The sequence below is a fragment of the Stenella coeruleoalba genome (genome assembly GCF_951394435.1).
Source record: "Stenella coeruleoalba genome assembly, chromosome: 13".
NCBI classification, from domain to species: domain Eukaryota; kingdom Metazoa; phylum Chordata; class Mammalia; order Artiodactyla; family Delphinidae; genus Stenella; species Stenella coeruleoalba.
The window spans coordinates 11,525,304-11,813,661 of NC_137159.1; the positions used below are offsets into that span (position 1 = coordinate 11,525,304).

Below are 288,358 nucleotides of genomic sequence, written 5' to 3' on the forward strand. Positions count from 1 at the left end.
CGGGCAGCAAATTAAGTCAAGCCAGTTCAAGTTTATGCTAGCATTTCCCACCCACTGGGGGCATCCAGACAGATGGGAGAAATATTTTCAGCTGTGCGGAGAATCACAGATAGAATAACCATGTTCTGATTGCTTTCGAAATAGCCATCTTTTCCGATTTTTGTTTTTTAATTGGGATATAGCTGTTTTACAATGTTGTGTTAGTTTCTACTGTTCAGCGAAGTGGAGTTCCCTGTGCTATACAGCAGGTTCTCATTAGTTATCTATTTTATACATATTAGTGTATATATGTCAATCCCAATCTCCCAGTTCATCACACACACCCCACCCCGCTTTCCCAATTTTAAATCAGCAAATGCAAATGTGAAAGTGTCCACATCTCAGCCCTATAAGAGTAAGGACGGACCTCAACAAAATCCATGAAAGTGGTTCTGTGCTTAAATGGAGACGAATAGAGCTTTGCCTTTGGCCTTTGTGGGAGGCTTAACTGCTGGCCCTGCACTGCCCACCTTCCCCCCGAATCCCCTCCTCTGCTTGCCTTCTCCTAAGCAGTCAGGGCTCCTTTAGAAGTGCCCCAAGCTTGTGCTTTTCTGTTATGTGATGGTGCTGTGTTGGGGAAGTGGTTGGTGAGCCCAAGAAGGAGGAAGCAAGCTCAGGGGTGGAGGGACCAGGACGCCGTTGCCTCAGGAAACGGAGCGATTTTTTTTTCTTTTTTTTAGGTATTTGATAAACCAAAATGAGTGTGATAAATTTGCACTAACATGAGTTGATTTGTAAAATGCAAAACAGTAATGCATGATTCATGCAAAGTAAGTAATTCACTGACTGGTTGTCTCTGATTAAGCGTCCTGCATACACAGACCGGCAGGCAGCAGCCCCATGGCCCTCACCACTCAGGGAAAACTCAGGGGCAGAAGGACAATTCCAGGCCCTGTCTGTCAGGTTCAGAAGAAGTCACCTTCTCCCAGCATCAAACACAGCTGCAGAATGCAAACCTGAAGGTAAGAAGAAATAGTGTAAACTTAATTAATTACAAAGTGAAAAAATAACACTTGGGGGTTGTTTCCTGTTAGATCCTTGGGCCTCTAACAGTTCCTGGTATAAAATATCTGCTCATTAAATACTTGAATAAATGAATCAGTGAATGAAATTGTCAAAATAACTGATGCCTTATAAAATATACTAAAGCACTATTCCGTTCAAAAGTGGCCACAGTGGGCTTCTCTGGTGGTGTAGTGGTTGAGAGTCCGCCTGCCGATGCAGGGGACACGGGTTCGTGCCCCGGCCCGGGAAGATCCCACATGCCGCGGAGCGGTTGGGCCCGTGAGCCATGGCCGCTGAGCCTGCACGTCCGGAGCCTGTGCTGCGCAACGGCAGAGGCCACAACAGTGAGAGGCCCGCATACCAAAAAAAAAAAAAAGTGTAGTTATCAGTGGCTCTCCGTAGCCCATCCCTGCCTCTCTCCTTAGCTCTGGACAATTTTCCCAACAGAATCTAAACTTCTGCAGCTAACGGTACTTAGGAGCATCCAGTACATCAAGTCTGGAGCCTAAGCCACGCCTCCCCTCTCTGCTGTGCCCTCCCCCTGCTCCCCCCTCCATCTGCCCACGTGTCCTGGCTGCGAGCCTTGCAGTCTCGCCTGCCTCCTCTGTCCTCTGCACCACCCACGTCGAATCTACCACCTGGTCCCTCACCTCTGCCTCCCAGGTCCCCTGCCCTGAAGGCAACCTGGTGCTCCCCAGCCTATGTGGTCCCTTCTCTGGGTAATGCTCCTGCACTCCACCACAGACAGAGCTTGTTACACCTCAAATCGGGCCACATCATCCCTTCCCCAACTTCCCCCAAGCTTCTGCTGATGACATGGGTCTAGACAGATCCGTCAATGACACCCGACAGCGCTCAACATGGGTTTTACCCAAATGACCCCTCGCAACACCCCAAACTTAGGTCCAGCCATTACCTCCTCTGATAGTCAAGAGAGCTGAGATGGAGGAAAGACAGCAGAGGGGGCTGCAGTGCTCCCCCAAAGTAAGGCAGTTCTGTTGAAAAACTTGAACTTAGAATTAAACAATAAAAAACATGGACTCTCCCCCAAATCAGCCATCCGTACCCCCATTAAAACACAAATCTTCGTGGCAATTATGAAATAGTAATAATAATAAATGATGTTGCGCTATTTGGAAACTGTGTTGAGTCTGCAGAGTTCGTAAGATCATCCATGAAAAGTCCCGTCTTTGAAATCTCTTCAGAATCTTTCAAGTCTGATACCAACCAAGTCAGAGTTCCCTGTTGACTGCAGTTAGGGGCCCAGAGGAATAAGATGTACCTCCAAGGAGTCTTTCTTGGTGGCTCTCATGCAAAATGCTACCCCAACACATCTGGGTAATCAGACTGACTGCTGTATACTTCTTATCCAAACCACTGTTATAGACTGAATGTTTGTGACCCACCCCCCCCCCCCAGTTTAAGACCTTGAAGTTCCAACCCCCAGTGTCATGGTTTTTGGAGGTGGGGGTCTTTGGGAGGTGATTAAGTTTTGAGCAGGTCATCAGGTGGTGCTCTCGTGATGGTCCCTTATAAGAAGAGGAAGAGACAGGAGAGCTCTGTATCTTTGTCTCCCTCCCCCCTCCCCCTCTGCTGACGCCTCTTCTCCTCTTCCTCCATTTTCCTCTCACTCTTCCCCTCCCCCTCTCCTCCTTTTGCTCCTCCTCTTTCTTCATCTTCTTCCCTTTCCCCTTCTCATCCTTCCCATTCTTCTTCCTCTCCTTCTTCTTCTCCCTCTTCTCTTTCTTCTCCTTCTTCTTCCCCTCCTCCTTCTTCTTCTTCTCCTTTCTCTCTCTCTCTCTCTCTCTCTCTCTCCCTCCCTTCCCCATCAACCCTCCCCTCCCCACTAGCACCTACCAAGGAAAGGCCAGGTGAAGACACAACAGGAAGGCAGCCGTCTGCAAGCAAGGAAGAGAGTCCTCACCAGGCACGGAATCTGCTGGTACCTCGATCTTGACTTGTCAGTCTCCAGAAGCATGAGAAATAAGTGTATGCTGTCTAAGCCGCCCATCTATGGTATTTTGTTATGGCAGCCCTGACTGACTAAGAAAGCAACTGAGACCTCCTTTAGAAACTGAATAACATTTAACCAGAAAAAGTCAACAGAACGTATGACAACATTCTGACCTAGGTTCGGCCCCCCGCCTCCACTCCCCGCCCCCATCTCCCTTTGTGAGCGTAAGTGCTTACCAAGTCTTTTTAAACCATATTTTCCTTACTGGACTGAACAGAAAAACATAAATACCGTACTTAAAATACTGCAATTGTCTTTACCAGGCAAATCACTTTAAGGAAATAACAGTTCTTCCCTTTATATATGGTCTTACGTTTTCTCCTACAAGAAAAAAAGAAGAAACCAAATTTTACATACATAAGGTAGAAAAACGATGCCTTTCAAATTCCAGTCACTTGATCTGTGACAATTCTGACCCATGAGGTCCGTATAAAAAGATGAACACAGCTTTCGCATGTGCACGGGGCCACCATAAAGTCCTTAAGGTCATAAAGATCTCCTCTTGTGGCTGTATTGGTTTCCTATTTCAGATCGTTGGGGATATCAAATTATCCCAAACCTAACAGCTTAAAATAACACTCATTTGTCAGCCTACAGCTCCTTAGGTGAGACGTCCATGGCTGGCATGGAGGGGTTCTCTGCCTAGGATCTTACAAGATTGAAATCAAAGCGTCAGATGGGTGCATTCTTTTCTGTATGTTCTAGGGAAGATTCAACCTGCGAGCTCATTCAGGTGGTTGGATGCCTGAGTTGTAGGACTGACATCTCTGTTTCTTTGCTGGCTGTCAGCCAGGGGTCACTTTCAGCTCCAAGAGGCTAAGTGAATTCCCTGACACACACCCTCCTCCATCTTCAAAACCAGCCAAGGAAATCTCCTTCTCAAATCCCTCTCACACTTCACATCTCTCTTCTAAGACCTCGCCTGATTAGGCCAGGTTCACCCAGGGTAATCTCCTTTCCCTAAATTCAACTGACTGGGGACCTTAATTACATCTGCAGAATCCCTTCACAGAAGCACCTAGGTTAGTGTTTTATTGAATAGCTGGGAGAAGGTGTGTGTGCACAGGGGCAGGGATCTTGGGAGCCGTCTTAGGATTCCACCTACCTCAGTGCCTTGGCTTTGGTTCACTGGGCCTCACTATTTTCTTGATTCAAAAAGAGCAGGAAAAGATCTCTTACTTCTAATTATTTCGATATGCCAGAAAATGAAACTTATTTTGGAGCTGACAATCTATTCTGTGGCCAAATTTCAGAGACCAAAATAAAACCCAGCCTACTCTGAAACCTGTTTGTGCAGGCCCAGCAGTAGAGTCCCCCACCAGCTATTAGCATCATCAGAACACCCCAGGCACCCCGAGCCACCAGGTGGTGCTCCGGGGACCACCGGGGCCTGCACAGGTGGATCTGACCCCATCATCTCACCCACACTCACTGCTCTTAGAAGGCGCTCTGGTGTCTAAACCCTCACTCCTCAAAGTGCAGTCCTGACCGACAGCATCGGGACCACCTGAGAGACCAGAGGAAATGTGGAAATCTCAGGTCCCACCCCAGATCTGCTGAAGCAGAATCAGCCTTTCAACAAGATTCCGGAGAATTTATGTGCACAGCAGAGTTTGAAGAGCCCTGGTGTAAACCACACGGCCAAGGACCACACGTTAACTCATCCTGCAAAATGCACTGAAGACGTGGTGAAGACTGAACATGTTACCCCTCCCCCGCTCAAGTCCACATTGGTCCCTGCACCGGCAGAGCCTCAATAATGACCTAGATCCACGCTGCATCCAGCTACGTGAGGGTAATCTCTCAACTCAGGCAGTGTTTCCCTAGAATTGCTCCCGTCTCTCTGAGTAACACTTTCTCTGGATGCCCAATTCTCTGGCTGTGGCTTTTTCCACCAGATAACCCCACAGGTACCCACGGCTGGGAGGGCCTTGATTTTTTTCAACTGTAGCCCCACCACTAGGTGCTCGCTGGGGTCCCTCAGGGACCCCACAGATAGAGAGACCTCCACCCCAAATGTTGCCCACCTCTGTGTTGGAGGGGCTCACACAGCACTTGAGTGAACAGCATCACTGGCTCGCAGCTCATTGGCCAGCACTGGTCACGTGCCCCATCCAGCCACCAGGCAGGAAGCGCCAGCCGGCCACACCTGGCAGTGGAGAGCTGCAACCATTCAGGGAAGGCCTGCGGCTGCATGAAGCGTTTCCCCCGGCCAGCAGGTCCCAGAACCTGCGTCTCCAGATTTGTCATCATCAGAACAGGCTGATTCTGCCAGGTTCCAGAAAGCGAAGCTCTGCTGCAGGCGGGTTTCCAACAACTCACTTAACCTTCCTGGGCCTTGTTTCCTGGTGTGTAACAAGGGCTTCATAGCATCTCCCTCCTAGGACTGCGTGGCGGGATAAGGATTAAAAGAGGAAGAGAATTGAGTGTTGTAGGGACAAAAGGTCCAAACTTCACCACCCAAACCCTCAGGCTACAGACTTGCTGTCACACCTCTGAGAGTGAATTGATTGGGTGTGGTTCCAACATAGAGCTGGTGTCCTTCTTGGTCCAAACTTCACAACCTGCTCTGCGAATCAGGAAGAGAGCGGCCTTGCATCTGGGGCTACCTGCATCCGTGAAGGGCCCAGCGCGCCAGCTCCAACCATGTGTAGCTCTGACCATTGGGGGACCTCAGAAGCACAGCTTGTGGTGCACAGAGGCTTGGAGAACTGGTGGGTCACTTTCAGGGGTTCTTCCTGTGAGGAACCAGCTTCCCTTTCTTTCCTGTTCTCTTGGGCCCTGTCACCAGGCCAGGTGCAGAAGCAGGAGCTCTAACCTTGTATTATGCAGACAAACGTCCTGATGGGGAAGGGCCAGCTCCCAAAGAGGTTTGGATTCTTAACCGGGATGGAACCGAGCCCAGAACAGAGCACACTGACTGTCTCCCAGCTTTGCCCCCAATCCCTGCTGGGGACACCAGGGACGAGTGGTTGTCCCAGCCTGGCCAAGGACAGGGTCCCCTGATCCCTTCATACTCAGATCCCACCTGTGCTTGGAGGTACCTCAGAATCCCCAAAACTGCTGCCCCCAAAAGAGCCCAAGCACTTTTTCATACTGTTGTCTCTTCACCCAGACGCTGTGCCCGAGGAGCATGCTGACATCAGAGGACACGCCAAGGATTCTGAAAACAGAATTTTGCCTTTATCCCCATGGTGATTGGGGCTGGTGAAACACAGGATTTTTCACACCCCCATATTTAGAAACTGGCAACCCTTGTATAAGTTTGGGCGCTAAGAGCAGCTGGCCTTCTAAAGCACCAGTTTGTTTTACAAGGTGTTTTTGTTGGTTGCTGTTTGGGAATGTGACCGTCATTTTCTCATTTCGAGCAATACACGAAGAAAAACATCACCTGTCCAGGAAAACCATTGTGACATGTTGTGTTTCAAAGGGGCTAATTTTGGATGTGCCTCAGAAGTTTCTAGATTTCTAAAACAGTCCTGTGTTCTCAGGTGGAAAGAGAGAAGCATCCCTTTACCAAACAGAGGCTGTGGTATCTGCAGCCCACCTGAGAATACTTTCCAAAATGTCTCATTCACGCTAGTGGGCTTCATCAAGGGAGGCAAGGCCTCCTTGGGGACATTCAGGAAGTCGATGGGGCCTTTTCTGTTGTCACCATGATGGGGGAGGGACTCTGACAGCATTTGTCAGATACAAATCAGGAATTCCGGGAGAGTCCTTCTCAACAAAGAATCACGCCACATCCCCCGTGATTTTCGAACGTCATTCTGGACATCTGTGTAGGTGAAAAATCCATTCATTATTATCTGAGCCTGAACTGAACCCCGTATTACATGTAAACATTGTGTTGTGGTTTTTTTTTTTAACATGGCTTAAAATACACTGACTCTCCCAGTAATGCCACCACTGCACATATCAAGAGAAATCTACACAGTACTTTGATTTGTTTGGAATTTTTCCAAGAGCCATTCTTCAGTCTGGACAATTAGGGCACAAACACCACTGCTTTCCAGGTGTTTCCATCGCCGGAACCACACCCCTGCTCTGGTCCGCATTTGTAGCTGTTGCACTCGTGGTGATTGTATATTTAGAAGCAGGCCAGTGTGCAGACGTCACTCAGAGAATCCTTTCGCCCAGCAGGGCACGATGGCGAGAGGAAGGGATAGGCAAGGGGAAAAAAAGGCTGAAATATTCATCTTAGCTTCCCCAGTATTTAAGTTTATACCACAGACCCAAAACATAATCGTGTCTAAGAAAGAAAAAAAAAGTCCATGTATGAAAAGTTCCCTTTGGGGACAGGATGGGTCAGTGTAATTAGAAATCAGATCCCATGGCCTCCAAGTCCCTTCCAGGATTCTGTCTTCCGCACCAACAAGGATTTAGGTGCACCAAGAGACCTCCCTGTGTTGGCAAATCCTTGCAGCTTACAGACATGCCGTTCTCAGCCATTGCCCTTCCTGGCTAAGGTCAAACACTACATCCCCAGCCTGATGGCAGAGCCTGGATTTTGTAGCAACCGGTGCCCTGGTTCTGCTCTCACCCGCTACAGAGGCGCCCCATCACTTAGTGCAGGCGCCAGTGAGCCCAGATTGAGGTCCCAGCTCCCCTCGTTCCAGCCAGGTGACCCTGGGCTGACTCCTCACCCTAAGCCTCTTTTTTCTAAGGGAGGACAAGAGTATCTCCTCATAGGGTTGTGGTGGAGGCTGCATGGGGTAACGAACAATGGTCCTAGGGCAGTGTTTAGAGGGAGGGGCTCTCCCCTAGCAAAGATGACCCTCCCCCTGCTGTCATGTCTAGATTCCGCTGGCCTGGAGCAGGTTTAGTACAGCTTTGGGCTCAAGTGTAGGGTGAACCCCTTCCTTAACTTTCCATCCCAAATGGCATCTCATCTTGTGGGTCCTTAGTCCAACTTGGAGGCATCCTGACTCCCCACCAGGGTGACACTGGAAACTTTGGCAAGCTTATCATCCTGACAGTCTCAAAGGGGTACCATTCTTCCCCTGACTCCTGTAGACCCTGCCTGTCTTCAAGCTTCTCCTACCATGACGCTGAGATCTGAAAGGTCACGTGCTGAGGCTCACGAACTTCTGTCTTTCCAGAGCAATGGACACAGTGAGTGCTAAGTAACTACTCACTGGATGGATGGATAGAGAGGTGGATGGATGGATGGGTGGGTGGAATGATGGATGGATGGATGGATAGAAGGATGGAATGAAGGATGGATGGATGGATGGACAGATCTGATAGCAAACTCAGCCCAGATAGAAAGCCCCACATTAGATGACAATTGTTTCAAAGTGGCTCTCTCTCCTCCCTGGGAGAGAAAGGAGCTCTCCCCTCCTGCCTGAGGCCCCCTCTCCAGGGCTCTCTGCAGAAGCAGAGACGAGAGAAACTGGTGGTAGTTTGAGTTCATCACAAATCTCAAATCATTTTTCAAACTCTTGGCCCAGTCCCTTGGACCCTTTGCCAAGCACGTTTCTCCTTGGTTTTTAAACCCTGGGGAAATATTATCTGAATGTTTCCAATTCATTTATGCTCAGCTCATCAAAATGCCATTTTATAAGGGCTGTGTGAACTCCATAAGGTCTGGGAAATTTCCCTTCGCGTGGTTGTATGTGAAAGGCAGCCTGGGTCTTCCTCAGTAGATGGAGTGCCCGGCTGTGCTGTGGGCAGTGTTCACCCCCATCCCCCGCCCCCTTGATAACCTGGGCAGGCTTAAGAACAGACAAATCCCACTTCAGGGAAGGAGGTCAGGCTGCGCACTGTCCAGGTCACCTTACCTCCACAAACAAGAAAGAACTCTTGGACCCAGTTAGGAGATTTGAGTCCCCAAATGTAAACATTTTCAGAAAGAATCCTCCTATGCAAACATTCCTTTAAATGCAAATGAGGAGTCTCCAGAATTCTCCAGATGGGTGCTGAAAGTGGGAGGGACATATCCAAGACAAGGAGGCTAAAAGAGTCTCAGCTTCCTCTTCCATTTCTTCCTGACTGGTTTAAAGGTTTAAGAGGGATTGTGTCCTCCAGTGCCCAGAGACCTGCTACATTCAGGATCCCCGTCGAGAGAGTCCGGGAAGTGTCTGGAGTGGTCTGATCTCCTCACAGCCTCCAACTCACTCTACAATGCAGCCTGGAGACAGAAGGAAAGCAAATGCACAGGATCGTCTGGAAACCCCTTCTCCATTCCATGGGCTGTTCCCTACCACCTCTCCCCTCCTCCCATCAGCAACTGTCCAAATGTAGGGATGGAAATATCTTCCTCACCCCCAACCACTTCTTCACTTTCACCTCCATGACACAGTTCAGATCTTTCCTGCGGGGGGTGAGGGGGTACACCAGAAATCAGAAAATCAGAAATCAGAAAAAGCGGAAGTCAATAAAATTGAAAAGAGGAAGTCAATAGAGAAAATCAATGAAACAAAAAATTGATTCTTTGAAAAGATCGATAAAACTGACAAACCTCTAGCAAGACCGGCAAAAAAGAGAAAATGCAAATTACCAGTATCATCAATGAAATGGGATAAACAAGAGATATAACAGATATCACATGGATAATAAGGAAATATTACAAACTACACTACATGCATAAGTTTGACAATTTAGATGAAATGAACAAATTCCTTGAAAATTAGTAAACACCACAATTTATCCAAGATGAAAGAGATACTATGAACAGCCCTATAACTAATAAAGAAATTTAACTCATAATTTTAAAACTTCCTAAACAGAAATCTCCAGGCCCAGATGATTTCACTGAAAGGAAGTTTTTTAACACAAATTTTACACAGTTTCTTCCAGAAAATAGAAACTTATTTTATGAACCTAGTATTCCTTGATATCAAACCAGACAAAGACAGTAGAAAAAAGAAAACTACAGACAAGACAGATGTATCTCACGACTATGGATGCTAAAATCCTTAACAAAATATTAATAAATAAAATTTAGCAGTATATAAAAAGAATACCACATGGTAAGTGGGGTTTATTTCAGAGATGCAAGGTTGGTTCAATACTTGAAAATCAATCAGTGTAGTTCACCATCAACAGGTGAAAGGAGACGAATTACAAGATCATATCAATTAATGCAGAACAAAGCATTTGACAAAATTCAGTACCCGTTCGAGACAAAAGCTCTCAGAAAACTAGGAATAGAGGAGAGTTTCCTCAACTTGACAAGCAACATCTATCAAAAACTATACTTTAAGTCCCTTACATATGAACTAGTTCCACTCCAAGAATGTGTTCGTAAATCCAATTTGTTCGTAAGTTCAACAAATTTAGTCTATGTACCCAACTAACACAATCGGCTATATAGTACTGTACTGTAATCAGTTTATAATACTTTTCACACAAATCATATATGAAAAACAAACACAAAAAATAAAGAAAACATTTTGAATCTTAGAGTACAGTCCCTTGAAAAGTACAGTAGTACAGTACAACAGCTGGCATACCGGGGCTGGCATCGAGTGAACAGGCAAGAAGAGTTACTGACTGGAGGAGGGAGAGGAGGTGGGAGACAGCAGAGCTGAAGAATTGTCAGCAATAGGAGGCGGAGGACAAGCTGCAATTTCACTCATGCCCGACTTCAGTGGCACAGGTTCTGGTTCCTTGCTGCATTCAATTATATTTACCCACTTGAAAAAAATGATCCAGTGATGTCTGGGTAGTAGCTCTTTTTTTCTCATCATAGATGACACGGTAGCACTGGATTGCGTTCTGAATGGCTGCTGCAATCTTCGTGTACCGTTCTAGGTTCGGGTCCTGTGTCTCAAAAACTAACAGTGCATCCTCAAATAAAGAAAATCCCCTTGTCATTTCCTTCATTGCGAATCTCTTTGACTCTTCAGTTACTTCTTCTTCCTCTTGTTGCTCCACTCTCTCAATTATTTTCACTTTTGTTTCCATCTTTATTGCTTGGCACTTCTTAGCGGTACCAGCTACATCACCGCTGCGTTTACGCTTGCTTCCAGACATCCTGGGCTTGAAATAAAGATAGTGTACTACTGTACGCTATACAGTACTGTACAGTAAAGTACGCAAAAGTACAACCACTTGTAGAGGATGCATGCATGTGACAATGTACACCAGACAAGTGAACTAACTTACGTGACTGGACATGTGAACGCATGTTTGCATCTTCAAAAGTTCACAACTTGAAGGTTTGTATGTAGGGGACTTACTGTAGCTAGCATCAAACTTAATGATGAAAGACTGACTGCTTTCCACCTAAGATCAAGAACAAGATAAGGATGTCTGCTCACACCACTATTAACAACATAGTATTGGAAGTTCTAGCTAAGGCAATAAGGCAAGAAAAGTAAATAAAAGGCTTACAGATCAGAAGGGAAGTAAAGTGTTGCTCTTTGCAAATGACGTGACGGTCTCCATAGAAAATTCTATGGAATCTACCAAGAAAAAAACCTCCTAGAACTAATAAGGGAGTTCATCAAGGTCTCAAGGTAAAAAATTAACATACAAAAATTAATTGTATTTCTATATCTTCACATGAATACCTGGAAACCAAAACTAAACATAAAATACCATTTACAATCCCTTTAAAAAATTAAATATTTAGGTATAAATCTAACAAAATAAGTACAAGACTTGTATACTAAGATCTAGAAACTGCTGATGAAAGAAATTAAGAAACCTAAACAAATAGAGAGACACCCTATGTTCATGGACTGTAATACTCAACATAGTAAAGATGTCAATTCTCCCTAAATTGATGTACAGGTTTAAAGTAATTCCTATCAAAATCTCAGCAAAATATTTGTAAATATAAGCAAGATTATTCAAAAATTTGTGTGAAGAGACAAAGGAATTAGAATAGGTAAAATAATTTCAAGGAAGAAGAATAAAATAGGAGTCACTCAACCAAATTTTAAGACATTATGTAACTATGGTAATCAAGACTGTGAGGTATTGTCAGAAGAATAGACCAATGGAGCAGAATAGAAAACCAAAACATGGCTCCACACAAGAACAGCCAACTGATTTTTGACAAACGTGTAAAAGCAGTTCTATGGAGGAAGGGGAGAGTTTTCAACAAATGGTGCTGGAGTGACTGGATATCCAAAGGCAAAAAAAAAAAAAGAACCTCAACCACATCTCAAATCTTGTACAAAATTAACTGTAAATAGGTCATATATTTAACTTTCAAATGTAAACTATAAAATATTTGTACGAATACGTAGGGAGAAATCTTCAGCATCTAGGGCTTGGTAAAGAGTTTTTAAACTTGACACCAAAAGCACAACTCATGAAAGAAAACAATAGATAAAGTGGACTTCATCAAAATTAAAAACTATTGCTCTTCAGAAGATCCTGTTAAGAGAATGAAAAGAAAAACTACAGACTGGATATTAGTTCTCTATTGCTTCCATAGCAAATTACCACAAATTTAACAGCTTAAAACAACACCCATTCATTCTCTTACAGTTATGTAGGTCAGAAGTCTGGTAGGCTAGGCTAGTTTCTCTGCTCTAGGTCTCCTTTAGCAGGAGGGCTGTGTTCCTTTAGAGACCCAGGTGATTAATCTTCCAAACTCATTCTGGTTGGTGGCAGAGTTCAGTTTCACTCATTTGTAGGACTAATGTTGCCATTACCTTGCTGGGGTCGTTCTTAGCTTCTAGACATCTTCTGCATTCCTTTGCTAGTGATCCACTTCCTCCATCTTCAAAGTCAGCAATGGTGAGTTGAATCCTTCTCACACTTCAAATCATTCTGACGTCCTCCCCCTTCCCCCTCCCCCTCCCCCTCCTCCTCCTCCTCCTCCTTCTTCCCCTCCTCCTCCTCCTCCTTCTTCTTCTTCTTCTTCTTTCCTTCTTCTTCTTCTTCTTCTTCTTCATCTTCTTCTTCTTTTCTTCTTCTTCTTTTCTTCTTCTTCTTCTTTTCTTCTCCTTCTCCTTCTCCTTCTCCTTCTTCTTTTCTTCTTCTTCTTCTTTCCCTCTCTCTCTGTCCCCTTCTTGCTTCCTCTTCTACTTTTAAGGTCTCATGTACTTACACTGAGCCAGATAATTCATAATTTCCCTATTTCAAAATCACTCACTTACTAATCATTTTTTAAATATTTATTTATTTAGGCTTCACCAAGTCTTAGTTGTGGCATGTGAACTCTTGTTGCAGCATGCATGCAGGATCTAGTTCCCTGACCATGGATCAAACCCGGGCCCCCTGTATTGGGAGCTCTGGACCACTGGAACACCAGGGAAGTCCCTCATTTACTAATTTTAATTGCATCTGAAAACTCCCTTCACAGAAGCACCTAGATTAATGTTTGACTGAATGATCAGGGAACAGGAATCTTGGAGGGAAATCTTTGAGATTTTGCTTACTACAGACTTGGAGAAATTATTTGCAATTATATCTGACTCATATCTAGAAAATGGGCAAAGAGATGAAAAGCATTTCACTGAAGAGGATATACAAATGGCAAATAAGCACATAAAAAGATGTTCAACAACACTAGTCATCAGAGAAATGCAAATTAAGATTACAATGAGATATCACTACACACCTATCAGAATTGCTAAAATGAAAATAGTGACAAAACCAAATGCTGATGAGGATTTGGAGGAACTGGATCTCTCATCCATTGTTGGCGGGAATGTAAAATAGTACAGCCACTGCAGTCCTGGGTGTTTATCCCAGAGAAGTAAAAACTTATGTCCACACAAAAACTTTTACACAAATTTATATTGTTATCTTATTTCTTTTATAATAGCCCGAAACTGGAAATAACCAAAATGTCCTTCAATGAATGGGTGAATGGTTAAATGTACTGGTACAACCATACTATGAATGTATTAGTAAGCATTCTCTAGAGCTAGATAGATGATAGATAGATGATAGATAGACGATAGATGGATAGATAGATGATAGATAGATAGATAGATAGATAGATGATAGATAGATGATAGATAGAAAGATAGATGGATAGATAGATGATAGGTAGATGATAGATAGATAGATAGATGATAGATAGATGATAGATAAATAGATGATAGATAGATGATAGATAGAAAGATGATAGATGATAGATAGATAGATAGATGATAGATAGATGATAGATGATAGATAGAAAGATGATAGATAGATAGATAGATAGATAGATAGATAGATGATAGGTAGATAGATAGATGATAGATAGATAGATAGATAGATAGATAGATAGATGATAGATAGATAGATAGATAGATAGATAGATGATAGATAGATAGATAGATAGATAGATAGATAGATAGATAGATTTTAAGGAATTGGCTTGTATAATTGTGGAGACTGTCAAGCCTAGAATCTGCACAATAGCCTGGCAGGCTGGAGACCCAGAGAAGAGCTGATGCTGTAGCTCAAATCTGAAGACAGTCTGTTGGCAGTTTCCTCCTTCCTTGGAGAAGTCAATCTTTTTTCTATTAAGTCCTTCAATGAATTGGATGAGGCCCACTCACATTATGGGCCTCTGCTGTATTCAAATTCTACTGATTTAAATGTTACTCTCATCTTTAAAAATATCTTCACAGAAACAAATAGAATAATGTTTGACCAAATATCTGGGAACAATGACCTAGCCAAGTTAACGCATAAAATTAACGTCACAATGGAGTACTACTCAGCGATAAAAAGGAATAGCAGGTTGAAACTCGGGGGAATTCTGCCGAATGAAAAATTGCAGTCTCAAAAGGTCACATACTGTATGATTCAATTTACATAGCATTTTCAAAATAACCAAAATACAGACATGGAAAACAGATCAGTGTTTGTGGGGAGAGAAGGGTGTCACTATCGGGAAACACGAGGGGGATTTTTGGTGATGGAGCAGTTCTGTACCTTGATTGCTGTTGTGGTTTCAGGAATCTACACATGTAACAATGCGGCATAAAACTATACACACACATTGTGCCAAGGCCAGTTTCCTGCGTTGGATATTTTTCCATAATTATTTAAGTTGTAACCGGTGGGGTTAACTAATGGAGAACACACAGGATTTCTCTGCACCATCTTTGCAACTTCCCATGAATCTACAACAATTTAAGAATAAAAAATTATTAAAACAAGGATTTATAGCAAAGAGTCAACATGCATACTTTCAAAAGTAAGCACGTATTCCTCTGAAATAACACAAGTTTTTTTTTTAATCTTTTTCCTGTTGTTGTTGTTGTTGCTGTTTTTATAAGAATGTCCAAAACTTTTCGCTCAGAAGGAATTTACACAGGCACCAATGAATGCAGTGATGCTTGATAATACCTAAGAAAGGAAGCAGGAAAGGGAAGCAAAGGTTAGGATGTCCCCTGCCTGAATACCAAGAAGCCACTGAGGTGACCAAACCCCCAGTTGGCAGGCTTCTGAAGCCTGAACCCCTCACTCTCTTCCTTATTCTCTCCTTAAGTGATCCTGGGTTTGCAGCAGTCCCTCTGAACCAGAATTTGTTCTTTTCCATTTCCTCACCTTTTTAAGACAATTTCCTTTCTTTCCATTTCTGTCTAAACCAACAGCTATAAATAAAGCAACACCACTGTCTGCAAAGGCCACCCAAATCTGTGTTCATAGATTCCATTCATATGACCATAATAAGCCCACAGATATGATCAACCTTTCCCAAGGCAAGTTATTTATAACTATCAGTGGTGACAATTGAAAAGTACATGTGCAATTTATTTCTGAAGCCACAGAGATTCATTGAAGCTGATCCTCTAGTTATGGGACTAGACTGCATTCACATTACCTTTCAAACATTACCTCTAAACTCAAAATAAGGGAATTCCCTGGAGGTCCAGTGGTTAGGACTCAGCACTTTCACTGCCGTGGGCCTGGGTTCCATCCCTGGTTGGGAAACTAAGATCCTGTGAGCCTCACGGAGAGGCCCAAATAATAATAATAATAATAATTTTTAAATAAAATAAAAATAAGAACCATGTAGACAGGATCTTAGAGGAGCCTAAAGAACCTGCCAAAAAAAGAGGGCAGCAACCGATGGCCTCCAGTCAAAGGGGTAGGACAGGTTTGGGATGACACAACCGGACTGGCTCATGGGAACATGGTCCACAGTGAGGAGGCTTGTCTACGGTGCTGCCCCCCTTTCCAGCAGCCTTGACTCCTTCTTGCTTAGCAAGATCCTCCTTCCCCTCTGACCCTGTCAACCAGGTGTTAACTGACCCCCCCCCCCCAGGGCTCTGCGCCTTCTGCTGGGGCCTCCCCCCCGTCTCCCCATCCGTGAGAATGAATAAGCAGGGTTTGGCTGACCCTTCCTCCTGCCTGTGGTTATTACAGCTGACTCACCAGACCATCCTGGGTACACAGTTTTGAATATTGAAGCAATTCACTTCACGTTAGATCATATTTCCCTCTGTCATTACATATTCTTGGAAAACATGATTTTTAATGGCTGCAAACATTGCTGGGACCATCTGCTTATTTGATGTTGGCATTCAAGCTGGCAGACAGAGAAAACAAATTTATGGCTACTGAAGGGGAAAGGAGGGGAGAGATAAATTAGGGGTATGGGATTAGCAGATACACAATACTATATATAAACTAGATAAACGACAAGGTCCTACTGTGCAGCACAGGAAACTATACTCAATATCTTGTAATAAACTATAATGGAAAAGATCTGAAAATATATATATATAATATATATCTATAACTGAATCACTTTGCTGTACAGTGATTTACAGCATTGTAAATCAACTATACTTCAATATATAATAAGGCAGTTTCCTATCTACTTGAACAAATGCTATAATATCCAAGTTATTATCCCAAACCTCCTTGTCTCATAGGAACTTGAGTTGGAAAGGGTGAGGGTCGACTTTTTAAACCCTTAGTGCGGTAGTCAGGTAGAAACCTTCTTCCTGTACATAGACCATCTTGATAGCTCTGAAGAAGAGAAAGGACACATTAGTCCCCTGTGTGGGACCCTCAGTAAAGATTATGAGAAAGTCAGGCGATGGTAATCACAGCCTTGTTTATTGAACATGTACTAAGTTGCAGGCTCTGCACAAAGCACTTTGATAGAAACCTATCACCACCCCTTCATGGAAGTATTTTTAGCACAAAATGACAAGAGGACGAATGTTAGCTGCACGTTGCAAGAGCTGAGAGCCATCTCTGCACTAGATCAGCGTGGCCGGCGGGGCAGATGTCTCACCCACCAGCCTCGTACACAGCTTCAAGTCTACGGGGTTCCCGGCACCTGGGAAATCTCAGATCTTTCCCAAAGCCTTTTGCACAGTAGCTCATTCTGGCTTCATTGGCTGGGGGGATGAGCCACCCCCCAGGCCTCTTGACCACAGGCTTTGTGGGGACAGTGGTTCCCTCAGTGTGGGAATTTCAGAGATGGAAGGAATCTCTCATTTGCTGCTTCCGGCTGGTCCTGGGCTTCATCCTGATGGAGTTCTACCTTCTGGCAAGGAGGAGCTGGAGACAACATCACTTTATCCACAAGCCAGATTCCCCCCACCATCGCCCAGCTCCCTCTCCGCTTCCCACAGGAATTCCATCCCCGGCAAGGGCAGGAAGAGGGCCCAGGAACCCCTATCTGCTGTGCTCATTCATTGGCAAGAGCCCTCTTGCTTACAGCACCCCATGTCCCCCCAGTAATTACATATGGGAAGAGAAGGTAAAAGGTGGGCTTGACAGTGACCGGTGATGCGCTTAGCGTCCCACCCTGTACCTCCTCTCACCTCCCCAAGAGAAGAGAATGGAGTCACCCAACTGCTACACACCACGCATGTTCAAGGACTGGGGACACAGCAGGAAAGAGCACAAAGGTGACTGGCCGCAGCTGTTTCTCGCGGCTGCACCACCGGCACGTCCCCGAGAGCAGCAGGTCCGATGCTGCACCGACCATCTCCCTCGGAAATGACGTTCATTTCTAACACCCCAAGTCTCTGACTCACCAGCTGCCCTGATTCTTCCTGCCAGCTGCAGGGACGTGGCGAGACAGCAAATCTTTGGAGCTCCCAGCCATCGACAGGAAAGTCCATGATTTCGAGGGGTCCCCAAACCTTGGGGCCCGGCTTTGTGGGAAGGTACACACTGGGCTGTGACAATTTGGCAGCCAAACCCCCCTGCTCCAAGCTGCAGATTAAAACCCCAACCCTGCAGAACTCCACGTCTAAGGGTCACAGACACAGCTATAAGACAGGGGCATGAGGATGGGGCCACCTTTAGCTCCTGGTGAAAAAGACTCCTGGTCTGTTTTTCTGGCAGATTCCAGCCACCTCCAGTCCCGAGGCAGAGGGTCCAAGCTGGTGTCTCCCTCCCCCTTCATCCCTGTGAACACAACAGACTTGATAGGAGCCAAATGTTCTCATTTCTAAAGGTCTCAGCAGGAAAGCCTGAAACTCATCCTTTCAGGCCTGAGGACCTGAGGGAAACTGTCGGCTTCTGTAGCCAGGGAACGGGGCAGGGCGTGAGGGCTTGTGGGGAGTCTCCTGGTACCCGTGACACAGAGCACATGCGTGTGGACATTAGTGGGCATGGAAAAGCCACAGCGTCTGGCCAGGTGGAAAGAAAGCCCAAAGCAGCATTTGGACAAATGTGCTACTATTATTTCCATCCAAAAAGCAACAGAGGTCAAGGTGAGAGCCGTTAGCTCATGCAGGCGGCAGGTAGAGCATCAAAGCCAGATCAGAGCACACACGCTCACTTCCAAAGGGGGCGTTCGCTCCAGAGTGGTCTGTGAGTGCCCAACAGTGAGCACTTTAAGCTCCTCAAACTGACCTCAGGTGGCCTCGGCCTGCAGCGGCTTGAGGCAGGATTTCGGTTCCCGCCAGAGATTGAGGTCAGGCCGCGGCAGTGAGAGCACTGAATCCTCGCCTCTAGACCACCAGGGACCAGTGGCCAGTGACAAGGCCCTGGCCCGTCCGCTGTGTAGAAATGAATTTCCACAGAGAGACAGAAAGTAGTGAAACAAGCAAAGTGTTTATTAGGAGGGGAAAAGGTACGTGTGGATAGACACACAGGCGGGCTCAGAGAGAGAGTCTCGCCTCCGTGGTAGTTTGAATCACTATTATGGGGCATTTCTTCCGGTTTCCTTTGGCCAATTATCTTGCTTTGCCTGGTTCTGAGTCCGTATTTGGTTTATCTCAGGGTCCTCCCCTGTGTGCGTGCACATCTCTCAGCCAAGATGGATTCTAGCGAAGAGGCCTATGGGTAGGTTGACATCACCTACTATGGGGTGGCGGCTCCTCCGTTTTTGACCTTCAAGGAGCCTTTCTGCGCATGTGTAGTCGGGAAGGTCTCCTTGATCTCAAGAATGAGGAATATGCGGTCTTTTCTCTCTCATCTGGGTGGGGCTCAGCTCCTCTCCTGCTCCTGCTATCTTGGAGTATCTGTCCACAGGGGAGAAACTCCAGCAGTTCAGCCTGAGGCCCATCTATCTCCTGCCTCAGAATGACTGGTTGCTCCAAGCTCCCCTTCCCTCTTCACGAACATCACAGGATCCGGGGTTTAAGGTTCCGTGTTGGTGCCCAGGGAGGCCGGCCCTGGTTCTCACTTATCTATTTGGTGTCAACCAACCTGGGGTAGCCATGGGACTACAGTAAGCTGCTAAGAGTGGGGCAGCAGTATTTCAAACAGACACCCAAACACCTGTTTTTCTTGTTAAGTAAAAACAAGTTAATAGTCACACCAAAACCATGAAGAAAACCACAAGTGACCCAAGGATTTCTGACTCACCCCCTAGTCTGAGTAGTTTGTGACATTCCACCCAAAGCCATCACCCACCTGCAGGGGCACAGAAATGCCGATCAGCGGTCCTTTTGTCTCCCTAACTCAGGGTAATTACCCATGTGGCCTGCTCCCAGATCGCTCTTGCTTTCAGATTTAAAAAAAAGAAAAAGAAAAAAAGAACAGCCAAAAAAAAAAACACCCACCTTTCCCTTAAGCCCAAGTGACTAAGAAAAGCTAGCAAGGACCCTCCCTCAGACCATAATTGTGGGAAACCTCTTGCAAAACAGTTTCTCTGCAAGATAAACCGTGTCTGTTCCCAGCAGCTAAGTGCCACACCCGAGAGGACTGGTGAGAGATTTCCTTTAAGAAACTTCAAGAAAACGTTAAGAAAGTTCACTCTCCTACGCACCAGGAATAGCTGTGAAGATTGACTTACACCCTGAGAAAGATCTTTGCTTTTCTTTTTTTTTTTTTTTTTGGTCTTTAAAAATATAATTCAGCACAACATGCACCCCATTCTGGAAAGCCAGGTCGGGAAGCTCTCAGTCTGGGACTCGGAGCTCCCACGAGCAGAGGGTCTGGTACATACCAGGCACAGCCAGGGCCCTTTCCTGGCTCGCTGGGCTAGGTATGTGCCACGAGCCCGGCTGCCCGTGAGAGCAGCGGGCCAGCCAGGCCCCAGAGCCCTCCAGGAAGAGGCGGCCAGTGTGGAAGTTGTCACGCTCTGTGTCACGCAGCTCAGGGCACGTGGTCGCACCTGGAGGGAACTGGGCCTAGGCCCCAAGCCAAAGACTGCCTTGCTTGGGCTGGACGGTAAGCTCGGTGGGCTGTGAGGTTGCCTGTTCCCCAGAGCTTCCCCGGGGAGGTGGCGGGGAACTGGGACCATCCGACCCATCAGAGTCTCCCGCTCGGGGTTGGCAAGAGCCTGGAGGTCACAGTAGGGACAGATGAGGGGACAGCCCCACCTCCACCTGCCCTCGGCCCAGCGCCTTGGGCCCCTAGACCCTCCACCCTCCTGCCCTGCTGTGCTGTATCTGCCTGGGTTCCCTGCGCTTCCCCAGCCTGCCCAGGCCCTGGGGACCACCCCCCACTCCCTGAAAGATGACCCATAAGCACGGTGTTCAGGACCTCGCGGACAAGGCAGCAGCTGAAACTCAGAGAAGACACGAAGGGCAGGAATATGAACGGGCTGCCTGGGGGCCCCGGGGTGAAGAGGGGCTGGGCGTCCAAACCCGCACCTGCAGGAGCTGCCCCGCTCACGCCTGTCATGGGAGCATCAGCTCAGGGCACAAGGAAATGTGACTCTGCTCAGGGAAACGTATCTCCCCCAGAGGTCTCGCCGCAAACTGGGAACCCCCCGCCATTCGAACCTCCCCCACGCCCGGCTGGTCCTAGCTTGTTGCCTCTGCACCTCTGCTGACTGCTCTGTGGGATGAGGCACAAGGAAGGTGACATTCAGCCAGGACCTTCTAAGCTTTTCCACTACATTTCCTATATTTCAACATAGGATCACAACCAGCTTAAGAGGTTGGAGGTTTGGCCCATTTTATGGATGAAGGGGCTGAAGCAGAGTGAGGTTGTGTAACGTGTGCAGGGCCGGGTGGGCGGTTGGAGGCCCTGTTCCACCGTGAACATCAGGCACTGCAGCCCGTTGTTCTGCAGTCACTGACACACGCACAGTGTCTCACCTGCCAGCCACACCTGGCCGAGGCCAGTGCCCTAGAGAAAAAGAATCTGGAGGGTCTAACGCTTGACCCTCTGCCACAGAGCGGTCCTCGGCGCCGGGCATCTCGGGGAGAAGGTGGGGTGGGGTATTCTAAGGGTCTTTTGCCCCGGAGGGCGTCTTTGGACAGCCTCTCTGGGCGCCCTCCGGCACCTCACGTCAGCATCACGGGCGCTGGCTGGTGTACGGCTGGCTGCACGCCTCATCGTTTTAGCTAGGACATTTCTACAAATCTTTTTTATGGGTATTGAAAAGAAACAACCTTGAATTTGAGAGTCATAATGTTCCGCTTCTGCAGCACTCAGAATCTATGTCACCCCTGAGGCTCCGAACCCAGCCGTTAGCAGGAAAAAGAGTCCTCTGAACCTCAAGGAAAGACACAAATCACTTCAGAAGGCCAAAACCCCTTCTCTAGACACCCTCAAGACTGCCTCCTTCGGAGTCGACAGACTTAAAATGATGTGTAAAGTGACAACTTTGACACTCCACAGAGGGGAGTATCTAGCCTGGCCCCAGAGTTCCTAGGACATGCTGGTTGGTGACCAGAAACAAGGAAAAGCCAGGAGGCGCAACAGCTGCTGTCCGGGGGCTGCATGCCCACTGGCCATGATGGCTTATCACAACTTGGGTGACTTTTATGACTTTTACCTGGATATACAAAATCTTTAAAACCTGGTTGCCCTACAGGTGAAAATAATAAAGCTTTCAGTGAAGACGTAAGGAAGCCAAGAAAGTGTGTGGCATGTTCTAGAAAAGAGCTCCTTCCCCGGCATCGTACTCTTAACTGTTGTTTCCACAGGTTGGGACACAAGGTCAATTCTTAGCATTCATGCATTTTCTTCCTCCTTTTGGGCCTAGGGCTCTTTAAGTAACCAGTCAAATCTTGATGTCTCTTTACAAACTTGGACTGATTTGCAAAGATGTTCACCGAAGTTTTATATATAGTTGTAAAAAGTTGGCACTGGTGTATTTGTCCCATCATATGGGAATGGTTAAATAAATTATGGTACATCCATAAGATGGAAAAAACAGCAACAAGTCCAAGATGGTGTTTTTCAAGGCTGTTTAACACTGTGGAAACTTGGTTATGCTCTAATGTTAAGTGGAAAGCTATAGTTACACACAATTATATACACAATGAATACCGAAACTACAATAAATCATACATATATGTGTATAAACATGTAGCTGGAAAGAAATATAACAAAATGTCAAGAGTGGCTATCTCTGCATGGTGAGATTGGAGTTCACTTCTATTTCCTCCTACGTCCCTTCATTATTTTCTATACGTTGTCTTTCGAATTTAAAAAAGCTATTGAAATTTCCACCAAAAATGACAAGAAAACCATTTTCCATCGTTAACAGTGCAAGTTTGGAATAAGAGGAAAATTTTCTACACGACACTTCAGTTAGATACTGCCCTGGTCTGCCTCGGCCCTGCAGAGATGGGCTTGACCTGCGGCGCCGGCCTCTTGTCCCTGTTTCCAAGAAGGAAGCAGACGGGGCTCAGGCCGGGCAGCAAAGGATGGGGAGCAACGCTTGAAACTGACAACAAAGTGTCTCAGTACGTCTGACTTAAAGCATCCAGTGTTTTCTGTGTCTTTCAGGATGTTTTTGATGCTGTAATGAGATGCAGGAGAAGGTTATATAATTGTTTACATTGGGGGCTTTTTTTTTTTTTAAGAAAGGTGTCAGGTATAAGCCACAGGATACGTGAAGGTGCTGAAGACACTCATGGACCCCAGCGTGGAGCGTGACCATGGCCACAGCTTCCCTGTCCCACGACAGCTCTGACCAAGGGGCAGTTCCACCTGGAGCGCTGTGCGGTGGGCGGGAAGGGGTGCTTTCCAAGGCTGTACCGGCTGCAACGGAGAGGAGGCCACGCGGATGGCCCCCCCTCCACCCCCGGGGTGCAGCCAGCAGGACTGGCCAGTGCGAGTTCCCTGCTTAGGACGGAAGCAGCACTGAAGGCCAGTCTCTGATGTGGCTGCACGTGACCCTGCGTAATCACCCACATGCCCCTGGGCATCTCCCATCTGGCTTCCTTCACTCCCCCTGCAAATGTTTAGATCATAAAATTTGCTTCTCCAATATAGGCCAGAAAACTTGGTTTCAGAATCCTGCACACTCCAAACATCCTGCCAACACCCGTGCTCCTGATGAGGTGGCCATCACCCCCCGGAAGGATGTTTCACATCCGCACTCCCCAGCCTCTGGAACAGAGGACGTGGCTCCGTGTGGCCAGCCTAGGAATCGGCCCCCAATATACAGGGGAGCCCACGGGCAGGGGTAGCCTTCCAGCTGGCCTGGCGCTCAGGTCTACGGAGTCGGCCAGGCCACCGAGGTGCAGGGGGCCTGAAGGAGGGGCCCTCGGGACTTCTGCCGCCGCCAGGACAAGGTGACATACGCCCTAGAGCTCTTCTGCTCTGTGGGTTGCATCTCTAATCACTGTCCTTCCTAACTTGAGGATTTGAGACAATGACATGAGATCATGGTGAAGGCTTGGTACCTATGATAAAATGGTGAAAATCCTATGTAAATGCAAGTTATTTTGATTTTTTTTGAAAAACCTTTTTTTAAGGCAAAGTAACAATAAGCCTAAAGATGTAGTCATTAATGATTTCAGGTAAGAGTTTCTGCTTCAGGCTGAGGAAGCGGGATGGAGAAGAAGGAAGGACGGGCGCTCAGAGCAGGGCTGGGGGCGGAGCAGGGGGCGGGGCGGAGGGCAGGGAGAGACTGGGGTCAGCCAGTGACAGCTACAGGGGGAGGGCAGAGGAGGGCGGGGCCTGCAAGGACAGCTCTGGGGAGCTGGGCAGGGAGGACACAGGGGTGTGGGGAGCAGAGGTAGAGGCCCAAGGGTCGCTGGGCGTGCAAGTCTTGGGGACGGAGGAGATGATAGTAGGCCCTCACCAGGGACCTGGAAGGACTTCAGGTGCTGGGTTTGGGACTGGAGCGTCTCCGGATGCCACGCTCCGGGAGGCTGGTAGGGGCGCTGAGCTACAAGATGCTGCCCAAGGCTTTCCTTCCTAAAGCAGATGTGAGCAGAGGCACACTCGGCCGTACCACTAATGTGCACTGTGCAGGCAACGATTTTCACATCGAGTTTGAGAGCAGGAAGGACCCCTGGACCAGCATTTCCCAATATTTCTCCTCATCACCACCAGCACCACACAAAGAGGGTTTTGTGGTCAAAAGTCGAGGGAAATGCTCACTGAACACCCTGAGGAGTCCTCTTCCTGCAGGTATTTGCACGGCCTGTAATATGCTAACAAGTTTCGTAAGAGAAAAGATGGGGCTTCCCTGGTGGCACAGTGGTTGAAAATCTGCCTGCCAATGCAGGGGACACGGGTTCGAGCCCTGGTCCGGGAGGATCCCACATGCCGCGGAGCAACTGGACCCGTGAGCCACAACTACTGAGGCTGGAGCCTGTGCTCCGCAACAAGGGAGGCCGCGATAGTGAGAGGCCCGCGCAGCGCGATGAAGAGCGGCCCCCGCTTGTCACAACTAGAGAAAGCCCTCGCACAGAAACGAAGACCCAACACAGCCAAAATAAATAAATTAATTAATAAACTCCTACCCCCAACATCTTCTTAAAAAAAAAAAGAGAGAAAAGATGGAAAAGTCATTGTTTTCCAGGTGCACTTGACCAAGGAGAGACACCTGCAAGCATCTGGAACACCTTTCACTGTTGCTCATTTAAAAGAAGAAGAAGGAGAAGCTAAGGAGGTTGAAGGACTTAGCTGAGGCCATTTGACCAGTTCACCGTGGATTCAGAAGCTACCCCTTCCCTTGTTTACTCCCTCAGGTATATCTGGCCCAGGTCTCCCGCTCCCCTCAGGTAACCTGCTTACATTGAATTCCACCGTCTTCCCTTCATGCAACCTCCCTCCCTATCACCCCAGAAGCAATACTATGAAGGCGAATTTTGTAGAACCTTAAACCATGTGTCCCACGGCTAAATATACACATTGATCGTGTGCTGCTTGGAATTACACTGCAGCTCACTTAAGCATGGATGTATGTGATGGTTCCATCCATTAGGAGCCAACAGAACAAGAGTATGTAACCGAAACGGTGGGCTTTTAAAACCAGATGGAGGGAGGGAGACGCAAGAGGGAAGAGATATGGGAACATATGTATATATATAACTGATTCACTTTGTTATAAAGCAGAAACTAACACGCCATTGTAAAGCAATTATACTCTAATAAAGATGTAAAAAAAAAAAAAAAACAGATGGAATCCCGGCTCACTCCCTCCTCAGGAGGCCCTCTGTCACTCACCCTCGATGGCTCACAGTAGGAACAGAGCAAAGAGACACCCCCTCATCGTGTCCAGGACCAAGGGCAAGCCCCGAAAGAGAGTGATTTGTTTAACAGCCTCACAGGAAGGCTGGCTGGTGTGAGCTTTTTTAAAAACCTTGTCTGGGTATAATTAAAGTACCATATAGCCTGGCCTCTCCCCATCTCTCCTTTCTTGTATCTGGACCAGAAAACAAAAGGAATCATGATCTTTCCTTGTTGGACAGAAATAAACTGCTGAGCTCCTTGTTGCTTTCATGGTGGCCCTCGGACTCAGAGTCACCAGCCACTGAGATGCGGAGCACAGGAGGAGAGAGGAAAGGCTCGGTGGGGCTGCTGGACTAAGGTCAAGGATGCAAAAATAAGAGAAGAGGAAAGTCAGGGCCTAAAAGAGCTCACAGCCCAAGGTGCTGGGGTGCGGCCTCTGCCGTCAGAGCTACCCACCCACTGTGCCCACCCCCAGGCCCCCCCAGTGGAGACCTCAAAGGCCGAGACTAGGATGCCTGGAGGAGGCCACCCAGCTGGTCTCCTTCAGCCACAGACAGTCTTATCCCACCTGTGTCCCAGTGTGCGGTACAAATGTATTCCCTATGTGGACCCTTGCAGAGGATGCTCTCCGGCCTCTCTGGGATTGGATTAAGCGCCCTTCCTCAGTAACACCATGATTAGAAATCTTGTTCTGTGGGTTTGCATGAGTGACAGCTGCCGGAGCCTCTGCTCCCCATGTGCCCAGGGCTTACACGTTAATAGGTAGTCGGTATCATTCTCACCAAACGTTTGCCATGTGCCAGGCACTGTTTAAAACACAACTGAGCACTAGCATAGATGTGGGGTGTAGGCACTATGATTAATCCCCATTTTAGAGATGAAGAAACTGAGTCAGAGAGAGTTTATATTACTTGCCCAGGTCAGACAGGTATAGTCAGGCTCCAAACCCTGGCAGTTTGGTTACCAAGGCTGTGTTCTTAACCACTTGTCATTCTGACTCTCAAGGAATGTGTGTGGAATCACTGATGGTCGAGGCCATCAATCAAGGTTCTTTAGAAACCGACTTCACGCAAAATATTACACTAGACGTGTTGCCCCAGAGTCAAGACAGGAAAGTAGGAAAGAAATAAAGAAGAGTGGTGCTGGTCAGTTCCCACACAGTGATGGCTAGTGTGATCCCATCTGGGCAACGACTGTGCAGACATCACCTGGCACAGGTGAGCAGGGGGGTGTCAGCACGAGCATGGCCAGTGCTTGTCTCTGGGGCTGGATCTCAACCAAAATGGACGTTCTTCCTTGCATTTTCCTGTTTGAATGGTTTTCATTTATAGTGAGTATTATTTGCTTTTACAGAGATCTTTTGAAAAGTTCACGGTTTAATCCCTGCCCGTGGTGTTCACCATCTGATTGGGGCAATCTACTATAAACTAATAAAAAGGAAGATGTAATGCACCCCAATGTTCACAGCAGCACTATTTACAATAGCCAAGATGTGGAAGCAACATAAGTGTCCATCGGCAGAGGAATGGATAAAGAAAACGTGGTACATATATACAATGGAATACTACTCAGCCATGAAAAAGAATGAAATAATGCTATTCGTAGCAACATAGATGGACCTAGAAATTATCATACTAAGTGAAGTAAGTCAGACAAAGACAAATATTATATGGTATCATTTATATGTGGAATCTGAAATTTGATACAAATGAACTTATTTAAGAAACAGAAAAAGACTCACAGACGGAGAAAACAAATTTATGGTCACCAAAGGGGAAAATGGGGAGGGAGGAAAAAATTAGGAGTTTGGGATTAACATATACACAATACTATATACAAAATAAACAATGAGGACCTACTGTAGAGCACAGGGAACTATATTCAATATCCTGTAATAAGAATGGAAAAGCTGAAAAAGAATATGTGTATATGTGTAACTGAATCACTTTGCTGTACACCTGAAACTAACACAATCTAAATCAACTATACTTCAATTAAAAAAGACAAAAAAGGAAGATGTAGGACACCCGCCCTGACCAGTGGGGGAGGAAGCCCTGTGGCCAGCGGCTTGGGGAGGATTCATGGTGCAGGGAAGGCCTGTCCCAGAGCTGAGTGAGAGCAGTGCCCAGAGATGGGATCTGGGTACGATGAGTTCAGGAGAGCACGAGGTGTTTCTAGAAGGTGTGTTCCACAGAAGGTTGGTTCTGCTGTGGTTGTTTTTGTTGAATTAAAAATGTTCGAAATGATGCAAAAGAGCACATCACTCTCCATTTCTTTTCTCGGCCACTAGGAAACAGCACACCACACGCCAGGATGTTACCCTGCAAGGTCAGGTGAAGGGCGAGGCGGGCCCAGCTCAGCCGTGGGAGAAGCGGGGCCCACACGGCTCCCCGCCCCCCCCTCCCCGAACCAAAACACCGCAGAGGAGGTTTTGGGAATGAAAACCACAGGTGAGTCAGCACAGGGGAACCATGTGGAGAGTCTTCATTCCACTCTTAAGACTTGAAAAGAACTTTCCAGGGAAAAGGAAGCCTCCCCCCACCCCCCACCAAGTGAGGTGGCAGCAGGCTCAGGTCACATGGGTCCTAACACAGTCCTCCTGCCTCCTGCCACCCCCTGCCCGGGTTGACAAGGTCAAGTGAAGCTCTCCTCCTGGCCTGAGCGGCCTAAGGACTCTTCTGCCACGCCACGAGGGATCTTAGTTCCCCGAGCAGGGATCGAACCCGGGCCCCCTGCAGTGGAAGCACAGAGTCCTAACCGCTGCACTGCCAGGGAAGTCCCCAGAGGGCTCTTCTAACTCCCGGTCCCCTGCACGCCCACCCCTGTGGAGGCGGGGAAGTGATCCCAGAATGACGGGGCAGCCACCATGACATCTGTCTTTGCTGGGTTTAATAAAGAAGTTTGTGGGTGCATCGGACTCAATTCCCTAATAGTAAAAAAACACCCTTCAAAGTTTTCAAGGAAAAGTCCATGTCTAGGGATGGGAGGGAAGGGGGCAAACTGAGAGGGAATTTTGCCCCAGAGGAGTGAGTCAGAAATACACCCGCCCCGTCCCTAAACGCGCTAAACCTTCAGCACAGCTGATGACTCCGGGTACTTGCGTGTCTGGCACTGAGCTAGGCTCTGCGACAGTGATCTCCTTCCGTGCTCAGTGACCTCGTACCGTGGCTTCTACTATTCCCCCCTTTTACCGACAAAGAGCCTGAGTGCCCATGGTCACCTGGCAGGTAAACGGCAGAGCTAGAATTTGAGCACAGGCCAGGCTGACTCCAAATCCTAGGCTCTTGGCCACCCCATCGCCCTGAAATGTGGCAGCAGACTGCCTCATCCTGGTCAAGTCAACACGGGAACCGGCCAGATGCCCAGGATCAACACAGAGCCAAGTCCAAGCTGGAGTGGCAGCTCACCAAAGGGTCCTGGCCCTCCAGTCACCAGCGGTGTGGCAAGACATCAACAGAGCCCCTCAAGACTTTCTTAAGTACAAAGTCGAGTGTGTCCACGACTCTTGTGATGCAACAGCAACTTAGGCTGGAGAGAGAGAGCGGAGGAGAGGGAGAAAGGGAGGCGAGGATGGGCAGACACTGTCTCCCAGAGTCTGGACCCAACCGTAACGTGCCCTCTGCACGCTGACGAGTTGCCGTCGGCAGGCTGGCAGGTTTAGCAGAAGCGACTAGCGTGTGCAGGAAATGCCTTGCGTCCCTCAGCCCGCTCGGCTGGGCATTCAGGGCCCCCACCTGTGCTCTTGGCTCCCTGTGACTCTGCAGTTGCCTGGAGTCCTGCCGGCAGCAGCCATCCTGCAGCTCCAGCCACCTTTGGTGGCCCAGGGCCGTCCTATGTTCACCCTGAGCGTCACCAGCCTGCTTTCTGTTGCTGGGGGTTCCCGGCTCCACACGCCTGGGTGAAGGAGGACGGAGGGCAGATCTCATTGCTCAAGGAACAGGCACTTCCCTGAGACACAAGCTCTTAACCCAGACCCATGGGTCCAAGCTGTCAGGCCGGCTGTGCAGACGCACTGCCTCTTCAATGGGAGCTGGTCCGGCGCTTGCCTTGGGTTCTCAGAGAGGCCACCCTGGTTAGGTGGGTGAGTCCGGGAGGAGAGGCAGAGATGCCTTAAGGAATAACCCTCCTCCAGCTCCGCAGTCAGGCTCTGACAGATCCAGGACAGCACCAGCTACAGCAAAAAAATGAGCATCGGGGACTTCCCTGGCGGTCCAGTGGTTAAGACTCTGTGCTTCCAATGCAGGGGGTGTGGGTTCGATCCCTGGTCAGGGAACTAAAATCCCATATGCCACGTGGTGTGACCAAAAAAATGTAAAAACCTTTTTTTTAAAATGAGCATCAGATTCTCGGCAGCTAGGAGGCCGGTGTTTCCAGCATTGAGTCAAGGTAGAGCAGCCTTCCCAGACGCACAAGGCCCGCTCTGGAAGGGGACTCACCAAGGGCAACTCGACCCTCTGCTGGGCCCGCTACATACTCTCTCTCCCTTTATTCTTATACAAGTGTTTTCTTTTTATGTACTTATTAAATATTCAAGTAATAGATAAGTCCTCACTCATGCAAACATTACAGAAGTCTACAGAGATGCGCTAGGGCATGTGCACACCCACAGTCGTGCTGTCCTCTTATTCCAGGTATTCTGGGAAGGGACAAGCTGACCCCGAGAGCCCAGCTGCCTGCAGCAGCAATATCCCGCAAGTACCAGGAGGCAGAAGCAGGCGAGAGCCTGCACAAGGCACCCTGAGGATGCCAGGGAAGGCCTGACGGCAGAGGCAGCGGGCGCTGAGGACACACCCAGGCCCGGGTCCCTGAACCGCCCAGGCCTGGCCGCTTTGCAGAATCTCAGCCTCCATCACCCACTTAGTGTCTTAGGAATTCATTATCCGATTGCTCCAGGCAGAATCCAGGAGCCTGGAGGAGGCTGCAGGCAATCTGCGGAGGCCTGCAGAGCGAGGGAAGTAGCATTTGACGCCAAACATCAGGAGAACCCTCAGAGGATGGATTTTGATGTTTTAACATTGACAACAGCTCTGACTGCATCTGAAGTTACCGGTCCTCTGATAGAAGGACTTGGTTGTGATAAGTTTATCAATAGCAAGTGATGAAACTGCTTCAAGAGAACCTCTGCATTCAGGACAGTCATATCAATCTGGTAGCTTGATTTAAAAAAAAAAAATCAAAATATGTGAGAATAAGGCAAAGCACTGATGAAAACAAAGGAAGCTTATCATGAAAAAGCATCGGAAAAAATTGGGGAAAAAAATCAAAAGCATCTAAGACTCCTCTAACATTCTTTGAGTTTGGATTGGCCTAGATTCTTTTCCTCGCGTTGCGGACAATGTCTTCCAAATTGCTCCGCTGAAGCGTAAAGGAAAGTTTTGTAAATTTGAAGCTTGATTAAGAAAAATTGCCGATGATAAAGCCCATGATGATGAAGGAAATTAGAAAATAGTGATGAGAAGAATAAGGAATTACAGCTATTGGGACTGGAAGGCTATAGAGAAAGCTTGAGGTTTTCAGAAGATGTGTTTTCATCATGTCAGAGTCAACGGAAGTTTTTAGCGTAGGATTGGTTTTGTGTTTTCTGAGATATCTCATATGGCAAGGAAAGTACATATTATATATAGTATATGATGCCATGTTTTCAAGAATATCTGAAATTTCTGGGGAAAAAAGGGTAAAAAATTAGATTCTCTCTAAGTACCTTCAGGGCTGAGTTAAAGGCAAATGCTTCCAGTTAGAGCTCAAACATTCCCCCAGGGGCCTTGGCCTCGAGGATGCCACGGAGACACCGGGATGGGCAGACAGGGCGCACTGCTGCGGTCAGAGCGCTTCCAGAGGGCAAGTCCTCCTCCCTCGCATCTCACCCGCCCCGAATACTACTCGAGTCTTACTGAGTCCACCTCAGAAGTATTCTCCTAGAAGACTGTGATCTGGTCATCCACAAAATCCAAGAGCCCGTTGAAGTGAAAGAGGCAGGGCTGGCTTTGTAAGACCACTTGAGTCAGCTGACGCACCTCAAAAGACGAACAAGTAATTCACCCACCAATTTCAAAACCCACTCCAAGGCATCAGGGCCTGTGTTTCCCTCCCACGCCCTCTTTCATTCCTGGCAGTGGTTGTGCACCTCTACCCCAAGCTGCTCCCCCTGAGTCACCCTCTGCCACGAGCCCCTGCTCAGTCTGGGTAGGTAACCAATTTGGACCAAGGAGGCGGAGCTTCCAGAGAGCCCGGGGCCCCAGGGTGTCCCGCCCCACGGTCTTCCTGATTGAGGCCTTGGGGAGCTCTGTGCTCCTGCCTGTTAGAGCCAAGGTTGAGAACATTCTTCTCTCCATCAAGGCTCCATCCTGGTCTTCCTCCAAGGCCTGCGGTACTGACTTAGCGCGACTAGTGTATCACGTTGCCCAGCAAAATGGGAATCATGACCTCCGGGACTAGAACTCCCTCCCCAGGAGCCAGACCCAGAGCTCGGTGCTTTACTTGGGGAGCAGACACAAAAGGATGGTTTTCAACTACCATAGGAAGCACCTGAGGGCCCCAGGCATAGCTAGCATCCCAGCCCACGCCGGCCTGACATCCAAGCCAGACCCTCCAACCACAGAACCTATATGGCCAGCCAGTTCTCAGCCTATAATGAATTATTTCATTCCTTCTGAAAAACAAGAGAGAAAGACCATCAAAACCCAGGGAGCTGCCTTTTTCACTGAATCCACAGTTTCCAAAACACGGCCTCAAGGGACTCACTTTTTTTTTTTTTTTTTTTTTTTTTGCGGTACGCGGGCCTCTCACTGCTGTGGCCTCTCCCGTTGCAGAGCACAGGCTCCGGACGCGCAAGCTCAGCGGCCATGGCTCACGGGCCCAGCCGCTCCGCGGCATGTGGGATCCTCCCGGATCGGGGCACGAACCCGCGTCCCCTACATCGGCAGGCGGACTCTCAACCACTGCGCCACCGGGGAAGCCCCAGGGAACTCACTTTTAAAATTTAACTTAGAAGATTACTAGCGGGATAGATAGGTGGTGAAGGGCACGGGGGGAGAGAAGTGAGCTACAACGAGGTCAAAGCAACATTCCCTCCTCGCAGGGCTATTCGGTGGAAATATGTCTGACTGGCCAGCCATGTCACCAAGCACGCTGCCACCAATTGGCCGGGAGAGGGTAATCGTCCATCTCCAACGGTTTACTTTGCTGGTAACTATTCAAGCACACTCAGAGCCCAGATGGATGCACAGGACCGCCCTTTACTTCACATCAGGCCATACGTTCCAACCCTTACAGCACCCACAGGGACGGGGGCGTTGGAAGCAGTCATTGCCCACCCCAAGCCAGGCTCCTGTGGTCACCCTCTCGTGGGCGCTGGGGGGGGGAGCTCTTCTTTTGTTCCCCGTGGCCCCTTCCCCTACTTTGGTGTGGTCGGGTGGGGAGATGGAGGCCCTCACTGTGGTCTAGCTTCAGGGTAGAGTAACCACAAGACAATCAGACTGCAAAATTAAACTCACCAGAGCAGGGTTCCTCTCTGCTTTTATGCTAAAAGAGCCTCTTTGTAGTATCGCGTCATATTTCAAAAATGTCCTCTTGTGTGTGTTGGGGTGTGGGAGGGTAGCTACATACATATAGGTCCCAGGAAGGAATGGGGAAGGGGAGAGAAGTCATCCCCATTGCATTTATCACATTCTGTGTAAATTTTCAAAATCCATTTGTGGTTAATAGGAGATGCTGCATTCTACCTGCACAGGTAAACCTAGGTAGTTATTTCAAAAATGGTAGCCCCGGGACTTCCCTGGCGGTCCAGTGGTTAAGACTCCACCCTTCCAAGGCAGGGGACGCAGGTTCGATCCCTGGTTGGGGAACTAAGATCCCACGTGGCCTGTGGCACGGCCCCAAAAAATTTTTTTTAATTAAAAAAACATTTCTTAAAATGGTAACCCCGTCTCCATCCCCACCAAGGTAATATTTTCCACTGAGTCAATAATGCAAAACAAGCCCATTTTTCCAGGAGGTGAACAACACAGCAGGTTAGAAACACACCATCCGTGGATTTTGCTCCGAACAAAAGCACCTTGTAAAAAGGAGCATTTTAAATGAGACCCAGGACACAAATACCCTTAAAAGTTGCAACACTGAGAAAGAGAAGGTGTCTCCACAAAACAGCATGTTCCACGATTCCCCTGAACCTTAGGACGGACGGCTCTCAGGCCAGAGTCTGTCATGGACTCACGGAGTAACCCCGCACCTGGTCCAGTCCTGTCGGCTCTGGGCTGCAGCCCTTCCCCGCCAGGAAAGTGGATCCATGCCTCAAACGAACTCCCCTGGGGGAACCAACTTCTACCAGAGCCCCCGCCATCTGGACAGCTTCAGAAACTTAAGCTCAAGGACCGAGAGTATAGCCAGGCCCCCTCAGTTTTATTTTCCTCACAGGTGATTTTTTTTAATGTTCGGTAAATGGTTTTAGACAAAGAAGAACCACTTTCAGAGGTTCGTAGAACGGAACCCTGTTTCAACTTTGGGCCCGAGGAAATGCAAAAGGAGACCGATTCTAGATCGCTATAGCCCCTATCCTCCTGCCACCACCCCCCTAAAGATAAAAGGATGGTCTCGGTGATGAGGACCCCACAACTGAAGCCCCCATGGATTTCTCCCATCTGGAGTAACGATACTTACAAAGCAGGTTTTTCTGGTAGGACATTGAAAGGACACGGAGTCATCCTTTATCCTTATTTCCAACTTCTGGGTAACATTTTTCAGTTTTTTCCACATAAGTTTTCTTTCTCTCATTTGTCTCCACATCTCCAGGAGGTAGATAAAGGAGGTAAGCTTTCCATTTTGGCCCTTAGGGGGAAACGAAGGCCCACAGTGATAAAAAGAAGTTATGCGCAACCTTGGTGTGAATTGCAGACAGAGCTAGATCTGGGGCAGAACGGGGGCGCCTCCAGGGGGCACCGACCCCAGAGAAGAGGGACGTGTAGAATACTGGGGAGCCTCAACCTCTGCATTGCTGCACACGGCAGCTCTGCTAAGATCTTCCATCTCCTAACTGATGCAAGATGGAAGGACTCACACCTCCTCACTCCCAGCCCGGCGCCCCTGCCCCACAAGCAAACCGCAAGATCTGGTTTGGGACCCCAGAAGGTGGTGGAGGAGGTGTCCTGGCAGAGCGCACCCCCATCTCAACTACGGCCTTGGCAGGGCCCAGCCAGGACTCACAGCTGGGTCACGTTCTTCATGTTTTTTTGTTTTTGTTTGGTTTTTTATTGACATATAGTTGATTTACAATGTTGTGTTAGTTGCAGGTGTACAGCAAAGTGATTCAGTTATATATCTATTCTTTTTCAGATCCTTTTCCATTATAGGTTATTACAAGATATTGCATATAGTTCCCTGTGCTATACAGTATGTGCTTGTTGATTATCTATTTTATATATAATAGTGTGCATATGTCAACCCCAATGTCCCAATTTATCCCTCCTCCCCTCCTTTCGCCTTTGGTAACCATACGTTTGTTTTCTATGTTTGTGAGTCTGTTTCTGTTTTGTAAACATGTTCATTTATATCATTTTTTAAAAATTAGGTTCCACGTATGAGTGATACCATATGATATGTCTCTCTCTTTCTGACTTACTTCACTTAGTATGACCATCTCTAGGTCCATCCACATTGCTACAGATGGCATTATTTCATTCTTTTTTATGGCCGAGTAATATTCCATTGTATATATGTACCACATCTTCTTTATCCATTCCTCTGTCAGTGGACACTTAGGTTGCTTCCATGTCTTGGCTGCTGTAAGCAGTGCTGCCGTGAATATTGGGGCCCATGTATCTTTCCAAATTAGACTTTTGTCTGGATATATGCCCAGGAGTAGGCTTGCTGAATCACATGGTAGCTCTATTTTTAGTTTTTTAAGCAGCCTCCATACTGTTCTCCATAGCGGTTGCTCCAGTTTACATTCCCACCAACAGTGTAGGAGAGTAAATTCTTCATGTTTTTAAAGACAATTTATTAAAAGAAAACAGGAAGTGAGTGAGCAGAGGAAAATGGCTGGTCTTGAATTGACAGCAATGTTCTCTCCCCACCTTTTGAACAGTCCTCCATGAGAAATATATGCTAAACATAGAAATACGGGGGAAAAGTGGTTTATGTCTTTTACACATATTCTGCAACATTGACATTTTGTAGCTTTGGGTTTATATAACTAGCACTTTTTATCTCCTCTAGCAAAGCATCCTTTTCAAAATATTAGAAACGTGGCTCTCATACCCTCATATATATACTAAGCACATTTATTCAACCCGTTAATGAGGGAATCAACGGGATGGGAAAGCTGCTTCTCAGAGCATTTGAAGAGCAGAGATGTAGAGTCAGTTGGAAAGAAAATGCTGAGATAAGTTAAGTGTCTTAGTCTGTTCAGCTGCTATAACAAAATACCGTAGACTAAGGAGGTTATAAACAACAAAAATTTATTTCTTCCACTTCTGGAAGCTGGGAAGTCCAAAATGATGACACCAGCGGATACAGCGTCTGGTGAGGACCCCATCCTGATTCATAGACAGCTGTCTTCTCACTTTGTCTCACATGGCAGAAGGGGTGAGGGAGCTCTCTGGGGTCTCTTTTATAAGAGCACAAGTCTCCATCTCCATGACCTAATCACCTCCTAAAGGCCTCGCATCCTAATACTCTCATCTTGGGGGTTAGGATTTCAACGTGAATTCGCGGGGGACACAAACTCAGTTCATTGCACTAAATTACATACAAAACTGGTTAATATTCTATGGTACAATAAAACTGTAACATCGGAGTTTTATTGTAAGTTTTAGGTTTTTTCTTCAAAAAACTAAAAACAGAGCTACCATATGACCCTTCAATCCTACTCCTGGGCATATATCCAAACAAAACTGTAATTCGAAAAGATACATCCAAAAGAAAATGTTCATAGCAGCACTATTTACAATAGCCAAGACATGGAAGCAACCTAAGTGTCCATCGGCAGGTGAATGGATAAAGATGTGGCACATATATACAATGGAATATTACTCAGCCATAAAGATGAATGAAATAATGCCATTTGCAGCAATATGGATGGACCTAGAGATTATCATACGAAGTGAAGTAAGTCAGAAAGACAAATACCACACGATATCACTTATATGTGGAATCTAAAATAGGACACAAATGAACTTATCTACGAAACAGAAACAGACTCACAGATACAGAGAACAGACTTGCAGGTGCCAAGGAGGTAAGCGGGTCAGGGAGGGATGGGTTGGGAGTTTGGGGTTAGCAGATGCAAACTATTATATACAGAATGGATAAACAACAGGGTCCGACTGCAGAGCACAGGGAACTATATTCAGTATCCTGTGATAAACCATAATGGAAAAGAAAAATGAATAAATAAATACCCTTTCTCCATTTATTCCTTCCTTTACACCCCTGAGCCCCCCCCCAGTCTATGCCTTTACCATACCACGTGGAGATTACCACAATAGTACACAATGTCTTCCCAGTCCAGACCCCCCAATACCGCTAACAAATTAATTCATCCAGCAAACACTTACTGAGCAGCTTCCAAATGCCAGAACTGTTCAAAGTTCTGGTGATCATCAGAAAATAAGACAAAGTTCTTTGCTCTCACATATTTCCTTAAGAGCAGGGAGACAAACAATTCACAAGAATAATGTCAAGTGGTGATAAGTAAAACAGAAACAGGCAGGGTTAGTTAAGGAATAAAAGAATGATAGAGGGTTATTTTATTGCAAATGCTCACAAAATTTCTTAGATAAGAGCTGGTTTCTTATCCTCATTACTGCAAAAGTAGATGAAATCCTTCTGTAAACTCAGGAGAACTAGAAATTTATTTTAAATACTTGGGCAAGTCCCTGGAATAGAAATGTTTCATTAAAAGTTCTCCTGTGTTTTGGTATTTTAATAAAGACCCCATGATATGAAGCTTATTTCTTGGTTATTAAAAAAAAAAAAAAAAGAATGATGGAGACAGAGCTATTATTTTATAGAGAGTTCCTCCCACTCTGTGGTGAGGGAACTGAAGGGGATGAAAGAGCTAGCCATGCAGATATCAGAAGGCAAGTGTTCCAGGTAGAGAAAACAGCTGGTGCAAAGGCCCTGGGGCGGGTGTGTGCTCGCTGATTAAGGGATGTCCAGCTGTCTGGTAAATGAGGAGAAAGTGAGCAGAGTGATCTGGGTCAGAGGTGAAGCTACACAGACCAGACCATGGAGAGCTTTGTAAGCACCTGGAATATTACACTGAGGGGAAAGGGCAACCATTTGATGGTTTTGAGCAGAGGAGTGAAATGACCTGACTTGTTTTTAGAGGATGGTGAGGACGGCCTGCAGTGGGGAGAAGCAGGGAGTCCAGCTGGCCATCACTTGCAGTGGTCCAGATGGGGCGTGAGGGTGGCTTTGAGTGCCAGGTGGGGAGAAGTGGATGGATTCTGGATATATTTCACAGGGGGAGCCAACAGGATCACTGATGAATCAGGTGTCAGGTGTGAAAGAAAGAAGTGTCAGAGATGACTCAGAGTTTTCACCCTGAGTAGCTGGGAGAATGGAGTGCTGGGAGGGCGGCCTGGAGGAAGAGCAGGCTGGGGTGGGGGGGGGGGGGAGCAGGCAGGGAGCTCGTTAAGGGGTGTGTCAAGTTCACGATGACTGAGAGGTCCAGGTGGAGATGTGAAGCAGGCTATATGTGTCTTGAGTTCAGGGGAGACTCCGGACTAGAGGCTTACACAGGACAGCACAGAGCATGTAGCTGGTATTTGAGGTACTTGCATGCAGGCAGGCGCACGCGCACACAAACACACGCCGCATGTTGTAGTACAGTTGACCCTTGAACAACAAGGATTTGAACGGGACGGGTTCACTCATACACAGATGTTTTTCAATATATACATGCTACAGTCCTACACAACTGGCTGAATCCAAGGAGACTGGGGGCCAGACTGTAAAGTTACACGAGGCACCCCAATCCCCTTGTCGTTCAAGACTCAGCTGTGTATGTGTCTGATACTCAGATCGTTGACGGAACACAGATGTTTGCTGGTGGACAGATGGAAGCCGACAGCATTTAGAAGGAATCTAAAGGCAGGCTCCACTGCCCACTTAGAGGGGGAGCAGAGAAAGCGGGGAAAGCCCTTCGAATCGGCCTGGGCGCCTCTAGCATGTTTGTCTAAAACAAGGCTTCAATATTCACCTTCCGGAACCATCCAAGACACCCCGTTGTCCAAACGCTTGGCTCTCAGAGTCTGGTCATCCTCCAGTCCCCGCAAGCCCACGTCCCTCCTCCCCCGGGTAGCCTCCATCAGGGCCAGTCCCAGCCCTCCCGCACACCCCGAACACACACACACCACGCCCCACCCACACCAGTGGCTGGTTCACGCCGTTTGTCTCTCTAGGAGAGGCAGCCCCTCTGTTCTGCTTGACTCATTCCTACTAAACCATCCAATACTGTCCAAGCCCCGTCCGTCCCATAAGAGCTGCTGTAACCCTTGCCCCACGGAGCCCCCCATGATATCCCCTCCCCTGGCCAGGCCTAGACCTGTGACCTTGACCACTGACCAGGCACCAGTTGTATATCATCCTGTGACAGGGGCCTCCCTCTCTCCTAGCGAGGGTGAGGCCTGCATCTCTGTGTCCTGCTTCCATGGTGTTCAGCGCCACGTGGCCTTCAGTAGACATTCGTTCATAACGCCGATGAGAGCCGTGTGGGCAAAGGGAAGGACCACCCGTCATGGCGCCCTCGGTGACCCATGCCCCTTGGTGGCCCACTGCAGCGCCCACCTGATAACCTGTGCTCAGCCCAGCGTCCTCGGGAGAGAAAAAAACTGGGGCTTTCTCTTCCCACACCATGACTTTCCACTTCGCCTGGCTGCGTCGAAGTTGGGTGAGAACAAGATGAGGTTCCCCTGGGGCCCCCTCCATCACCCCCTCAACCACCCTTCCAACCGGGAGAAGTGTCCCCTGGCCGCCCGCCTTGGATGAAAGAGCCTTCCTCCAACTGTAAATTATTTCTAAACTGTATATCTTGTTCAATGAGTTTCAAAATTGAAAGAAAATACTTCTCCCACAATTACAGTCATTTTGTAACTAAACCCCGCAGTTTCCCAGCTCCTTCCAAACCTACTGATTTTAAAACAGAAAAATATTGTCGTTTCCCAACATGGTCTTTATAGAGTAAGCCTGGGTGTGTACAGGCGACCACTTGCCTCTCCGGGATTATCCTAGGACTACTGGATTAAAGACAAATTAGGTAATATTGTACGCTGTTCTCTTTCAGAGAGATTCTGAAAGCCGGGTTTTAAGGGAAGCAGGGGCACATCAAAGCACACACCAGGGCAGTCAGGGACCTTGAGACCCGCGGAGGTGACAAGAGAAGCTGACCCCAGGAAAGACTTGGCACCTGGAGGCTGGAGGACTGTGTGCCAGTGAGGGCCTGCCATCGGCCATGGGACCGATGGGTGTGCCTACCAGGGCCTTCCAACATTGGGACAGGACCCACATACCTTTACAAAAATGAGCTATAATCCAGAGGTTCATGGCGTGACATTTCCTGGTGTCTGGTCACTGTTCTCAGTGGAAAAATAGAGGTAATCCCCCTGCCCCCAAACAAGGGTTTAGATGGAGTGAACCCCACCTAAACTTGACCCTGGGCCTTAACCTCCACGTGTGTCCCCAGAAGATGCTTGGATTCCCACTATTGAGCCATAAATAAACCAGGGGTTCTACAGCTACCACGGTCTCAAAAATGGTGAAAAAGTGAGGTGGCATCCTGAGAATTGAGGACAGTGTGAAGAAGGCTTTTCTTCAGAGGCCAAATTTTACCTAGTGATGAATAAGTGACACTGTCTAAATGCCACAAATCACGTGATTCGAGACGCAACGGGACCACGGACATGGTACGCACCTGCCACAAAATATACAAGTTATTGTTTAGTGGGTAGGATCTCAGTTTGGGAAGGAGAAAGTGATGCTGCCCAACGATGTGAAGGTACTTAATGTCGCTGAACTGTACACTTAACAACGGTTCAAATGGCAAATTTGACTTATGTATATTTTATTACAATAATGAAAATAATAAAACATTTCTAAGATTAAAAAAAAAAAAAAAGCTAGCACAGAGCTGGCAAAGAAGAGGAGGAAATATCCACTCAAACGCCTGGATCAGGTTGGGTCAAATCTCCCTTCGACTTTTCAGTTACTTGAGCCAATAAGTTTATTTATTTATTTTGGCCGCCCCACGCCTCATGTGGGATCTCAGTTCCCCGACCAGGGATGGAACCCGCGTCCCCTGCAGTTTAGGCACAGAGTCTTAAGCACTGGACTGCCGGGGAAGTCCCATACATTTTTGTTTAAGTCTTAAAAGAAAAATTGGCCGAACTTCTAGAGAAGCAACCGTTTTGCACTTTGCAAGGTCCAGGGGCGCCGCGAGCAAGGGGCTTCCAACATACAGCAGTGACTCAGGTGCTGCGGAAACCGGGAGGCCCTCAACACACCCAAAGAGCTCTGAAAACCATGTAGGGAGTTCTAGCCCCAAGCCAAGGCAAGTGGTTCAGCCCCAGAGCTCCTTTTTTCACTGGGAGTCAGTTTTCACCAGGTGGGAGACACAGAGCCATTGACCCCAAGCAAGCACTCAGCAGAAACCTTGCTTAGCCTCAGACACTTGTCATCTCGGATTTAAACTTGACCCAGCCTGCCCCTGCCGCAGGTGAGATAAAGGTCAGGGAACAAAAGAGTTCCGCGAGGCTCAGAATCTCCACGGTTAATCACTTCCCACCCGATTTGACAGCCACAGATATTTTTCCCTCTTGCCCTCAGGCATGATCTCAACACAGGGTGAACTTGAAACTTGCATGTGAGGTACACACGCAAAGCTGACACACGAGAGCTGGAAGGACGCTCAGAAGGCCTGACTCTCGCACGGACTGTGGCGAGATGTATTTGGTTTTCTCGGGAGGACAACACAGACCTTTGCACAGTGCTGAGAGTTCAACACTGGGGTCATCCCATCCAGAGATATGTAATCATCTTTTGCCTAAAAGCCACATACCTTAATTACATGTGGATCCAATAAACTTCTCGAAAATCATTGTACAGATAGGGACCCGTGGACGTCAGGAAGACCAGTTATATGTCCCAGACTAAAAGTACCCATTTGGGAAACAAATTGCTACAGTCACCTTGAAAAACTGTTGGGCAGTACCTTACAAAGTTGAATATACGTCTACCCCACGACCCGGTAGACCGAAGATAAATGAAAACACAAGTCCACACAAAGACCTGTACATGAATGGTCACAACCACTTTATTCCTCATCACCCAAAACCAGAAACACCTTGAATGTCCATCGAGTAAAGTCAAATGGTGGTGCGTCCAGACAGTGCAAAGCCACTCAGCAAAAAAGAGGAACAACCACGGATACCCGAGAGGACAAGCCTCAGACAGATTCCGCTGAGGGAAAGAAGCCACGTGCAAAGACTACACACTGCTTGATTCCATTTATCGGAAATTCTAGAAAAGGCAAAACCATAGTGATAAAAAAACAGGTCACTTGTTGCCGGGGCCAAGGTGGGGATGACTCCAAAGAGGTTAAAGGGGACCTCTTGGGGCAAAGGAGGGTTCTGTATCTCGATTGTGGCGGTAGTTAGACAACTATGTATAATCACCAACATTCATTAAGGGTGCTCTTAAAATGGGTTGATTTTCTGTTACACAAATTACATCTCAATACTTTTTAAAGGTCCCCACCTCCGTTCTCCAAAAAATCAGTCTATAGACTCTGTCCCTGTCCTTCTTTAACAAACTTGCTGTCTGCACCTCTGTTCCGGCACAAAGCTGTGGTTACATGGAACGAGAGGCCGGGAGGGAATCCCTGGTGTCCCGTCCTTGCTAGAAAAAGGTGGTCTACGTCAGGGCACACCTTCAGAAAGCCAGAATGGGATCCACAGGCTGGCCACTGATGTGTCCCAGGAAAAGCAGACAGACATAAAGCGATCCACCCCAGAGGGGATGCATTCCGTCACCCCACAGAAGAGGGGCCCCCAGAGAGGAGGGGTGCACCCCAGGTGATCACAGGTGAAGATGGAGCAGGTCATGCAGGTGCCCAGAGGGGAACATTGCCCCAAGGATTAACCCTGTGAGTTCCTGGACCACTAAAGAAAGGCCAGCATGATCTTTAGAAACTGGCCGTAAAAAACACGAAGGATCCCAAGGCGTAAGCGCCACGAGCATCTGTAGCTCAAAGGAATAAGACGAGTCTGTGAAAGTCAGAGGGACAGGAACACAGCAGATGTAAGTACTGAGATGCGTCATCCCATAGAGCCTGGTCAGATTCTAGAGAACCAAACTTCTCTCTTTGTTCCTCGCTAGAAAACAAACCATGAAGCTGCTTCTTTCGGGGGCAAACAATGAAGGTCATCTATGTTATTTTTTCAAATTGACACATGCCCTGAGCCTGGGAAGATTCTTGAGCAGGCATGTGAAGTGCCCACGGTGGGAGTCTGCAGGTCAGCAAACTGACCGCACTCCCTTCCCCCACCTCACTGTCCTGGAAGGTGTTGGGCAAACACAGGACGACCAACGCTACCACATTACATGCCAACCGTTGCTACCAATTTTTGCGAAATAACAACGACAGCATCACAGATTTTCTTGAAGCCAAAACCCCAAATAACACCAACAATACCGCAAGAGTCCCCAAATTAAAGGTTGCCACAGCCAGGCATGAAAGGGCTGTGAGGCACCCCCAGCCGTGGCCCTCAGTCTCTGCTGAACTCTGCCCACATTCCTGATTTCACAAGCCACAAGAAGGTGCTGGGCCATTTGCAACCAAACTCCAGGGAATTTGCAAAAATAGAGGAGGATAGCTAATGCCCCGACTCAGCAAAGAATCTACAACCTTCGCATTTCCCAGGGCTCCGGGTCAAACGAGCTTCCCCTACTCTACTTCTGCCTACTCTACCTTCTGTCCTTCTTCCCCCCAAGGGCTACGCTCCTCAGCCTTGGGAGGAAGGAGGGTTCTCTGCTCTGTAGCCCCTCCAGGAGAAGAAATGGCCAATCATATCCTGTCTTTGGTTAGTTAACAAAAGATATAAGCTACAGGGGAAAATGCGCAGGGTCGTTCGCTCATGAGTGGCCAAGCTGGATCTGCATTCACTGCTCTCTGCCTGCATTCTATACCCATAGACACAACTAGGTTGTATTTTAAATTGCCTGCCCGGAAGCTGAGCTTCTCTCCTGGAAAGGGAGCTTCTCAAACACCAGCAAGCGTATCTCAGAACTGTAAAATGAATCAAGAGATACCTGAATTAAGTAGAGGCAGGAGACCAGAAGGGGGAGCTCTCACGCCCTGCAACCATAGCACACAGCCCAACGGGAAGAAGAAAAACGCCTCTTCTTTCCTGGTGAGGACTCAGCCAATGAAAAGCCATGGACTCCTTGTTTACTATAACCCTCTCAACTTCCTCTTCCCCTCTATAAAAGCATCCTCATTCTCTTGCTGTAGGGAGACTTCCGTGTGGCTCACCATGGTTGCAGATCCCAAATTGCAATTCTGTGGTGATTCCTGATAAACCCATCTTTGCTGGAGAAATATCCGGCCATCTATTTATTTCAGATCAACAACTACCGGCAAAGACAGAGGCCAACCGACCAGGGTTAGGGATGCGTGTGCTGTGGGAAGCCATGACCAAAATGAGCGCATCCTCGAGACCCCCCCCCAGGTCTGCTCCAGCCATTCGCCCCCCAGCCTTCCTGTGCCTTTAGCCTCAGCCTCCAACTCCCCATCTGTAAAATGGGGCACCATGCTGTGACACGGGTGTGTTGTAAAGAAAGAATGAGATGAAATCAGAGAAAGGGAGACGCCTGCTCCCTTTGGATAAATGTGCATACGCCATGTCCCTGGCAATGTTATTAGATATTTCAAACGATAAACTGTTAACCAAGATGATTACTGGAACAACCTTCCAGAAGTTATTAGCTTCCATTTAATAACAAGCCATTACCCATAAACAACCCATTACTTATCAGCCAACAAACGTCTTAAAGTTTCCAATGCTCGATGAATGATGTGATTTTTTTTTTTAATAATAAAACTGGAATTCTCCTGCACTTGAATGAGTTGCACCTGCCTCTGGGCAGCTCGGCTGTTGGCTGACTGCAGGAACACAGCAGAAATCTGGGAACAGCCTTCTCTTGAAAGGCTGAGACCTTCCGAAGTCCAAACCCCAGTTTAATCAGAAAGTGGCAGTTCTTGTGCAGGGACTTATCCCTGACCGGCGGGGCGGGGTGGGGGGGCCAGGGGGATGGCAAAGAGTCCCAGAGCTGGGGCTCCTCTCTGGCTGCCTCTCACTCCCCACTGCAGGGAGCACGTCCATCTGTCTGCCAGGGAGCCGTCACTGTGGGCTGTCCGCTGGGTGCAGCTGCAGAAGTCACGCTATCGCTCTCATACCCTGAACTTTCTCCTCTCTCCCCAACCTTATGCTAAGCAGACGTCCAGAGGAAAGAGTGACAACACTGAAAAGCACCTCCGCTTCTGTTCCAGAGGCTTCTACATGCATCATTAGCTCGTTCAAACCTTGCAGCAGCTCCAAAGTAGCTATCATCACTCTCGTTTTTGCCAAGTTCACAGAGCAAATACGTGGCCAACGTGGGACTCAGGTGCGCACCTGCCCGAGGGCATCACCCAGCCAGCCCACCTCACCAAGCACCCTGACCCTTCACGGAAAAGCTTATTACACCCGCCCTGCGGGTCTCCCCCTCCGTGATTCTCAGCTCTGTGAGGGCAGACTGCCTTTTACTGACTTGTGTCTGCCACAATGTAGCTCCTAGGGGATGTGCAAGAAAAGTTTTTGAGATGAATGAATCTAGAAATCAGAGGCCAACCCACAATATATGCAGTTGACCCCCAGAGAATGTTTGGCAGGTGACTGAAGGGTGCTGTGGGCAGACACTTCTGGTGACCGCTGCCCCACTTTGGATAAATGGGCGTGCGCTGTGTCCCTGGCAATGTTATTGCATATTGCAAACGCCTTGAGAGTATGGTGGCCAGGCAGAGGACTTCAAGCTTCCCAACCTCCCTGGTCCTATTCCAGGGAGGGGCTCGGTGAGGAAGGGATTCCTGGGACCTGCCACCCGTGTGGGGGGCAGGAGGGTGACACAGTGCAGTTAGCAAATCAGCCTGCCTCGCTCCTGTCCTCAGAGGACCTGTAGCTGCGTCCTCTTCAGCACTAGCCTGGTGACACCTCAAGAAATTCCAGTGACCTAAGATTGGGCCAAATGAAGCTGCTCTCTAGTGGGTCCCTGGGGTGTAGATGTACACGAAGAGCTCCGTGGTTGGATGCTCTGAGGAGATGGCACAGGGGGAGAGAACTTCTTTATCGCAAGACCACCTTCATAAGAAGCTATCAGGTTGCCTAGCCCACTCAAAAGAAAGTCCTAGAAAAAACAAACTTAGCTTCTAGTGTCCACACACCACCTCACACCCATTAGGATGGCTACTCTAAAAAAAAAAAAAAAAAAAGAAATAATACATGTTGACAAGGATATAGAGAAATTGGAACTCTTGTGCACTGTTGATGGGAATGTAAAATGGTGCAGCCACTATGGAAAACAATGTAGCAGTTCCTCAAAAAATTAAAAATAGAGCCACATGATCCAGCCATTCCACTTCTGAGTATATACCCATGAGAATTGAAAGCAGGTCTCAAACAGATATTTGTATACCCCCGTTCATAGCATTATTCACAATAGCCAAAAGGTGGAAGCAATCCAAGTATCCATCAACAGAGGATGGGAGAAACAAAACGTGGTCTATATATATATTGGAATAGCATTCACCCTTATAAAGGAAGGAAATTCTGACACCTGCTACAACATAGATGAACCTTGAGGACATTATGCTAAGTGAAACAAGCCAGACATAAAAGAACAAATACTGTGTGATTCCATTTATATGAGGTACTTAGAGTAATCAAATTCATAGACAGAAAGTAGAATGGTAGTTGCCGGGGTTTGCAGGGAGGGAAAAATGAGGGGTTAGTGTTTAATGGATACAGAGTTTCCATTTCATAAGAGGAAAACCTATGGAGATGGATGGTGGTGATGACTACACAATATGAATGTATTAAATACCACTGAACTATACACTTAAAATGCTTAAGACGGTAAATTTTATGTGGTGTATTTCACCACAATTTTTTAAAGTGTCCACACATATTAAAATTAAAAGCACCCAATCCTTACTCCCCCAGGGTTGACCAGATTACACTTTTTGTGTTGCTGTGATGTGTCTCCTCTTCAGTTTCACATCCATCTGGTGCCAATTTTATTAATGGCAGAATGAGATTCAAATCAACTTTCCTCCAGAGAAAGGATGAACCCGAGAAGCAGGCAACTTGCCAGGATCAAAGAACAGGAAAATAAGCCAACATCAGTTCAGAAGGTGCTGCCCTGTGGCCTAGCCCTTCTGAAACCTGCCATGTGGGGGAAGGGGAAGGGGGCAGGGCAGAAGGAGGACCAGGTTACAATCCAGAAAATGTATTATCACTCTCCATCCGGGTTCAAAATGTTTCTTTCGATGAGTCACAAAGGTTAGCTGGGAGGCTCTTAAATTAAAAACCCACAGGGTTTTCCTTTTATAGACTGTCCTCAGGAGACCTCTCACTGAGTGTTCTCCCTCGGTCCTCATCCCCAACTGGCAGCTGCTCTAAGCATGTGTGTTTACAGAAATACCAGTAGTTATTGCATGTTCCCTTCCATGTGATTAAGCATTGCCATAAAGCCCAGGCTGGATTAGAAATAGATTTTTCCCTTCTGAGAAAGGCTGAATGGGGCAAAGCCAGTGGCCATGGTGGGTGTCTTGTGCCACCTACTGGCCACTGATGGGATTACATAGCAATCGCCTTAGGGGTAGACGGGGCTTTGCCACCTGCCAGTGAGCAGGCCAGAACCGCTGCCCCGCCCACACTGCAGGGCAGGGGGTAACTGGGAAATGCCACCAACCAACCATCCCACACTGGAACTGATCTCCAGTCCTGTACTCCCTAGTGAAGGGCTCCAGTCACCTGAGCTATTGTCTAAGGAAGCAGCCCATTGGGTCTCTTGCTGCCAGGACAAGGGCACTTCAGGACAAGGGGAACTTACATGGCAGCACTATTCACCACGTGCATGTTTAGACTTGGAGATGAGGGGCGTGCGCTCCACTGTGGTTTGCAACGTTATAGCACTTCCCAGGTAGCTTTGGACAAATGTATCTCTTTTGATCCTCATAACAACCTTATGAGGCAGGTTCCATTGTTCTTATTTTAGAGGTGAGGAAACCAAAACACAGAGAGGTGGGCTTCCCTGGTGGCGCAGTGGTTGAGAGTCCGCCTGCCGATGCAGGGGACACGGGCTCGTGCCCCTGTCCGGGAAGATCCCACATGCCACGGAGCGGCTGGGCCCGTGAGCCATGGCCGCTGAGCCTGCATGTCGGGAGCCTGTGCTCCGCAACGGGAGAGGCCACAGCAGTGAGAGGCCCGCGTACCGCAAAAAAAAATAATAAAAATAAATTTAAAAATTAAATAAAAAAATAACACAGAGAGGTCTGGTCACTGGGTTAAATATCTTTTTGTCACACAGAGGAAAATGAAGGGTTATTGGGGTACTTACTTGCTTGGAAGTGGAACTACAATTCAATGGTTTTTTATTGTCTATTTTCCAAATCAAACACACCAACATAAAGATATCTGAGTATTCTCTTAACAGTTTGGAAGATCCTACTTGAAAGTTCCACAAGCAAATGAGCATCCTCACCTCTGTAGCCACTGCCTCATTTCTTGGTTCATTTCAACAAATATGGATTGACCATATTCTTCTGAGTTCCAGGCAGGGCAGTAGGAATGAACTAACTACTCCATCACTTAGCTTATGACAGGGGCACTCTTGATGCCAACAAAAGTTTGGCTATTTCCCAAATAAAAATTAACCTTAAATAATGAAACCTTGTCACCATGGAGGGTATTCATGCTCTGAAGCCATTCACAAAGAGTTTGGGGCAAGCCATGCTCTCCTAGGTGACTACCTGGGGGAGTGACCCACGGGCAGGAGCCCAGGGCACAATGGGCTTCCTGGAGTGATGGAGGGTGGGCGATTTGAGCCCAGGTCCTGAGTTAGGACTGTGTTGGCACCATCATCCTGTTGGGCTGATATCCTGAAATCCAACGAGACCCTGGGGCTTCTGGCCTCCGGAAAGACGAGTGATCAGGCCACCGCAGTCACCAGCCTCCACCTGCAGCCACAAGGACCCTGGGCAAGGCTGTACAGACCCTGCTCCGGGGCAAGGCAGCCCTAGAGGAGGGAGTCTTAGGGAGAAGGAGGGAGACAGGAGAAGGGCAGGTGGGGTTTGCTGTCACTTCCTCCCCCGTCCTCCAGGCCCACCAAGAGGCCACTTTCCTGTCTTCTCAAGAGCCACGTGTGAAAACATTTGATCAGCCCCATGACCAGGTCAGGGAGGATGAGGAAAGCTCTCCACCACCCCCCACCCCTTCCGCAGCCTGGCTCTTGTGCCCTCGCCACCTCTGACTGCCCGGAACCTCTCGCAACCTGCCCCCAGCCCCAGTCTTCCCTCTCCGGTGCCCTCGCAGACCCACTGTGTTCTGGGTTGTCTCCCCTACCTTCACCTTGCACATTCCCTTCATTCGCCCCACCCTCACCGACACTCAGTGCCCTTGTAGTCAACCCCAGAGGTCTGCACCCGCCTCATTTGATCAGAACATGTCCTGTGCTTACTACCTTTTTACTCCCCACTCCATGGACTCACGGTGGGAACTCACGCTAAATGCCATCTTGAGAACGGTGATTTGTTTGTGTGGTGGTTTCTGTGTGCCCGCCTAGTTTTTCTCCTCCTGCCCCACGCCCCCCCTCCTCCCCCTTCTTTTATAAGAACCCAGCATGTAGGAACTAAATTTATTTCATGCATATAAACCCAGGCACTTGACTAAATTATTGTGATGAATAACAGAACAGAAACAAATAAGAAAGTGGAAACTGACATCAACTCTTTAAACAAGTATTTTCTTAATTTAAATAAATAAAGGACCAAATAAACTAGAACCTCAGTCTTCCTGTCCCATCAGTGCTTAGCAGTAGCCAGAGAGAAAACAACTTTGTACTTCAGGGAGTGATGTCCTTTTTGACCACAGTACTCCCAGCCATGACCATGACTTTCAGCGGCCCTATCTCTGGCCCTGCTCACGGAGCCTGCAACTCATAGGCCCCCTGAATTTCTGCACCCACTACACAGGAACGCTGGACTGCATGACCCAGTCAGCGCAATCCAGGATTGGCGCATAACATCATTTAACCTAAAAGCTCACTGAAGAGGGAACATTAGCATGGACACAATCTCTATCAACAGGATAAAAATTACTTAACTTCTCTGAAAGAGAAATGGTCTCTAGATTAATCAACATCCATAAATACATTTGAGCTTCCTAATAAGTTGTCCTATAAATAATGCACATTATTTCTAATTAAAACAATATAAATTCCTCACACTCATGGAACCCTTTACACTTTCAGAATACTGTCAATATGTTATCATGGTAGCCCCTCAAGAACTACATGCAGTGATAATAAATGCAATCCCTGTACATTAACAATTTAATATGCTGATATTTTCACAATAATTTTAAAGTACAAACCTCCTAAGCATATGTCCTCTGAAGCGGTTGAGTACACGGTCCTGGAGAATTTTTGCACAGCAACCCGGACGCTCTGTGTTGCTGTTCAGGCCTTCTCCCAGTAGGGGGCACTCTAAGCCAACCTAAGCACATCCACTAGGCACCATCAGCGCCTGATACCTGGCTAAGGCCTAAGGGGTTTCATGCACCAGCCAGGCCTCCCAACAACCCCGGAAGGCAGGGACTGGGCTGTGTTGGCCATGATCCCATATTCAGGGCCAGAGTGTTGGTATAATTACCTCCTGGAACAACAGACCATATTTGGAGCCACACTCTCTCCCTAAGGCGTTCTCTAACCCTCAAAGCCCTTCTACCTAAAATGAAGGAGCACTTGAGTTTTGTTCCCCTCTCAGACCTACGAGGGGAAAAGGAAAGGAGGCCTTAGTAAGACCATGCCTGTCCCCTGTGCTGGGGAGGCCATCCAGCCAGGCCTAAGTGGTCACAGAAAGAGAAGGAGAAAGGCCTTGGTAGTCTAGGGGGTCCTCAGACAGCCTGCTTGCTGTGGGCATTTCTCAGCCTCCTTTGGGGAAGAACAAGCAGCCATTCCCAGAAGAGGGATCAACGGGCCACAGACGTTCTCCCCCAGCCCAGAATCACCTCTCCCCTCCCTCACCTGCCATGCTACCTCCAACTCCAAGTGGCCCCCCCCATGCACCATGACCCTGTGTCAATAAGCCACACCCCTGTGTGAGTGCCCTCCCACACTGACTCTGGGCGTGGCCATGTTTTTCCTTTTCCGTCCTTTTACTTAACATGTGTGTTAAAAGCGTGTGGTTGGGTCTTGTTTTTTTACGCAATCTGGCAATTTCTGCCTTGAATTTCTGTCCTACCACTTTTCACCTACTGTAAGAAACTCTCGTAGCCCAGCCTCAGGCTGCCATTAAGGGACTCACCTTTTCCTTGTGGTTGGATGGTGGGGAAAGCCATTGTTTGGGAAAGTCTAGGCTCATCTTTAGGTCCACCTCCTGCAGGGCTCACAACGCAAGCACCACAGGAATGTGTATGCTGTCTGCATTCTCTCTGCTGACCAGCCCCTTCTCCAGTGCTACTTCCCCAGCAAAATTCCAGGGGAAGGGAGAGAGTTGTTGGACAGGGAGATGGCTAGTTGCATGTGGAACTCTTTCAGACCCTAACAGCTTCCCCGCACCCAGGACGCTTCTTCTCAGTCTGTGCTCACCTGCCCCCAGAGAACTCCAGGGCTCTCAACTCACCTGTAGGGGGTGTGTCCCTCTGCAATTCAGCCCATCGCAGCTTCCTTACATCTACCAGTCTTTGAAAACCCCATGAAACGTATGCTTTTTATTCTATATAGTTAATTCTTTTATCAACATGGGAGGAAATTGTTTATATCTTTCTACATCGTAATCGGAAGCAGACAACCCTATCTTGCTTAAGCCACTGACATTTGTGTTTCCGTTATACAACCAAGCTTAATTCCTGGGCTCATAGTATAGAAAAGACAATCACAACTAGCACTGAAGGTGTCCAGACAGCAGGGACGGTCAAGTACACAGGCACCAGTCTCACTGGAATTGTCTCTCATGTCTGCAAGCAGCTGCTGGCCACTACAAGATTCAAAAATTGAATTTGAAAACATTTGTACTGAGTCCAAGATCTCTAGTTTGCTGGCAATTTCCCACACCTCCTCTTATTACTTATCCACTTACTTCATATATTTAAGTTTTCTTCTGGCCCTTATTGACATTTCAGTTTGATACTCAGTGAACACTGAGGAATTCCGTGCATGTCCCCCAGCAATCATGTCTACTCTGCTTTCCATGCAGATATTTTGCATCTCATGGCAAAGCTCCCACAAGCTCATTCATTTCTTTGCCTCTCATTTTCTACAAATATAATCATTTTCTATTAAAGTCAGATGGGAGAGTGCTTGGAACAGCACAGTGTCTCACAAATCTGGGATCTATCTTGGATCTCTTCCTAACAGTCACAAACATTTTCTAGCTCAGGGGCACTTCTCTCGCCCTTAGCATCACAAGAGAGACCTAGAGGCCACATCTGCCTGCAACGCTGGCCTCCATGGAAGACTCACATGTCTTCTGCTCTCCACCAGCAGGAGAGGCGGCACTGAGGTCTCTGGGGAGTGTGTGGCCTTGAGCATCTTTGTGCAGAGCCGGTCTCAGGGGATGTAGCCTCGGGACTGCACAGAGGAAATAATCCGAGCTATTCAGGAGGGTGTTGAGGACAGAGAGGGGAGAACAACTGTGCCTGCAGAAGTCAATCTCCCAGTCCCAACTCCACCTCACCCCATCAAAACCCAAACAGCTCATCGCAAAACACAACCAGCCCTTACACTAGTGAGAAAAATGGGTCTCTCTGCACACGAGACCATTAAGCAGAAACCAAATTAGGCTGGCCATCTCCTCTTTGCTTGCGCCAGGGAAGGGAAGGGAAGTCTGCAGAGGAAGAAAGTACAAAACAGCACAATTCTTTGCTTTCTTTTTTTAAAACTTTTACAATTTTGAAACTATTGTAGATTCACATAGAGTTGTAAGAAATAATACAGAGAGCCCGTAGGTCCTTTACCCAGGTTCCCATGGTACCAACTTGCGTAACTACAGCACGATATCCCCAGCAGGAGAGGCGTTCTGAGGTCTCTGGTGCGTCTGGCCTCAACCACAAGATTGCCATTATTACGATCCATCCACCTTATTTATACTTCCCTTCTTTTACATTCACTCAGTTGTTTGTGCGTGTGTGTGGTACTGTGCAATTTTATCACATGTGTGGATTTGTGTGACCACCAGCAGAGCCAACATCCACAACAGTCCCATCACAAGGATTCCTCATGTTGTCTCTTTAATAGCCACTTCACTTCCTACCCTCACTTCCTACCCTCACTTCCTACCCTCAGCCCTAAGCTCTGCCCACTACTATTTTCTCCATCTCTATAATTTCAATAATGCTATATAAATGGGATCATACAATATATAACCTTTGAGATTGACTTTTTTCTCTCATATTCTGTGAGTTATTACAGAATAATTTTCTTTTATTACTGAGAAGTGTTCTATGCTTCACTTTTCTTTAAAGGCATCTTATAGTCTCTTCTGATTTCATGGATTGATAGAAGAATGTGCTTAATGTCACCTCTTCGTTTTCAAAATTGTTAGGTATAAACATGATCGAATGAAAAGGAAAAGAAGTGTACGTGAAGCACTCTCAGTTTGCATTTTTCTTCCTAATTTGCTGATAATTTGCATTTATGAACGCAGCTTTCAGGGAAACCACTTCCTGTGTTGAACAGAGTTTGTTAATAATAACAATAAAGGCTAGAAACTCAAAATGTAACCGCAACAATAATGTTACTGTCCTGGACCTCTGGTTACAAACAAGATGGCGTAGATGAACTTTTCCCTATTCTTCCTGCTAAGAACAGTGATAACACCTGGATATTATATATGAAACATGAGAAGACTCAAGGGTGGAGAGAAAAAAGGAGATTGGGTAAGGACCCCAGGACCTGAGGAACAACATGGCAGTAAGCTTTTCAGGTTTCTTCTTGGCTTCTTATATCTCAGACTGGGCTGAAGAAGCCAGCAAACTAGAGGCTTCAATGGGTGCAGACAAAAAAGCCCCCAAGGGCTTCCCTGGTGGCGCAGTGGCTGAGAGTCCGCCTGCCGATGCAGGGGACACGGGTTCATGCCCTGGTACCGGAAGATCCCACATGCCGCGGAGCAGCTGGGCCCGTGAGCCATGGCCGCTGAGCCTGCGCGTCCGGAGCCTGTGCTCCGCAACGGAAGAGGCCACAACAGTGAGAGGCCAGCGTACCGCAAAAAAAAAAAAAAAAAATCCCACAAGAAAAGCCTGCTCTTTTTGGCCAAAGGATCAGGAAAACAGCAACCTAGCAAGACAGAAAACTTTTGGACAGTAACCACCATACTCCAGACAAACACCATGAAAAAAAAGGGGACCCGCACTTGTTACTGAAGGCTGAGTGAAGAACCTAAACTTCCACCCTCTTCTGGTTGGAACAAGATGCTCTGCCCTTCCCTCCACAGCCAGGATGGTGGCAGTCAGGGCTGAGTGACAGGCCAGAATTTTCATCCATGCCTGGCAACAATGGGGCATGCCCCCACCACGTGCAGTGCCAGTGGAAGCCCCATAGAGATCCTGGACTCTCAGATGAGCAACCACTAAATAACTGACACAAAGAAATACACTCAAAAACACTATAAAGCCAAAATGAAATTATAAAATATATTCAAGCAACTCACAGGAAGGCAGGAAAAAGGAAACAGAGAGACAAGGAGAGAACTAAAAGGAAACAAAAAATGGCAGACTTAGCCCTAACATATAAATACTGACATTAAATGTAAATAGTCTAAATACACCTCCTAGGGACTTCCCTGGCGGTCCAGTGGTTAAGGCTCTGTGCTTCCACTGCAGGGGGCACGGGTTCGATCCCCGGTCAGGGAACTAAGATCCTGCATGCCACACAGTGTGGCCAATAAATGAATAAATAAATACACCTATTAAAAGGCAGAGATTGGCAGAGTGCATTGGAAAACTTGACCCAACCATATACCGTCTATGTGAAATTCACTTCAAATATAACAATAGTGGCTTCCCTGGTGGCGCAGTGGTTGAGAGTCCGCCTGACGATGAAGGGAACATGCCCCGGTCCGGGAAGATCCCACATGCCGCAGAGCGGCTGGGCCCGTGAGCCATGGCCGCTGAGTCTGCGCGTCCGGAGCCTGTGCTCCGCAATGGGAGAGGCCACAACAGTGAGAGGCCCGCGTACCGCAAAAAAAAAAAAAAGAGAGAGAGAACTTACAAATATAACAATAGAGGTAGGTTGAACATAAAAGAATGGAAAAAGATATGCTATGTAAACATGAGTCAAAAGAAAACAGAGTGGCTACATTCATATCAAATAAAGTAAACTTCAGAGCAAAGAAAACTTCTCAAAAGATGTAATAGGAAATGTTATCTAAATGTTCCCAAAATACGCAGAACAATTCCAAGCTCTTTCTCAAAGCCAAATCCATGACACCTCTACTTGGGAACTCTGTGAGTATTTCCTCTAGCTGCCCAGCTGAGAAGATAGTAACTAAGCTACTCCTCTCCCCACAATGGAAGAAGGTGAGCACCCAGTGTACAAAAGGGGCTCTTTGAGAAAAAGGCTCAGAGCAGATTTGTCTCATCAAGAACTCCAGCTAGACCCCAGCTAAGTGAAGAAGCGAGACAAGAGATGCACAGGCCAAAAAGGATTGCTCCACTTGGCTTCCACCCACACTCTGGGGGTCATACATTAACAGCTGTTAGTCCCAGATGCACCAGGAGAGTGGGGACGGGAGAGAGGAGGGGTGATTCAAGATTCTTGAGAAGAAACAGAGGTTTCCCCCAAACCTTTCACAATCCAGGTCAACGCTGCAAGCGCTTCCGTAAGCTCTGGTCATCTGAGGGCAGTGCTCAGGGAGTGCCCGGCACAGCGAGGAGACTGCCAGCTGCGGGGTTTGGGATCATCGTCTGTGGAGTTCTCCTCCTTGACTTCAGTACCATCCGGTGGATCCAACATATCTCCATTCACAATTTAAAACAGTCTCCAAATCTTGTCAAAGCATCCGGGTTACACCATCCACCCGCTGCAAGAGAGGAATTTACAGTATTGTACTGGGTCCCCGGGCGCATTCCAGAGTGAGCTGTGGTTACTCAGCTCTAAGGCTGAGGACCAGCAATTACCCTCCTAGTCTAAACTGCGGCTTCTATACTTGTTCTACATCTTTGTTCAAAGTCATTAAGTCATTAGTCCCTACTGGGAGAATGGTACATGTACATGCATGGTTGCTGTGTAGTTCACAAAGGTATGTCCATGGTTATTATATTACTGTGCCCTCAGAATCACAGGCATACCTAACTCGTCCAGAGTGACCCAGATTGAATCTAGGACACCTGCCTCTCAGTGTGGGGGCGGCACCAGACCCACACTGGGGAAAACAGCAAGTCCCACGGGATATGTTTCCATTCATCCTCTGCTGTACCTATCTGAGTTCATGGTTTTTCCTCTGCTGCTGACGGTGTAACCCTAACAAAGGCCTCCTCTAATTTCAGTAATCGAATATGACCTGGTCAGCCGAGAGCATGGGGGGGATGCCCTCATAATCCCTAATAGTGCGTCTCAGCAAAGCTGGTTGCCTTCTCAACGTGCAGCTACAGCAGCGACCTCTATCAAACATGAATGTTGGCGTCCATTCCACAAAAACTGTAAAGTCTCTACTGTGTTCTTCAAAAGGCCATGCAAGAATCATCCTCCTGACCCCCTCCTGGACGCACAGTGGCAAACCCGCAGTGGAAAGAACAGCCAACATCCTACCACCAACACCAACACCCACAGAGAAAGCCAGGTGGGTTCACAGCTCACACCCTATCAAGGAAGAGGGAGTGGAGGAAACCCACAGACATCTTCCCAGCATCAGCAGCCAGAGACAGAGCCCAGCTGCACTTCGCTGCTAGCAGTCTCATAAAGACGAGAATACAGAGGCTGGTACCACAAGCATCACCGCCATTACCACCACACGGGAAAAGAAACGAGCTTTGCAGAGCTTCTCATCACAGGAGGGGTGGAAACAGAGGTGAACACTTAACTGGAAGACCAAGATAGCCTCCTCCCCCTCCCCCCTCAAGTTCGGAGAGCTGACACCACCAGGAAGGGAGGCAGGGAGGACACACCTCTCCTCCCCTTGCCTCCAGAATGATCCCAGGAAGCTCCACGGCCATCAGCACCCTACTTAACACCCAAGTCATAGGCAAGTTGAAAGAGGGAATGTTTTAAAGGAAAAGCATAGGGACTTCCCTGGTGGCTCAGTGGTTAAGAGTCCGCCTGCCAGTGCAGGGGACACAGGTTCGAGCCCTGGTCCAGGAAGATCCCACATGCCGTGGAGCAACTGAGCCACAACTACTGAGCCTGCGCTCTAGAGCCCGTGCTCTGCAACAAGAGAAGGCACCGGAATAAGAAGCCCACGCACCGCAACGAAGAGCAGCCCCCGCTTGCCGCAACCAGAGAAAAGCCCGCGCGCAGCAACGAAGACCCAGCGTAGCCAAAAATAAATTAATAATAAACGAAAAGCGTGACCCCTTCGATTTAGTCCTGCATAGACATGGCCTGAGGAAATGAAAGAAGAGAGAGAATACTCTCTGTCAAGCCCCCTATCCCCCCACCCACCCTGGGATCCCCTGCTAGCGGTTCTCAGAGCTAAATCCTGAAGAGCAGAGCCCCTGGCCAGGCTCAGAAGCTGATGCGTCCTTGTGTGCCCTCCACATGGCATTCAAATTTTTTTAATTTGTTGCCATTGCTTAAAATTTGGAAGATTTCACATTAAAAAAATCTAATTTCTGGCTTCTTTTGAAACATCATAAGACCCAGACTCCCGCGAGTTAAGAGTCCCCTGCCTAAGCCCACATGTGGAACTGGGGTGCGTGACAGCCACTCCCCATGACTGATGCCCTCTGGCACCCTCTAGGCCTCCAGCTCTGGGCTGCCTTCACCGTGGTGCTGCTGACTGGTCCCAGAAGACATCTGTGGTGGAGTCGACGCTAGTGACAATGCCAAACTTGCCTCCCCCCACCCCATGTATGCTGGAGAGTTCTAGAACATAAAAATTTCCAGAATACAGAGACTCCATAAAGAAGCTCCTGTTCCCTTTCCCTTCACCACACTCCCCGCTCCCTGCAAAAAAAAGAAAAAAGAAGAAGAAAAAAAAAATTGCCCTCCAAGAGTCACATCTCATTAGGAGGAAACTTATCTGGTGTGAAATCTGAAGAATGGAGGAAGCAGGAATCTAGCCACCAAGCTGAAGGGCAGCCCTGGCTTCAAGGATAACCCCTCAATGAGCTGGAATTAGGGGTGGAGACCACAGACCCAACCAGAGTCAGGAATAGTGTCTCGGAGGGAGAAGATGCCGCCCCCGTCTCCCTCAGCTCTGGAACCCACAGGGCACTTCTCATGCGGCACCAATCAGAGGGAACCACAGCAGAACCTGCGGTCACTCCACCCCGAAGCTGGGCACCCAGGTTCCCAGTGGGAAGAATGCTCTTCAAGGGATCTGGCCTCTGCCATGTAGTGCTTATGTATGGTCTTGGGCTAGACCCTGGTGCTTTCAGGGCCACTGTTTTCTCATTTGTCAATAAAGAGCTTAAAATGAGTAAATTTCAAACGGCTTTTAGCAATGAAATATTTTTTTCAAACTGATTTCTCTAACAATCCCCAGTAAAAAAAAAAAAAAAAAAAAAAAACAGACATGCAGTAGTGGTTGCCTAGAGCTGGAGGTGAGAATGGGGAGTGACTGCAAGGAGGGAGGGATCTTTTTGGGGGATGGACATGTTCCAAAATTAGATTGTGGTGATGATTGTTGAACTCTGTGTAAATACACTAAAATTCATTGAATTGTATGTTTAAAATGAGTGAATATTATGTAACATACATCAATAAAGCAGTTTAAAACAACCCAATCAAAAAATGGGCTGAAGACCTAAATAGAATTTTCTCCAAAGAAGATATACAGATGGCCAATAGGCACACGAAAAGGTGTTCAACATTGCTAATTATCAGAGAAATGCAAATCAAAACTACAATGAGGTATCACCTCACACCAGTCAGAATGGCCATCATTAAAAGGTCTACAAATAGGAATTCCCTGGTGGTCCAGTGGTTAGGACTCAGTGCTTCCACTGCAGAGGGCACTGATCAGGTTTGATCCCTGATCAGGGAACTAAGATCCCAGGTGCCATGCGGCACAGCCCAAAAAACAAAAACAAACAAACAAAGTCTACAAATAACAAATGCTGGAGAGGATGTGGAGAAAAGGGAACCCTCCTGCACTGATGGTGGGAATGTAAACTGATGCAGCCACTATGGAAAACAGTATGGAGTTTCCTCAAAAAACTGAAAATAGAGTTACCATATGATTCAGCAATCCCACTATCCCACTCCTGGGCGTATATCCGAATAACACTGTAATTCAAAAAGATACATGCACCCCTATGTTCACAGCAGCACTATTCACAATAGCTAAGACATGGAAGCAACCTAAATGTCCATCAACAGTTGAATGGATGTGGTACACATATACAATGGAATATTACTCAGCCACAAAAAAGAATGAAATAATGCCGTCTACAGCAACATGGATGGACCTAGAGATTATCATACTAAGCAAAGTATGTCAGAAAGAGACAAATACCATATGATATCACTTATATGTGGAATCTAAAATATGACACAAATGAACTTATCTACGAAACAGAAACAGACTCACAGACGTAGAGAACAGACTTGTGGTTGCCAAGGGGGAAGCGGGGTAGGGAACGGATGGATTGGGAGGTTGAGATTAGAGATGCAAACTACTATATATAGGATGGATAAACAACAAGGTCCTACTGTATAGCACAGGGAACTATATTCAATGTCCTATGATATACCATAATGGAAAAGAATATGAAAAAGAATATGTATGTATATATATATGTATGTATAACGGAATCACTTTGCTGTACAGAAGTTAACACAACATTGTAAATCAACTATATTTCAATAAAGTTTAAAAAAAACTGATAGAAACAAAGAACAGACGGATGGTTACCAGAGGCAGGGACTGGGGGGGGGGGGGCGGGTGAAATGGTTGCAGGTGGTCGAAAGGTGTAAACTTCCAATTATAAAAGAAATAAGTCCTGAGGATGTGACGTACAGCATGGTGACTATATAATTAACACTGCTGTATGGTGTACTTGAGAGGTGCTAAGAAAGTAAATCCTAAAAGTTCTTATTACAGGGAAAAAATTTTTCTGTAACTATATGAGGTAATAAATGTTAACTAAACTTACTGTGGTGACCATTTTGCAATATACACATATGTCAAGTAGTTATACTGTACACCTTAAACTTATACAGTGTTGTACCTCAATTACATTTCAATAAAACCAGAAGAAAAAAATGGTTAAAAAAAAGAGGATGTTAAAAAATACGCTATAGACTGGGAGAAAATATTTGCAAACCATGTATCTTACAAAGGACTTGTATCTGGGATATACATAAAAAGCTCTCAAAACTCAACAGCAGAGAAGTAGTTCAATTAGAAAAAAACATGAACAGAGATTTCACCAAAGAGGATATACAGATGGCAAATAAACACATGGAATCAATATCATTATGGAACATCATTAGGGAAGTGCCAATTAAAACCACAACGAGATATGGTTAAAATAAAAAGTGATAACCCAAATGCTGACAGTGATGTGGGGAAAGTGGATCACTGATACATTCCTGGTGGGGATGTAAAATGATAGGGCCACTCTAGAAGAGTATGGCAGATTCTTACAAAACTAAATATGCACTTGACCATAGAACCATGGATTCCTACTAAGCAATAAAAAGGGATAAACTATTGATTTATGCAACAAATTAAACAGTTCTCAAGGGAATTATGCAAATTAAAAATAAAAGCCAGATCAGAAGATTATACACTATCTGTTTCCGTTTATGTATTTTTGAAATAACAAAATTATATAGATGAAGAAGAGAATAGTGGTTGCCAGGGGTTGTGGATGGAGATACTATAAAAAAGTAGCATGAAGGATCCTTATAACAGAACTGTTCTGTACCTTGGTGGTGGTGTACATGAGTGTACACATGTGATAAAATTGCATAGAACTAAATACACACATAAGTGATTGCATATAAAACTGGGGAAATCTGAATAAGGTCAATGGGTTGTACCAATGCCAATTTCCTATTGTGATACTGTGCTACAGATATTCAACTTTGTACCACTGAAGGAAATTTGGGGAAAGGTATACAGGATGTGTCATTACTTACAACTGCATTTATAAATCTACAATTATCTCAAAACGAAAAAGTTAATTTTTTAAATCTCAATATAATCATAGTTAAACACAAATCAGAAGGGAGTAAAAATAAACTACATTGGGAAGGAGACGCAAGAGGAAGGAGATATGGGGATATATGTATATGTATAGCTGATTCACTTTGTTATAAAGCAGAAACTAACACAGCATTGTAAAGCAATTATACTCCAATAAAGATGTTTAATAAATAAATATCAAATAAATAAACATTAATAACTTTCCTATGAATATTAACTTTTAATTTTCTCGATTTTTTGATATGTGGATGAATCACTTTCATTTGGAATCATTAATTGGTTAGATGAAACACAAGATGAGATTCAGAGGTAATACTGGGGTAAGAGGAAGTGATCCCAGTGTTCAGGCTGGGACACTAACTCCTTCCTCCTTGAGGCCCACAGTCTTTTCCTTGAGAGGCTTTTATAAACCAAAGAGCAGGTTCTGGTGGAATGGTGTGATGTCATCAGTGACTCATAGTAAGGGCCAGAATCTCGGAAGCCATTTGATCCCGAACACTTGGCTACAGTCAGTGCTCTTCTCACGCCGTTGTGAGCCTGCGTTCTGGGTAACAGTGAGGGCCTAGATCTTGAGGGAGCCTGCAGGTGCTTACTTGGGGTGGGCGTCACTCTTTTCTGTACTAAGGTGAGTCTTGGATCCTGAACTATGTTCCTCCAAGCTGTCGCAGGGGATGTGGAAGGCATCACCTGTGAACCTCCAGATGAGTGACTGGGATGCAGTAGGAATACAAATAGGTCTCAAGTTTGGGGAGAAAAGAGAACAGGAGGGGATGTGGGCAAAAGGAGCACAAAATGAATATGGGGGAAGGAGGAGAGACAGTAAAGCGACTCTACAGAGAACTCGACCTTGAGAGCCCCGGGAGCGTGTGGACACTTTGTCACCCAGAAGGAACACTGTCCTCAGAGGCGGCAGGTGGCACTGGCCTTCTTGAGGTGGAACTGCCTCAGTCAGCTTCCAGGGCCATTTCGGACAGGCCTGGGCTACTCTGGTCAGATTTTTGCCAGGTTGGATTGCTGTAACTTTATAGTGGTTCACAGAGATATTTAGGCAGAGCTGATGACATAAGCGTGTAAGGAGGCCCAGCTCAACCCTAATGGAAATGTGACTGAGGCTCAACTGTGGCTGCCACCAGCCTTCTTCCCCTGAGCACCGCTCAGACACGAGTTCTAATCCCAAGTCCAAAGAGCTCTAGCCACGGTCAAGGAGCAAATCCTAGACAAATTAGGTCAGCACTTCCTCATCTGTAAACAGGCAAATTATACACCTTACCTCACACCTCCTTGTAAGGATTGAATGAGGTAATCCCAATGCACTAATCAATATCTGAAGTTTACTAAGCAATTACTGTTAGCTAATGTCATTGCCATTTTAATTATTATTAGGTCTCAGAAGAAGCAGGTTAAGCGGAAAGAAATGGCCTGGTCAGAATCAAGTTGGTTTCTTTCCATTTTTTTGTACCCAGAAAAGATAGACTATGCCTCTGAGCTCCACATCGGCTGCCTCAGAGACGGCTGCAAGCCCACAGGACCCAGCAAGAAAGGCAGAGGAAAAGCAGCGCGTGGAAGGGAAGCCAGGTGTGTGTGGTCATTCACTTATCCCCGCTCTCTGAATGAATGAAGGTGATAGATCATCATGGCTCCAGCAACACTTCTTCTTCCCTGGACTCTCATGGGTGTGGGTCTGCAGGGCAGGGGAAAGGGTGTCCAGGGTGAGACAGGAGGTCACTATCTTGTTCACCTTTGTAGTTATTAAAGACATCGATGACCAGAGAGTTTCACAAGTCTCCATAGAGGTGCCCCCCACACAGAAAGATCCATGGAAAGAGGCACAGGAGAGCAGTTTTCCGCTGGCAAAAGAAGGTAAATATTAATTCAGTTCCTACCCTCCTTTATAGACAAAGTGCAAAGGGGGTGATGGTCATTCTTATCACTTCAGATGTCACATGCAACATATTCAAGGTGAGTGAGAAGGGAAGAGCACAGTGTTTCCCAGGTGGGTCCCTCCCCCGATCACACAGGGTCCTTCCTCTCTCCTGGCAGCTGCTCAGGGTGGGAGCCCTCTGGCCTCCAGTTCTGCCCCCCCAGAGGCTGTCTCTGAGCAGAGAACCAGGAGGATGCGAGGCCAGAAGAGGAAGAGACTGATGTATGTCAAGGGAGGTGTGGTGTCCTCAGCTTCCTCGGCCCTGAACAGAACATCAGTTACTGCTGAGTAACCACTTGTTGTCTTGTCCTCAGGAGGCAGGGTTCAACCTTCAGGGTGAGCTGCAAGGGAAGACCCAGGACCTCCCAGGTGGGTCAGGTCTGTGCTCACACAGAGCCTTGTTCCTGCAGCCACCCAGGAGAGCAGCCCCCTGGCCTCCAACCCCACCCTCTCGGAAGTGGTCTCCGAGCTGACGTCCTGGAAGAAGAGCAGTCAGAGGAGGAGCATGTGGACTGTCAATCATGTTGAGGGGACGAAACTCAGGATGAGCAAGAGAAGATCCAGTTATCGTCCAGAAGACCAAGAGGCCTTCTACCGGCTTCTGGGTCTGTGCTCTGAGCCAGTGGAGTGTCAGGTCCCCTTTACACCGAGGATCCCAGAGGCTCCGGGGTCATAGCCAAAGCTCCCCCTGGGGCTCAGAGCTGTGAGGTGTCCAGGTGGCACAGAAGCAGATCACTCTGTTTCCACAGTTCTGCTGCGGTGCTGATGGGTTTTCATCTGAGACAAGTTCTTGGAGGGAGAAGGGAAAAAAGGACTCACGGTTGACTGTTCAATTATCAAGACATTTTAGGACAAATCAAGGGAGGAATCCCCTGCCCATATTTATTCCCTCCAGTTAAGATTTTAGAGATCAGTGATGAAAGGACAAACTAGATCTCGCTGCCATTATGCTCAGAGTGGGAGGAGACCAAAAAAAATGACAGAAGTAAGTTGCTCTCAGCCAGTGACAAACACAGAGAAGGAAAAGGCAATGACACCTAGAGATGGGCTGTGAGCAAGAGTCGGAGAGCTTTGTGACAGATACTCAGGGAAGGTCTGCAGAGAAGGTGATGCCAGGACCAGAGGCAGGACCGAGTGTGGCAGGTTGGGGGACGACACGGAGCTGACACTGTCCAATGCAGCACCCACTAGCCACATGCAGTTATTCAAATTTAACTCTACGTGAGTTAAAATAAACTTCTGAAATTCAGTTCCTGGTTCTCACCAGCCACATTTCATAAGCTCAGTAGCCACACATGGCTAATGGCTACCGTACTGGACAGCAAGCTACAGAATATTTTCATCATCACAGAAAGCAATGCCCTGCCGGGAGCCAGGCCGCCTGGACAAGGCTCAGGGAGGGCGAAATGATCCATGACCCCTCCATCCTCCGGTCTGGGTAAATGCCATTGTCCGGGGCAAGGTGTGAAAGACAAGGAGGACCTGGCGTTCTCAGGCCATCGCTGGAAAATGGCACCTCCAAGGACAACTCTACTCCCAGATGAGCCTGCTGGGGCCAGGGGAGGCCAGGTCATTATCAGCAGGAAGTGAAGGGGGTCCAGGAGAAGGACGGTAGAATGCCCAGTGCCCCCCACCCCCGCCCAGGAGGGTATGAACTCTCCACTGCTCACATAGGATGCTCAGTTATCAGGTGGGGCAGGAAAGCGTTGCCCAGTCACAGTATGATGAAGTGACAGGGATGTAGTGCCCAGAGGCCCAAGGCCACACCCAAGCTTTGGCTCGAGGAAAGTTATGTTAAACTTTGAGAACCAGGTCATATCTCTTTATGAAACACACATACCCACCCATGTGTTGAAGATTAAATAACAATAGCAAAATTCCTGCCCCACAGTTGAGACTCGCTCTCCCTGGGTCCATGGAAGGAAGAGCTTTGTCACTGCTAAGGCTCTGAGCCTTCCTGGGGAAAGAGAGCTGCCTCTACTTCCTGAAACAGAGGAACTGGGAGAAGTTTCCAGTTCTCCTCCTCCCTGTGAAATGTCCCACAGCTCCAGGCTCGCTGCTCCCGGAAGGGCTGCTCCGAGGCCCTCATCACGTCTCCCTTCCTTTACAGAGGACCCTGTTATCCAGAGCTTCCTGGAAGCTGATATTTTCCTGAAAGTGTCCGACAAGGTACCCACAGCACTAAAAGTATGAGGTACCAAGGGGTCTGCAGTGTCACCACCCCCTGGGGGTGGGGACGGAGGACAAGGTGTCTGCCTGAGCAGAGGCCCTGGAGAGACCCACCCTTGGCGCCAGAAAGGAAGAAAGGACACACTGTCGGTGCCCCGGCCCTTGGGCATCTCCTCCCTGGCCTCCCATCAGCTCATCTCCACATGTCAAAGGGCCATGAGTCCCTTAGCAAGGCCCACCCTGGGTGGTTTTCCCACCTGGCCTCTGGATGGGGGTGGGGCGCATGGCCCGCTCAGGACACTGGCCCTGCCATCGACCCCTGGCCGCCCCTCCCCCGCCCTCTGTCTCCACGCAGTACCTGCTCTCCATGGTGGTGGAGTACTTCGGCCGTGTCGGGCTGCCTGGTCACCTCTACAACAGGATCCACTTCTTCCTGGCCCTGTGAGCAATGCCTGAGGGCCCCCAGTGGTGGTTCAAGGCCCTCAAGGGGTCACACGGTCAGAGCAGGGGAAGGCAAGGAGGAAGGTCCTGGGATAACGAACGTAGCCAGGAAATACCATTTGCTGCCCAGAGACTGAGGGACCCGAGGTAGAAAGTCCCAGGGAAATGGTGACAGCCAGAATCTTGACCTGGACTGGGCACACCATGGGCCCAGCAGCCTTGGTGCTGAGGACGGTCCTGCCCTCTGTGGACCCGGGTGCTCCTCCAGGGTGACCTCAGCAGCCTCTCTCCACTGTCTCGCCTGAGTCCTTGTGGGGGCCGGGACCAGCTAGCCCTCTTTTCTGATGGCAGCTACATCGCCTCCGACATGGAGGAGGACAACCCCACATCCAAGCGGAGCATCTTCCAGTTCCTGCTGGGCAGGGAGCACTGGCCAGACCTCTACAAGGAGTTCCTCAAGCTGAAGGTGGAATTCTTCCATGCGATGGAGCACCGAGCCTGGGTCACCCCGGATTTGTGTGAGGAGGTCTGTCGGGGATGAGGGCCGGGGAGCGCACCCCCAGAGGTGGAGGGGCTGGGCCCCTCCTCCAGGAGCTCACCCTGCTGTGCTTCCCTTTCAGATCCAGGCCCAGAACCCACATCACTGGGTCTGGAGTCGGGTGCGCCAGGGCGTCCCCTAGGTTCCCAAGGAGTGGAGCAGGGGCTGCAGGTGGTCCAGGTGAGTACTGGGCCTCCTGGTGGGGACAACCCCACCCCGTGCCCTGCAGTCACCTCCAGGGCTGGTGGTCACTTGGAAGTGCCACTGCATCCCTTAACGCACTGTTAGCCTAGGAAGGGCCCTGCGAACTCCCATGGTACAGAAAGTAATTACTGTGTTTATACAAAAACTCTCCAAATGGATTCAACTATGGAATCATTTACCATGCTATACAAGGTCCCAATTTGCATATCAATTTCTTTTTTTTCTTCTTTTTTTTTTTTTTAGGAAAACTCTTGGAAATGCTGATCTAAGTAGTGAATGAAAACCTCTGCAGGGTTTTGATCTGAGTTGATTTTTAAATATAAATACATGAAAAACACTGAGGTCATCCTTTCTGGAAAAGGAGCCATTACCATGGTGGCTCTTGGGAAAAAAAAACAATTAACTCCAACATGTCATCAAAGGTTTTGTGTGCTCTGCTCCCACTTGACGCAAGCTGCCCTGAGCTGGGTCCCTGTAGTATGTGTCAGGGTCTAGCCTCACGTGGACGGAAGGAGCTCCTAGGGCCCTCTAGTCTCTGAACAAATAAGCTCGCTGGATAATAAAGGAAACAAGAACACATGCAGAGCTGTGAGGAAGCCCGTGACAAACGACACATGCACAGACCGATCACCTGACGAGCATCACATGCTTTAGCATTTGTTTTCCTTGGCTGAAATTTCGTTTTTATGTGTGGATTTACTTGAAGTGGAGGGAGACCTTCTGTGAAGTGCATAAGGAACCCCCTGCTTGGGCAGACGGCTGTACTAGGACAGTCCTGTGAGCTGAGCCCTCCGCCCTTTGCCTCATTGCAGGGGCCCATTCTGACCCCAGGAGAAAGAAAAGGAGAGAGAAAAGCAGGGCAAGTGTGTTCTGAGATAAACCGAATTGGGTATGAAGTTTCATCCATCCCCTAGGTTTTTATTTGAGGACCAAGAATATGTCAGGACTACATATTCCTACTGTATATATCAGGAGTCTCAAAATTCGAAAGAAAATAGTGTTTTTACTACAAGAAGGAAAAGAAAGAAAGAAAAATATCCGCGGCCCCTCTTGGATCTGGTCACGCATAAGAGCAACGAGGGTGACAGCTGATTCTCCCGGACCCCCTGTCCTACACGCACCTTGTGCTCTGGTGCCGACAGCTTCCTCGCTGGGGGGTCTGCCTTCCACTCTGATCTCACTTTCCCTCTCTGCTTGTAGCTCCTGCCCCCTCTCCCTCCCCCACCACAGGGCCTCCAGGCAGCTGTAGAGGGACAGCACTGGGCCTCCAGCTCTCCTCAGGCCCGCAGACCATGGCAGCCTGAACCTGGGGTGTCGAAACCAGCCAGTGGCACGATGGCCCCCCAGCCTTCCAGTGGGTGTCAGCTGACAAAGGCCCTGACCCCTGAGTACTCTGAAAGGGTCTAGCAGTAACATGGAGGGGGGCACCCAAGGGAGACAAGAGACCAGAGCAGGAGCCTCCACAGAGACTGAGGATGGGCAAAGGGAGAAGGGACAGAAAGTCAGGAAGAGGCCTGGACCACCAAGGAGGAGGAACCTGAGAAGAGCCCAAAGAAACAACTAGAAGGTAGTGAGGAAAAGAGGCAGAGACAGGAAGGAGAGAAACACCTGAGGAGAGAGAAGGAAGTCCGCATCTAACCTGCTGGAGAGCAGCCTTACCCAATGGAGAGATGGGAACTGTCAGCCGGAGGACTGAGGGAAGGCATGGAGAACATCAGTGGGCCGACCTAAGACTCACACACAGTGGGAACAGAAGGGGGGAATCGTATGCTATCGTTCACTCTGACATTACAGAAATAACCCAACCTTCACACTCAGAGAAGGGAGAGAGCAGGGGAGGGGCTCATGAATGCTGCCTGGGGGAGAGGTGGGGAGGTGCCAGGGTGCTATCAAAGCTGGAAACGAGACCGTGGAAGTCGGGTAAGGAAAAGAGGGATTCGAGGAATCCTACGAAGGCAGTAGCGCTAAATGCAGTCACAAAAACATGAGCCATCCTAACTGCCGAAGTCACGAATACAGCAAATTTTGAGAGCAGAGAAAACAGACCAAAGATACACAGTAAATCTAAGAAGTGCGGTATAAATACAGAAATATAAAAACTAGACACACCTTATTATTAGTAAATCTGAACTCAACACTAAAAGAAAAAGATCTTCAGACTGAATCACAAAGCAAAACCCAGCTGTGTGGTTTGTAAGAGCTTGTCCTTAAATCATCAGAGGTGCGAGGGCTACACCAACAGACATGCTCAACTGAGAGTAGGAATTGGGATTTTTACACCAGGGGAAGGAAAATTAAGGGTCAAAACCCTTCAGAGAGGCCAAGAAGGTCTTTGGGGTCGGGGTGGGGGGCCCCGGGGGCACCTGTCCAGCATTAAAGGCCATCCCAGGGCCTGGGCTGGTCCACTGCAGCTTGATTTGCTCAGGGATGTTCAGGTTTACAGCTCTCTATACGTATAGCCCCCTTTAGGTAGGAAGTTTTATTACTGGGCAGCTGCTACACAGTATTACTGGGTAATCACTGCAATTGCCAGACAGAAACTATCTAGCTCTTCGTCTCTTTTTTTTCCCCTGGAAATGTCTAATTTTGCCAAGAAATTTCTGGTAAGGTTCCCAGGAACCTCACAGTCAAGTCTTGTAAAAAGCCGACTCCTTTCAGGAAGCAATACAGTTGTTCAACGCTCTCTATCCCATGAAGGTTTAGCATTTTCCTCGAGTCCTCAAAACCTCCATCAGCAAACGACCACGGTACTTTTCAGTCTGTGACACCCAGTCTGTGCTGCCCCAGAAGGCCAAGGTGGAAGCAGCTGGGCTAAGGGTTGGTTCTCTCCTCAAGGTGGCCGCTGAGGGGCAAACCCAGAACCAACAGGACTGGGCAATGGGCCACACTATGTCTCCATCCACACACCTGTGACTCCGTCCCAGGAAGCCTGACACAAATGGGGCCAACCCCAAGGCGTTCCAGTTACTCAGCTAAAAGGTCGCTCATTCTTCCTTTAGTCAGAGAGTCCCCTCAGTATGTTAGGGGAAACCCAAGGCCACTCTGGGGGCCACTGCTGCTGCAGCACTGAGGCTGGTGCCATTCGGGGGAGCTGGTGCAAGGATTACAGAACTGCAGAGACAGTTGGGGCTTTCAGAGAACAGCTGAGTGTCTGATAATGGAAAAGGCAAGTGAACAGTACTGGGAGCTCAGGGGAGACAACCAAGGGCCTGGAAACTCCATAAGCAAAGCCCAGGGGAGAACAAGCGGTGGGGACTCGGGACGGGCTGTGTTCACATCTGGGTCATTACATCCCACACAGCATCACAGCGTCTGCTCAGGAACTCAAGCAGAAGGGGTGTTGATAAAGGGAAGCAGATGGAGGGGTTTTTGGAGCAGAGGATGAAGAAGCCCCAACAAACCTCCAGAAACTCCAGGGCGGGGCCCCCGGGCAGAGCTGGTATTAACGCCCTGCTGCCAGGTATGCACCATCTGCCCTCGTGTCCGCCTATAACGGCTTCGCCTCCTCTCCCACCTCCCGGCCTTGCCTGGGCATCTCTCGCTGGCACCTCCCAACGGCACACTCTTACCTGGTCCCATACGGGAAACACAGGTGGAGGCTAAGGAGAGAGGAGGAGGTGGTGAAGACGCCGAGTTGACATCCAGGCCCCTCACAGGGCACAGGGGATGACCTACAGGTGAACCAGTGCGACAGAGGGGGTGTGGAGGGAGGTGACCAGACAGCACCTGCCCCCTCCTCTGGGGACCCGCAGAGATTTCATCGCCTGAGGGCTGGAGCTCCTCTCATCTAGATCTTACCGGGCAGGAGACTGCAGCCAGGGATGCTAATTACAGTGGATTTGCTAAGGATTCTTCCCTCAACTCCAGAGTTATACACATTTGCCCAAAATATCTTCTTAATCTCTGAAATGGCACAGTAAGCAGAATTAAAATATTCTTGATAAGTGAAAGATATGCACACAAATAAACACAAATGAAAGAAAAACAAGTGGCACCAACTAGCTTCCAACCACCGTCCCTGTGATGAGTCCCCCAGTAAGGTGACTCCACAGATCAGCACCTGGCATGCCTGGGCTCTGAAAGCACACGGTCCACAGTGTCCCAAGGCCCTGCACCTGCGCATAAGACTCAGGATGGCGCCACTGACTACAGAGGCAAGGCGAGACACTTCACACCTGAGTACTGGAGTAAAAGCAGCGGAAATTAAGAACATGTGCTTATTTACAGATTTTCATTGCTTTTATTGAGCTTAGTATGAAATTAATTCTTTTCCTAAATTTCCTACTTCATGTTTTAATGTACCATGGAAGAAATACTTTCAGCTAAAAGAGAAAATTTTTAATTAAGATAGTTGTTGTAATGACCAAGAAAGCAACACAGGCTAATTCAATTAATCTAATTCCAAGAAATTACACAAAGGCCTTTGTTTTTCCAAAGATGCACAGAGAAAGGAAGAGTCGGTGTGTCTGCTTTTTAAAGGTGTTCATAAACTCTGCCTGGTGCAACGTCCTTGTAACTTACATTTAACCGGCCTCTTCCTGAGGGTCTACTGGACCAGGAAGAAAGGCAGTAATGGACCAGGTTCTCGGGTAGAAACAGCGTGGTCTGGGCGCCCAGGCTGGTCTGGGCTGCGATGGGGAGCGGTGCGGACTTGGGCCAGCCACCCCTCCCTGAGCCTCCGGGTCTCAGCTGTAGAACGAGGGGCAGGACGAGATGCCACCTGAGGGAGCTTCTGGTGCAGCTGCCTGATAGATGGGTTCCCCTCGTCTGGGGCCTGAAAGTCCTGCCCTCTGAGCAGCCCCCACTTTCCATCCTAGCCTCACTTTCACTCAAGAACATAAGATGGAGCAAAGCAAGAGGATGGAGAACAGGCAAGTCTTCCTTATCCACAGGCAAAATCAAGGATGTGGTTTTAGGGGCTCTTCTTTTATCGAAAAAGACTTTTCGGAAGCTTGTGACTGTAATGAGAAGCAACCAGTGTATTTTGGAGTAGGGGGAACCTGGCCTTGGAAGCAGGAAAAGTCACCTGGGAAGCTTCGGAACCAGCGTGGGTATCTGCCGGGCGCAGTAAGTGCTGACAGAGGCCTCCACGTGGAGGGGGTGCTTTTCCGACCTCACCTCTGCTTCCTTCCACTGCTGGTTAAAAATTGCAGACACAGGGGTACAGAGGTGACCAAATCCTGTCCCCTCCCCTATTGCTTAACTGGAGAGATCTTCATACAGTGAGGCATTTTTCCCCAAGATTTGGTCAGTATGAGGATGGGGAACCCAGAAGAGAGGCCCCCAACCCTGTATGAAGGAGGCAACAAAGTCTTCCTGCTTTGGTCTCAGATTGGTCCACGGCCTTCAGTTTCACCCAGTTCCCAACATCCTCTCCCGGCCTGGCCTACTCCGGTCGCTCAGACTGGGCTTTGGCATGTGCTTCCCTTGGAATTGTCACAAGTCCATTCCTCTGACAACTCCTGCCTCGGCTCCCACAGGCTCTGGCTTCCAGTCCAATGCTGGCTCCCATGCTCGGGCCTGTCTACAGCCCAGCAGGCTCACCGGCCTCCCACCAAGCGTGTTTGCACACTGACCACCAGGCTGAGAGATGCGAGCCCCCCTCCTTCCTGCCTCCTGTAGGATGTCAGGAGATCCCCTAAGCTGGGACATGCCCCTCTCCATATGCTGTGAAGTCAGCTGGTTTCTAGACAAAGGGTGAGAAAGTGGCCTTATTCAAGTAAGATTACGCAGCACCAAGGAGAAGTTCTGTGAGGCTTACACCAATGGTGTCCTGCGGCTAAGGCCTGGTGTCTATGCCTCAGAGCTTCCCACAAGTTCGTGCCTTCACTCCTTTGGAAGACACTCGAGCGAGGAGCACAGATGTCAGCATCCGTCGGGGAAACAGTAATAACCTGAGTGTGTGTGTGACTGTATACTGTTTCTTTAATCATGTCCATCTATGGAGGCAATGACATGCATTCCATCTGTGTAAGCAGAGAAGATGGATGGACAAGTGAGGAATCATACTGTGACAGACATTACCAGTACTCACCAGTGTCTAGTTCTCCCCTTTGTGAAAGAACACGTACAAGGTGGAGCAATTTATTTCACGCCAACAGGCTGTAGCCAGAAGTGACATAGGCCACTTCTGGGCCAAAACACTCAACGCTGGATGCGTTTCCCCAGCTCTTTCCTGCCATGGCTGTGAGGAGGCTAAACCATTCCGGATGGTGAGAGCCATACTCCCAAGATTTTTTGAGAGCCCACAAAGAGCTGGCAGTGACTTCTGCGATGATCCTAACGTGTTTGCTCGGGAACAGACTGTCCAGAACATCATCTGTGCTCCTCGGGAGGCCCCAAATATAAAGACAATGCTGTTTCCAGACCATCTGCAATCTTCCATCCTGCTCTCTCCCTTAGAAAGCCTGATTTTTGCTTTTGTTGACAGCATTCCAATGACTGTTCTCCTTCGTACACGAGAGTTCATACGTGTGCAAATAACTCAAGTCATTCTTCAATCAGAGAAAAGCTTAGAAGTTATAAACAATGGAGAGTGCAGACAGCAACAGCTGCCCAGTGCTGAGTTCTCTATACCCTGATTCAAATGGAATTTCCATAACCTACCATTTTAATTTTTTTCTTTTCTTTTTAATTAGAAGAAAAAACTCTTTAAGTGTGAAGGAAGCACAGTTCACCCTCCCTATCAGCCACCTTGCCTATGCTTCACACACAGGGGCAAGTCCCGGGGCGGGCACACAGGTGGAACAGTGAAGGTCTGAAGAGAACCACTGATGCACGCCTTCCGGACGCAAGCCCCCTCTGCAGGAGCAAACACCACATGGGTTTTTGTCAAACTCTCAATGGAAACATTTCTATTTGCTTTCATTTTTACTTTTAAAGCTAAACCCCACAATTCAGGGTGTGGAAACGTGAAATCACTGGATGGACCTTGCAGCTTCGACCAGTTTACGGTCCCACCGGCCATTTAGGAGGCAGAGGGCACATCAGTATCTGGACAGCAGGGAGCCGCCTTCTTCCTGGACTGGAAACCTGAAGCTGCAGACACCTTTATACAAATCCCCTTCCTCAGCATCTGGTCCAGAAACTTGATACAGACATATGTTCTCTAAATCCTGGGTGAAAATGAACTTTTTTTAAAAATAAATTTATTTATTTCATTTCATTTATTTTATTTTTGGCTGTGTTGGGTCTTCATTGCTGTGAGCGGGCTTTTCTCTACTTGCGGCGAGCATGGGCTACTCTTCGTCGTGGTGCACGGGCTTCTCATTGCCGTGGCTTCTCTTGTTGTGGAGCACGGGCTCTAGGCGCACGGGCTTCAGTAGTTGTGGCACACGGGCTCAGTAGTTGTAGTTCGCGGGCTCTAGAGCGCAGGCTCAGTAGTTGTGGCACACAGGCTTAGTCGCTCTGCGGCATGTGGGATCTTCCTGGACCAGGGCTCAAACCCGTGTCCCCTGCATTGGCAGGCGGATTCTTAACCACTGCGCCACCAGGGAAACCCCTGCACTTTTATTTTAAAATATAATTTCTGAAGACCTCTCTGTAGTGGAAATTTCTTATTTTTTCTATTTAGAGCAGGCTTCATGTTGGGTAATTCTTCATTAGGGTATAAATCTCCTCCTGTTTAAGATGATCGATCATACTGTGAGGATGCCTGGCACTGTCACAGGATGTACGAACTTACTTTAGACAAGACTATGGTGACACCTTAGGAAATGCTAAAAGCCCTTCATTGCTGCAGAAAGTAAAACTATATGACAGAGCTTCTTTAAAAACTTTGCATTTCTGAGCATAAAGTCACTTCACCTGAATCACCTGAAATCTTTTTGAAAGATTTCGAAAACTAATATCCATCTCAGCCCCCACTGCTCTACTCTCTGAAACCCCAAACTAAAGTAATCATCAAGAGTTTTGAAAAGAAACCAAAAACTTTTATTTACAAAAGTAAATTTTCACTCATTTTTATATTCTCATAATGTTAATGCCAACAGCAACAGTCTCTGGGATATTTAAAACCCTTGATTTTAAAATGCATTGAGGTTTGTGCAGCTCATTTCCCCCCCAGTTATATTATAAAACTTATAAAGGTTTCTTTAGCTTTGTTGTTTGGGCACGCTTTTGTGCAGAAGTCACGTTTCAGGGTAGGCTTACCACCAGACATGATCACATAAGCATTGGCTGTGGATTTCCAAGAAGCAAAGGAGCCAATCTCAGCAAAGCTCGCACTGGCATCTTCAGCTGTTTAAATTTGAAGAGGAGTTCTGCGAAACTTGTGTTCCCTAAAGAAATACAATTGGAGGGAAGGGGTCACGTATCTAAATAAATTCAGCGACACATCCTCTTTCAAAGAAGCTTCAGACACATAATCACATTTCAAGCTGGCGTTCTTCCGTTTGAAAACAATTACTGAAAGATAATATTTAAACTATGAAATTCCCTAATGCACTATAGGGTATGATTTGATATAAAATTTTAATTTATCCATTCTGTACTTCAGAAATTGACCTGTAACCATATGTGAAACTATTAATACTGTTTAAATACATATATTACTTAAATATAATTAATAAATGTGCCCATCTATCCTCAATTACCATAATCCATGCACTTAATAATTTACCTAAAATAAAGACACAGGCTCAAAATGAGTAACAGAGAAGTTAATCTAAAGCCTCTTCCTCTAACAAGCAATGGTTCCCAACCTTGGTCCAACAGAGTCTGATGTAATTTATGTGGAGTACAGCCTGGGATCTGGAGCTCTGAAAGCTGCCCAGGTGATTCTGATGTGCAGCCAAGGTCAAGAACCACTGCTCTAAGGGGACGCAGTAAGTGTATGACCTGCAAATTCTATTAAGCATCATCTTCCTCTTTGCCTCCATCCTCACCACATGCCACTGTCCACAGTTCCCTTTCTTCAGCCCCAACATATACACATACATGATCCCGACGAGTCTCTAAGCCACAACAAGCATCCTAGTAGACATGCAGACAGCAGAGTGTACAGGTGGGTCATATGATCCCATGAAGATGGACAGAGAAGAGTCTCATGATATGAATCGAGTGGCCTTCTGATAAAAGCATAACTAACACAAGAAAGAGTTGTAATGCTGCACAAAATATGAAGAAAGCAACTATTTCTCTTTAGTATTTCCTTTTATCGACTCTGCCAGTAATCTGTGAATTAAATGTGTTTAATAAACCTCAACAGGAATTAAGAGAGATTTCCTATTTAATTGTTATCCACAGTGTTCCCAAGACCTTGCTAAAACTCAAAGACAGAGAACAAATACATATGAGCTATGGAAAACATCTCCAATGTTCTGATACACTGTGGACTCTAACAGACCATTTAGACTTTTTTTTTTTTGGCCACAGCACGCGGCATGAGGGATCTTAGTTCCCTGACCAAGGATTGAACCCTCACCCCCTGCAGTGGAAGCACAGAGTCCTAACCACTGGACCACCAGGGAAGTCCCCAGACCATTTAGACTTAATGTGACTATCACTATGGTTAGGTTTCAATGTATCATCTTGCCATTTGTTTTCTATTTTCTCTGTCTGTTCTCTGGTTCCCCCTTTTCCTCTTTTCCTCTCTCTTGGACTGAGTACTTTTTATGATTCCACTATAGCTCCTTTATTGCTTATTGGCTCTCACTCTGTTTTCTTATCTTAGTGGTTGCTTTATGATTCATAGTATCATCTCTATCACAGATTACCTTCAAGTAAGATTATACCTCTTCACAGGTAGTATAAGGGCCTTATGGCTGTAATTCCATTTCTCCCTGCCCAGCCTCTGAGCTATTATTGTCATACATTTTGCTTTTCAGATTTTATAAACCCCATAGTACATTTTTATTATTTTTATAAGTCAATTATCTTTAAAAAGTATTTTTAAAAGAAACAAACCTTATGTATATCTCCATGTAGTTACCATCTCCAATGCTCTTCATTCCTTTGTGTAGATCCATATTTCAATCTGACACTATTTTCCTTCTGCCTCAAGGACTTACTGTAACATTTCCAGTAGTGTGGGTCTGCTGTTGATGAATTGTCCCAGCTTTTGTGTGTCTGAAAAAGGCTTTATTTCATGGTCTTTTTTTTTTTGAAAGATATTTTTGCTGGGTATAAAATTCTAACTAGATAGTGGTTTTCCTTTGAGTCCTTTACAGATGTTACTCCACTGATTTATCACTTGCATTGTTTCCTATGAAAAATATGCTATCACTCTTATTTTTTTCTCTGTAACATGTCTTTTTCCTCTGGCTGCTTTGAAGACTTTTTATCATTAGTTTTAGGCAATTTGGTTATTATGTGCCTTGGTGCAACTTTTTTCATGTTTCTCAGGCTTGGGATTCATTGAACTTCTTGCAACTGTGGACCTCAGTTTTCATTAAACTTGTAAATTTTCCACCCATTATTTCTTCGAGTATTTTTTTCTGTCCCTCTCCCCCATTTTTCTCTTCTTCAGGGACTCCAATCTCATGTAAATTGGGTCCTTTAAGTCCCAGAGCTTACTCCATTTTTAATGCTCTGTTGCTTTTTTTTAATTTTTTTCTTTTTGCATTTCATTTTGGATAGTTTCTAATGCTATGTCTTCAAACTCAGTATTTTTTTTTATTCTGCAATGTCTAATCTGCTATTAATCCCATTCAGTGTGTTTTTCTCAGAATTATAGTTTTCACCTCTAAAAGTTCAGTTAGATTCTTTTTATATTTCCATATCTCTTAATGTTCTGAAATATGGAATAATGTTATATGGAATTGAGTTATAATAACTGTCTTAATGTCCTTGTCTGCTAACATCCATGTCAATTCCAGGTCAGTTGTAATTGATTTCTCACCTCCTTCATTATAGGCTGTATTTTCCTGTTTCTTTGTATGCCAGACATCATGAATTTTACCATAGGTGCTGGATATTTTCGTATTTCTGTATTCTTGAGCTTTCAGGATATAGTTATATTACTTGAAAAGCAGTTTGATCCTTTTGTGTCATGCCTTTAAGATTTTTAAAGTGGGCTAAAATATTTTAGTCTAAGGCTAAATATTTCTGTTTAATCTGTTTAGTCTAGGGCTAAATATTTCCCATCATGGAGGCAAGACCACACTGAGTACATCCCCTTAAATTGTGAAATTGTGGGAACAGACACTGTTCCTGAACCTGTTCAAACTGGTTCTCTCTAATCCATTAGGACAGTTCTTCCCTCAGCCTTGGGAAACTTCTTCACATGCATGTGCTGATTAGTAAGGACTCTTCTGATATTTGAGGGGGACCCTCTGCAGACATCTGGCGTTCTCTGTGTGCAGCTCTCTCCTCTCTGGCACTCTATCCTGTAAATTCTAGCTCCTTTGGCTCCCTGTACTCTCAGCTCCATCACCTCAACTGAAGGAGTCTTCCAGGCTCTTCCTGGGTTCCCTCTCCCTCCTTCATAGTCTGGAAACTCTCAAGGCTGTTAGCTTTTTAGGGCCAATCACAGGGCTTATGTCATTTGTTTCTCATCTCTCAGGGATCACTCTTCTTCATTACCTGATATATGTCTCAAAAGCCATTGTTTCATATGCAGCGTCCAGTTTTCTTTGTTGTTTTTTCAGCTTGTTTATTTTGTGTTGTTTTGTTTTCTTTTTTCAGGCAGGATAGTAAATCAGATCTCTGTTACTCCATCCTGGATGAAAAAGGAAGTCTATGCTTTCAATTTTTTTCTTCTTTTATTTTTAGTACCTTGACTTTTATGCAACTAGGTGTGGTTTTCTTTGTATTTATCTTGCTCAGGGGTCACTGTAGGTTGATGTTCATCATCCATTTTTCAAAATTCTTAGCCTCTGTCTCTTTAAATACGGCTTCTATCTCATGTTCTCTCTCCTCATATTCTGGGATCTCAACTACATGCATGTTTGACTTCTTCACCATGTTCCACATCTCTCTTTTCTGAATTTTCCATTCATTTTTCTCTCTGTGCTTCAATCTGTTTATTTTCTACACACTTGTCTTGCAGTTCATTTATCTGCTGTGTCTAATATGTTAATTAATCTACACACTGAATTCTTTTTTCTTTTTTTTCCTCTTTTTTTTTTTTTTGCTGCACCCACACAGCTTACAGGATCTTAGTTTCCCGACCAGGAGTCAAACCTGGGCCCTGGGCAGTGAAAGCATGGAATCCTAAGAACTGAACTGCCAGGGAATTCCCTATATACTGATTTCTTAATTTTAGTTATATTTTTCAGTTTTAGAATTTCCAATTAACTCTCACTGATTCCAGATTTCTGGTGAAATTCTGTATCTTTTCCTCTATTTTCTTGGAAATATTAGTCAGTTATTAGTCATAGTAACTCCAGATACTGGAGTTATGGAAGTCTGATAACTCCAATATCTGGATCACATACAAGTCTCTTTCTTTTACCTTTTACTCCTATTATGTCTTTTAATTGTGATTCAACACTGATACTATGATTTAAAAACTGTAGAAGTTTAAGACATTTTCTTCTTCCTATACAGGTTAATTTTTCTTCTATCAGGGAGGTAGCATGCAGCAGATCTCCTCAATTCTGCTCTAGGCTAATTTTAGGTCTGCTGTGTTTCAGTGTTACCTTTCCTGCTAGGGCTTGGCCCTGCTACTGTTTCATGTGAATGTCTGGGATTGGCAGGCCTTGAGTACTGCCCTTTGTCTCCTTGGCACTATGCTGTTGTTGGAATCATTGCCCACATTTTTAGCCTCCTGGTTTCTGCTAGATTTCTTGAAGTTTTATCCTGCGCATGTGCAGGTTAAGATTTGGCAAATGCCTCAAGGGAAGAGTGTGTCCAGGTTTTTGAGTTATTATTCCTCTTGTCCCCTCCTATCTGGGACTTTGCTCCTCAAGTTCTAGCCCTGGGCAATCATTAATCCAACCTCTGGCTCCTCTGCCCAGTAGCACTGCTGCTTTTTGCTGGGACTCTACTTCTTGTAATGAATTGACAAATGCCTCTGGGAGAAAGTCAGAGTAAATATGGAGCTCCTCAAATGAGTCCCTTCTCTCAGGAATTCTTGTCTCTCAATCAAGTCTGGTCACTATGGTTGCCACCAATTCCTTTAAACTTTATGTAGTTTGTCCACTTTTATATTTGCTTTTGTAGGAGAGTCAGTCTAATGCGAGCAATTCCACTGTGGCCATAACTGCAACAGAAGTCTCTGAATAGTGCATTTTCATCTGAGGTTTTCAAAGCAGCTATAAATCAGTAATATCATTAAACTTTTAAGTTTAAATGATTAAATGGACAAATTTTGTATCTGATTACATATTCTGAAAAATACAGTTAGATGCTAAGATTTTAAACTCTCTATTATGAAAACAATCAAATGTCAATACATACAAAATTAGGTACCTGATCATTTCAAAGCTTTATAATATTAGAAATTAATATTATGTGTTTTAAAAAAATCCAAACTGAAAACCCAAAAAATACAGAAAAATAACTTTAATAAAAATCAATTAACAGAGAAAAAGAATACGAACATTTAGTTTATTAGTATATACTTGGTATCTGGGGCCCTGTGAAGAATCCATCTTCTTCTGAATGTAAATAAAGGTTTATGCATGTGTAAAATTCGGATAGTTTGGGGTTTGTTTTTTTTTTTCTTCCAGAAAAAATTCTGAAAAATAATACCCAAACATGAATGAAGCCAAAAACCTAACTGGAGAAAATAACTCAGTTTAGAAACACCTCCTAACAAGAAACTAAACCCATCAGCGGGTAATACAGGTACTGAAAAGAGGATGTAGATGTGCAATTACCTTCTAGTCCTATAGACGGCAGGTGCCGCGGGGCTGGCACTGAGTGGTAGACGAGGAAACAGGCCAGCATGCTCAGCTGCGACTCCTCGCAGGGCTGCCCGTTGAGGTAGGCGTGCACACACCCATCACCCCCAGCTGTGAGAGAAGCACACATGGAACAGAACCAATCGATTACAGAGCTGAGAGGCACAAGGAAAGCCTTCTTTTTATTATTTTCTCATCAAGAGCTCATTGAGCACTTACCATATACCACACAGGTCCTGTACTGGGCATTAAGGCTACTGTGGTAAACCAGACAGAGTGCCCGTCACTGCGGAGTTTAGAGTGCTGCGGGGGACGGAGATACTACATACCTAACGATGCAAACAAATGCTAATCATAAACTGTGATGAGTGCCATGAGGGTGCAGTGGTCACCATGGTCGTCTCCCCAAACACCCATTCTACCACCCTTCCCTCCACTGTCACGTCTGAGGGGACTGACTGCAGCTCCAGGACTGGATCCTGATTTATCTTGGCCAGAGGTTCTCAAACTTTAACAGGCATCAGAATCACCTAGAGGACTGATTAAAACACAGATGGGTGGGTCCCCACAATTTCTTGGATGGGGCCAGAAAAACTATTTCTAACAGGTTCCCAAGTGATCCCACTGTTGCTGCTCCAGAGACCACACTGTGAGAACCACTTGTCTGGGACAATCACGGCAACCCCACTTCCCTGACACAGTGACTGGTTCAAGGACAGGCAGACCTAAGCCATTCAGAGAGACACTCTACCCCGGGGATTGATCGAGGAATGTGCACGAGTTCCAGTGCAAGCCAGAGACACAAGGAGATGCTTGAGAACATGTTTGCTAGAGGCTTCTGGGAAACAAATTCCTCATTCTTATGGCAAAGTTCCTGGAAGCAACTCTATTCTTCCTCTGAGTTGGAGGCAAGGAACTGTTACAGTCAGTTCATTGCCATCAGAAAGAAGTACTCTGAGGATAAAGTCATGGCACAGAGTGTCACTGATGGAGCCTCAGAGAAATGGAGCTGGAGCCACTGGAGCGACAGCCTGCCGTAACTGTGGACTTCCAATTATATAAGTTTATAGGTGTCCTATTGTTGGAGCCAGACTGAGTCAGGCCTTCTGTTACTTGCAGACAAAGGCATTTTGATACAGAGAAAAAGGTTGAGAGAGAGAAAGAGAGATATAAAGATGGCAGGAAAGCTGCCTGAGGCAGTGTGGTCTTGGAAGGCCTGTGTGGAAGGGGCATGTAAGTGGAGGCTGCAAGAATGAGTATGAATTGGGCAGGCAAAGAATGAGAGGAAAAAGGTTCTTGGGAGGGAAAGCAGCACATTCAACAGTCCCGTGGTGAGAAAGAACTCCATGCTTTCGGGGAACTGGAAGGGACCAGGGTGCCTGAGTGGAGTTTGTGAGGAGCAGGTGGTATAGAAAGAGGCTGTAGAGGGAGACAGAGGCCTTGCTGGTCATGCGGGGCCTGCTGGCCACATGGTACAGATTTTTTTCACAACTGAATCAGCAGCCTTTGCGAGGTTTTAAGCAGAAGAGTTGAATCTGTTTACTCTTTGAAAGACCATTGTCAGTTGACTAGAGACAGTGAGAGGGAGATGAGAATGAAAAACAGGAAGACTTGCAGGAGGCTACAGGTCCAGGCAAGAAATAATCACGGTTTGTTCTAGGATAGCAACAGCAAAATGTGGACAGAGTTAGGAGATATTTAAGAGTTAGGACTGAAAGGATGTGGTAATGGATTGGCTACCGCAGAAGACAGGAGAGGGAGGGAGAGGAAGGGGCAAGGGTGACTCCCAAAAAGGTAACGAAGGAATGACCGTGAAACTAAGTGATGAAACTAAGAAAGAATGGTCGGAGGGTTTTTTTTTTAAAAAAAAGAATTGGGAAAGTGTGCCGTCACAAAGGTCAAGGGAGGTCTGTTTCCATAAGAATGAGAGGGAGCGACAGGAAGACTATCAGGGGTCCACTGAACCTGACATGAGGATGTTAGTCTGGTGGGAGTGGGAACATCTGGGGGTGGCAGCAGGAGGGGTGATAAAGGAGGCAAGAGGAGACCCTGCTGTGGCAGCCTGTCAAGAGAGGAAGGAGAGAGCGTGGTCGCTCACAGTTCCTCGTCAACGACTTTCTCATGCCTACTGGCCTTTTTTTTTTTTTTTTTTTTTTGCGGTACGCGGGCCTCTCACTGTTGTGGCCTCTCCCGTTGCGGAGCACAGGCTCCGGACGCGCAGGCTCAGCGGCCATGGCTCAAGGGCCCAGCCGCTCCGCGGCATGTGGGATCTTCCCGGACCGGGGCACAAATCCGTGTCCCCTGCATCGGCAGGCGGACTCCCAACCACTGCGCCACCAGGGAAGCCCTTGCCTACTGGCTTTTTGTTTCACCGATTTTCTCTACACTTTTTCTGCTTCCAATTTCACTGATTTCAGCTCTTATATCCTTGCTTTGGGTTTATTTTGCTTTTCTTTTTCTAATTTCTCAAAGAACTTAGATTAGTAATTTGAGACTTTCCTACTGTAAGCATTTAGCACTATAAATTTCCCACTTTAGCAGGAAGACTTACACTACAAAATTTCAAAATTTACTCTAAACCTACAGTAGTTAGGGAAGCGTAGTACTGGCATAAAGACAGACATACAGATCAATCGTACAGAATTGAGTCCAGAAACAGACTCACACTTACACAGTCCACTGATTTTTAACAAAGGCTCCAGAGCAATTCAATGAGAAGGAAAAGTCTTTTGCATAAGTGGTCCTGGAACAACTAGATATCCATATTTAAAGCTGAGAAAAAAGAAAACTCCCAGCTCACACCAGGCATAAAGTAGGAGAACATATCTGCAAAACATATCTGACAGAGCTTGCAGCCAGAATATGTTAAAAACCCCTACAACTCAACACTCAAGACAGCCAATTTTAAAAATGGGTAAAGGTTTGAAAAGACACTTTGCAAAGGGTATATGAATAACTAACACATGCAAAAATAATTAACATGATGAGTCATCACGGAAATGCAAATTAAAACTACAATGAGACACCACTACATATTCAGTAGACTGTCTAAAACTACAGACTAACAATGCCAAAATCTGCACTGCATCCCACTGCTGGCAGGAATGTAAAATGGTACAATTTGGAAAATAACTGAGCATGTCAATGGGTGAATGTACAGATGATATAAGAATGGCAGAATGTTGATACTGTTGAAGCTGGGTAATGGGATTTATTATACTATTATGTTTACTTTGCATTATGCTTTAAATTTTCCATAATATAATATAAAAGTAAATAAAACTTTTTAAGTTCTTCAACTCTAAACCCATTTTCTTTGTTCAATTAAAATCCATTTGAGGAGATAAATCACAAAACATGTACACAATATGATCAGTCTGCTCCATTTCCAGACTTCATGGCTATAGTTTGGGTTACTACTGAGCCACCTTAAAAGTCCATATATTCATCTGTGATTTCACTGAGACACAAATATGAATGACAGTTTCCAGTGCTGTCACACGGCCTCTGCATCGTCATTTAATTTATTGTTCTCCGCCCCAAAGCTAATAGTATCTGTGAGGGGAGACCACATACTTAAGAGGCTTTTTTTTTTTTTTTTTTTGCGGTACGCGGGCCTCTCACTGTTGTGGCCTCTCCCGTTGCGGAGCACAGGCTCTGGACGCGCAGGCTCAGCGGCCATGGCTCACGGGCGCAGCCGCTCCGCGGCATGTGGGATCTTCCCGGACCAGGGCACGAACCCGTGTCCCCTGCATCGGCAGGCAGACTCTCAACCACGGCGCCACCAGGGAAGCCCAAGAGTTTTTTTAAAGTGATAGTTCTTTTTAAATAAAAAAATAAATACACATTTTTGGCAATCAGAGTGGCAAGTCAAAGCTGGTGAAGGTTACTTACAACGCTGTAACCCACCACCACCAATGCCCTAAACAGCAGTGAGGAGAAAGCAATTCAGGGCACTGTTTTAGAGAACGCTCTAGTCACTGCCAAAGCTTCATCACATTATATGAAACATGCAAATCAGAGAATCTGCAAAGGTTTGAGGACTTATTTCTTATCAACAGCAAGGGTCTGCTATGGGTGATCAAACACTAAATTGAAGTAAAGAAGAACATCAACACCTATAAAACAACATGTATTTTTCTCCCAAACATGAGAACAAAACGATTATCATATTTTTAGAAATTGTGAAACTGCACGAGCTTTCAAATACCAAGAAGAAATACCAGAGCACATGCAGGTGTTAAACATAAACACTGGGAGTTTGAAATTGCTGTTTTCCATATATATCACTCACAATCTGGTTTACAGTTAAATCTTTTTGGAATTTTTTTTTAAAGAAACAAATAGCGTATTCATATCGGGGGAGAGATGGGTGCAGATGGGAAATAGGGAGGCAAGGGTCCCCCTCATGTTTGCCAAAAACCACTGCCCCACCCGCCTCCACCCTCACCTCCCTCCTCTGGGGAGGGGCCCTGGCAGGCTCCCCGCTTCTAGTGGGTCTCCCTCTTCCTCCTCCCCTGCACCTCCAGTGCCTGGGCAGAGCCCACCCCGGCTCTAAAGCCAGGTGAAGACAGGCTCAAACTAACGTTCTTCCCCCTTCCTCCACCTCCCCCTCACTCCCATCTCTTGTCTAACTAAAATACAGAAAAAGCAAGAGCAGCTGGGACCTGGGAGCATCAGTCACCCGGTGGCTGGGGCAGGGCAGGCAGCGGAGCCTCAGACAGGTGTAGTGGAACACGCAGATAGCTTTAAACATAATTATATTCGAATTCCTGGGTTCTACCAGTTACTAACAACTTTACAGAATTAGGAACTGTTCCTACTGATACCACTAGAGTTAGTATTTACTCAAAGCAAGTTGCTGTCAGATACATACTGGAAGCATTAGAACTGAAAAGAATGAAAAGATCAAGGGGTTAACTATTAAAAATCAATTTCAGGCATATATTACACATCAAACAGCTTTCCATATATCAAAAGGCCCCATCACTCGCCTCCCATGATTACTTCTACACAGTCAGGAGTAATTTCACAGTCTCCCTGCAATCACAAGGCAGTGCTTCCGCTGACAGAAAGCCAGTTACATATGCCCCAGGTCCTCACTGACTGACTCACAGAACTGGTAAAAGAAGCATTCACTCTAAGTCCACATCAAGTTTTCAGTGTACACAAGGTAAAGGCAGAAAAAAGGGCCTCAGGGAGGTGACAGGCCGCACCCCTAAGAAACAGAAGAGAGAGGCACTGGAAAGGAACACGATCTGATGTTAGAAAAAATAAAACAAGTTCCTAAGTGTCAAGTGGTATTTAAAATGCTGTATATATATTCTCCCCGTGGCTTATAAAGCAGAGTTAAATATATTTGTTAAAGAAGTTAAAGTAGATAATCAATGTAATGCATCTAACTGGAAACTACATCTATAGCCATTCGGGATTGTACTCAGACTTATCTTGCTTTCCAATGGAAAAAAAAGGTCAAAACAGAAACACCTGAGTCCCAGTGTAGCTTAAAAACACAAAGGGCGCAATGCTGTTATTACCTTGTAGCCACTGGTCCAGAGTATTATCAATAGTGCATTTGACAACAGGGAGGAATTCCGAGTTCATAAAGAGCCCTCGCTTAGGGTGGTTCTGCAGCCGCTCCTGATGGCTTCTGGAGCTGAAAAACTCTAACACCAACTTTATCTGCCAAAGTTCAGATGTCTCGGACATTTCTCTTCTTCCCAGTCTTCTTACAGCCTTGCAGAGAAAAGAGAAACAGCAATCTACTTAATGAAAGAGTAAAGATGCAACTGTCACTTCCTCAGAGTTGTATACCAGAGTATTTTTTAAATGTGCCTCATAAGATCAATAAAGGGCAGAGGGGAGCCCATTCTGGGTTTTGCTGCAGTCTGCCCCACAGAGGAGCCCCCTACTGGGTTTACATACATGGCCCACTCTCTTCAAAATGAACATGAACAGCTTTCAGGTGAAAAAACAGCAAAGGCAAATGAGCTCATTCTTGGCTCAATGGCTCTGAAAAATGAAGACCAATAGGTCTACAGCCAGTCACCTCTGGGAAACCCAGGTTGGGTACAATGACATGGCCAGGATCAGGCCAGGGATTCCAGGGGTCAGAAGGCAAAAGTATTATTGATAGTGCTGTTCTTGGGACCCATCTGCAAAGTCACCAAGGCTGCAACCAGAAGGGATGTTCTTCTCTAGATACACACCCACAACTGCAAGGGGTGAAGAAGGTTCAGAGTGTCAAAAGAGAACACACTCTCAGCCAGCAACTAAAAAATGCAACTCATTACTTGGCTGTTGTATAGAGAGATACTGTGAGAAGCAGTACCAGTGTGGACATCAGGTATTCATACTTATCAACCAAAAAGGTGGATACCTGACAATAATGGCATTCTAGGCCTACTCGGTTACAATGGAACTGGCCTTTTAATTAAGATTGTTACTTAACACAGGTTTTGGGGAATTATCTCCTGTGTTTTCCCACTCAGTTTTTCAGTAGAGATTATTTTTCCATTAGAGATTACTTCCTTTGACTTTAGACACTGAGTCCCAAATTCTCATCTGTGAACTCATTATATCACAGTCACTCGAAGGGCTGTTTAAAACTACAGATCCTGGACTTCATCTCAGAAATTCTGATTCAGTAACTATGGAATAGGACTTGAGGATCTGAATTGTTAAGATTTCCCAGATAAATTTTAGCCAAGTTAGAAAACTACTGGCTTAGTTTAACTGCAAATTTGAGTCTGAAAGATATGACACTATTTAAAAAGCCATATTTATTACTAATAACCTAAAGTGAATAAATTAGTCCGATCCTTTAGCAAAGCTGTTGAGCATTATCTTCTGCATTACTCCTTTTAGGCTCTTTTAAAACAACAATAACACGAAAGAAATTTAAAAATGAACTCCAGCTCCCTAAATCCCCACATGCTGATGCTGTAACCTCTGCGAGCTTAATTACGCAGGTGTAACTGTACACTACTGCTATCATCAGGGCACCGTTTGTTCACTTACTGCTCACTTGCATAATCTTTTCCACGAAGAGGCTTTATCAGGAGGAAGGCAAGAGACATGAGGATGCTAGGGGAGAAAGGAAGGGAACGTGCTCTTCCTCTACTTGTCAGAGGAAGAGGCCAGAAGAGGCGAACCCCTGGAGTAACCCCACTTGTCATCATAAACTCTAAGCTATACAGAGCTTTCAACTTTGATAGGGATTCTTTTTTTAAAATTCTAAAAGCAAATGAGAAACTAAAGAGATGGATATAGAGAGAATCTTACCTCACTGTTCGTATGTTATGTGAAGTACAAGATAAATCTCATCAGAATTGGAATAGGTTTTTTGAACCATACCTGATCCATTGCTATGTATGCAGGTAACATCTCCGGGGTCTCCTGGGTCACACATTCATATAGCACTGAAGAAAAGAGATCCAGAATTTCCTGTTTCTGTGGAAAGTCAGAACCTTTTTGTAGCACATCAATGTATATTCCAAAATCAATTCAAAAAACAACTGTAAAGCAATTACTATGGCCCATTCTTAAGTTCTGCAGTGAATGATATCAAAGGGCAAAACAGCTAGGTCTTTATAAAATCAAAGTGCATGCAATATTAAACACCAATGAAATATAACCAAAATTAAGTCCCATGGGACAGTTAAGGCTGTAAGTGCTGTGGATGAGAGGAGTGAACCACGCTGGGTAAAATGAGCAGGCCGGACATCACAGAGCTATGTCTTGGGTTGGGCTGGCAAGAACAGGATCCAGAAAGGGCGCCCAGGATCCACCACACCAAGGTGCAGTAGAAACACTGAGCAGAACAGGTTAGGGGGAGCCTGCACAGCAAGTCCAGCTGGGGTTAGGGGCAGGCGTGGGCTTTCACCAGAGACCTGTGGTCTTGAGTGCAGGCCCCAGCCCTCACTGGCTGTGTGATCTTGGGCATGTGACATCTCTCAGTGGCAGTATCCCCATCTGTAAACCCACAACAATAAAGTACCTACCCTCTGGGTCAGAATTAAAGGAAAAACTTACAAAGAGTACTGAGCAGAGTGCCCAATATACAGTGAAAATTCAGTAAGTAAGTGGCAGGAAGGTTATATCACTTAACTTTCAAAGCAACAAGGTAAGGTAGGTTCTATTATAACCCCACTTTTAGAAATAAGGAAACTACATCTCAAAGAGGTTGAAAAATTTTCCCAAGGCTATATACACTTGCAGGCAATAGGCCATCAATCCTGGATCATCTAATTCCTACATCCAGTCCTTGCCACCTGAAATGATGGATTAAATCAAAGATCTACCAGCAAGTACCCTTTGAATCCTTAAGAGAATGGTTTTATGACCAACAAAAAGAAGGGTTACAAAACAAATAGAAAACAAAATTAATAAAATTATGTAAAAACAAGAGAAGGGTAGTAAACATTGAAAACATGAATTAGTACAAGAATGGACATAAAGTATCACCTATCAAAACTAATGTCTTAGCAATTATAAGTTGTTTTCTTCTATCAAGGTAGGAAGTTACTGAATTTAATAGTTTTAGACTATGAAAAATCTGTGCTTGCCAAACAAAAATCATCCAATGTGCCTGAGGCATGTTATCAATATCAGAGCTACATACGGATATTTTAGGTTTTTTTGGTGGTCCACAGATAGAAACAACAAAGTCTAGCAAACCACATAATATATACCTGACCCATGTTCACAGTTGGTTTGCAGAAATATTCAGCAAATGACAGAAGTGCTGGATCAGAAGTGAATGCTGAAATCGTTTCGGGCTAAAAAATAAACAAACAAGCATAAGTGAGATAATAAAGACTTTTTTCATTACTACTCAAACTGTAATGCATGCACCTATAACCTACCTTATTTTTTTCTCACAGTGTTCCCAAAACACCCAAGGTAAAACTTGCTAGAGCTTCGTCAACCTGTTCTGCTGAGAAGTTTTAAGAAACTTTTTTTTTTTTTTTTTTTTTTTTTTGCGGTACACGGGCCTTTCACTGTTGTGGCCTCTCCTGTTGCGGAGCACAGGCTCCGGACGTGCAGGCTCAGTGGCCATGGCTCACAGGCCCAGCCGCTCCGCGGCATGTGGGATCTTCCCAGACCGGGGCACGAACCCGTGTCCCCTGCATCGGCAGGCGGACTCTCAACCACGGCACCACCAGGGAAGACCTTAAGAAACTTTTTGCACAAGCTACCGTGAGCTACTGATTTATCAAAACAGGTGCTTCTTACACAACTCACCCAAAAAAGGCTTTCCCTCTCCTTCCTTAACGAACTGAAAGGCAAACTAGAAACTAGAATTGTTACTGAAAAGGTAAGGAAAAAAGATTATCACTCTAATAAGCCACTCAAAAAAAGACAAATGCTGTCATAAGGTCATTAGAGTCATCAAAGTCAGAGAGAGAGAAAGCAGAATGGTGGTTGCCAGGGGCTGGGCAGAGGGCGAATGGGGAGTTAGTGTTAACGGGGACAGAGCTGCAGTTTTGCAAAATGAAATGAGTCATGGAGACGGATGGTGGGAGTGGCAGCACAACATTATGAATGTACTTAGTACCAATGAACTATACACTTAAAAGGTTTAAGCCACTATATTTTTTGTTATGTGTGCTTTACCACAATAAAAAAACTGGAAGGAAGGGTGAGGAGGACTGTCACTCAAATTTCAAGACTGAAAATGGAATATGAAGGTATTACCACTTTCCACCGAGAGTCAGTTTACTTCTGAACTCCCAGCAGGCAGGAAATGGAGGTGTCTTTTAACTTTTATAAATTTGCCCCATTCAAACTCAAGTCTAAACTTATCTGTTTTCTTTATAAATTGGATTAGGATCTTTGAGATGGGCCCTAGTTTATAAATCAAAGCAACAGTGCTAATTCAAGTTAAACTTTGCCCAAAAATCCTTCAAAAGTATTTCACAGGGACTTCCCTGGCAGTCCAGTGGCTAAGACTTCGCCTTCCAATGCAGGGGGTGTGGGTTCAATCCCTGGTGGAGCTAAGATCCCACACGCCTCCTGGCCAAGAAACCAAAACATAAAACAGAAGCAATATTGTAACAAATTCAATAAAGACTTAAAAAAATGGTCCACACTAAAATAATCTTTAAAAAAAAAAGTATTTCATAGAGAACGTATTGAATACTGACAAACAAAATTCACTGATGTCAACTGTATCTATTTATTCCCTGGAAACTATTATAAAGGCTCAGTCATAAGAACTAATAAGTGCTACCTTGCAAAAATCTTTTATTTGGGCCATGTCTTAAGTAAATCTTAATGGATTTGAGGATTAATTATTAAGCTAAATTTTTTTTACTGTTAAGATATATTCTGACTGTCCCTGCCACTAAACGTAAATCATCCTTAGAGTCCTGGCAGATGGCCCATATTTTATAATGGTTGCCACAGAAAACAGCCAACAGGCCCAAGGTCATTCATCCTTTATAATATGCAATGATTAGAGAAAGCAGATCTACCTAAACGGTACCATAAATGTTATCACAGAAGTACATGCTTTGGGTGGACTAGTGGGATTTGAACCTATTCTCTTTCATCATTCAATTTGGGGGGGGGGGTTTAAATTGAGATATAATTGACATATAACAGTTGATTAGTTTCAGGTGTGCAACATAATGATTCCATATATGTATATATTGAGAAATGATCACCACAATAAATCTAGGCAACATCCATCATCACACAAAGTTATAAATATTCTTTTCTTGAGATGAGAATATCCTTCAGTTTTTACCAATTACTACCTTGAAAGCCCGAGCTTCAGAGTTCCTGTTAGCAACAGTCTGGGCCAACAGACTTTGCCACCCCATTGGATCTTCCTTGTACGAGAGCTGACCCGCTCTGAGCTTAACATATAAAACCCCGTCCTTGGAAAGAATTGACCTGAAAGAAAACAAGAATGAATTTAATATGAGGTATTACTGGCAGTTGTTGGCTGGGAATGCAGTGTTTCCCAACAATAGTATTGGGAAATAAGTGAAGTCTTAAACAAGACTTCGCATGAGGTGAAGTCTTCACCACTTTGCACTAAGATATATGATTATTTACTGTGTCTAAACTCAATCAGTCCCTACAACAAAGTCATAATCAGGTTCTGCTTTTCTCTGCCATCTAGATTCACGGGACCTGGTAAATAAGAAGTCATTCTGACTATTGGCTCAAGTGTGGACTTCAAAGGAGGTATTTTATCTAACATGTCTTCATACTCCCTTAAATATCTACTGATTGGTTTATAGCAAAAAGAAAAGGATGCTGCAAATCTCAGACAGAACAATACAGAAAACAGCTACTATATAGATAGTCTGGGAGAAACAGAAATGAGGACTGTACTTTAAAGATTGTTACAAGCTTGTTAAACTTTCTGGGAATTTAAAGACTTAATTTACACACTAACTGAAGTGTAAAATTATTAACACTCTCTGTTCTTCAAAGTAATTACTTGCATAAGACTATTTCCGCCCAAAAGTAATCTACCATAACCTCAATTTTATGAGAGCAATATAACAAGAGAATGGTAAAGAGATGCAACAGAAGATGTGTCTGACAAACACCAACTGTTACAAAGTTCCCTTTGTAGACATATGTAAATCAGCCTCATTTTCTTAAACTAAATCTTTCATTATTGCTCCAAAAGACAATTCCACTACTGTCCCAATTTAAGTCACTTCAAGTTTCTCAATGAATTAATATAAATAGGATTTGACTTCTAAATTAAAAATTTTACTTTCTAATACAAACTGTTTCAAAGATACAGACCACTTTATTCAACACTACATATTGTCCTGGGTGACATTAAAGGGTGACAAGGAGCATTCTACATAACAATCTATAATTTATATCTTCCCATATTTTTCTATTCCCTTCACAGACACATCTGAGAAATTCTATATACTTACTTCAAGTGTTGGGTTCCCTTGCTTAAATCTATGAGCAGTTCCCAGTATCGTGGGCCTTTAACTTTAATCTGCCAAGATAAATGTAAACAGTCAATCCAATGCTGGGAAAGTGCTAGTTTGATAAAATGAAACCCATGCTTCTCAGAGGAAATAAAAATAAAATGGGCTAGAAAGAGATGCTGAGAGGTTAACAAGCCCCATTTCCAGACGGACATGTAAGTGAATCACGTTCTCAGGCCATCTCGGCCATCAGTAAAGAGCCCCCAGTAAAGACCTTCTCTATTCCTCAGGACTATTCCTCCTGCGCTGCTTTCCCATTTCTTATAAAACACTGAGAAAGCAGAGGCTTTTATTTAGCTATCTTTAAATGCTATGCTGTTCCGGCTGAATTCACCCCTTGGATAAATCTCCCTATTCACACCCTGCTTACCTGCTTTAAAAGGTGGAGTTCTGGAAGAAGGGTAGGAGCCATCAATTCTTCTTTGGTTTGTTCATACCACTGAGTGCCCTTTACAAATGTAAAGGAAGAGTCACAGCTCACCATACAGTCAGGGAGAAGTACAAAAAGAACATCGCTCTACACTTCCCCTTCCCTGCAGTTTGTAGGCAGACTGTCAAACGGCACAAAATCCTCTCTGATACCCAAGTCTGGAAGGGCTACTGTCTACAATCCTTTGCAGAGCTAGCACCACTTTCCAGCCCTCCGAGCCCCGCACTTCACCTGCCAGCAGTACTGAAGCTCTGCACTTGCGAGGCCTCTGGGTTTCTGCATGTTGTCTCCTCTGCTGGGAACGTGCCCGGTTTAGCGGGCAAATCTCAGCCCAGACACCGTGTCTACTATGATGGCCTTCCAACCCCTAGAGATGCTGGATGGGAGCACGTCTCCACTCCCCCTGCATCCCACACAAACCTCCAATTATCACAATTTCCTTAAGGAGAATGACTATGTCATTTCAACTTTGTAACCCAGAGCCTAGCACAGTTTTGATATTCGGAAGGTACCTAACAATTTTCTGAAGGAAGGATACGTGACTTGTAATCTGTCTGTACATCTAAATCAAAGGTCTCTCATCACATACACAACCCTGGGCTTTAAAGCACTCTGCTAACAAATCTAAGAATCATTCTAATAGAATTCATTTTTTAGAACACTGCTATCAGCTGTGTAAATTAACAAGGACATTTTCAAACTACAAGCTCTAAAGATAAAAGAGCAGTTGATGGTCTCTAAAATATTACACCCATAGACTGCAAATGAGCCTGAATGGACTGGCAGAATGTACAAGAACTTTGGAAGCTTCAATTTTTACATGAGTTCAACTCACTATTGTCATCTTTTAAAGGACACCACTTTCAAAATATTTTGATTTGCAAAGATGGATGAGTGGCAATAAAATTACAAATCAACAACGGGGGAGAGAGTTACCTTATAGGTCACTTCTAAGAGGGCATAGCAGGGCGTGTTTGTGTCCACATCCACAGGCACGAGAAGTCTCGGTTCTGCAGCCAGCACATACAGGTGCCGGAGAGCCTGGAGGTGATACCTGCTCAGAGAAAACACAGAAAGGTGGTAAAAAAAAACAGGTGACGGCACATGAGCTCTACAATCTGCTGTGGTCTACGGGTTAAACCAAGTCAGAGCCAAGTGATACCTTCTCAGGACAGCAATCCTAAAGGAAGACGATGAGGTTCAATTAAAAAGTAATGAAGAAAAGATGTTAAAAAAAAAAAGTAATGGAGAAATTCTCTTTAAAAAATTAGACACGTAACTCTTGACCCAAGAATTCTTTGAGTCTTCACAGTTAAGAGGTTTTATAGGGAAGTAAAAATTATCTAAACATGAAAATATTTAGTAATTAATTGATCACTTATAATGTTAGTTTTCAAATCCTTTTCTGCTCAACACAGGCATCTCCTTTTACCTTCTACGGGATCTACTTCTTTCTTTCTTTTTTTTTCTTAAGGTTTGGTAGGGAACAGGGGGAAAGAAAGGATGACAGTTTTCCTCAGACAGCAAAGCTCTTCTACATATACATCCCTGTACACAAATACATACACACACACCCAGAACACAGTACACCAAAAATTAATGGGTGACATTAATGGGTAACATTTTTCTTGCTGTGTGTGTGCTTTTCTGAGTTTTCAAAAAAAGTTTTTTTTAACTTTAAAATTTATATTTTAGAATTTAAACACATACAAAGCTATTACATTTTAAGATCCCATAAAAGGATAAAACAAGCCTTCAAATTTACTTTTCTTTTAGTTATATCAATTCCCTCCCTCTTCCCATGCAAATCTACCCACTCCTATAAATCTACCAGAAACAAAATCAATCAAGGCCAGAAAAAATCGATACATATCAGTTACATAAAGGTTCCTGTGCTTATCACCAAATTGCTTTGTTTAAAATAGCTGATACTCTGACCAGCAACATGTGAGGGCAGCCTTGTACCCTAACCAATAGCTGACTTCAACAACTCAAAAAACCCTTCCCTGAACTGACAAATGATAGACCACCTGTCCGAGTTTTATTAACTTAACAACAATATTCTCATGCACCACCTATCACTAAATTATGGACTTCAGATCAGGCTACTTTTATAAACAGCTACCTTTCTGTCATTACTGTCTCTGCCTTACGCTGTAGTTTTACACAATGGCTCACTGCTACAAGGAGTGCTCCCCTTCTTGAACCTTCTCTGGGCAGATCACTGGGGGTGCCTTCAGCTGAGCTCATGGAGCACCTTGGATGTCACTGGGATATAAGGAGCTATTTTCTTCCCTTCCTCCACAGAGATTGGCTAGGCCTGAAACTCATAGGGAAACGGAAGTGTTGGTGGTTCTTTCTGCAAGCCTTTCCCAAGGTCCTGGTCTTGGGGTCTGAAAGCACCTGGTCTTCTGAGGCCCTTGGCTCCTTCCTCTTGAGCTCAACTTGGGTTCTGCAGGTTCAAAGAAGGAAAAAGTGGACGCAGTAGACAAGCAAGATGTGATGAGGGAAGGAGACCTCCACCCACTCCAAGAGGGAAGACCACTTTCCAGAGTCAGGGCCAAGGGGCTGGTGGGGCTCAGGCCATCTCTCCACCACCCACAGTGCGCCGCCGAGGCCGTGGCCGGCTTAGGTGGGGTGGGCCAGGGGGTCCCGACCAGGGCAGGAGTGGCATCGGCCCAGAGAGGGCTTAGGGAGAGGTGCTGGGGGATTCTGGTCTTGAGCCCACCACTGGCAGATAGGGGGCCGGGGACCGATAGATGCAGTGCCCTCAGCAGCCCCGGACTGCTCAGCCTCTGACATGACAATCTTCAACTACAACTTCATGGTGGGTGATGAGGGCGGGGGGCTTTGCTGGGCGTGAGGAAGATGTCAGCAAAGCCCTCCTGCTTGGAATGAACGGAATCGAAGGCGGGGCCAAGCCCCAGGGACTGAGGCGGGGGCGTAAAACGCCAGATGGCGGCGGGGTCGATGAGGGCTCCAGAAGAGGATCTGGGGCTGGTGGTGTGCTCTCCGGAGGGTTTGCAGACAGGGCAGATGGCTGGAATGAGGGTTCCAGGTCCCTTTGGCTTTGGCTGGTGGACCCAGCTCTTCTTGCTGGGACGATGAAGCAGGGACTCTCACTGGCAAAGCCCTCCGCTGGGGGTCTGGAGCTGGCAATGTCCTCTAGCATCACCACCCACATGGGCTGGGGGGCCTGGTCCACCTTTTGTGAAGGGCCCTCCTCTGGGCCAGGCGTTGTCCTTGATCGCCGCCTCAGGGTGGAAGAGGGCCGACGGACACGGCTCAAGGGCTCTCGGCATAAGTGCAGTGGGTCAGAAGGCCTGGCCTGTGGGGACCACGTAGCCTGCCTGCGTGGCGAGGCAGGTGGTTGGCTGCGGACAGAATCCTGACGTTTGCTGCGGTGCCGTGGGCTGGAGATCTCCTCTTGGGGCACCAGGGGCACCCTGTGGGCAGCCACGACATCTTCCAGGACCATGGCCAGGACCTGCCGAGAGGCTTTTTCCAAGGGCAAAGGGGCCCCGAGGGGCTGCAGATTCGGCTGTTTTGGGCTCCTGGCTCCCCATAATGCTCGAGCCAGGGGTTGGCGGATAAACAAAATGGGGTCTATCCATATAGTGGGATATTATTTGGCCATAAAGGAAAGAATTATTTTTCTTTTCTTTTTTTTTTGCCATGCTGTGCAGCTTGCTGTATCTTAGTTCCCCAACCAGGGACTGAACCCGAGCCCCAGCAGTGAAAGCACTAAGTCCTAACCACTAGACTGCCAAGGAATCCCCCCTTTTTATAAACATATCGAAAACTTTAACATATGCAGAGCTTTTGTATTATCAGACTGCTTCTACATGTTTGAGGTTCTACTGCTCACTTCCACTTCTAAATTGTCTAATTCTTTGCTGCATTTTGCTTTTCTGTCCCTTCTCTGTCAATTATATAAAACTTCTCAGCATTCATGTAAAAGAGAGAAAAAACAGAATTCATATAGACATTGCCGCTAAATCAGACAAATTCCTCTCTTGGAACTAAACAATTTTGCCAAAACATATTCATCTTCTCTTAGTTGCTCTCTTTTGCATGATGAGTTTTTCCCTAAAGATAACCCTGGCCTACTTCTGGGTTTAGAGCAGTCCTGTTGCCTGGAGAATGGGAGAAGACTGATCAGTCATCAGATGCCCAAAGTTCCCTTCTGGTTTAATATTTTGTGAGAGAAACTTTTTAAAAGATTTACCCAGGGAGATAACTAAGTTGAAGAACAGAATAAAGCTAATTTGGAAACAAATCCATGGAGCCAAAACACAATCAATTTACCCCCTTAGAGAACTTAAGGAAGATCACGTGAGGAAAATCACTAGACTCACCGGTTGTCAGTGCTGTGAGCTGGGAAGTGCGGGTAAAGGGCACAGAGGAGAGCGGCAATGGAAGAGTTTGATGTGCTCAAAGAGTACCTGCAAAACAAATTCGGGAGGGACAGACGCTGTTAATCATACTGTGCAAACTTTCATGGCATTCTCGAGAATCAGGAAATTCGGGTAGTGTGGCAATGCACGCTGATAAAGCTAACCCTTGATCAATACAAATGCGTCAACGCTGTGAACACCTGACTTTACAGTCAGTCCTTGAGGCACTCCAACACCATCTACTATTTAAAGCAGGAGTGACTATTCACAAATATTAAATTGTAAAACTTGAATTAGTGAGCAAAGTTTTAACCTAAAAGAGAACAGTAGTGAGGACCATGAGTGCAATTCTAGAGATTACAGATATTGAAAAAGTCAAGTGTAAAGTATGCTACCTTCTCCAGTTTTATATATACCTATTTATAGAAATATGCACCTTACTTCTAAACATACAAGGTTTCTTTACTGGGTATCTCAAACATTTTTTTCCTTTCTGTAAAGCATAAGCATTTCCTTAGAATGCTAGACTAAATAAAACAGGCAAAAGCTACCACTAAAAATTTACAGCGAATGGATAAACAACTATTCCTTGAAAAACAGTTTTTTTTCTTATCGATATGACAAACTTATTTTACAAAGGCCACATACTCTTAGTAAAGTAAAATCTTTTGAAATTTTCGTCCAATTATTTTACTGTTGCTCGAATTCAGCATGGCCAACGGGCAGATTTGTCTAAAGTTTTAGCTTTTCTTACAAATATTTTGAAATAAATATGGTTCAGAACATCACATAAAACCACTGTTGTCACTATTCTATATACATATATCTTTTATTATACACATACACACATCCCCAAATCTCTTTCCTTATCTTTTTTAATAATTAGGGTATCAAGTAAGAATTTAGCATTTATCATACACACATATATTTAATGAAGAAGAGATTTCAAAATTTAAATATGGAAATATATCTATGTTGACATGTGCATTTCCACTTTACCATTCTGATAAAACCAAAATCCAAAGATAAACATTAGATATTAATGTTAGAAATGTTGAGATTAAGCATAAGGGTGTAACTATGCTACGAGAAATGTAAATGTTGTTACAGAGTACACATAAGCATTCAAAGATTAAAAAAGTCACTAGAAAAGCAGCAGCAGAATGGGAGAAAATCTACTCAGTATGAAAGAAGAACAAGTAGGGTCATGCAATGTGTGATGACAAAAGATGAGATTGAATAAAGATAAAATAAATGCAGGGGCTTACTTTGAAAGGAGATAAATTTTCAAATATCATAAAATAAGAATTTTCATAATATTTTCTTAACCACTCTTAATTTTAAACAATTGAAGAAACTTCTACAAAACCTGTCAAAAGGGAATGAATGCACACCTTTCTAATAATCTTTACTTTCTGTACTTCTGAAAAGGTGAGTTCCAATGTTTTAACTCAGTCTTAAGAGTGTAAAATAAACCTACTGACTTATAGGAAGTATGTCAGTTGTCCAAGGTCACATGCTAAATAAATGAAAGGATACACCATACCCACAGATTGAGAGACTCAATGTTATAACAGATTTCAATTCCTCCAAACCAGTGGATAGACTCAATGCAACTCCGATCAATATTCTATCATGTTATTTAGTGTGGAAAAATCAAAAACAAATTCCATTATTTATATAAAATGCAAAGAGCCAAGAACAGAAAAACACATTTTTGAAGAAGAAATCTCAGTTTGGAGGATTTACTCTAACTGGATATCAAAACTTATTACAAAACTACAATACTTAAGACAAGTGTGGTACTGTGCAAGTACAGAAAAACAGACAATTGAACATAACAGCCCAGAAATAAACATATGTATATGGACAATTCATTTATAACAAAAGTGGTACTACAGAATAGTACAGAAAGGATAAACTTTTTGATACCTGTAAGGTGTCAACTGGGGAAAAAAACACAGAAAAATCAGTTCCAGGTCAACTTTAAATCCAAATGTGAATGGAAAAGCTAAAAAACTACTAGAAGATAAATAAGCAAATATCTTCATTTCTGGTGGATAAGAATATATTTCATCAGAAGGACAAAGAAGTACAAACCATAAAAGAAAAATATTAATAATTCTGTTCGTCAAAAGACAACATTAAGAGAGTTAAAAGGCAAGCCACAGAGTAGAAGATAACTACAACATACAAAACTGACAAAGGTCTTGGGATCATAATGATAAGCTAATATGGAATAGTCATATCAAAAGAAACAGAAAGTAGGGACTTCCCTAGTGGCACAGTGGTTAAGAATCCGCCTGCCAATATAGGGGACACGGGTTCGAGCCCTGGTCTGGGGAGATCCCACATGCCGCGGAGCAACTAAGCTCATGTGCCACAACTACTAAGCCTGCGCTCTAGAGTCCGTGAGCCACAACTAGTGAGCCCACATGCCGCAGCTACTGAAGCCTGTGTGCCTAGAGCCCGTGCTCCACAGCAAGAGAAGCCACCTCAGTGAGAAGCCCGCGCACCGCAACTGAAGAGTAGCCCCCGCTCGCCGCAACTAGAGAAAGCCCGTGTGCGCAGCAACGAAAACCCAACACAGCCAAAAATGAATGAATGAATTAACTTTTTAAAAAAGAAACAGAAAGTAGAACAGTGGTTGCCAGGGGGTGGGGGAAGGGGAAATGAAGTATAGCTGTTTAAAGGGTATAGAGTTTCAGTTTTGAAAAATGAAAAAGTTTTGGAGATTGGTTGCACAACAATGTGAATATATCTAATACTACTGAACTGTACATTTAAAAATGGTTAAGATGGGAAATTTTATGTTATGTATATTATACCACAAATAAAAATTTTTAAATGAATAAACCAATATGAAAATGGGTAGCAAGAGATTTGGACATCACAAGAGGAGACTTTTCAGTTGGCCATTAAAGATATAAAAAGGTGCCAAATACCATTATTCAGGAAAATGGAAATTAAAACCTCAATGAGATACTACTACGTGCCGGCTAAAATTAGGAAGGCTAACAATAACAAGTGTTGACAGGATGGGGAGCAACTGGAACTTCATATGATGCTGATGAGTATATAAAATGGTAAAACCACTCTGGCGTACTGATGGCATTATTTACTGAAATAGAACATACATATATACCCTATGACCCAGTTCTACTCATAGATCTATACATAACAAAATCAAAAACATGTACAAGAATATTCGTAACAGTCCCAAACTAGAAAACAAACATATCCATCACTAACAGAATAAATTAATAACTGTGGTATAACCATACAGTTCAATTCAACAGCACTGAAACATGAATAAACCAATGCTACACGCAACATGGATGAATCTCAAACATAATGTTGAGCAAAAGAAATAAAGCACAAAAGGATACATAGTATATGATTTCATCTGAATTTCAAAAACAGGCAAAACCAGTCAAAGGTGTTAGAAAGCTACGTAGCGGTTATCTTTGGGCAGAAGTAAAGTAACAGTGAATTGGGAGGGACAGAGCAGGGTTGGAGATGGGTTGTCTCGGTTACATCTTGATCTACATAATATCAAACAGATTTTCATACTGTAGGTAGTTCATTGAGTCATGCTCCTATGATTTGCACACTTTTCTGTGTATGGATTTTTATTCAAAACAGATCATTAAAAGCCAAAGAAGTCTTATAAAGGGATGAGGTGGTCAGGAATGATAGATGCTGGAAAGAGAGCAAGAAAGTTGAAAACTAAGGCAATCTCATAGGATTTGGTGACTGAAAGTGTTCATGACCATTATGAGAAAGCAATTTAGTAGAAGAGTAAAGTCATTAATGAGTGGGAACAAGAGGTGATGCAATGAAGTACTGAGTACAGACTCTTCTGAGAAATGCAATGATGCCAAGTGTGTTAGAGAGAGGACGGTAACTCTACTAAGTGGGGCATAAATTGGTGGTTAAACTATCAAAAAGCCCTTTTTAAGTGTAATAATGCCCTGAGATACGCTAATAGCTAGTCAGAATTGAAAATTTTCATGCATCTTCAAAATCAAAATAAGTCACTCTTTGAGATCTTGCTCATGAGATCTTTTCACTGAGGAAAAAATATATATATTCATTTACCTTCCTCCTCCCAAAAACAGAAGTCCAAGGGCCATGTGATGGGCTAAGTGGAAACCATAGTTCATTTCACCACCTGTTTTCATGTGCAAGAAGCGACAAAGCTGCAAAACCTTCAGGTTCCCCGAGCCAGCCATCACCATGGCGAGAGACAGCAGCACCACACTCAGGCAAGTCTCCAGGTTGTAAGGACCTGTCTGGAGACGCAGAAGATGACATACTATAACCGCTGTGCTACCTTTTCTTTATTATCAAAACTAAAGCAGCCAGCATTAGACTACAAATGTTCACAACTTTAAAAAATCTGAAAAAACAAATATTTTCCCTGATTATGAAATTTAAGTTCCATGTTGAAAATTCAGAAAATAAAGTATCAAAAGGAAATAACAATCACTTGGAATACTAACAGCTGTAAACATTTTGGCTTTCTTTTTCTCCAAATCTTTCCCTGTATCTATTTTGCTTTTAATGAAACTGAGATATTACTATACACAGTATTTTTAAGCTTTTAATCTATTTTATTATGAGCAATCTTCACTCATAAAAAATTCTTACAGAACATGATTTTGATAGCTCCTCTATATAACAGTGTAGATACACCACAGTCCATTTTTTGACTGGTTTTAGATATTTTGATGTTTCCAATTTTCTAATATAAGTAATGTTGATTAAATGTGTTGCTGCTTTTTTAACCAAGAAATAAAATCTTGCAGTCTTACTATCATCAGAGCAGCAATCCTCAAAACAACTGCATTTTTACTAAGTACTAATTTTTTCAAAAAGCAGTTACCATGATTCAGTACTGAGCATGGCACAAGGCATGACAATCCATGAAGGTTATGGCTTTTCTTATTTATTTTCTTGTCACAAGAATTAGATACCTTCAAGCATAGTCACGTTCTCACCTAATATCCCAGAACTAAAATACAAAGATAAGCCAAAGCTTCAAATCTCCCATTCTAAATTCAAAAACTGTGCATATATTTGGCAACATATAAGTAATCGAATTATCAGTGAATTTTCTTCAAGTTTAATTTTATTCCCAAGGAAAATCATCATAAAAAGACTTACTACAGAAGCATTAGGTGCGGACAAATAAGTCATAAAATCTTTTGCAAATTTATGCTGGAAAAACAAAAGAAAAAAATTAAGGTTAAAAGAAGCATACTAAGACTCTGTAAAAAAGAAAACAGAACAAGTAAACGAAGATACTTCTTACCAAACAGTTAAATGCTGATAAGTTTTCTGAGCCAGCAAATCGAAAACCCAGAGACAAACAAGCTCCTGCAATTATGTAGACATGTGCCTGCCTGAAAACAGATCACAAGAAATTTAAATACTGTCCTTGTCTTGCTTTAAAATTCATTATTACTATTATTTGGGGATACAAATAATAAATATTCCTGTTCTCTAAATTATCAATAGTTTATATTCTTCTGGGAATGCTCAACTGTGCCTCTACTCAATCAACTGGACAGATTTCCGTCCGGTTTTCTTCAGTGGAAGCACCATGCGGCTCTTGCTGATAAAGTCGGCCTCTTGCCTGCACTGTTTCATATGCAGCAAAAGAAGATAATTTTTAACAATCACTGCCAATTTTTTTTAATGGAAAGGATAAAAGAGGAATATGTACAAGTTAAAACTCAGACACCGTTTTTTGAGGGTAAGAACTCTATACTGCAGAGAGCCAAACGAAAAACAAACTTGTGAACATCTGGTAAATAATGGTTAGAAACATGGGGGATTCAGAATAATTACTCAAATCAAGGACAGTATTACTCCTACACAGTATATTCCAATTCATTTATCTGACAGATGCTAGAGTAGCTGATTTGTACTACATGTTTTAGGACTTACGACAAAGTTTCCAAATTCAAATCCTCTGAACACGGCAATTCGATTTCACTGAGAGAGATACTATTTTCTCTTATAATCTGTCAAGACAGAAGGCAAGAATACTTGGACATTAACATTCAAGTTACAAGTATTTAATAATTTGAAGAGTAACATATTGCTTATGGCTATATTTATATAAAATAAGCTTTACCAAACCATCTCATTCAAAGGCATATATTTTAATCACATTGAATACAATCCAATTTCAAATCTAAGATGGGCCAAATAACTGAATAGGACTGAACGAATATAAACTGGAGGACTTAAGTATATTCTGAATCAATAACAGAGTAATAATGTTTCGTGCAAGTGAACTGAAATGCAAAGATGATGGCCACAGAGCAGAGCTGGGGCAGGAGTGAGGGGAAGCAGCAAGGAAAGTGGAAAAAAGCAGTTGCAGAGAACTCTAACCAGAGACATATATTTCTTACTCATGAACATTTCTAGTATTAAGCCTACCTACCTACCAAAGGTGAGGTTAGTCACCAGATTAATTACCCAAGCTAAACTAAACTGTCAATATGTGAATCTGTAACTATTGTTTAGAAACACATCCCTTTCCTTTTAGTATAAGTGTGAACAAGAATTTATTTTTTAAAAAATATAGACAATATCTAACTTTAACAACCAAGAACTGATTTGATTCTCTTCACTTAAATACAAATAAAAAAGATAAAGCTATATATTCTCTAAACTTATGAATGCAAGTACATAGATGTAAAACTCTGAAGATTTATTCCTATAATTCTTCTTAGAAGACTGTTCAGGGGAGTAATATTTCAGGATGCTTTCCATAATAAATCAATAAGTATTCAGAAGTCGCTTATGATACAATCTTCCTATATACTGAATATCACCAGATCAAAAAACTTGAAATACCTTGTCTCTTTGATAATCTCAGTGAGGTAAGCAACTATGTTGGCTGTGTAATATAGGCTGATAACTACTTCCATTTTTCTTCCTTCCTCTTGTCTTTATTTTCAATTTTGGATGTATTTACTCAGAAATTGAATGACATTCTGAAAAACTGATATAACTCCAAAGTGAGTAATTAATATATTCATGGATAACCTGATTATAACATTCATATAAATAAGCAATATCATACAGGAATGGAATATTTCTATTTTGACAGCAGACATTTACAAGCTCCTTTTTGTCTTCAGAAGAGCATATAGCCTGGAGCTTGAAGGCCTAAGTTCTAATCCCAGCAGGGCCACACACTAGCCCTAGGACCACATCCGTAAAAATGAGCAAAAATAGACCTCCTACCTTCTAGGTGTCTCTGAGAATTAGAGGACTTAACTGACTCAAAGCTCTTAAAATTAATGCTTGGCGCATATGCTTTGCAAGTGTTAGCTCCATTATTATCACTATTATAGATCTGCACCATTGCTATCACAAGACCACACTTGATCATAACCACTTTAAAACATCACTAAAAACTTGGGTTATAAATAACTGTGGGGGGACTTCCCTGGTGGCAGAGTGGTTAAGAATCCGCCTGCCAATGCAGGGGACACGGGTTCGAGCCCTGGTCCGGGAAGATCCCACATGCCGCGGAGCAACTAAGCCCATGCGCCACAACTACTGAGCCTGCGTGCCACAACTACTGAAGCCTGTGAGCCTAGACCTGTGCTCCACCACAAGAGAAGCCACAGCAATGAGAAGCCTGCGCACTGCAACGAGAAGGGGCGGGTAGGGAGGGTGGGAGGGAGACACAAGAGGGAGGAGATATGGGGATGTAGGTATATGTATAGCTGATTCACTTTGTTACACGGCAGAAACTAACACACCATTGTAAAGCAATTCTACTCCAATAAAGATGTTAAAAAAAAAAAAATGAGCCCCCCACTTGCTGCAACTAGAGAAAGCCCATGCGCAGCAATGAAGACCCAATGCAGCCAAAAAACTTTTTTTAATAAATAAATAAATAAATTTATATATAAAAGAAGAAAGCATGCAGTCCAATTATGTCATAAAATAGTCCTGTTTTAAATAAATACACAGCTGTGGGGGTGGGGAGCACACTTCAACCCAGTCCCTGTAACCTTTTCCATGGTCTCCTAAAGTTTAAAAAATAGCAAGAAATATAAGGAGTAATCAAAGGGAAACATGTAATCACTTAAAGGCAGGTTGAGGCACACAGGAAACGAACAAGAAAAGACCACCAAACTGCCCTGTCTTGTACAGAGTCTTATACAGAAACCTCAAGTTCTGAAGTCCTAACAGCTAGTTTCAGTTTTGCCCCACCTCTTACTAGCTGGATGGTTTTGGACCAGTCTGTCCTCCTTCAATGTAACAGTGATATACTGAACTCTAGCTACTGTGCGCGAGTCGCTAGGAATGAAAGATGGAAAAGACACGGTAGCTGGCCTTGAGAAGTTCATGGTCTAATAGATACACAAACAGATAATCAAAAGTAGTACATCGTTCCTACCCATACAATGGGGGCAATACTTGAACAATTTATAGCACAACACCGCAGAAAAGAAAAACATTAGGCTGTAGAGGAAAGCTTTTTATGAAGGAAAACGTGCTATGAAGATGCGAGTTATTGTATTTGACACATGCCTTAAATTCAAACAAATAAGCAGTTTACAAAGTGACCTTTTTAATCCCACCTTTGATGCTAAGTTGCTCCCTACAAGGGACCCTGCTACAGAATCAATGAGATGAGTGGGCGAGAACTAGGAGAAAGTGGAGAGTGACAGGCAATATCAACCAACAGAACTGTGAACTTATTATATGTCCTACTGTGTATCCCTGATGTAATAAAGACCAAATTTAAAATTATTAAGTCTGAAGTAAAATAAGTATCAGAGAGATAACTTTGTATTAAAAGTCCAAGAGACTTCCCTGGTGGTCCAGTGGTTAAGACTCCATGCTCCCAATGCAGGGGGCCCGGGGTTCAATCCCTGGTCAGGTAACTAGATCCCGCATGTCGCAACTAAGAGCCCACATGCCACAACTAAGTGCCCGCATGCCGCAAGTAAGAGACCGCATGCCACAACTAAAGATTCCACATGCTGCAACAAAGATCCCACATTCCACAACTAAGACCCAGCACAGCCAAATAAATAAATAAATATTTTTTTTAAAAGTCCAAAGACTACATTTCCACAAAAGTTTAAAGAAAGAACTGACATGAATTTTCACCTTCCATTTGAGAATACAGTTACTTGTGTACATGTTTAACTTCACTTTGTAAACAAAATTTAGTAAAATAAAGTTTTCTCGAAGGCAGTCTACATGTCAGATGCATCTTAAATGCAGCATAGAATTTAATATGGTGTCTTGCATTTGCAAAGGTTCAACAAACATATGCTGAATGAAGAAAAAGTATGTTTTCATCCTACAGTGTACATTTACTTTCCAAAAGGAACTGATACCTCTGACATCTAAATGTGCTGGGAGTTAAATGTCTTCCTGACCCGTGAACCATGTGTGATCAGGGCAGACTCAGCCTCCAGAGGATAAAAGAACTGAACTAAAATTAGAACCGGCAGACAAGAGACAGGGTTTGACATTTGATTACAAGTAAATTAACTGCCTGCTTTAAAACAAAATGTATTTGTGTGTGTACACAAATACACAGAGATATGTACATATGTACATATGTATCAACACTCTTTAGAGGAATACAACAGAAACTAGAGTCTTCAAAGACAACATGCACAATGTCCCAGATACAAATCAAAATTACTTAACATAAGAACAAGAAATGCAACATATTCTCAGAAGAAAAGACCATGGAAAACAATCCTGAAATGACCACACTGTTGGCATTATAAGGGAAGGATTTTAAAGCAGTTCTAACTAGAAGAACAGTATGCCCATAATGAGTGAAAATCTCTTCAAAAAAAGTAGAAATTATTTTTAAAAAAAGGAAAAACTAAAAAGTACAGTAAATGTAATTTTAAAATTCACTTCACGTACTTAATAGGAAAATAAAATGCCTGAAGAGTGAATGAACAGAAAGATAAATCAATAGAAACTTACAATCTGTAGAAAAGACAGAAAAAGAATAAAAGACCAGTCACCTCATATATACACTACCAAATGTAAAACAGATAGCTAGTGGGAAGCAGCACATAGCACAGGGAGATCAGCTCGGTGCTTTGTGACCACCTAGAGGGGTGGGATAGGGAGGGTGGGAGGGAGACGCAAGAGGGAAGAGATATGGAGATATATGTATATGTATAACTGATTCACTTTGTTATAAAGCAGAAACTAACACACCATTGTAAAGCAGTTATACTCCAATAAGGATGTTAAAAAAAAAAAAAAAAAAAGACCAGTCATCTAATTTTTGACAAAGGAGGCACAGGAATACAATAAGGAGAAGGTGTTTTTAGAAACAGTGTTGGCACAACTAAATGTCTATATTTTTTTAAATGAAAACCTTAACCCTTATCCTTGTACCATAAACAAAATTACTTTGAGATGAATTACGTAATTATACATAAAAGCTAAAACATCAGGGCCTTTAGAAAAAAATAAATCTTCAGGCTAGGCAAATATTTTTTCCATAGGACACAAAAAACAACCATAAAATTGGAAGTTGATAAATTAGACATTATCACATTTTTTTAAATTTTCTACTCATCAAAAATAGTACTAAGAAAATGAATGGGCAAGTCAGATTAAGAGGGATATTTGCAAAACATTTATCTGACAAAGGATAGCTTTCCAGAATATATAAAAAATTCTAGCATCTCAGTAATAAAAAGATAAACAATACAAAAATTTTTTTAATGGGCAGAAGATATAAATAGACATTTCCTTTAAAAAAGATATATGAAGAAGCAATAAGCAAATGAAAACGTTCTCAACATGCAAACTGAAACTACAATAAGGTATCATTACATATTGACCAGCAGAGCTAAAATTAAAAAGACTAACACCACCAAATACTGGCAAGATGTGCAGCAGCCGCAGGACATGCAACAGCCAGCATTCTCATATACTGTTGGTCCAAGAGTAAAATGGTGCAACGTCTTTGGAAAAACGTTTACCGGTCCTTATAAAACTAAACATACTGCTACTCTATGCCTCAGTAATTCCAATACTAAGTATTTACTCAAGAGACACTAAAACATAAATCCACACGTATATCTGCATAAGAATACTTATGGTACCAAAACCTGGAACGAGCCCAGGCATCCAACAAAAGAGAATGAAAAAAGAAACTGTGGTATATTCATACAATGGGATACTACTTAACAATAAAAAGGTTGAACTACTCATATACTCAATGGTGTCTCAAAATCATGCTGAGTGAAAGACGTCTTATACAAAAGGGTATACATTGTGATTCCATTAATATTAAGTTCTGTATCGGGCAAAGTAATATATTTTGGGGAAAAAAATCAGAAAATTGGTTGTCTTGGGGATGGGGAGTAAGTGCACAGACTGAGTGGGAAGGGAACTTCTGGCCATTTTGATAAAGGTTTGTTTCCATGAATTTATACATTAGTTGAATCCTATCAAATAGTATAATTAAAGTTTGTGCAGTACATTATATACAAATTTTACCTTAAAAGGAAAAGAAAAGAGGTAAATATTGAATAACACACATGCTGAAGTACTTAGGGAAAAGTGTATGATTATCTGTAACTAACTTTGAAATTGATCAAAAAATAATGGGTTGGATAGAGGAAGAGATAAATGGATAGATATGTGATTAAACAAGTTTATACAGTAAAATATTAATTGTAGAATCTAATTGGTTGTATGGGTGTTTGTATAAAGTTCTTTCAGCCTTTATTTTGAAATTTTCTCATTAAAACATTGGAGGGAGCACTAGCATTCTGAAGGATAAACAGATTTATTTTCTAAATAAAAAGGTACTGAGGACATGGACAATTAAAGGGCAATATTTAGTTACAATACTTACAATATTTGATTTGGAGTTTTTACAAAAGAGTCTGTTTATTTTTAACTATTTGGCTTATTGCGTAAACATGCCATAAAGTAATTAAAACAACTTCTTACATACAAGGTAAAAAATTGTCACAAAGTATAACAGTACTTTAGATAAATGTATCCTTATTTAGGATAAAAATGTCAAAAATACTTTTATAGAGTTCTTTGATACATTTAATTTTTAAAAATCAGCATTTCTAGTGCTCTGTAACCGAAAAAGGAAGGCTGTGGTCTGTGCTCAGCATACAATCTTAAAATGACAGTTCCTACGTTTTCAAGAAATACAGTAATCATAACCATCACTATTGCCTTCAAAAGAAAAAGTATTTTATAGGTTTTAGAAAATCCCATAGGAAATCATAATTTTATGTGATTAAAGATATAATAATATTTATTATACATACGTACTTGAGGAACGTTGCTATCAACCCACTTGGAATTTGGTAAAATATCATCCCACAAAATCAGGCATCGAGCAAGCGTCTTAAAAAATGCAATACAGAACAATTAATTACAGCAGGCAAAGTTCACAGATTTTGTAACAATGATAATACTGTTAATAGAACAATTTAAGAATTAGTTCCCAACTGATGAAAATTTTGAAAAACAAAGTATATAGTATCAACCTAAGCCACTCATTAAAATAAACAGAAGATTTACATTTATCTCAAAAAATCTCAAATTGACTTGATCATCACTGAAGTTTGGAGGAGTTGGAGAGAAGTTTTTAAAACTTGCTCCATAGAAGAAAAATCATAAAGAAAAGAATCATACATACATCTGTCTACATAATTTAAAGCCTTTCATATGCTAAAAGCATAAACACTGTAGAAAATGGAAAATCTGAATCAAATTTATGTCAAACAGTTACTGTAACTAATTATACCCTTAATAGTATTATTGCATTCTTAATAATAATGAAAGAATGTAAAATAAAGTAGTAATGAAGCCCCAGTGTCTTGTTACTTATTAGGAAGTTTTGAATAATAATGTGAAACGTTAAAATGTCACTCCAAGTATTATATATCAAGGTGGTTGTCTTTCCTGGCAATTCCTACAGTTATATTTGGGAAATTTCAAAAGAACACTACCAATTATATATACACATGATGGATTAACAGTAAAGCTTCCTCGTGGAGACATTTTATAGACTCCTCATGTTAACAGAAATTAAAAATTGCCAAGTACCATACCCTAAGTAAGAGAAATTCTGGCTTCACAAAGTCCAGCAGATACATGGTGTCGGGAGCTCGGAGCCAATCTGCAATGGATCTGTTGGTGGTGGATACCAATAAGCGTTATTGCTCAAGAAGAGAATAAGAGCATCAAGACCACAAGACAGATTTCAAGAATTTTCTTTCCACTCCAACCACTGTCCTATTTTTTCCCATAGTACTTCACGTCCTCCAACGTAATACTTAGTATGTATGTATTTCTTACTATAAGTTTCCTAAGGGCAGATATTTTTAGCTCTCTTTTGTTAAATGAAACATCTCCAGTGCCAAGAAAGCAATGTCATATACTTTCATCCAAAAAGTAGATGAATAAACCTGTTTTTAACCACTTTGTTAATTTTGCAAACATTCACTTTGTCTAAAAAAAGAATTTACAACATTGAAAACTTTCTTTAATCTTAGAATGTTTCTTAAATTAAAAGACTTAAAATGCAACTTAACTTACTCTTCTATACAAAATGTAAAAGAATAAACACCAAACATCTACTTTCAAGTGTCAGCACTAATTACAGGGCTTGAGGAGGCAGACGGAATAGCTGTTAGGAAAGCTCCTGAACTAAGCAGAAACCATTTTTATGAATGGTAACCAGGAATATAATAATGCTAAGTATTTCTGATCTACCCAGGCCTCATAACAACAAGCAAAATTAATGAAAAGGAATTTAGACATTGTTTGTCAGTGACATCAACTATAAAATAAAAGTGAATAGAAACTGGCAACTGTATTATCAAATATCATTAAAATAACCAAATGTATTATTTCTAGATAAAACTCTATATAACTTGTAGTACCTGAGAGCACTAAAATCAGGCTGATCTAGCACAGGAGAGGTAAACACAGTAAAATAATTTAGTTTTACTACTGAGGTCAGAAAGGAAGTCACATGGTCATGGCAAAGGATGGGGTGAGGAGGTGCGGTACCTGTTATTGGTTTTTAAGTAGATCATGGCCAAAGCGAGAGTGGCACCTGGACAAGTTACATCCACATTTATGGTATCTCCTTCCTATCAAAAGAAAAGTTTGTATAAAAGAGCTCTGAATTATTATAAAATTCTTCTGAATACTAACCTATGCTTAAAATTAACATAGTTACACATGTTGGTATGAAAACTACTATTTTCAAATTAACTTCTTAGCTTCCAGAAGTTTCATCTGTTGCTTGATTTGGACTTACTTTGATTTGATAACTTGGAGATTTATGTTTCTCCCTGTGCATCCCTGCTTGAAAGCGCCTGTGGCCTCCAACCATGTACTGATAAAGCTGCTCGGGCACATTGAGATCAGACATACCTATCAAATTACTGCCGTGCTGTAAACGAAGTAACAGACAAGGGAAAGGAAATTTTACAGAGTAAGATCCATAACACATACCCATAACAAAGAAAACAATAAACTAACTTCAAAGCCAGTCTTCTGGGTTTTTTATCAATTAAAATCTCATGAGTTAATACTCAGTCTGTTAATAATTCACATTAAAAATTATACAGGCAAGTTAATACTTTCATTTCATAAAATACATAAAGGCTTCAAAATACAGCTTCAAAATACAGTTAACTGCATTAACAGTTAAAGAAAATATTAGGCAGGTAAATGAACCCTGAACTATGAACACCTGAATCCTTTCATTATCGTGCCTGTGAACTAGTCCAGCAATAATAACCATAATAATAACTTAGTGAACGCTTAACGCTCTTCCAGGCATGATTCTGTATGTTTAACATGGATTAACTTACTTAATAAGACAATTCGATCAAATAGCTACTATTTTACAGGTGAGGAAAGGGAGGCACAAAGAGATTACGCCCAAGGTTACATAGTTAGTAAGGAGCAGCAGTGGATATAAAACAAGGCAGTCTGGTTCCACAGTCCGTCGAGCTGCTTAACTACTAGAAAATACTGTAGTTAACCGATGTCAGGACTCACTGGTCAGGACCAGAATTCACGTCCCAATTCCCAGTATGATGCTTTTCCATTGTTTTATCTGCCTCTTTAGTTCATGTGTCAAATGTGAAGAGTCAAAAGCCTAAACGACAGTCGACTTTCTTTATATAATTCGGTTTCAGTATAACACTGTATTGGTGGTTCTTCAAAGGACCCACATTCCAGCTGACGTAGTCATTTAATGTTTTTCTGGTAACCCTACACTACGTCTACTGGATGGGGTTAAAGATGGGGAGTCAGAATGATACTGCATTCTGTCACAAAGCAGCTGCTATTGTGGCAACGTTCTGGGATACCTAGTGAACACCAGGGCACCAAAAGAGAGTTCTGGTTTATCTCTAGTCCTACAGACTCTTAAGGCTCCCCATCATACACCCATTTTCACTTTTTTCTGTTTTCTTACTGAGTGAACTGTCGTTTCTTCATCTTATGTCTTGAACTCTTTTCGAAAAACTTCATTCCCTTAGTTCATTCATGAACACTTATATCTAAGCCGGGGGGAAGAAACCTTAAAGCCCCATTCTTCACTACAATTTCTCTCCATTTCCAAATCTGGCACTTTGAAAAATATCCAGAAAGAAGAAAGAGCTGAGAATCACAGTAAGTTAAGTCACAGTACGGCAGAGTGGTATTCAGAGTAAAGTGTCAAGGCTACTCTCTCAACAAGCAGAATTTGTAACTGAAGCAACTGCAGGCACAGACTCTGCTTACCCCCAAGCAAACCATGCCCAGAGCCAAGCCAGCAGCCAAAGAGTAAGACTCTCTGTCCGTGCAGTATTCCATTTCAGGACCAGGGGGCCGTCCTATAAAACAAAAAGTAACACAATTCAAACTGGCCTCTTAAAACCCTAACTCGTAAAAGTTTTAGAGTTAACTTTCTAGTAAGTTGCATAAGAACTATGGATTCAATATAACCCCACTAAGAAAGATCTGACGTTATCACAAATGGTGTCCACAACTATCAGTTTACCACAAAATAAACCCCAAACATGGTTCTTCTAATTTGCCAATCTGAAAGCAATCACTTTAAAATACTGTCAAACCTTGAGTTTTATAAAAAAAAAAAAAAAAAAATTACCAAAAAAGGGGAAAAAATTTTTTAAAGGGAGGGATGCTCAGAAAAGCTTCAATTTGTAATTTCTTTCCTTTTGTTTTTGTTTTGTTAGCTTCAAATCTATTCAGATGTGGTAAAAAAATGTTCAAATACTGATAAGGAACAGGAAGGACACTCCCTTTAAGTTTTTAAGAATGTTAAATATTATGCATCCAGACACTTATTTTGAATCTATATAATACTGAGCCTTACTATGATAGAATTTCTCTGTATCGATGCTCTAAGTTTGACTAGATGCAAAATTCATACTTTAAAAAGTACCCCCTAATTCTAACTCCACCCCTTTTAGGGCAGCAAAATGTATTATATATAAAGACCCCTTCCACCAAAGAAAAAGTTCCCATTCCTGGAATTTCATCCCCAGGAAAAAGATTTTTTTAAAAAGAAAGAAAAATTATACACAAGTAATCAGTGTAATGTTTATTGCTTAATTAGCAAAGAATTAAAAACCACCTAAAAGTCCTGAAAATAAGACAATGATTAGGCAATTTATAGAAAACCAACTCAATGAGCTATCCCACAATATAAAATTAATTTTAAAAGCCATTTATGACAATGATATATGAAAAGAGCAGTACAAAAACAGTACGTACAGTCTGACTGTAATTATACAAAAGAGCATACGCATATGAATCCAGATGAAATCTTCTGTATACAATGTGAAAGAGGTGTACTATGGCTGTGAGATATGTATAATGTTGGCACCATTAGATATCATTATGATATAGCCAAAGAATGTTAATTACCTTGCAGATGAACAAGCTTTAAAAGCCAGTCCTGAGTATCTTCTGAATAAGTGTTTCTCAGACCAATCACTTATGCTATTACATATTTTGCTGACAGGAAAATTTTAGTTTTGTGAATATTTCATCACTGTAGTTGACTACACTGTTGATTCCAATTCTTCAGTGCCCTACAGCGCCAGTTATAAATACATCCACACTCCTGACAGAGTTTCCTCTGTACCTGAACGTGTGACTGGCTTTGAACTAGGATCCTGGCTGGCACAAGGTAAGCAAAGGCCTAAAATGCGCTTCCATTATTTGGTTCTCCCTCTTGCCCTTCTGACATCACCATAAAAGAAGCCTGGGTCCCAGAATAAGGCATTTGGAGCAGAGTCTAAGCAGCAGACCCATAGATCTACAGCCTGAAGCAGAGATGCCCAGGAAAATTTTGTGGCTATCCTGAAATATATGTAGAAAGATCCTGAACAGGATAGAACAAGACATGCAAGTATGTATCTAAATTACTGAGCGTACCAATAATACTAATAGCATTTCCATTTCTCAGAAGAAGATGATAACACGTAAGACACGTTTCCAAAGAATGCAGACTTACGATAAAACATAAAAAATGCCTTTTATCATGAACATATCCACCAGCATATAGAGGAAAGCCGGAATCAATCACTTCCATTCTGTTAGAAGTGTTGTTGTCCAACAGAATAAACATTGTGCTTTTAGGGATCAAAACAATCAACTTTGAATTTTAAGTGTAGACCATTGCCAGACATTGCCTGGCAAAGACAGAGCAGGATAAGCAGCATGCTCACATGTGATTAAGACCCTAGGCTACCTCGTTAAATGGGGCCACTGGAGCTCAATAATGGGCTGGCCAAGGAAGTATGCAGACCAATAACCTGCATAGTAACATCAGCCTTGGAAAACATTACTTTGTAGTTGTTTTCTTTATTAGTATAGCTCATTCTATGCTCACAAAAGCTACTATTTTTCCTTAATTTTTATAATCTTACTATCATTTTTACTTTGGTTCCTGTGGAACGGTAAAAATACACTTAGGAAACCGCAGCACTATTAATGCCACACCTATTTCAGCCAACAAGACTTCCGCGGTATGCCTGTGAGCTGTCCCTTGATAAACAAGGCCGACGCCGACCACTGCAGCCACTTGGACGTTGTGAGGAACATCAAGCTCTGTGGACGTTGGGGGCAGGAGAGCAGGAATGTGGATGCTAAGAAGCCGTGTAATCGACATATCCATGGTGCCTAGTTTAGCAGCAGAAACACCAAGGAGCAGCCCAATGCTTGTCATCTCATGACCCTAAGACAGAAAAAAGAATGAGACTTAAGTCACTACCAAAACAAATATGTAGTTTTAAATAAGATACTGCCTGCCAGTACTGTGACAGGCAGTGAGAAGCTCCAAGAATACACAAGCAAACTAAACAGACAGGTCCTTGTTCTGATGAAGTCAGTGCCCTTGGGGAAAGGAAAGTGTTAAACTAAAAAATATATATTATTGAAAACTCATCAAATGAAAAAGTATAAAGATTATGAAAGAGTATTTTAACAGAGCCTACTTTAGATTAGAAGGGACTGGAGAATTATTAAGAATCTCTAGAAAGTAAAATTTACAATAGAATGAGTACAAATTAGCCAGGTAAAGTGGCAAGAAGGGAAGGCACTCAAATTTACAAAGTGAGAGAGAATGATGACAGGTGAGGGAAAAACATGTAAATGATGCTGAGATGATTAAAAAAAAAACCCTCACATTGATATTCAATTGACTACAAGGTGCCAAGACAATTCAATGGGAAAAGAAGAGTTTTTACAAAAAACGATGCTGTGATACCTATACAGTCACTTGCAAAAGAATGAAATTGAACCCCTTCCTGACATCATACATAAAAATTAACTTCAACTAAGATGTAACTAAAAGTAAAAAAAAAAAAAAAACTCTTAGAAGAAAACTTATGCTATTACATATTTTGCTGACAGGAAAATTTTAGTTTTGTGAATATTTCATCACTGTAGTTGACTACATTGTTGATTCCAATTCTTCACTGCCCTACGGCGCCAGTTATAAATAGGTGTATATATAGGTGTAAATCTATGTAATAGATACTAGATACAAAAGAGCATACGCATATGAATCCAGATGAAATCTTCTGTATACAATGTGAAAGAGGTGTAACAGATATAAATCCAAGTGATCTTGTGCTAGGCAGTAACTTCTTAGATATGACATCAAATGCACAGTAACCAAAGAAAAAGTAGATGAACTGGACTTCATCAAAATTTAAAACTTTTGCGCTTCAAAGACACCATCAGAAAGTCAAAAGACAACACAAGGGCAGAAAATTTTTGCAAATCATGTATCTGTTAATGGACTGGTATTCAGATTACATAAGGAACTCTTACGACTCAACAACAAAGACAGCCAATTAGAAAATAAGCAAAGGATTTGAATAGACATTTCTCCAAAGATGACATACAAATGACCAATAAGCACATGTAAAGATGTTCAATATCATTAGCCATCAGGGAAATAAATGCAAATCAAAACCACACTGAGATATTACTTCACACCTACTAGGATGACTATAATTAAAAAGACAGATAATAACAAGTGTTGGCAAGAGTGCAGAGAAATTGGAACCCTTATGTATTGCTGGTGGGATTACAAAATGGTGCAGCCACTCTGGAAAACAATTTGGTAGTTCTTCAAACTTTAAAACAAAGGGATACCATATGATGCAGCAATTCCACTCCTAGGAGTATACCCAAGAGAAATGAAAACATTCATCCACACAAAAATGTGTATATAAATGTTCATAGTAGCATTATTCATAATAGTCAAAAAGTAGTAATAACTCACGTATCCATCAACTGATGAATGGAAAAATAAAATACGGTATATCCATACAATGAATATGTATTCAGCAATAAAAAGGAATGAAGTGCTAATACATGGTACAACATAGACAAACCTTGAAAACATTACGGTAAGCAAAAGAAGCCAGTCATAAAAGACCATATATTGTTTGGTTCCACTTATATGAAATGTCCACAGTAGGCAAATCCATAGAGACAGCAAGTACATTAGCAGTTTGCCAGGGGCCGGAGGGAAAGGGGAACGGAGAGTGACTGCTACTAGGTAGGGGTTCCTTCATGGGGTGATGAAGATGTTCTAAAATTAACAGTGGTAATGGATGCACAACTCTGTGAATATAGTAAAAACCACTGAATTGTGTACTTCATATGGGTGAACTTTTATGGCAGAGAAGTGGAAAAGTTTACGCCAAGAGAGTTTGGTCGGCCAAGGAGCTAATACAAGCAGTCTCTATGGCTGGAGCATAGGGAGCAAGGAAAAGAGAAGCACAAAGTAAGGCTGGGGAAGTGAGTAGGATCACACAGGCTCCTAGAATGTACATTAAGAGCAATGGAAGATCACTGAACAGTTTGACCAGGGAAGTGATATATTCTAACTTACACTTTAGAAAGATTTTTCTGCCTGCTATGAGAAGAATGCACTTAGAGGTACAAGATTGAAGAAGAGCAAACAGAACAACTAGGAGCTACTGTAATAGCCCAGGGGAGAGGCACAATGCCAGGAGCTGGCAGCACAAGCTCTCACCTTGGTCAGGTAGTCATGGATATTGAGAGTAGCCAGCTTGGTAAGGTGCCCGTTCAGACCCAGGGCCATGAGAAAGCCAGCATACTCATTGGCTAACTCGGCGTGCTTGGGCTTATTGTAGACAATCCAGGCTGAGTCGATCTGGGAGGCAGGGGCTATCTTCAGGCCGGCAGCCACACCATTATGGAAGCTGGCCCAGCTGGTCATGTTGGGAGGCACATCGATGTTGCCACTGTTCAGGTCTACTGTTGTGTTCCGAGGGGGTGCCCGCCCTATTCAGGCAAACAAAATTTAAAATTGAGAGAACAAAAATTCAGAAACCAAAATTGTTACATTTAGATTCTTTGAGAACAGAGATCACTTTTCTACATTCAAAACCCTTAACCCCATAATACCTGTAATGATGTTAGGTTACTATGCATACTTAAAGTTTTATACATGTGAGTCAAACTTGATGCAAGGTAGAAAAACCTTAACCGTATAAAATAATTCACTGTCCTTTCTGCTAAAATATATGAGACTATAATAAGATAACTGATACCAATTTAACTGTGTACAGATCTGATTAGGATACCCATTGCTTTGAAATCTGTCTTTCAAACAGCAGGAAGCTCACCGAAAAATAAAATGAAAATTAACATCACAAACTACATGAATAATAATTCCAACATGTGACTGACAACAATGTTAATTTCAAATGTGCCATCCCATCTTTTTCTCTGGACGTTACGGAAAAATGATTGTTTTTAAAAAAGACAAGGAGCTTTATAAATTTGCTCTATCTCTTATCTATACATCTCTCTATATGATATAGAAATCTAACTACACACTATTGGTAAAAATGCCAAATTGCATTCAAAGATACCTATATAAAAAACATTTTATACACCTGAGTTACCCAGTGAACCATAAAAAAGTATTCACTAAATTTAAATTTGTGGTCAACTTATTTAAGAACAGTGTAAATTAAATGTTCATGATGCTATGTTCTCTTTGAATGCCTTTTCTTGAGTGTTTTGACTACACTGCATACCCGCCAATACTGAATTATCTCTATATTTTTAATATTCTGTATTAGCTCAAGTCATGGATGACTGTTTAAAATAAATATTCTAAATACAGTAAGTCCCTTACATACGAACTTTCAAATTGCTAACTTTCAAAGATGCAAATGTGCGTTCACGTGTCCAATCTCGTAAGTTAGTTCACATGTCTGGTGTATGCTGTCACGTGTGTGCATCCTCTACAAGTGGTTGTGCTTTTGTGTACTTTACTGTACAGTACTGTATAGAGTACAATAGTACAGTATCTTTATTTCAAGCCCAGGATGTCCAGAAGCAAGCGTAAAAGCAGCAGTGATGTAGCTGGTACAGTGTAGCCAATTGTGTTAGTTGGGTATCTAGGCTAACTTTGTTGGACTTACGAACAAATTGGACTGATGAACGTGCTCTCGGAACTGAACTCGTTCATATGTGGGGACTTACTGTATTGCATACAGTTATACAGTTCGCTAGAGGTTTGAAAATATGGTTTTAAAGGCGTTCTGAAAGTTATGTAAATTTTAATTAGATGCATAGTGTCTTGTTTGTAGTCTATATACACATACACACACATACACAGACACAAGCATAAAATAAAATATATTTGTATTTACCATTTGCTTTTTGTACCTAAGAGCTAACTCAAATGCTGGTCTGTGATAGCACCACACTGGTGACAAGTTCATGAGTTATACTTTTACTTTCTCAAAAAGGGCAGAGAGATTAATATGAAAAAGCAAGTAAAATTTCTAAAACAACAATTCAACATATGTATAAGACATAATTTTTATACACAAGAGAAAATAAAAGGCAAAGGGTAAAGCAAATTTTCTTCGATAAGAATAATTACATACAAAAGCACAATAGGCCAAACCAGTGTCAGTTAAGGAACTAAAGTGAACGTTTTTTTCCTAAATGAATTTATTATTAAAACAAGATCATCTTTTGGCGGGGGGCAGTGCTGGTCTGGGAGGATGCTCACTCACTATATAGTAAATTTTTAAAAACTATTTCTAAAACAGGTTTAAATTTTCTGATAAACAAATATAAAATTATAAAATGGAGAAATAAAATTGGGAAACAAATAAACCAAAGTGTTATTTAACATTAGTGAACTCTAACAAGTTGGGACTACTATGAGTGGCCATTTTTTCTTTTTGCTTAGTATATTTTCTTGTTTTTGTACAAGCATCATCTATTCATACTAAGACATAACAAGACATTTTAAGACTAAATATTTTTACATATTGACTTTAAGATTATTTAAAGTTTAACAATCTCACCATTCAATAGTATCTTTCTAAACTTCCCCAAGTGCCTTTTTATATCTTGAAATGGTCTCATTAAAAACAAAATTTAGTAATGGGCTATATTCTGCTTCCCTCAATGTTTAATTTGATTTGCTATTTGAGCTTTGATAACCACTACAGTAGCTATTAACAATAATCACTACAGTAGCTATTAACAATATTTAAAATCACGGGGGATAGAGCATTTCTTTGGTTTTAACTACAATGATTCAAAACAACTCCACTAAACATATACCCATTTTCCTTTCTCACTGAGCCCAGAATTTAACATACCAGTCAAATTCAACTTAGGAATAGGCAATGGCTCCGTTGGAACAGGATGGTATGAAAACAAGGTAAACATTCCCCGTCCTACCGGAAGAGCCATAGTTCGCTGACACAACTGGAGCAATCTATAATTAAAATTAAAACCAACATGTGAAAAAATTTTAAACAAAAAAAACCAGAATGTAATCTGTAGGCAAGTATTTCAAAAGCAGCAGTGCTGTGTAAGATGAAGCCACATCGAAGTAAATCCATACAAAGTCTTGAGTGAGTCACCTAAACACGGTTGTTCTCATTCTGATACTCTTACTCCCATCAGAAACTCTAAAGGGGAGACACACTTCTTTCTTCTGTTTCATATTTGCTTTGAATTAAAACCAGCTGTTCTATAAACCAAGCCAACTCTCCCTAAGTATTCAAAAAGCAAAACCTATAATTCCACTCTAAACGATGCTAACCCTCTCAGAGGAAAATATCGTATTAGTTGGGTTTCCTCATTGTGCTGTTATCAGTTTAGCTGGGAGCCTCCTCTCATCCTTTTTGTGAATATAGCCCAAGCGCCACCTCCATGGGTGCACACAAGGTTAAAAAGGAAGTCCCTATTTTGGAGGTCAGCGGATTTCATGGTGTCTCCAGGAAACACAGGAGCTTCATTTACTTGATGGTAAGGACTTCTAGGACTAAAAGCACTATATGTCAACTATGTTCAAAGTTAAAATGGCTTCTACAGGCTATACTTTGAAACTAATAAACTACTTTTTAAGTTGTTTCTATGTTAAAATAAATGGCATCAAACAGAAATTGTGGAAGCAGGGGCATTCATAACCAGGAAACACTTAACACAAGTTATACCTGAAGACAGAGAAACAGCCCTCCTCCTTCTGAGGCTAACCAGAGGCTGAAATCCTCTGCAGACAAAGTTATTCACAAGCACCCTCTCTCCCTAACTGTAAATATATATAGCTGCTTTTCTAGTCCATTGGTGAGGAAAATTTTGCTGTCCTAAGATTCTTTGGGAACACTGTTCCACATTAATTTAAAATCAGGGAAATTTAGAATCAGGCCAGCAGACTACATTCTATAACATGTTTAGCAGAAACATTATACATAATCTACAAAATTATAATAGTGAAAACAAAAACAGTATATCCCCCCTTCCATTTAAGACGCTATTGATTTTAAGATGCAGCACTATTTCATGAGGTACTAAAAAAGAAAAAACACTGCCATTTAAACCATAACACCTACAAACACCTACAGATTGAAAGACATAATCTGATTTCAGAAATAGTAAAACGTACAAAAAAAAATCAGCATCATACAATCAATGAAATCTGATAATAATCGCTGACTGCATCGAGCTTTACTATACTATGTACTGGGCAGTGTTCTAAGCACCGTGTAGAAATGACCCACTTGATTCCCAGAGAAACTCTGTGAGGTGTGAATGCTACAGTCATGCCTATTCTTACAGTTGAACAAAATGAGGCAGTACTTAATGTTTTATTTAAATTTTTACTTAAATTACAGCAGTTAATGTTTTCCTTTACCTGTTCTCTTTTTCCTCAATGAACTCGTGGTCACTGAGCTCTGGGTACTGCACCACATTGACGCGGACAGGATGTGCACTCTGAAGAAGCCTTCGCACATCCTGCACCCTTAAGTCTTCACTCCATATTAGTGACATCACCTCCTGATTCATGTCATTCATGCCATCATCCTCCTCCTCAGTTTCTGTTCCTGAAGGAACATCTGATGAGAGCACCTGAGTAACAGACTAGGTTGTAATACTAATTTAAAAACCAGCCAACACACACTTATTGAACATGAGGATACACAGGATGAGGTACCAAGTCTACATCAGTGCAGAGAAAAAATATATTCCAAAGCAGGGCTGGCTTGGGTTCCCAATACATACTGGGACTCTAACCTAAAAATCTTTTTTTTTTAAGTATAATTATATTGCCCACTTGGAAACATTCTTTACTGAGCCAAGGGGAAAGCTTTCAACTTACAACGATAGTCAGGAGGCTGATTCCATCGAAAGATATATTCTAAATAAACTGTAAAACTCTAACTATATCCTAAATATTCCAAAAAGGACACAAATTACTGCAAATGGAATATTAACCCCACGCACTAAAGAACTAACACCAATTTAAATACTGTCTTTAATTAATAGAAGCAGAAGAAAACAACCTGGAAGGATATAAACCAAGGGCTGGAGGAGGTCAGACAACACTTTCTCACTTCTGTGCTTTAAGTAGAATAAATCATGGTTGGTTTTCACTTTTTTTTTTTCCTAAGTATGTTCCAACTATATTTCTTAAAAGGAAAGGGATTAAATGAAGCAAAACAAGTGAGGAGAGTTAATTCCTTGCTTAGCATTCTGTCCTCATAAGCTCAGCATGTACTTTACTATGAGCCTTCCCAGTCCAAATAATTCAGTCAGACTTTAAGATAGATGTTAATAGCAGAAATCTCATTTTCTCTCAGAGTTTTAACTCCTTTCACAAAAGATTAACTCCTAGGTGAAATGCTAAAGTTTTGCAACATTTAATGTGGAAGCAACATTAGCCTTAAAAAAGAATAAAGGTAGATATGACTAGATAATCAGTCTGACTTTAGCTGATAAAAATTTATTATAATTCCTATGGAATATCTAATCTTAAAAGAAGCTACATTCTAATAGGTGAGTTAGCAATAAGATACAGACCCAAATAGCTGATAAATTGGAGACGAGTTATAAAATGTAACCTCAAATAACTGAACAAATTTAATTTAGCCAGAATTACTTAAAATGACATATAAATGAATAATTATCAATACCATTTGGCTTTAGTGCTAATGATGTTCTCATTCACAGTAATAAAAGAGGTCTATAAATGCTAAAGACTTCTCTTGGTCAAGGTAAAGATAACCATATTATTAGCAAAAAAATTGGTTTTCTGTTTAAAACAAGCCAAATGCTAATTCAACTAAGAGTTGTTATTTCAGTGCAGATTAAAAGACAGATGTGCTGGTACAACCCTGCTGGAGATGGGATCCCCCATGGAAACTGCTTCTGTCACAGATCCATTATACAACTCTGATGTTGGGAATAAATTTTGATAACAGTCTCTGAAGAAGCGTTAATAGCCTAAGATCTAATGTGGATTATGAACAGTTATTGATTATTATGTGTTGGTTCAAAGGTTAATAAGAGATGAGCCAAATCTGCACTGTTTTCTCAGAGACATAAAGTACCAAAGTCACCAGGGGTGGAATAACCATCCCTGAATCCTCCTTGATCAAGCCTTAGAGTAAATGCAGTGCTACCATTTTTTTTTTTTTTTTTTTTTTTTTGCGGTACGCGGGCCTCTCACTGTTGTGGCCTCTCCCGTTGCGGAGCACAGGCTCCAGATGCGCAGGCCCAGTGGCCATGGCTCACGGGCCCAGCCGCTCCGCGGCATGTGGGATCTTCCCGGACCGGGGCACGAACCCGTGTCCCCTGCATTGGCAGGCAGACTCTACCATTTTTTTTTAAGTTAACTGGAGTTCTAGAAGAAGTTTTCAAAGTTCCATTTTTAAGTTTTAAAAGAGGCTGATTTTAAAAAGAAAGGAGGATAACGATATATTTCACTTTCTATTTGTAGGGTCTTAGAACCCATTCTTAAAAAAACAGATTTGAACATTAATGAAGGGCACTGTTTGAGGAGGGATAACATTAAGACAGCTTCTAAACAACTTTAGTGCCCCCCTGCAAAAAAACCTTTTTCCTGGGGCTTCAGTTTTATGTGATTAAAGATATATTTACACCTATGTAAAAGGTTAAATTTAAGAAATGTAACACATCAAAAAAGTATGAAGGAGAAAATAGTTATAATTTATTCAAATTCAGGACATTATGTGCTCTCCCTATTTCCACATAATAATTACAAAGTAGTTAATTACTAACATGGTCCAAGCAGGGAATCAGTCATGGTAGCTGCTCTACTGACTCGGCACTTGTCCTGACTCAAGGCACAGAAAGGTCCAGGCAAAACAGAGCATTCACAAAATCTGTTCCCATGTTCGACTTACAATTAATAAGATGTGTCCAATTTTAAACCGTATCTAGCATATAATATAAAAGATAATCTGATATACACACTTGCAAAAAGACTTAAAGGAAAATGGAGAACATTTCTACTGTGATTTTATTGAGGCTAAATCTGAATATGGACTTTCCATATTGATACTCACAGATTTCCCTTTGGGCAAGTTTCCTTCACAGGCCTGCTTGGAAAGATCCTGACGCCCAATCAAGAGGCAAACAGCTTCTGGCCAGTCTGAAGCAGGCTGCTCCCGACAGTGATAAATCGCATCTCTGATGGGAAGAGCAATTCCAAAGGGAAGGGTTTCCAAGTCTCTTAAAGCGAAACCTTGTGGTGAAAGGAAGGGAGAAAATCTTTCACTACGACTTACCACTGTCCCAATTATTCTCTGAGTGAAGTTAGTAAACTCTATCCTAACAAATAAGCAAGAAATTGATTTTATTCATCTTACTACCAAACCAGTGTCTTGACCTCAGGGATGAGTATAAAATTTGTTTTAAACAAAAAATTCCTAAAAACTTTAAGAAAAAGACAAACAATCCAATAGGAAAAACACAAAGGACTAAAAGACATTTCCCTAAGAGGAAACACAAATGGTCAATAAACATATGAAAAGATGCTCTATCCAATGAGTGATCAGGGAAATGCAAATTAAAACCACTAGAAAATAAAAGTTCACACTCATTTGACAGACACATATTAAAGTCAATCGATACCAAGTGTTGGTAACTATGTAGAGCAACAGTAATTCTCTTCCACAGCCAGTGGTGGTGTATACGGGTCCAACCACTTTGGAAAACATTCAGCACGTAGAGTTAGGTCCACCCCTACGGTCCATCAACAGACATACAGAAAGTTGTGTACATGGCACCGGGACATAAGCATTAAATTATTCATTAGTAATGTTTCATTATGGCAAAAAAGGGAAGGGAAGTAAGAGCCCAACTGCTATCATCAATACAAGGGATAAATAAGTTGTGATATATTCAAGCAGTAGGTCATACAGCAGTGAAAATGAATGATCTTCTGCTACATGAGTCAACATGGATGAATCTTTAAATAATAATATTCAGTGAAGAAAATAAGATAGTAAAAAAAATGTTTATATTTATATCTATTTACATAAAGTTAAAAAACATACAACACTAAGCAATATATGAAGTGATAAAACTCAAAAAGAAAAAAACTCAAAAAAAAATGACAGAAGGTAATACAAAATTTAGGTAGGGTACGGTACAGGTACTTTACCTCTAGCGATGGGTGTATGAGAAAGGGAGGCCATGCAGGAGTAGATCCACAGGGCTTTCTACTACACTGGCAATGTTTTATTTCTAATGGTGGGTCACCAGGACATCAATGCTCATTTTATTATTATTCTCTAAATACATTTTATACACTCTTATATGTACACCATATTTCATTTAAAAAAACTTCAAATCCTTAGGTTAATTAATTTCTTCGGTGATAATTTTCTAAATTTTGTAATATTATACGTTATTTATTAATATAGAAAGTTGATCAATTATTGAGGTTAAATGCTATGTACTATACAAATGAACAGAACTCATATTTTCAGCATAAGTGTCTCATCTGTAATACTATATGACAATTATTGCAATTGTCAAGGAAGCATACACAAAAGTACAGGGAAAAACTAAGTCATTGAGAACATTCCCTAATTAAGAATTCAGAAACATCCTGTAATATTCATTAAAGCATTACCTTCTAACATACTACTCTATAACATTCTCCTTTTCTACATTTTCATATCAGTAATATTTTTAAAAATTTTTATAGGAAATTTTAGTATTTTACTCAGCTTAAAACCTAAAGGCACAGGCTTAGGAGGAGAGAATAAACCCTTTTCCTTCCTTTCCCTTTTCCCAGGTGAATCTGCCTCTTGGTGCATAAAATCCCTGGCCTGTATCATTCAAAAGCATACCCTGAAATATTTACACATTACTTTTAGATTTTGCCAGAAATACTCATTTCTGATAGCCCAGATATTAGTATAGGGAAGCTGTGAGACTGTCAGGGAAAGGAAGGGTGGCTTGATGGGCCATCATCTCCATCCTGTGGGATCCTTCTGTAGAGCGAGAGGCCCTCCCTTCTCACGCCTTCCAGCTCTAGTGAGCTCTGAGGACGCAGGGCCTACTTAGGAAGGAGAGCCCAGGGAAAGGATTTCAAAGACACATGAAAAGTAACAAAGACCACCTTACCTACATTAGTCATCCAGACGACTAATTTCTCAGCTAGACTAGAAAGTGATGTAGAATGCCTGAAACTAAACCTATAAGAGAACAAACATGAAGTTATTAAACATGAAGTTATCAAACAGACTGTGTAAAAGCACAATCTGAATAAAAGTCACCTGTTCTCCTCTTGCTCTGCTTGTGACTTCTGTGGGGCTAAAACAAAACGAAACTTTATTTTGATAGTTATCCTGGTAAAGGAAACACGTAACATGTAGAAAACATTTGCAAATAAAAATTCATTAATAAACAAATGCTAAAAAATAATAAGCAGTACTCTGGCAGGCTGGAAAGTATAATCATTTCCCTGGGGCTAAAACAGTCCTTTTTAGGCACACTGAAAATGTAAAATTTGTCAGATTTTAAGCAACCTTGGTCTCTAAAAGTCAGATGTGGACTCCAGACTAAAGCGGTGCAATTATGTCACCTCTAAAATGAAGCAAGACATGGCCTCTGAAGTACACTTGGAAAATTTTTAATTTTTTTAATTTCAACTCTGATATCAACATCTATAAAAATCTGTTTGGGGAAGCTTAACATTAGACTGACTTACCTATACTTATTCTGGATAAATACTGTGAAGATTCATCAGAAACAGAACTTTCATCACCAAGTATGTAGAGTGCAATACTCTGCATAAGGAGAAAGTTAACATTTTTTAAACTATTGGGGCATAATTACATACAGGAAAATTCACCCACTTTAAATGTACAGCTCTGTGTTTTGACAAATGTTACACAATCATATAACCACTACCACAGTCACGATACAGAATGCCTGCATCACACCAGAAAGTTCCCTGTGCCCCTTGGAGTCAATCCGCTCCCTCCCCTACGCCAAGCGGTGGAAACAACGCATCTTTTTTCTCTCCCTAAATTTTGCCTACTCTACAATGTCATGCAAATGGAGTCACAGAACATGTAGTCTTCTGTGCCCTACTTCTTTAACTCAGCACTCCTTTGAGATTCATCCACGTTACTGCATGTATCAGTAGTTTGTTTCTTTTTACTGCTGACGAGTATTCCATTATACAGGTGTACCAACCTTTGTTTATCTACTTATAAACTGATTGACATTTGGGTCATTTTTGGTGAGGTACACCCTAACTCTCTACCCCTCTAGGCCTAACCCTTCTCTGCTTCAGCCTTCAAAGTTCTCGTTTGAATACTTGCTACTACCACTAAGATCTACGTCTGCAGCTTTTTTTTTTTTCCTGAAAGAAAGTAGCAGTATGAGCTTATTAAAATTTCAGCACAATGCTGGAGGATCTTCAAGTCCTACATTCTAACCCACTGCAAATGATATATTCCTAAAGCTAGCTGACATCATATCTAACAAAGATATAATATGAATATCTACAAATTGACTACTATTATTTAAGTTGGAGGCTGAACAACTCTGGCTTATTCATATTTCTCTAGCTCCCTTTTGGGTAGATATAACACTGAGTCTAACCCATTTCAGCAGAGTTGGACAGGACCAATATATCTGGTGATTGCACCTGAATGTTTCCACACAAGCAGCAAGGAATGAAAAAGTTCTGGGATTAAGCTGCTCTTAATACACTGTGAATGTATTTAACATCACTGAATTGTACACTTAAAATAGTTAAAATAATAAATATTATGTTATGTATATTTTATCAGCATTTTTTTTTTTAAAAGCAGATTACCATTCTGCGTGTCAATTTCAGAGCCACAGCGGGTTCTGAAGCCTTTCTCAACATGAAGCAAAACAGAATGCAGAGTAAAGGAAAAGATGGGTGGGGAGCAAGGACATTCATATACTCCAGTGACATCTGAGAGAGGAGACAAAAGATCTGGTTCTCTTCTAAGTCTGGGAAGGCTCCATCTACAGAAAGGTCCACAAAAGACCTGTAGGCAGGCTACTCCAGTAGAGGGACCAAGAGAAAGGAGTGTGAAGGAACTCACCTTTGCCCACACCCTCTGGTTCTATTTGAGGGTCTGATCTTGGATTAACTATGTATTAACAAAATGAATTAATTTTTAAAAATAAAAATTGGGGCTTCCCTGGTGGCACAGTGGTTGAGAGTCTGCCTGCCGATGCAGGGGACACGGGTTCGTGCCCTGGTCTGGGAAGATCCCACATGCCGCGGAGCGGCTGGGCCCGTGAGCCATGGCCGCTGAGCCTGCGCGTCCGGAGCCTGTGCTCCGTAAGGGGAGAGGCCACAACAGTGAGAGGCCCGCGTACTGCAAAAAAATAAATAAAAATAAAAATTATTTTATTTTTAAAAATGCAAGTAGGATTTTTTGTAGCTATGGACAGGCTGATTATAAAGTTTAAATGAAAAGGCAAAGGAATTTAAATAGCTAAAACAATTTTGAAAAAGAAAAGTAATGGAAGGAAAAGTCATACTAACCAATTTTAAAACTTACTATAAAGCTACAGTAATCAAGAGTGTGTGGACCACAACACAGATCAATGGACCAGAATAAAAAGTCTAGAAACAGACCCACAAGAATGTGGTCAACTGATTCTTAATAAAAGTGCAAAAGAGAAAGGACAGTGTTTTCAACAGATGCTGTTAAAAGAATTGACCATCCAAATGGAATAAAAATCTCAACATAATCCTCACATCTTATAAAAATTAACAAAATGGATCATAGATCTAAATGTAAAACATAAAACTGTAAAACTTCTAGAAGAAAAGTGGAGAAAATCCTTGTGACCTAAACAATGAATTTATAGACATGACACCAAAAGCACAATCCATAAAAGAAAAAAAACTGGATAAACTGGCTTCATCAAAATTAAGCATTTTTGCTTCACAAAGGAAACATTAAGAGCACAATGGAACATGACAAACTACAGGAAAGAACACTTGAAATCCACAGATCTGACAAAACCTCATATCTAGGAATACTCAAAATATCACTAGCCATTAAGAAAATGCAAATTAAAACCACAATGAGATATCACTACACATCTATCAGAATGACAAAAATTACAAATCATGACAATACCAAACACTGACCAGGATGCAGGGAAATTGGAACTCTCACACATTGATGGTGGAAATGTAAAATGGTACATATACTCTGAAAAACACTTTACAGTTTCTTAAATATACATATATTAATCTTAAATATATACTTACTATATGGCCATCAATCACACCTCTGGGTATCTACCCTAGAGAAATGAAAACTTTTGTTCACACAAAAAACCTGGACATGAATGTTTACAGCAACTGTATTCATAATTGCTAACAACTGGAGTCAACCCAAATATCTTCAATGGATGAATGGATAAACCAATGTGATATATCCACACAATGTATAGCTGGCACTCAGCAATTAAGTGTAACGAACTGCTGATACAGCAACACTTGGATGAATCCCAAAAGGATGAAGGAATTTTCTGAGGCGGGTGATGGAACTGTTCTGAATCCTAATTATGGTGGTGATTACATGAACTCTACATTTGTTGAAATTCTCAGAGCTATATACAAAATGAAAAAAAAAAGTTAATTTAACTGTATGATAATTTAAAAAATTATACTGAAAGAGAAAAAGAAAAGAACAAGTTTGGCAACACTTTGAATACATACCAAGACTACAAGTCTGCTTCTTTCACAGATGACGGGGAGGTAAGGATAGGGTGGCATTCCTTCACCCTTCAGACAAGAACTCACCCACTGATAAATACTTGGTGGCTCAGAAGTAAAAAATGATGGATGATGCATAAATCCTGTTTGTCCTTTAAAATCAGATAAATGTTTATAAAGATACATTAATACAATACTGTTTTATTCTAAAGGAAAAATAATCAACAATATTTATCATTTGAAAACTATCAGAATAACATTTTTCCATAGTCTCCAAAATGCTTCATGTTTTCTGCCACAGTAAGTAACTGACCATATTATAATATGTGGAATTTAATTGACTAATATTTTATCCAATCCTGGAAGGAAATTTAGAAAATTCTTGTGTTCAAGGCATATAAAGAATCTAACCAAAAATTTCTGCCCTAACCCTAAAGATGAGAAAACAGACAAGACACCCAGGATTGTGCTCTGTTTTAACAACTGGGCCCCAATCCTGAGTCGCTTTAACTCAGGGTCTAAAACAGTACAGTGGTTATGGAAATGTTCTGTATCTGTACTGTCCAATATGGCAACCTCTAGCCCCATGTGGCTACCGAGCACTTGAAACACGGCCAGTGCAACTGAGGAACTGAATTTTTAATATAATTAACTTAGATAGCACATGGCAGGTGGCTACTAACTGCGCAGCACAGGACAGCAGCGCACCCTTGGCACTGGAAGCTCTAAGCTTTTGCAAGGCAGAAACTTAGGGATGAGTAACATTTTCCCCCTACACTGAAGAGATTATGGCTTACTACAAGTCAGAGATCGAACACTACAAACTAAAATCTGCCTGGTGGAAAGACACTGCCCCTGATTTAGAGGCCAATGGTAAGAAATATATCCTCTGCTATTCACCAAGAAAAATACAAGCAAATGTCACTACATTGTTCAGAAAACCTTTAACAGCACACTTACCTTGATCAATTGCACACACTTGTCCAGTAGTTCTGACAAGTGCTGGGTAATCTCTGTAGTAATGATCTACATAAGCCTCCAATTTTAAGTCCCTAAAACAATAAGAACACATAAAAAAGAAATAACAAGGAAGGTATTATAGCACTTTCCTCCCAAAGAGTTAGAAGGACTCATCAGTTGAACTTTTCAATTAAAAAAATTTACTTATGAGAAAGAAGACAACCAGATCTAGAGCCTCTGTATTCTATTTCTGGACTTTAAAGTGCCCAGTATGACAAATGGAACCCAAACTCCTTTTGCCAGATGAATTTTGTGGATAAAACTACTGTGAAAACACTGTGGTCCATTTTCTCCTCTTTTAATTTATTAGCTGTGTGACTGTCAGCAAGTCAACTCTATGAATCGCAGTATTTTTTCTTCTAGAAAATGGAGAAACACCAGTTAACTCACTCTCAAGTTTTTAAGATTAAATAAGATAATATGTGTGAGAAATACTTTACAAAATGTAAAACATTTTACAAATGTTACCTGTTTCAGAGAGCCATGATTAGGGTTTGAAAATCATTTCATTACAAAAGTATTTTCATCATAGTAATGATTCGTCATTAAGAGAAACTGACCATCAATTAAAACTGCCATGTCTCAGAAAAGAATTTCAGTATCTCAAGGAAGATAACAGAAATTAGAAAACATACTACAACCTTAACACAGAGGTTGGCATTTTAATTCAAAGTTAACTTTCTTTATCACCAAGGGTCACAAAGGCTCAAATAACACCTAAGTATGACCTTCCCAGTTCAGTGTCAAACACAAGGTGCTAGAAAGGCTTTTAAAAATATTATCAGAACAATCTTATTATGGATCCACTACGAGAGCCTGAAAGACGGGGAAGACCACAGACTGAGAAAACAAAGGAACAGCAAAGACAGCCCACGACTAGCAAACGACACCTGTTCTTAGAAACAAACTTGAGCAAGTTTCCTCATCGCTGAAACAGGGATTGTAATACCTACTTTGACAATTCCTACATGTAAATTACGATTTGTTCGCTATAAACACTATCTGAACATAGGCATTACTACGAAAACAGCAGGTGTCATTACAGACCTTTCACCACAGTCATCGTGTCAAAATGAAAGCTGAGCAGGTCATCCTCACCGTGTAACACACTCCGGTGTCTTCCCACTCATCTTAGGACAAAGACCAGCAACCCCAGCATGACCCACAAGCCCTTACATAGTGGGTACCTTCAAACAATTCTGTGGTTTATAGAAAATGCTGTGGTTTGTTGAGACGGTAGATTTCAGAAATTTATTTACAAGCTTCCTATATGATATTCATGTCTAAGATCAAGTCAGCTAACGACCTCTTGAAGTTTCTAATCTACGAACAATATTTACCTTGCCAACTGAACGAGAAGTTCAACAAGTGAACGAATTCCTTCTCCCATTAGAGTGTTCAACTTAAGCTCCTCATAGACCAGGTGAAGAACAAAAAAAATTGCAGGTATGTGAGTGAAAAGAAGTGTAGAAGAGTCCAAACTGAGATTCTGTGACAAATCCTCATCCTTCATCTGTGAAACTTCCAAAGGACTCAAACATAAAGATCTATTCAAAAGATGAGACTCAACATTCTGGTGGTAGTCTGAATTTAGTAAATATTCCCAGTCCTGAGAAGAATAAAAAGGATATTAACTTTTTAAATAATCCCTCCTTGTAATGTCATCATTAAAAAAGAAAATCAAATTCACTTAAAACAATTCAAGTTCCATTTTCACATTAAGTTGTTAATAATATGAAAAATCACAATGCTGAAAAATTAGAACCAACACTTCAAATAGCTAAGCAGTTTCCAGGTGCCAGCAATAAATATTAAGACAAGACACCTTTAAAAACCACTTGGAAAAATGTAGTCACGCCCTTTTAGGGAAGAGACTTTGGAAGAAAAATCCTACTACCTAGGTAGAGATTGAGAGAGAAAAATTTAAGATTATCTTAGGCAATGTCTTATGAGCCAAAAGTAAAGAAGGAAAGGTGGGAAGTGTAGACAGGCAGGTATAAGGACCACTACGTTGATTTGGGTTTTAGTAAGAGGAGAGGCCTACTTGTATCCAGCTGGTATATGTATCTTTCAGTGTTTATAAGATGATGACGCTAGTAATGTGCCCAATAGTCAACTGAATTTTATATTCAAACTGTGCTATACTTTGCAAGTATTAAGTGTGTTTTAGTTTCTACTTGCGATTTATTGTATTGAGAGAATGTGGTCTATGGTTTTGTCACAACTTGGAATTTATTGGTGCTTTTGTCAGGCTTAATACAGTGTGTTATTCTAACTTTAAAACTCTTGGAACAGATATAGAACCAACCATGAAAGTAAAAAATTTATAAGTTAGACAACCAAAATAAAAAATTCTGCTCGCCAAAAGACACTGTTAAGCCACATACTGCGAGAAAATATTCCCAAAATACACATATGACAAAGAATGTCATATCTAAAATATATAAAGAACTTCTACAGCTTAATAAATATTTTTTTAAATTCAATTTAAAAATAGGTAAAACACCTGAACAGAAACTTCACACAAACATATGTAAGTAGCTAATAAGCACATGAAACAGTGCCTAACATCATTAGTCATTAGGGAAAGGCAAATTAAAACCTCTTAGAGAAACTGCTTTCCACATATCCAAATGGTTAAAAGGAAAAAGACTGACAGCAAATATTGGCCAACTCATATATTACTCGTCAGTGTTAACATGGTATAACCAGTCTGAGAACCAGCAATGACCCAACAAGTTGCTAGGTATCTAGCCAAGAGAAATGAAAATATATGCCCACAAAGACTTATTACTGAATGTTGGCAGCAGCTTTACACATAACAGTCAAATAACGGAAATGGGCTAGATATCCATCAGCGGAAGAATGAATAAACAAACTATGGTATATTCATACTACCCACCAATAAAAAGGCACAAACTACTGATATCTGCAACAACATGGATGAATCTCAAAAGCATTATGCTGAATGAAAGAAACCTTATGCCAAAGATTACATACTATATTCCTTCATTTATATCAAATTCTAGAGCTGGCAACGCTAACATATGACAGAATTCAAATCAGTGGACGCTTTGAGAAGAAAGAAATGATTTAAAATGGCACGAGAGCTTTATGGAATAATGGAAATGTTTTGTTCTTGAGAGGAGTGTGGGTCACACGAGTGTGCATTTGTCAAAATTGATCAAACTGCATACTTAAGATCTGAGCATTTCATTTATGTAAATTAAACCTCAATTTTAAAAGAATGTTTTCAAACAACAAGAATACACCCATGGAATCTGATATGTTTGAAAACCTAAATTAAAGAAACACTGCCTAAAAAGGCAAATGCTGTCACTTCAGGTGATCAATTGGCAGTAAAACATCTATAAACCCAAATTTAAATCACACAGCATTATGTATGTTTAGTAATTTTTAGATGATCATTAAAGACAAAAGTGAATAAATAGCCACAGAAAATGTAACAGGTCCTGTCCTTCAACATAGCTGTCATTCAGTATTAAAATAAGTAAAAGGTGTTAGAAATACATGCAAATCAACAGGAACATTACAAATGTGGGCGACCAGTATAATACTCACAGATTAATTTTTATTAGCAAGAAAAAACAATGCTTACATCATCAGATCCTGTCTCAGAAGGTCTTGCTTTTTTGGGTGCAATCACTGGGGAAAGTGATCCTTCAAAGTCGAACTGGAAGATAACCCCAAAAGAGAAGACAAAATCATGTAAATTTATCACTGACAACTGATCAACTTAAATGATTCTGAAATCAGTTCTACCAATTATGGAAACTGAGGAATGTCACCAAAACTCATTTTCTCATCTGGAAAAACATGGCATGAAAACCTTTCTTCTAGGATCATTGTGAAGATTAAATGAAATCATCTATGTAAAGCACCTAGTCCAGTGCCTGGGCTCACAGGTACTGCAGTGGTAGCTTCCTTTCCTCCCCTACTTCTCTGATGACACAGATCTTCACTCCACTGGTAGAAAGAACAGGACCATTAGCTATACCCAAAATATGCCAAGTCTCAAAGAATCAACCCAGTGTCAGCCAAATGTCAGAACTTAGCAGACATTTATTTAGAGTCTGTCTACAGTGACAGTCTAACAATTCTATGGCAGAGATGGGTAGCTACTCTCCAAAATCTGTGTTCTCCTCTTTCTCCTGGACCCACAGCCAGGCTATGTATCCCTGCCCCCTCACAGTTAGCCGTGGCCCTCTGACAGTGTGATTATGAATGAAAGCAGATGTCACCACTGCCAGGCCCAGTTCCTGAAAACCTCCCATTCATGCTCCCCTAGGCTATTTCCCTTGCATCTAGCATCAACTCTAAGGCTATCTTTGAAGCCTCACGTTGAAGACAGATGCTCCATCAGCCTGGGTCCCTAATAACCACGAGGCCTGTTTACCTGCTAAATACTGTTATATGAACAAGATACACATTTTTACTGTGTGTGAGCCATTATATCTTTTGAGAGCTTTCTGTTATAATAGTTAGCCTATCCTAATGCAGTTACATAAAAGCAATTTTCTAAAAGTTCAGTCTTATTCAATTCCCTCTGGCATAACCTTTGCCACCTGCTACTTTACACAGGCACTGAACTACCAACTAATCAACCATAACCCTATAAATAGCAATAGCTGTTTTCCTACGCTATAAAAACTTACATATTTATCAATTAATCTCATTCATCTGAAAGTTTATTTCTATATAAAAACTAAACATAGATAGCAATAATTTTTAAAACTGAATGTTTAAATATAAAACTGCATAAAGTACTTTTTTAAACTGAATAAAGTAATTTAAAAAACTGATCAAGAGAACAGGTTTTCTTGTGAAGCATTTAAATAAAACACAGCCCAACTTACATACAATATTATCAAAAAACAAAAATAACGAGCAAAATCAAAGCAACAGATGAAATGATAGCTATCTTACCTAAAACTTCAACCAAATATAGCGTACATGTGTGCACGTGCGCACACACATAGTCTTAAGTCCCACAGTCAGAAAGAATGTCCCAGCTATGGTTATCAGGTTCATTAAGACCTGGAGTTATGGGAAAGGACAGTGGAGATTGTCTGATACAGATACCTCTTTGTGACATATATGGATCTGTCTTATTTTCATTATTTTAATATGTCACAGGTTAGCCAATCCTGTTATATAATTCTGTGGATCCCTGACCTTGATCTATCACAACCTGGATATAAAATATTCATTTATCTGCCTTCCCCTAGGACAGTCAATTCCATGAGAGGAACTATCTGTCTTCCCTAATGCGTATCTGAAAAGCCTGGCTTCATGCCTGGCCCACATCAGGGACTCAATATCTATCTAATGAAAATATGAGCATCCCAAAGGACAGAACAGTTAACCCTAGATGCAACCACTCACAGAATGTAAGAACCAGAAAGAAATGTCTGGCCCAGTCCTCTCATTTAACTAATTAGTGAATTAAGGAAGGCCCAAAGAAATGCCAAAATCACAGAGCTAGTCATTGGCAGAAATTCGGTACTCTACCCTCCACTCTATTACTTAAATGAAAACAAAAAAGAGATATATCTGGACAAAGCAAAATAAAAACCATTTGCCACTGAGGACCATTTCATCCTGAGCTTTGACGGCGAGGACAAAAGACAGCAGGGTTTAACTATGCAGTCCTACAAATAAATGTCAGAGCTGATTTCCTCGTTCCTTCCTTTAGGGCTATCATGCAATAAGTAAATCAAAGAATCATGTTCTTCTTTACAAAAGAAAAAAACTGTGGGTGCTCAGTCCTAACCACAACATGGAAACACAAGGGGGCACTGGCTCTCTGCTAGAGAATGGGGCACAGTGATCTGTATTCCTCAACAAGTTCCACAGGACAGTAACATACAAAAACTACAAGAAGCTGAAGTGGACTTATTCATATTGTAGAAATCCTCGGTTTCTATAAGGCACAATTTTTCCATATTTAATAAAGAATGGAAAAATCTGGAATGAAGTAGCATTCATGCAATTGTTTGGAATAAGAAAATTGTCCCTATTTTCCCAGGAAAATTTTTCCCAAGGAAATTGCAGAGGGCGATTCTTTCACATGATGCAACAGACACAAAATGTTAAAATACTTCATTCAGGTGGAAAAGGGCATTCATTCAACAAATGTTCACTAAACAGCCACCTATGCCAGGCACTACTGTAGGTCCTAGAGATAGAGTAGTGAACAAAACCAAACAAAAATCCCTGCCCACACAGAATTTTCCTGTGGGAGGAGAAGAGACACACAAACAAAATAAATAAAATATACAGCATATTATATATAATTAGTGCTAAGAGGAAAAAAAGGTAAAGGGGATCATAAGGGGGGCATGGAGTGTAGGTACAATTCTACACAGAATGGACAGGGAAGGCTGCACTGAGGTGACATCTGGAAAAGGCCTCAGCTTGTCTTGTCTGAGGGAAGTCATTTTCTCCAGGGGTAACAGCAAGTGCAAAGACCCTGAGGCAGGAACATGCTTGGTGTGTTCAGGGGAAACAATGGAAACCAGCGTGGTGGGGACAATGCGAGCAAGGCAGGGATGAGTAAGCAGTAAAACCAGACGTAAGAGAAGCTGGGTCACATGGTGTCTTGCAGGCCTTTGGCTTTTACTGAGTAGGATGGGAAGGCACTAGAGGGTTCTGAGCAGAGGAGTGACTTGATCTGACTTTATTGGACAGGATTACTTTGGTTGCTAGGGTGGAGAGGAGAATGAAACAGGTAAGCCATGAAATGCAAGTCAAAAAATAAAAACTATAGGGGGCTTCCCTGGTGGCGCAGTGGTTGAGAGTCCGCCTGCCGATGCAGGGGACATGGGTTCGTGCCCCGGTCCAGGAAGATCCCACGTGCCGCGGAGCGGCTGGGCCTATGAGCCATGGCCGCTGAGCCTGCGCGTCCAGAGCCTGTGCTCCACAACAGGAGAGGCCACAACAGTGAGAGGCCTGCGTACCGCAAAAATAAATAAATAATAAAAACTATAAATGACCAATGAGAATTTTAAAAAGCCATTCCCATTTACTTATACAGAAATAACATAATAGTTCTGAGTTGGCAAAGGTTCACCCCACTCAAATAATCAATGTGGTGAAATGGGCACCTTTAAATGATGCTGGTGAAAATGTTGATTGCACAACCCTTTTTGAACATTACTTGACCTAGTAATCCCTCTTTTAGGGTTCAGTTCTTGGGAAATGACGAGAGATGTACAGATTTACATATAAAAGAATGTTTGCAAATTACTCATAAGAAAAAAACTGGTTCAACAATGTTCAGTTATTAGCCATTAATCATGATAAAACCACATGGTAGCCTATAAAATGAAGGGGGTTTTTTGAAGAATTTTTAATGATATAGGAAATTTTCATTGATATCATGTTTATCTATAAAGCAAAAGCAAAACGTTTAGAGTGGCTGTCTCTGAGTAGCAGTATTTTCCTCTTAGTTCCTCCATTTTCCAAATTCTCCTCAGTAAGCATGTATACTTCCATAATAAAAAAAAACAAATGATTTTTTTAAATGGATTTGCTGGTATGAAACTAAAATGTATAGACAAGTACAGCTGAGTTACCTGGAGAAAGGTAAGTGTGTTCTACAGTGATTTCTTCAGAGTGACCCAGGCAAGGTTGTCCTGGGAGTGATCTCCAGAGGCAAAAGGAAATCACCAATACTGAAGACGCTACCCTGATTTTGTAAATAACCTATTAAGGGCCTGGAAGAAAGTTTCTAGGGAGGGAGATGAGGAATGCAGCTTTATATCATTAGCAGACTACATACTTAGGCTAAAGCACTTTAAATCTCCATCAAATCAAACCTTCCTCCTCACAGACCAAGCAATTGTATGTGAAAACACAGTCTGGGCTTCAGAAAAGAACATTAAGCCATGAGTCAGAAGATACAATGAAGGCCCAGTTTTGAGCAAATCTCTAGTCCGTGATTTCTTCGTGATTCAGTTTCTTCATCAATAAAATCAAGACTACTACTAATCCGAGCATAACTTATAGCCATTTTACAAAGATGAAATGAGAAATAGTAGCCAAAGTGCTTTACCATATTATGAAAATGCAATAATTCTAATTACTAGTAAAATGTTATTAAATAGTAATGATACTTGACTTAAAATGTATAGACACAATAAGCCTTAACATATTCCATTCTGTTGAATGAAGTATGCCCATTAGTAAACTGATATGTTATATACTCTGAATGCTGCACAACCAATTATGCAAACATCACTGGTGGATTTGTTTTTTGGTTTGCTTGCTCTCTTCTTTCTTTCTTTCTTTTTTATTACATTTTTTAATTTTTTTTAATAATTATTTTTTATTTTAATAACTTTATTTTATTTTCCTCTTTCTTTCTTTCTTTTTTTTCTCCCTTTCATTCTGAGCCATGTGGATGACAGGCTCTTGGTGATCCAGCCAGGCATCAGGGTTGTGCCTCTGAGGTGCGAGAGCCAAGTTCAGGACATTGGCCCACAAGAGACCTCCCAGCTCCACGTAATATCAAACGGCAAAAATCTTCCAGACATCCCATCTCAACGCCAAGACCCAGCTCCACTCAGCGACGAGCAAGCTACAGTGCTGGACACCCTATGCCAAACAACTCGCAAGACAAGAACACAACCCCACCCATTAGCAGAGAGGCTGCCTAAATCACAATAAGGTCACAGACACCCCTAAACACACCACCAGACATGGACCTGCCCACCAGAAAGACAAGATCCAGCCTCATCCACCAGAACACAGGCACAACTCCCCTCCACCAGGAAGCCTACACAACCCACTGAACCAACCTTAGCCACTGGGGGCAGACACCAAAAACAACAGGAACTACGAACCTGCAGCCTGTGAAAAGGAGACCCCAAACACAGTAAGTTAACCAAAATGAGAAGACAGAGAAACACACAGCAGATGAAGAAGCAAGGTAAAAACCCACCAGATGTAACAAATGAAGAGGAAATAGGCAGTCTACCTGAAAAAGAATTCAGAATAATGATAGTAAAGATGATCCAAAATCTTGGAAAGAGAATGGAGAAAATACAAGAAATGTTTTACAAGGAGCTAGGAGAACTAAAGAGCAAACAAACAGTGATGAACAACACAATAAATGAAATTAAAAATTCTCTAGAGGGGATCAACAGCAGAATAACTGAGGCAGAAGAATGGATAAGTGACCTGGAAGATAAAATAATGGAAATAACTACAGCAGAGCAAATAAAGAAAAAAAAAAGAATTGAGGACAGGCTCAGAGACCTCTGAGAGAACATTAAATGTACCAACATTCAAATTATAGGGGTCCCAGAAGAAGAAAAGAAAAAGAAAGGGACTGAGAAAATATTTGAAGAGATTACAGTAGAAAACTTCCCTAATATGGGAAAGGAAATAATCAATCAAGCCCAGGAAGCACAGAGAGTCCCATACAGGATAAATCCAAGGAGAAACACGCCAAGACACATATTAATCAAACTATCAAAAATTAAATACAAAGGAAAAATATTAAAAGCAGCAAGGGAAAAATAACATACAAGGGAATGCCCATAAGGTTAACACTTGATCTTTCAGCAGAAACTCTGCAAGCCAGAAAGGAGTGGCAGGACATATTTAGTGATGAAGGGGAAAAACCTACAACCAAGATTACTCTACCCAGCAAGGATCTCATTCAGATTCGATGGAGAAATTAAAACCTTTACAGACAAGCAAAAGCTAAGAGAATTCAGCACCACCAAACCAGCTTTACAACAAATGCTAAAGGAACTTCTCTAGGCAGGAAACACAAGAGAAGGAAAAGACCTGCAATAACAAACGCAAAACAATTAAGAAAATGGTAATGGGAACATAGCTATCGATAATTACCTTAAATGTAAATGGATTAAATGCTCCAAACAAAAGACACAGACCGGCTGAATGGATACACAAACAAGACCCATACATATGCTGTCTACAAGAGACCCCCTCAGACCTAGGGACACGTACAGACTGAAAGTGAGGGGATGGAAAGAGATATTCCATTCAAATGGAAATCAAAAGAAAGCTGGAGTAGCAATTTTCATATCAGACAAAATAGACTTTAAAACAAAGACTATTACAAGAGACAAAGAAGGACACTAATAATGATCAAGGAATCAATCCAAGAAGATACAACTGTAAATATTTATGCACCCAACATAGGAGCACCTCAATATATAAGGCAAATGCTAACAGCCATAAAAGGGGAAATGACAGTAACACAAACATAGTAGGGGACTTTAATACCCCACTTTCACCAATGGATAGATCATCCAAAATGAAAATAAATAAGAAAACACAAACTTTAAATGATACATAAAACAAGATGGACTTAATTGATATTTATAGGACATTCCATCCAAAAACAAAAGAATACACTTCCTTCTCAAGTGCTCATGGAACACTCTCCAGGACAGATCATATCTTGGATCACAAATCAAGCCTCGGTAACTTCAAGAAAATTAAAATCGTATCAAGTATCTTTTCCGACCACAATGCTATGAGACTAGATATCAATTACAGGAAAAAAATCTGTAAAAAATACAAACACATGGAGGCTAAACAATGCACTACTTAATAACCAAGAGATCACTGAGGAAATCAAAGAGGAGATTTAAAAATACCTAGATGTAAATGACAATGAACACACGATGACCCAAAACCTATGAGATGCAGCAAAAGCAGTTGTAAGAGGGAGGTTTACAGCAATACAATCCTACCTTAAGAAACAAGAAACATCTCAAATAAACAACCTAACCTTACACCTAAAGCAATCAGAGAAAGAAGAACAAAATAACCCCAAAGTTAGCAGAAGGAAAGAAATCATAAAGATCAGATCAGAAATAAATCAAAAAAAATAAAGGAAACGATAGCAAAGATGAATAAAACTAAAAGCTGTTTCTATGAGAAGATAAACAAAATTGATAAACCATTAGCCAGACTCATCAAGAAAAAAAGGGAGAAGACTCAAATCAATAGAATTAGAAATGAAAAAGGAGAAGTAACAACTGACACTGCAGAAATACAAAGGATCATGAGAGATTACTACAAGCAACTATATGCCAATAAAATGGACACCCTGGAAGAAATATACAAATTCTTAGAAATGCACAACCTTTCGAGACTGAACCAGGAAGAAATAGAAAATATGAACAGACCAATCACAAGCACTGAAATTGAAACTGTGATTAAAAATCTTCCAACAAACAAAAGCCCAGGACCAGATGGCTTCACAGGCGAATTCTATCAAACATTTAGAGAAGAGCTAACACCTATCCTTCTCAAACTCTTCCAAAATATAGCAGCGGGAGGAACACTCCCAAACTCATTCTACGAGGCCACCGTCACACTGATACCAAAACCAGACAAAGGGGGCTTCCCTGGTGGCGCAGTGGTTGAGAGTCTGCCTGCCGATTCAGGGGACATGGGTTCGTGCCCCGGTCCAGGAAGATCCCACACGCCATGGAGCAGCTGGGCCCGTAAGCCATGGCTGCAGAGCCTGCGCATACGGAGCCTGTGCTCCGCAATGGGAGAGGCCACAGCAGTGAGAGGCCTGTGTCCCACAAGAAAAAAAAAAAAAATCAAAGATGTCACAAAGAAAGAAAACTACAGGCCAATATCACTGATGAACATAGATGCAAAAACTCTCAACAAGATACTAGCAAACAGAATCCAACAGCACATTAAGAGGATCATACACCATGATCAAGTGGGGTTTATCCCAGGAATGCAAGGATTCTTCAATATACGCAAATCAATCAATGTGATACACCATATTACCAAATTGAAGGAGAAAAACCATATGATCATCTCAACAGATGCAGAGAAAGCTTTAGACAAAATTCAACACCCATTTATGACAAAATCCCTCCAGAAAGGAGGCATAGAGGGAACTTATCTCAACATAATAAAGGCCATATTTGACAAACCCACAGCCAACATCATTCTCAATGGTGAAAAACTGAAACCATTTCCACTAAGATCAGGAACAAGACAAGGCTGCCCACCTTCACCACTATTATTCAACATAGTTTTGGAAGTTTTAGACATGGCAAGCAGAGAAGGAAAAGAAATAAAAGGATTCCAAATTGGAAAAGAAGAAGTAAAACTGTCACTGTTTGCAGATGACATGATACTCTACATAGAGAATCCTAAAGATGCTACCAGAAAACTACTAAAGATGCTACCAGAAAACTACTAGAGCTAATCAATGAATTTGGTAAAGTTTCAGGATACCAAATAACTGCACAGAAATCTCTTGCATTCCTATACACTAATGATGAAAAATCTGAAAGTGAAATTAAGAAAACACTCCCCTTTACCACTGCAACACAAAGAATAAAATATCAAGAAATAAACCTACCTAAGGAGACAAAAGACCTGTATGCAGAAAACTATAAGACACTGATGAAAGAAATTAAAGATGATACAAATAGACGGAGAGATATGAGATATATACCATGTTCTTGGATTAGATCAATATTGTGAAAATGACTATACTACCCAAAGCAATCTACAGATTCAGTGCAATCCCTATCAAACTACCAATGGCATTTTTCACAGAACTAGAACCAAAAATTTCACAATTTGTATGGAAATACAAAAGACCCCGAATAGCCAAAGGAATCCTGAGAAAGAAAAACAGAGCTGGAGGAATCAGGCTTCCTGACTTCAGACTATACTACAATGCTACAGTAATCAAGACAGTATGGTACTGGCACAAAAACAGAAATATAGATCAATGGAACAGGACAGAAAGCCCAGAGATAAACCCACACACATGTGGTCACCTTATCTTTGATAAAGGAGGCAAGAATATACAGTGGAGACAAGACAGCCTCTTCAATAAGTGGTGCTGGGAAAACTGGACAGCTACATGGAAAAGAATGAAATTAGAACACTCCCTAACACCATACACAAAAATAAACTCAAAATGGATTAAAGACCTAAATGTAAGGCCAGACACTATCAAACTCTTAGAGGAAAACATAAGCAGAACACTCCATGACATAAATCACAGCAAAATCCTTTTTGACCCACCTCCTAGAGAAATGGAAATAAAAACAAAAATAAACAAATGGGACCTAATGAAACTTCAAAGCTTTTGCACAGCAAAGGAAACCATAAGACGAAAAGACAACCCTCAGAATAGGAGAAAATATTTGCTAGTGAAGAAACTGACAGAGGATTACTCTCCAATATTTACAAGCAGCTCATGCAGCTCAATATCAAAAAAACAAACAACCCAATCCCAAAATGGGCAGAAGACCTAAACAGACATTTCTCCAAAGAAGATATACAGATTGCCAACAAACACATGAAAGAATGCTCAACATCATTAATCATTAAAGAAATGCAAATCAAAACTACAATGAGATATCATCTCACACTGGTCAGAATGGCCATCACCAAAAAATCTACAAACAATAAATGCTGGAGAGGGTGTGGAGAAAAGGGAACCCTCTTGCACTGTTGGTGGCAATGTAAATTGATACAGCCATTATGGAGAACAGTATGGAGGTTCCTTAAAAAACTGAAAATAGAACTACCATATGACCCAGCAATCCCACTACTGGGCATATACCCTGAGAAAACCATAATTCAACAAGAGTCACGTACCACAATGTTCATTGCAGCTCTGTTTACAATAGCCAGGACATGGAAGCAACCTAAGTGTCCATCAACAGATGAATGTATAAAGAAGATGTGGCACATATATACAATGGAATATTACCCAGCCATAAAAAGAAACGAAATTGAGTTATTTGTAGTGAAGTGGATGGACCTCGAGTCTGTCATACAGAGTGAAGTAAGTCAGAAAGAGAAAGACAAATACCGTATGCTAACACATATATATGGAATCTAAAAAAAGAAAATGGTCATGAAGAACATAGGGGCAAGACGGGAATAAAGACACAGACCTACTAGAGAATGGACTTGAGGATATGGGGAGGGGGAAGGGTAAGCTGGGACAAAGTGAAAGAGTGGCATGGACATATGTACACTACCAAACGTAAAACAGAATAGCTAGTGGGAAGCAGCCGCATACCACAGGGAGATTAGCTCGGTGCTTTGTGACCACCCAGAGGCGTGGGATAGGGAGGGTGGGAGGGAGGGAGACGCAAGAGGGAAGTGATATGGGGATATATGTATCACTGATTCACTTTGTTATAAAGCAGAAACTAACACACCACTGTAAATCAATTATACTCCAATGAAGATGTTAAAAAAAATTATGCAAACATTACATTGATAACAACAGAATATCTCAGGAGGAAAAACAATTATCTGTACTTACATTCCTTGTCCATGCTAAGCGGTCTGTGTTATAACCCATCATGTTCATTAGACAAGTCACAAATAAGTTCCACTCTGAGTGATAACTGGGTCCTCCTGGAGCACTGTGGACACTGTACCACTTGACAAGCATCTGAACAGCTACTTCTTTTGGCAGGATAAATTTAATTGCTTGCAAACAAGTTTGTACTATTAAAAGCAAAGATTAATTTTAGTATGCTTCCTATGCATGCATTTCTTTTCCCCTTTTACTAGGAACATTTTTTAATTACTACTATATAAAGGCCAAGTACTATGAAAAAAGAACTGCCATTAAAGAGCCAATGGGATGCAAATCTGACCTAGCCAATCAACTGACACTGAATTTAACAGGGCTTGCAAGAGGTCTCAGGGCAGCTTTGTGATCATTCATTTTGGATCAGAAATAGAGTAACCAAAGAGCTGAGATTACCTAAGACAGAGGTGATTGACATCCATGGCCCTGACAGTTATTAATAGCTCCCCATTTCACTCTCAAAAATGTCCTAGTTTGGACAATAAATTAAAGGCCATTCTAACAAAAAACATACAATTTCTACATTAATAAATTCATATAAAATATTGCTTCAATACTTCAGTAAATATGTAATAATCAATATATACCTCCTCAAATAGCAATGCTTACTTAGCATTAAAATATGTTCTGAATGATTGAACATTCTGGTTAACCAAAGCTTTATAACTTTTCATTATTTCTGACAGCATTGTTTCTAAAATGTTTTACATGCTCTCTGATCAATCAATACCATGTAAACTATAACTTTCTTAATGACTCAATATCATTAGTATGGCTATCACTTAACAGTGCTACACTGTCATACAGCGACCCCCTCAGGGTGGTAAGGGCTACTGCTATAAAGAGGCCTGGGTCTGCTTTTAGCAGGAAATGGCCCCAAACTGCAACGCTTTCGTATCCTCCCATAATCTCTTTAGAGGATTCTTTTCTTCCCTGCCCACTGGCACTGTCACCGGGTCCCATCCTCAGCAGCATATGCTTTTTCTCATCAATTTGCTATGTGTGTGCATACACAGCAAAGGTTGGAATCAAATGAAACCAATGTTAGAAAACCTAATAATCAAGTTTGTCATGACTGAATCCAAATTAAGTGTAAACCAGATACTGCCTGAGGGGCTGAGGAAAGCTTTATAAGTAAAGTACAAAAACTTACGTGCATGAACTATGTGACTTCTATTTGCTCGTGAGAGAGTAAGATTTTTTTTTTTAATTAACCTGTTATTTGTTTTTATGTACTTTGGTTAGGCTTATACTTCTTGAGATCACTGGCTAAATACCTTTCAGAAAAGCAAGGCATCTCCACACAAACTCAGAATATCATTTACTACACCAGTGAAAGATACTTCCTAAAACACAAGTCATTCTAGTCCACTTAGCAAATTGCAGAATTCACACAATCTGCCAACGCTCTGCTCTGGCAGTTAGACTTTGAAACTAATAGATGTCCTGAATTTTCTTATATCATACAAGCATTCTTTTCTTAATTTACATTTGTTGGCAAATCTTTTCAATTCCAGTTTTCTTTACTATTCTATGTTCAGAAATATTTTTCACCTAGTACTTTCCAAATTGCATTTCAATGATAATTCAAGCAGACTCCAATTTTATCAAAATACTCCTGAGTGTATTTTTACTATAATGTTAAGTTTTATTCAGTTAAAGGCAATTATGTTAATTTTCAATGTATCTAACAATTGAGAGATATATTTTTGGATTAAAAACCATCAATATTCCAAAAACTATTTTAGTTGCTTGGGCTTCCTTGTTTTTGAGATTTTCTTGCAAGAGGCGTGTCCATACACTGTAATCTCACTGCATGGCTTCTTTTTCATAAGAAATCTCACAGAAGCAGAACTAGCACACACTTCACGGGTTCCCCCAGCCTTAGAGCACACATGGAGCGGGCAGCGCAAAGTGCCCCGCAGCTCTTTTTTATAGCTTCTCAGCACAGTAAAAAACTCCATCTCATGGCTTCAAAAACAGCAAAAATTTTTTAAACCCCAATTATTCATGTAAATCAGCAATTACTCCAAATCTTTTAAATCACACTAAGAACACACAAAAGTGAGGTTTGATTCTTAATCATACCTAATTCAGAGGTGGCAATTTCAGGAATAGTGATCCTAACCATGGAGCCATTACTCAGTTCCTAGGGAAAAGAATGGAAACAAATAAGAGCGAGTAAATAGAATCTGTGCACTCTAAGTCTCTGAATGTCTTAAAAATAGCTGATGCTTCACAAGACTGTCTGTCAAACAAAAATGCAATAAAATAAATGAAAAACAAGCAATATTTTTCAAACAGAATTGAATACTTCGAAGTTTTAGAAACAATAAATGTACTTATTTGTAAAACATTTACAAAAATTCTTGTCTTTAACAAAGTGTCTAATTTTCATATAGACACTTGAGTCACCATCACCAGAAGTAAGAGGCTCACTTTTAATAGAAAGACAAAAACCGTGCCCATATAAAATTCAACTGATTCAACAGCTTTGTTTTCAATAAATTTTTTAAGAATACATGAACTTCAGAAAAGTTGGCCAGAACTACTTTAAAGTAAAATAGGGCAAAAAAATGACGCATTACAAGAGATTTTAAAAATCACAAGAAACGTTTCCATTTATCACAAAATTCTGCGTTCTGACAAACTTTAAATAACAGCCACAATTCTTGGAAAGTTGCCTAACCTTTTAAAAATAAATATGCATACTTACTAGCGTTACCCTGTTATGGACAGGGTCTCTTATAGAATGAATGTAAGTTCCAAGCTGTTGGAAAGTACAATCCTCATTATAGAGAGAATCATGAAGCTTTGAAGAATCCCTTAGTTCTGGAACTGGGGACAATAGAACAGCCTGTAAAAAGTCATAAATACAACACATGTGAAGCATGTTTTGAGAAATTAAGGTTAAAGAAACTATATATCTTTTTTGCATATGGTCTAGCAATTGTACATAATGATTTAAAACCATTCTGCTCTAATCATGACTAAGTACCTTGTAGCAGACCAAGGTCCTCACCAAAGCAACTAGAAAAAGTCGATAAAAATAGCACATCTGATGCACAGCACTACAAAGCTGTGGTGACTACCTGGACTTGAGGGACCAAGATCAGGAGAGAAAGAAAGGAATCGGAAGGAGGTGGCCCCAGAGTCTTACAGCACTTGGGATCTAATTGGTCTATCTGCAATCCCAAGATAAACCTATCTAAAACACAAATCCTAACATTCTTAACTCCATGCTCAAAAACCTATAATGCCCTGGAGACTGCATTCGGAATAAAAACCTTTTCATCCTTTCTTTTTCAAGAGCATGTTAGGAAGACAGTGTAAATCCTAGCTCTACCATTTATTAGCTGTATGTCGTTAGACCAGTAACCTCCTTGTACCTCTCTATGTGCCCATTTGTAAAACAAGGATTAATATTTTCCTAATAAAGCTGTTTTAAGGGATTAAATGAGTTAATACATATATAACACTCAGAACAGTGCCTAGTACACAGATAACACTAGAAAACAGGTTATTATTATCCTACCCCTGCCCTACCTCACCCAAGGGACTACGTGTACTTTTATAAGCGTTCATTCATTCCACAGACTTCTTGAGTCTTCACTTGTATGCTGGGAGATGGAGATACAACTATGTGTTAAAATGTTCTGCACTGTCCTGCCTCCACGCCCACACCCATGCAATTCCGCATACCCCAAAGGCCCCTTCCATCTACAGACATCCTACTTACCCTCCAGGTCCAAACCAAGGTAGACACGTCTCTAGAAGAGGAGCCTTTGATTCCACCACATCATCCCATCAGAATGTATCTTCCTATCAGTGAATCTCCTATGGTACTTTCTGTTCCTCTTAAGTCTTAATAGTCTACCTATCTTAAATTATAATCTCTTAAAACAGACAGTACATCTGTTCCACCCAATTAAGATCCCAAGATGAAAAAGAATGCATCACTTTCCTCACTGCAGCACCTTCAAAAAGTACCTTACACATCAGAAGGGAAGTCAATGTATGTTTACTGAATCATTTGTGTTTGAAAATATACACATTCTACAAGCATTAGCCAAACTTCCAATTCTGTCATCATTAAAACAGAAAAAAGTTAACCATGGAAAGAACTAATATTTGACCAAACTTCTTTAAAACACTATTAATTTTTGACAACACCCACTCCCTGTCTTACCTCATCCAGGGATCCAAGCAGCTTACTCAGAGGGTTAGGAGTACTAACGCTGTCAAGTGGGGTGCTGGGCCGAGGCATCGTGTTCGACATTGTCAGGGAGGGAGCTGGCAGCCCAGGAATAAAAACCTTTCCCACCTTTAAGCAGTAAAAAAATGTGGAAAAAAATTAGCTTTAACTTTTTGTTGTTGTTGTTGTTGTTTTGGCCACACCACACAGCTTATAGGATCTTAGTTCCCCAACCAGGGATTGAACCCTGCAGTGGAGGCTCAGAGTCCTAACTACTGGACCACCAGGGAATTTCCTACTGTATCATGTTCTTAAATGAAACATTAGGCATGTAAGCATATATTTCTTTAAATATTTCAAAGTCTATGATCACCAAACACAACTAAAAAAGAGAATTAAAATTTTAATAATGTATCAAATTCTACCAACCAACTATGAGTACCTTGGCATAAATTCTTAATCTGATTCCTTCTTTTCATAACTAAGGACTTCTCTGGGGGCAGGAAACGGGGAATGTTAATATAGTCAAGACACTATACAAAATTCAAGTATACTATGCATTTTTCTACCTCACTGGTGGTAAAGGCAGCAGAGACACTAAGCTTTCAGAGACTATAAGCATCAGTCTTGTTAAGTATTTTCCTGGCAGAGAGAAAGACACCAATTACTTCTTGGGAGCCAAAAAATTTAGGCTGAAGCGATACTCAAGAAATTAAATCCAACCTAATTCAAACCGTGCTCTCTAGCTCACAATCTGTCTTCTGTCCTAAACTTTCAAATACTTCTTCCTCAAAAAAAATTTACATTAACTCTTCATTGACCTTAAAAGAATGAGCCAGCAACCCATGCTACCCACTCCTTCCTTTTAGCTACCCACTCCTTCCTTTTAGCTACCCACAGGGTTCTCAAGAAAAACACAACAGAAATTCACACCCACACAGGCTGAAAACTCTTGATAAGACTAAAAGGAGATACTCAGAACTAAAGTGGAATTTTGACAATATATATATTTATGTCAATATACTACCCGAAAGCTAACAGAATTACAGAAGTTGCCCAAATAAAATCCTTAGGATTAAAAAACAAAAATGACAGGAGAACTAGTATATATAAAGTTTTTAAAAAGCCATCAGAGACCACCCCCCCTCCAGTTCATAAAAATATGCAATAAGCACATTCCCTGCTATTCCTCCCACGAATTACCACCACAACAAAATCTGCACGAAATGTATGATGCAACTAGCAGAAGACTCTAAAAGGTGAGGAAAGAAGACTGACTGGCTAGGGGCCTGAGAACCAGGAATGAACTATGAATTCCCTAGCTTTTGTTTTTGTTTCTCCAACTCCCTACGTAACCAGGCCTTGGGCTCTCGAGAGGCCCACAACTCAGAAATGTCCACAAGCACACACCAAAAGAGAGCCCATGAAAACCTTGCTCTTTTGGCCAAAACTTGGTCAGGAAGAGAGACTAAGCAGGGCAGAAACACTTTCGCCCCACCTGCCCCACTTCAGGCAAACACACGGAAGAAGCCACAGCCCTCAGTGCCCGCCCCATCAGGAGCTGTGCTTGGAGACTACGGGCAGGGTCCTGTCATCCCACCTGCAAGGACTAGGTGGCGCCCTGCCCCAGCACAGAGGCGAGGCCTATCTTACAGCCCAGCCATGCAGTAACAAGGTGGCATCGCCTCCCCTCATCAGGCACTGCAGCTGCAGGCACTGCAGACAAAGCCCTGCTCTCGTTGCCACAAGGCAGCCCCTCTCCACCGCCCCACTGTGTGCAGCAACTGTCAAGGGGGAAGAGCCTGGCTTTCATCCTCCCTCTATAATAAAAAGCAGCCTACCTCTCCCCTCCCTGTTCCAGAGACTGTGGGTGGAACACTCTATTCCATCCCTACCCTGCAATAACAAAGCAGCAACCCCTCACTGTCCCAACTAGGGAGTGAGGGGAGGAATGGAGAGGGAGGAAATAGAGAAAAGGACTTTCTAAATACATGTATGAAATCGTGGTGTGTTTTTTAGGATTAAAAAACAAAAATGACAGAAGAACTAGTATATATAAAGTTTTTGTGAAACTGACCAACAATTAGTGACCCATGTGTGAAACTGACCAACAATGACACAGTAAAAGATCTGAGAACTAAACACTGATGTATAACACCATTCGGTTCTCAAACTGGCCTCTAGGTAACGTGGAAATTGAGGCAGACCACAGTCTCATTACAGGAGCAGACAGGAAAAAAGACCCAATCAGTAAAGGAATAGCTAGAAAACTTTTAGACAATGACCAACCTACTCCAGACAAACACGATAGGAAAATACTGCACCCCACCCCTCGGCCCTGTGAGCAAAGGCCAGGAGGGAGCCTGGACTTCCATTATCACCTGGCTGTAATGAGGCACCCATCTGGGAAAAACAAAAACAAAAAGCTAACAGTACTTTGGGTTAGCAAGAATGTAAAGAAACTTCGAGAGCTCTCATACACTGTTGGAGGCAAGGAGCACAACCTTGCAACCTTGATGCAACCTACACTTTGGAAAACAATGTGGCACCATGCGGCTAAGTTGAACATGCATATATTCTAAAGGCTAGGAGATATATATTTTTTAAAAACTTTTTAAGCATTGTTTATTAGAGGAAACAGCAAAACAACCCTAGTGGCTGGTAAAGTTCTGGTATAATCATACAACAGAAAACTAGGTAACAGTGCATGAGTCAACAGCTACACGTTAACACAAATAAATCTAAAAATAATATAATGTTGAGCAAAATAAGTCAGAGAAGAGTATGTGGTATGTTTTCTTTATATGAAAATCCAAAAACAAGGAAAACTAAACAATTTACTCGTCAGTGATACATACATAACTGCAAAAACTAGTAATAAAAACAAGGGACTGATTTATTCCAAGTAAGGATCTCTGGGGGATGAGGATACAATGAGGAAAGAAAATCCAAGAGACTGTAAATATATGGCAACATCCTATTTCTTAACCTGGGTAGTGGTTATATGAATGTTTGCTTCATTATCCTTCAAACGGTATTTAAATTTCATAATTTAAATTTGTAAAATTTACATTATTCCATATGTAAAGTTCACAACTGTTTAAAAAGACACAGACAACATATATATTATACATTTAATACAATGAAACTTTAATAAAACTTTGAGACTTAAGAAAGCTACCCATACATCAATTTCAAAACTATATTCTTTATAAAACTTTAATTAACTTTTTTCTTTTTTTAAAATTATCTATATTCATTAAAGTTTCCCCAACTGCCCTGTTTTCATACTGCCAACCCATCTAATGACAGTAGTCCTAGACCTCCAAATACGGCCCAACCTAAATTGAAGACTTCATTGTCAACTCTTACAAGAATCTTCTGCCAAATTCTATAGACAGGAGGTAAAAAATTTTAAATATCAAACTAAACTAACATTAAAAAATAATTATTAAGGAATTAGTCCTACTAAAAGCATGAAATGCTATTTATTACTTACCCGAACCACTCCTGTGTACAGCACCAGGTTTCCACTGCCTTCCAGGACCAGCATAGTGTCTATCTTCTAAAAAAAAAAAAAAAAAGGCAAAAATTTTATTTTCCAATCTGTACAAATTATAAAGCACAACGACTTTCAACTTCTCAAGAAATGTGCCTGCATTTACCTCCACTGGAGCTGCATCCTTTGCCTGTATGTTGGTGACGGAGCCAAAGATGAGCTGGGTTTTATCATTACTCTCTTGAAACTTTACACATCTAAATATTCAAATTAAAAGAGAAATACACTATTGATATATGCAACAGCCTCTACTGATCTCAAGGGTATTATACTAACTGTAAAAAGCCAATTTCAAAAAGTTACTTACTGTATGATTCCATTTATAAAACATTTTCAAATGACAAAATTATAGAGATGGAGAACAGATTAGTGGCTGCCAGGGATTGGGGACTGCGGTAGATGGGTGTGGTATATGTGACTCTCAAGTGGGTAGCATGAGGAAGATCTGTGAGGTGATAAAGAAGTTCTGAATCTTGATTGGGGTGTTTTCACAAATCTACACGTGATAAAATTTCATGGAATCAGATACACACACAAATGAGTACATGTAAAACTGAAGAAGTTTGAATGAGGCCCGTGATTGTACTGATGTCAATTTCCTTGTTTTAACAATGCACTATAGATATGTAAGATGTTACCTCTGGGGGAAAAAGTGCAGGCTCCACAGGACCTCTACTACTTTACAACATCCTGTGATCTATAATAATTTCAAAATTAAAGGTCAATAAATTGGTAAATATATAAATACACATTTTACCTAAGAAGATAAATGAATGGCTAATAAGCGCATGAGAAGATGCTCAACATCATAAGTCATTAGGGAAATGCAAATTAAAACCACTTCAGGGGCTTCCCTGGTGGGACAGTGGTTAAGAACCCGCCTGCCAGTGCAGAGGACATGGGTTTGAGCCCTGGTCCAGGAAGATCCCACATGCCCCGAAGCAACTAAGCCCGTGCGCCACAACAGCTAAGTCTGCACTCTAGAGCCCGCATGCCACAACTACTGAAGCCCAACTGCCTAGAGCCTGTGCCCTGCAACAAGAGAGCCAAGCCACCACAATGAGAAGCCCGTGCACCGCAAGAAGAGTAGTCCCCCCACTTGCCACAACTAGAGAAAGCCCACACACAGCAACGAACACCCAATGCAGCCAAAAAATATAAATAAAATTTTTAAAACACACTTCAGGGCTTCCCTGGTGGCGCAGTGGTTGAGAATCTGCCTGCTAATGCAGGAGACACGGGTTCGAGCCCTGGTCTGGGAGGATCCCACATGCCATGGAGCAACTGGGCCCGTGAGCCACAACTGCTGAGCCTGCGAGTCTGGAGCCTGTGCTCCGCAACAAGACAGGCCACAATGGTGAGAGGTCCGCGCACCGCGATGAAGAGTGGCCCCTGTTTGCCACAACTAGAGAAAGCCCTCGCACAGAAACAAAGACCCAACACAGCCAAAAGTTAATTAATTAAATTTTTTTGAAAAAGTAACTGTACCATTTAATTAAATAAAAATAAAAACACTTCACACCCACCAGAAAGGCTATAATCAAAGAAAATGACAATATCAAATCTTGTCAAAAGGAACCAAGATGGTGGAGTAGAAGTAGAAGGGAGTGCTCTCACTCCCTCTTGTGAGAACACCAGAATCACATATAGCAGCTGGACAATCATCGACAGGAAGACACTGGAACTCACCAAAAAAGATACCCCACATCCAAAGACAAAGGAGAAGCCACAATGAGATGGTAGGAGGGGCGCAATCAGTAAAAATCAAAGCCCATAACTGCTGGGTGGGTGACTCACAAACTGGAGAACGCTTATACCACAGAAGTCCACCCACTGGAGTGAAGGTTCGCAGCCCCACATCAGGCTTCCCAACCTGGGGGTCTGGCAACGGGAGGAGGAATTCCTAGAGAATCAAACTTTGAAGCCTAGTGGGATTTGATTGCAGGACTTCGACAGGACTGAGAGAAACAGAGACTCCACTCTTGGAGGGCGCACACAAAGTAGTGTGTGCATCGGGACCCGGGGAAGGAGCAGTGACCCCAGGGGAGACTGAACCAGACCTACCTGCTAGTGTTGGAGGGTCTGCTGCAGATGCAGGGGGTGGCTGGGGCTCACCGTGGGGACAAGGACACTGGCGGCAGAAGTTCTGGGAAGTACTCATTGGCATAAGCCCTTCCAGGGTCTACCATTAGGCCCACCAAAGATCCCAGATAGGCTCCAGTGCTGGGTTGCCTCAGGCCAAACAACCAACAGGGAGGGAACCCAGCCCCACCCATCAGCAGTCAAGTGGATTAAAGTTTTACAGAGCTCTGCCCACCAGAGCAACAGTCAGCTCCACCCACCACCAGTCCCTCCCATCAGGAAACTTACACAAGCCTCTTAGATAGCCTCATCAACCAGAGGGCAGACAGCAGAAGCAAGAAGAACTACAATCCTGCAGCCTGTGGAACAAAAACCACATTCAAAGAAAGACAGACAAGATGAATAGGCAGAGGGCTATGTACTGGATGAAGGAACAAGATAAAACCCCAGAAAAACAACTAAATGAACTGGAGATAGGCAACCTTCCAGAAAAAGAATTCAGAATAATGATAGTGAAAATGATCCAGGACCTCGGAAAAAGAATGGAGGCAAAGATCGAGAAGATGCAAGAAATGTTTAACAAAGACCTAGAAGAATTAAAGAACAAACAAACAGAGATGAACAATACAATAACTGAAATAAAACTACACTAGAAGGAATCAATAGCAGAATAACTGAGGCAGAAGAACGGATAAGTGACCTGGAAGACGGAATGGTGGAATTCACGGCTGCAGAACAGACTAAAGAAAAAAGAATGAAAAGAAATGAAGACAGGGCTTCCCTGGTGGCGCAGTGGTTGAGAGTCCGCCTGCCGATGCAGGGGACACGGGTTCGTGCCCCGGTCTGGGAAGATCCCACATGCCGCAGAGCGGCTGGGCCCATGAGCCATGGCTGCTGAGCCTGCGTGTCCAGAGCCTGTGCTCCGCAACGGGAGAGGCCACAACAGTGAGAGGCCCGCGTACCACCAAAAAAAAAAAAAACAGAAATGAAGACAGCCTAAGAGACCTCTGGGACAACATTATACGCAACAACATTCACATTATAGGGGTCCCAGAAGGAGAAGAGAGAGAGAAAGGACAAGAGAAAATATTTGAAGAGATTATAGTCGAAAACTTCCCTAACATGGGGAAGGAAGTAGCCACCCAAGTCCAGGAAGGGCAGCGAGTCCCATAGAGGATAAACCCAAGGAGAAACACACCGACACACACAGTAATCAAATTGGCAAAAATTAAAGATAAAGAAAAATTACTGAAAGCAGCAAGGGAAAAACGACAAATAACATACAAGGGAACTCCCATAAGGTTAACACCTGATTTCTCAGCACAAACTCTACAAGCCGGAAGGGAGTGGCATGGTATATTGAAAGAGAAGAAATGGAAGAACCTACAACCAAGACTACTCTACCCAGCAAGGATCTCATTCAGATTCTATGGAGAAATCAAAAGTTTTACAGACAAGCGAAAGCTAAGAGAATTCAGCACCACCAAACCAGCTCTACAACAAATGCTAAAGGAACTTCTCTAAGGGGGAAACACAAGAGAAGAAAAGGACCTACAAAAACAAACCCCAAACAATTAAGAAAATGGTCATAGGAACATATATATCGATAATTACCTTAAACATGAATGGATTAAATGCTCCAACCAAAAGATACAGGCTTGCTAAATGGATACAAAAACAAGACCCACATATATGCTGTATACAAGAGACCCACTTCAGACCTAGGGACACATACAGACTGAAAGTGAGGGGAAGGAAAAAGATATTCCATGCAAATGGAAATCAAAAGAAAGCTGGAGTAGCAATACTCATATCAGATAAAACAGACTATAAAATAAAGAACGTTACAAGAAACAAGGAAGGACACTACATAATGATCAAGGGATCAATCCAAAAAGAAGATATAACAATTATAAATATATATGCACCCAACACAGGAGCACCTCAATACATAAGGCATCTGCTAACAGCTATAAAAGAGGAAACCGACAGTAACACAATAATAGTGGGGGACTTTAACACCTCACTTACACCAATGGACAAATCATCCAAAATGAAAATAAATAAGTAAACAGAAGCTTTAAATGACACAACAGACCAGATAGATTTAATTGATATTTATAGGACATTCCATCCCAAAACAGCAGATTACACTTTCTTCTCAAGTGCGCACAGAACATTCTCCAGGATACATCACATCTTGGGTCACAAATCAAGCCTCAGTAAATTTAAGAAAATTGAAATCATATCAAGCATCTTTTCTGACCACAACGCTATGAGATTAGAAATCAATTACAGGGAAAAAAACGTAAAAAACACAAACACATGGAGGATAAACAATACGTTACTAAATAACCAAGAGATCACTGAAGAAATCAAAGAGGAAATCAAAAAATAACTAGAGACAAATGACAATGAAAACACGACGATCCAAAACCTATGGGATGCAGCAAAAGCAGTTCTAAGAAGGAAGTTTATAGCTATACAAACCTCAAGAAAACAAGAGAAATCTCAAATAAACAAACTCACCTTACGCCTAAAGGAACTAGAGAAAGAAGAACAAACAAAACCCAAGGTTAGCAGAAGGAAAGAAATCATAAAGGTCAGAGCAGAAATAAATGAAATAGAAACAAAGAAAACAATAGCAAAGATCAATAAAACTAAAAGCTGGTTCTTTGAGAAGATAAACAAAATTGATAAACCATTAGCCAGACTCATCAAGAAAAAGAGGAGAAAGACTCAAATCAATAAAATTAGAAATGAAAAAGGAGAAGTTACAACAGACACTGCAAAAACACAAAGCATCCTAAAAGACTACTACAAGCAACTCTATGCCAATAAAATGGACAACCTGGAAGAAATGAACAAATCCTTAGAAAGATATAAGCTTCCAAGACTGAAACAGGAAGAAACGGAACATATGAACAGACCAATCACAAGTAATGAAATTAAAACTGTGATTAAAAATCTTCCAACAAACAAAAGCCCAGGACCAGATGGCTTCACAGGTGATTCTATCAAACACTTACAGAAGAGCTAACATGATCCTTCTCAAACTCTTCTAAAAAATTGCAGAGGAAGGAACACTCCCAAACTCATTCTATGAGTCCAGCATCACACTGATACCAAAACCAGACAAAGATACTACAAAAAAAGAAAATTACAGACCAATATCACTGATGAATATAGATGCAAAAATCCTCAACAAAATACTAGCAAACAGAATCCAACAACACATTAAAAGGATCATACACCATGATCAAGTGGGATTTATCCCAGGGATGCAAGGATTCTTCAATATACGCAAATCAATCAATGTGATACACCATATTAACAAATTGAAGCATAAAAACCATATGATCATCTCAATAGATGCAGAAAAAGCTTTTGACAAAATTCAACACCGATTTATGATAAAAACTCTCCAGAAAGTGGGCATAGAGGGGACCTACCTCAACATAATAAAGGCCATATATGACAAACCCACAGCAAACATCATTCTCAATGCTGAAAAACTGAAAACATTTCCTCTAAGATCAAGAACAAGACAATGTTGCCCACTCTCACCACTATTATTCAACACAGTTTTGGAAGTTTTAGCAACAGCAATCAGAGAAGAAAAATAAATAAAAGGAATCCAAATCGGAAAAGAAGTAAAACTGTCACTGCTTGCAGATGACATGATACTATACATAGAGAATCCTAAAGATGCTACCAGAAAACTGCTAGAGTTAATCAATGAATTTGGTAAAGTAGCAGGATACAAAATTAATGCACAGAAATCTCTTGCATTCCTATACACTTACGATGAAATATCTGAAAGAGAAAGTAAGGAAACCCTCCCATTTACCACTGCAACAAAAACAATAAAATACCTAGGAATAAACCTACCTAGGGAGACAAAAGACCTGTATGCAGAAAACTATAAGACACTGATGAAAGAAATTAAAGATGATACCAACAGATGGAGAAATATACCATGTTCTTGGATTGGAAGGATCAATATTGTGAAAATGATTATACTACCCAAAGCAATCTACAGGTTCAATGCAATCCCTATCATATTACCAATAGCATTTTTTACAGAACTAGAACAAAAAAATCTTAGAATTTGTATGGAGACACAAAAAACCCTGAATAGCCAAAGCAGTCCTGAGGGAAAAAAACAGAGCGGGAGAAATCAGACTCCCTGACTTCAGACTATACTACAAAGCTACAGTAATCAAGACAATATGGTACTGGCACAAAAAGAGAAACATAGATCAATGGAACAAGATAGAAAGCCCAGAGATAAACCCACAAACCTATATGGTCAACTAATCTATGACGAAGGAGGCAAGGATATACAATGGAGAAAAGACAGTCTCTTCAATAAGTGTTGCTGGGAAAACTGGACAGCTACATGTAAAAGAATGAAATTAGAACACTCCCTAACACCATACACAAAAATAAACTCAAAATGTATTCGAGACCTAAATGTAAGACCAGACACTATAAAACTCTTAGAGGAAAACATAGGAAGAACACTCTTTGACATAAATCACAGCAAGATCTTTTTTGATCCACCTCCTAGAGAAATAGAAGTAAAAACAAAAGTAAACAAATGGGACCTAATGAAACTTCAAAGCTTTTGCACAGCAAAGGAAACCATAAATAAGATGAAAAGACAACCCTCAGAATGGGAGAAAATATTTGCAAACGAATCAACAAAGGATTAATCTTCAAAATATATAAACAGCTCATGCAGCTCAATATTAAAGAAACAAACAACCCAATCCAAAAATGGGCAGAAGACCTAAATAGGCATTTCTCCAAAGAAGACATACAGATGGCCAAGAGGCACATGAAAAGCTGCTCAACATCACTAATTATTAGAGAAATGCAAATCAAAACTACAATGAGGTATCACCTCACACCAGTTAGAATGGGCATCATCAGAAAATCTACAAACAACAAATGCTGGAGAGGGTGTGGAGAAAAGGGAACCCTCTTGCACTGTTGGTGGGAATGTAAATTGATACAGCCACTATGGAGAACAGTACAGAGGTTCCTTAAAAAACTAAAAATAGAATTACCATATGATCCAGCAATCCCACTACTGGGCATATACCCAGAGAAAACCATAATTCAAAAAGACACATGCACCCCAATGTTCACTGCAGCACTATTTACAGTAGCCAGGTCATGGAAGCGATCTAATGCCCATCAACAGACGAATGAATAAAGAAGTTGTGGTACATATATACAATGGAATATTACTCAGCCATAAAAAGTAACGAAATTGGGTCATTTGTTGAGACGCGGATGGATCTAGAGACTGTCATACAGAGTGAAGTAAGTCAGAAAGAGAAAAACAAATATCGTATATTAACACATGTATGTGGAACCTAGAAAAATGATACAGATGTACCAGTTTGCAGGGCAGAAGTTGAGACACAGATGCAGAGAACAAATGTATGGACACCAAGAGGGAAAGCCGCAGGGGGTTGGGGATGGTCATGTGATGAATTGGGTGATTGGGATTGACATGTATACACTGATGTGTAAAAAATTGATGACTAATAATAACCTGCTGTATAAAAAAATAAATAATATTCAAAAATTTAAAAAAGAAATCTTGTCAAGGATGAAGAAACTGGAACACTCAAACATTACTGGTGGGAATGTAAAATGGTACAGCTTATTTGGAAGACAAATTTAGCAATTTCTTTAAAAGTTTACAATGAATTTATCATTTGATCCACTCCTAGTTATCTACCTATCTATCTACATGAAATCATGTATGTCCACACAAAGGCTTTGGCTCCAATGTTCATAGTGCCATAATTCACAATGGTCAAAAAAGTGTAAACAAACCAAATGCCCATCAACTAATGACTAGATAGACAAAATGTGGTATATTTATACAATACTACAAAGCAAGAGGAATAAAATATTTATACATGTTATACATGGTAGGCCCTAAGAAACATGCTAAGTGGAAGAAGGTGGACACACAAAAAATTATATATTGTACGATTCTATTTACATAAAATATCCAGAAAAGGCAAATCTGCAGAGGCAGAAAGCCTATATACTGGTTGCCTGAGGTTGGGAATGGGAACAGAGACTGAATGCAAGTCAAGCACAAGAGATCTTTTTAAAGTGATAGAAATTTTTAAAACTGGATTGTGGTGATGCTGCATAACTGTAAACTTACTAAAAATCATTAAACTGTACACTTAAAACATGTTAATTTTATGGTATGTAAATTATTTCAATAAAGCTACTTAAGTCAAAAAAAAGAGAGAGAGAGAGAGAGAAAAAGAAAAAGAAAAAACAGTCCTAAGTTTATTTATACCAAATGAATGAGATACATAAACGCACTTACCGTAACTGGAGCTGGGACTCTACTAAAAAGCACAAGAACTTCTGCCCACATAGATCAGATGTAATAAAGACTTTTGAGGCCTGTGAATTTTTCTCCCTGTAATAGATATATTAATAAAGAAACTGTTGGCACTCACTTAAAAATCTACCATAGTAATTATTAAAAGTCTTTGAAAATATTCTACAGGAAATACTACTTGGGCCAAGCAATAACCTTGAAAACACAAAAGCAGTTCTAAGAATTGAACTTCATGATCTCTAAGATTCCTTTCAGCTCTTTGACTCTGAGTCCACTACACAGCTTTTTTGGGGAAAAATTACAATAAATGTAATCATTACCAACAGACTTTTTAATTCCACATTATGCAAGCTGCCTACTGCTAAAGTAATGCAAACTTGAAGAGATCTTAAACCTCTTACAGGGTCTAAGGGGTCAGACATTTTATAACATGACCTCTCCAATCTATCCTCTCTCTCAGATTAGGCTCCACTTCATCCCTTTTTTTTAACCCATACTCAAAAATTCTCTATTCTCAAAAATTTCTTTGTAACTCTGTACAGTAAGGATCTGCAATATATCCAACTTAGCAATAAGGTATTTAAAGACAAATGATTTTTAAATACAGGGAATTTTTATTCTATATATAAGGAATTTTTATTTTATAAGAAATTTTTATTTTATATATATAAAAATAGAACATACTTCAACACTGTACTCACATCTTTCCTTTCCTCCAACTGCCTATCCCTGACCTGCCAGCCTAAGAACATGCGCTTGTCTTTCTACTCGGATGTGGAGAGCTTAAGGCCGTACAGCCAGCTGTATTTTCAGTGCTTTCCCTGCTCTGGGTATATAGTCTTTTCGTAGCCTACTCTCTCATATTAAAATGAGTCTTTAAATACAGAGATGGACTAAATATTAGATTATATAAAGGACTTACTGTTAATTTGGCTGGGTGTAAAAATGGTAGCATGGTTAGGTAAGAAAATGTCCTTACTTTTTAGAGAAACACACTTAGGTATTTAAGGGCAAAAATGAAGACTAATTTTCTCTAACATAGTTCAGGAAAAACAAAACTCTCCCTTGACCCTGAGATTCCCTCAGCTAGTTTTGTATCCTCATTCCCATTCAAAGGCAAACTCCCTGGACAGTCTGTATACCTATGTTCACCTCCTCGGTCCCCATTTACTTTTTCCACCCCATTCCACTCCACCCTAGACCCCTACCCCCAGGTGCTCTGGCCAAGGTCACCAGTGACCTTGCCATCCAGGTACTGCCTCTCTGAGCTCACCTAAGAGTGCCACACTTCGCCAGCACCTGGCAACATTGGCATCTTCTTCTCAAAAGCCACTTTTCTTGTGTTCTATGACATGTCCTGCTGCTTCCCCCACCTGACCTCTCTTGCTCTGTCTCTCTGCAGCAGCTTTATCTCTTTTCACCCCTCCCAAATCTTAAGTTTCCAAGACTTTAGTCACTAGCCCTCTCTGATTCTACACAGCCTGGTTTTAACTATTCGGAGGCCACAGACTCTGAGAATCTAATGAATGTTAAACCCTCTGCTAAAGAAAAGGCCTATACACCACACATCCCCATGATTACTATCTTTGATTCCAGAGGGTTACCAGAACCCCTGCAACTGCAAGCTCATCCACAGGCTCGAACCCAAACTCTACACACTCCATAAACTCCAATCCACCTGTCTTGCCTCAATCACCACTGATAAGTGACTGCTCTGACCCCTGAGTTTATGACCCACATATAAAGCACCTTCTTACAGCTCTCATCAAACAGAACAGCCCAAAAGGCCATCTGTCTCCACCTCCTCTTTCGCAGCCCTTTCCCCTCCTCCTGCACAAACAAATGGAGAGTATTTTTAATTCCCTGAACAAACCACACATTCACACTTCTGCACTCTTCTTCTGATCCCCTCTAACTACTGTGTACTGCCTCGCTTACCCACCCAGGGAATACCTAGTCATCTTTCCAAAGCCCTACCAGCAGATGAGCAGTGCCACCATCCTCCAGCTGTCTCTTTCTGAGGACAGGGACAGCAACTTATTTGCTGATAAACCACAGCCACTAGTACACACACTGGCATTGACTGAATGACTGATTAAAGAGAACATAAAAGGAGGAAGGTCACATGGAACAGAGGTCTGAGTTGTGTTTCCCAGAAAAACAGCTGATACTCAACTAACATAAAGACAAAACTTAAGAAAAATGTTATAAATTCCCAAGTTTCCTAATCTACAGAAATTAGTTTTCTCTCCCTAAAACATCAAACACCTCAAATCTGAGAGATTACTAAGGAAGAAATAGCAAATGACAAAAGAATATTTTTATGATCACCTTAATATCACTAACATCCTCTACTGAAACTGAGGTAGCCTTTAATATATATCTCTATGTATTTTAGAAATATTAATAACTGCTTATACTCAAAGGAAGCTTTACACAAAATGCCAAGTATTTTCTAAAACTTTTAGTATCATATTTCTTTGAATATAAAAATATATACTCCAAACCTTATATTAGTAATCGTTTCTGTCCATAAATGGTCCATACAAAGTTCAGGAACAATTGGCTCTGTTTCTGGTGCAAGAAAGGAGCCGTTAGAATTACTATTTGGAGAATGAGAAATACTGTGTCTCTTTGGAGATTGATTATGGCTTGAAAGGTTGAACCTTTGCACCCCTGAAAAAGAGTGCACTCCTAAGGCTGGAGAATGAGCACGACTGCAAAATAAAGAGAAAAGAGTGCACCACAATTAATAACACAGGCTGATATAACACACTTTCTAATAAAGCTTTCCAAATTCTATGTATGGAGAGTATTCATAACATAAACCCAGTCAGAAATACAATTTTTTTAAAAAGGAGTAGCTACTTAAACGGTTTGTCAACATGCTTTATTATATTCTAAGGATTTAGAATTCCTGTTAGAATTCTTTTTCTTTAACTGAAGATCAGTTCATTTTCTGCCTCAGAAAATCAATTATTTATACCAATATTATTCAAAAAAGTTTAAACTATGTTCCTATACATTCAAACATATACACACCAACAAAACTATGTCCCTATTGTACCAGACAGATATTAACAAAAACAAAAGAAAAGCTAATGCAAATTAAGACAAAAGAAAACAGTACCAAAAAATTTCTGTAATTAATATTCACCAAACTGCTGCCACTTAGTGGTAAAAATGAGGCACTCTTACAACAAGCACTGGCAGTCTCTAAATATGACTCAGTGAAAAAGTAACACAGTAGGCCTGGAAGTCTTAGTAAAAATAGCACAACTGGAATAATGCTGTTTTCTCTAAAAGATACTCAGGATCTGTCAACAGAAATTTTAAATCCTTCAAATCACAAGAGAAAGTTTTAAAAGAAGGTATCTCTTTCTTGGGATGTCTTGTTTAAAGCAAGGAAATGCTTCCACACTTAATTCCCACCTGAGAGCTGCCATGTTGGAAATGGAAGGTGAGCGGGAGTGTAGGCTGGGCGAGGAGGCTGAGCGACTCTGGCTGTGGATGGAGGAGTAGTTCTGGAAGGGGGAAGCCACGGGGGAGTCTCCCCTGGAGAGGCTTCTGAGGTGTGCTGTGAGCGAGCTGCTGGTGGCCACATTCTGTGGGGTGCCCCCCTGTTCAGAGAACTTTAAAACAACATTCTCTTCCTTAAGTCAAAATGAAAAGGGGGAGGGAGCAGAAAATAATTAGATTAAAAGGGCAATTTCCTTGTGAGAATGCAGGGTAGTTGCCAGTTATTAAAGATATAATATCTTTTTATCTAAAGCACTCAACCTATTTCACAAGTGATTCTTCTAAAAACCTGCAAAGTTTTTAGTATTAACTATCCTTTTCTATTAAGAAGTGATCTGCCTTCACCCTTACCTCTGTTTTGACTCTCCGGAGAGCCCACACAGAATGCAAACCTTGAACGGTGTCATAGGTCATTACAACGGAGGGATCAGTGTTGAGAAAAACAATTTTCATTGCATGATCTACAACATATTGTACCCGTGATGAACCAAAAAGACCTTAAAGACAGAACAGAAATGATCAGGTATAGAACAATGGACTTTTACAAGACTGTTGTTTATGAAGTGACTTCTTGCAATTCCTAAAGATAAAGAGAAATCAAGGCAATTAAGGCACAAAAATCTATTAATATATTACATAATTAACCCTCAATTTTTAATAAATTTATTTGGGCATCAATTCCTTTAAAATATATTAAAGATGAGAATCTTACGAGTTTTGATTTCACACACATGCAACTAAATGTTGAAGGTTTGTTCTGACTAAACCATTAAATTCATCAGCCACAGGTAAAAGGTCCATGACTCCTTTAAAAACTGACTTATTCTTAAATTACACTCAACCATTCGACCAAGTTTGACTTCCTTACAGGTTCTTTTCTTCTCTAAGAAATCTGTTCTCTACTATAACTATTCAAACAGTGCTGAACAGTACACTACTGTTTCTGCTTTACTGGATACACATGCAAAATAAGTTTTTTCCTAGTGAGTCCAGCTTTTACATCTACAGTACCATAAACTGGTTTCTACATCCTTATTTGACTGTCTCCTAAATGTTGCCCTCTCAGTTAAAATACTGAAAAATTTTAAAAGAATTATTTTATAAAAGGAGTACTTTATAAAGAAAGAAATAAAAATCATTCATAATTCCACTCAAAACAACCTCTACTAATATATTTTGGGAGCACTCGTCTGAGTTTTTTTTTTTCCTATACAGACATATTTTTTATGTTCTTACAAAATTAGGATGATATTGCAGTTAGTTTTGTACCTTACTTAACATTATGAATAAGCAATTCCTGAGGTCATTAAATATTATTCAAAAACATGATCAATAATGGCTGCATACCATTCAATCACACACTCTGACATGTTTTTTTAGGTTGTTTGTAGTTGTTAGCAGTATAATATAGAATTATCAATAAACTTTTTCTGTAAAAGGCCAAAGAGTAAATAGTTTAGGCTTTGCAGACATACTGACTCTGTAGCATAATTTTTTTTGTTTTCTACAACCTTTTAAAAGGGTAAAAACCACTCTTGGCTCTTAAGCCTTAGAAAAATAAACTGGATTTAGCCCCCAGGCTGTAGTTTGCCAAGCCCTGATATAGAAGATAAAAACCTCAGTGGTATTTCAGAATATATACTTGGGATAAAGTCCTTAAAGTAAAATTGGTCAAAGAATATAAATATTTTTTTTTAGCCTTCAAGTCCTCATTATTCATAATAGCCTATGTTTGGTCACATTTAAAATTTTAAAACAAGCATCTAGAAATACCTCTAGGAACTATTAAAAGTCTGAGTTCCAGCAAATTATGTTATTATGAGCAGGGAAAATGAAATATTAAAAATTTCCAAAGTAAAGGTCTAAGGCCCTACATTTCTTTATTCCAAAAAAAGGAAACGATTTTAGTTTATCTAAGTATTGTTCATTTACTTACTAATTACTAAGGAACAAAGTCCAGAGTCATCTACAGGTAAGTTAGAAAATATATCAGTATTTCTGGTTGATGTATAGGCTCTATTTTTACTAAAAGAATAGCTGTTAAAACAATTAATACCAGGGTATTCAATGAATTAATTAATATGAATTATTTTCATAATAAGAGTTATTTTTAAATGCTTAAATTATATTATTTTTATAAAAGAAATCTAATTTTCATAAGCTCCTTTATTTCCTCCCCAGCCCCAAACTCAAAAGAGAGCCTACGTAAAAGAATTTATAAATATACACTTACTTCCAGATTTACAAACAAGAGGTGTGATTTCATCTAGTGGATGCAGCATGCTGAACATAGTGGGTAAAGGTTCTCTAGTAAAGAACAAATAAATAATCACCAACGTAAGATGACTCCATTTGTGCACAAATTTTGTACTTTCCTTGCAAAGAAATGTCTTCTGCAGATTACACTAACAACTAGAAACCTACCATCTCAAAAAGCAACCCTCTAAAAACTTTTGACCTACTGTTTTTCACAGTATCTTCTATTTTATTCCTAGAAATCTTTCCTCTTATGCAGGGTAAATTTGCGCGCACACACACACACACACACACACACACACACACACACACGGAACTCAGTGTAGCCCAGGTAGTATCTGAGCAGCAGTCAACACCTTTCAGAACAAACAGAGTAATGGGCATAAGGCAGTCATTTTTTTTTTAAAACCTCTCTTAGTGGCAGTGTCTCTAACAACTAGGAAAGAAATTTTGTCTTCTAGACCTATTGACAAAAGAGAGTATTTAAAAATAAAAAGAAGAAACACTTCAAGTAAATGAAATGGCTGCATTTTCTTAAGGAGTGACTGAAAAAAGGAAAAAACAGACCTTCTATCTAAACACAGAGAGAGATTAAAATCTATAAGCAGTTTTCTTAAAACTCAGTGTCTACTACTTGCACCACACTGTGACAGGTACTGTATGTTCCTGCCCGTCAACGAGCTCACAGCTGATTAGGGAGACAAAGTAAACACACTATAATTTATTACACACCTAAGACATAAGAAGCGCTATGTCAAGAGATTATATACATTAGCTTGTTAAATTACTGCATAAATCCTAAGAAATAAATGACAGTATTCTTCCTGTAACAGATAAGGAAACTAAAGCCAAAGCTAATGATTTGCCCAAAGTAACATGATGGAAAAAATGGCAGAGCTAAGAATTGAGTTTTGTTATCTTTAAGCCAAGTGTTTGCTCAATTTTACTACTTGGGGAAAAAAGCTGTAGATAATTAAGAGCCAAGTGAGAAGTAGAACTCATAAGGGTACAATGCTGAGATGAGAGAAAAAGGCATCTATCTGTGCTGACAGCATGGAAATTATCATCATCCCAAACTTTTGGGTAAACAATTTTACCTTAGAACCAACCAAAAAAAGCCCAAGGAATCATATTCTGACCTGCATACCTGGGTGGGCCTGGAGGAACCTCATGTGAAGAGCTGCTTCGTTCAAACAACAAGCCATACTTCGTGGGCCAAACATTTGCAACCTATTGGGTAAAAGGGTGAGGAAAAAAACAGAAGTAAAAGAAACTATTCTTTATAACATGTTTTTACGAAACATTACAGAACATTAGATTTCCTTCCAATTTAATAAGAGTTTTGCAAAGTAACAATCATTAACTATAATTTTTTTAAGTAATTCTAACAAGTAAGTCTAAGACAAAATCAAATCTAAGGAAGAGAAGTTCGACCTGAAATTCCTGCCAGTAGCTAATATCAGTACCAAAATGACAGTGTGATTAAAGTGTAACAACAGCATTAGGGCATGAAAAAGATAATGAGAAACAGGAGAAAGACTAATATTGCTCAAGTGCTTGAATAAAACCAAAATGATTTCTTCTATGTCACTTAAACTGAAAAAAAACCTCTCAGAAAAGACTTCATAATTCACTTCACTAAATAATTTATTTTTAAGACAAAGGATGGAAATGGTAAGCCACTACAAGTTTATTTCAGTAAAAATAACATTTTTGATTACAAGACATGAGAGTAGCAATACTTCTGAAACCAATTAATTCAAGAATATTCTCCAGTAAAACACAAAAACACTGAAACACTCAAGTTTACCTGAAAAGGTAAAGAAGCTATGTAATCCTTTCCTTCTATGCTATGCATGTTAATACATGAGCTTTGCAATATACATATGCATTTTTCTACTTCATCACTACCTGAAAAGAGAGAGTACAACAAGATATATGCATTGTTTTCAAAACAAAAATCCCAATAATCATAAATTGCAATTCCCGGGACTTCCCTGGTGGCACAGTGGTTAAGAATCTGCCTGCCAATGCAGGGGACACGGGTTCCAGCCCTAGTCCAGGAAGATCTCACATGCTGCGGAGCAACTAAGCCTGTGCAGCACAACTACTGAGCCTACGCTCTAGAGCTCGAGAGCCACAACTACAAGCCCAAGCGTCTAGAGCCCGTGCTCTGCAACAACAGAAGCCACCGCAATGAGAAGCCCGCACACTGCAACAAAGAATAGCCCCTGCTCACCGCAACTAGAGAAAGCCCGCATGCAACAATGGAGACCCAACACAGCCATAAATAAATAAATAAATAAATGTTTTAAAAATAAATGAATTGCAATTCCCAACAACACAAATTCTTTAATGCACAATATAAAAATGCTTGCGCTAACCCACCATTATTAGTGGCTTACTTATTTTGAATGAAAAAGAATGAGATAAACATTTGGAATCATCATAAGATCAAATAAAATTTCAAAAAGGAACTTACTGTAGTCCTTTTCAGACTTATCCTGTGATATAATGAAGTCACACCACAATGCCTAAAATCAAAACAAAATGCTTACCTAGGAAAATGACATCTAAATAATAACCTATTAACTAATGGTATCTAAATAATAGTGTCACCTACATAACGGTCCCTCCTCATCAGCTCAACACATATACCATGGGAACAAAGAAAAATAAGATAAAATTAGACTAATTAATGATAACTATCTTAAGGAAAGATAAACTATGCTTGCAAATAAAAAGAAAAGGGAAAACAAAATCAAGAAACGTACTAGATAGCTTTGCAGCAAAAGTGAATTCAAATAGTGGTTCAACCTGTAGTAAACCCTATATCCTATACAAAGCTAAAGATTATCAGAAGAGTTGAAAATTGCCAAGCTATTTTATAATCTCCAGACTTACCTAATCTTGTCATTCTCTGACTCGCCAGAAAGAATGTTTAGAAAAACATTTCCCTTTCTTAAGGGCCCATCTTAAAAATATATATACAAACTAGGAAAAGCCGTTAAACTTCAACTGACAATCACTTATTGAAATTTTAATGGCATTTTTATGTGTCTTTTTAATTGTGGTAAAATATACATAACATAAAATTTACCATCTTAACCATTTTTCAGTGGTATTAAATACATTCACAATGTTACATGAGGGGGAAATTATCAGCAAAAAGAGCACTGGCTTTGACACTCCTGGATGGAAATGCTTTCACACATGCTCTCAAATTTGGGAATAATTCAGTTGACCCTTCCTAATAAATTGTTAGAAGAGTACAACACTCATCAGGAAATAGTTCATGGAAAAAAAAAAAAGCAGTGTCGAGGTACGATTTCAGTGTCTACAAATGGGAAACTTCACATGAGTAAAAAGCTTCTAAAAACCTCCTGTCAGTAGCCTAACAATTAATGCAACCAACAAAAATGTTTTCACTTCTCCCCCAACTTGATATTCTAAAAACTTTCAGTAAGAAAAGATGAAACAGTACAGTGAACATCTGTCTCACCTGAATTCTGCCGTACCTGTTTAAGGGCATTTGAGTACACGTGGAATTGCAGGGGGCAGGGGCTATTTGAAAATTGCACACATCATGACACTTTACCCCTAATCACTTCATCGTGCATTTCCTAAAACTAAAGATGTACTCCTATATAACCACAAAACCGTCATCCCACCTGAGGAAAAATAATGTAATTTTCTTCTAGCACCTGATGTCCAGTCCATTTTAGCAAGTAATTCATAGGGTAATACCTTGGTGCCATGGTAATATCCTTTCACCCAAGAGTGTTAATATCCATTAACAATCCTTTTCTGAATCCATTATTACACTGGAGGTTACAAAGTGGTGATTTTTTAACTCTACCCTTCTTTCTATATTAGCTGGCATTCGTCCATAAAAAAGGGTGTTCCTTCATTAACTCAAGATGAACTGCACGTCTTCCTAGAAAGGCAGGGCAAATGCTTAATTCCTTCCCTTTACCGATTTTCATAATAGAGTTAGGTGTAATAGCCAACTGCAATGATAACAAGTTAGGTTTTTTCTTTCTCTTTCTGATTATCACTAGGAACCAGATTTTTATTTATTGAATACTCTGTAATCAATTATAATCATCATGTGTTACAGTATTCTTTGTACCCTCAATGTCTTAGAAATTTTTACTGAGAATAACAAATTGAATTACTCAAGAACAGTGTTTAAAGACTATCATTAAATTGACAAAAGATGATGTAAAAAAAGTGATGATACAGAAAACAAATGAAATTTTTTAAATGGACACCCAGCTGCTGGGACCATTACACTGTTTTTATTATTTCTGTTAAATTTTAGGACAAAAACTTTTTTAAGTGTTAAGTAGTCAATCAAACGCTAAAATTCAAATCAACTCACCTGTTGAACAGGACTGTCAACTGTAAACGCTTTATAAACAGCCAATGCCTGGCTTTTACTTCCTTTGCTCCAGATAACCATATTTCCAGCCACATAGAGTTCCTCATCATAATCTACTTCTTCTCCAATTTCACTTACGCCTTTCCTTAACTGCCAGCTCTCCTTAAAAATTAACACATGTAGGACATGTTCAAGCACTTTTTTCCAAAGTATGGAGCAGGATTTATTAATTAAATCAAATAATCATTCAGAGACAAGTTTCCTACTCTCTCTTTGCCTGGGGAGTAAGACTCAATCTAAGCCCAATTCTTAGAAGCTTAGTGCCACTGATTAACAAAGTGGGGTGTGTGCATATGTGTATTATATACCTTACAGGATGTTTTATATTATACTACTATATTATTTGCCCCAAATATAAACAAACAAAAATTATACCATATCTATAGATCAAAAAATGAAACCAACATGCTAGGGAAACTAAAATGGTATATTAGGTGCATGGGGAAGTGATGGAGAGGGGGCAGGAAGGTGCACATGGGAATCACTGGGGGAGTTTATTCACAGGGTAGATTTCCCTGCTTCACAACTAAATATACATTCACCTTCCTTCCCTTGTCCCACTCATCAAAATAAATGGGAGAGAGAAAGGTTCAGATTTCTAACTACATAGACTTCCTCTCCCTGAGATTTTGGTATCCCAAAAGGAATGAAAGTGGAATAAGGTGGGAAAGACTGATTTCCTGACACACGCTAACATCTCATTCTCCTATTTAAGAACTAGTACTCTATCTACTTATGTGGCATTTTCTTTGTCCTCAAGAAACATGTAAGTCTTTTTGCAGCAGGGACCATTTCTAACTCTATCATCTAATAATCAAACAACATGAAATCTGGTCCCCACATACTAAGGGAAGAGAAAGAGGTTTAGAATGGACCATAATCATAGCACTTATTATAAAACCATGAGTTATATGCCTAAATAAACGGTTATGACACCATAATACAATGAAGTCATTATTTTAGTCTTGACTGAAATTACCAAATCTTAACCACTACCCTAGAAGTAGCATTATACTCATTTCTCAGTTGCAGGTAGCCTTAAATTACAAGTAGATCACAACATTCTATATTTCAAAAATACAATGGTAAACTTAACGGAACCTTCTGTTTCTCGTGGATCGTAACCTCCTGAAGGGATCCCACCAAGCCAGCGGCACCATCAGAAGACCATAACTCCGACGCTGGCTGCAGCTGGCGAAGCTGAAGGTTCAAAGCATTAGGGTGGTGCTTGCAGTGGTCTCGACCAAAAGGAACAAATTCCTGCAAATCCCCGGCTGCAATCATTGTTGCCCCTTCTTCATAGAAGTTCGACATGGGTTCCAAATATCAACATTATTTCTGTATGAATTCAAACACACTCTGGTCAGCTTCTAGAGTTAAAACCAGAATAAAATATCATAAAAGTTTACAGAAGAGTCATTAATCCTTAGATGAGTGTCAATCCTATTACACTGGAGGTGTACAAGTAATTAAAACATCAAAGGTCATTCCAGATCTGACTCTCAGGTGATTACAGTTATTGCCACATTTTAGTTGGAGACTGACCAATAGACGGTTACCACCAAAGGAAACCGCTGGGTTGAGACAAGCACTTACATCCCACAACATCTGTCCTATTCTCCTACTACTATATGCTAGTTTTTCCACACTTCACATATGAAGTATTTAGACAAGTTGTACTTTACAGTCCCATGACTGCCCGGCTTCTCAACATTTAAGGTCATTTCTGTTCAGCTGTTGGAAACTCATTTGAAAAGCACACCTCAAGGACCACTGGCATATTGGAATGAAACAAACAAAAAAAACACCAAAAAACACATATTACTTCTAATTCGTCACAAGTTGAACTACTCGTTTCAGCTGACCAATCCACAAAAGACCTAATAAACTGTCAAATGTCACCAGTAGTTTTGACACCCCAATCCACCTAAACATATGACTACAATCAATTCCAATTTGGGGTCCAAACACAGGAAACCAAGGCATGAAGAACTCTGGCCATGGGACAGCCACACTTGCAGCAAATTTATGAGTCCTAGCTTTTAATTAACACAACCTATTACAGTACAGCTTCTCACTATAAAGATGTGGCTGAGCTGTGGGTGGAACCATGCCCCTTTACTTCCAAAACATTTCTACATACAGCAGTTGACAGCTAGTAAAATTCACTGTATAATGTGGTATATAAGGTGGATGCCAGTTCTCTCTCTAAGAAAACACCTACATTAAAAATGGATTCTGTGGCATCACATTTAAGCTACGATCCTCAAACAGATCAAAACCAACGTTTGACCACAGCACCACAGACAACTTTAAAGGGTTTGAAATGGCACTCACAATTAAAAGTTTAACTAGGGCTTCCCTGGTGGCGCAGTGGTTGAGAGTCCGCCTGCCGATGCAGGGGACACGGGTTCGTGCCCCGGTCCGGGAAGATCCCACATGCCACGGAGCGGCTGGGCCCGTGAGCCATGGCCGTTGAGCCTGCACGTCCGGAGCCTGTGCTCCGCAACGGGAGAGGCCACAACAGTGAGAGGCCCGCGTACGGCAAAAAAAAAAAAAAAAAAAGTTTAACTAAATTTGACTTATATTTCTCATCTGAGGTCTTTTTGGCATCAGTAGGGTTTTTTTCCCGCAATATCTCAAAGCCCCTGTAGTTCCTATGCAGCTCCTCTAGGGTCAAAGTTATTTTGCTATGAATTAAATGCTATTCCTGACATAACCATATGCCACAATCAAAACACTTTTATTTTCCTCCCGCTAAAATTCAGAATTGAGAAGACCTGAACTTGGGATATAACTAAAACAGTACCTTATAAAACTTACAAGAAAAAAATAAAATTCAGCTGGCCTTCTTATATTCTAGCCAACAGGATAACCAACATTAAAAATCTTGCGAGTTCATCCGACTTCAGTTGTGCAATTTTGAAACGTTATCCTATTAAAACTTTGAGAGGGGCTTCCCTGGTGGCGCAGTGGTTGAGAGTCTGCCTGCCGATGAAGGGGACACGGGTTCGTGCCCCGGTCCGGGAAGATCCCACATGCCGCGGAGCGGCTGGGCCCGTGAGCCATGGCCGCTGAGCCTGCGCTCCGCCACGGGAGAGGCCACAACAGGGAGAGGCCCGCGTACCGCAAAAAAAAAAAAAAAACAAAAAAAAAACAAAAAAACGTTGAGAGAAAATTACAAAAATATTAATTATGGTTATTTTCATAGTACAATATCTTTTTGTACTAATTAAGGCGACACATTTAATACTTTTGCAATACCCCAAATTTTTATGATTTTACTTATTAGGGGACAACATAAAGAGCTACAGATGAAAGTACTGTATTAAATTGATATGCTATAAAACAAGATATCAGCATTGCTTACTAGGAACAAAAACTACCCCGCCAGAGGTAACCACACAGTTGCTTCAAGAGTAAACCCAAATGCACACAGAAGACACCTTGAGTTGAGACTCCGCAAAAAGGCAGAGCTTCCCCGGCCTCTTTAGGGTCAGGTGAAACAGTCTAAGAGCCTGGGTCTCAGAACATCGTATCACAGCGGCAAGGGGCTGAACTAGAAGCTAAGGCCCACACGGGACACCGCGTTTAGCTCAGGAAGGAAGCCGGCGCAGAGTGGAGCAGGAAGGTGCACCCCGTAAAGCCCAGCCCGCAAGCTGGGATCCTCTTGGCTCTGGCGCCCGCTCAGGGCCCGCCCCGGGCTCCCAGCCCTCCGGGTCACCGCACGCGGGTAGGCCTCGGGTCGGGTGAGAGGGCTACCGGACAGGCAATGAACCACCAGGCGCTGCGGGCCTGGGCCCTTACCTGTGTGACTCGGGACGCGTCAGGCGCGGCGAGCCCCGGCTGCTCCCCGGAGGCGCGGGGGCCGAGGGGGCCCGAGGGTGGCGGCGGGGACGGTCACGGTGACTCCTCGGCCGCTGCAGCTTCTCATTCCCTCTCCCTCCCCTATTCCGGAGGAAGACTGGGCAGCAGCTGCGAACACGACTGCTAATGACAGGCAGGCGTGCAGGAGAACCACTCAGGCGAGCTGTTCAAATGGACGCGTCCATGTTGAATTTCCCGTCCTGCTTCGCGCCGAGGCGGGGCTTCGCCGGGAGCGAGCGGCGTTCCCGCGGTCCTAGCGCCTCCGCAGTTGCACGAAGGAAGAGCGAGGAGGAATTTGCTGGGTATTTATTTGTACCTTCAGCCTGTACTGGGATAGGATCTTCCTGGCATCCAGATCTTCCCCAGGTCATGTCAGTACGAGCCTGAACTGCGTCATAACTATGAATTAGAAGGTTTTCTGGCCAACTTCGCTCTCGCCTCCTGACCCCCAAATTGGAGATATATGCCTGCAGGCTTGGGGGACGGTGGGGACTCTACTGATTTTCTCTCTTTACCAGTGCACTTTAACCTTTTGGGGGTCCGGACCTTTTGAAAAGTTGATGAACGGTATAGAGGTCCTCATAAAAACGTTGCGTGTAGTAATCTGAGCTTCACAGAGACTTCCCCTAGCAATTCATAGATCCAGGTTAAGAACCCCAGCTTTACCCCTCCCTCCCTGTCTGTGGATTCAACCATAAAGTATCACACTTGTGGAAACTGTATAACTCTGTTGAGCTCTAATCTCCCATTGCGTGGTGTCGCTATGTTAAAAGGATTGATAGGCGTCCTATTGCCTGAGAAATAAAGTTCAAATTCCTTATCCAGAAATATAAAGTTGCCTGAAACTTTATGTCTTCACTAAAATTATCTCCTTAGGGTCTCCAAACACATCTTGCACTTCGTGGTATCTTGGTTCATTCTCATCTCTTTATTTGAAATGTCAACCTTCAGGGTTTAGCTCAAATGGCCTCTTTTCAGAAGGCTTTACTCCAACAGGAAGGAGCCTGCTGAGGACTGAATATTTGTGTCTCCTCCCCAAATTCCTGTGTTGAAACCTAATGGCCTATGTGGTGATACTAGGAGGTGGGACCCTTAGGAAGTGCTTAGGTCATGAGGGTGGAGCCCTCATGAAAGGGATTAGTGCCCTTATGAAAGAGACCCCCACAGAGCTCCCTGGCCCCTTCCACCAAAGGAGGACACAGCAAAAAGACAACTGTCAATGAACCAGGAAGCACAACCTCAGCAAACACTGAATCTGCTAGCACCATGATCTTGGACTTTCCAGCCTCTAGAACTGTAAAGAATAAATATTTGTTGTTCATAAGTTTATGGTATAGCAGCCCAAAGGGATCAAGATAGAACTTAGTGTATCTTAGACTTTGAGACCAAAATATCCCCAGACATCCCTGCCCTGAGGGTACACATGAGGTCAAATTAACAATCACATTAACAATGCTCTGCCTTTATCTTTTACCTATTTCCTCCTACAGGGTCCCCCCTCAGCACCACTCCCCCTCTAAGTCCTCTTCCTACCAGTCCTCTTCCTGACCTGGTCTTTCTGGGAGAAACAACATCAGGACATATCCCAGTTGCCTCTCAGAGTCTCTGAGTGCCACCCTCCACCTCTTGCCCCACCTCAGCCACCACCATGGCCTGACCATACGTGGACCCTCCTAGAGAAAGGGACACCATAGGCTGGTTCCACCAGCCCTGTCAGCCCCACTACCAGCCACTTGCCACAGAGAATGAGACCCTCTGCCCTGGCTTTGCTGTGCCATCAGGCCATTGTCACACTCCCTGGGGCACTGGCTTGGAGGGAATGCCTCCCCATGGGGTGTGCAAGCTGATATAAACCCAAAAGTGTAGGGAGCAAATTTAGATCAAGGCAAATTTTGTTCAAGAGGAGCAAGGCAGGAAGGAGCCAGAGACATAAATTCCCTTTTCTTTTCCCTCTGGTGGACTGTTCTACAGCATGGTTTCTTTGCACAGCCTGCCAGACATCCTCTGTGGCTGAGTGGGCACGCCTGCCAAGCAGTCAGCTGAGTTTTTGGGCAGTGGTCAATGCAGTGCTTCTCATCCTTCCCTTCCCTTCTCTTCATTCTCTCTATCGTGGGCTAAAGCATCAGCACTCATCAAATTCGCCTTCAGCTCTACGTTTTCGAGAACACAGTCCACAAAGTGTGTCCTATGCGGCTTATTGTCCAGTCTGTGAATAGAGTTACTGAAAGGGTTCGCACAGCTCTTCTTCCTGGATCTTCCTTTGTCTGCCAATAAATTCTCTCAAGATGCCTCTCCGTGGCCTCCGCCTATGATGTTTTCCCAGAACTGGGGTTCCCTGAAACACAGGACTTTCCATTTTAAAATCAGACATCCCAAGCAAGCTGGGACCACTGGTCACCCTAATTTGCAGTCATAAGAGGCAGTTTTCACATGCATTTGAGCAAAACCTAACCTTCTGGGACCTTGGGTAATGAACCCCGCAGCATATAAAACACAATGTTTTCTCTATTCAAACGTCTGGCTAGCCTGGCTGGCCCAAATATGTCTCACCGGTATTTGTAAAAACAGTTTCAACATCGGGGCAATTTACAACACTGCACTGAACAAACAGGAAGTCTAAATATCTAGGAAATTCGAGGTTTTATTCGTTTAATCAAAGCTTGTCCCATCTTAAAGGGGAATTTACTTTCCCAGTTTTAAATTTTCCCTTCTCAAAGAGAGGTTTACTATATATACATATATATATATATATATATATATATATATATATATATTTTTTTTTTTTTTTGTGGTATGCGGGCCTCTCACTGTTGTGGCCTCTCCTGTTGTGGAGTACAGGCTCCGGACGCGCAGGCTCAGTGGCCATGGCTCACGGGCCCAGCCGCTCCACGGAATGTGGGATCTTCCCGGACCGGGGCACGAACCCGTATCCCCTGCATCGGCAGGCGGACTCTCAACCACTGCGCCACCAGGGAAGCCCCGGTTTACAATATTTTGAGTCCACAATGTAAATGCTACTTTTTCAAATCTCAGTAACCTACTTTGCCCTACAAAAACACAACAATTTTAGAGAGCTGTAATTAGAGATTAAATTGAGAGTAGATGCCATGTGGAAACTCAACTGGATTCAACTCTCAGTTTTACAGAGGCAACTCTGAGGTTAATTTGCTTAGTACCTTTTGTTTTAAGTTCTTGCTTCCCAATTCTGATTTTATCCAGCAATATTTTCCTACTTTAAACCTCTGGATCTCTTGGCTATAAATGCTAAATTAGTAGGCAGCAAGACTTGAACTAGTGACCGTAATGGACTTTTTCATAGTACAGTGAATATGTTGTTATATGATACTGAATGCGGGCATTAGCTATAAATGGCACCAAGTAGTCATTCCCTGTATGGTAATGTAACCAGCAACAACTAAGGAAATACTTTCTAAAATCCCTCCGTGATAAAGGTATCATTTTTTATTTTTATTATTTTATAAATTTATTTATTTTTGGCTGCGATGGGTCTTTGATGCCGCATGCGGGCTTTCTCTAATTGCGGCGAGTGGGGGCTACTCTTCATTGAGGTGCACGGGCTTCTCATTGCAGTGGCTTCTCTTGTTGCAGAGCACAGGCTCTAGGCACGTGGGCTTCAGTAGTTGTGGCACGTGGGCTCAGTAGTTGTGGCTCACGGGCTTAGGTGCTCCGGGGCATGTGGGATCTTCCTGGACCAGGGCTCGAACCTGTGTCCCCTGCATTAGCAGGCGGATTCTTAACCACTGCACCACTAGGGAAGTCCCGATAAAGGTATTCTTAGCCATTGTGAGACTTTACCCAGTAAGGGTGGGTAGTTGAAGTTGGTAGAGAAAAAGGGACACCATACACTGAGAGAGAAGAATTACAAGGCTTGAATTCTCACTTGACTAGTTAATAAGTTCAGAGGTAACTTTGAACTTATTATTATTATTTATATTCCCACCGCTGAAAAAAAGCGGGGGGGGCTTTCCAATTTCCACAAGTGAATATGTGCTATACATCATATCTATAGCTTTTTAAGAACTCTGAGTGGTTTGAGATTTTTACCTTCTCTGCTTGCCACAGTTCCATAAATGCTGGTAGAAACCAGAAAACTGCCGGGTCAAAGATGAAGAATAATTTGTTACTTACAGCAGAGCATCAGCATTTTTGTGCCAGTTCCCTGAGTCCAAATTCCCACAGAGTGATGTGTAGGCTGGATGACATCTACATGCACCCTGGGTTGCATCACAGGAAAGAACAGAGAGCTTAGGAAACCCAAATCTTTAATAATGGGTAGTAAGAATGTCTGCCCTTGGCTCCAAGGGAGACACGATCTCCATCTTCTAAGGCTGTGAGCAAACCTGCCCTTTGCTTAAGAAGTAGACACTATCTCTATCTTCCAAGGCTGTTTCCTACACAAAGGAACAAGGGCAGACAGTGCCCCCGAAGCAACAAGCGGCAACCTGAAAGACCGATGGAGAACTGTCTCCCAACATGGCAAAGTATAACTTTCATTTTAATGAAACTTTACTATTAACTAGCACTCCTATCCAATATCAAAGTTTCTTCTCTACAAGCAAACTAAAAGACACAGGACCCGGGACTTCCCTGGTGGTCCAGTGGGTAAGAGTCCATGCTCCCAGTGCAGAGGGCCCGGGTTTGATCCCTGGTCGGGGAACTAGATCCTGCATGCATGCCGCAATGAAAATAAAAAAAGATCCTGCGTGCCACAACTAAGACCTGGTGCAGCGTAAATAAATATTAAAAAAAAAAAGACACAGGACCTAATTTCATAAAGGTTGTGTATTTGTCATCTCTTGCTGTGTAACGATATTACCACAAACCTAGTGGCAATGCGTATTTATCTCCCAACTCCTATAGTCAAGAATCAGGCATGGCTTAAGTGGCTCCTATGATTAGGGTCTCACCAGACTGTAGCCAACATTTGGCATTGAGTCTTGAAAGATACTTAAATCAGTTGGGAGGCGTAAATAGGAAAAGTCATTTTAGGCAAAGAAATCGGCCCAGGAAAAGGCTTGGAGATGACAAAGTTTATGACTGGTTTGCAAATACCCCAAGAAGTTTAGGAGTAGAGAAAATAAATCCAGGAGTATGTGCAGAAAGAGAACTAGCAAGCCAGGATGCTTATTCAAGAATAATCTATGGACCACATCAAAAGGACAAAGAAGCCAACTCTAAGGGGTGCCACTGGCCTAAAGGAATAATTTGAGTATCATAAAAAACAACGATCTTGGGGACTTCCCTTGCGGTCCAGTGGTTACGACTCTGCACTTCCACTGCAGGGGGCATGGGTTTGACCCTGGTGGGGGAACTAAGATCCTGCATGTTGTATGGTGTGGCAAAAAAAAAAAAAAAAAAAAAAGATCTTAATGGATTAAAACACATTAGATATGTAAAAATGTGCATTCATAATGATGCTAAACAAACAAACAAGACCTTGTTGATTAACAATGGAGGTTAGTAGTGCACCAACTTGTTTCTCTGAAATTTGATAATTAAAGTGAAAGTATCCAGCACTTATTCAGTCCTTCCTCTGTGATCTCTGCATTTCAAGAATAATCAATGAGGGGACAGGGACAAATTGGGAGATTGGGAATGACATATACACACTACTATACATAAAATAGATAATTGGGAATTCCCTAGCAGTCCAGTGGTTAGGACTCGGTGCTTTCACTGCCAAGGGCCCAGGTTCAATCCCAGGTCAGGGAACTAAGATCCAACAAGCCACATGGCATGGCCAAAAAAAAATTATAAATTAATTAATTAATTAAAATAAAACAGATTACTAATCACGACCTACTGTATAGCACAGGGAATTCTACCCAATATTCTATGATAACCTATATGGGAAAAGAATCTAAAAAAGAGTGAATGTATGTATATGTATGATTGGTTCACTTTGCTGTGCAGCAGAAACTGACACAACATTGTAAATCAGCTATACTCCAATAAAAATTTTTTTAAAAAAGAATAATCAATGAGCTGGTGAGAGAAAGTTCTTTTTATAGAAGAATCCCAGGTAGTAAAGAGAATTATTGAAAGTATTAGAAACTCACTGTTCCCAGATAAAGGACTTAAGAGACATGCCAAAATGCAACGTGAGGACTTCTTGTTTGGATCTCTTGACCTGAACAAGCCAACTATTAAGTGACATCTTGGACTCAACCAGGGAAATTTGAATATGTACTGAGTATCAGATGATGTGAAAGAATTATTAATTTTGTTAAGTGTGATACTGGTGATTAAGTTCAAAAAAATCCCTATCAGATTGAGATGCAGATTAATTTAAGGGTAACATAATGTGTCTGGGATTTGTTTTAAAGAACTGAAGCCAAAAAAGATGGGGGGGAGGGAATACATGAAACTAGACTGGCAAAACGTTAACAATTGTTGATACTTTGTGATAAGTATGAGAGCTCATTACTGGAAGTGGAATCACTTTTGCCTATGTTTAAAATTCTCACAGTAAATACTTTTAAAAAGAAAATAATAAATAAACAAATGCTACCTTTTCAGAGAGTACTTTTCCAACCACCGTCTTGAAGCTGGTACCCCAAGTCCCCCCCTGCGATCCAGTTTACTCCCTTTAGAAAACTTTCCACAAACTGTAACTCTTCTTTTTAAAAAGTATGTGTTTCTTAACTCTCTCTCTAGGATACAAGCTCCATCCTGCTCATGATGGTGGCAAGCACCTACCACTCAGTCACGTGCATAGAGGATGAGCAATATATATATTAATGAGTGAATGAATGAATACTGAAGCCAGATATTGGTGAAGGTGGGAGTAACGAGTACTCTCAGGCACTGAGAGTGAGCGTGTAAATGATGGGGAACATCTCTGGGAGACAGAAAGGAGAGTAAAGATAAGTAGACCAGACTGCTAGACAGCTTTCATCATAGGAGGAAAAATGGAAACAACCAACAAGAGGGGACTTCTAGGTAAAAAAGACAGATTAAACAGAGTGATCCTTCCCCAAGGGTTAATTAAAAAACGATAAAGGATTTTCTTCGAAGTTATAAACTCAGGAGGATGGGATGCATGGGAAAGGAGACAATAGCTTAAATATTTCGGAAGCTGTAAAGCAACAGAGTGATAAATTACGTAAGTCATTTAAGAAAACTGAATAGTAGGAGTTCCCCAGCGGTCCAGTGGTTAGGACTCCACGCTTCCACTGCTGAAGGCCCGGGTTCAACCCCTGGTCGGGGAACTAAGATCCCAAAAGCCGTGTGGCAAGGCCAAAAAAATAAACAAAAACTGAATAGTAAGCAACAATAGGGGAAAGGTAAGAACCAGGCCAAATTATACCATAAAACCACAAAAGTCTTAGGAATTGGTGGTATCAGGTACCCCTAGTGTGAATAAAGAAATGGCACAGTGTTAAGATGAGGAGGTTGGGTTGAGAGTCCATTTAAAAATGAATCCAGGGCTTCCCTGGTGGTGCAGTAGTTAAGAATCCGCCTGCTGGGAGGACCTTCAAGATGGCAGAGGAGTAAGACGGGGAGATCACCTTCTGAACGCTAGCAGAAGACCTCAGACTTCCCAGAAGGGTCTTCGTGCTCCAGCCGGGTGTCAGACCTGAGACTCTGAGACGGGAGAGCTGAATTCAGGACATTGGACCATGAGAGACCTCCCAGCCCCATGTAATATCAATCGGTGAGAGCTCTCCCAGAGATCTCCGTCTCAACGCTAAGACCCAGCTCCACTCACTGACCAGAAAGCTCCAGTGCTGGACACCCCATGCCACACAACTAGCAAGACAGGAACACAACCCTACCTATTAGCAGAGAAGCTGCCTAAAATCATAAGTTCACAGACACCCCAAAACACACCACTGGATGTGGTCCTGCCCACCAGAAAGACAAGATCCAACCCCTCCCACCAGAACACAGGCACCAGTCCCCTCCACCAGGAAGCCTACACAACCCACTGAACCAACCTTACCCACTGGGGGCAGACACCAAACACAGCGAGAACTACAAACATGCAGCCTGCGAAAAGGAGACCCCAAAACACAGTAAGATAAGCAAAATGAGAAGTCAGAGAAACACACAGCAGATGAAGGAGCAAGATAAAAACCCACCAGAGCAAACAAATGAAGAGGAAATAGGCAGTCTACCTGAAAAAGAATTCAGAATAATGATAGTAAAGATGATCCAAAATCTTGGAAAAAGAATGAGGAAAATACAAGAAACGTTTAGCAAGGACCTAGAAGAACTAAAGAGCAAATAAACAATGATGAACAACACTATAAATGAAATTAAAAATTCTCTAGAAGGAATCAATAGCAGAATAACTGAGGCAGAAGAACGGATAAGTGACCTGGAAGATAAAATAGTGGAAATAACTACCACAGAGCAGAATAAAGAAAAAGGAATGAAAAGAAATGAGGACAGTCTCAGAGACCTCTGGGACAACATTAAACGCACCAACCTTCGAATTATAGGAGTCCCAGAAGAAGAGAAAAAGAAAGGGACTGAGAAAATATTTGAAGAGATTATAGTTGAAAACTTCCCTAATATGGGAAAGGAAATAGTTAATCAAGTCCAGGAAGCACAGAGAGTCCCATACAGGATAAATCCAAAGACAAACACGCCAAGACACATATTAATCAAACTATCCAAAATTAAATACAAAGAAAAAATATTAAAAGCAGCAAGGGAAAAACAACAAATAACATACAAGGGAATGCCCATAAGGTTAACACTTGATCTTTCAGCAGAAACTCTGCAAGCCAGAAGGGAGTGGCAGGACATATTTAAAGTGATGAAGGGAAAAAACCAAGATTACTCTACCCAGCAAGTATCTCATTCAGATTCAATAGAGGAATTAAAATCTTTACAGATAAACAGAAGTTAAGAAAATTCAGCACCACCAAACCAGCTTTACAACAAATGCTAAATGAACTTCTCTAGGCAGGAAACACAAGAGACGGAAAAGACCTGCAATAACAAACCCAAAACAATTAAGAAAATGGTAATAGGAACATACATATCAATAATTACCTTAAAGGTAAATGGATTAAATGCTCCAAACAAAAGACATAGACTGGCTGAGTGGATACAAAAATAAGACCCATATATATGCTGTCTACAAGAGACCCACTTCAGACCTAGGGACACATACAGACTGAAAGTGAGGGGATGGAAAAAGATATTCCATGCAAATGGAAATCAAAAGAAAGCTGGAGTAGCAATTCTCATATCAGAAAAAAAACAGACTTTAAAATAAAGACTATTACAAGAGACAAAGAAGGACACTACACAATGATCAAGGGATCAATCCAAAAAGAAGATATAACAATTGTAAATATTTAAGCACCCAACATAGGAGCACCTCAATACATAAGGCAAATGCTAACAGCCATAAAAGGGGAAATGACAGTAACACAATCATAGTAGGGGACATTAACACCTCGCTTTCACCAATGCACAGATCATCCAAAACGAAAATAAATAAGGAAACACAAGCTTTAAATGACACATTAAACAAGAATTTTTTAGACTAGGAAGATCCCACATGGCGCGGAGCAACTGAGCCCGTGCGGCACAACTACTGAGCCTACGCTCTAGAGCCTGCGAGCCACAACTACTGAGCCCATGTGCCGCAACTGCTGAAGCCCGGGCGCCTAGAGCCCGAGCTCTGCAACAACACAAGCCACCGCAATGAGAAGCCCGCACACCACAACGAAGAGTAGCCGCTGCTCGCGGCAACTAGGGAAAGCCCACGCGCAGCAAGGAAGACCCAACGCAGCCAAAAATAAATAAGTAAATTTATTTTTTTTTAAAAAAAAGAAAGAAACGGGACTCTCCCAGAAGTTCTTATATCTCAACTCAATATACAGTCAGATAGTTGATTGTAACTTTTAACTCTTGTCATCCTCATTTACATTGGTTGGCAAACAACAAAATATTTAAACAACTAAAAATATTTAGTAAAATTAGTTTAACAAGATTTTTTTTTTTGGTGACAGAAATGGTGAATTATTTATTATTTTTTTCTTCCAGTTTTATTGAGGTATAATTGACAAACAGCACTGTAAATTTAAGGTGTACAGCATAATGACTTGACTCACACACATCATAAAATGATGACCACAGTAAGTTTAGTGAACATCCCTCATCTCCTATAGATATAAAATTAAAGAAATTGGAAAAGATATCCGTGCGATGAGAACTCTTAGGATTTATTCTCTTGACAAATTTCATTAGATAACATACAGCCGTGTTCATTATATTTATCAGGTTATACATTACATCTCCAGTACTCTTGTTATTTTTGATAACCTTGACAGTTTTGAGCAATGTTGGTCGGGTATTTTGTAGAATATTCCTCAAATGGAATATGTCTGATGTTCTCCTCATGATTAGACTGGGGGTATGCCCAGCAATCACATGAGGGTTGATGCTAGTTTGGTCATGTAGCTAAGGTGATGTCTGTAAGGTTTCTCTAAAGTTACTTTTCCCCCATTTCCATACTGTACTCTTTGGAAGGAAGGCAATACGTGCAGCCCTCATTGAAGGAGTTGGGCCAATTGATTTGTTTTGTTTTGTTTTGTTTTACAAAGTTGCAAAAGCAATTCAGTGGAGGAATGATAGTCTCTGGACACTTAGTGCTAGAAGAATTGAATATTCATATGCAAAAAAAAAAAGAAAAGAATCTTGATCTCTACCTCATACTATTAACTCAAAATGGGTCAAAGACCTAAATGTAAGACTAAAACTATGAAACACTTAGAAGAAGAGATAGATGTAAATTTTTGTTACTTTGGATTAGGCACTGATATCTTAGATATGGCCCCTGAAGCTCAAGCAACCAAAGAAAAAATGATAAAGTCCAATTGCTAAATTGGAATTTTTTAAAACCTAAGGATTTTGTGCTTCAAAGGATACTATTAAGAAAGTGCAAAGACAATCCATAGAATAGGAGGAAATGTTTGCAAGTCATGTATCTGACAACTCTATTATCCAGAATATATAAAGAACTCCTACAACTCAATATAAAAAGACACCCCAGGGCTTCCCTGGTGGCGCAGTGGTTAAGAATCCGCCTGCCAATTCAGGGGACACGTGTTCGAGCCCTGGTTTGGGAAGATCCCACATGCCGTGGAGCAACTAAGCCCATGCGCCACAACCACTGAGCCTGCGCTCTGGAGCCCGCGAGCCACAACTACTGATACCGCGTGCCACAACTACTGAAGCCCACACATCTAGAGCCTGTGCTCCGCAACAAGAGAAGCCACCGCAATGAGAAGCCTGTGCACTACAATGAAGAGTAGCCCCCGCTCACCGCAACTAGAGAAAGCCCGCGTGCAGCAATGAAGACCGAAAGCAGCGAAAAATAAAAAATTTTAAAAACCCACTTTGAGACACTACTTCACACCCACTAAAATGGCTATAATCTAAAAGATGTATAATAACAAATGTTGATGAGGATGTGGAAATATTGGAACCCTCCTGTGCTACTTGTGAGAATGCAAAATAGTGCAGCCACTTGGTAAAACAGTTTGACAGGGCTTCCCTGGTGGCGCAGTGGTTGAGAGTCTGCCTGCCAATGCAGGGGACGCAGGTTCGAGCCCTGGTCTGGGAGGATCCCACATGTCGCCGAGCGGCTAGGCCCGTGAGCCACAACTGCTGAGCCAGCGCGTCTGGAGCCTGTGATCCGCAGCAAGAGAGGCCGCAACAGTGAGAGGCCCGCGCACGGCGATGAAGAGTGGCCCCTGCTCGCCACAACTAGAGAAAGCCCTCGCACAGAAACGAAGACCCAACACAGCCAGAAATAAATGAATGAATAAATAAATAAATAAATAAATAAATAAAACAGTTTGACAGACCCTCAAAACAATTAAACCTAGAGTTGCCATACTAGCCAGTAATTCTACTCCTAGGTATATACCCAAGAGAACTGAAAACATATGTTAACACAAGCACTTTTACATGACTGTTCGTGGCAACATTATTCATAATGGCCAAGAAGTGGAAACGACCCAAATGCCCATCACCTGGTGAACGGATAAACAAAATGTGGTATATGCATACAATGGAATATTAGTCAAGCATCAAAGGAAATGAAGCACTGATACATGCTACAACATGGATGAACCTTGAAAGTATTATGCCTCGTGAAAGAAGCCGGTCACAAAAGGCCACGCTGTATAATTGCGTTTATATGAAATGCGTGGAATAGGCAAATCCACAGAGACAGAGAGTAGATGAGTGGTTGCCAGGGGCTAGAGGTTGGGATAGAAGTAGAGGTGGGGAAAACAGAAAGTGACTGCTAGTAGGTACAGGGTTTCTTTTGGGGGTGATGAAAACGCTTTAAAATTAGATGGTGGTGTTTCTTGCACAAGTGTGTGATCCACTTGTGCAGTAAAAACTACTGAATTGTATACCTAAAAATGGAGTTTCATGCATAGTCTTATGCTATATTTTATGCAATATGAAATATATCTGAATAAAGTTGTTTTTTTTTAAGTTCTTAGATAAGACACCAAAAGTACAATCTAAAAGAGTAAAAAAAAAAAATAGTGAATTGGACTTTATCAAAATTAACACTTTTTATTCTGCTAAAAACACCATTAAGAAAAAAAAAAGACAAGTCACAGACTGGGAGAAAATATTACAAGTCACATTACTGACAAAAGGGTTTTATTCAGAGTATACAAAGAATTCTCAACACCCAAATAAAGAAAACAAACAACCTTGTTCCTTAAAAAAACTCTTGTCATACTTAAATGAGACAGTCATAATCACGGTTGTAAACTGATTTATCCAATTATTACCCAGTAAAAAGAACAGATTCTAATTGAAACTATGCAAAAAAATTTTATGATTATGAAAAAAGAGAACTCAGTAAGACACTTTGTATAATATTTAACCAATGTTACATTGTTCTGAGTGGTTTTGTAGATAAGAGTAATCAATGTATATCACTAATCATAACAGAATCATTATTATGTTTTCCTTTACTTATTAACATAATCTATATTACAGTCTTTTATGGGATTGCTTTTTCTGAATTCTGAGGGGCCAGCTGGTACAAGATAACTATTTTTGAAATCTCATTACAGTTTGAACAAGTTTAGCAGTAAAACTGATGGCTAGAGATAAAGAAAAAAAACCTTTTTGATATGCTCATCAGAAATAGAATATTATCCATAATTAAATCAAAGTAGGTTTGTATGGCTCCTGAATTAAGCAGTGCACTTTCATGCATTTGTCTGCTTCTGGACTAAAGTGTCTGCAATCCTACCTCAGTCCTTAAGTACAGGTTGACAGCAGTTGGCAATGTCAGTTTATTCTGGAAAGCCTGGATCTATGGTACAGTCCTCAACTGCGGCTCGTTTGATGTTTCTTCTAGAAGACCAATTACTCTCGGGCAAGCTAGGACCCTTAAGAGGAGGTAATAGTTGGATTAACTCCGTCTATTTTGTTATGTGCCCTTTGTTGTATGTAGTACTTGTTCAGGCAGGTTGCGGCTAGTTAGGGGCATAACTTTTCAGACTTAATCACACTTTATTGTTGCACACGGAGCTCTGCCTCACATCTCGAACTGATTCATATTAATATTTGGGGGACCTCCCTAATTTTGTGGAGGAGAAAAGAGAGAGAAAGCCATGTTCTCCAAACTCTAGATTTCTCAGAAAGATTAGAAACTCGAAAAAAATCCAGAAACAATCATTCCCTCACCATCACATACTCCAGCTCCTTCATTCAGTTATCCAGACCAAGTAAGACCCTCTTAAAAGTGTTGACCCATTTGTTATCAATATATAAAACCAGTTTAAAATGTTTCCATCAGTCTTTGTATACATTTTCTCCCCTTACCAAAGGAATCAGAAAGATCTGTGTGCCTGCACTAGATTTTGCTAGATGAAACATATAATAATAAGCTTTTATGATGTATCTGTCCCCCCAGATTGAGAAACAGAAGGACACAGAAAAAGTTATAGACAAACAAGTGATTGTAAAAGATATACTGTATCTTGCTTTTGTGAGGAAGAGAGAAGGCTTTTTTTCCCTCTCTAAATTTTCACACATACAAAAGAACTACAAGCTTAGGTTTTACAACTTCAGCTATTGGTCAAAAGGAAATACAGGACTCAAAAACTCACCAGCCCAGCAGTTCCAGCAAACACACACACACACCCCCCACAATATTTTTCACAGAACTGCACCTCTAGAGGCAAGCAAACAAGCCAAACAGCGCAGAGGATGCCGGGAGCTAACAGAGTACCCAACACGAAGAGACAATTAAAAATTATTATCTATCAGATTGTCCATTATCAACCACCTGGCAGATTGCCAGATAGTCAGCCATTACCAAGAACCTTCGAGAACCAGACCTCTGTAATTTCAGTAAGCTGCTCAGCAAATGGAATCTCATATTCACCATCTCCACTCCCCCACCAAACTATAAGAACTAGAAACATCTTATTTCCAGAATGGTTTGGGGAAGAAAAGTGGAGTTCTTTATATGTACCATCTTAACTCTCCTAGAACTACAAAGGCAAAACATTTAAAAGATATATATTTTTTTAATTTAATCTTATTTTTGGCTGCACTGGGTCTTCGTTGCTGCGCGTGGGCTTTCTCTAGCTGCGGCAAGCAGGGGCTACTCTTCGTTGGGGTGCGTGGGCTTCTCATTGCGGTGGCTTCTCTTGTTGCGAAGCACAGGCTCTAGGTGCGTGGGCTTCAGTAGTTGTGGCACGCGGGCTCAGTAGTTGTGGTGCACAGGCTCAGTAGTTGTGGCGCACGGGCTTAGTTGCTCCGCGGCATGTGGGATCTTCCTGGACCAGGGCTCGAACCTGTGTCCCCAGCATTGGCAGGCAGATTCTTAACCACTGCTTCACCAGGGGAGTCCCTAAAACATTTATACTATTAGTATTTTTGTTCCAGAAGCTAAATGGAGTTGCTTGCAAGCATTAGTTCAGTTTCACATTAAATTACAAAATCTAGATCTCTCTGCTTCTGGTATGTTCTTTAGCAGCTGAATAGAGATTCCTACTTCCACCATCTCAATCTCCCCCAATCTTCAGGTGTTGGACACACATTTCCAGTAGAGTTTTACGCTGATTTGAGACTCTGCTAAATACCATCTCAGTGCCTTGGGGAACTCTGTCTAGATATTGGCACATCCCAGATGTTTGGCATGGTGAAGGGTATCCAAAAGCTGCAAGGGCTAGACACTGGTCCTTCCAGTTTGTCATTCACCCCTCCCAACAGTCTCTTACATGCTCCAATACTAGCACTGTTGACCCTTAAACAACACAGGTTTGAACTTCGAGAGTCCACTTACACTCAGATTTTTCTCAGTAAATATGGTACCTGTATGTAAGTATGTATTTCTTTTTCACATTATCTATTTATGTTAGATGTCTAATTTATTCGTATGTATAGCACCTACAGTGTTTTGTATCATATAAGACTGTTTAATATTGATGTGGGTATTAACAGACAGACAGTGCAGCCTGTAAACATTTGATGTAAACCTACAGTGAATACAGTACAGTACTGGAAATGTATTTTCTCTTCCCTAAGACTTCCTTAATAACATGTTTTCTTTAGCTCATTTTATTATAGTATATAATATAGTATTTAATATATATAACATCCAAATTATGTGGTACTCGACTGTTTATGTTATTGGTGAGGCTTCCAATCAACAGAAGGCTATTAGTAGTTAAGTTTGGGGGGAGTCAAAAGTTATATGTGGATTTTCAACTGAGTGGGGTGGTCGGTGCCCTTAATCCCCGAGTTGTTCGGGGGTCACCTTATACTTCCCATACGTTGCTGACCATGGCGATTTGAGCATTTTAAACACAATGTGAATCCCCCCTTCCCACACACATACACACACCCACTGCAAATACATGAGCTGCATAATTTTCAATCTACTGTTCGGCACATGGAGTGAGGTGTTTTACATGTTCCATAATCACCTGCCAACAAATTCAAGAACTGGGCACCCGGCCTCTAGTATGTAGGTCAGTGTGCTGGCTGCAGGCAGTGTCCACCAGAGCTCGCTCAGCCCCATCACAACTTACAAGTGCCAGACAATGGAACTTCCGGTGTGTTTTTTAGCATGATGAAAACATACACCATCTCAGTATTATAAAGTTGTAACACTTAGATATTTGAGCTTCTCTTACTTTTGCCAGGACACCTAATGGTTTCTCTAACATGGACAATGTCACTTTTCCCCGACAAACTACAAAAGCCCAACAGCTGTCCTTGTATCCAGGGAGGGGCATCTTTAATCAGCACCATGTTTTTTCTGAGCCTGACAATTTTACTTCCAGTAAGTTTTTTTGGGTTTTTTTTGCCTATGGAATGGATTTTCATGCTAAAGTGTCCCCAGAACTACAAAAGGAAACACTTTTATTCCACCATCATGTTCACTGTGCTGAATGGAAATTTTACTTGTATCATTTTGCAATGACTGTGGAAGCCATTGTGCTGGGAGGGCCTGGAATTAGCCTGAGCTATTTTGCTAAAGTTCCTGCATGGCCCTGGCTCCTGGTCAGGGCACGAAGCATACTGATTAGTAATGTTGCTTTGTGGGTTCGAGGAGGTTTGGGGAGATTTGTCCCAGCTCGTCAGTGCTGTTTATTGAAAACAGTGAGATACAAGGACCTACTGTACAGCACAAGGAACTATACTCAATATCCTGTGATGACCTATAATGGAAAAAAATCTGAAAAAGAATTTAAAAACATATATATATACACACACACATATATATGTATAACTGAATCACTTTGCTGTATACTTGAAAATTATTTAATAATTATTAAAATTATTTAATAATTATTTAATAATTTGTAAATTATACTTCATGAAAAATAAATTAAAAAAATAAAATGAAACAAAGCAAACTAAACAAAAATCAGAGAGATAGAGGATTTGTATGTAGTCTCAGTGAGACCACCTAGAGGGGTCTGCTATTGAAGCTGGTTATGCCTCAGGAATGTGCCTAGGGGACCCATGAAACATAAAGATCTCCAGCTACGCCTCTATTTTGGTATTGAGGTATTCCAGGTGATTCTTGATCCAAGATAGGAAATGCATCCAGCCACATGTCTTACAGAAGCGCGGACAAAGGATCCTGTACCTAGCCTCTCTGGGGCCCTTACAATGAAACAACCACTAAGTGTGATGCGTATTAACTTTACTGCTGTTGCTATATTGTAGCCTCTTCCCGTTTCAAACTGTAGAATTTGAATCCGGTGAGTCTTCATTAGCAGCGGATTCCTGTTTAACTGCCAATCAGTTATACAAGCAGCTGTTCACTTGTATTCAATTCGACATTCCTAATGGATTAGCTTACCTGCAGCATGGTCCCCCAAGAGCTATACACCTGTACTCTGAGCATCTCGTTCAGCACACTGAATGGAGAGTCTTCTGTGCACCACCTACAAGAAACTACAAGAGGCTTGTGCTTCCCTTAAGATTTGGGGTGCTCTGAGTTGACTCTCTTACAGGGCACCATCCCAGTTCCCCAGCAAACTTCAAGAACTTGGTACTTACATGGATTTCCAACACGTTGCTCAGCACACAACATGGGGGACAAGAGGTCAAGAGACTTGGACTCTGTGGTGTTGGAATGTCATTCATACAGGACTGAAACCACCAAGAATTATGACAGGGATTTTGTGAAAGGAGTGACCGTGATGCAAGTACTGAAATCTTCAAGGAATGAGAGGGAGGGACCGAGGGGTCTGTAGTGACCGCAGCAAGCAGGTCTGATGATATGAGATTCAAAGTTGGAGACTCTGGAGAGAGGGGCAGAGAACAATCTTTCAGGCAGCAAGGAGAACACCACCTCCGGGCGCAGGGGAAGGAAGGAATGTGAGTGCAGGAGGCATGGTTCAGCAAAGGGAAACCAGGGTGCTGCGGTGGGAGGACCATGGAATGGCTGCTGGGCGGGTGAGAACCAAAGTGGTCCTTGACTGGCATTTGGCCCATGAGATAGTAGCTCCCTGATGGAGGTGCTGTGCTTTGGCTCAGTGACACATTCCAGGGGTTGGTCTTACACCTGGAATTGAGCACATGCTGTCAACTTCTGTGGAATCATAAATGAATGAATGGCTCTCTGGCACTGAAACCAGGATGAGATTGTTTCTTGGCAATCTGTCATTCATAGAATACCGTGAGGCTAAGCCCGATCCCTAAATTTTAGGCAATCTGCACTATGTTAAAATGGATGGGAGGAGGCCAGCTCTGAATTGGGGGTCCACGTGCTGGACTGGATGCAGGAGTGGGAAGTCAATTACAGGCCCCAGCTGGAGACAAGGCTGAAAGGGGCAAGGGGAATGTGTATGTGGGTGGGTAGGACAACAAAGGGAGAGGATATGGGTTTAGAATAGGGTCATTGATCCAGCAATCCCACTCTTGGGCATATGTCCAGACAAAACTGTAATTCATAATGATACATGCAGCCCTACGTTCATAGGAACACTATTTACAATAGCCAAGACAAAGAAACAACCTAAACGGCCACTGACAGCTGAATGGATAAAGAAGATGTGGTATATATATACAATGGAATATTACTCAGCCATTAAAAAGAATGAAATAATGCCATTTGTAGGAACAAGGATGAATCTAGAGATTATCATACTAAGCGAAGTAAGTCAGAAAGAGAAGGACAAATACCATATCACTTATATGTGAAATCTAACATATGACACAAATGAACATATCTATGAAACATATAGAACAGACTTGTGGTTGCCAAGGCAGGGTGGGGGGTGGGAGAGGGAAGGATTGGGAGTTTGGGAATTAACAGATGCGAACTATCATATATAGGATGGATAAACAACAAGGTCCTACTGTATAGCACAGGGAACTATATTCAATATCCTGTGATAAACCATAATGGAAAAGATATATATATATATATATATATATATATATGTATGTATAACTGAGTCACTTTGCTGTACAGCAGAAATTAACACAACATTGTAAATCAACTATATTTTAATAAAATTAAAACAAATAGGGCCATTGAGAACTAACTCTTTACCTCTTTCATGTGTAGGCTGGCATGCTCCTCTGGGGACTTCAGTTGTTAGTCTTAAATCCCGTCACTGATATGTTGAACATGCTTGAGGCATGCATCGTGATCACGATACCACTTGATTTGAGACATAGCCCTGCTACACTTGAGTCGGTGGGGGTGGACTTTCCCAGCCCCCGGATGAACGCTGCTATAGCCCCTTGACTTTCCCTCTTTTTCTTATGTAATAAAAGTAGGGGCTCCACCTCGTAACATGTGGAGTCTTAGCAGATATAGAAGACAGTGTGGGCACCGAAGTATGGGTTCTGGGTTGGTGTCGCCCAGCTAAAGTTGCACAAATTAGCCTTTGGGGGCAGACATCCTATAAGGATGGAAATAGTTGTGTAATATGGGGTCTGGTTTTTCTTTTAAACCCACATTTCCTGTCATCTATTTTGATGACTTGAATAATTAGGACATTAACTTGCAATAACATTTAGATGCATGGCAAGTATGAAAAATGAATACAATAGAGTTGATATCCCACATTTTAGCTAAGCTTTGTTCTTCGTGAAAGTTTTAAAAGGTTGCTGCAAATCCTTTGACCCTTCCATCATCAGGAGGTGGGAGCTACGGCTCTTCCGCATGAGAGTGGGGTTGTGACTGCGTCCACCAAGAGAGTCCGGTGTAGTGGAGTGGGGTGACCTCTGGGCTAGGTCATGAAAGGCCATGCAGCTTCTACCTTGTTCACTGGAATGAATGTTCACTCTTGGAGCCCTGAGCCTCCATGTAAGACTTCCAGCTACACCAAGGCCACCATGGAGAAGCCTTGTTCAGGTGCTCTGGTCTGCAGCCCTGGTCTTTTGAGTCATCCCAGTGTAAGTGCTAGCTATGTGAGGAAACAGACCTTTAGATCAGGGGTTGGCCAACTTCTGTAAAGGGCCAGATCGTGTGGCTTCGTGGGCCCTCTGATCTCTGTCACAAGTACTCAACTCTGCTATTACAGCACACAAGCAGTCATAGACAACACACAGTGAATGGCTGTGTTCCAATAATGCTTATTTGCAAACACAGACGATAGGCCCACACGCTACAGTTCGCTGACCCCTGTTTCCGATCATTCTAGTCCCCAGTCATTGAGCCTAACATCCCAGCAGAGATGGAAGAGGAAAGACAAACCATCTTCCTTGTGCCCCATCTAAATCTCTGACCCACAGAATCTGTGAAGCTAGTACAGTGGCTGCTGTTTACCCCCACTGCGCTTGGGGTTGTATATCACACAGGAATAAATAATTAGACAGTTTTATACTAGGTGGGCCTCATCAGGAACGTGAGACTTAGCAAAGACCTGAAGGAGGAGCATTAACCAAGAGGGGGTGAGTCTGGGGGAAGAGCATTCCAGGCAGAGGGAACAGTCGATGCAAAACTCCACGGTGGAAGGGAGCCTGGTGTATATGAGCAGCAGCAAGGACACCGCAGGAGAACAAGGGCTCTGCTGAGATGGCCTGGCGACCTTGCACATCTCCACATAGGCATGCAGGCGAGCCTTGAACGCAGTCTTACCCAGGTCTTGGGGGACTGTCCCGTGCTTCCTCCTGCGGCAGGGGGAGGTGAGCCTGGTGAGCAGCTGTTGCAGGCAGTTTCATGTCTCTCTCTCAAGGCATGCCTGTTTCTCTTCCTTCTCCAGACTTTCAGTTGAGCAAGGTGTTTCCATGCCTTCCCTCCATGCCTCTCCCTGCCCCCAAGGACACAGCAGCAGCCACCTGTGAAAGTCTATGAAACTGTACTTTAGAGTTGGCTGCTCAGCAGCAAAGCCACCCACTCCTCAGGTCTGTTCATCTGGCCCCTCGGGCTTGGTGTCATCCTATGGGACAAGGGACGCCAGAAGCTGACATCGTGCTGACTGCTTTTGCTGGTAGTGCAAGTGATAACCGATTTAAATCCATGTGGGCTGGTTGCCTCCTTACAGCCAAATCTAGCCCAAGTGACCAGCCTAGGGGTCAGGGACTGCTGGACCACAAAGCAGCATAAATGGAGGTGGAGTATGCAGATGAAGTCAGAGAAGAAAAGGGACCAGGTCGTGCAGGACTGTGGCTCCTATGCAGAGAGAAAGTGGGAACCACTGTCCAGTTTTGAGCAGAGGAATGGCTCATGTTGTCAAAGGATCGCATTAACACACATAAATTCTAAAAATGTTTCCTTAAAGTATATATATACATATATATGTAAGTTATTGTTGCGATTATTAGTAAAAGTGGCTGACATTTCTTTCACGGTTAACTTTCTCTGCGTCTGCCTTCCTGGCTCCTCCACACTTTGTCGTTTGGGGGCTGCCTCCTTCCACTCACGCTCTGCACTTTTTCATTGACGTTCGTCTCCCTCCGTGAGCATCACCTCTCTTGGACTCGGGGGCACAGCGAAGAGTTCTTCTCCAGGAGGCGTTGAGCTCCTCGACGCCGAGGCTGGTCTCACCCCTTTGGCCGGGTACCCAGGGGGCGCTCGGGCGGGAGCGGATGCATGTGGCGCTCAGCAGGGAGCGCCGCCACGGTGGCCTTGGCCTCTGGGAGCGTTGCTGTCTGGGTTTTGTGTTCGCAGAGCCGAGACTGCGGGACTACCGCAGTCCCCAAGCTGCAGGCGCCTAGTCTTACGTCTGGTGGGGCGGCCTCCGCTCCCCCTCGCCCAACCCAGTCTCCTCCCTCTGTCCCTCCCACCTGCACGTGTTGGACGTAGAGACAGCCCAGAGCCAGGGCCCCTTTCTCCTCCCCACCTCCGGCTGCCCCTCCCCTTTATGGTCCCCACCTCCCTCCCCTCTCTTCAGCCCCCGCGCCCCCATCCCGGTCTGCCCAGGCTCGACCCGAGGCCCGCCTCTGCCCGCCTCTCCCCGCCCCTCCGGTCCAGCCCCGTCCCTTCCTCCCCCTCCGCGGCTCTCCTCTCCCGGCCTCCTTCCCGCCCCCTCCCCTCCCCGACTGGCTGGGTCCGCTCGGACTTGGCCCGCGTCCCGCCCCCTCCAGCCCTCGGCGCCACCCTCAGCGGCTCGGCTCCGCCACTTCGGCGCTGGCTCCCGGGGCCGCCGGGAGTGGGCTGCTTCGCGGGCGCGCTTGGCCGGCGACGCGGCAGGTTCTGGACGTCTATCTGTCCGTCGGTCCGCAGAGAATATCCAGTTCCGCGGCCCCGGGATGGGGCGGGCCCTGCTGCCGCTCCTGCCGTGGCTCTTCCTCCCCGCGCTGTGGAGGGGAGGTGAGTGCAAGGGGCCGGGGGCCGGGCGCGGGGGGCCGGGAGCTCGCCGACTCGGGCGCACCCAGCAGCTGGCAAGTTTGCAGACACCTCCCCCCGCCCCAGCGGTGCCGGGTGCTCCCACCGACGCACTGTCCCGGCACCCAGGCTGGGTCGAGGGCGCGCGTCCCGGTGGAGCCGGGGAGGGGTGGGCGCCGAGGGCTCCCCTTAACCTCCAAGAGGGAAACAGAGCTCGGCCGGGCGCGCTGCAAGTCCTGAAATTTTCGGCAGAGGGGAATGCGCCGAAAACTTTTCCCTGGACATGGTTGCGTGGTTGGACCCAGGCTTTGGCGGGAGTTGTGGGAGCCGCAGACCCCATCATCCCCCGAGGGGCCGGAGACCAGCAGGCTGCGGGAGCTGGGGTCGCAATCCCGGTGCTAAGATCCCCCAAGGCCCAGAGTGCAACCGGGAGGGACTGTGGTCCGGCTGCTCCCCCCGGGCCCTCATGGGCAACATTAGCAGGGACACCCTGGGAGCGTGGGGACCCCGGAAAAATGGGAAGCATTCTTTTCACCCCTGTTACTGCTGAACCGAATCTAACGTGCTTGGTCAGCGTCTAGGTTTATCTCGACTCTGCCAGGCATTCCAGTATAAATACTCTTACCCATCCAGTACTGGATGGGTAAGTGGTGGCAAGGGAGGGCAGGTCCCATTCTGCATCAGCAGCTTGTTTGGAGGGTAAGTGATTAACGGGTTAGAAGTTTAATCGCTGATGCATTGCTTAAGGAAGCTGGAAGAAATTTAACCAGGCTTTATACTGAATGAACACATCTCAGGCATTTTCCCTAAACTAAAAGGTTTAGCTTTCACCTATTATAGTCAAAGATGTTTTTTAAGAATACCTGGGAAGTTCAATTTATAGTTAAACAATTTACTTCAGATTTTTTCCCCGTGAAGTTTTCATTGGAAAGCTCAGTTGCTCAAATAAGAAATTCTTAAGCAGTGCACACATTAAATTACATAGACAATTTATAATTTGGGGCAACATAGCAATTTGAAGCAAACATCCGAAACATAAACCAAGCAAAGAATTAAAGCAATTCTGTTCTTTACCCCCAGCCCTCCACTAAACCCTCAAAAATTCCTCAGCATTACTGCCAGATCCTTTTTCATAATCTGCTGCAAATCTGTTATATTTTGCTACTAGGGAAGGCTGGCCATTAATGGTAATCTTGGACATAGTGAATGTGGTGAAAATTATGGGAAAAGTAATAGAAACCGTAGTTTTGGTGGAAGACATTTTTTAAATGGGCTGTTTTTCTAATTTTTTAAAAAAGCTGTAATAAAGAAACTTTTGTAGCCAATAATCAGTTTAGGCAGATAATCATAAAAGGTCTGTTAAAATCCACCCAGCGGGAAGAACGAAAAGTTTCTCCAGTGTTTCTTTCCCTACCTTTTGCTTTTCATCTCGAATTTATCTGTGAGATGTCTGGCAGTGTTACATTTTACCTTGTGAAAAGCTGGAAGAATGGGCTTCTCACTGGCCAAATTAGGGCAGAAGTAAGAGTGCTGTAGGAAGAGATTAAAAATGGTTATTGGACCCCTCGTCTAGGTTTACGATTTTCATATTGCATGTTGTGGTTTCAAGTGGTTTGCTCACCAGGCAGCAGAGGGGAGAGAGAGAGACAGGGTGTGAATGTGTGTTTAGACTCTACACTGTAGAGGAATGGATAATTACAATTTACGCATCACTTTCACCCTGGAATCCTCCCTACCGCTCACCCCCACCCCATACACACAAACACCCTCCCACAAAGACAAACACACACAGAACTGAAACTGCTGAACCAGGGGTGTTTCTGGGCTCACCAATCTTTCCTTTCTGTTCCGTCTCTGATGGGGGTGCCAGTGAGCAACAAATCAAGCAAAGGGTAGCTCTAGAGGGCCCAGGAGAAGCTAGAGGACAAGAAATACAGAGGTGGATAGAAGCGAAGGCATTGCAAGGACCTAGCCGTTGCCCCGAAACTCAGCCCTTAGAACTAATTGGGCTTTTAAAACTTTTCAGTGTTAGCATTTCTCTCCCAAACTGAAGCTGTCACCACGTTACAATATATTGTCAACATTTTCCCAGAAAGGACTTTAAGATGTCTAGTTGCTTATGGGCTTTGTATCAATGGACTCAAATGCTTTGTGGAAGTAAGCAGGGCACGTTTCAAAACTAAGTAATTTTTCAAAACTTATTCTGATCCACTTCCTTAAAGTTAGGGTTAGGGTTAGGGTTTTTCAAATTGAGAATAATTATTTTTTGTCTTATTTTTAGAAATAATTTCCAGGTTATTCTAGGAGCAGGGCCAGTGGGTTGCCAATCAGAGCTGGTTACGAACAGGTTGCATCTTTAGGTGCCGGTGAATTGGGAACATGCCTCCAAGGTAGGGAGGCTGAGGCCGGACCTTGGTTTAAATGGGTTCCCCGGCCTGGAAATGAACATATGCAGACCCTCCGCTTCCCACATAATGGCCAGAATGAGACTTTGAAGATGAATCGGGCTGGGTTGTCCCCTTGTCTGACGTCCTCCAGTGGCCTCCTTTCTTTAACGAGAGTTGGCAAGGACTCAGGGGCCTCCCTCTCCCTTTTTGACTCATTTCCAGTTACTCCCCCCTTGTGGCTGGAGCGGCACGTCTCTCTGGCGCTTTTGCTGTGGATGTCCCCTTTGGCTGGAATCTTTTCCCCAGGATCTCTGCACACTGGCTGTTTCTAGCCGTTTGGGTCTCAGCTCAGATGTTCTCCCGGAGAGGCCTTCCCTCACTGCCACTGCTGCCAAAGTTATACAGACACACTCCGTGAAATAACAGTACTGCCACCTGATGGGTTCCTCTTCACCTTCAGAGCGTGATACTCATTTCAGGTGCTCAGCATCTGCAGATGGTATCAAAGACCCAGGCCTCTGCAGGTCTCACCGTGTGTTCCTCCCGCTTCTCTCTTCCTACTGGCTTTTCCAGAAACAGGTGCTGCAGCTCCCATGACCTTGTGCTTGGGGCTTGGTTGCTAGAAAACAATCTTTCGTTTCACCGTGATGCCAAAGTGATCTCCTTACTAGAAATGTTAGGGTAGATTTTTGGACTATATTAAGGCCAATAGAGCAAGGTTAACGTATTTTATAGTCTCTTAACGATCCCAACTTTAAAAATAAGTCAAAAGCCAATTTTTCATGTTAAAGACACAGTTTTAACAGCTCCTTGCCCAGGGCGAATTGCCCGATTCCCAGGTCATTGGGGTCCCGAGTGCCTTGACTCTGGCCTGTTGTTACTAGTTTAATCTTAAACCAAAGTGGCTCTGGTTGGGATGCATCTCAGCAGGAAGTTAAACATTATAAAACCTGAAAAAAGCGGGTTCAGTCTGTGTGCTCCTAGGGCTTGGAATGAAAATTAGCAGGGGCTGCAGCTCAGGGGCTGAGTGGCCAGTGGGCTGGGCTTCCTGTCCTGCCTAGCTGGCCTCTGGGGAGCCCTGGGGCAGTGACTAACTCTCAGGACCTCAGTTTCCTCACTGGTCCTGTGGGACTCTTTGTTATTTATGGAAGGATGAATGAGCCGGTGTCACATGGTAAATGCTTCAAAACTGTTAGCCATTATTACCCATGCTTCCTCTCCCTTCTCAACTCAAATTTTGCGGTAATTGTTTTTCTTAAACAAAAGGTATTGGGGGAAAAGTTTCTTCTTTTCTCACTGAAATATGTCCTAAATTGCAACTTGAAACACGAGGGCGGACCTATGGGCCATCCTCCACTGTTCAGAGCGCTCTGGTGGAGGGGCTGTGGGTGTCCATCCCAGAAGGCTGAAGTCCTTGCTCTGTGGGACTGTTTTCTATTAGTTCTGCTAGCAAAACCCACGCTTGTCGCCTCAGATGAGGCAGGGCCTGTCCTGACCACTCCCCTCTTCACCCCCCCATCACCCTCACTTGTTGAATTCAGGGTTAACTCAGTCCAGGAATCGCTTCCTGTCATGTGCCTCTCAGGAAGGTATAAAAATGAAGTCCAATTCCTGCTCAGCTTTTCCCACATCCCTCTACTCTAAAGTGGGTGTGGTTTTGTTTTGGTTTCATAACTTTTGGGGGGGTTGTTTGAGTGTAAACATCCAGATAATTCCTTTCTTTTTTTCCAGCTAAAACTAGGTTTGCCAAATGCAGTCTTCTGGCTGCAATGGCTAGAGAATGAGGCTCTGTTTCTTAGATGACGTTCTGTGTCTGAGTGGGTGTGTGCAGGTGGTCTTGTAGCAGATAGACCGGACAGGGAGGCCCAGGTGCACTCCTGGCTTCCAGATGCTTCCTGCTTGGTGGCAGGTGTAAGCGAGCCCCCCCTGGGAAAGGCCCAGACTCCTCTGCATCCCACACTCTGGGCATTTGCTAACCCCTGACCCAGAGGTAACTTGTTCCCTATCTTGTTCCAGCCCTGCTGCCTCCAGCTAAAATGCTGAAAGTGCAGCGTGGCAGGAGGATCCTGTATGCAGCCCTTCGCAAGAATACCGAGAGTACCTACCAACCCAGCACTTTCTCTTTCCTGAGACTTTTTTTTCTTTGTCTGAAGTGTGGCTGTTGAACCGTATGGAAGATTTTTAACCACAGTGAGAGCCCAGGTCTTCCCCAATTTTGTGAGGCCTGGAAGCCTGGCCCCTCCAGCACCTGGAGCAGCTGGGCAGCCCTCCCTTCTTGGTTGCCTTGCCATTCCCACTCTGTCTGGGCCTCTGTCAGCCAGCAGGATCCAGTAGGCCTGGCCTAGCTACCACATCCAGGTCACCTTCTTAGGTCCTGGTGTTTTCAAGCGAAGGAAAGATAGTATGTCTTCAAGAGTTTGTTGAGAAACCTGCACTCCATTCTAAACCATTTTATTTCATCCTTTTGTCCATTTCATCCTCTGTTAATGCCTCTTTCACTTAACGATAAAATGGATTTTCCACGAGTCTTGGGGGTGGCAGGGGTGGCGGAAGGAGCAGGGCAGACGGGGGAGGGAGAAAAAGAGAGAGAGGAGACATATGTTGACTTTATGTTTGGCCCAATATCATACACCAGAAGTTTTACACCAAATGCTAAGCATGTTTGAGAGACTTACGCTTGGAGAAAAACCATGCATTTCATAAGAGCAATGCATAGATATTTGTGGCACCGAATTTTATGCTTGTATGTTTCTCCTTGTCCGCAGTCATTAACGGTGTCTTCCGGATTTTTCCCAGTCGATCCCTTCAAAGGTGTTGTCTAGCTTCTGGGGAGCCAGCCAAGGGCCCAGCGGGATCTGATCATCATGGGGTTAGAGCTCTGCCCCAGCGCACTCAGGCAGGGGGCCCATCCTCACAATTTAGGTCTCAGGCTGCCGCTCGACAGTCAGGCAAACACTGCTTGACAGATCCCTTTTCTTTGTAGTCTGCTTTTTGGGGCACGGGGTGGGGTTGGGTGCTCTAGCTACTACAGGCATTCGGGGCCAGTAGACGCCTTAGAATGTGCCTGAGCTCTGGTCCTGCCTCTCCTTGGACATACAAAGGAAAGCCTTGTTTATTTTGGAGACGAGATTGTTTTACTACTGTAAGCCGTGGGGCTTTTTAAAGCTACTAATAGAAGACCGATTTCATTATCGTTTTAGAAAATGATCTTTTTACCAGTAAGGACAGGCTGTCTTCGTGGAGGATATTAGAACATAGACTCAAACTTGCTGAAAGTACTCTTCTGTCCCTGCGCTACTTAGTGAATGCACAGCGAAGTGATGAATATTCATGGGCTCCCAAGGGTGGCCTGTCTTTGGAGGCCCGTTTTCCACTCGCTGCAGTTCAGGGCAGGCTGCCTCCACGCAGGAAGTGAAAGCAGTCTGTAAGCCTTTTTCCAATTCTGGCACACGATGCAAAGATTTGTGGATGAAAACAATGTCCTTTGAAAGTTTGGGGACCAAGAAAAAAAGAAGCTCTTAGATTTAGCATGAGATCTCAAGCATTAGTTTAAAAGAAAAATAACCACTTTGAGAGTCTGAAGATGTAAGTCCTCATCCCAGTTTCAACGTGCAGGGACAGCTGGGGTGCGATGCTTCGCCTTTCTGAAATTCCACATCTCCGTTGATTAAATGGCGTGGGGGGCGGGTTGCAGATAGGTGATTCTGGGGCCCCTGGTGGGTAGAAAATGGATTGTATCTGAAGGAGACAAGTGGGCTGGGATGTTTTCTCATCGTGAGGTTCAGACATGGTGCCTTCCATGAGTGTGTTGCCGCCAGACCCCAGCCCGGCGCCTGACGCTGGCAAAAGGAGTGCAGGCATCAGCCCAGAAGTGGGGCTAGAGGCAGCGTGGGGTATTTCTTAAAAATGAGTCATGCCAGCGGCTTCTTTACTGTGGGAAGTTGCCCTTCCCCCCTGCCTGGGCTGTGTCCCCATGAAGGACCCCCTCCAGCTCTATCTGGGGCAATAGAATAGTCTGGAAACACAGAGGTGTATTTCTGAGGATACTGGACCTGCCCAAACAAATGACAATACGTTAGGTCACAAATTAAGTCTCAATACATTTAGAAGGATTTAAATCATACAAAGTGTGTTTTCTGGGGCTTCTCTGGTGGCACAGTGGTTGACAGTCCGCCTGCCGATGCAGGGGACACGGGTTTGCGCCCCGGTCCGGGAAGATCCCACATGCTGCAGAGCGGCTGGGCCCGTGAGCCATGGCCACTGAGCCTGCACGTCCGGAGCCTGTGCTCCGCAATGGGAGAGGCCACAGCAGTGAGAGGCCCGCGTACCGCAAGAAAAAAAAAAAAAATGTGTGTTTTCTGAACACGTGGAATGAAGTTAAAAATTAACAATGGAAGAAATTTAAGAAATCACAAAAGTAGAAATTGAACAACACTACTAAATAACGAATGGGTCAAAGAAGAAATCACAAAGAAAGTTAGAAAATATTCTGACATGAATGAAAATGAAAACACAGCAACACTTATGGACTTATGGGATGCATCTAACGCAGTGCTAAGAGGGAAATTTATAGCTGTAAACACTGATATTGGAAAAGAAGATAGCTCTCAAATCAATAACCTAAACTTCCACCATAAGAAACTAGAAAAAGAAGAATAAACTAAACCCAAAGCAAGCAGAAGGAAGTAAATAATAAAAACTAGAGAGGAAATAAGTGAGATATCACTTTATACACATTAGGATGGGAATAACAACAATAACAACAAAAGGCCAGTAACAGAGGTTGGCAAGGATTTGGAGAAATTGCAACGTTCATACACTGTCGCTGGGAAGGTAAAAGGGAGCGGCCTCTTTGGAAACAGGGTGGCAGTTTCTTCAAAGGTTAAACATGAAGTTACTCTATGGCCCAGCAATTCTACTCTTAGGTGGCTATCCAAGACAAATAAAAAATGTGTATTCACACATACAAACAACAACAAAAAAGTCTAATTATTCAATATTATGATATAATTTTATATTTAGAAATTTAAAACTCTTTTATAAAAAACATTGTAGAATGTTAAGCTCCAAAGCATTTTGGCTGCAAGGAGAAAGTCAACTAGGAAGCATTTTCAAAATACAGAAGCCCAGGTCCCACCCAGGACCTATGGACTCCATCTTTGGGGTGTGACCCTGTCCTGCGTGGGTCCAGGCCGTTGTGTGCCACATCTCCTGTTACACTCCATGGATCCAGTGTGTCTGATTCTTGAGGAGGGGTGCAGAGCCTCACACCACCCCCTGGACTCCTCCCCCCAGGGCATGTATCAGAACCTGGCCGCTGAGGGTAAGAATAAAATAGTTATGTTTATCCAGGGAAGGCAGCAAGTCTGGGACTAGGGTGAGAGCTGTGAGGCTGGATGATTCCTCAAGCCAAGTGCTCTTATTGAGACAGGAAGGGGGCAGGGCACACACCTTTAAAAGAATGACATAGCCCTGGAGGACATGACATAAACTGGTTAGAACCAACTAGGTCCAAGATGGCAGACGAGTCGACTTCCACTAGACTTTGAGCCTCATTATACACTCACGGTAATACATCAGCCAAATGACACACCCACAGGAGTCCTGACAGTGCCCCGGTCAACCGTAAAATGTCAAGAAGTGGGCAGTGACCCAATTCCTGGAAATCCGCACCTTCCCCAAAATAGTTGCAATAATCCGCCCACTCATTAGCCTATGAAATTACCCACCCCTATGAAAACCAACAACCCCCAGACCCTGGCATCTCTTGCCTTCTGAGATGGCCCACGCTCTGTCTGTGGAGTGCGTTTCTCCCTGAATAAACCTTCTTTCACTTTACTGTCGCTCACTCTTGAAGTCTTTCCTGCGTGAAGCCAAGAACCCACACTTGGCGGCCCATCCCAAGGACTCGCCCGAGACCTGGGACGAGACCATCCTCTTGTGCCCCACTCTTTTTCCTGCAACATTATGATTTTGGGACCTACGGGTGGAAAAAAGATTCAAGGAGGGTTCCCATCATTCTTGTCAGGTGGGCCAGCTAGTAAACAGAAAGGCCTATCTTTCTCTTTTTACCATCACATTTTTTTTTCTTACCTACTCTTTTATTTACATACTCAAATCTTGTGATGAAATATTTAGGATACACAGAAGAATATACAGGAATAAAACTCACCTCTGTGCTCACCACTCAGCATCAGAAATCAGACATGAGCGGTACAGTTGAAGCCCCCCACTGCTCCCCTCTCTAGTCTCATCCCTTCGCTCCCCTCCTCCTGGAGAAAAGCACTACCCCCTCCCCGCCATCGGTGTTTTAATTCCCACTCATCTCTCTATCCTTTGATCACACATCATTATATTGGTAACACTGTAGTGTTACCATGTCCTTGGGGTTTACATTTGTTTGCACGTTACAGAAAACCTCGCTTCAGCGGCTCCACCAAAGGGGACATCAACTGGGAGTCCTACCATTCATTTCAGTTTTGACACTAACTGCCTAGAGTGAGCAGAGCCTCCACAGGTTAAAGGCTCAATCCCGTAAGACTGCCTCCCCGCCAACACCCACTTCAGACACCAGCTCAGATGGAGTGTCCAGGCTGCCCACACTTCTGCCCAGCTGACTATAAATTCAGAATTCCCATGGCTTCCTCTCCCCCTCAGGTTTGATACTTTGCTAGACTGATTCACAGCCCTCAGTAAAGCGCTATACTCAGGATTACTGTTTCATTATAAATGATACAACTCAGGAACAGCCAAATGGAAGAGACATATAGGGCAAGGTATGTGGGAAGGGGCTCAGGGCTTCCATGCCCCCTCCGGTGTACCGCCCTCTCAGCTCATCACCAACTCAGAAACTCCTCAGACCTTGTTGTTTAAGCCCTTTATGTGGGGTTTTATGACACAAGCATGATGGTTTAAGTCATTGGCCATTGGTGATTAAACTCAGTGTCCACTGTCAGAGACGTATTTGACCCCGAAGGCATCTGGGATGAGCCACTTTTCTGTCACCATATTTTGCAACTCATCCTCATTAAACTTAGTAAATCCCCGCTTCTTGGGGATGTGGATTTTCTGGAGGCCGGGGAACTTGAACTTGGCCCTGCCGAGGGCCTCAGTCACGTGCTCCTTGTTCTGCCACTTGATGTGGATGGACATTATGACCTGGCCAGTGTGGCCACTGGCCACTGTGCCCTGGCGCTTTCCAAAGGCACCGTGCATACCTGTCTGGAGCCTAGATTGGGGTTAGCATGCCAGACATGAATGTCCACTGCAGAGGGCTGTCTCCAGGGTCCCTTAGAGCAACCCGTACAGGCAACAGGCTGCGTGTACTTCCGAGGAGGCTGCTGTTTGCATCCACTGCACACTGGGCTCCCATGGGGAAGAGAGCATGGTGGGCTTAGTTGGCTGCAAACATAGTATTTAATTATTATACTTTTGATGTCTTCAGAGTCTATAGTGATACTCCCTGTTTCATTCCTGATATTAGTAATTTTTTTTTTTTTTTTGTGGTACGCAAGCCTTTCACTGTTGTGGCCTCTCCTGTTGCGGAGCACAGGCTCCGGACGCGCAGGCTTAGCAGCCATGGCCCACGGCCCCAGCCGCTCTGCGGCATGTGGGATCTTCCCGGACCGGGGCACGAACCCGTGTCCCCTGCATCGGCAGGCGGACTCTCAACCACTGCGCCAACCAGGGAAGCCCTGATATTAGTAATTTTTGTCTTCTTTTTTTCTTTGTCAGTCTTGCTAGAGATTTATCCATTTTATTGATCTTTTCAAACAACCAGCTCTTTGTTTCATTGATTTTCTCTATTGCTTTTCTTTTTTCAATTCATTTCCTATATTTATTTTCTTCCTTCTGCTTGTTTTGGGGTTGCTTTGCTCTTCTTTCTCCATGTTATGAGATTAAACTACTAAATAAAATTTCCCCTCAAAACTGTGTCAACTGTGTCCCACATATTTTGATACATTGTAATTTCATTTTCATTCAGTTCAATGTATTTTTAAAAAAATTTCCCTGAGACTTCCCCTTTGATCCATAGATTATTTAGACATTCAGTTTGCAAGTATTTGGAAAATTTCTTGTTACCTTCTGTTATTAATTTATAATAATTTCCATTGTAATCAGAGAGTATAAACTGTATGATTTTAGTTCTTTTAAATTTGTTGAGATTTGCTTTATGGCTCAAGATAATGGTTTTTCTTGGTTTATATCCCATCGTCATTGGGAAAGAATGTGTATTCTGCTGTTGTTGGGTGGAATGTTCTATAAATGTAGTCTAGACTCTTTTCATTGGCAATCTCATCAAGTTCTTCTTTATCCTTGCTTATTTTGTGCCCAGTCCTTTGATCGATTGTTGAAAGAGAGATGTTGGAAGTCTCCAATTATAATTGTTGATTTGTTTATGTCTCCTTTCAGTTCTATTGGTTTTTGCTTCACATATTTTGAAGCTCTTTGCTTTAGTGCATACTCATTTAAGACTCCTGTGTCTTCTTGGTAGATTGACTCTTATCCTTACATAATGTGTCTTACTGTCTCTGATAATTTTCTTTGTTTCGAAATCTACTTTATCTGATGTTAATGTAGGCATCCTGCTTTTCTTTTGGTTAATGGTTGCATGATATGTCTTTTTTCTATCTTTTTGTTCAACTTGCCTATATCATTATATTTGGAGTGATTTTTTTATAACTGGCAGATAGTTGGGTCATGTTTTTTAATCTACTCTGCCATTATCTGTCTTTTAATGGAAATATTTATGTCATTTACATTTAATGTAATTTGTGGTCTATTAGGTGTTGATGTTTTACCAGTTCAAGTGAATTATAGAATCCCTACCTTCTTCTAAGTCCCTTTACCTCCCCCATTTAAAGCATAATTATCTTAAATATTTCCTCTTCATATATAAAACCACATCAGACAGTGTTACAGTTTTTCTTCAACCATCAGATGTAGTTTAGAAAAATCAAGAGGATGAAGAAATTCTATTGTATTGACCAGTATTCTTGCTTTCTGTGTTTTTTCCTCCCTCCTGATGATTCAGGTTTTCTTTTTTTATTGTTTCTTTTCTGTTTAGAGAATTTCCTTTAGCTGTTCTTTTAGAGTAGGTCTGCTGATGACAAATTCTCTTAGTTTTCCTTAATATGAGAATATTTTGATTTCCCCTTCATTCCAGAAGAATTCTGAGTTGACATTCCTTTTCTCTCATCACTTAGGAAAATGGCCACTTCCTTCTATCCTCCATGGTTTTTAATGAGAAATTCACTGTCATATGAATTGGTTTTCCCCTCTAGGTAAGGTGTCATCTCTCTCTCTCAGTGCTTTCAAAATGTTTTCTTTGTCTTTAGTATTCAGAATTTTGATTATAATGTACCTTGCTGTGGGTATTTTGGGGGGTTATCTTATTTTGGGTTCATTCAGATGTTTAATTTTGTAGGTTTATATCTTTTGTCATATTTGGGGAGTTTTCAGCCATTATTTCTTCAAGCGCTTTTTCAGCCTTGCCATCTTTGTCTTCTCCTTCCAGGACTCTGATGATACAAATGTTAGCTCTTCAGTAATATAGTCCTACAGGTTGCAGAGGCTCTGTTCAGTTTTTTCTGTTGTTCAGATTGGATAATTTTCTATTGCTGTATCTTCTGGTTCACTGATTCTTTCCTCTGCCCCTTCATTCTGCTGTTGAGCACATCCACTGAGTTTTTTATTTTGGTTATTGTATTTTTTAGTTCAAAAATTCCCATTTGTTTCTCTTCTCAATCTTCTCTTTCTTTACTGAGACTTTGCATTTATTTGCTAAGGCTTCCTATTTTATTCATGTGTTTCATATTCATAATTGCTCATTGAAGTATTTTTATGATTCCTTCTTTAAAAGCTTTTTCAGATAATTCCCTGTCATCTTGGTGTTTGTATTTCGTTCAGTTTCAGACAGAATTTTTTAACTGAAACCTAGACATTTGGGGTACTATGAGACTGACTCTTATTTGTCTTTTGTTTTACTTGGTTTTCTCTGAAACGCTCTGGTAGGGGGCCTCACTGCCTGGTGGGGGTAGAATTCCAGGTTCCCCACTCAGCCTCCATTGACATCTAAGTATGGGCTGGTCCTCGTCCTCATTACTGCTGGTCAGGGGTGGGGTGGGAGTTCTGGCTGAGGGAGGGGTAGGCGTGCCTGCTTACTTTCCAACTGTTCCCCACCTGACCTCCACCGACGCTAGGGAGTAGTGAAAGCCCTGAATCTCTACTAGGCTTCCTCTCATACCACCCTGCTGGGGATGAGGAGGGATGCCTTGTTAATGCCATGTGGGAATAAAAGTCGAGGCTCCCCACGTGGGCTTTACTAACGCCAACCAGTAGGGATGAAAGTGCCTGTTCCCTCCTTGACCTGCTCTGATACCACCCAGTGGAACATTTGTAGCACCCCTTCACAGCCTGGGAAGGGTCCAAGTCTAGGCTCCCCACTTGATCTTTTCTGGCCTGGGTGGGGATGGGGCCGTGGTTTTTCCTGGGCTGTTTGCCTGGAGGAGAGCAGTTTACTGTTTAAAAGCCTTCTGTCTTGCTGAGGTGCCCTCTCCTAGTCCTTTGACTAGAGATAGCAGGCTTTTGTTGTTGTTTTTTGTCTTTGCCTGTTAGCATTTCCAAATCTGGGACACAAAGGACAAAAGGAGACCCAGGGAATTCGTCACCATGTTGTTCCTGGGTCCTGAGGTCCCTAGTCGGTTTACCATCTGTCCACTCTTCAGGGTTTTAAAAAATGTTCGTTTTATATATCAATATAATGCCTGGTGTTTTTAGGTGTACTTAGTGGAAGAAATAGGGGAAAGTCCATCTACTCTGTTTTTGGAGGGAATTCTGTGCCCTCTGTCACTTAAGAAAGACTTGGACAAACTGTGCTTGCTAAGGTGTTCGGTCTTTAGCGACGGTCATGTTTTAGAAGGAACTATTTTTTCCTGAAAAGAAAGACTAAAATTAATAGGATTTCAGGTATTGGTGGGCTGGAGGATGTGTGTCAGGGGTGGCAGGACAGAGGAGTTAAACTCGGGGACAGAGCGTCTCTCCCGGGTCTTGTGAAAACCATAGCTGGTTTTTGCGGAGAAGCAGCCCCAGATGACCCGGGGACCGGGGGGCGGCTGCTTCACAACCTTGGCCAGAAAGTGTCCCCTCAGCCTTTCTGTGACCCTTGGCATGCTGCCAAAGGGGAAAGAGAAGGAAAGCCACCCTTGGTTGGGTAAACATATATTCCTGTTTCACTGCAAGAGGCTGAACGATCTAAGTCAGCATAATCGGTTCCATATGTTGGCCTTTGATAGTCCAGACATGACTAGTTGCACCTTTGAAACCAGGCAGATCAGATGTTTCATGTTATGAAAGCCGTAACTGGCATGGATCGTGTGCGTGCGCAGTGTTCCGTGCGCAGTGTTCTGCTCTGATCTCTGAGAGGAGGAGGTGTTACCTGTCTTCCTTCACAGAGGAGGAGACTGAATCTCAGAAGGACAAGGGACTGGCGCCTGGCCTCTGAGTGGCAGAGCTGGGACTGAACTCAGGCCCCAGAGTTCTTGTTCTTCCCACGCTCCCAAGCCACATGGACTCGAAGCATCAGGTCTAAACCCTCAGGAGCGCCCCCCACCCCACAAGATGACTTGGGCCACCGGATGGATCCATTCCCTAATTCTCTAGGAATTAGATCTGACCCTAATTCCTCTAGAATCACTAGAGGAGGTTTTTTAAAATCCCGAGATGCCTAAGCTGCACTGCTGGCCAGTTAATTCAAGCTCTGGGTGAAACCTAGGCGTCAGAGCTTTAAAAGCTTCCCTAGAGATCCTGATGTTCTGCTGGTTTTGAAAGCACTGTGGAGTTAGAAAATGATGGGAAAGAGTCAGTCAGTCGCAGTCTGCTGGGGAAGCTTCTTTTGCAAAGCACTCTATCAAGAAACAGTCAAATGGGGCTTCCCTGGTGGCGCAGTGGTTGAGAGTCCGCCTGCCGATACAGGGGACGCGGGTTCGTGCCCCGGTACGGGAAGATCCCACATGCTGCAGAGCGGCTGGGCCCGTGAGCCATGACTGCTGAGCCTGCGCGTCCGGAGCCTGTGCTCTGCAATGGGAGAGGCCACAACAGTGAGAGGCCCCCGTACCGCAAAAAAAAAAAAAGAAACAGTCAAATGCTCGTCAGAAAGTGGGGTGCAGGCTGAAGGGGGTTATGGGGGGCTGCCTAAAGCCCTTTGAGTTCCTTGGAGCTTCTACTGCTAAAGTGTGTGCACAAGGCCAAGCAAGGGGAAGAGGCACCTGTGGGGCTCCAGTCTTTTGTTTTGGAGCCAATGCATAAGGGGGCCAGGGGGAGTGAGGAGTCACCCTGATAATCATGCGTTTGGCTCAGAGGCCCGAGCCGCCGCACATCCTCCAGGTGAGGGCACAGAGAGGTTGGCTAGCTTGCTTGGTGTGTTGGGGTCCCTGTTTGCCCCTCTACACCCCTTCCTCATCCTGCTCTAGGCCCCAGGAGGCCAGCCTAGGGGGAGCGCGACAGTGAACTCCCTGGGCACCGGCTCCAGCTGGTTTGTGCTAAAGGATACTAAGTTGCATTTACTTAACTAAGTATAACCCACATAGGCATTGTTTATCTGAAATCCAAGTGTAAGTGGGGCATCCCATTTTTTATCTGGCAACCCGGTGCCCGCCCACCGGAGCCTGTGTAGAAAATCTGACTCACCAACACCATGTTTTATACCAACCCCACTTTTTACCCGGTGCGGGCATCTCAGTGGTTCACTGTCACCTCTGCTTTTTTCTGCTGAGGCTGTGACCCCTCCAGACACATGCAACCCACCAATTACTCCCCCTTGTTTCCGGTAAAGCCCCTGCCGGGGCCCCTTCCCTCAGGTCAGCTCTCGGTTTCTGCCTGCACTTTTCCTGCACTAGGTGCATTTATCCCATGAATGGCCCTTCTTCTTTTTTTTTTTTTCTTTTTTTTTTTTTTTGCGGTACGCGGGCCTCTCACCGTTGTGGCCTCTCCCGTTGCGGAGCACAGGCTCCGGACGCGCAGGCTCAGCGGCCATGGCTCACGGGCCTAGCCGCTCCGCGGCACGTGGGATCTTCCCGGACCGGGGCACGAACCCGTGTCCCCTGCATCGGCAGGCAAACTCTCAACCACTGCGCCACCAGGGAAGCCCTCCTTTAGATTTTTACTGAAGCTTCAGGATCACAGCCCAAGGTGGATAAAGGAAGCAGCGGCTGCTGAAATCGCAGGTCCCGGGGTATTGGGTGGAGTGGCAACCTCACGCCGCCTCCCTGACCCTGGAGTCCCTCTAAGCTGCAAGAGGAGGGTTGGGCAGGGCGGCAGCTGCGCGGGAGGGAGAGTGCACGCTGGTGTTACGTGCCATCAGCCCGCTTTACTACCCCGAAGACCTGGGAAGGAACCAGAAGCACCTGGGCTGGATGGGTCAAATAACAGCAGGGCTGCAGTGCCAGCCAGTGGGAGCCACACCGGGTTCTCCCTACTCCCTCCTCTCCTATTTTAGATTCCACATATAAGTGATATCATATATTTGTCTTTCTCTCACCTACTTCACTTAGTATGATAATCTCCAGGTCCATCCATGTTGCTGCAAATAGCATTATTTCATTCTTTTTTATGGCTGAGTAATATTCCATTGTATACATGTACCACATCTTCTTTACCCATTCTTCGGTCGATGGCCACTTAGGTTGCTTCCATGTCTTGGCTATCGTGAACAGTGCTGCTGTGAACATAGGGGTGCGTGTATCTTTTTGAATTAGAGTTTTCTCCGGATATATGCCCAGGGGTGGGATCGTATGGCAGCTCCGTTTATAGTTCAGAAAATAGCTCCTTCCCTAGCATCCCCTCATTGACCAGTTTTGAGTCCAAGAGGCTGTGGTCCTCAGTATCTGCCCCACCGCAGCTGCAGGTGGTTTGGGGAGGAGATGCTGCTGCAGAGGCCTGGCGACAGACCCACCACAGTCCCACTCCCAGCCACAGCAGTGTCCCTGCCTGTGTCACACCCATTTGTTCTGTAGGTGTTTGCTGCATATCAGCTCCGTGCCAGGCATCAGGCTGGGTTCAGAGGATACCGCCTCCAGCCCTCAAGGAAGCTGCAGGCAAATTTGTTCAGAAAAACAAGACAAACCTCAAACAATGGACCATAGGTCTAATCACTTTATTCGTTGGCTGAAGAAACATTTGCTAATCATATCCCACGGGCCTGTCCCCGTGCTGAGCACTGGAGGAAGATGATGGTAACACAATCCTTGTCTTTATGAAGCTGGCCTTGGAATCTGGTCAAGGCCTGGGTGGTCATTGGAAACACAGGGGCACACAGCAGGGGCGCTCCACGACCAACTCCAGGACTGGATGGATGTGGCCCCCTGGGGTGGGCGGATGAACTGCTGGAACATGTGGACAAGCTACTCTTGGACCTGAGTGGGAGGCCATTTATCCAAGTTGTTCAGCTGCATTTGCTTGTGACGCCAAACTTCCCACTTTAGCCTCTGTCCCGTCCACGTGAGAAAATAACCGTGAAAGAAGATGGGAGTGGGGAAGGGAAGGGGGAGATGTCTCATGAATTCCAGCGGCAGCCTGCTTTTCCACGTGTGCCATGGAGAGAGGACCAAATTCTCATTAAGTCTCTGGCTGTGGGCTTTTAATACACCTCTGACTCTGGCTAAAAACATTGTCTCCACAATGGGGATCATCAAACAGGCCCACCACGTTTGCTCTTGTCATCTTGAAAATGAATTAACAAGAACACGTTAATAAAAAGTAAAAGTTTAAAAGATTTTTGGTCTGATCGCATCCTCCTACTGTCACTACCTCGCCCCACCAACAAAATAATTTTAAAATCTTCCACTTCTGTGAAGAAAAACAGGGGGAGGGACATTATACAACTGAAGTAGTCAGAACACTGAAAAATTAGCAGCTTAACATGTAATTTCTAATCGATCATTGCTCTGACTTTGGGGTCCAAAACCTTGGAATCGTTTTCATCTTGCCTTTTCCCACATTACCCGTATTCAGTCAAGGCCCCCATATACAGCTGGCGAGGTTATGCACCGCACAGCACATGCTGTAAAGCACTGTTTACACTGAAAACTCTGCGGGGCGACACCCCATCCCAGCCCCACTCCTTGCCAGAGCTGCGCAGTGAGAACCTCACCAAGCATGCGTGGTTGTTCAGCCCTCAGCGTCAACCCCTGTAGATCAGCAGTTCTCAAGTACTGGGCCGTGGCAGGTTTTACTGATACAAAGAGAAAGTAATAGAAGTGATAATCACTAACGTTTACTGAGCGCTTACTATGAGCCAGACATAGTAATGACTCCTTTATTCCTAACCGCAACCCTGTGGGACACCATTATTATTACATCCCCATTTTCCCCATGGGGGCCACACTATCCAAGCAATGGCCAGGATAAAGCTGCCAGGTGTCCACTCCTGAGAGCTGCCCTGTGTTACGCCCTTCCTAAACATTTGGTGTCAAACTGACGTATCTTTTTTTTTTAATATATATATATTTTAATTATTGAAGTATAGCTGATTTACAATGTTGTGTTAACTACTGCTGTATACCAAAATGGCTCGGTTATACCTATATATACATTCCTTTTCATATTCTTTTCCATTATGGTTCATCACAAGATACTGAATATAGTTCCCTGTGCTACACAGTAGGACCTCGTTGGTTATCCATTCTGTATGTAGTGGTTTGCATCTGAAACTGACCTTTCTTTTTGACGTGATGGCAGTACTCGAGGATGCTGTTGGGATCAGCCCCTCTTCTCTTTCCTGCCTCCTTCCTGCTGCGTCCTGGCCCCTCCCGTAGTTAGGGCTCCGATACCTTCCTGCTGTGCTTCCTACGTCCTGGCCTCCTCCTTCCTCCCTCTCAGGCAGATGTCCACGCCCCGGTCAAGCACGCCTCTCATCTTCTCCCTCCACTGCTCAGAAACCTTCCAGGAATCCCTATTCCCTCCGCGGCGATTCAGGGCTCTCCACGTTCAGCCTCATTTCACTGTATCTCTCATTTTTCTCCTAGCACAGAAGCGCCACCCTGCAGCTAAACTGGTGTTCCCAAACTATGAGGGCCTCTTCCTTTCACTCCAGTTTTCCACCACCTCTGCCCCTTGAAACCCTGTCAACCCTCCCCTACCCCTCCTTTAATTCATGCCCTTACCTATTCATTCAACAAACCTATTTTGAGCACCTCCAAGGAACTGACTACAGTGTGGGGGACTTTCAGTCAACCCGGCAGGGGAGAAAGAATTGAATGAGAAATTACAGATATTACAAAGGGGAGGGTCCCAGCACCTGACCTGGGAGGTTTAACTAGACAGGGTGGCGGTGGGGAGATCAGGGAAAGCCTCCCACGAGCACACAGTTAGCTGTGTCCCCTCCCCCCTTTAACTCCTGGGACCCTCTGCTGCCTGTCTTCTGGGGCAAGTGCCTTTCCGTATCCCATTAGACAGTCACAGCAAATCTTAGACCTGGAGGTGCTGTTATATAAATATCTGTTGGCAATTCAATCATACTACCAGCTTCTGGCAAATGAAATTGTGGAGATCAGTTACCTTTTAAACCATCCATAGTGATTACGGGGTTTGACTGCTCCCCAGTTTCAGTGATGTCATCTGACTGGATGGCTTTGCCTTTAGTTCGTTCAGTGAGCAGCTCATAGTAAACTAACGCTTATACCCCAAACTATAACCAGAGGTTATCTTGCACGGTTGGGATTACAAAACAGGTTTCCATTTTATACTTTCTGTGCTCCCATAAATATCTGAACTTTTTACAACAGACTTGTGTTACCTTTATAATTAGAAATGCTCAATTTTTAAAAATATTTATTTATTTGGCTGCATCAGCTCTCAGTTGCGGCATGCGGGAACTTTCATTGTGGTGCGCGGGCTCTTCCCTGCAGCGTGCGGGGCTTCTCTCTAGTTGTGGCAGGTGGGCTCCAGAGTGTGCGGGCTCAGTAGTTGCAGCACATGGGCTCCCTAGTTGTGGCTCACGGGCTCCAGAGCGCACAGGCTTAGTTGCCCCACCGCATGTGGGATCTTAGTTCCCCAACCGGGGGTTGAACCTGTGTCCCCTGCATTGGAAGGCAGAGTCTTAACCACTGGAGCACCAGGGAAGTCCCAGGAATGTTCAGTGTTTTCAAGGAAATTAAACAAACCAAAGGAAGCATCATTTGTTTCTCCCGCTCTACTTTTTTGCCTTATACTTAACACACAAGAAAAAAAAAGTTATTTGGACAAAACCCCTGACTCCCCACCTCAAGAAATAGGAAAGACTGCAGGTAAGTTTGCCTCCAAGAGACAGAGGTGAACTGTAAGTGCTTTGAAGGCTGTAGAAAAAGAGTGTTCTGAGCAGGGTCTACAGGCATAAGATAAATAGCTAGAGCAGCCATTACTGCAGAGGGATCCCCAAATCAGACAAGATGGGGAGCATCCATTACTGCAGAAGGGACCCCCCAGATCAGAGAAGATGGGCTTCACCTCTTCCTACCATCCCTGTACATAAAGTTTGCCTGGCGTGGGGACGACAGGAGAGGCAGGGGCCCCTCTCTGCAGAATCACCCTGACGTCCACTCCTTGGAATAAATCATCACTCCCATCACAGCACACTAATCTGTCTGGACGACTGAGCTCAAGGCCAGCCAGCAGCCGGCCCACAAAGCCCTCCCCCAGAGCCTGCAGAGAACCCCTGCACTCCCAGAGCCCCTGAGACCTCAGCCTCAAGGACAAGCAATGAGCTCTCCCTCGTTTCTTATAGTGAAACCTCTTGTCCTCCAACCTGGCATTCACCCCGGTCGCAGTTCCCAAATGCAGCAACTGGGAGAGTTGACCTGGTCGGGGAGAGAGAGCTGGATGGAGAGGACTCCCTGGCAGGAGCCCCGGCCCTCCATTCAGGGATACGTGTGGTCCAGAGTGACCTGCAGGGAGGAAGCCAGAGGTATAAATTCTCAGATCCCCGCTTTTGCCCCCAAATCTGCTTGTACCTCCATTCACCCAATAAGTACTTAACTGAATCCTTATACTCAAAAAAATTTTTTTAAGATTTTTGTTTTTGATGTGAACCATTTCTCAAGTCTTTATTGAATTTGTTACAATATTGCTTCTGGTTTATGTTTTGGTTTTTTGGCCGCGAGGCATGTGGGATCTTAGTTTCCCGACCGGGAATCGAACCTGCAGCCCCTGCACTGGAAGGCGAAGTCTTAACCACTGGACCTCCAGGGAAGTCCCTATACTAAAAATTACTTGTTGTTTATCTGAAATTCAAGTTTAACTGGGTGTCTTTTGTTCTTGTTTGCTAAGTCTGCACCCCCTGCACACTCACACTCAGGAGCGCAGGAAGGTGTGAGGTCCTGAGCATGACAGGAGGCATGAGGTGCCTCTGTGTACCCCCGTCACTCACCCACAAGGTGCCAGCCTGTGTCTCTCCTCCCTGCCTGTCTCACCACCCGTGGTCAATGTATTTGAATAAATTGCAACTAGTATAGAATGTACGTTCCAAAAATGCCATTAAAACTAAAAGTACGGGCTTCCCTGGTGGCGCAGTGGTTGAGAGTCCGCCTGCCAATGCGGCGGATACGGGTTCGTGCCCCGGTCCGGGAAGATCCCACATGCCGCGGAGCGGCTGGGCCCGTGAGCCATGGCCGCTGAGCCTGCGCGTCCAGAGCCTGTGCTCCGCAACGGGAGAGACCACAACAGTGAGAGGCCCGCGTACCGCAAAAAAAAAAAAAACTAAAAGTACAACTGATGTGAGCCTATATTTTTAGAAATTCTTGTGGGTCAAATGAAATCAAAATATTTCCAGGCCTATTCCTGCAGGCAAGCATTTTGCTGGAAGCTCCAAGTCATTCTATAGCTGGTGACATAAGCACATGTTGATTTTTTTCCCCCATGCTTAGGGTGGGTCATGCTGAGGCACAAGAATTGTAAACTCGCCCCTTTGTGACCAGTAGCAGCCTTTGCAAGACTGTTGGCCAAGCATAGTCTTGTGACTGAGGAGACAGTAGGAAGGTGATCTCAGGCGCCATCACCTGCCTGCCATGCTGGTGAGATGGGTATGAGGGATTTGGAATGAGTCACGAATTTCAAAAACTGGTTGAGGGTCTTCCCTGGCGGCCCAGTGGTTAAGACTCCGTGCTTCCGATGCAAGGGGCATGGGCTCGATCCCTGGTTGGGGAGCTAAGATTCCACATGCCACGCAGCGCGGTGGCCAAAAAAAAAAAAAAAAAAAAAATGGGTGAAGTGGTCAAAAGATACAAACTTCCAGTTATAAAATAGGTAAGTCCTGGCAATGCAATGGAGTTAATGCTGACTGTAGTTAATAGTACTGTATTATATACTTAAACGTTGCTAAGAGGGTAGGTGTTAAAAGTTATCACAAGAAAAAAAAGTGTCTCACTATGTGTGGTGATGGATATTAAGTAGACTTATTGCAGCAATCATTTGGCAAAATATACAAGTATGGAATCACTGCATTGTACACCTGAAACAAATATGTTATATATATATATCTCAATTATGTCTCAATTTAAAAAAAGAAAAAATTTTGACGGGGGCATTATATTTCTTACGTATTCTTTAGAAAGAAGGAAGTAAGCGAATGAATGAACTTGTGAAAGAGAATATTCACACTATTCGTGTGTGTTAAATAAATTCCGCTCATGCTTTCTAAGGACATTCAGGATGCCCGTCACTCTCTCATCATGGCCTATTAAGTTGGGGACCTACTTGGAAAACTCCATTATTTAAAAGGCTAAAAATCCAATCTTCTGTTTTGTAGCTGTCGCTGAGGTGAGCGAAGAAACCAAGCCCAACCCGCTGTTCCCCAGATCTTTCCCGGGAAGCCTGCAGACTGACCACACACCATTTTCCTTTCCTCACACCAGTGGGTTCCAGCCCACCTCCACGTTTCCACCCATCCAGCCTGGAAGACCGCACACCGGAAATGCAGCCCTTCCCGGAGTGACCTCCGCCAGGTCCACGTCCCTACTGCCTCTTGCGTTTAATCACACGGTTGGCCACATAATACTTTCTGAACACAAAGATGTCAAGTTTAATTGCTCGATCAACATACCTAATATATACCAGGACAGTGCAACTATTTCTTGGTGGAAAGATGGGAAGGAATTGCTGGGGGCCCATCATGCAATTACTCAATTTTATCCAGATGATGAAGTTACAGCAATCATCGCTTCCTTCAGGTAAGTGTTCTTTCTTCCTTTCTTTTAAAATGTTGTTGTGGGGCTTCCCTGGTGGCGCAGTGGTTGGGAGTCCGCCTGCCGATGCAGGGGACGCGGGTTCGTGCCCTGGTCCGGGAGGATCCCACGTGCCGCAGAGCAGCTGGGCCCGTGGGCCGTGGCCGCTGGGCCTGCGCCTCCGGGGCCTGTGCTCCGCAGCGGGAGAGGCCACAGCGGTGAGAGGCCCACGTAACGCAAAAAAAAAAAAAAAGTTGTTGTTGTGCTTTTGCTGATTCAAAAGCAAAAGGCTTGTAAAGAAATAACAGCCTTCTGTTTTCTGTGTTAGCAACCCCACTGGTCCATTTAGAGGGTAGATTAATAGCTGATTGTATTGCTGATTTCTTTTCTATTGGCTTTTGGCCCTACTGGAACTCTTGGTGATCAAATGCTCTTCCCAGCTGGCCTGTAAGTCCTGTCAAGGCCTGCTGGACTCAAGAACTCTCCCAGCGAGTGAGAACAGTGTTCCTACCTGGCAGGAGGAGACATCTAACTCACCAGGTGGGCGTGGAACTTGTGAAACAAGGCAGCCCTCCACCCCTTTCGTTTGCCCTATCTCCTCTCCCTTCTCCCTCTCCCAGCACCCCCGGCGGCTGCAGATGTTGCCCTCCTGTTGGGGTAGGAAGGAGGCGGAAAGTGTGAAGTCTGGGGAATTGAGACAGATCTTCGGCCACGTGGCTCCCCATCTCAGCATTCCACTTTGTGTCGGCAGGGGCAGGCCCAGTGAGTTGGAGGGGGTGACACGGATAAGCCAGGCCAGGACATAAATGTGGAATAATCCATCGTCCCAAGGGTTGAGTCCTCCTACCGCAGATACTGGAGACAGTGAGACAGCTGCTTCTCTTCTCACCGTCCCTTTTCATTCTCTACTCTTTCCTCTTAGCCAGGAGGGGTTTTGTTTGTTTGTGTTTATATCAGGACTTCCTGGCATGTACAGTTTTAGAATTAGGTGGACTGTGGTCACTGAAGTTTCTAAATGAATTCGGAGCAGCGTTGACTCAGGAGGCTTTTCTCTGGGATTCCTCCACTCCGAGTGGAGTCCTCTTTGATCTGCTGTGTTTTTACTTTCTCCAACCTGATGTTTGGGCCTCTTCCAGACTGTGTCATGTCTTCTGGTGAATCATTGTGTGTTTCCTTTTCAGAAAACCACCTCGGGGTTACCATAGACCTGATGACTCCAGTTAGAGTTTAGCGTGTCAACACATTCATAAGATGACCCCCTTTTTAGCATTTTCCAAGTTATCTTGGTCATCATCAAGGAAAGAAAACGATTTCCGCATTTCCCGTTGGTCGGTTTAACCTCTGGCTGGGTCTCTCGCGCTGCCATTCTCCGCCAGTGTCAAGACTCGGGTGTCTTGCCCATGGCTATATTTTTTTCTCCATCAACTACAAAACACAGATGTTTTTCCATTATGTAGACACAGCTTCTGATGGGAGAATTAAAATCACCATTTCATAATGAATGAGGTTTAAAGGCTTATAGAAACCAAAACTGGCACATTCGTCTCACCCGGGGTCATTTAGGAGGAAAGCACAGCCTTGCTCTCTGGGCTGCAAGTCCCAAGTGGGGGTCCTGCCACCGGCCCCCATGAGACCGTGGGTGAGCCGCTGCATCTTCCCTGGTCTTCTTGCCAAGGAGATGGGTTTGGACCGCCTGACTGGCAGCTCTAGGTGTGCTCTAAGGGGCCATTAGATAGTCAAAAGATTTGGAGAGTTTTTAAACTTAGACGGTGTCTTATTCTGAGCTGATGTTTTTAGAGTTCAGAAGGTGACTGGGTGATATTTTGAGAACTTTAGAGAAGAATGTATACTTTTGCATGTATTCGGCTGAACTCTCATAAACTCATTTGGAAGAGAAAAAAATCTTATGTGACCTCCCAACTAAGCAAATTCCGTGATCAGAATTCTTGCAAAGGATGGACACTCAGCTGAATTGAGTAATATCTGGAACAGCAGTAAGTCCACCATCAGGATATTCTTCAACTTGATTAAAGTAATGTACAGGCAGCACTGTAGCTGTGGGTGATTCAGTGAAGTAAATTACAGTGACTTGATCAAGATTATCAATATTTGTGTCATTTCTTCCCAAGAGAGAAGGATGTTGGAGACCCTAATTTGATGTCTTTTATATGAGGACCCTGAGGTCCTTAAGAGTAGGGTGTCTTGCTCAGGATCACTAGGTAGTAAGCTGGTCATCCTTAACCAGGGGGCCTGATATGCACACCTGCAGTATCCTCTCTTCTCAAATCTTCACGGGCCCTGAGGAAATCCACTCTGGTTCCCAGAAACAGTGAAGAGTTAAACACTAGTTCTAGGTTTTCAATAGATGCCATTTTATCAGGAATTCGTTAGCCTGCAACTTTGCTGGAGTTGCCACTAACAGGACCGGCATGGACCACATTTATTTAAGGGAATGTGCAAAAGATAGATGTCCGTATATAGGCAGGGGTCAGAGGAACTATAAAGAAAAACACAAAGTATTTTAAGTTAGATCACGGAACCATTTTTCTATAAGGTTATTATAATAAAAAAGGACAGAATGGACATGAATTTTGAAATGATTAGGTCTCCGGATCGGGGAGTCCACAGTTTGCACCTGCACTTGTGCTTTAAATACGAAGCAGCTGTGAGTCGCTGAAGCCTGGCAGATTGTGGATGCTGCATTTAACTCTCTTAGCCTGATATTGGTTCATGTTTTCTCTTTCATATCATGCAGACCCTTGGCTTTTGCCCACCCCACACTTAAACTCCCAAACCCCTCATTCTAAACATTAGGATTAGTCACGCTTCTGGTCTTTCATCCTAAAACAAAACCTGTCCTGGTTGAAGGTGTAGTTTAAGAGGCGTGCAGATTTAAAGCACTGGAACTTTCATCTGTTATTACTTCCACTCTCTCACAGTGGCCATCATAGTGCTTTCCTTTCCAAAGGAAGGAAAGAATGGGATAAGTAATTTACACTAAGGAAAGCTTGAACATTGACTGGTGACATCATTTTGGACACAAGGAATAGAGATTTTGTTTTCAAATCACAACACAGGCAACCGCCCACTAGTTATAAAATCAGCCAGCCTTGCCCTGAACGTCTGGGCATTGAGACACGAAGGACAGACCTGGTCCCTGTCCTTCTGCTTGTGAACAGAATGGAGGGGAAGGAAGACTCAAATGTCAAGTGCAGAAGCGCTAAGGTGGTGGTGATGTGTTTAAGGTAGTGTTGCCATCAGATTTTAAATTTGGCCTTTAGGGGAGGAGGGCCCTGCATCAGGACCAAGGGAAGGACACTTCTGCTGCTCAGGGGGGACCACATCTTGTAGTCAACCCTCAGTTTATTGAAACTAGGTGTGGGAGGGTGGGAATGATAGGAGGAGCTCACAGGCATTTCAGCATGAGTCCCATGTACCCTGGAAAGCTTAAAGGAGATTTGTTTTGGCATCATGCGTGAGAGTATCCCCAGAAGATTTCTGAAACTACTTGGTCTTAGCTCCTCTATATGTGCATTTTTTAAGTTATTTTAATAGTTACATATGTATTTTGTTTTCATAGTTGTATGTATTTTGTTAAATACTTGGAAGATACCAAACAAGTACAGAGAAGGAAACTATGGCCCACAACCCCAAGAAACCTTTTCCAAGCATATAGAACTCTAAGATGCTTGAAATCAAATTAGTATTTTATTACATAGATGTATGTCTTATTTCATGCACTTATCATTGTAGGATGAACATTTACCTATATTGCTAAAAGTCTTCAAAATATTTTAATATTTAATATTATTTATATTTAATTATTATTTAATATTTTTAATATTTAATATTTTAATGCCACTGTAACTTGCTATTGTAAAACAGATTCATGTATAGAGAGTGCAAATGAAATTATAAAGGGAAAACCTTAAAAATTATTTTCAAAATGCCAAGGTTGGTGGCATACACAAGGGAAGAAGTAACTGATGTGGGACTTCAAATCCAGATGCCCTCTTGAGCTGGGTCTGTCCTGTGCTAACAGTTCACGTTTCACTTAGTTGTCTATTATTATTGATAGAGTCGAGTCATCTTTCATTCATGGGTGTAGGAAGCATTCAGTGTCTGCTAGTAGGTTGGAGTATTCTTAACTGATAGTTTGGTGATGAATACTGAAAATCCACACCAGCCTCCCTACTTACCCCCCACCACCCCGTGCATGGTACATCACTTGAAAGCAGTTGCTAGACTGTGGGACTTAGGTCACCAGGCTGAGCATCCCCCTTGACACTCCAACCAGTATCCCGCCCCATCTACACCTGTTATCAGCTCGTCCAGCCCCAGGACCCTCCTTAGCCAAGAGCTTCCCGTGAAGTCTCTAAAGGACGGTGTAATTTGTGGGACGTAGCTCAAAAATCTGGTATGGGGTGTAGAAAGCTCTCTCGCTTTGGTGGAAACACTCCCTCATCAGGAAGGCACCAGCCTTGAGATCAGAAGACTTGGGGAGACTCACCCTCAAGCAAAAACAGAAGCTGATGTTCCTGTAAACTGACAGGCCCAGCACATTTAGTTATTGGGTGATTTATGGAGGAGGGAAGGTATTTGATGTTTGTTTTCTTTGTAGTCTAGGTATTCCCAGTACTCTTTAAATTCTGGCATCCTTCCCAGTAGCTAAAGCTAGAAGGATTTTACTTTCTTCCTACATTTTCTTGGTAAACATGTTAAGTAGGTAGTTTGGGTCCCTGCGGGCTCCTGGCGCCTGAGACGCTTGTGTTGGCGGCGCCCCCGCAGGCGCTGTGTGCCGAGACCCTTGCCACAGGCGGGGCGGGGTGCGGGTGTGCATCTGCCTGGTACCATTGCTGGCTGTTCTTTACCCCAAAATGGAATCGTGCATGAGAAATCAGCCAAACATCTAGAAAGTAAGAACCTAATTTGTTGAGCCAAACCATCAGCTGGAAAAGTTATTTTTAGCCATTGATCCCTGAGACTTTTGGACTTGCTTTATATTCAGACTTCCTTTCAGCTCAGGTTTTGTCCAAGATCCCTGAACTCGGGTGATCCATGGAATGCTGTCAGCACCGTTTGAACGACGGCAGAGGGTAAAACAGGATGCTTAGCAGTGGATCGTCTTTGTATTTCTTTTAAAAGTTTTTCTTTCCATTTTTCATGGCTTTTTTTTTTATTATGGTAACATACACATAACATAAAACTTACCATTTTAGGGCTTCTCTGGTGGCGCAGTGGTTGAGAGTCCGCCTGCCGATGCAGGGGACACGGGTTCGTGCCCCGGTCCGGGAAGATCCCACGTGCCGCGGAGCGGCTGGGCCCATGAGCCATGGCTGCTGAGCCTGCGTGTCCGGAGCCTGTGCTCCGCAGCAGGAGAGGCCACAACAGTGAGAGGCCCGCGTACCGCAAAAAAAACAAAACAAAAACAACTTACCATTTTAACCCTTTTTGAATATCCAAGTCAGTGACCTTGAGTACATTCACGACGTCATGCCACTGTCACCACCATCCATCTCCAGAGCTCTTTCATCATCTCAAACTGAAACTCCATACCCGTGAAACACTAACTCCCCACTCCCCCTCCCCTCCAGCCCTCGGTAACCTCTATTCCACATTCTTTCCCTGTGAATTTGACTACTCTAGGCATTCATCCAATATTGGTCCTTTTTTATATGTCTTCTAAGAAGGCTTGAGAGCTTAGGTACTCCTTGCGAGCCATTTCTGAGCAGGCCAGCCTAGTTGTAATAGGTCTGAGGGCCAGAGAGATGCTGTGTGTCCTTGTAGGATGCCCTGGGGCTACGTCAGCTGAGGGGATGCTGGTGTGATGGGCTTTTTTTTTGCAGCTGCTGTCCCACCGCCATGGCTCTCTCCAGGTGGTTCCTGTCTAGACACTGTGGCAGAATCTGTGGTTTCTTTGGTCTTCCCCTGTTCAGATGTTTGACCAAAAGCTGATGGAATTCTTATACTTTTTTTTTTAAGTGCCTGCACACGGTAAAGTAGTCTAACTGTCCAAAAGTTATCTCTTGCATTCCAGCCCCCTTGCTCTTTCCCAGTGGGGAGCTGAGGTGACCCGTTTACTGGGTAGCTTTCCAGAGATATTCAGTCCATGAGTCGTGTGTGTGTGTATGTGTACGTGTGGTGTGTGTGCATGCCTGTGCCAGGCCCCAGCATGGTGTGTTAATCTAGTAGGGTACTACTCATAGCTGTGGTTAAATCAGTACCCAGAGTTCACAATTTTTGTGGCTATGGAAATGCTATTTTCAGCCAAATCATGTAGTCAACTGTAATTACATCGTACTTGTTATAGAGCTTTTTGATTTTCCTGAATTTAATAGTTTCCTTGCCTGTTGGTTCACTGAATTGTCTAAGTTTCAATCGCTCTTTCTCCCCCCACGTTTTAAAGGAAAATAATGCACCGCCTCTCAAAATGACCAGATTCTCAGGACTGGTGTTTTTCCTTGGAGGCGCCAGTCCTGGAGCTGTCCCTTTTCCTCCAGCCCAGACACGTTGCCCTCCAGGTCTGGGGTCTGTGGCTGAGTCAACTTTGCTTTCATTTTGGGGAGCCTCGTTCCTGCTGACTTCCAGCATCTGTTCCCTGGAGCCCAGCTCCCCCTCTTCCTGGCTTTACCCCGTCACCTTGGCCTGGAGCCCAGCCTCTACTCACTTGCTGGGCCCTCACGTGTCTGAAAATGCCAAGTTTTTCCCACCTCCACCTTGAGGTAGTTTGGCCAGATACAGAATTTTAAAGGAAAATAATTTCCTGTTGTCATCTTGAAATCATTGCTCCGTTTCCTTTTCGCTCTCAGAGTTGTTCTTGAGAAGCATGACACGTTTCTGATTCACTCGTAAATCACCTGCTTTTCTTTTCTCTGGAAGCTTCTGGGGGGTCTCCACTTTGTCTTAGAGGTGTGACATTGCCTGGTGAAGCCCCTTGGTGGGTCTTGTCTCTCTTGCTGTGCTGCCCACCTAGGTGTCAGGTGAGGGAAGACCCATATCGCCAGTTCTGGACATTTTCCTGAATGACGCCTCCCTCCTCCCCTTTCTGTGTTCTTTCTGGAACTCCTTACTCAGTCATCGTCCGAATGCCTAGGTTGCTATTCTGAGCTCAGAGCCTTTCCTGCTGTTTCTGCGGGGGAGAGGGAGGAGATTGGGGACCAGTCGCCCATCTCCAGTCCCACCCCCCCACACTGCCATCATCCTGGGAGCCTTTACGTGATGTCTAGAAAGCAACAAGAGAATGATTTGTGAAAAACGTTTCCTGTGCTATAGGTAAGATGGATCTGGACTTGCTAATTAACGCAGACACGTTGTCCTTTTCACCCAGTGACGCTAGATCCTGCCTGACGCGAATGAGTAAAGACCAAGTTTTGATCACGTTCCCTTTGCATTCTCGTGCTTTACTCCTAGTCTGAATTTTCCTTGCTGGTTAGTTGAAGGTACTCCTGGACTTTTTTGTGTGGTCTGATTTCTGCTGCCGAAGGTTATTTGTGCCTGCTGGCTTCTTGGGTTCCCGGAGTGCTGACCATACCTGGGCTGGGTGCGGTCCCCCTGGGGATGTGCCCTGCCTCCCTCTCTGGCCTTCACTTCCTCTCCGGTCCCTGGCTCACTGAGTCACGCAGCAAGCCTGCTACAGCACTGGGGTCCCAGGCCGTGAGCCAGAGCCCAGTTTTCCGAGGGCGTAGGTGTCCTCAGCCTGTCAGATCTCATCGTCTGCCGCAGCCAGCCCCTCCCTGAGTCTTGCCTCAAGAAAATGTTGCTTCTTGTAAAGTGATGAGTAGAAAGGATCCTCTCTTCAGTAGCCGTAACCTTGGTTTCCCTTGGAACTGCTAAGACTAGACAGGTCAGCCGCGGAGAATCTGCAGGAGCTGCTGAAAGCCACGTCGTACCATCCAGCCTCTGGGTGTTACCCACGATGGGCAGCGCATCGTCCTAGACGCCTGCTCCCCTCCCGCTTTCTTCAGCCCCTTCCTGTCACCTTGATATCCTGGCAGATTCTAGGGGAAGCGTCAGCTAGCCCGTTATTTGGAGATATTTGTCCTGTGAGGTCTCTTTCCGTCTTCTCCTGGTGACCTCTAAGCATTGTGACATTCAGCTCCTGCCCTAAAGCATGGAGAGACCGGCCTTTCCTTGACCCCTGCATCCTCCCCAAGTCCAACAGTCATTCATCAGGTGCCTTCCAGAATTATATCGCTCCTACATAGGAATGAGGGGAGAGGGGAAGACAGAGTATTCCCAGTCAATGGGGCACTGCTTAGATTGGCACATCAGGAAATGCAGGGGACAGGGGACCGTCACACTGCTGGATCCTGAGACCGTTAAGGAGATGATGCTAACCCAAGCAGCTCTGGCCCTCGTAGTTCTGACTCATGCCGTTCTTTTTTTTTTTTTGGTACGCGGGCCTCTCACTGTTGTGGCCTCTGCCGTTGCGGAGCACAGGCTCCGGACGCGCAGGCTCAGCGGCCATGGCTCACGGGCCCAGCCGCTCCGCGGCATGTGGGATCTTCCCGGACCAGGGCACGAACCTGTGTCCCCTGCATCGCAGGCAGACCCCCAACCACTGCGCCACCAGGGAAGCCCCCTGATGCCGTTCTTCATGTGTACCTTCGTTACTCTGTTTATCATAGGCTAATAGGGGTCTGCAGAATAGTGTTGGGAGAAGCGGTATTTACCAGTGTCCAGTGTTTGTTCTGAAAACCGTGGCTTCTAGAGGCCGGGGACCCTTCACTGCCGCCTGTCAGCTCCTGGTGGTGACTGTGCTGTGTTAATAACCCTGGCAGCTGCCCCTTCTGACCTTGCCAGCTTCCTGGTCTCTTTTAAGCCTTAAGCCGTAGCCCTTGACAGGTTGAGGACAGATTTTATTTTGCTTTGGGATAAACTAGTTATATCGGGGAACAAGCTGCTAGGAAGGCAGGTGGACCCCTCCACGTTTTTCTTCTTTTTTCTTTTTCCTTCATTCACAGTCTTCTGGGTTGTGTCTGATGGGCAGAGAAGAAATCAGTGCTTGGGGCTAATAAAGGCATCCTCTGTAGGAGAGCATCTGAGAGCATTTCAAAGTGTGCCTCATTGTCTCACCCCTTCCCACCCCGGCTAAGAGCGGGTTTCACGTCTGTGGTGTAACTCCCTGTTTGTAAACACATTGGGAAATTGGCAAGCAGGACTCTGAACCTCTTAGAGCCAAGGCTGCCTGTTTATATAAGATATCTTATGTTCATCCTGTAATAAGAGGGAAACGAAAGGAAGGCAATTGATAATTAAATAATATGAATGTGAATATGTAAATGCTGGGTGTGACCACACCAGGAGAGATTATAATAAAGTCCACAGTGACTTGCCCCCAGGCACATGGCAGCTGCAGACGGAGCAGTGCTGTCGATGATCCATCTTCCAGACGATGACTGAGTCACAGCCAAGTTCCAAACAGGACAAAGGGATACTGGCCCTCCATTTTCACGGTCCTGGGAAATGACATGGATATTAACACCAGGCAAAATACTTTGTGTGTGTGTACAGTGAGATTAGGTTCTAGTCTCAGAAGGTCATTTGGGGGCTTCCCTGGTGGCGCTGTGGTTGAGAGTCCGCCTGCCGATGCAGGGGACGCGGGTTCGTGCCCCGGTCCGGGAAGATCCCGCATGCCGCGGAGCGGCTGGGCCCGTGAGTCATGGCCGCTGAGCTTGCGCGTCCGGAGCCTGTGCTCCGCAACGGCAGAGGCCACAACAGTGAGAGGCCCGCGTACCAAAAAAAAAAAAAAAAAGAAGAAGGTCATTTGGGATGTGGAAAAGTTGCCCCTGGCCCCTGAAAACCATGTCGCCTCTAGTTATTTGTGACCATCCAAAACAACTCCACAAATTTGCAAAATGCCTGGAGGGGTGGTACTCTGATATAGAGAACCCTGGTACAGAGCCTACCATGGAAGTCCAGACAAGTGACAATATATGTGTTAGACCGGATTCTTCAGAGAAACAGAACCGGTAGAGGACACACACACACACACACACAGACACACACAAACACAAAGAGAGCGAGAGAAATTTATTTTAAGGATTGGCTAATGTAATTGTGGGTGCTGCCAACTCTGAAATCTGTGGGGTGTCAGTGGGAGGCCCAGGGAAGAGTTGATGTTGCAGCCTTGAGGCCCAAATGCAGTTTGGAGGCAGGATTTCCTGTTCCTCGGAAGACCTCAGTCTATGCTCATAAGGCATTTAACGGACTACACGAGGCCCACCCAAGCGATGGAGGGTCATCTGCTTTGCTTTGAGTCGACTGGTCGGAATATTCATCACACTTGAAAAACACCTTCACAGAAAAATATCTTTACATCTAGAGTAACGTTTGACCAAGGATCTGGGTACTGTGACCTAGCCGTGTTGAGACACACGTGACACACATTAGCCACGTTAATCATCACCGCGAAGGACAAAGAAGTTGAAGAATGTTCCATTCCTATAGCAGAAACTCTAAAGGTCGTCACGATAAATATCTTTGTGTTTCTCCCGGAAGCATAACCAGTGTGCAGCGTTCAGACAATGGGTCGTATATCTGTAAGATGAAAATAAACAATGACGAGATCGTGTCTGACCCCATCTACGTCGAGGTGCAAGGTGAGTCCAGAGGCCACAGGGTGTCCAGTTGCCACAGGGCGGTTTGTTGTAGAGCCTGCATTAATCGCTTCGTGTATAATGCTCCAGAGTTGGGCATGCCCATTTGTTTGTTTGTTTTTTTAATTGTTTTTATTGAGGTATAGTTGATTTACAATGTTGTGTTAGTTTCATGTATACGGCAAAGTGATTCAGTTTATTATATGTGTGTGTGTATATATATATGTATATATATATATATTCTTTTTCAGATTCTTTTCCCATATAGGCTATTACAAAATATTGAGGCTAGTTCCCCGAGCTATACAGTAGGTCCTTGTTGTTTATTTATTTTATATATAGTAGCATATATATGTTACTCTCAAATTCCTAATTTATTCCATTGGTAACTCTGTATGCAAACCTTGCAAATCCATAAGCACTGAAATTTTACAAGGCCATCTGCTTTGCAGACTTCAGGTAGTTATGAAATTCACTTAATTCTTAGAGATTTAGCTCTATCCTACGTGCTATGGCTGAGCTAAAAAGAGATTGTGGACCTCCTTGTCCTAAGGTTATTTACAATTTAAAACAACTGAAGTCTTTTTATGTTAAGAAACAAAATGCAACCTATTATCCAGTTCTCAGTGCTGGCATCAGATGCCACTCACCTGGTCAAGTGCCAATTTGTTTATTATTCAGTATCTGTTACTGTCTTGCTTATGCAGACGGGGAAATCAGGGAGAGTGAGCCGTTTTCTTGATTGGTCCTGCAGCTCGGCCTGGGATTCCTTTTTAGGCCCTAGGATTTGTCAGGCGCGTGATTCAGTGCAGTTCGATGCCATGACACGAGATGGGCTTGGTGGGGGAGCTGGAGCAACAGGCAAGGAGAAGGCAGTCTCTGCCCTCAAGGAAGTTGGACTCGTGAGCTGATGCACAGGTGAGCCAGGCCAGGGGGGCCCGGGTCCTGCATCTCGGGGTTTGCACGTCCGGTTCGGCAATGGCAGGGCCTGTCAAGTGAGGCTTTGAGGAGGAAGCATCTTCATTATCACCCCAAGTGGCCGCTCCCCACTGTCCTAGGGGCTGCCCTCCAGGGTCCCTGCTCGCTGAGGTGCAGAGCCTTCAGAACAACTTTTCTGCTTTCTCCCGACCCTCCTCATCAAAGGCTTTAGAGCAGGTGATTAGCTTTTCAAGGAACTTCAACGAGAAGCATCTCCCACAAAAAGGCTGCTGAGCTACCCTTTCTTTTGCAGACGTGAACTTGATACCCTCTAATGCTGCGGGAGGCCTGAGGGAGGGGCCCCTCAGAGTCTCTTTTGGAGCTTTGCTCTGAGCCCATCCCAGGCTGCACAGCCAGTGCCACAGGGATCTGTCTGCATCAGCCAGAAGGGAGGGTTGCTACATTTGCTGCTAATCTGGGAAAACTATTCAGAGGACATTTCACTTGTAAAATCCCAGAAAAAATGCCCAGGGCAGGAATGAGTTAGGTGCAAATGGAGTTTTGCAAAACTTTGATACATGAAAAAAGAATCCCATTTTACCACTCCCACATCAGTCCTGCTGGGACCAGAGCTGTGAGCTCCCAGTCCCAAAAGAACACAGCTTAAACGTCTGAGGCCAGTTAGCTTGATCTGTCAAATTTTTGTCACATGCCCCAAATAAGTACCAACTGGTTTTCTCTGAGCTATTCTTAACGTCCGTTCCCTATGACCCCGGTTCTGGGATCATAGTGGGAGATCTTGGGGTTGTAACTGTGTAACTCTGTCTGTACTCTTCATGAGAATGTGCTTGGAGAAGTGCTCAGCCCTGTACGAGTGTACAGATTTTAAAATTTATTATCCCTCACCTGAAAGTCTCACACAAAATAGGTTGTCCTCAAAAACAGGCAGACCACACCGTTCAGAATGGCCATCATCCAAAAAAGTCTACAAATAATAAACACTGGGGAGGGTGTGGAGAAAAGGGAACCCTCGTATACTGTTGGTGGGAATGTAAATTGATGCAGCCAACATGGAGGTTCCTTAAAAACTAAAAATAGAGTTACCATATGATCCAGCAATCTCACTCCTGGGCATATATCTGGAAAAGACAAAAACTTTAATTTGAAAAGATACATGCACCCCAATGTTCACAGCAGTACTATTTACAATTGCCAAGACATGGAAGGAACCTAAGCGTCCATCAACAGACGAATGGATAAAGAAGATGTGGTGTATATACTGGAATATTACTCAGCCATAAAAAGGATGAAATATTACCATTTGTAGCCACATGGATGGACCTAGAGATTATCATACAAGTAAAGTAAGTCAGACCGAGAAGAACAAATATCGTATGATACCACTTATATGTGGAATCTAAAAAAATGATACAAAGGAGCTTATTTACAAAACAGAACCAGACTCACAGACATAGGAAACAAACTTGTGGTTACCAAAGGGGAAAGAAGGGAAGGGATAAACTAGGAGTTAGGGTTTAGCATATACACACTACTATATATAAAATAGATAAACAACAAGGACCTCCTGTATAGCACAATATAGTTGATATTGAACTATATTCAATATGTTGTAATAACCTATAATGGAAAAGAATCTGAAAAAGAATATATTTTTACATATGTATAACTGAATTACTCTGCCGTACACCTGAAACTAATAACAACGTTGTAAATCAAGTATGCTTAAATTTAAAAAAGAAAAAAAAAGGGTAGATTCTTACGTGGCTTTGTTTTCACTTTGTGTTTATTGGTAAGGAATCCTGAAAACCTGCCAGCCTTTCCCAGGAGTTTGAGCAACACCTAATTTCAGAACTGCTAGGCCTCCCTTCTGAAAAAAAAACAGTTCTGAATCACCATGACTCCTTTGGGAAAGTGTCCTAGAAGACAGGCTAGGGCTAGGCTGGCAGGAATTAGCCCCTTTGTTCTTTCCTACCCAACTTCAGGGAGGTAAAAACTGGCCGTTTCAGACCTGGGTGGTGGACAGAGGAGGCTCCCGCTGCCAAGCTCCCGTGTGGTTTCCATTCCCCTGGGGGCTGTGCCTCGGCCTGTGGATCTAATAGCTTCTTTCGCTCACCTCTTCCTCTGCAGGACTTCCTCACTTTACGAGGCAGCCTGAGAGCATGAATGTCACCAGAAACACAGCCTTCAACCTCACCTGTCAGGCCGTGGGCCCACCTGAGCCCGTCAACATTTTCTGGGTTCAGAACAGCAGCCGTGTCAATGAACTTCCAGAAAAATCCCCCTCCGTTCTGACTGTCCCTGGTGAGTCTGAGTTGTGGGATTTCCATACTGTTTGCCCTGGAATGGTGGAAGGGGAGCAGAAGTTTGATGAGCGCCGTGTGCACAGCAGCAGGGAGTCGAGGCGGATGAAACCGCAGGTGAGGCAGCTGAGGGTAGGGGCCAGGTGGAGGGGGAAGCGGGGGGGAATCTCGGGGGTCAGAGGTCACAGGGCAGGACTGGGGCGTGGGGATACGGCCACCGCGGGTATCTGTGGTTAAGTTGGCGAAGTGGCCAGAGTCCTTGAGCCTGGGCAGCGGGAGCCCTGCTCACGTCTTCCGTGGCAGCTGTGGCCCTGCTGGCTGGCAGGGCTTGCATTTCAGGAACCACTGATGGGACGACCTCAGCGAGGTTTGGCGGCAAGGAAGGTGCGTTGGCCACGGGGTTGGCTGCGGGAGGACTGAGTCACTGTGAGGCCGTGGCCGCCCTGATGGTCAGCGGTCATCTGATTTCCCTCCGAATGGGCGTGCCCTGGCTTCCTTGCCGTGCTCCTCCGACAGCGCTCTCGGGGTCCGCGCCACTGATGTTTCTGTGCCACTGAATCCAGCGGGCTCCTCTTTGGCTCCTGTCACTGCATCTTCCAGCAACATCTGGCAAGGTTACCAGCCCCGATCCTTTCTTTTTTTCACACACTCAGCAAACGTTCTGAGGGATGCGCACGCCAGAGGTGACCTTCAGGAAGCCCTGTCTTCCTGGCTTCCTTCCTGCCTCCCGACTCGTCCTCTTCCCTTGACAGGAGTTCTGAATGTGGGAGGGTGCCCTAGGGCTCAGTCCTGGACCCACCTCTGAGAGTTCCTTTGGGCCCCTGGCTTCGCGACCATCTGTGTGATGACAACCTTGAACTTCATGTCTCCAGCTCAGACCTCCCCCCTGAGCTTCAAGCTCCTTGCTTGGCATTTCCACTTACTGGGTATGGAAGCGTCTTAAAATGAAACTCTTGATTTCCCCCCAAGACTTGCTCTGCCCCAGAGTTCCCCATCTTAGTAAATGATATCACCATTTGCCCATCCTTCCTTCCTTCTCCTTTTCCTCACTGAATGCATCAGCAGGTTGTCAGTTCTGCTCCAACAGTACATCTCAAATCTGTCTTTTCTCTGTCCCTGCTGCAGTGCCCTGGTCCACGTCACTGCCAGCTCTTGCCCACAGCACTGCAGTAACTTCCTAACTGGTCTCTTTGCTTCTAGCCTTGTCCCCACTCTCGTCCTCCATGGCAGTTCGTGTCCCCCGCCTGCTGGAACCCTTCAGGGGCTTCCCATTATCTTTGACTGGCACTCAGAGTCCGTCCTGCCCCCGCTCACAGGACCTGCGCGCTCTGGTTCCCGCTCAACTCTCCAGCCCAAACCCATCCCACTCTTTCCCTGCTTATTACGCACCCGTCACACTGATTGTCTTTCATTTTCTCAGAAACGTCACCTTTCTCCCTGCCTCAGGACCTTTGCACTTTCTTTCTGTCTGCTTGCCGTGTTGTTCCATCTGCCCTTCATCCCATGACACGTCTCAGACATCACTTTTGCACAGAAGTCTTTCCTGGTCCTTCTTTTAGTTCCTCCCCACTCCTTTATTGACTCCCAGGCATGTATTCTTGTGGACTTCCTTCACTGCGCTGGTCACAGTCTGTAATTTCCCTGTTTATTTGTTTAGTTGCTTGTCTGTCTTCTTAGAGAATGTATACTCAGTAAGAACAGGGACTTTGTCTCCCCCAAGGTGGTGCCTGACTCATGGTAATACTCACTGAATATTTATGCTGAGTGGACCAGCTAGTGAATGCCAACCTGAGGTATTGTTTCTGAATCACTTTTCTTACTCCCGAGTCCACAAGCAATGTTATGTCTCTGCCTTCATCTGAGTTTTCTTTGAGTTTCTCCAAGGAATTGATCGTCAAGTAACTTATTTGTTCAAAATTAATTTTAAAAAAATACATTCCTCCCTCTCTGGGATGATTGCTTAAGTCCCATAAAGGAGGATTTATGGGGCATACAATGAAATATGTAGGTTAAATTGACATACAGTTAAATGCATAGCAATTAAATGCACCACTCAGTGAGTCATGATAAATGTAGACACTCACGTAACCACCACTTCAATCAAGATATAGAACAAAGCTTCCCTGGTGGCGCAGTGGTTGAGAGTCCGCCTGCCGATGCAGGGGACGCGGGTTCGTGCCCCGGTCCGGGAGGATCCCACATGCCGTGGAGCGGCTGGGTCCGTGAGCCATGGCCGCTGAGCCTGCGCGTCCGGAGCCTGTGCTCCGCAACGGGAGAGGCCACAACAGTGAGAGGCCCGCCTACCGCAAAAAAAATAAAATAAAATCTGAATGTTTGCAGGTAGGCACCCTGCTATCTTGGAATTAACCCTGAAGTAAACTTTTCCCATCCCTTCTACCAAGAGGAAGCTGAGCAGGGAAGTGGTTTAAAGAGCCCTGATTGTTGAGACATGTTTGAACAGGAAGGTCATACGCTTTCCCCTCTTGATATCGGTTTTGTTTTGTTTTTTCCTCTGTGATGTAAGCGCTGTCTTCAAGAACCATGAGCAAAGAAGTACTTTGTCTAAAGGGCATTATTCTGAGTCAACAAAGCCAATCTCAAAGGTTACGTGTAAAATATACTTGGCGGCTGTCCTTGGAAGGCTCTTCGAAGGGATCTCTGTTTGAAATGTTTTCCAGCTGTGATTTCCTTTCTGAACAATCTGAGGCTAATTCAATTTGTGGCACCTTTCTGCTCTCCAGATTTTTGTCAGAAGGCAAATTACCCGTATATGGCTCTCTACAATCATATAGATGGTTTTGCTGGTTTGGGCTGAGACTTTTACTGAATTGTAAATAAATGATCCCATTGGTACAGGGGGAAAAAAAAAAGGTTACATGCTATGTAATTCCATTTAGACAACATTATCTTTTTTTTTTTGAATTTTATTTTATTTTTTTATCCAGCAGGTTCTTATTAGTTATCTATTTTATATATATTAGTGTATATGTGACAATCCCAATCTCCCAATTCATCCCACCACCACTTTCCCCCCTTGGTGTCCATACGTAAATGACAACTTACAGTGATGGCGTACACATCAGCTCCTGCCAGATGTTAGGTTGGGGGAAGGATGTTCGTAAAAAGGGTGGCACAGGGAAGCTTCTTTTTGGTGATGGAACAGTTCTCCATCTGTACACGAATCTGTACCTGTAATAAAATTTCATAGAAATCCCCCCCCACACACACACAAAATAAAACAACCAAAAGCTGGTGAACTCTGAATAAGGTCTGTATTTTAGTTAATAGTATTGTACCAGGGACTTCCTTGGTGGTCCAGTGGTTAAGACTCTGCACTTCCACTACAGGTGGGGCGGGTTCGATCCCTGGTGGCGGAACTAAGATCCCACAGGCCGCAAGGTGCGGCCAAAAAAAAAAAAAAAGTATTTATCATACCAAAGTCACCTTCCTAGTTTTGATGGTTGTACTATGATCAGGTAAGATCTTACCTTTTAGGGGAACCTGGGTGAAGGGTGCTAGGAGCTCTTTACTCTTTCTGCAGTTTCTTGTGAATTGAAAACTATTTCAAAGCAAAGTTATTTTCCCCAAGGAAGTACTTTGTCATTGGCAAAATAAAGTCCCCAAATAAAGAGCAGAACTGCAGAAAGCTTTTGCTGCATGGTGTTCAGTGGTGGGATGCGTTACAGGTTAGTGGTTAAGATCCCGAGCTCTGATACAGACTAATGCCAGGTCACCACTGTGTCCCTAGGCAACTTACTCACCTTCTTCGTATAAAATAGGGGTAATAACCGTGTCTACTTCATAAAACATGTATGAGGATTCAGTGAAATAATGGATGTAAAGGCCTTGGTACAGAAGCAGCCTACAGGAATGACTGAAATGTTACCTGTTACAAATTTTCATATGCAACAGTTACTAACTCATTGTCAATTTTGAGCTACCTTTCTACCAAGAGTGGGGGACTTAGGCTCATCTTTCTGGTTTTTACTTTTTAAAAACTACTCATTTTATATTTAAATCCACATTTAGGAAACAGCTAAGCTAGTTTTGGTTTTAGTTAATTGACTATAATTCGTAATGTTCATTGTCACAACAACAGTAACAATAATAATGAGAATTTATATAAATCAGTTCGTAATTCTCACAGTGCTTTTGGTAAAGATTTACTTTGAGCCTCATTGCAACCTGTGCTATAGTTAGGCATTTTTTAATTCCCATTTTGCAGATCAGGAAAAAATTTGGAGCAATTAAGGGACCTTATGGCCGAAGGGCTAGTCTTTGCGTGGCAGCTGGAACGATCCTTATAAAACACAGACTAGATCATATCAGTCTTCTGCTCAAAGCCCCAGGTTCCCCACCTCACTTGGAGGACAAAGGCCTGACCCACATGTTCCCTCTGGTTTGAACCTTCCGTCACCCTCCAGAATAAACTTGGCCCGTTCCCTCACCCTGAGTCTTTCCTGAGAGGCCATTTCTCAAGGAGCTCCCTCTGACCTGCATATTTAAAACCACAGCCACTTCTCTCTACCCACCCTGACCCCCTGATCCCTAGTTTTCCATCGTACTAATCACCTTCTAATAGAACATGCAGCTTACTTATTTATTAAGTTTATTATTTCCCACCCACTTTTCTCCATGAGAATGTGAGCTCTCTAAGGGTAAGGATCTTTGTTTCATTCATGACTAGATCCCAAGTGCCTGTAAATGTTGAATGAGTGAATTCCGGGCAGATAGTGAATTCCAAGTTAATAAGTGTAAGTCCTTCATTTATGCAGCGTATTCTTCTATTTCCTGCCTCTTTGGGTACAAAGATGAACACTAGGGAAGAAAATTAAAGGGACAGGATTCCTTAACCTAGAACTCAAAGAACTGCCCTAACTGTGCTCTTAGAAGCTAATTCCTCCGCGATTCTGACTGTCCTTTCCTCCAGGGAACATCCTGTGGCTGAATGTTCCCTAAAATGTCTTTCAGACCTTGTGTCAGGGGCTGTCTTTTTTTAAACTAGCAGAGGACCAAGCAAGAGGGGCATGAACCATCATAATGGACTTGGGTGGGACATAATGGAGTAAGAGGGATGCCCACGAGAAGAGGACACAGTAACAGGAGATGTGGAGACGCTGGTGCTGGGGGCGCTCGGGAGAATGGGTGGTAGGGTGGAGATGGAGGGGTGTGTGGATGAATTTCTCCCTGGGAAGCCACAAGTGTTTGGGCTCTAAAACTTCAAGGTCTATTCCAGTCTGGTTATTGTTCATCCTGAGGGAGAACAGAAAAGTGAGGGGGGGGGAGCTGTCTTTCTTAGTACGTCTGGGTTGCTGTGTTCAACCCAGGCTTATAAATGAGTCTCCAGTTAGGAAGCTTGTGCCATTAAGCAAAAATAGAAAGGTCACTGAATACATTAAGCCAGGAAGCCTATATTTGGCCTTAAGTTTTGGCCCATCCAGTTCTGGAGAAAGTTAACCTGGGTTGGAAGCAGTTTCCACTTCTCTCTGCTGGCATCCTTTTGGCCTGTGGACATTCACCACCTCAGCCCCCAGACAGATCTGCTCTCCTAGATGGTTTGGCTACTTGTGGGCAGTTCTGAATCGGAGTGGGTGCCCTGTACCAGGGAATTAGCTGCAGATCGTCTTCCTGACTTTGTGTGTCCTCTGAAGAGAAACACGAAGAGGAAAAATGACTTCCCGCTTAACCTAAAATCATGTTCCCCGAGGAGCGGTTTCACTCTCGGTATTGATCAACCTTGCAGGACCGAAGAACTGTGGGCTTAACTCATCTTTACGATCTATAACTAGATGGTGGATCTCAAAGAAATAACTCCATCCTCTTGTTTTCTAGCAGGGCTCCTCTTGCCCTCACAACCAGTTGGGAATGTCACTTGCAGTGTGTACTCAAGTGTTTCCCAAGAGTTTGGACAAGAGCGATTGAAATCAAATGACTGGTTTTAGCCTGCAGATGTCTGCTCAAATATGTACAAAATATAAGTTTTGATTGAATGTCTTCCGACTGAGCCAAAGCTGATTTTTCTAAATATAAGCCAAGTTTTGCGAGTCCATGTAGCCTGGCAAAATGGGCCTCTCATTTGGGAGCTGATGACCTGGAAGCTAAGGTGAAAAGCCAGGTGTCACAGGCCTGCCTGGGAAAGTGACTGCCAGCAGGGGCCCCAGGTGACGGCTTAGAGGGGTCAGTGGATCCTCATGCAGTATGTGTCCTCTTTCCGAAAGTCAGTGCCTGACCAAATGCCCGAAGTCCTGACTCTGTGCCAGTTTTTCTTTTTCACCTTCTACTTCCCTGTCATCTCTTTCTTACTTTACAAAAGAAAAAAGACCTCTCTCTGCCTTACCTGGAGTCACAACAGGGCATCAGTTCTCCAATGCTTTGGTCTCCTCTTTACTGTCTTAAAAGTGATTGAAAACCTACACGTTTTTGTTTACGTGAGATACATCTATTGCCATTTACTGAATTAGAAATTAAAACACAAGAATACACAAGCACGTTTCATCAGCTCATAGAGCTATGACATCATCACACATCATACACCTTATGGAAAATTCCATCATACATTCCCGAGAGCATGAGAGTGAAGAGGGCAAATAACATATTGCTCTTCTCACAAAAATAGTTTTCAACTTGAGGCCCCCCAAAGTATCTCTGGGATGCCCGGGAGCCTCTAGACCACACTCTGAGAACAGCTGCTCTAGTGCATTGGCTCAAGGTTAACAAAATTCCAGACTACCACATAGAAAATTCCAAATTTTGTCCAGCAGAGGAGTTGTGCTTCCCATAAAATTTTGCTTTGTATGTTTAAAAATGACATGTATATTGTTTTGATCCGTTGTGCCCTAAATAATACTTGTAAAGGTCATCAATCTAGAAGAAAGTTTGTTTTCCAATTTCAATACGTAAGTGTAATTTTATCACCGAGAAGTATCATAGGGTGATTATCAGTGACTTTCAAACACACACATATATGCCATTAGGATAAAATTCTGCAGGGGAAGTAGCAAAGTCATGATTGAAAACTTCTGATTTCTGGGGAGAATTATTTCAGCAGGTGATGCTGGGTCTCCCATCCCAGTAATATGTATATTGCATGGGACTCTAAAGGGGTTTTACTTTAAATTATCAGCATATCCAGGGTACCTGAAATTACATTTTTTGCAGCTGTTTAAATGATGAACAGTTTAAGATGCAAACCGCAAAATGTGTAAGAGGCTACATATATTTTTCAAAATTCTTTGGGAGGAATACAAGCAGAAGATCCAAAGACTCCTTAAGGCCGTGTATTTACAGATGTTCTTTTATAGATGTGGCTAGTGGGTTTGAAATAAATATTCCTCTTCAGTGAAATAAATATTTTCTAAACCATCACACCATCTATTAGTTTCATCTCTCATTCGAGAGGAGGTGACCCAATGTGAAAGAGCTGGGTCCTACCTGGAATTTTAGTTTCTTAGCACTTGGATTTAGAGAATCTAATTAAGCAATCTGATTTAGGATTTTCCTCCAGTCTGAGGGGAATCCTCATCTTGGAAAATTAAAATACCTGAAGTAGCTATCATATTCTGATCTAAAATTATTTAGGAGAAGTCAAAGGTCACCACAGAATCGTAGGACAGAGAGTCTAGTCAAAAGAGCTCAGATGCTGGGACAGACTTCCATGTGGATGGAAAAGAACAAACACCCACCAACACTGATTTTTTTGTGCACAGCTAATCCCTCAGGAGAGGCACTGACTTGAAAGGGATCAGATTTGCATTTCTTCCTAGAACTTCTCCCAGGCCATGTGGCCCAGCCTCAGTGCAGCCTTCACTGTGCGGGCATCCAATGTGGACAGTCTTTCCTGGCTGGTTCCCGGCTGGGTTTCCCTCTGCAGCTTGTTTCAAATATTTAATGACTTCATTAGTGATGAGCTTTGGATTTTAAAATCATCCGATGGAAAATATCCTACACAAGTAGAGAGAAACAAACAAAAAAACGTATAAGCCTTTCTGGCAAGAAGTGAGTGATGGTGTATTTTCAAGAATTTTATCTGTCTTTCTACAGTTTATGATATAAGCTCTGGGCCAGGCACCTTGTGTGTCAGAAAGTTTCCAGATTCAACTAGATGGTAAATATATGGCTGTGCTTTTTAAAAATAATCTTTTAAAATTTTAGAATAGTTTTAGCTTTATAGAAAAATTGTGTGCCATCTCGTACAGATTATTCCCATAAACCTCACGCCCACACTCCCCTGTTATGAACATCTTACATTAATTAGTGTGGTACATTTGTTACAATTCATAAACCAATACTGATAGCATCATTTTTGAACAACTATATTTAATGTGACACAGTATAGTGTACCATAAAAAATTATTTCACTTCCTTATACCCATTGCATTACTTTTAGAACTTAGCATAATGAATCGGGAATGAAACGTTCCCTAACAGGTTTGTAGATTCATCTTCTCCAGAGAGATTTTCACAGGTGTTTTTGAGACTTTGGGAGGTAGTGGACCTCAGGGTGTCCTTCTGAGCAGCCCTTCCAAGCATGCCTCTTTTTTACAATTTTTAAAAAATGTTTTGGCCGCACCAAACAACATGTGGGATCTTAGTTCCCCAACCGGGGATCGAACCCGCACCCTCTGCTTTAGAAGCACAGAGCCTTAACCACTGGCCCACTAGGGAAGTCCCAAAGCAAACCTCTTTATCTCACTGAAATGTCCCTTCAGTAAATGTAAGCCTGAAACTAGCACATAACTGATTATTCTGTTATCTCTGGAAATTCCTGATACCTCATTACTAACTAAAGTCCATAGTTTATTCAGATTTCCTCAGTTTTTACCTAATGTCCTTTTACTGTTCCAGGATTTAGTTGTTATGTCTCCCTAAGGGGCCTCTTGGTTGTGACGATTTCTCAAACTTCCCTTGTTTTTAATGACCTGGGCAGTTTTGAGGAGTACTGGTCAGGTTTTTTGTAGAATGTCCCACAGTTTGGACCTGTCTGATGTTTTTGGTCATTTTTCTTATGATTAGATTTGGGTTATATGTTTTGGAGGAGGAAGACCGTAGAGGAGAAATGCCATTCTCATCATATCAAGGGTACATTCCGTCAACACGACTTACCATTGTTGGTCTTGACCTTGACCATCTGGCTGAGCTGGACGTTTGTCAGTTTCTCACTCAGAAGTTTTCCTTTCATTCCCCTTTCCCTACTGTCCTCTTTGGAAGGAAGTCACTTCGTGCAGCCTTAAGGAGTCAGGAGTGATGCCCCTCTTTGGGGGCAGAGCGTCTGTATAAAAACCATTCGGAATTCCTCTGCATGGGGCATTTGTCTCTTCTCCCCCTTTTATTTAATCATTTGTTCATGTCAATATAGACTCATGGATATTTGTTTTATACTTTGGGTTACAATTTAATGCTACTTTATTTGCTTGCTCAAATTGTCCCAGCTTTGGCCATTGGGAGTTCTTTCAGCTGGATCCCGTGTCTCTTTGCCGTACCCCCATCCGTGTGTGTGTGTGTGTGTGTGTGTGTGTGTGTGTGTGTGTGTGTGTGTGTGGTGTGCTGTTTGTGTTATATTTTGCTCCAGGCTCACGTGTGTTTTGCTCCAACCTGACACATCCATTTCTCCGAGGAGCTCTGGTTCCTTTCACTGGAAAATAGTATTATAAGAAACCAAGATCTGGATTGCCTCTCTTCCTTTCTCCTTAAAATTAATGTCAGCTAATTTTTTTCATTTCCAAGATGTCTTCAGACCTCTGAAATGATAGAATTTTCTTCATTCAGCACCAGTGTCTTTTCTTCAAGTAATCAATAATGCTGCCTTGTGTTTATATAATTCCTTATGAATACATTGAGTTTTACTATTAAAAAGGGATTCATTACCACAGATCACCTGAAATTTTTAAAACTGTAACTTTTATCCTGCTGTTTCTGGTACCCTGACGTGTCCATACTGTGCTGTGGACGCGGTGCTAAGAAGGAGAGTGTCTGGGTGAAGCCTCAGAAACTACTTGTCTTGATTTGGGGGCCAGTGATTCCCATACCTCCTCGCAGAAATTTTAAAACTAAATGATACTGCTTTGTTACCTAACGTTTCATCATCGGGGAAAAATAAAGGCTTTTAATGAATTACAGCTGCCTTTAAAAAAATTTTTTTTAACATCTTTATTGGAGTATAATTGCTTTACAATGATGTGTTAGTTTCTGCTTTATAACAAAGTGAATCAGTTATACATATACATATATCCCCGTAGCTCTTCCCTCTTGCATCTCTCTCCCACCCTCCCTATCCTACCCCTCTAGGTGGTCACAGAGCACCGAGTTGAGCTCCCTGTGCTATGCGGCTGCTTCCCACTAGCTATCAGTTTTACATTTGGTAGTGTGTATATGTCCATGCCACTCTCTCACAGCTGCCTTTTAAGCCCATGGTTGCCTTGCTCCTGGTACCTAGGGTTTAATCCTAGGTTTGGTTTTCAAACACCAACACGTATTTTTAATTAACTTTGCATTTATGGCTTGAAGCAGTGAACCAAGAAGTAAAAGGATGCTGAAACCCCCATAGGATTCTGATAAACAGAAGCCCGTCTCTCTGCAGCTGGTCTCACGGCTCTCCTTCCCCTCCAGGTCTGACTGAGACCGCGATCTTCAGCTGTGAGGCCCACAATGACAAAGGGCTGACCGTGTCCAAGGGCGTGCAGATCAACATCAAAGGTAAGCGGCAGGGTGGAGTGCCCCCTGCATGTTCCGGGGGTTAGGGGGTACAGTGTGATCTCTGCAGCCAGCCACCTGGGATTGAGTCCTGGCTTCCCTTTGTGACCTTGGACAAGTCACTTAACCTTTCTGCCTTCGGTGTTCCCCTGTGTAAAATGGGGATAATTACAGAACCTACCTCCTCTTGAGGGTTCAATGAGATAATGCAAGTAAAAGTACTCATAACAGGGCCTGACACTTGTCTTTGATCAACATTAGCTAGTTTAGTTCTGCTCAGATGGAGAAGAAAATTGTCTGAAATGCTGACCCTGGATCATCTTGGCTCCTATTTTCACTTTTTCCTTTTCTACCCTGAACTAGTCCCCATAACTCCTTGAAGAGCCCCCAGGGTGGGCACAGCTTGGGGCACTGATCTGAGGATGGGCTCTGTCCTTCCTTGGGCATCTGGGGCTGAAGCAAGTCTCCACCAGCAGCTGTCCTGAGGAAGGAGAAGGTCAGAGTCACTCTTCTGGGGGCACAGGGCTCCTGTCCCTCTCTCTCCTAACCTCCTCCACCCCCCTTGCTTCCTCTGAGGTGGGATATAACAGAATGGAAGGCGCATGTTTGAAACCTCCCCCAGGCTGGTGGAGACATTCCAGTCCAATTATCTGCCATTGGATTGGACAATCCAAACCAATCATCAGATTCCTCCTCCTTTTGTGGGATCAAAGGTATTTAAACCTGAAACTTGAAAGGAAAGGAAAACCGTCTTTTTATCCCTTTCAACTCATCTCCCTTAACCTTTCTCATAGAAATTCAGGGAAATGGTATGTTTTAGTATTTGTTCTTAATTTATTTTTAATTAATTTATTTTTATTGAAGTATAATTGATTCACAATGTTATGTTAATTACTGCTGTATAGCAGTGATTCAGTTATATATATATATATATATATATATATATATATATTCTGTTTTTAATATTCGTTTCCATTGTGGTTTATCATAGAATATTGAATATAGTTCCCTGTGCTATACAGTAGGACCTTGTTGTTTATCCGTTCTATATATAAAAGCTTACATCTGCTAACCCCAGCCTCCCATTCTATCCCTCCCCCACCCCCCTCCCCTTTGGTGACCACCAGTCTGTTCTCTATGTTATTTGTTCTTAATTTAAATATTGAGAGGCAATATTGAGTTCATATTCCCTTTGGTCTTATCCTTGGGGAAATAATAGAGGGGAAAAAGCAGAATGTGTTTAATAATGAGTTAAAGGGTGGGTAGTGCACAGCAGAAGACTCAAAATTACAAAAGACATACTTTTTAAAGGTGCTGTTGGTTTAGTTTCAGCAAATCAACTAGAAGAGGCTATGAGAGGGCATTTTCAAAAAGTTCATTGGAAGAAAAAAATGAGCAAACTGAAAGTTACTAGGAGAGGAACTGAATAACTTCCTTCCTTCATTACGAATTCCATTATTACAATTTTCAAAAGAAATGTTGAGAATTTCGGGAATCCACGCGTGGGCATAAATTTGTAAAGACATTTTCATAAAATATCAACATCTTAAAGTTTAAAAATCCATAAAATGAGAAGCACTTCCTGAATTTTATGCTTCAGACAGAATCGCAACTAGGACTTTATTTTAATAAAGCCAATTTCCAAACCTTATGTTTGGGGCTTTCGTTGATTTAAGCATGTATATCAAAGCAACCAAAACTCCCTGCTCGTCTGTTATCAACTGAGGTATATACGTGGCCAAACTTTGATCTGGAAAGGCAGATACTCTATTTAGGGAAGTGAGTCAAACGAAACACTGACTCTTTCCCACTCATCCGTCTGTGTGTCTCCTGGTAAAACTGAAACTCCTGAATACCGTACCCAGTGAGCGCTTAACACGGTCCCAGCCTTCCTTCCCTCTTATCCCCTGCGCATCCTGTCCTCGCCTTTACCACCAGCGCACCTCCCCCAGACCTCGTACGTGCGTTACCGCATTTCATCCTCACCCCAGCCCGTGGAGCAGTGTGGTCACTCCCCGCCCTTAGTAGAAGCGGGAGCTGAGTTTAGAGAGGGCATTGAGCTGAGCCATGGGCCATGCAGCTGGCTAAGTGGTGACCCCACTCCCCAGCCCCTGCTGGTACTCGCTGGTCTGCTTGCTGCCCCTGCAACCAGCTTCCAGCGTCCTGTTGAGGGACACTAGTGCTGGAGTCAGGCAGACCCGAGTTTAAGTCCCCATTCTGCTGCTTATGAGTTCTGTGCGCTTTGGCAAGTTTTTAACTTCTCTGGTCCTCAGTTTCCTCATCCGTCAATGGGGATCGTAAGACTGCTGCTCTGATAGGGTTCTTCCTATCAGACTAGTCATGTTTAATGAAGTCCATAGGTTCCTGGCACAGAGTAAGCACTCAAAAACATGAGTCATCATTTTGGATTATTAGTGCGGTTATTACCATTAATTAAGAGTTAAACGTATGGGAATTTTCTGGTGGTCCAGCGGTTAGAACTTCGTGCTTTCACTGCTGAGGGTGAGGGTTCCATCCCTGGTCCGGGAACGAAGATCCCGTGCGGCACAGCCAAAATAAATAAATAAAAATAATATTGATTCACAGATTTTAATATATATTTCCTTTTTTAAAAAGAGTTAAATATAGCACAAGACACTAAAACCCTCAAACTTCAGATCCTCGTTGGATTCTAATTTAAATATCTATCCACGTCCCACCCGTGGCTGAGGTCATTGCACGTGCATTACGGTATGCCCTCCCCTCCCTGCAAGCAGATGCACTTGGGTCTTTTGCTTGAGCTGACTCTCCCCTATTCCTCGGCCTGGAAAGCTTCCTTCCTCCATCACACACGCGCATATGCACGCACGCATGCACACACATGCGTGTTCCCATGGTACCCCTCTTTTCTCAGCACAAGGCACTCATCCTCAATCAATGTGGGTCTCCCCAACGCAGCCTTTAGCTCCACAAGGGCAGCGCCATGGCTCTTCACCCCCATTGAGAGCACCAGCGCCCTGCATACAGTAGCAGGAAATGGATGTCTCCCCATCCTTGTCCAGCTAAAACTTCTCACTTCACCAGGGGTCAGGAAAGCAGGTCTACATCCCACTTCTCTGGCCCTGGCCGAGCCATCCTATCACTGCAAGACTTCCGTAGGCTAATACCATTGCCCTTAGGGGTACGATGGCTCATCTTTAAAACTTGTGTTTAATTTTCCCAGTCTCAAGAAACAGAAGTAGCCTTGGTATTATTAATGCATTTGTTCGGTAGCTGTGGCCTCCCGTGGTTTATAATTGTGTCTGTGGTGTGTCTTTGTTTTTTACATAGCAATTCCCTCCCCGCCAACTGAAGTCAGGGTCCGCAACAGTACCGCACACAGCATCCTGATCTCCTGGGTCCCCGGTTTTGACGGATACTCCCCGTTCAGTGACTGCAGCATTCAGGTGAACTTCCGTAATGAAAAGAAGTGGCTGTTTGGTGCTCAGTGGGTCTGCCTGATTTTTCTTCCTCCTGAGGATGGGTGCTGAGATCATTTCAACACCCCCATTCAGAATCCCTTGACCTTCCCCCCGATCAGCGTCCACTGGGCATGCACCATTTTATGATGTTCTGCCCCTGCCCCTCCCCGCGCCCCTGTGACGCTGCCTCTTTCCTGTGCATGGTCCAGGGCCAACTGGAAGAGAAACATGTTTCCAAGATAGAATGTCATGAGACCAGGGAGAATTAATTTTTAAGATACAAAAACCCATCTGGCTTGTAACCAGGAGTCCAAGGAGCCAGGTCCTCTGCAGCCTGGCTTCTCCTGGGTTGGTGGCCATGAAGGACAGAAGAGCAAGCACAAGATGGATCATCTTCACTATGGAATGTTGCATCTCAGCCTGTGGCTTCCAGGGAAACCTGGGGATTACAGGCCTTACGGAGTCATCACCCACTTTTAACCACTACCTAAAATTGGTATAAAATAGAGCTGTAAGAAATATAGGTTAGCCATCCTAAAATGACACCTTGCCATGAGATAGGCTCTGCTCTGAGTGTTCATTTCATAAAAAAGGAAAGGGTAGGGCTTCCCTGGTGGCGCAGTGGTTGAGAGTCCGCCTGCTGATGCAGGGGACACGGGTTCGTGCCCTGGTCCGGGAAGATCCCACATGCCGCGGAGCGGCTGGGCCCGTGAGCCATGGCCGCTGAGCCTGCGCGTCCGGAGCCTGTGCTCCGCAGCGGGAGAGGCCACGACGGTGAGAGGCCAGAGTACCGCAAAAAAAAAAAAAAAAAAGGGAAGGGTAGCAGTAACTACCTTTTACCGAGTGCCCACAATGGCCCAGGGACTTTGCAGACATTATCTTAACTTGGAACCCACACCAGCACTGCAGGGCCACAGTGCACACAGAGCCTGTGAGTGGCAAAACCGGAATTCAAGCCCAGGAAACTCTGATGCCCAAAGCAATGCTCAGGACCACCTGCTCCTCCGTGTCTCAGGAAGACGTTGCAGGTGGGAACAGGTAGTTGAACACACATGGATTATCCGCTGAAAACATGAATGCATTCTGCCTGTACTTGATCATACAGTAACGTCAGGGATTATTCTTAGTTTTCTAAATGTCTGGTCTTATTAGGTAAAAACATATTAACCTGACATGGGCCAGTCATGCCAACTCAGCTGAGAGAAGTGACTTTCATAGAATTTTATGTGTTGACAACTAGATGTTTTTAATACCAAGTGGAACTCATTTCTCTGCTCTTATTGCCTCCCACCCTTGTGTAACAGCTGTTTCTTCTCAGAAGAGTAAAAACATATCATCCCCAAAATAGCCTCCACCCTCACCCTGCTACCCACAGCCTTGCTTAATCTTGTCCATCGTTATTTGCAAACCTCCCAAGTACTGGTAAGTGTTAGGAATTCTCCTTGTGTCTACAAAGTCTCACCAGGGATATCCTTGTTTTTGAACAGCTTTTTTGAAATATATTTTACATACCATAATATTCACCCATTTAAAGTGTACAATTCAGTCGTTTTTAGTATAGTCAGAGTTCTGCAGTCATCACCATTATCTTATTGGGACTGTATTCATAAGAGATACTGGCCTGTAGTTTTCTTGTGTTAGCTTTTTCTGGTTTTGGTATCAGGGTGATACTGGCCTTATAGAAAGAGTTGGGAAGCGTTCCCACTTCTTCTGTTTCTTGGAAGAATTTGAGGAAGGTTGATGTGAAATTGTCTTCAATATTTAGTAGGAATCACCAGCAAAGCCATCTGTTCCTAGGCCTTTGTTTGTGGAAAGTTTTTTTGAGTAATACCAGCTCAATCTCTTTACTTGTTATAGATCTATTCAGATTTTCTATTTCTTCGTCAGTCAGTTTTGGTAATTTGTGTGTTTCTAGGAATTTGTGCGTTTCTTAGGTTATCTAATTTGTTGGTATACAGTTGTTCATAATCTTCCATTAGAAGCTTTTTTATCTTTGAAGTTAGAAGTGATGTCCCCTCTTTCATTCCTGATTTTAATAATTTGAGTTGTCTCTTATTTTTCTTGGTCAGTCTGACTAAAGGTTGGTCAGTTTTATTGATTTTTTTGAAGAACCAACTTTTGGTTTCATTAATTTTTTCTATTTTTTAAAATTCTGTTTCATTCATTTCTGCCCTAACCTTTATTTCCTTTCTTCTGTTTACTTTAGCTTAATTTTTTTCCCCTTTTTGTTTCTTGTAGTGAAAGTTTAGGTAATTGATTTGAAATTTCTCCTTTTTTGATATAGGCAGTTATACTATACATTTCCCTGTAAGCACTGCATTGGCTGTATACCATAAGATTTGGTATTTGGGGGTTTTTCCATTCAAAATCAAGTTTTTGATCACTTTTCTTATGATTTCTTCTTTGTTCTATTGGTTATTTAGGAGCGTGTCATTTAATTTTCACTTAGTTGTGAATTTCTTAAGTTTTCTTCCTTCGTTGGTTGTGTTTAGAGGATATACTTATTATGACTTCCATCTTTTTTTTTTTTCTTTTGGCCACGCTGTGCGGCATGCAGAACTTCCCTGACCAGGGATTGAACCCATGCCCCCTGCAGTGGATGTGTGAAGTCTTAACCACTGGACCACCCTGGAAGTCCTCATCCTTTTAAATTTATTAAGGCTTGTTGTATGGCCTTGCATATGTTCTATCCTGGAGAATGTTCCATGTGCAGTTGAGGAGACGGTGTATTCAGCTGTGGTTGGGTGGAACGTTTATATGTCTCTTAGGTCTAGGTGGTTTATAGTCCTGTTCACTTATTCTGTTTCCTTGTTAAACTTCTGCCTCATGGTTTTATCTATTATTGAAAATAGGAAATCGAGGTCTCAACTATTATTTTTGAATTATGTATTTCTCCCTTCAGTTCTATCAGTTTTTTTGCTTCACATATTTCAGGACTCTGTTGTTTCGGGAACAACCAGGGCCTGTTTCCCTGTATATGGACATAACTGAACCTACATATGGACACAAATACAGCATGAACCAGCCCTTTTTTTAAGAAAAAATGAGGTATAGTTTTAGGTACACAACATAGTGATTCAAAATTTTTAGAGATTATGCTCCATTTATAGTTATTATAAAATATTGGCTATATTCCCTGTGTGGACCAGCCTTTTTAAAAATTGTTTCCAGTTACTGAACTGTTTGAAGAGTCCAAGAGGACATGAGACTCCTTCCCATAGGAGGGTGTTACCTTCAGGGAGACTGAGGAAGAGTACTGCCCCCACTTGGAGAAGAGTGTGTCTCAGGGTAGACGTGAGGTAGAGGGGAGGTAGAGTAGGGTGGTGGAGTGGTCTGAAAACACCAGGTCACCCCTGCAGGTGGAGGATGATCACACAAGCTTCACTTACACTCTCTTTGCCTTGGCTTTGGGTGGCCAGGGCGTGAAAAATCATCCTGAGACTGCTAAATTGCAGCCCCTCTTGCCCACCTTGGATCCTATTGTGCAGGACATGGTTATCCTGTCTGTGCCCCACCAGCTAGCTCAGGCTTCCTTCACCCATTCTCCTTTCCATCTCTCCTAGGGTTACCGGATTTAGCAAATAAGAATCCAGTTACTTTACAAGTTAATTACACTGTTGATTTTGTGTCATACCTATACCCATAATTATTGGTGGTCTATCTGAACTTTAAATATAAACGGGTGTCCTTTATTTTCTCTGGCAGTCCTAGTGAGGTCGATCAAAACTGGCTCCACAAGTTATATACTTTCACATTCTGTTGATTAACAATGTATTCCCATTTCTGAAGGGACCAAGTATCATTTTGTAGCAGAGTCCCAGTTTGTTACAATTTTAAACTCTGACTTGGTAACAAATGAATGTTTTGGACAAGATTCACATCCACCCACTAGCAGGACACACCCTCTCACTTCCCCTGGTCTTGGCATTAGTTCCTTTCTTCACCCATTTTTGGGCTATGGACTCCGTTTCTATTTTTAACTCTCCCACATATGTCTTGCCGTTTCATGCCCTCCTTTCCCCCAGAACCCACTGAGCACTGTTAGAGAAACCCGTCTTCTTCTAGGAACATGCCCTCCAAGAGTGTCCCTGTGCCTGGAAATGGTCCAACGCATTGTTCCGGAAATAGGGCAGGGGTGGGGAGCCAAGGTTTCCTCCACCTTAGTTCCAGCGCTTGGTCAGCAGGAAGTAGGTGCAGACTCTAAAGTGAAGAAACAAAGAGTGATTTCTGCCAACAGCCACCACCAAGATAAGCACACAGCTCCTGGTTTGTCCTCTGGTGGCTCCTCAGGCCAACCGGTACCCTCTTGTCACCCCGCAGAGTCTGCGGGTCTGAGTCAGAGGTGAGACTCGGTCCCAGCACCGCCCTCATGGTATCCACTAGGGGATTTGGAATTCCAAAATGTTGATCTGTGGCCCCTTGACCTAAATTGCAAACACACATATCCTGAAATAACAGCGTTGTTTCCACACCCCATAATTGCAAGCCCATTATTATCAGAAATATATTTTGTGGGTTTAAGATTTTATTCCCCAAATTGTTTTTGGTGGCTTCTTTTTTGTCCAATACTATTTTTGTCTTTCTGATTTTATATGTACAACATATTTTAGAAGTTGTGAAAAACATACAGTGAGAGAAAACTCTGCCTGATCCCCGTTCCCAGATAAGAGGTTTCCTTAAAGGAAAAGCTGGAAGTTTAGCCTGAGACTGAATTTTGCTGGGAATCCCTCTCTCTTGCCTGTGCATACAGAAGACATGGAGAGGGATGTGGAGAGACTGGTGGAGTTTATGGAGAGAAAGATGAGGTACAAGGGCTCAGGGGAAAGAGCTGATGGGTTTTTAAAAGATTTGGAGAAAAGCTTGTTGGGTGAGGTGCAAATGACCCTTTCCTATATCTCCCCACCAAAAAATGCCATAAAATCTATACTATCTGTGTTTGCTTTTGGAGTTGAATCTATATGGGAGTGGGAATTGGGGGGTAAGAATAAAGGACATGCTAAAATTAGCCTCAGAGCAAGAGCAGAATTCCTCAGGAGACATAATGAAAAGAAATACAGATTTTTTAAAAAAAAAAATTAAGTATCTCATCTTCTAAAGTAGGATTTGGGAAATATTTTCTCTAAAGGGTCAGACAGTAAATATTTCAGGTTTTGCCCCACATACGAAGTCCCTTGTCTTTACTGCATAGTCTGTGAAACAGCTGAAAAAAATGATCAAGAAGCGAAGTGATTCTGAGGAAGAGCTACTTTTATTATAAGTTATAATGTAGAATAACTATAATGTTATGATGACGATTATTTGCTCTGTTACCTGCTGGAGTGAGAACACTTATTTTAGGCATTTTTCATCAGGTCCTCAATTGTTGCACCCAGTGAGTAGCATGAGTAATACACAGCGATCCTGGTGGGAAATTTAAGGTGTGGCCCGAAAGGAAGCAGGTACTTCCCCTCAGTGGAGAGGAAGGGCCATGTACACCGAATGCATGAATGCCCCGAGTCTGACATTCCTGCCCCCTTACTAACGCCTGGTCCACAATTTTACTCTTCATTTAGGTCGAGGAAGTTGAGCCACTGAGTCATGGCTCAGTCATGATTTTTAACACCTCTGCTTCACCACATCTGTATCAAATCGAGCAGCTGCAGGCTCTGGCGAATTACAGCATCGGTGTGTCCTGCATGAATGAAGTCGGCTGGTCCGCAGTGAGCCCTTGGATTCTGGCCAGCACGACCGAAAGAGGTAATTCCTGGGGTTCAGAATGCATATTGTGCCTGATGGCATGTGATGAAACAAATCCTTCCCAGTGGCCTGATTCAGAGTTTAACTTTTTCTTTGTGTGGCCTTCGTCTCTGGAGGATAATTTTATGGAGGTGACCAATGAAAATAAGAAAGATGTTTCCTTCTATAATTGAAAAGGGTTTAGTGACAAACTTTATACTTACTATGTATAGGGAATATTTTCTTTTACCTAGGAGGATATTAATAGTCGCATACTCTTTATAGCATATATTATTTTAATTAAAATATAAATATATGAAAGTTATTACTCATAGCATCAAACTTAAGAAAACTAATAAATGTGGAAGGGGCTAATGTTCAATAAGCACCTACTACATGCCAGGGACCATCTTAGGTACTTTACATGCATTATTTCATTAACTCCTCATAGCAATCATATGAAGTAGGTACTGTTGTCTCTACATTATTTTCTTATAGCAAATTTTATTTACATCTGTAAACTTTCATTTCTGTGTGCTGCTTTTGGTTTTCCAAGCGTTTGTATTTTTTTCTATGAATATTGTAGTTATGTTAGATTTGAATTGTCCAGTTTCCATTATTTTCCAATTTAGAGCTCTGGATTACTCAGAACCTCTTTCCTGCCCTTAACTCCAGCCTTACATAATCAGTGCTCCAATTTTAATACAGACGGTGGGACAGGTCTAGGTCATAAATTGTTAGGGCTTAATCCTTGCACAAATGAAACTAGTGCCAAGATTGTAACATATCTTAAATGAGGAAGAAAAACCTCTGAGAACAATTTTTATATGGTGTTTCCTTTTCATTCAGTTTAAAAAACTTTCTGGTTTCTGTTTTGATTTCTTCCTTAACCCATTAGTTATTTAGGTGTCTAACGTAGTTTCCAAATACTTGTATTAGTGATTTCTAATTTCATTCTGTTGGGGCCAAAGAACATAATTCATATCGCTTGAATCCTTTGAAATGTATCAAGACTCAATTTTACAGCCCAGAACATGGTCTATCTTGACAATGTTCCATGTGTACTTGAGAATGTGTATTCTGCTCTTATTAGATGGAGTGTTTTATAAATGTTACCTTGGTCAAGTTAGTTGACAGTGTTTTTTAAATTGTATTCTTATTGATTTTATGCCTCCTTTTTCTATCAGTTATTTAGCCGGGTGCATTGAAATCTGTAGTTATAACTGTGAATTTATCTATTTCTATTTGTAGTTCTAGCAGTTCACATGTTTTGAAGTTCTGGTATTTTGTGCATAACTGTGTAATATTACTATGCTCTCCTAATACATTGGCCACTATATCATTATGAAATTATTTTCTTTATCTTTGGTAATATATTCTGTGAAATCTATTTTATCGATATTAATAATAGCCATTTTACTCTTTCTTTTGATTCCGTGGTGTATCTTTTATTCATACTTATTTTTAACTTACTTGTATCTTTATATTCAATGGGTATTTCATGCAGGCAGTACTTTACTTCACAATCCTTGCCTTTAAATTGGGGTATTTAATCCATTAAAATGTAATGATATCATTCATATGGGTAGGTTTACATCTGTCTTCTATTTGTTCTGTCTGTAATTTGTTCCCCTTCTTTTGGGTTCATTGAATGTTTTTATTCTATTTTATCTCCTTTTTGACTTCTTAGCCATAACTCTTTTTTTCTGTTCTTTCAATGGTTGCTTTAGGGTTTATAGTATACAGGTTTAACTTATTACCATATGCCTTCAAGGGATGTTTATACCACCTCAGGTATAGTGTAGGAACCTTAACATAGTATACTTTCATTTTTCTTTTGATATCTCCAGATATTTATTCTATTGTTGTCACTCACTTTACTTTTACATATGTTATAAACCCACACTAGATTGTTATTATTTTTGTTCAAAGAGTCCTAATCTTTTAGAGTGATTTATATAATTATAAAAAACCTATATTTACCCACGTGGTATTTACCCAAATGGTAGTTACCATTTCTAATGTTATTCAGTTTTTTGGTGTAAATCTGTACATATTTCCATGTGGTATTATTTTCCTCCTTCCTAAAGGATTCTTCATTACTTCTTGTAGTGGGAATCTTGGTGAGAAATTCAGCTTCTGTATGTCTGAAAGAAATCTTTATTTTACCTTTGAGAGGTTTCTTTGGACTTCATTTTGTAAGGTATTTTTATTAGGCATAGAGTTCTAGGTTACTGCACTGTCTTCTTGCTTGCGTTGTTTCTGATAACAAACCTGTGGTAATTCTTAATTTATTCCTCTGTGTATAATGTGTCTTATGTCTCTGGTTTTCCTTTTGTATTTGATTTGGAGCAATTTAATTATGATGTGCCTTGGTGTAATTTTCTTTATATCCCTTGGGCTTGGGGTTCATTGAACTTCTGAGATCTGCGTGTCTATAGTTTGCATCACATTTGGAAAATGTTGGCCATTGCTTCTTCAAATATTTTTTTCTGTTCCTGCCTCTCCGCTCCTTTGAGGACTCCAGTTACCCATGTATCATATCACTTGAAGTTATCCATAATTCACTGATGCTATTGCTTTTTTCCCTGCTTTTCTCCTTGTGTTTTATTTTGGGTAGTTTCTATTACTGTGTCTTCAAATTCACTAATCTTTTCTTGTGCAGTATCTAATCTGCCATTAATTCTATCTAGTGTATATTTCAACTCTCACATTGTAACTTTTCGGGTTTTTTTGTATCTTTCCTGTCTCTACTTAACTTTTGGACCATATGGAATACAGTTATAATAACTGTTTTAATGTCCTTGTCTGCTAATTCTAACATCAGTCTTATTTCTGGAGTGGTTTTGATTGATTCATTTATATTCCTTGTGGAGAGTACTTTCCAATTTTTCTACATGTCTGGTAATCTTTGGTTGGATTCCTGACATTGTGAATTTTACTTTGTTGAGTGCTAGATATTTTTGTATTCTTATAAATAGTGAGCTTTGTTTGGGGTCACAGTTAAGCTAATGGGAAAAGACTGATCCTTTTGGACATTGCTTTTAGTATTTGTTAGGCTGGACCAGAGCAGTGCTTCATCTAGGGTCAACTATTACCCACTATTGAGACAAAACCATTATGTGTACTCTACCCAGTGCTCCTTGAATCATTAGATTTTCCAGGCTGATTGATGGGAACAGGCACTATTCCTGGCCCTGAGTGAGGCCCAGCCACTCTTATCTTTAATTTTTTCATGTGGTTCTTTTCCTGTCTTCCTCCAGAGTCATCCTAGTGACTCCTTTGCCGTCTCCTGGGCGTTTGTCTTTCTTGGTTTACTGTCTCTCATTCTCATGGAGCACATTCTCAATTAGCTCTAGAGAGAATATATATATAAATAAAAACTGTGGGACCTTGCATGTCTGTTTGTCATACTGGATTGGTAATTTTTCCTAATAGAGAATTTTAGGTTGGAAATGATTTTCCCTCAAAATTTTAAAAGTATTTCTGCATTGTTTTTTAGCTTCATGTGTCATTGTAGAGAATTTTGATAACTTGAGTTTTCTAGGTGAACAGTTTTTTAGTTTTAATTTTTCTTTAATATCTTTTCTCTTTAATCATGGTGCTGTAATGAGCTGTGATGTGGGATCTGTTTCATTCGTCATCATAGGCATTCAATCTAGGAATGCAAATGCTTTGGTTTTGAGACTTTTTCTTATACATTTTTTCCTTTCAAAATGTTCTTCTATTTTTCTTTCCAGATAACTGTATTAGACATTTGTTGAAACTCCTTTAATTGCTTCCTCAATTTTTTTTTACCTCAAATTGGCCTCCTTTTTAAAATTTTTATTCTACTCTTCTTTTGGAGATTTACTTGATTTATCTTCTAATTCTTCTGTTGAATACTTTATTGAAATTGGCAATGTCATATATAAGAATAATTTTATTTTTCATTGACAGTTTTTTCCAGTTCTCAATTATGAGAGCCTTTTCTTATCTTTGACTATGTTAATTATTGGTTTTGTTTGTTTGTGTTTTAGTTTTCTCTAGTTCCCTACGTTGTCTCTGCCTCCTCTGAGTGCTCTGTCCTGTGTTTTGTTCTGGTCTCTGACATTCATGAAGGAGACCTCCCCAGCCTCTTCTGATCTTCCACTGTCTCTCCTATTGAAGAGTGAAGAACCAGCGATTGATGGGAAGCTCTGTGAGCATGGGTGGGGCTTGTAGGTTTCACTGTCAGGTGATTGGCCAGCGACCTAAGTGTTTTAGTTTGGATACCCCCAAGTGTCAATATTGGCTTTCTTTCCCCCAGAGCCACTTACTTCCTCTAGAATTGAGTCTCCTGTCTGCTGCCTCAGGAATATGAACACAGCTGCTGATGCTCTAAGATCAGGTGGGGAGGAGCCAGAGGTGGAGTCCCCCTCAGTCAATGTATGAACTTCCTCTTATTTCCCTAGTTGTCAGCCCCTCATCGTGCCTCCATTCTACTGGTGCCCCAAGTCCAGTAGTTTTTCAGTTCAGAGAATAAAGCATCCTGTCTCCTGTGGGAATTTGAGGGATACCTGCCAGCTGTGTGTGGGAATAGGTTAGAGGGATCTCGAGGGCTACTTCCTGATCAAACTTTCAATCTTCCAGTTTTAGTCCCCACTCTGGGCCCTTGGCCCTCTGCTTCTGAGCCTCTCTGTGGTTCTTTGGGGAGAATCCGTTTACTGAGTTAATTACACCTTCTTACTCTGCTTTTCAGCTTTCATATGTATGTTGGCATTTCTCTTCCACTGTTGACTCCTCTGTACCCTGTGAGTTTATACTGTTATAAATTTCTTATTGTCATCATAGAGGGGTTTTAGGAGGGAGTAGACATAAAGACATGTTGAGTCAACCATGTTTCTCTGTAAATTGTACTGTGTGACTCGTTTCATAGATACAGCTTTAGCTATATATTTCCTAAGCTGAAATTTGCTCTAACTTCATTATTACTGCTCCTGGAATCAGCAGAGACAAAGAGGTTATAGTGCCCTTTTGTTTCCCTTTCAGATATATCAGAAATATACAATTTAATCTCCCGTAAATAAAAATACAACAACAGTTTGGTGTATATTATTGCATATTTACTCTTCCTATATGTAAAATACTTATTTTTTAATTTCTAAAATGGATCATTGATACGTACCTTTTTGCAGTTTTATTCACCCCCCCCCCACCATTAGATATTCTTTCATATCAATTTACATGGTCTCTCAAATTCTTTTCAGTGTGGGGTAGTGAGTAATCCATTGGAAAATTATCAGAATTTATTATATCGTAATTATTGACTGAACATTACATTTATTCCTTTCTGTCACTATTATGCTTCAATGAATATAACACTACCTACAGGAGAACTTTTCTAGATTAAATTCGTGGAAAGAAAATATTGGTCAGGAGGCATATGTTTTTCGGTTTTAATAGCTACAGTCACGTTCTTCCCGCCCAAAAAAAGAATGTAGTTGTGATCTTGACTTGTTTCCCAAATTATTTCATACACATACTGTACCCACATACATACTTTTCCTAAAAAGCGCGTTAACGTTTATTATCCTTGTATATAGACATTTTGACATAAAGTGGTTATGTGGCTTGTGTAGGATTTACTATAAACCAGAGAGTGAAAACCAGCGCTAAATTCTAGTTCGTCACCTAACCCAGCAAATAGTATTTGACCCTCTGATCTTCATTCATGAGGTGTCTTACACACACGCACACGCACGCACGCACGCACGCACGCACACATACACATACATATTTAAATTTATTCACTGATTAGCTCTGTTCAGATCATTAGTAACCTGGCTCTGGTCTTTAAAACGTGGCTTCCTTCTGAGATCAGCAGTGTTCCCTGCCTTGACACAGAGCTGATCCCCAGCTGGCCTTCTTGGCCTATAGCAGCACAGGTGTCTACTGGAGAAGCCTCTTGGAGTTGTGTGTGTTTTGCTTCCCCAAGAGGAGTCCGTGAGCTCTACCTACCTCCTTCCCTGTCTTCCACTTCTTTGTTGTTTTAGTTTGGAAAGGGCTTACTTTTTTTTTTTTTTTTTAATTTTATTTATTTTTGGCTCTGTTGGGTCTTCGTTTCTGTGCAAGGGCTTTCTCTAGTTGTGGCGAGCAGGAGCCACTCTTCATCGCGGTGCGCGGGCCTCTCACTATCACAGCCTCTCTTGTTGCGGAGCACAGGCTCCGGACGCGCAGGCTCAGTAGTTGTGGCTCACGGGCCCAGTTGCTCCGCAGCATGTGGGATCTTCCCGGACCAGGGCTCGAACCCACATCCCCTGCATTGGCAGGCAGACTCTCAACCACTGCGCCACCAGGGAAGCCCAGGGCTTACTTTTTAAAAAAACTTTCATTGAAGTAGAGTTGATTTACAATGTTGTGTTAGTTTCAGGTGTACAGCAAAGTGATTCAGTTATATATTCTTCTTCAGATTCTTTTCCATTATAGTTTATTACAAGATATTGAATATAGTTCCCTGTGCTATACAGTAGGTCCTTGTTGTTTATCTATATTATATATAGTAGTTTGTGTCTGTTAATCCCAAACTCCTAACTTATCCCTCCCCACTCCTTTCCCCTTTGATAACCATGTTTGTTTTCTGTCTGTGAGTCTGTTTCTGTTTTATAAATAAGTTCATTTGTATCATTTTTTAAGATTCCACATATAAGTGATATCATATGATATTAGTCTTTATCTGTCTGACTTCACTTAGTATGATCATCTCTAGGTCCATAGCGCTTGTGTGAGTGTGTGTGGCCTTTTTTTTTTTTTTTTTTTCTCCTTTCCCTTGCGGTACGCAGGCCTCTCACTGCTGTGGCCTCTCCCGTTGTAGAGCACAGGCTCTGGACGCGCAGGCTCAGCGGCCATGGCTCACGGGCCCAGCCGCTCCGCAGCATGTGGGATCTTCCCGGACCAGTGCACGAACCCGTGTCCCCTGCATCGGCAGGCAGACTCTCAACCACTGCGCCACCAGGGAAGCCCTGTGTGTGGTCTTTTTTAAGAGAATTTTATTTGAGTGGTTCTTACAAAGATTGTTGAAATATGAAAGTCAGTTGTTTGATAGAAATATCAAGCTGTCTTGTCAAACACACTAAAGTAACCCAAAAATATATTTCAGAGCTCACAGAGCCTAAAAAGAGCAAAGATTATATGCAACAAGACAAAACTATTTCTGCATTTCCTATTTCTTGCTCGGACCGCCTTGCCTACCAGCCTGTCACTAAACATCTTGAGGAAATGCAGGGATCATTTTGTTTGGAATCTTAGACACAAAGCTTACTTTTCTAAACTCATGATATCTTAATGGTCCTCGATTGAAAAGAAGGTGAAAGTCCACTTTTTTTTTTTTTTTAATGTGACATTGAAGAGATTTTATCACGAAGGAAGTGTTGGAAAATGAGAAGAACTAACATTTTCTGAGTGCCTACAATGAACTAGACACTGTGCTAAGCGCTTACATATAATATCTTAATAAATCTTCATAGAAATGTATGAAAGTCCACTATTAATCTCAGCCTCATTTGAGTGCTTTCCGTAGAAAATTAAAAAAACAAACGTACAAAAACCAAGAAGAGAACGACTCTCCATGTGCTTTTCTTCGTACTTCCTCATCCTTCTCTCCTTTCTCTTTTGTAGCCCCGTCAGTAGCACCTCTGAATGTCACTATGTTTCTGAATGAGTCTAGCAACAAGGTGGATGTCAAATGGATCAAGCCTCCAATTAAGCGGCAGGATGGGGAGCTGGTGGGCTACCGGATCTCTCACGTGTGGCAGAATGCAGAGACGTCTGTAAGTCTGAACTTGAACAGAGTGCACTTGTCTTCTTGGATCTGCTGATTTAATACTGCTTTAGGATCTTGCCTTTTGTCGTGAAAAGGCCTGATGTTATTGGGTTAGGCAAGGCACCTTTCAGCGGGAGATAAACAATGTAGTAAAAATTAGAAGTGCCTGAAAAGTTACAAAATTCCAAGAAATCTTTGGGGCTTTCCTCACTCACTCTTCATCCATTCATTTATTTCATTAGTCAATGTGAATAGAACTCATCCTCTGTTGTCACCTGATTCTTGCCTTCAGGGAACTTAGGCTCTTTGAAGAAGACAGTGTGAACTACTGAGAGGGGTTACTGGGCTTAGCAGTCCTGCAATTCATAACCTCTTGAAAATTCCAGAAGGTGGTTGTCAGGGAAGCCCCCCAGCCTCATAGCGGATGGCAAGAGTAACTGGACCCCGAAAGAGAGGGTCGAGCAGGCTAACAGCCCTGTAGGACGTACTGTATAGCACAGCTTTGTTAGACGTGACTCCAGTCAATCCCAGAGGGCCATCTGATTTTGATTGCCGAAAGGTCTAGAGATGGTGGGAACATCTGACCCAAGACAGAAGTGGTGAGGGGGACAGCTGACTGTGGTTAGGTGGGCAGCTCCCAGACAGGCCCCTTTCCCACTTGAGAAGGGAAGAGGGTTGAGGTGACACTGACTTCTCATGACACAGAGGATCTGTAGAAGAGCAGACGCACTGGCTTTATCCTCAGGACTGTCTCTTCTTTACCGCCATTGCGGAAAGCATGCTTTGTTGTTTTGTGTTGTGTTGTTCTTCTGTGTTGTTACAGTCCTCCTTGATCTAACCCTGGTAATAGGTCAGACGTCAGCATCCTTGTGGCATCTGTAGGGAGCATCACAGGACAGTTACAATTTCTTGGCACGAGAGAGGAAAGGGGTGAACAGCTGCACTGACGGATGACGTCCAGGCTTTGTGTCGGTCACTTTTAACCTCATGTCACCCAGCTTTTACCAAAACTGCTGTCTTCCAAAAGAACAATTTGAATTTATTTTTTTTCTTTTCCTGCCTCAGTTTACCTATCAGGAAGCAGACTGTCGGAAGCAGTAGTGATGGAAAAGGAAGAGAGCTTAGAAATCCATGGTTTGTTCTGCCTTATAGTAGATGATAAAAGGATGCTACTTGTACCAGTCGAAACCCTGCTTAAGAGAGTTGCAGCTATGAGATAAGAAGTCTCTCACTTCCTGGACTTTTGTCTCAGAGCATTTTGCAAGGGGCCTGTTGATCACATTTGCACACTGTCGAGTCAGGGGAATCAAATGCCTCTCTTGGAGAATGGCTCCTGATTACAATACTACATTCTTAGTAGAGATACATGAAGGTCCAGCGATTGCATTCTGATTCAGTAGGAACTTTGGTTGGCGGGAGATAATGATTCTTAGCAGACACTTGAGTGATATAGGAACAAAGCAGTTTCTTTGAAGAGCTGCAGGTCATCCTTTCTCCTTCTCCCCTGGTGTGGGTGAAAGATACTTCTTTAGGGGGGACCCCTGAAGCAGGGGCATGCTGAAGGGCAGGAGTGATGAAAGCCTTTACAGATGACATGATGTGGCCAAGGAGCCTAACACACGAGTGCCATTAACACCCAGCCTTGCATTCTCTCTGCCCTTTGTTCAGAAGGCCCCCCTCTGTAGTAAGAACAATACCGCCACAGTTAGGGCTGTGACCTTTCCAGTCATTACCTCCTTGGAGATGCTAGATCATCCCAGCAGGAAGGTCATTTGCATTGTACTCATGCTGTCCTCTGTGCCTCACGACAGCCTTGTGACAACAGAAGACTTAGTGGCTCACTTTACTTTGGGTAACATTCTCTGAGGCAGCTAAGCTCCCAGCTCAGCAGCTGCAGCTGGAGACAAATAAGAACACTGAAGAGAAGCTCAGCCCTTCCAAAGGGAAGCTTGAAATGACCTCTGTACCCATCACTTCGGTTCCCTAAACTCCCTTCTGTTCCGAAGGGCAAGAGTTAGACACAACTTCCTCTCGAAATCGTCCTTTCATTTTCATTTGAAAACTGTTACTAGGGACATCTCTGGTGGTCCAGCATTTAAGACTCCACGCTCCCAATGCAGGGGGCCTGGGTTTGATCCCTGCTCAGGGAACTAGACCCCGCACACAGCAACTAAGACCCAGTGCAGCCAAATAGATAAAAATAAAATAAATATTTTTTGAAAAGAAAGAAAACCGTTACTAAAACTACATCTTCTTTATGTAAGGTGATGAAATTGGATATTTTTGGAAGATATTCTTATTTATTACTCTAATAAGGGAGGGGTTTTTTGTATGGAATTTCAGAACATTCTTGAAGTAGTCTTTGGGTGGGCTATTACAGTTTGCTGGAAATTTCGTTTTCAAAATTTGTACCTTCAGTATCCTACAACTGTTGTGTCACTTTCAGACTAAGAAACTCCTGGTATTTACTGTATGGACATTTACTGTATCTTGATGAAGCCATCAATGTTTTTTGCTCTCTTTTTCTTGCTGTCCCTTGCCTTCCAAATCAAAGCTTAAAATACAAAGGTCAGGATCAAGTAAAATCTGTTCTCCTTGAAGCTGGAGGTGCGCCTTGCCCATCTTTGTACCATCTGAACACAGGACCTTGAACTTGCTTTGTAGGCATTTATGGCACTATGAACTTGATGTATGGACCTGACTGACATCTAAACCAGCAGGAGAATTTCTCTATCTGAATGGGACAGTCTTTTGATGAGTGTGGACTGGTATTTCTTGCCCCATTCCCATAAAGTGTCAGTAGACCTGTGAGAATTCAGTGAGCAGATAAGTTTATAAAATACTGCGTACTATACCCCCTTCTGGAAGACCCACAGTGTATACTGGCAAGTTCAAGGTTCTCCAGTGTTCTGCAATAAATAAATCTGTTTACCTTTGACCGAGATTTGCCCGAACCTTAGGCAGAGACTCATTTTTATACGTGTCATTCTTGTAGAGCTCATTGTTTTGGGATTGGGGCTCTAATGCTGGTTTAACTGTGTTTGGAAAGGGTGGAGATCTTTGATCAGAAGGAAGTTTCATAGCCGATTATGATGGGCCAAGAGACATGACATGTAGAACCAGCTTATTTAAAGACACAGGGGAGCCACAGTGCCCTCAAGGCTTCCTTCCTTGGGCCCAGACCCCTGCCTCCTAGCAAGCAGCATGCCTGGAGGGTAGATGTGCCCACCGCCTCTTCCCTTTCCTCATTTCTCCCTCTCACTCACTGTCACAGGAGGGCAGAGCATGCGAGCTAGTGTCATTTTAAGGTAAAAAGAACAGGTGAGGTTCTTGTGAGACAGGCCAGACCGGGGTCTGAAATATTTCTGAAACCCAAGGATCCTTCAAGGATGGTGCCTTTTGCCTGGAAGAGAAAGCTACAATGAAGAGTAGCTCTATGGATGGGTCAAATAAAATTCTTGCTTTGGGAACTAGACAGCCTTGATTATTTTCTCCAATGCACCAAAACTTGAAAGATACTACTCGCTCAGTTCTATCCTAGAGCCTTACAGTTATAGGGAAAGAAGATCAAAATACAGCACCTTACAGGTGCTGTAGGAATGTAGGAATAATAATAACCATCATCAGTTACTTACAGTGTTGATTACTTACAGACCCTGTGCCAAATGTTTTCCATAAAAGGCCTCATTTAACCCTTACGAAAACACTGTGAGATACTATTTTCTCAATTTTCATTTGAGGAAACTGAAACTCAGAAACATTGAGTAACTTACCCAGAGTCACACAGCTTAGAATTGCAGCATTGAAATAAGAACCCAGGTCTCACTGACTCCAAAGCCAGTGCTTTTCACAGCCCCACTACTCTTCTCCAGATGCCCTTGGCTTTCTTCACAGTACAGTGTTTCTTGTTCAAATTCCACAGCATGGCCTCTTAGCAGAAAGAAGTGAAAACAGGACAGGTTTCAAGAGTAAGATGTGAGGGTTTTACACTGATGATTGTGCACTTGAAGCCCTTTTGAACACGTTTGTTGTCGCCTGGGGTAGTTCTTTCCCTATTGAAGGTTACTGTTCTTTGAGTTAATAAAATGGACCATATTCTTCTTTTTTTTTTTTTTAGCCTAAGTAATTTGATTTATTTATTTTTGAATTTTATTTTAGTTTTTAATACAGCAGGTTCTTATTAGTTATCTATTTTATACATATTAGTGTAAATGTCAATCCCAATCTCCCAATTCATCACACCACCAGCACCACCCCGCTTTCGCCCCCTTGGTGTCCATACATTTGTCCTCTACGTCTGTGCCTCTATTTCTGCCTTGCAATCTGGTTCATCTGTACCGTTTTTCTCGATTCCACATATATGTGTTAATATACGATATTTGTTTTTCTCTTTCTGACTTACTTCACTCTGTATGACACTCTCTAGGTCCAACCACATCTCTACAATGGAACCAATTTCGTTCCTTTTTATAGCTGAGTAATATTCCATTGTATATATGTACCACATCTTCTTTATCCATTCGTCTGTCGATGGGCATTTAGGTTGCTTCCATGACCTGGCTATTGTAAATAGTGCTGCAGTGAACATTGGGGTGCATGTGTCTTTTTGAATTATGGTTTTCTCTGGGTATATGCCCAGTAGTGGAATTGCTGGGTCATATGGTAATTCTATTTTTAGGTTTTTAAGGAACCTCCATACTGCTCTCCATAGTGGCTGTATCAATTTACATTCCCACCAACAGTGTAAGAGGGTTCCCTTTCCTCCACACCCTCTCCAGCATGTGTTGTTTGTAGATTTTCTGATGATGCCCATTCTAACCAGTGTGAGGTGATACCTCATTGTAGTTTTGATTTGCATTTCTCTAATAATTAGTGATGTTGAGCAGCTTGTCATGTGCTTCTTGGCCATCTGTATATCTTCTTTGCAGAAATGTCTGTTTAGCTCTTCTGCCCATTTTTAGATTGGGTTGTTTGTTTTTTTAATATTGAGCTGCATGTGCTGTTATATTTTGGAGATTAATCCTTCGTCCCTTGATTCGTTTGCAAATATTTTCTCCCATTCTGAGGGTTGTCTTTTCGTCTTGTTTATAGTTTCCTTTGCTGTGCAAAAGATTTTAAGTTTCATTAGGTCCCATTTGTTTATTTTTGGTTTTATTTCCATTACTCTGGGAGGTGGGCCAAAAGAGATCTTGCTGTGATTTATGTCAAAGAGTGATCTTCCTATGTTTTCCTCTAAGAGTTTTGTAGTGTCCGGTCTTACATTTAGGTCTTTAATCTACTTTGAGTTTATTTTTGTGTATGGTGTTAGGGAGTGTTCTGATTTCATTCTTTTACATGTAGCTGTCCAGTTTTCCCAGCATCACTTATTGAAGAGGCTGTCTTTTCTCCATTTTGTATCCTTGCCTCCTTTGTCATAGATTAGTTGACCAGAGGTGTGTGGGTTTATCTCTGGGCTTTCTATCCTGTTGCATTGATCTATATTTATGTTTTTGTGCCAGTACCATGGTGTCTTGATTACTATAGCTTTGTAGTATAGTCTGAAGTCAAGGAGTCTGATTCCTCCAGCTCCGTTTTTTTCTCTCAAGATTGCTTTGACTATTCGGGGTCTTTTGTATCTCCATACAAATTTTAAGATCTTTTGTTCTAGTTCTGTAAAAAATGCCATTGGTAATTTAATAGGGATTGCATTGAACCTGTAGATTGCTTTGGGTAGTAGAGTCATTTTCACAATATTGATCCTTCCAATCCAAGAACATGGTGTATCTCTCCATCTGTTTCTGTCATCTCTGATTTCTTTCATCAGTGTCTTATAGTTTCCTGAGTACGGGTCTTTTACCTCCTTAGGTAGGTTTATTCCTAAGTACTTTATTCTTTTTCTTGCAATGGTGAAGGAGATTGTTTCCTTAATTTCTCTTTCTGATCTTTTGTTGTTAGTGTAGAGGAATGCAAGAGATTTCTGTGCATTAATTTTGTATCCTGCAACTTTACCAAATTCATTGATTAGCTCTAGTAGTTTTCTGGTGGCATCATTAGGATTATCTATGTATAGTATCGTGTCATCTGCAAACAGTGACAGTTTTACTTCTTCTTTTCCAATTTGTATTCCTTTTATTTCTTTTTCTTCTCTGAATGCCATGGCTAGGACTTCCAAAACTATGTTGAATAATAGTGGCGAGAGTGAACATCCTTGTGTTGTTCCTAATCTTAGAGTAATTGCTTTCAGTTTTTCACCATTGAGAATGATGTTTGCTGTGGGTTTGTTGTATATGGCCTTTATCATGTTGAGGTAGGTTCCCTGTATGCCCACTTTCTGGAGAGTTTTTATCATAAATGGGTGTTGAATTTTGTCAAAAGCTTTTCCTGCATCTATTGAGATTATCATATGTTTTTTATTTCTCAATTTGTTAATATGGTGTATCACATTGATTGCTTTGTGTGTATTGAAGAATCCTTGCATCCCTGGGATAAATCCCACTTGATCATGGTGTATGATCCTTTTAATGTGTGTTGGATTCTGTTTGCTAGTATTTTGTTGAGGATTTTTGCATCTATATTCATCAGTGATATTGGTCTGTAATTTTCGTTTTTTTGTGGTATCTTTGTCTGCTTTTGGTATCAGGGTGATGGTGGCCTCATAGAATGAGTTTGGGAGTGTTCCTTCCTCTGCAACTTTTTGGAAGAGCTTGAGAAGGATGTGTGTTAGCTCTTCTCTAAATGTTTGATAGAATTCACCTGTGAAGCCATCTGGTCCTGGACTTCTGTTTGTTGGGAGATTTTTAATCACAGTTTCAACGTAATTACTTGTGATTGGTCTGTTCGTATGTTCTATTTCTTCCCGGTTCAGTCTTGGAAAGTTATACCTTTCTAAGAATTTGTCCGTTTCTTCCAGGTTGTCCATTTTATTGGCAGAGTGTTGCTTGTAGTAGTCTCTTATGATGCTTTGTATTTCTGCGGTGTCTGTTGTAACTTCTCCTTTTTCATTTCTAATTTTATTGATTTGAGTCCTCTCCCTCTTTTTCTTGATGAGTCTGGCAAAAGGTTTATCAATTTTGTTTATCTCCTCAAAGAACCAGCTTTTAGTTTTATTGATCTTTGCTATTGTTTTCTTTGTTTCTATTTCATTTATTTCTCCTCTGATCTTTATGATTTCTTACCTTCTACTAACTTTGGGTTTTGTTTTTTCTTCTTCCTCTAGTTCCTTTAGGTGTAAGGTTAGATTGTTTATTTGAGATTTTTCTTGTTTCTTGAGGTAGGATTGTATTGCTATAAACTTCCCTGTTAGAACTGCTTTTGCTGCATCCCATAGGTTTTGGATCATCGTGTTTTCATTGTCATTTCTCTCTAGGTATTTTTTGATTTCCTCTTTGATTTCTTCAGTGATCTCGTGGTTAGTTAGTAACGTATTGTTTAGCCTCCATGTGTTTGTTTTTTACATTTTTTTTCCCTGTAATTGATTTCTAATCTCATAGCGTTGTGGTCAGAAAAGATGCTTGATGTGATTTCAATTTCCTTAAATTTACCGAGGCTTGATTTGTGGCCCAGGATGTGATCAGTCCTGGAGAATGTTCCATGTGCACTTGAGAAGAAAGTGTAATCAGCTGCTTTTGGATGGAATGTCCTATAAATATCAATTAAATCTCTCTGGTCTATTGTGTCATTTAAAGCTTGTGTTTCCTTATTAATTTTCTGTCTGGATGATCTGTCCATTGGTGTAAGTGAGCTGTTAAGTTCCCCCACTATTATTGTGTTACTGTTGATTTCCTCTTTTATAGCTGTTGGCATTTGCCTCATGTATTGAGGTGCTCCTATGTTAGGTACATATATATTTATAATTGTTATATCTTGTAGGATTGATCCCTTGATCTTTACGTAGTGTCCTTCCTTGTCTTTTTTTTTTAATTTATTTATTTTATTTTTGGCTGCATTGGGTCTTCATTGTAGTGCGCGGGCTTTCTCTAGTTGTGGCGAGCAGGGGCTGCTCTTCGTTGCGGTGCACGGGCTTCTCAGTGCAGTGGCTTCTCTTGTTGCGGAGCACAGGCTCTGGGTATGCGGGCTTCAGTAGTTGTGGTGCACAGGCTCAGTAGTTGTGGCTCACGGGCTCTAGAGTGCAGGCTCAGTAGTTGTGGCGCACGGGCTTAGTTGCTCCGTGGCTTGTGGGATCTTCCTGGACCAGGGCTCGAACCTGTGTCCCCTGTGTTGGCAGGCGGATTCTTAACCACTGCACCACCAGGGAAACCCCTTCCTTGTCTCTTGTAACGTTCTTTATTTTAAAGTCTATTTTATTTGATATGAGTATTGCTACTCCAGCTTTCTTTTGATTTCCATTTGCATGGAATATCTTTCTCCATCCCTTCACTTTCAGTCTGTATGTGTGCCTAGGTCTGAAGTGGGTCTCGTGTAGACAGCATATATATGGGTCTTGTTTTTGTATCCATTCAGCAAGCCTGTATGTTTTGGTTGGAGTATTTCATCCATTCACATTTAAGGTAATTATCGATATGTATGTTCCTATTACTATTTTCTTAATTGTTTTGGGTTTGCTTTTTGTAGGTCCTTTTCTTCTCTTGTGTTTCCCACTTAGAGAACTTCGTTTAGCATTTGCTGTAGAGCTGGTTTGATGGTGCTGAATTCTCTTAGCGTTTGCTTGTCTGTAAAGCTTTTGATTTCTCTGTCAAATCTGAATGACATCCTTGCCTGGTAGAATAATCTTGGTTGTAGGTTCTTCCCTTTCATCACTTTAAATATATCGTGCCACTGCCTTCTGGCTTGTAGAGTTTCTGCTGAGAAATCAGCTGTTAACATTATGGGAGTTTCCTTGTATGTTACTTGTCCTTTTTCCCTTGTTGCTTTTAATATTTTTTCTTTGTCTTTAATTTTTGTCAGTTTGATTACTGTGTGTCTCGTTGTGTTTCTGTTTGGGTTTATCCTGCCTGGGACTCTCTGTGCTTCCTGGACTTGGGTGGCTGTTTCCTTTCCCATGTTAAGGAAGTTTTTGACTATAATCTCTTCAAATATTTTCTCTCTCTCTCCTCCTTCTGGGACCCCTATAATGTGAACGTTGGTGTGTTTAATGTTGTCCCAGAGGTCTCTTAGGCTGTCTTCATTTCTTTTCATTCTTTTTTCTTTATTCTGTTCCATGGCAGTGAATTCCACCATTCTGTCTTTCAGGTCACTTATCCGTTCTTCTGCCTCAGTTATTCTGCTACTGATTCCTTCTAGTGTGTTATTCATTTCAGTTATTGTACTGTTCATCTCTGTTTGTTTGTTCTTTAATTCTTCTAGGTCTTTGTTAAACATTTCTTGGATCTTCTCGATTTTTGCCTCCATCCTTTTTCCAAGGTCCCAGATCATCTTCACTATCATTATTTTGAATTCTTTTTCTGGAAGGTTGACTTATTTAGTTGTTTTTCTGGGGTTTTATCTTGTTCCTTCATCCGGTACATAGTCCTCTGCCTTTTCATTTTGTCTATCTTTCTGTGAATGTGGTTTTCATTCTACAGGCTGCAGGATTGTAGTTCTTCTTGCTTCTGCTGTCTGCCCTCTGGTGGGTGAGGCTATCGAAGAGGCTTGTGCAGGTTCCCTGATGGGAGGGACTGGTGGTGGGTAGAGCTGGGTGTTGCTCTGGTGGGCAGAGCTCAGTAAAACTTTAATCTGCTTGTCTTCTGATGGGTGGGGCTGAGTTCCCTCCCTGTTGGTTGCTTGGCCTGAGGTGGCCCAGCACTGGAGGCTACAGGCTCTTTGGTGGGGCTAATGGCAGACTCCGGGAGGGCTCATGCCAAGGAGTACTTCCCAGAACTTCTGCTGCCAGTGTCCTTGTCCCCGTGGTGAGCCACAGCCACCCCCCGCCTCTGCAGGAGACCTTCCGGCACTAGCAGGTAGGTCTGGTTCAGTCTCCTATGGGGTCACTGCTCCTTCCCCCTGGGTCCTGGTGTGCACACTGCTTTGTGTGTGCCCTCCAAGATTGGAGTCTCTGTTTCCCCCAGTCCTGTCTAAGTCCTGCAGTCAAATTCCGCTAGCCTTCAAAGTCTGATTCTCTAGGAATTCCTCCTCCTGTTGCCAGACCCCCAGGTTGGGAAGCCTGACATGGGGCTCAGAACCTTCACTCCAGTGGGTGGACTTCTGTGGTATAAGTGTTCTCCAATCTGTGAGTCACCCATCCAGCGGTTATGGGATTTGATTTTATTGTGATTGTGCCCCTCCTACCATCTCATTGCAGCTTCTCCTTTGTCTTTGGATGTGGGGTATCTTTTTTGGTGAGTTCCAGTGTCTTCCTGTTGATGATTGTTCAGCAGTTAGTTGTGATTCTAGTGCTCTCGCAAGAGGGAGTGGGAGTACGTTCTTCTCCTCCACCATCTTGAACCAGTCTCCCCCTGAGTAATTTTGAAATGGGCCATATTCTTCTTTCTTTTTTGGCTGTGCTGCATGGCTGCAGGATCTTAGTTCACCAACGAGGGATTGAACCCAGGCCCTCGACAGTGAAAGCGCAGAGTCCCAACCATTGGACCGCCAGGGAATTACCTATATTTTTTTTTTTTTTTTTTTAACGGTACGCGGGCCTCTCACTGTTGTGGCCTCTCCCGCTGCGGAGCACAGCCTCCGGACGCGCAGGCTCAGTGGCCATGGCTCACGAGCCCAGCCGCTCCGCGGCATGTGGGATCTTCCCGGGCCAAGGCACGAACCCGTGTCCCCTGCATCGGCAGGCGGACTCTCAACCACTGCGCCACCAGGGAAGCCCGGAATTACCTATATTTTTAATTACAGTTACAAATTATGGGGTTGTGAATTCTTACAGAGTTGAAGATATTAAGGTCTTTTTGATAAGTGAAAACAAATATCTAATTGCCCTGACCCACACTGAAGCCACACAATGAGAAAAAAGAAACTGTGTTTCCAAAGATGTGCTATTACTTTCCCCAACAGGCAAGGTCCGTATGTTTTCTGTGTAAGTAAAGCTGTAGTCAAACTGATTTCATTACCTGACAATGCCTTTAGGTTTTGAGTTCTTAGAGATATGGGTCTGTGTTGGTGAAATTGAAAGCTCACTAAATGAGAAATGTGCAGCTGACCCATGACCTGTGTCCTGTGGCCCGACCACATTGTGCCAATGAGATGACCCCTCCTTTGGCGGTCTGCACCCTGACAGCAAGAGAGATAACACACGGGGGTGAGCGGGGGGCTCCTACAGCTGTCTGAAATTAGAAGGATCTCTGCCACCTTTCAAGATCAAAACTAAAATACTTGGGGAAATGGATGTGCTCACACCTTTGTTTACGTATTTGGCATCAAAACAGTATGAATAAATTACATCAATTTTTAACATTGGAAATCATGTTTAAATTATATTTGAGATTACTATTTAAGGATATTCTTGGAGAAAATTGAACACCTACACTAAGTGTTTATCATTAATCTTTCTAATCACTACTTCAACATTGATTACAATTCCACCCCTAAAGTGGGATGATTTTTTATGTATTTCCAAAATGGATTCCCAGTGAGCGGTGGCTGGCATCATTTCCATGCTTCAAGATTCAGGATAGGACTTCCCTGGTGGTGCAGTGGTTAAGAATCCACCTTAACCAGGAGACACGGGTTTGATCCCTGGTCTGGGAAGATCCCACGTGCCGCGGAGCAGCTAAGCCCCTGCGCCACAACTACTGAGCCTGTGCTCTAGAGCCCGTGAGCCACAACTACTGAGCCCATGTGCCACAACTACTGAAGCCCGTGCGCCTAGAGCCTGTGCTCACAACAAGAGAAGTCAATGCAATGAGAAGCCCACGCACTGCAACGAGGAGTAGCCCCCGCTCCCCGCAACTAGAGAACGCCCGCGTGCAGCAATGAAGACCCAACGCAGCCAAAAATAAATAAATAAATAAATAATTTTGTAAAATTAATTAGTTAATTAAATTTAAAAAAGATTCAGGATAATGCCAACTGTGATGGTGGCCATTGTGACTCTTGGATAACCTTTGCTCTGGGTCAGGCACTGTTTCAAGCACTTCACAGATTAACTCCTTAAATTTATTAACTCAAAGAGTAGGAGGTGGAAATTAAAAAGTAACTCCTCTGGGTTTTCATAGGGAGTTATAGGCCCTATGGGAATAGGTGTTATCAACTGCTTTTATGTTCATTTCCAAAAGGATAATTTTGGTTTTGTTAGGATTTCTCTTCTTCTTGGGATTGAGTTCTTTCAAAACTATGTGTGTCCCCTTATTTTAAGACAGTTTTTCTCATAAACAAGGTATCGTGTTTGAATCTTTGCAGACAAAATGTGTGACACCAGGAGCAGGCCCCACGTTCCTTGTCAGGCATGAAGTCTTTTGTACTTTGAAGAGCTGTTAGGTTTTAAGCTGTGGGGTATATGCACTGTTTCTCAGCTGCCCGTCACGGTCCCATGACTGTGAGGGCTTTGACAATGAAGCTACTCTACCTGATGATTTTCTGTTCTTCCCAAATTATACAGAGAATGACCAACGAACACATAATCAAAACTGGGTTAGCCATACAGAAAATGCTTTTTGATATATCAGAAAAAATGACTAATTTGTCTACCTAATTAACAAGAAATCTGTGGCAAATCTTTTAGGCACTGAGTCCGATGGGGTTAAAAAACCAAAAAAAAAAAAAATTAAGACCATAGTTTTCCCTTTCATCCCTTGTCTGGGGACGTTTCTAGGTCCTGATGGTCACTGCCTGTTTAGATTATAAACAGTCTCCAGGTGGCTGACCCAGGTGTCCCCACTGGTCATGAGCGATGGGACTGCCCTCTCCGTAAGGGCTGACCGGGTTCCACCCAGCACCATTGGGAGAAGTGACCAGCATGAGTGACCAGGGGAGGAAGTTACCACCCACACCAGGCCCCTGCTATCCATTGCTGATCCATGATATCTGTGCTCCATGTGTGATATCTCTCTGTGAAAACAAATCTCCCTAATTCAGCATTAAAGACATGTTCCTAGTGCTACCTTTCAGCCTTCACCAACCCTGTGGTTCCTATTTGAAAAGCCAATCCCAAACGCAAAATTAGTTTCCCGCACCAGAGAACACCATGATAGTCAAGGTTTGGAACCAAAGGGGAAAGTATTTTTTCCCCTGGTTATTTTTTCAAAAATCTCCCCCATCCCCCATGTTTTAATGGGTCAAGTTGTGCAGCGATGGCTTTAAAACAAAATAAGTAAAGCCAGATTTTTGAAAACGGAGCACATTGTGTGTTTGTCGCTGGAAGAAAAAGTGTCAGTGCCCTTCTAAATGTAGACTGTAGTCACAACTCTTAGAATTGCAAGGAACACGAGCCCACTTGTGCTGGTTCAGGGAAGCTGGCAGGGGGTCAATGTCAAGGTTCAGTGCAGCTCCTGGGCAGTGTTCTCTGGGGGTTCTGAGGGCGGGAGTGTCGAGGAGACAGTCTTGCTTTTGCCTTCGGGTGCATCTGCCACATATTCCCTTTCTTCCGGAGGTTTCTTCACCGACCTCTTTAAGTACCATGTTCGCACGACCCTAGTAGGCCCAGATCCCCAAGACCTGAGGATGCTGCCAGCCTGTCCTGCATCACTGCCCGCCTATTGGCTCCTTTGGTTGTGGCCTGAGTGAAGTAAGGGATGCTGTGGGAACACGGCCGCTGCCCCTGGGATGTGGGTGGGGCAGCTTCCCTCGGAAGAACTTCCCTCAGGCGACAAGACCCCTGGTGCCTCAGTATCTCCTTTCCTTTCCTTTCCTCTCTGTCCCCAGAAAGAGCTCTCAGAAGAAGTCGGCCAGAACGACAGTCTCGCTCGGCTTTCTGTTCAAGTCCACAACGCCTCGTGCACCGTGAGGATTGCAGCCGTCACCAGAGGGGGAGTCGGGCCCTTCAGTGACCCAGTGAAAATATTTGTCCCCGCACACGGTGAGCGCTGGTGCCCGACTGACTGACGGAACATCAGTCCGGGCAACACACAGGTGGCCAGAGAGTAGCCTGTGGCATGGACGGCTTGTTTAAGAATGAAACGTAAAGACCAAAAGGAAATTTCGCAGCGTTGAGGATAGTTGATCGCTGATCACAGAGCTGTCGGTACCCTTGAGTCTTCCCACGACTATTACTCTCCAGTGTAATAACTTCCTAGGAAGATTCATCCCTTTCAGAACCCAGAATTTGACTGGACTTAATGAATTTAGGTTTTTTGGTTTTGCTTTTAACTTTTATGAGAGTCTAATTGATTTACAATGTTGTGTTAGCTTCAGGTGTACAGCAAGGTCAGTCAGTTATACATGTACATATATCCGCTCTTTTTTAGATTCTTTTCCCACATAGCTCATTACAGAGCATTGAGTAGAGTTCCCTGTGCTATACGGTAGGTCCTTATTAGTTAGCTATTTTATATATATATTGAATTTGTTTAAATGCATCCATACTTCATGACTGAATTTTGGGTAGGCAATGTGGCTAATCCTCAGCTCTCTAGAATTGGCACTGTTTCTTTGCTTTAAGCGGTGCAGGTTGCTCAGTTATTAGCCATTCAAACCTTAGGTAACATGCTTTGTGATTCATTGGTACAGAACAAGGAGCGTTTCCTATAGAAGCCATCTTTACACGGCGCTGGGCTCGCTCAGCTAAATGCCCATCCCTGCGTTCTGGTTTCTGCTTGTTGTTGGAGTGGCCTTAAACAAGGTGACGCCATGGTGCCCCAAGTGGCCCAAATGCTGTGTTTGCTTCTGTAGACCAGGGCAGCCGCCTTCGTTCTGACTCTGACCTGCCCTAGGTTGTTTGCTAATGAACTGCTACCATGAACTCTACGCAGACATCTATATGGGTATGATTTGTGCATTTACAAGTTCTTGCCAAATATATAGCCTTTGTAGCCGAAGCAGACAGGACTTGGGAACAGACCGTTGAGTCCCCCTATGTCTGTCCCAGTGACCCTCAAGTATGTTCTCCCTTTTAGTGCCAAATTGGATCCATATTACAGCTCCTACAGCCCATAAGCCCAGTCCCGAGGGAACATTAGTAACTGGTGTTGGGGACACAAGGCATGCCTACCTGGCAGAAATTCAGGGACAATGAGATTCTGATTCTAGAGGCACAGGTTAAAAATCAGAGTTTAACACAGACATAGAAAACAAGCTTATGGTTACCAAAGGGGAAAGGGGGTGGGGGAGGGATAAATTAGGAGTTTGGGATTAGCAAATACAAACTAGTACATATAAAACAGATAAACAATTAGGTCCTACTGTGTAGCCCAGGGAACTATATTCAATATATTGTAACAAACCATAATGGAAAAGAATATGAAAAAGAATATATATATTATATATATAATATATATATATACACACACACACACACACACACACACAGACATATAACTGAATCACTTTGCTGTACACCAGAAACTAACACAGCATTGTAAATCAACTATACTTCATTTTTTTTTTCCCCACATCTTGTGGCACGTGGGATCTAGGATCTTAGTTCCCTGACCAGGGATCGAACCCACGGCCTCTGCAGTGGAAGCACAGAGTCTTAACCACTGGACTGCCAGGGAAGTCCTATTCTTCAATTTTTTTTTAAAAAGTCAGGGTTTAAGATGACAGAGCTTTCATCTTCATTCATAATAAACTGTCCAAAACTGTAAAAAGCTTTGCTGTTCTGGCAGTCCTGGTTTTGCATGGTTCCTGTCTGCATACATTTCAGTTACCACAGTTTAGTGACATCACACCTGTTCCCCAACAATATGGTTCAAATTTAAGGTGCCAGCACATATTAACTGTGAGTAATTGATAAACTTCACCGCCAGCTCTTCAGTGCACAGATCACTCCATAAATAACAGGGGCATCTTGGTTGTGACCAGTCGGGTCACTTCTTTCAAAGTCTGTGGTTGGTCACCGTGCTTTCCTTATTCAGTTCACATGCGTCTAACAGGCATAGAGCTGTGCTACTTCCTTGTCTCGCAGGGGCGAACCCACATGACATTTCACAGAAGCAGATAATTGAGAGACGGAGCTGGTGAACAAAGATGAAAATGTAGAGAAGAAAGAAAAAGTGATAGTGTTGGAAGTGGAATTTGAATTGAATGTGTGTGGAATTACGAAAGAAGTAGTTGACTGTGGGCATGTTGACGCTGCTGCCATTTGGTCCATGAGACGTGCAGCCAGGGAACTCAGTGAAGGTAGACTTACCCACATGAGTGAACTGGTTGTGCTGAAAAGGAGAAAGATGTCCCAGAGGGAGTTACACTGGCCACAGTCTTCACCTGTGTGTCAGGGGCCCCGAAGCTGATGTACTGAATTGAGAATATGCAGATTATGGCCCACTGAATGAGGAGCGCACACCACCCCCATGGGGTGGGTAGATAGTTCCCTCAGCATCTGAGCTGCCACTTTGGGGAAGTGAAAACCCTGGGGTCATTTTGATTGTGCAGTTTCAATACACCCACACAAAGGAAGCAGAGTCACAAGATCTATTACAGATCCCAGATGCAGGTGTGGGGTGAGGAGGTGGGAGAGCCAGGGCAAGGGTGGTCCTTCATCCCACGTCAGAGCAGGTGGTAGAGAGGGGATAGAAAACGCCTGTACTTAACTTTTCAGGGGCTCAACTCTAAATGGTTGTTTTAAAAGGTGCCCCTGGAAAAGCAAAGCAGAAACTTGCAGCAGGACTCCTAAGCTCAGATCCTCCTCAAAATGCCCAGACTCTGAATTGTCATACTGGGTTGCAAGCAGGGTTGTCATACTGTACAGTGCCTCAGCAGGGACTTCCCTGGCAGTCCAGTGGTTAAGAATCCGCCTTCCAATGCAGGGGTCACGGGTTCGATCCCTGGTTGGGGAACTAAGATCCCACATGCCGACGGGAAAGTGAGCCTGCGCGCCACAGCTAGAGAGCCCGCGCACTGCAACTACTGAGGCCGCGCACTCTGGACCGTGCACGCCACAACTAGAGAGAAGCCTGCATGCCACAACAAAGAGCCCGTGCGCCACAACAAAAGATCCCACGTGCCGCAACTAAGACCTGACACAGCCAAATAAGTAAATAGATAAATAAATAAATATTTTTTTAATAAAATAAAAGAAAATGCCTCAGCAGCAACTCAAAGTCTCTGCCTTCTCATCACAACATTAAAGGAACTCACAGAGGTATTTTACGACACTGAAAGCGCAAAGGATAAAGCATTGGAAGCTGATCCAAACTTGGAAAGGAGTATGACATTTGTCAGGGCATGGAAAATACATTCTCTCTATATCCTGAGCTATGTGGCTAGAAGCTGGCAAGCAGTGTTCAAACTACTCTTGATACTTTTTTTAACAAAGAAATAAAGCATTTTGATTCTCAGTATTTCCAGAGCATACCAGTTAAATACTAGTTTTACTATTTTTTCCATTGCTTATACATTCATAACTGACATGAAGAGAGTTCCCCAATACTGTAAATCAGCTACCCCGAATCCCAAAGAGATGTTTTGAATTGAGTCTATTGGTGTTTTACCAGGTTGGGTCAACTTTGCCCCCTCGTCAACCCCAGCACCTGGCAACAAAGATCCTGTGCTCATCATCCTTGGCTGTTTTTGTGGATTTGTTTTGATCGGGTTGACTTTATATATATCTCTGGCCATCAGGAAAAGATTCCAGGAGACAAAGTTCGGGTAAGTTTCTCAGTTTACAATGTTTTGCTCAGTGGTATCGATGAAGTTGCTCTGCCAAGCGTTAATGCCTCTTCTGCTGGCCCAGCTCCGGTACCCAGCTGGGTCCCTGTATTATGCACACCCCGGGGGGAGGCAGCTTCCTTACTTAGGCCAGTGCCACAAAGGCAGGCAATAGTGAAAGCTTTTTACTTCTTCCAAAGTCTCTTCTTGCTTTCCTCCTTTCTTGTTTTCCTTTAAGAGGAAACTTAATATTTTTTAGGACATTAAATGTTGTGAAAATATTTTGATTCTGGTTTTAAAATACATTAAAGTCAAAGTGCTAGAGTGACATCCCATCCACAATAGCACGAGAACTATAAGGTTCCTAAGAAGAAACCCAATATATGTACAAGAGCTTTGTGGAAAAACTTATTAAGCTTTACTGACATTGCAGAAGACAACGCAAATAAATGGAAAGATGTGTACCATGTTCATAGATGGGAAGGCTCAGTTTTGTCAAGAGATCATTTTTCCCCAAGTTAACCATAAATTCAATATAATCACCATCTGAATTGCTGCAGGATTGTTGATAAAAGCTGATTTGAAAATTTACCTGAGGGACTTCCCTGGCAGTCCGGTGGTTGAGACTTTGCCTTCCAATGCAGTGGGTGTGGGTTTAATGCAGGGGGTGCAGGTTCGATCCCTGGTCAGGGAGCTAGGATCCCATATGCCTCGTGGCCAAAACACCAAAACATAAAACAGAAGCAATGTTGTAACAAATTCAATAAAGACTTTAAAAAAGGTCCACCTCAAAAAAAAATCTTTAAAAAAAAAAAAGAAAGAAAGAAGATTTACCTTGAAGAGTAAATGAGCAGAGACAGCCAAGACAGTTTTGAAAAACACAAAAGTTTGGGTGGAGAGGGCTCATCCTACTAGGTATGAAAACATGTTAAATGATTAGAACAGTGAGGTATTGGTGAGAACTCAGTGTATGGACATCACAGGGTGCCCATATGTGTGTGGGAATAGAATATACAATGAAGATTGCATTTCAGATCTGTGGAGAAAGGAAGGAATGTTCAAAAAACAGAACCTGTTCTAGGGGTTGGATGGAGAGAGATGAACAAGACAAGCATGGGGCTGCCCACATGTAGCTTATAGTCTAGCAGTTAAGAAATGCAGAAGAAAATGCTCTGTGTGAAAACATTCTTATCAGCTAGTCCTCCAATAACTCATGGTTCCACAGAGCCCAGAAGCTTACCACCAAAATAGATCTTAGATATTATCTGATTCAACCCTAGCTGTAAAAATTTGGAGAAGTTTAATGTTGAATGTTTTAAAACTTACCAAAAAGTGGGGCTGCAAAGTACAGCAGATATATTAATAAGATTCCAGTACTGTTTCAAATATTTAGAAATAAAATTATCTCCAAGAACCATTAAGCTGAGCAGAAGCGGAAATCAAGTGAGAAGTTGATCACAGGTTATTTTATACATTATTTTATACTGAAGTCAGTTTCCTTGGGTCTTCACTGCAACACCCTCTTCATTTGTTCATTTTGTACAAGCACCTTTCATTTGTTCATTTTTTAATGAAAATACCTTTATTTTCCACTTATAAAAGTAACATTCTTCTAGTTTTTTTAAAAAATCAAATTATATAGAATAGTTGAAAGTAGAAAGTGAAACCCACCTGTAACTCCAGGGTTTATACCTGGTCTCAGTTGCTATTTTGGCATAAATCCTTCCAAATTCTTTACTTTGCATACAAATGTATTATTTTTTAAATGTGTTCTCTCTTTTAAAATAATCTATACATGCAAGATAACGTGAGGTTAAGTCTATAATTTAGACTCATGAATTCATAGTACTTTCCACCAATTAGTCTAAAACAGTGACTAAATGGATTTTTTTAAATAGGTTTTATTTTTCAGAAAAAAGTTTTAAATTTACAGAAAAATTGAGAAGGTAGTACAGAGACTTTCCATATACACCACCTCCAGGGTCCCCTGTTATTAACATTTTATGTTAGGACAGTATATTTGCTACAATCAGTCAAACAATATCAATACTTTGTCATTAACAAAGTCCATACTTTATTCAGATTTCCTTTGTTTTTGCCTAATATCCCTTTTCTTTCCCAGAGGCCTGTCCAGGACACCACATTACATTTTGTCGTCATGTCTCCTTAGGCTCCTCTTGGCCATGGCAGTTTCCCAGGCTTTCCTTGTTTTTGTTGAACTTGATAGTTTCCGGGAGTACTGCTCAGGTATTTTGTAGGATGCCCTCTCTTGGAATTTGTGTGATGTTCTGCTCATGATTAGACTGGGGTTACAGGTTATCGAGTGGAAGACTACAGAGGTAGAGTGCTATCTTCATCCCATTACTTCGAGGATACACACTGTCAACATGATTTATCACTGTTGATGTTAATCCTGATCACCTGGCTGAGGTGGTGTCTGCCTGATTTCTCTACCATAGTTATTTTTTCTCCCTTTTTATGCTGGGCTCTTAGGAAGCAAGTCCATATATGCAGCTCACACTCACAGGGTAAGGAGTTAACGCTACCCCCATCTCTTAAAGACAGAGTATCTATATAAAATATTTGGAATTCTTCTGCGCAGGAGACTTCTCTCTTTCCCCCATTTTATTTATTTATACACATATACACACACACATGCGTGTGTGTGTATTATCAGTCTGGACTCATGAATATTCATTTTATACTTTGGGTTATAATCCAATACGACTATCGTGTTGCTCAAACTGTTGCAGCTTTGGCCGTTGGGAGCTTATGAGTTGTTCTCAGCTCTTGATGGTTCCTAGACAGGGTTGTTTGATATTGCCAGGTAAGCCTAAAATGGATCTAAGGAAAGAAGCCTATTTCTCCCAGTGAGAAAGGTCTTTGTACTAGAAGAGCCCTTTTAACAGTCAGAAGCTTAGTAGCATCTTGTGGAACCAGCCCCAGCCTGGGTAGCCTTCTGCTGCTTGTGTGAGATGTCTGTTCTCATTCACCCAGGAGCGCCTTCACAGAGGAGGATTCAGAATTGGTTGTCAGTTACATAGCAAAGAAGTCCTTCTGTCGGCGAGCCATTGAACTCACCTGTAAGTTGACTCTCATTTCTCTGTTTTGGCAAAAGTTAAAATGGTTGAGAGCAAAGAAAACCACAAATTGATAGATTTCTAACAAAAGCCAAAGGAGTCGAAGAATGTCTTATCTTTAATATGCAAAATGTCTCTGGAAACCAACAAGTAGAGAGTCAGACATGGCCCTGGGCTTCCCTACTGGCCAGTTTCCTGGAAATCTGGAGCTGGACCCACGGTGAAGTGACCGGGGTTAAGGACTCCCGATGCCATGAAACATGGAGGGAAGAAGGAACTCTCAGGGTGAGAGGAGAAGATGTGGGCAGAGGGATTTAAAGGAAACAGCAAAGCAACTGTCATAATCTTGAGCTCATTTCCTGTTTTTTCCTGACAACCAAGTCAGGGAACAATTTGCTAGCATGCTTTGTGACAGTTATGGTTTGAGCTTTGCTGAATCAGAGCGGGAACTCTTTTAGTTTCAAAGAATGGGAAAGACAGATAGCTGTGTTCTTGAATAATTTCAGAAACAGTGTTGGAAGTGTGTGAATATTATCAAATTCAAGCTTCAGGATGTTTGCCAAAAAACAAAACAAACAACAACAAATAAATATAAGGATGATGGAAGACAGGTTACTATGAAACAAAAACTCATTTGATGTAGGATGTTATTACTTCTCTAATCTAGAAGTTTTGCCTTTTAGATGTCTATTCTTGCATTTAAAAAAATCTGTCATTTAGACCAGTTTCTTTCCTTGATTGAAGCACTATTTGGGTAAAATTTTTTCACTAAAAGCTAATGTGTCCTTTGTAATTACCACATTTTTTTTCTTTCTAAGTCTTGCTCGTTCCCTAACTATGGCACAAACTGAATCATTTGCCCAGTGGCTATTGAATTGGTCTCCCTCTCCTGGTTAACAGCCTTTATTGATAACACTGGTTGTCTGTGCTGCATATCTACGCCTCATAGAAAATCTTAACCTTCAGTCCCCCACCAAGTATTCACTTTAGCGCTTTCTATGTCATTATAATGAGGTTCTATATACCATATGTAAAACCAACTGTACCTTGTTCTCCACATGTTTCCTGTGGATTCTGTGCCATGTTCCCTGGCATGGGAGGGCAGGGGAGGTGTCCTGATGACTTTTTTTGTATCCCACACTTAGGGGTATACTAGTAAATGCTCCACTAGAAAGAATATTGACTGGGGACTGCCCTGGTGGTCCAGTGGTTAAGACTCCGAGCTCTCAATGCAGGGGGCCCGGGTTTGATCCCCGGTCAGGGAACTAGATCCCGCGTGACGCAACGAAGACCCCTCATGCGGCAACTAAGATCCCGCGTACTGCAACTAAGACCCAGCGCGGCCAAATAAATTTATAAATAATACTTAAAAATTAAAAAAAAAAGAAAAGAAAGAATATCGACTTAGCTTCCTCACTCCTTTAGAGTCAAGGGCAGAGGTCCCCTGCATGCATCAGATTGCCAGCTGCTGCTACCACCCAACGGGAAGAGAAATACGGTTCTGATTTTTATAATCCTGCAGGATTAATTTTGCCCTGGAACATTCATTTGACTCAGTTTAATCACTAAGTACGATTAAGTGTGATATTTTACTACTGGCGTTTTGGGGGGAGAGCTACGGATATAAAATGAGAAAAATGTTTAACTTTTTTATAGGACTTTATATACAATTTTAATTATATTCAGATGAAAGGAAGCATACTGACAGGTCATGTATGTTCTGTGACTCCTTTTATAGTACATAGCTTGGGAGTCAGTGAGGAACTGCAAAATAAACTAGAGGATGTCGTGATTGACAGGAACCTTCTAATTCTTGGAAAAATTCTGGGTGAAGGTAAGCAGTTTCATTCTTTTAAAATATGAGTAAGAAGGTAAACAGTTCACAGTCATTTTCAAAAATATATATTTATTAAATAAAATACCATTTTTGTGACTTGAAGTTATAATACAAATAGTTCTATCTTATAACTTTTAAAATGACGAAGGAAATAGCGATTTTTGAAACTCAGATTTGGCCTATGAAAAAGGCCTCTGCAGAGCCTAACAAACACAGTAGGCTCTCGAAAAATATTCATTTCCTCTCTTCATTAAAATGCAATGCAATTCATGGGTCGGCTTCCTATATACTTTCAATTTATTCCTCTAGTTCTTAAGTTTACTATTCTTGTCACCTTCCTAATTAAATAGGAACAGAGGTGAAAATACATATTTGTCAGAATGGTCTTAGGATAAATGATAATGGTATTAAGAGTTTGTACTTGATGCACGTCAGTAACAATTTCCATGTTGTCTTGTAAGTTTCTTGAATCAGTTATGATGCTTAATAAAGTGATGAGCTGAGCTAAGTCTGAGCCAACCAAGCTGGTGACAAGCAGGAGGCTAGGGCATGGCCTGTGCCCTGGGTTTACCAGTGTGGGTGACCTGGCCAGCTCTGCCCGGCTGCTGTGCTGGGGTCACAATGGAGCCACGTGAAAACAGCAGCTACGGTGCTATTGCATTTCTGTGGGCAAGAGAGATTTTGCACAAGGTCAATATAGGTGTTGTTTTACTTCACAGGAGAGTTTGGGTCTGTCATGGAAGGAAATCTTAATCAGCAGGATGGGACCTCTCAGAAGGTGGCCGTGAAAACCATGAAGTGTGAGTTAACCCTGATGAAACCCATTCTTCTAGGGGTGGGCAGCTGCTTCAGTATCCGGTGCTTCATCAGGCCAGTGATGAATGATGGAGTTCATGTGTCATGGTCTCGGTCACCAATGGGTCAGAAGGCCATCCAGAGCACTGTTAAGGTCACAGATGGAAAGTTACTGTAATGAGCTCTTCATACCTGCATTTTTTATATATATATATATATATATTTTTTTTTTTTTTCAAACTGAACATGAGGAAACACTAATTCAGGGCTTGTCTGTTTGGGGGAGGGGTCTGAAGCTCTGATGGTGCTTTTTTTTTTTTTTTTAATTTATTTACGTATTTATTTATGGCTGTGTTGGGTCTTTGTTTCTGTGCGAGGGCTTTCTCTAGTTGTGGCAAGCGGGGGCCACTCTTCATCGCGGTACATGGGCCTCTCACTATCGCGGCCTCTCTCGTTGTGGAGCACAGGCTCCAGACGCGCAGGCTCAGTAACTGTGGCTCACGGGCCCAGTTGCTCCGTGGCATGTGGGATCTTCCCAGACCAGGGCTCGAACCCATGTCCCCTGCATCGGCAGGCAGACTCTCAACCACTGCGCCACCAGGGAAGCCCTCTTTTTTTTTTTAATGTTTGGTTTTATTTATTTATGTATTTGTTTATGTATTTATTTATTATTGAAGTATAGTTGGTTTACAATGTTTCAGATGTACAGCAAAGTGATTCAGAATATTATATACTCTTTACACTTGTCAGGGAGGGGGAAATTTCCCCCTCCACCCCTTTTAAGTTCTTGTGGCTGGCCTAATAAAATTGACACAAGACAGATTAACAGGAGAAAAAGAAATAAGTTTTAATTCATGTGCAGGAAATGTCATAGAAATGGGACCTACGAAGTGGCCAAAGAGGCAGCTTTTATATGTTTTAGACAAAGAAATAGTAAATTTGTGAGGAATTGACAGGACAAAGAAATGTGGGGTTTAGGTGCTCAGTAAATGAAGAATCAAAGCAAAGCTCAAAGTTTGGGCTTGGGGTAGTCAATTTAAAGAACTAACAAGGGAGAAGGTGTGGAGAAAAGGGAACCCTCTTGCACTGTTGGTGGGAATGTAAATTGATACAGCCACTATGGAGAACAGTATGGAGGTTCCTTAAAAAACTGAAAATAGAACTACCATACGACCCAGCAATCCCACTACTGGGCATATACCCTGAGAAAACCATAATTCAAAAAGAGTCATGTACCACAGTGTTCATTGCAGCTCTGTTTACAATAGCCAGGACATGGAAGCAACCTAAGTGTCCATCGACAGATGAATGGATGAAGAAGATGAGGCACATATATACAATGGAATATTACTCAGCCGTAAAAAGAAACAAAACTGAGTTATTTCTAGTGAGGTGGATGGACCTAGAGTCTGTCATACAGAGTGAAGTAAGTCAGAAAGAGAAAAACAAATACCGTATGCTAACACATATATATGGAATCTAAGAAAAAAAAATGGTTCTGAAGAACCTAGGGGCAGGACAGGAATAAAGACGCAGACGTAGAGAGTGGACTTGAGGACACGGGGAGGGGGAAGGGTAAGCTGGGATGAAGTGAGAGAGTGGCATGGGCATATATACACTACCAAATGTAAAATAGACAGCTAGTGGGAAGCAGCTGCATAGCCCAGGGAGATCAGCTCAGGGCTTTGTGACCACCTAGAGGGGTGGGAAAGGGAGGGTGGGAGGGAGGCTCAAGAGGGAGGAGATATGGGGATATACGTATATGTGTAGCTAACTCACTTTGTTATAAAGCAGAAACTAACACACCATTGTAAAGCAATTATACTCCAATAAAGATGTTAAAAAAGAAAGAAAGAAAGAACTAACAAGTTTTGTTTATACAGGCTTCTTCAGCCAGAATTCCCTCTCTCTGGCGATAAGGGTGTCCTTCATCCTTCACATGAGAGAGTTATTTCCTGCTTTCAGGAAGACAGAAAGGAGTGTTAGTGTCAGAGTGTCCCCCTTGCACTGGCCATTTCCTAAGTAACTGTAATTCAAAGTAATCAATATGCCATCGTGACATATTTTGGGGTGGCCCACCCTGAGCCCCAGCACACTCAAGGCAATAACATTGGTTATTTTTACTCTCTCCCTCCCCCTCTCTCATCATTTAGTAGAGATAATGATTCCAAAGTAAAGCATGAATTTCCAAGGCAGGACTGAGCTGGTAGCAGCATCTGACCCCAGGGGTTGGTGTGGTTTAGCTTGGTGGGTTCACTTCCTCACTTGAGGGTGGTTGTATGGTCTGCAGGAAGCTGTGGACTGCCTGGAAGGTAAGATTCCCAGAGAGAGGAGAAATATTCTTTGGTTAAAGGCATATCGAGAGCTATGATCATAAACTGCAGTTTCCAGGGGAGCTGGGAAGAGTGCTTACATCTGGGTCAGGAGGGGCCTGAGAAGTCATCACACAGAATCTGTTTGCATCCCACAAGTAGTAAAGTGCTATTAAGAGTCTTAAGCACATGAGGACAAGAGCATATTATTACATTCTAGAAAGTTCACTTTGGTTGCAGCATGGAGGAGAATGAATTACAGTGTTGACCAAAATAGTGGCAGATGCCAGTTAGAGCCCTTTCAGAGTCTGTGCCCATGTCCATCTAGACAAGGAAACGAAGGCTCAGAAAGGTGGTGACTTG

At 42.9% G+C, this 288,358-nt stretch overlaps 2 protein-coding genes and 1 pseudogene across 7 annotated transcripts in view; 1 reads left to right on the plus strand and 2 right to left on the minus strand.

The window, feature by feature from the left end:
* Positions 1 to 560: 560 nt before the first annotated feature.
* Positions 561 to 176,674, minus strand: ANAPC1 (anaphase promoting complex subunit 1). 5 transcript variants are annotated; one of them, XM_079940043.1, is made up of 49 exons: positions 175,989 to 176,674; positions 173,283 to 173,519; positions 172,122 to 172,283; positions 170,220 to 170,271; positions 169,548 to 169,648; positions 168,885 to 168,967; positions 167,715 to 167,788; positions 165,833 to 165,978; positions 165,395 to 165,615; positions 164,470 to 164,679; positions 161,945 to 162,040; positions 153,599 to 153,689; positions 153,433 to 153,498; positions 149,928 to 150,062; positions 148,455 to 148,595; positions 147,827 to 147,887; positions 145,685 to 145,872; positions 134,972 to 135,046; positions 132,693 to 132,961; positions 131,293 to 131,384; positions 130,336 to 130,484; positions 127,318 to 127,396; positions 126,884 to 126,920; positions 126,732 to 126,802; positions 124,661 to 124,839; positions 121,987 to 122,213; positions 120,446 to 120,564; positions 117,823 to 118,094; positions 115,272 to 115,506; positions 113,043 to 113,134; positions 111,565 to 111,699; positions 111,312 to 111,394; positions 110,348 to 110,426; positions 109,563 to 109,637; positions 103,188 to 103,264; positions 102,550 to 102,640; positions 102,402 to 102,455; positions 101,334 to 101,527; positions 97,194 to 97,280; positions 93,772 to 93,889; positions 92,776 to 92,853; positions 92,346 to 92,413; positions 91,194 to 91,332; positions 89,124 to 89,210; positions 87,787 to 87,882; positions 85,968 to 86,166; positions 80,407 to 80,541; positions 74,795 to 74,922; positions 561 to 995 (listed from the first exon to the last, which is right to left on the minus strand). In XM_079940043.1, exons 2-48 carry the CDS (start codon positions 173,493 to 173,495, stop codon positions 74,807 to 74,809), a joined length of 5,847 nt encoding a protein of 1,948 aa, XP_079796169.1. In that variant the 5' UTR covers positions 173,496 to 173,519; positions 175,989 to 176,674; the 3' UTR covers positions 561 to 995; positions 74,795 to 74,806. The 5 variants fall into 5 exon arrangements, with proteins under 5 accessions (XP_079796169.1, XP_079796170.1, XP_079796168.1 ...); XM_079940044.1 differs by lacking the exon at positions 561 to 995 and having other exon boundaries at positions 74,559 to 74,922; positions 121,987 to 122,201; XM_079940042.1 differs by lacking the exon at positions 561 to 995 and having other exon boundaries at positions 74,559 to 74,922.
* LOC307196542 (proline-rich protein 14-like) lies at positions 95,119 to 96,737 on the minus strand (annotated as a pseudogene). Its single transcript has 2 exons — positions 96,704 to 96,737; positions 95,119 to 96,441 (listed from the first exon to the last, which is right to left on the minus strand). The product of its transcript is annotated as a proline-rich protein 14-like (transcript).
* A 21,436-nt stretch (positions 176,675 to 198,110) lies between the features above and the next one.
* MERTK (MER proto-oncogene, tyrosine kinase) overlaps positions 198,111 to 288,358 on the plus strand; it is a 111,436-nt gene continuing 21,188 nt past the window's right edge. The window contains exons 1-13 of the mRNA XM_079941382.1: positions 198,111 to 198,309; positions 220,489 to 220,909; positions 231,404 to 231,504; positions 234,568 to 234,741; positions 245,346 to 245,432; positions 248,739 to 248,854; positions 254,422 to 254,605; positions 262,220 to 262,371; positions 276,090 to 276,243; positions 279,818 to 279,971; positions 282,969 to 283,054; positions 284,790 to 284,885; positions 285,608 to 285,688. Coding sequence (XP_079797508.1) covers positions 198,249 to 198,309; positions 220,489 to 220,909; positions 231,404 to 231,504; positions 234,568 to 234,741; positions 245,346 to 245,432; positions 248,739 to 248,854; positions 254,422 to 254,605; positions 262,220 to 262,371; positions 276,090 to 276,243; positions 279,818 to 279,971; positions 282,969 to 283,054; positions 284,790 to 284,885; positions 285,608 to 285,688 — 1,867 coding nt within the window. The 5' untranslated portion in view covers positions 198,111 to 198,248. The remainder of the gene's footprint in view (positions 198,310 to 220,488; positions 220,910 to 231,403; positions 231,505 to 234,567; positions 234,742 to 245,345; positions 245,433 to 248,738; positions 248,855 to 254,421; positions 254,606 to 262,219; positions 262,372 to 276,089; positions 276,244 to 279,817; positions 279,972 to 282,968; positions 283,055 to 284,789; positions 284,886 to 285,607; positions 285,689 to 288,358) is intronic.

Coding starts and splice junctions, on each gene's coding strand:
- ANAPC1 (XM_079940043.1), bottom strand. CDS start 173,495: ATGTCGAACTTCTATGAAGAAGGGGCAACAATGATTGCAGCCGGGGAT. Junction 124,840..126,731: donor CGTCTGGATGACTAATGTAG/GTAAGGTGGTCT, acceptor TTTCACCACAAG/GTTTCGCTTTAAGAGACTTG. Junction 109,638..110,347: donor CAGAATTTCTCTTACTTAGG/GTATGGTACTTG, acceptor GCATTTTTTAAG/ACGCTTGCTCGATGCCTGAT.